Source organism: Coenobita brevimanus, chromosome 21 (genome assembly GCF_032717465.1).
Source record: "Coenobita brevimanus isolate Jiangsu-jjx chromosome 21, ASM3271746v2, whole genome shotgun sequence".
NCBI lineage: Eukaryota > Metazoa > Arthropoda > Malacostraca > Decapoda > Coenobitidae > Coenobita > Coenobita brevimanus.
Genome location: NC_136974.1, coordinates 17506103 through 17794460, shown reverse-complemented (window position 1 = coordinate 17794460; position 288358 = coordinate 17506103). Strand labels below are relative to the sequence as shown.

Sequence of the window (288358 nt, the reverse complement as noted above, 5' to 3'; positions counted from 1 at the left end):
CACAATATCATTGGTAACATCCCAAATGCTCCTCAAGCAGCAATCTCGTTCTCCCAACTAGATTTACACAAACTGTACAAGCCATCCGATTTCATAAAAGTACAAAAGCCCTGACCCTGATGGTATACCATCTGAACTAATCAAAGAGGGTGACCGGTTACTTCACGAGCACCTCCATCATTTCATACTAACTGTTTGGAACCATGAACGAATTCCATCTGAATGGCTTACTTTTGACACTGTAACCTTCTAAAGTAAGAAAGGGGATCACTTAAATTGTGACAACAACAGAAGCATCTCCCTCCTTGTGAATGCCAACAAAGTATTAGCCAAGATAATCATACCCTGAGTGACAAAACATCTGACTGAGTCAACATTTTCTGAAACACGATGTAGATTTCGGAAGGAATGAAGTATCTGTAATATGATCTTTGTTCCCTGAAAAATGCAGAAGAAATGTCAGGAGCTGTACTGTGACTTATTTATATACTGCATTAATCGATCTTGCAAAACCATTTGATGCTGTTAACGGAGGACTTTTATGGAATGATCTTTCAAAATTTGAACTTTCGAACAAATTTCTTACTATCCTGAAGAGCCTTCATAACAACATGAGTGCTGGTGTGTATATAGGAAGGAGCGAATCTGAACCGATCAACCTGGACGTGGGATTGATGCAAGGATGTGTCCTGTCATTTTCAAAATCTATCTCATTCCATTCACCCTTTTATATCACCAACAAATGAATCCAAATGATGGAAAAAAATGCATTTCTGTCTACGGCAGTCTCTGACTTAATCTGAGATGTCTTCAAGCACACTCAAAGACTGGAATGGCTTATTTCCTGGTGCTACAATACGCTGATAGTGCTGGCCTTGCACATACCCCAGAAAACCTACAACAGAGTCTCACCATCATTTCCAACATATATCATTTATGAAGAGAGAAACCTGTACTGTACACAGGAAAAATCATCTGACAAATTACCAATATGCCGGGAATCGAACCCGGGACTCTCAGGTGAGAGCCAGGCAGCATACCACTACACCACGACCAGGGGGTTAACTACACGAGTGCCAGGGGGTTAACTCATCCTCTTGATGCCCACAGTGGGGGAGGAGGGACGTTGGTTACAAGATTGTGACAACGTGAGTTGACTTTAACCTGGTCGTGGTGTAGTGGTATGCTGCCTGGCTCTCACCTGAGAGTCCCGGGTTCGATTCCCGGCAAATTGGTAATTTATCAGACAGATATACCATGTAATGGGGCTCCGAATCAATGTCAATAAAACAGAAATAATATATCGGAGAAACAACCCAGCAGAGTCTCTTGCATTTTAGATAATGGTGAAAACGTAAAACAGGTGGATAATTTTACCTACCTAGGAAGTGTGTGCACAGATTATGCCATTGATGCAGACGTCTTTTGGACGTCTCAGATCCAGAGTCTTTGAAAATACCAACTTGAGAACTGAGCCGAAGGTATATGAATATATAGCTGTATGCCCCTCCACCTTCTGATATGGTACTGAATCCTAAATTAATTACCAGTGTCACATCAGTCAGCTTGAGTCGTTTCACATCCAATTTCTTACAGTGCATCCTAGGACTCACATAAGAGGATAAAGTAACTCACTCACAAATTCTCCAAAGGACAAAGTCAACCAGCATACAAGCCATACTGGCTAAAAAAGAAAAAAAAAAGCTGAAATGGGTCGGACATGTTTTCCTCATGCCTGAGCACCGCCTTCCCCACCAGGTTCTGTATGACAAACTCATTGCAGCACGCCGAAAACCAGGGGTACAAAAGAACAGATACACAGATCATATAAGGAAAATTCTGAAGAAAGGTACTGTACTATTATACCAAAAGATCTTGAGATCAATGAAACTGACAGTAAACAATGGAGGGCCCTCTACAATGAAGGAATTATTATCGAAGTCGCTCGGAACTTGGCCAGAGAAAAGCATAGACAACGGAGGCATAACCAAAACAGAGTTCTCCCACCAAACCCGAACTTGACATGCCAACTGTGTGGCAAAATTTGTTGAACCATGATTGATCTGCACAGTCACACATGTTGGCACCAAAGTCAATGTGAGTATACAAGGCATCGTCTTCTGTAGTAGAGGGACAAGTGTGTGTGTGTGTGTGTGTGTGTGTGTATATATATATATATATATATATATATATATATACAGTAATCCCCGTAATATCCAGACCCCCAATTTCCGGACATTCCCAATTACCGGATATTTTCGTCCCGGGATCCAATATTCCCAAAATGGGCCAAAAACCGCAAAAATTTTTGACTTTTTCCCACTCGTAATTTGAACTTAGTGCACGCGGTGTGGGCCAGCTGTGTTTTGGTGTGTCGTTCCGCCGCCATCCACTAGAGCGCCCCTGCATCCTCCCCACTTTCCGCTCATCTCTCGTTTTGTGTGCACGCTCATTGTTATGGCCACCCACGTGCTAGCTTTTGTGCTGGTGCCTTACCTGCTGCAGGCTCTCCTGCTGCTTTTGTGCCTCTTCTTCATGTGTGATGATGGTCCCACTGCCTGGAAAGAGGAAGAGACTGGTTTTGACTCTGGAGAAGAAGAGGGAGATATTGGACATGGTGGATGCGGGATGGTCTTCCTCACGCATCCTTCATGAATTCAACCTGGACCGATCTACTTTGTTTGATATCAAGAGATCCCGAGACAAACTCATGCAGTACACGGCTGACTTCTTGTCGAAAAGCAAATGCAACGTGGAGAGAAAGGTGATGTTTACTCCTAAGTGTGCAGAAGTCAATCGCTCCACGTTGATTTGGTATCGACAGCAAAGTGCCGCTGGTGTGATGGTGCATGGCACGGAGCTAAAGGCTGCTGCTGAGAAGTTCACAAGGCTTCACGACACCTTAGACTTCAAGGCATCCGAAGGTTGGCTCTTCGCATTCAAGTTACAACATGGCCTTATCAACTGTAAGTCTCATGGCGAAGCTTTGGATGCCAACGAGGATGGAGTAGACGATTTTCGGCACAAGTTGAAGCACTTGATCGACAGGGAGGGCCTCACTCTCGGTCAAGTCTACAACGCTGACGAAACTGGTTTATTCTATCGCTCTTTGCCTACGAACACTCTAGCCGAGGGGACGGAAAAGCTTGTACCTGGCCACAAGCTCTGCAAGCAAAGGATATCTGCTTTGTGTTGTGCCAGTGCTAATGGCATGCACTGGCTTAAGCCCGTTAATGTTGGCCGTGCAAAGCAGCCTCAGTTTCTTCGTGGGGTGATAGATGTCCTTCCTGTCATCTGGTACCATTCCTTGAAGGCATGGTTCACTGCCCACATCTTCAAAGACTGGTTCCACGGCCATTTCGTCAAGGAGGTCATCCATTACCAGACGGAGAAACTGGGAATCCCACGCGACCAAGTAAAGCCCTCCTTCTTGACAATACACCTGCTCACCCGTGCGACAAGGACTTGGTGGCTGAGAATGGCCGCATTAGGTGCATGTTTCTGCCACCTAATACTACTGCTCTCATCCAACCAATGGACCAAGAGTGATCGTGGCAATGAAGAGGCTATATCAACGGAAGTTCCTGGACGAGGTGATGGTTGTTCTCGAGGACGAGGATGAGCACAGGGAGGGATGGGACATGCGAGGCCAGCAGACTTTGGAAAACCTTCGCCACTACAACATCAAGTCTGCCATCTACAACTGGGCCAGTGCATGGAAGGAAGTCCCTGTCAAGATTCTAGAAAATGGTTGGTCTTGTCTGCTGCTCGGAATGGATGTGGAGCACGATTTCCTAGGTTTTGACGTGGATGACTTCCATGCACGTCTACGTGTGCGTGGGGACGATGTTGATGTGGACGAAGTGCGTGAGTGGTTGGATGACGACGAGGGTGATCCTGGGTAGCAGACTATGTCTGATATCGAGATTGTATCTTCAGTTGCAGGTGTCAGTACCCAGCTTGAAGATTCCGACGAGGACGGCGACGATGATGCGGACTCCTCTCAGCGTGACATTACTCCAGCCATCCCCAAGCTGAGCGCACTCCAGGAACACCTAGAGTTCGTTCTGGACTACCTGGAGCACCCGGACTGTAACAGGGAGATGGGGCCCTTGGGACTTGTGGAGGAAGTGCGTGCTTTCAGGCAGTGCATCATTAATCGTCAAAATCGTCATTCCTTGCATCAATCAACCATTGACAGCTTTTTCAGGCCCGTGACCCCTGCTGTGCCCAGCCCTGGCTCCACTCCATTGCCTCCACAAGACAGGCCCTCATGCTTCGAGCCACAGCCAAGCACATCAGGCACAGTGGAGTCACCACTCTATGTGAGTTTGCACCTCTCTTCAGAGTCGTCTGCAGTGGGTACTCCATCACCACGACCCAGAGACGCACCCCTAGGTCACCTGCAAGAGCTACTCTCAGACTCTGACAGTGATTAAACACCTAGAACTTCTCCACTAGCCCACACGGGAATTTACAGTGTTGTGCAGTGAAAAAAAAAACAGTGCATAGTGTTAAGAAATTAAAATTCTGTGTGAAAAGACAAAGATTTAATTGACTTTCAACGTAAAGTAAATTGACTAGAGTGTGTTATGTTTAGAAAATGGTTTTATGAGTGGAAAGACTTTAAATGCAGAGTGCAACACTTATTTCATTAAGGTACAATGGAGCGCAAGTAAGACAAGAATGCGCAGTGTTAAGAGAATGGAATTCTGAGTGCAAATGACTAAGTTCAGTGCAAGACTTCATGAACAGTGTACTGTAAGTGCTTCAAGAACTCCTTCTTACTGTCAGAGTCTGAGAGGAGGTGGGTTATTCATCGAGATGGCCAGGGACTTGCTGTAAGTACCCAGAATGTTTCATACTGTACCGTATTTTCCATACTGTACTTACCTCTAACACCTCATTTCACTCTTTTATGTCCTTTATTGGTGTGAATAGGGTCTTAAGTGCTATGCATGCGCAGAAGGGAGGTGTTTTTCTGAGTCTGGCTAGGTTAGGGTCCATAACTACCAGTCCAGGAGCCAGGGACTTTTTGTAAGTACCCAGAATGTTTAATATTGTATAAACTCACCTCTAAAACCTCATTTTATGGTTCTTTTGCATTTATTTCAGTCTTTTATGTCCCTTACTGGTGTGATTTGGGTCTTAAATAGGTGCAATGCATGTCCAGAGGGAGTTGTAAAGGTGTTTTTCTGAGTTAGGGTCCATAAGTACAAGTCCAGGAAACTGGGGCCCTATATCTGGACAGTACCACTTTCCGGACGTGCCTTTGGCTCTATTACATCGGATATTGGGGGGATTACTGTGTATATACTGTATATATGGAAAAATGCATAACAGATAGTAGGAGAGAGACATTTTGACAAATAGATAAATAACTGCAGATAGCTATAAAGAAGTGTTAGGACTCCATATTATAAATACAATTAATTATAGAAAACATGATAGATAGATAGATAAATAGATAGATAGACAGAGCACCAGGCAAGCCTGGGAATGGGAAATGATCTTGCAAGTGTGACTGAGGAAATATTGACAATACACTGGAAGCAGCAAGTCAGGGGATGATATAGGCAGTGTGTCAGCGAGATAGCATACAAACAATGCCTAGTGACCATACACACACATACACACATACTCACACACAGGTTTCTAGAACATTCCAACAACAGTGTAACACACGTGACACGACCCCTGCTACACCAGAATTTAGGAAGCAGAGCTCAGAAGGAGGCTAGCATTAGAACCGATAGGTAGTGGAGAGAGTGAACAAGAGAGGTCCAACTAGACTTACTTAGTGTATACAGTCTCTGTAATACATACACTGCTCAACATAAGATTTTCTCTGAAGATAATAAATCAAGATAAACTCCCTGTATTCATCTTTAACTCCTACTACAAGAATCGAGAGTCACATTTGGTTGGCAGCGAACGTACGGACCTACAGTGAATTTCTACAAAAGCAGGCGAGACTCTACAAGATTAGCTGCAGTTCTACAGTGAATTCCTACAAAGCCTATGAGCCTACAAGTCTACAAAACAACTCTATAATCTTCACGTAACTTCAAGCAGCAGCAAGAAGAATAAAAAACAAAGCAAGTAAAGAAAAAGAAAGACCAAAGCAACAAGCACACAAAACCCCAATACTCTCTCCCGCCTTCCTCCATCGCTGACGCAGAGGTCAAGACACACAGCAAAACATCAGAGCCACATTTATAACGCATCTTACTCACCTTTCTTCACCCAGGTTACGCATCGCTACTCAGTTAGTCACCACAGCTACCAGTGTAGGAAGCCGACGTCACCACGTGTATCTGCTGAGATGACATCACCACGCGAGTTTGCTGACATAAGGCCACGCCAAGCAACGTGTGACTGACACCAGGCACTTCTCACCCACTACTCATTACTCATTATTCACATAGCTCCTACTCATACTCATTTATTTCCACAGTATTGAGTTGGAAATTCAACGTTCTATGCTGAGGTTTGCCTGTGACAGCTGTTAACCACCACAAGCACCATGCCATGGAATTTCCTGAGTAATATCGTCCATCAACACAGCACTAGAATTATCAAGAGATCTTCAATCAACCCTGCATTTTTCTTCCGAGATCGACAGTTGCATCGACACACCTCTCCGATCATTTCTTCTCAGTGCCAAAATTAGGTATATTCAACTCCTTTACTTAATTCTATATATACACTTATACAATTACTATCTATCATTTATTACAACTCATTTACTCATCTATTTAGTTAAGACATAAACAAAAGGTGTATTTCATAACACCAGACCTTAATGACAGGGATATTTACGCCACCACCCACGTTAATACCAGATGAAAAACAATTAGCTCCAACAACAGATTCACAATTAGGAGAGCACCAAGGCAAGACACCCATTGTACAAAACTCAACACAAACTAAAGATCAAAAAACAAATACGTCAGTTCTAGATGATGAGTGGGAAACCCCCTCTGACGTAGCAAGTGAGGACTTAGTTTCTGCCTTACATACCTATGAAAATATACTTGATATAGTTCAATGTGCAGACGAATCATATTCCACCATCCCCTCACACAACGATAAACAAGTCCAAGTTAAATTAACAGAGCAAACAGTGAAAATGAATAACGAAACAAATACCGCGGATCAAACTTCCCCACCGCATGTTTATGTTTACCATGAAGATAAAACTGCCCCAAAATTCTCTGGCACAGAAAAAGATCGTACTGACGTCATTTCATTGGTCAGTCAGTGTGAACAAATGTTCATCAAGCGACACATACTCGATGAACATGAGAAAATTGCCATTTTTACATCTTGCATAAGCCAGGAAAGATGTCCAGCAAGCAATTTATTGAGATCAGATAAGCTCCTCAAGGCTAGGACATATGATGAATTTAAAACTGAATTTTTGAAGAAATTTTCTGGAGGTATGAACTTCTTGCCAAGTATAATTCCAGAAATACATAAGATTGTAGATCTTGTAAGGGAGCACACTACAAACCATGTGCTCAGTGAAATAACTGCTGATGTCTCCACAATCAAAAGAACATTGTTAGTTACTTTGGAAAACTCGTATTGGATAACGGATGATGGAAAGATGTCCCCAGACCTCGTCGTGGACATCATTGGTTATGTAGCTGCCTTGTGTAAATTACCTGATAGGACCCTTAAGATCGCCAAGACGATCGTGCACACCCCAGGCATGTGCTTACTAGACTTAATGAACGAGGTAGAGATACAGTGCAGTAAAGCAGGTATGGTCGAAACACTTGCACATTCTAGTAGAATGAGAGTACCTGAGACAGTATCAGCTTTGAAAACATCTACACCGACCCCAAACAGAGAACAAAATCGATCGCAACCCAAAAGCAGGCAGAGCAAACAACTAAACGTGACGAGGGTTCGATCACAAACAGCAGGCTACAGGCAGTTTCATAAGTTTACGCGCAGCCCGAGCAGATTTCGCGACACAAACAACACTAAATATGGGAAGTCACCTCGTAGGTCACAGTCAAGAGATAAGTCCATTCTATGTCATTATTGTGCAAAACCAGGACACACAAGGAATGAATGCTTTATCAAAACAAAAGAGGATAGAAAAAAGATACAAGGATTTGGTCCTTACTGTAGGCATCATAGATGCCAAGGGCACTGGACCAGTAACTGCAAAACAGTAGAAAAAATTGTCTTTGTTCAAATCGGGGGAAGACCAAGTCATGACAAAAAACGAACAAACGTAAAGAAAAGCAAGTCTAAAATTCACATAGGAGGCATGTTGGGAAATGAGTGTATCTTGATACCAGCTGTATGTGAGGATCAAAACGTTTCCTTATTTTTAGACACAGGCTTTCCAGTAAACTTAATAACACATGAAGAAATAAATAGAATTCTTAAAGATAAGAAGAAAGTAACTTTTCTGGAAGAAGCTGATTTGGATTTATATACGGTAGATGGAAAAAAAATTACAGTAAAAGGTATGATCAGGTTAAATATCAGTCTCACAGAGACTACAAGACCATTCTCTGTATTTTTCTATATTGTTGAAAACTTAGCAATTAAAGCTCATATGTTACTGGGCTTAAGATGCATGAGAGCAGAGAACATAACTTTACTCCCACAAATGAATGGCAGAGACTTTGACAATGAATTCATAGAGGAAATACCATCAGAGCCCTCACCGATTAGTAAAAGAGAACCAAAAAGAATTGGTAATATTAAAAGCTTAAACAAACATACACAAACAGATGAGTGTATAGATCCACTCCAACCACTAGCCCCAGCCTCCAGAATTAGAGACCCAGATAACAGTACTGATTTATCAGTTATTCCAGCCCATTTCACCAATGATTTAGTTATACCACCTAATTCCTATATGAAAGTTACCATAAAGAGCAAATTACGGAATAGTACTGTTCTTGTCTTAGAAGAATTACGTAAAGGGATTGTCAGTAGAAAATGCATTATGTCAGATGAACGACGAAGGACAAACTCAGATATTCATAATTAATCACATGAATGGGGAAGTTCAGTTGAAAAAGGGGACTTGCTTAGTTAATATTGAAAAATGTCCTGCCCCTGTGAAGAAAACAGTTATAGCTGGAGTGACAAGTGAGATAAAATCTACGGATAGAGAAAGCATAAAAGAGAATTTAATTCACTCAGGTGAATTTGATGAAGAAAATGATTTGTTAACCCTGCTGGAAACACGCAGGGACACCGTAGCATTACCCGGAGAACAATTAGGGTGTACTAACTTGATTAATCACAAGATTAATGTGCACCCAGAAACACCACCAATTTTCGTACCAGCCTACCGCATCCCACACTTCCAACGTACACTTGCAAATCAGTATGTCGATGAATGTTAAAACTTGGAATTATTGAACCTTCAGTCACCCCGTGGAATGCCCCATTATTCTTCGTACCGAAACGAAATGGAGAAATGCGTGCGGTAGTAGATTACCGTAAACTAAACAATCACACAATCCCAGACCGATTTCCCATGCCATTGCTAAGCGACGTTCTACAGAATATTGGACCGGAGAATAATATATTCTCAACAATCGATCTACTAAATGGCTATTACCAAGTACCGGTTGAAGAGGAGTCACGTAAATACACTGCCTTTTCCATAAATAGAGGCCACTACCAATATACAAGGATGCCGATGGGACTGAGGACAGCCCCAGGCACATTCCAGCGTCTTATGAATTACGTATTGTCCGGAATTTTAGGACAAGGAATATTTGTTTATCTTGACATCTTGACGATATTATAATCGCAACGAAAAATATTACGGATCATCTCAAGAAATTAGACTTATTCTTACAAAAGCTTAGTGATGCTGGTTTAAAAATTAAGCTTTCTAAATGCAAATTTTGCTTTAAGGAAATAAATTTCTTAGGCCACAAATTAAGTTCTAATGGTATTCAGACCACTGATGACAAAATACAGGCAGTGAGAGATTTTCCTGAACCCACTACGACTGACGAAGTTAGATAATTTTTAGGTCTAGCTTGGTACTATAGGTCATTCGTACCACAATTCTCTCATATAGCCTTTCCTCTATTCCAACTACTCAAAAAAGATGCTATATTCCAATGGGAAGAAGAACAAAAAAGGGCATTTAACAATCTACAAATTAAACTAACAAAGGCACCTTGTTTAGCATATCCGGATTACACAAAATCATTTCTTATTTGTACAGACGCAACAGTTACAGGATTAGGGGCTGTACTGATGCAGGAAGATAAAAGAGGAAAGAATCAACCAATTGCATTTGCCAGCAGACAAACAAAAGGTGCAGAGAAAAATTATTGCACTACAGACTTAGAGGCACTTGCAGTGGTTTTTGCATTACAAAAGTTTTGAGATTTGGTATATGGTTACGAAATCCACTTATTCACCGATCATAAACCACTAGTGAGTATGTTTAAAGAAAAACTCCTTTCTGGGAGGAGAGCAAAATGGAAACGTACAGTTGAAAACTACAATGTACAAATTCATTATATACAAGGTAAAATGAACATAGTAGCTGACGCATTATCTAGGAACCCGAACACAATTCAGGTCGCGGCATTAGATCTCAAAGGAAATATCCCAAACCACGATGATATCGCAAAAGCACAAAGACTTGACCCAATATGGTCTAAAGTTATATACAAGTTAGAAAGTGGAGATGACATACAATTACCCAAACTGCATGTACCACTTGAACAATTCACAATGGTCAATAATACATTATACAAGATTAACAAGATGGGGTGGAGAGGTATATGAGAGAGGGGGGTGTGAGTTGGGAGCAGGGGAGTGAAATGGCGGGGGACAGGGCGACTTGGAGGCGATTTGTTTGTGGCCACCCCAAACGGGACTGAGGCGTCTGGCAATAGATAGATAGATAGAAGATTAACCCGAAACAACCAAACGCCAAAGAATTACTAACCAGTTGGTAGTACCTAATGACATGATACCCCAAGTATTACGAACGATACACGATAGCCCACATGCAGGATATCCTGGAAAGGATAAGACATTCAAACAGGCCCAGCCGTTATATTACTGGCCTTCATTACGAAAAGATATAAACAATCATATAGACAGATGCGAATCTTGTGCAAAACACAAAGGATACCCAATCACACCAGCACCGATGGGTAATTACCCTGCACCACATCAACCATGGGACGTTGTCGCTGTTGATTTACTCAAGATGCCATTATCATACAATAATAACCAGTACCTATTCGTAGCAACGGATCATTTTTCCCGTTATGTCATTTTAGCTCCAATTAAAGATAAGACAGCAGAGACAGTAGCACAGGCAATAACAGATAATGTAATATGTCGCTTTACTACCCCAAAGGTACTAATAAGTGATAATGGAGAATTTATTTCTGATATCTTACAAGAAATATGTAAACAATACAACATCAAAAAGGTTAACGTTTTAGCCTATCACCCAGCATCTAATGGGTTAGTAGAGAGACAAAACAAAAAGTATTAGATGTGCTACGACACATTCTCACTGAAAATTATGCAAGCTGGGATGATTGGATTCCTGGAGTAGAAGCCTCAATTAATGGATCTATAAATAAATCCATAGGTGACACACCACATTTCATTATATATGGGACAGATAAAAAACTACCATATGAGCTCCTAGAAGGTGACAGTCTGCCCGTATACAATTACGATGATTACTCTAAACTCCGTTTACGTGAATTCCAGGACATACACAGAAGAGTCAAAAAACAATTGACGATGTCCAAGGAAGAAATGACGGAGGCATTTAACAAGAAGGCAAGATATTCACCTATCAGCTTAGGAGACATTGTTTATGGTATCATTCATACGAGAGACAATAAATTATCCCCTAAATTTGAGGGCCCATACAGAGTAATTAACATAAGAGCAAACAAAGTTTTAATTAAGTCACTGTCAAGTGGCGAAGAGACACAAGTTCATATTGACCATTTAAAACGAGTTTCAAGGGAAGTATCCAATAATTATTCGGCATTGGATACAACCGAACAGGCGAACGTAACTCAAGAAACCAAGCAAGAAAACAACAATGATTACAAAAAGAAATTAAGGTCATATACCAAAGAATCAAACATAGGTGCAACTGTTCCAATAAAATCTACAGTACATCATGTACGAGAATTAAATATCGATTTAAACTCCTTCTGTAAATGAAATAACAATCAACCGTAACGCACATCATCACTGTCATCGACCACAGCATGACCAAATTAGGAAATTAATAGATTTGTTTTTTCGGTAGGTAGCGATGAAGGGACTTATGCTATGGATTCTCCTCTACATAGCAAGAGGATATGCGCACTTAGACCCCCAACACATAGTACGACAAGGATGCCTCATAGCTCCAACGGCCACGACTTCAATCGTAAAAGACGTCATGAGTACTGAAATAAGTCTGGATTACTTGTATGAATTACCTTCTTATCTAGAAAATATCGCGAAACCTACTGTATGCGAACCCTGGACTTCATGATAGGAAGCTATGTTTCACAAGCACATAACACAAAGGAAGTGAATGAAATAGTGAAGTTAGCGAAATGGAAAATAGAACAGGCAAAGTCAACTATGCTCATCATGATCCAAGATCTCCCATCTTATGGAACGAAGGTATTGAGCGACAGGAACAACATCACACGTACTCGCCAAAAGCGCGGTTTGTTCGACCTGGGTGGCGCAGTTCTTGGTAACATCTTTGGATTGGCTACAGAGGATGACCTTAAAGAAATAAACAACAAATTTAATAAAATAGCTCAGGTACTAACATACCAAGATAAATTCATCACAGGACATAACTCAGCAATGAAGACAATTGTGAAAAATCTGAAAAAGGCAGAAAACATAGCTCTCGAAAGTGTAGATAAAATAAATGAAATGGAAGGTAACATAACACTTTTCCAACACTTCTCGATCATCACAGAACACATTGACACAATTCTACTACAATTAGATAACACTAGAGTTCGTTACAGGGCACTTATGCAAGGAAAATCGAATGCTGGTGATGGCAAGATCACGATTGACTTACTCCCAGTTCATGAGCTACGTCAGGTAATTAGTCAAGGCATACATAAACATAAATTGAAGCCTTTGTTCCGAAGTGGGGAATTCATGCAATATTATCCATATTTAGAAGCAACACTAACACCAACATCAGTAGTAGTTCATGTACCATTCATAACTGACGACCTGTTCACAGTATACCAAATACACCCCTTCCCCTCTAAAAATAACAACACTTTGGTCATCATCAACATCAACACAGACACCGAACTCATCATGGTCTCCCAGAGACCGAACACTGTCACTTTCGCAAGTGAATCAACGATTGAACGAAAGTGCCGCACATCCTTACATGCTGTTCATCTTTGTCCTGCGTACATTTTCTCGTTTCAGCCTACTGATACAGTCCCTTGTGAAATGGCTATCATCAGAAATAACAATATTTATAATCACTGCAACTTCACTTTTGCTCCAGATAAGCTTGTACACCATCAACGCATCGGACACTCACAGTTTTTTTTATTTCACTCATAACACATCAGTTTACATAGTCTGTCCAGATATACCACCATCTCATACTTCAGCCTCAGGATTGTACATAGCACCAGACTACTGTGCGGTATTTACACCATCCATGTCCACTTTCCACCATCGATCACTACGCCATCCTCAATCATACACACAATCATTTCCACCCACTGCCTGATATGGACTTAAACATGAGCACAAGTATTAAGTTGACTTCACGTTAGTTTGAAACTATGCAACTGATCAATGAAACAGTGAAGCCCTGGGAAGATTTGAGTTTGAGTATGTTCAACCCATATTATGTGTATAGCCCAGCACCTACTGTCTTTATAATCTTCTGCATTGTATTTGCAGTACTGCTGTTCGCAATGCACAGAATGCATGCAAGAATTGCAAATTTGGAGTCAGTATTTAGTAGAGGTAGAGTTAACATCCAAATTAACCCCCCTGAATGAAGTGTACATATTTTGTATATAGTATTAATTTTATATATATATATATATATATATATATATATATATATATATATATATATATATATATATATATATATATATATATATATACACACAGTATATAATATATATATATATATATATATATATATATATATATATATATATAAAATACAAAGAAGAATGACCCATGATATAGAAGTATGGCATACCAGTAGCATTATCTTTATATGAAATATTAATAACTCTTACCATAATCTTAATTTTAAACTATTTTTTTTTCTCTTGCATTTATGCATTTCACTGCAATAACCCATGTACATACTGTATTGCAGTTAAATAGTTTACCTTTAGTGCATTTATTCAAATAGTATACAACTTGTTTAAAACGTAATATTACTAGATCATTGCAATTTACTATGAATATTATATGTATACAATATTATAATCAATATTATGTACTAATAGATTAGCATATGTCAATGATAACTACTGTCGGAGGACCTCCAGCAGGTGACCGAGCAATGTTAGGACTCCATATTAAAAATACAATTAATTATAGAAAACATGATAGATAGATAGATAAATAGATAGATTGACAGAGCACCAGGCAAGCTTGGGAACGGGAAATGATCTTGCAAGTGTAACTGAGGAAATGATGACAATACACTGGAAGCAGCAAGTCAAGGGATGATATAGGTCGTGTGTCAGCGAGATAGCATACGAACAATGCCTTGTGACCATACACACACATACACACATACTCACACACAGGTTTCTAGAACATTCCAACAACAGTGTAACACACTTGACACGACCCCTGCTACACCAGAATTTAGGAAGCAGAGCTCAGAAGGAGGCTAGCATTAGAACCGATAGGTAGTGGAGAGAGTGAACAAGAAGAGGGGTCCAACTAGACTCACTTAGTGTATTCAGTCTCTGTAATACATACACTGCTCAACATAAGATTTTCTCTGAAGATAATAAATCAAGATAAACTCCCTGTATTCATCTTTAACTCCTACTACAAGAATCGAGAGTCACCGAAGAACAGGTATATGATTACACAAACAGAAAATGAGACTGGATAAACAATGCTACGTGTTTGAAGGAAATTAGTGTGAAATTAAAACTGAATATTGTGTTTTTCGATTCAGTTATTCTGACTTAAAATGTGCTCTGAGAGAGAGAGAGAGAGAGAGAGAGAGAGAGAGAGAGAGAGAGAGAGAGAGAGAGAGAGATTTTCAATTTAGAAGCATGACAAACATTACTGGACTGGCCTTGTCAAAAAAAATTATATCCACAGCATTGTTGATGTAATTAACTTTTTCCACGTGATGTCTTTTGCACATATGTTAACGGACATCAATTATTTTTCTTCTGGTTCTGATTGCCGACTAATTATTATTATTATTATTATTATTATTATTATTATTATTATTATTATTATTATTATTATTATTATTATTACTGTATTATTATTGTCGATATCGTTATCATATAGCCCAACAGTGATACTGGATTTGTTATTGGTCACGAGGACGTGGATCAAATTCATAATTTTTGTTCATTCATTTTTATCTTTATGTTATCCAGTAACGAGATTGTCGTCGCTTTGGCTCTAGTTGGTGGATAACATGAAGTGCATAAATGTGGATGTTTATGCCTAGTAGGTGGAGTCAGGATTTCGTTTGCATAGATGATAAGATAATGAGAGTGTGAACCATTAAACCGGCCATGCTCCTGGTTAGATCCCCATTTATCAGATATTTCATCCCTTTCCAAATCCTACTTTTCCCCAATCCTTGGATAGGAAGAAATGTAAATGATGATCATGATGAAGATGATGATGATCAGGAGGAGGAGGAGGAGGAGGACGAGGAGGAGAAGGAAGAGGAAAAGTAGGAAGAGGGGAATTATGCTGATGTTGATGATGACGATGATGATTGCAATCATAAAAATTTTTAGTTATTACTATTATTGTTATTATTATTATTATTATTATTATTATTATTACTGCTACTACTACTACTCCTACTACTACTACTACTACTACTACCACTACTACCACCGGACATGGGGCTGAAGCCCACTCTTTGGCTTCGAAGCCAAAACTGAAACCCTTCAAATGTCATGAAGCTGAAGCCGAAGGCATAGCCAGCACCCTTGGAAAGTCATGTAGCCGAAGCCAAAGCTGAAGCCAGGTAAATATAACAAAGACAAAACCGAAGCTGTATTAAATTTATGAAGCCAGTAACCAGCTTCGTGTCACAGTATCCTCTTACAGCAGAAACCCTTTCATGCATGGACTCTAATCGAGTCATTAAATACCATCCTGTGCAATGCACCATGATGCACATCGTGTCAAACAAAGGATGACACAAATTTCCCGCCGATGTGTGTCATATTTTGGTATTTTTTTTACCCGATTTGTGTCAGGGTGCACTTTACAGGTTGTTAAACAATCTAATGACTCAAACCACCTGCCCTGAGAGGGTTAAGAAGCATTGTTTTCCCTGTCCCACATGTTGTAAGCATATACTGTTCCTGTAACGAATTTTCTGGCCCTGGTGCTTTAGCCAGCTGTTTGGGCTAAAGCCAGCTCCTTGGCTACAAAGTCAGAGCTGAAGCCTTTGGGGAGTTACAAAGCCGAAGCCGAAGCCACGACCTAAAAACCATGGCTTCGTGAAGCTGAAGCCAAAGTCAAAGCAAATATTGGCCCCATGACTGGCCACCACCACTGTATACTCGTAGACATATTGATAGGTATGGGAAGGAGGCGAAGGAAAATAAGCGAAATAGAGTTGAGAGTTATTCCCGTCTAGTTTTGCACATGACATCTTAAATTCCCCCGAAGAAACCCTGGGAGAATCTTGCCGAGAATAAATACCTATTTCTCCTGCGTTTTCTTCCACCTCCTTACCATACCATCATCGTCGTCATCATCATCATCATCTTCAGTACCATCATTTTCTGTTTTGGATTTTGTTAGCCTAACAACAGACCCTACATATTGGAGATGGTAAAAGAGGACGCACTGTTAGCTTTACTTTAATATATAAAGTATAATACACTTTAATGAATATCACCATCATCATTATCATCATCATCATTATCATCCAGACCTCTTTTCCCACCTGTAGATGGGTGTAATGCAATTAAAAACCTGAAACAACGAGAACGAATAAAGATATTAGCGAGGAGGGAATATGCCATAATGGCGAACAATTGTGCACTTGGTGCCAAGTTGCTACAATTTGGCATGCTGTCAGGTATAGGTATAAGGATTCTAAAAAACATTGCAAGCAAGTTGGGGTCGACCATTGGTGACCTGCTTGCCCAAAATCCATTTTGGTCACCGCCAAATGAAGTGATTGTCATATCTCAGCTCCAGTTTGAAGTAGATTATTGTATAATATATATATTTCCATGTTTTTGGTGCAAGGAATCCATTACAGATAAATGTTTTTGTTTCAAAATAATTTTCAAGGTCAAAGGTAAATTTTGAAAACAATATTACTTTAAAATAAGCAAAACTCGGCAACGAATCAACACAGTACTAAAACTGTGACAGAGATTTATTCAAATAACCTGCAACTTCAATGTGAAAACTGTGATTGCAGATACATAGAACCATGCAAAGAACTGCCTATATACTGTATATATATATATATATATATATATATATATATATATATATATATATATATATATATATATATATATATATATATATATATGTATATATATATACATATATGCTAAACATAGACACTTAAAAGCATTTGACTTGGTTACATAAAATGTATATACAGTAGAACATGTCAGATCTCTATATCACTGTTTGTGCAGCCTCCTTCATGCTTGCACAGTGGGCCATAGAGAATTCCAGCTCAATGACACTCGCAATTTCTCTTGCATGCAACTAGGTAGCCACAGTGGAGTAGCAGTGAGCATCCGTGGCTAGCATCTGCCAGATCAGTCCAATATAGCACCCAAACCTTGGTTCTGTCATTCCATAGCCAACCTCATTTGCCTGGGTCAGGAATCTTGAGGGTTCTGCTGAGAGACTGTCTCCGGACGGATACTGCTGTGAGAAATGCATGTATTGCATGCTAAAACAAGGTATGTTGAGTTGGTGGGATGGGGTGAAGAGATTTTAGGCGATGAGTAAACATCAACTTCTTCACTTCATTGACCAAGCTTGTACAACAGTTTTTGCTGCACATCAGCACAGTCAAGCATTCCAGATGTCCGATGTGCAGGGAGTCAAGTGCGAGGCTGGTTGGGTCGTTGATGATGGTAGTGAAGGTGTCAATGACCTGAGGAAAAGTATCCCACGCATTCCACACTGTCTTTTTACCAATTCCAACCAATGCTGATGTTACATCACACCTTTTGAATTCATGGAAGAAAGGAAGTGTTTCACAGCGTTGAGGGCCCAGTTGTTGATAGATTTGTGGACTGGGACCTCTCTAATCGTCTTTACTGACCCAAGCCCAACATACAACTCTGAGAGATACAACTGATGAAAATAATAAATTGCATGAACAATCACATCAGTGTCCACTGTCCTTAGATAGGTTTTCGTGTGCCCCTGCTTAGCAGCATGATACAAATGGAGCCTCATTGGTGTGTCACCCTCTTCTTGCTGAGCACATTGTTGCTGAGCACAATGTTGGTCTTCGTTGTGAGGAGATGATACTTTGAACCTGTGGTCTCTTTCGCAAGTTGCTTACTGAGAAGCTGAAACAACTCATTCTTATTATGAGATTCCTTCAGAAACTTCTGTCATTTAGTCCCCTTCGGCAGAGGTATCTTTCGTGAGACCCTAGTTTTTCGTCACACAGTTTCACCACGCTTGGCACGAGTCTGCAGTTTGAGACTTGTTTCAAGGTATGTGTCCCAGACTGCATCTACTCTTGTTGTGTTGTTTGTCATCTGGCTCCCTAAGTATGGCTTAAGGTGCATCTGTGTGTACTCTTCAAAAAGGATGGCAGGCTGTGGTTTGTCCATGTGAATGAAGGCTGACATATCCATCACAACTACAGAGGCCTCTTTGGCAGCTGGAGAGCACCCAGGACTAGGCATACCTGGCAGATAGGCAAGAGCTGACTTGGTACCTGACATCAGTTTTCCCTTAGCATATAGAGATGGAGGCTCACGCTGGTTCACATATCTGAAGCAATGGTCTGAAGAAGTCATCTATGTCAACATCAGATCGTGCTTACAGGGATAGAAACAACTTGGTGATGAGTGCTGCATTTACCTTTGCTGATCCCAGCTTGTTAACATCCTTCATCAGATCCATCGAGTGCGTTTAACATGTTTGCCACCTAGCAGAGATGCTGCAACACCTGAGGTAAAGACGTTTTCTTGGGAGAACATCCGGTCCCAGTCAGATCCAGCCAGCAGATTACCTCGGCATACTTGGGATGCCACTTCAATATGGAGGAATCCCACCAAGCAAACCAGTTTTGATTCACCAACTTCAACTTGATACTCCCACGGGCACTTCTGGTGTTTAAAGGGGACAGTCACATACAATTACTGGAATCTGTCCAGGATTTACCAAGTCATTTGCCCTCATAAAAATGAGCATTGAATGCTTCTGCATGGCCATTGATGATGCTCTCTCACAAGAGATAAGGAAAGTCCCAGCTGTCGCCCTTGGTCTGATATCTGCACATTGGCTATGAGAGAAGAACCCGGAGTAGGTTACTGGCTTTTCTTGCAGTTCTCCACCCTTTTCGATCAAGACCATGTACAGGTGTTTTAACCATGCTTCTTCAGGCACCCTTGTCTGGAGATTCTCCGTGAAAGTTGGTCTCCCAGCTCCACTACCAATAGCTGAATGGGTGATGTCACCAACATAGTCATCACTGTGGGGCACAATTGCACAGATGTCAAGATGTTTTGATAATGGTTCCTTCAGGAAGATCCAGGGTCAGTGATGGAGGGTCTTCCCTCATGTTGTCATGAATGAGGTGACTAGTCAGTATTAAGGCAGTGCCATGGAATTCAAATCTACCTAACTCATCAAGATTATCCACAGCACAGGTTGCAAATACTTTTCGTTTGGTGTTTGCAGGCACGACTACTCCATCATCAGCCCATTGTTTTGATGCAGCTCTGGCAAGGCATTTCCTCACATCCATGACTCGATCATATGACACGAAGATGTCCAGAGTGTGGAAAGTGCCAGTGATTCCTTTCTGTCGGTAGTTGAAATGAAACTTCAGTCCAGCATAAGGAGGAAAGGGAGTCTCTCTCTCCTTCCGTTCACAGAGATAAATGACCTGGCTGGCCTGCTTGGCAGCATCACTGCATTTCCAACGAGAGATTGTACAATAAATCTGTTTTTGAAATTTGATAAAAACATGCCGTGAAGGACGAATATTACGATGCTCGTTTCCTGACATGATCCGAACAGTTGGTACGGGTGTCTGAGTAAAGTTGCCATTTCCTCCAGAGACTCTCCCACGTAATGTTAGCAGTAGTTCTGCGTGACTGCTGACCTGTACAATTAATAATAATTGTTGTATATAAACTACATGTGTAACAACCTCTGTGCCTGATCTAAACGACGGTTATCACTTTCACTCTACATCATGCTCACAAGTGGCTTTAGAGCCTAGTTAGTTTCCTGAAATCCTCTCAATCACGTCAGGCGTTTCGTCACTACTAGATAAGGCAGTACTGTCAACATAAGACTGTGCTGATTACGTAGCTTATAAAATAAATCGATAAAGTATGGCTGAACTTCGTATGTTCCCACTGGCTTGAAGGCTGATATTAAAATACTGTCAGAGTTGTTATAATGCATAAAAAATTGTCACTAGGATGTCCCATTATCGTCTGAAAAGGAGTCAACAATTGTTTCACATACCAAACTACTTCGTATGAATAATTATGGTAGCGACTAGCATAGAATAGGTCGAACCTAATTTAAACTGTCTAAAATAATTGAGAGAGAGAGAGAGAGAGAGAGAGAGAGAGAGAGAGAGAGAGAGAGAGAGAGAGAGAGAGAGAGGAAGGTCTCTCAGATAATACCAATCATGACCGCATAAATATAATAAACTATATTAACGAACGCCAGCATTTGCCAGTCTCTGGTGTCTTCCATCGCTTGCATATATGCCATATTTTCGGATTTGTCCCAGTTGTAGGCTGTTTGCACTGAAACGCCGTCACCAGTGTTTCCAAATTCATAACTGTGTTGCTAGTTACTAATCATCATGTTCAACATTTATCTTAAATATCAAAATTCCAAGGTCACTGCCTACCCGACCTAGCAGTTCCTCCTCTCTTCCCATGACATTCCTTCCTCCCCGACCGATGGCACATTAAAATATCAATAGCAAATTTGACGAACGCAGCGTTGTAAGGTCACGGAGAAGTGGCCGCATCACAGGTGGGGTGTGGGGCTGGATGGCTTGGAGTGGTGTGGGTGAGCTGACACACACTGACAATCGTCTTACAGCGTAGAGATATGTAGAAATCATGGAAGAAATATTATTGTCATTTGTGACAGCGATGCTGGATGGTGGTGGACATCATTTCTGCTTGGTTCAGGACAACAGTCCACTCCACAGTGCAAGGGTAGTAAAGGACTGGTTTGCCTTACATCCCCAGAGAACAGACCTTGACTGGCCCCCGCGTTCTCCAGACCTTAATCCCACAGAGAACGTGTGGGGCCACATGGCTAGGAAGTGGGATGGATATGAAGGACGAGATCAGAGGGTATTGTTTAACAAGGTGGGCGAGTTGTGGGAGTCTTTGCCAAAATATTGATTTTACCAAACCCTAATTTTAATGCCCTGTGAGACGATGATCAGTGTGCGTCAGCTAACCCACACCATTCCATGCCATCCAGCCTCACACCCCACCTGTGATGCGGCCACTTCTCCGTGTTATTTGGAAATCTAAAGTCTTTGCTGGATCTTTTTCCTTGACACAAACAACACAATGCTCAATCAGTGACTCTTCTTATAACGAGCTGGTTTTCAGAACTCATGATGCATTAACGATCAGTTTCTCTTCATTTGTCCAGGAGACCCGAAATGACTATACATACATATATATATATATATATATATATATATATATATATATATATATATATATATATATATATATATATATATATATATATAATTATCTGTTAGGCAGAGTCTGTCCGAAGACTGTCAGGTTAATATAATGGTTGAAAATCCTGGTCTTACAGTCCTCCATAAAAAAAAATTCTTCTAAACAGCTCGAGCCACTGTAAGTTCGCTCTTCCTCACCAACCTTGATACCTCACTTTTTCACCTACTCATTTGCCATATCTCTCCATTCTGTTCTTCGCTTACCGTGCCTCCTTCCACCTTCAGAAAGTCTATAAAATACACTCTTTTCACACTCTGATCACTATCATTCTCCCCACCGTACCATACCATAAAAACACAGTATTTTCGACTCTGATGTCCAAAGATATACTCACTCCACATCTTCCACGAATCAAACTCCTCCTTATCCAATCCAGTCTTCATACTCCACACACGTTCCTTATTAACACTATTTTCACTGCTGTTACTTATGACTTTCCATTTTAGCATCGTACCAAGATTTCACGTCCCTATGTTGTACTGTAATAACACTCCTCCACGCAAACTTCTCGCAGCCGCCACACTGTGGCTTCTGTTTTCCATGAAGCCTGCATAGCATCATCCAATTTCCTTCCCTGTGCCATTCTACATTTCACTTCTTTTGCACATTTGCCTAGCTTCCTTATCATGGTATTTAATAATAATAATAATAATAATAATAATAATAATATTACTATTATTATTATTATTACCTCCTCCAGCGAAGTTGGAGGGGGTTATGTATTCACTTATATTTGTCTATTTGCTTGTTTGTTCGTCCACGCGATATCAACAGAAGTTATCAATTTTGTGGACGGATGGACCATGGGCCAAGAAAAAATTTATTACATTTTGGGGCGGATCCGGATCCGGATCCTGCAATGGCATAGGTGAAGATATGCGCTCTCTGAGTGCTATCCAGTTATTACTATTTTCAGTCCTACGAAGTAAGACGCAGGATGGTATCATTTTCTCAACGCGCCCTATTCAGTTGCACGAGATTCAGTCTGTGTGTGTGTGTGTGTGTGTGTGTGTGTGTGTGTGTGTGTGTGTGTGTGTGTGTGTGTGTGTGTGTGTGTGTGTGTGTGTGTGTGTGTGTGTGCTTTATCTCCTCCAAGGACATTTCATGGATTTGAATGAAATTTCCCATGTGAGTTCGTCTAGGTCTTGAGAAAGATTTCCATTACAGAAAATTATCCAACCATGATTTTAAGGGGGTCAGCCCCCCCTCGCCATATAAAAAATTATTAGAAATAGTGAAAGAAGGGCAGATATGGCTTTGATATCGTAGTATATGTTATACAATGAAGCCTCATCCGTAATGCGATATTTGGGGAGAGTGACCTCCCCAGTGATTCTTGGGAGATCAGCCACCCCCTCTTAAAAAAAAAAAAAAAAAAAAAAAAAAAAATCAAATCGGGGAAAGTGAGCTGAAGGATTTCAATGAAACATCTCAGGTCAGTTCATCTGGTTACTTGATAATGTCTTTCACTGTATAAAATATTCCATCATTAGTTTTATCGGTGTCGGCCCCTCTTCTAAACCAATAAAGGATACAGAACAGGGGAAGGAGGGCAGATATGACTTTGATATCTTAGAACATGTACGATGGGCTTTCATCCGTAATGCGATATTTGGATACTGTGACCCCCCTCCCACAATGATTCTTACAGGGTCGCCTCCTCATAAAAATAAAAACGTTCAGAAATAAGGGAAATATTTAAATGAAATTCTCTAAGTGAGTTCGTCAGGTTAATCCGAAGGCTTTTCACTAAATACAGTTTTCCAACTCTTGTTTTTATGGGGGTTTGCCCACCCCCCTCACCAAATCAAAAATTCTCAAAAATAGTGAAAGGATTGTTGCACAAGGGACTCCCATCGATAATGGGATGTTTGGAAAGCGTCAACCCCAATGATTCTTAGAGGGATTAGATTCCCTCCCCCCTCCCTCCCCTCCCCCTTCCCCCCAAAAAAAAAGGATATTAAATATGGGAAAGTGAGCACACGTATATCAAGAAAATCAGCATACATTCAGCAAGAACTGGTATGCAGTTTCCATGTGTTCTCTGAATCCACAAGAAAAACTGCACATATACTTTATTAATATTAAAACGTCCCACATCCCTGTGGGAAGTTTTCTTGTTTTTGCAAATATTCTTATTAGTCTTTCCACAAAAAAGTAAATGGCCATTAATCAGAGGCTCTTTGGCCTAGAGCCTTCCAACTCTATCAGGTTAATAGCCCAGCTGGAGGTTTCGTCTCGCTTAATATGATGGTAGTCCATCAACTGGATCGCTGGATATCATTTAGAATTTAAAAAAAAATGATTCCGGGACGCTACCTCAGAAACATTTAAAGCTAGCAAACGGAAATTCCACTGCAATATGGCCTTAAGGAGGTGGTCGCATTGCAGAAGATGCATGGTTCCCATTGGCTGATTATTCTCTTGGATTGCCTGGTGTAAAAGAAAATAAGACATTTCAGGATATTACTGATGTCACCTATTTTCCATGAAGAGATAAAGCTAGAGCCACCAAACTTGGTGGATTTATAGATTGATGACATAAGATGACGTACATATGATTAGTGACACTGACCTCAAGACCCCTTGATAATTCGGCTTCTGGTAGGCAATGGCTGGGGGAAGTTATTCTTTTCCAAACTGTCCTTGGGGAGTTTTACGGTGTTCAACGTATAATTATTATTATTATTATTATTATTATTATTATTAAACACTCTCCTGTCACAAAAAACACAATTGCCCTCATCTGTTCCAACGATTCCCCAACCCACACAACCACTGCCACCAAAACTCATCCCCTGCATACAAACACTACACCTTCAACAAAGACCCACACTAGATGCACATTACCTCGAACACACATCATAAACATATGGAAACTAATTGCTTCTAGCCTCTGCTCCGAAAACCACACAGTGAGAACTATTCCTTCTAGAAACTCTCACACAGCTTGTACACTGGAACAAGACTGCCTCAAAATTAAGCAGGTATGGGTCAAGGAAAATAGGATGATGATTACTCTAGCCAAATTCACCACCACACTGATCACCAGCAGCAAATATGAGTACAGGTATCCCGACCATCACACTCAACAAAGTACCTGTGCCAGACACCACTTCAACTTACTTCCTTGAAACATGACACTGGATTCATCTGCAAGGACTATATACAAGACATCAAATGGCTGCACACCCCAAAATTCAGCAAAATCAAGGCGGTTACACGGACAAACTTTTTGCAAAAAAAAAAAAAAAAAAAAAGAAACATTCTTTCTACTCTACAAACGAAATATTACAAGCAAGTACGCGATGATGGCCCGCTGTAAGCAGACCAAGTTTTGTCAGCAACTGGAAGTGAGTTTCGACACTAAAAGTCATTTCCTTACGGAGGTACTCCAGTACAGCATTAGACCCAAGAATCATGGTCCTGGCTTCATAATCTTAGGAGTCTTGGCATTTCACGCGAGCAAGGTAGTAATTTTAGCGATTTTCATATTTTCCGAACTTGATGACCCTTGACTCCTGACCTGGTGGATATAGGTCATGCATGTACGAAGTACACTTGTGGTACTTATTAATGTCTATAAGCATGCAAAGTTATATTCGATTTCACCCACTGTTGAGCTGGGGAACATGAAATTCGCAGAATGGTCCACCAGGGGAACAACTTCTAGATGGTGCTGCCAACGGCTGGCAGCGAGTTCCAACATTAAATGTACTTTTTGACTAGAGGTACTCCAAGAATCATGACCCTGGCTTAATGATTTTCAGAGCCTTAGCATTTAGCACGAGCATAGTCATGATTTTAGCCATTTTCACTGTTTTTGTATTTGATGACATTTGAGCCCTGATCTGTTCAGTGCAACACATAGGCGTACCATGGAAAGTTGTAGTATTAGTCAGTGTCTATAAGCACGCAAACTTTCATTCAGTTCCATAGAGCTGCTAGGGAACTAGGAGGGGCATTTTTGAAAACCGGTACTGGTTGCTAGGGATGCTGAGGCCAGTCTTCCCAGGGTTGTCACTCCATAACTAAAGGAGAGAGGGAAAAAGTGGATGGCACACTTCCGACAGGGGGTGACCTCAAGATTAGGATTAAAGAAGTCAGAGCTCTCTACACCCATTAGTAATGCTTCTATATATCGAAATATGAAAAGTTAAAAAAAAAAAAAAAGTTTTTTTGGCCATTGCTAGGCAACAAGTAGTTGCCTTGCAACCAAAACCTCGGGGACACAACTAAGCCATAGGCTGGTCATTGTATCCACGTTTGATTGGAATCAGTTAATTCTGAAGGGTAGGAGTCCCTGCCACAATTAAACAAGTCAGTTGGTAATGATGGGCGGCTCTTTGCATACCAAGCTTTGTCAGCGGCCGGAAATGAGTTTCGGTATGAAAAGTCACTCCTGTATGGCGGTATCAAAAGACAATATCCTATCCAGGAATCATGGCCGTGGCTTGATAATCTTCAGAGCCTTAGCATTTTGCGCAATCAAGGTCCTAATTTTAGTGCAGATTTTCATGTTTTCTGGGCTTGATGACCTTTGACCCCTGAACTGGTGGATATAGGTCACGCATGTACAAAGCACACTTGTAGTACTCGTTAACATCTATAACAATGAAAAGTTTCATTCGATTCCTTCCACCCACTTTCGAGCTAGTGAACTTTTAATTCATGGAATGGCCCACCAGAGGTACAACTTGTAGGTGGTGCTGCCAGTGACTGGAAGTCAGTTTCGACACTGAATGTAATTTTTGTTTGGAGGTACTCTAGTGCAACATTCCACCCAAGAATCATAGGCCTGGTTTAAAAATCCTAAAGTCTTTGCATTTCGTGCAAGCATAATCATGATTTTAGCTACTTTCATCATTTTTGCCTTTGATGACCTTTGACCCCTGACCAATTCAGTGTAGCACATAGATGTAAAAGAGAAACTTTAAGTACTAGTCACTGGCTATAAGTATGCAAACTCTCATTACATTCTATCAAACCACTGGGGAACTAGGGAGGTATGTCATGAATTCGTGATATTGTGTTATTAACCCAATTTGCGACATTGTAGTATTATGGGAAGCTATGAATTCTAGTGAAAGACCCAGTGTTTATCACTCAGTTTAACCATCCTTGTATGCACTTCGACTGGGATGGTTTTTCAAAACATTCATCGTTGCATCTTAAGTGACTATTGTTGTGCATGACATTAGTGCTTTACTGAGTGAATATATTATGTGTGTATATCGTTTGCTCCATCTCTGTTGACCACTGGGACAGGAAGCCATGCCCATTTCTCGTACCTCTGTACCATATGTGAGGACAGATTCAGTCAGTTGGAAAGGGACACCATTGAAGGACAGATGTGTGCTGCGGCGAGGATTCCCAGGGATTTGTCTGCTCCCGACCTGTGGGCCTTGTCTCCGCGACACCATACCTCTCCACTTACTGTAGTTAATAAAGTGATGGGTGGCCGAGAGAGAGACGGATAGCGCGTGTCCCGATCTGTGATCGTTTGTGATTTCTAGAGATTGCCCATCTCCCCGTCAGCAACCCAAGAAGGTTGACGTAGCAGCGGAGGAGCAGATAGTAGGATTGTCGAACCCCTCGTCTGCTGGTGTGTTAGCGACGACTCCAATCTACAGTCCCGTGACTCCACATCTCCAGTTAACAGTATTTTTGTTTGTTTTCTAAGTTGAGTATTAGCTAGCATAACTTAGTGAATTTACTCCGAGATTCTTAATTTTCTTGTCTTTTAAGATGCTTGTAAGAATTTATCTTGCGTTATTAATAAATTTACAGTTTTCTCTTTGAGCTCGAATCCTTGTAAGAATTTACCTTGCTGTAATTAATAAATTTACAGTTCGTCTCTTTGAGCTCAATTAAATGTAATCATCATGTTTCATTTTGCCATATATTAATTTGCTTGCTTCCAGTTTGCACAAACTTTCCTTGATATTATTCACGCCTGGTAGTTAAGCCAGTTCTTTCTAATTCATAATAATCCATTGTGCAAGCTAGGAGTTAGCGTCAGCAAAAACCTATTTAGTATCATTATTACTGATTGTCAGGAGGTAAGGACAGTTTCTCACAGGGGCCAGCAGTTCTGGTATTTCAGCAATCGTGAGTGACTATTCACCGATAAAGTATATAAATCTCGTCTCTTGAGAACTGGTGTCGTAAGCCAGCATAAAGTGATTATAATAATCTTTTCTTAAGAGAATCTGCCACGTAAACCAGCATAAAGTGATACCCAATACTTTAATGAGTAGATTCCCTTGTGATAAATGGCGACTTTCCTTTTTCTCCCTTAAGTAGTGGAGCTATTTTCAGTATACTCTTTTCCTCTCGGCAACAGACTGGCTATCTGTAGGCCATTTATTTCATTAAATTGGTTATTTACCCCAGTATCCCTTACCTCCCGTGACAGGTCATTTTTGAAAACCAGTACTGGTTGCTAGGGACGCTGAGGTCAATCTTCGCATGGTTGCCACTCGAAAATTGGGGTAGACAGGGGGAAAATGGATGGCACACTTCTGATAGGGAATGACCTCAAGATTACACATAAAGATGTCCTAGCTTTCTACGCTTATTTGTAATGCTTCTACAGGTCAAAGCATCAAAACTACGAAAAAAGCTTTTTTTCGGGCGATAGTAGGCACCAAATAGTTGCCTAACAACTAAAACCTTGCCCACACAGTTCGGTCATGGGCAAGTCATTGTGTCCAAGTTTGGTCGGAATTGGTTAGTTCTGAAGGGTAGAAGTGCCTGTCATAATTAAACAAGAAAGAAAGAAAGAAAGAATGAAAACGCAGCTAGCAATATGAGCAGCATGGAGCTGGCCAATATACCATTGATGTTCTGTACTTCACCAGTGTCAACTACTCTCCTATCAAAAATCCAGTACAATTCCTTGCAGACCATACAGAGCAACGCTTTACACATCATCACTGGGTGCACCAGTGCCACTAATACAGTTCACTTGCACTTTCAGACAAAAGTCCTCCCTGCTGAGGAATATCCTGTTATGAGAGGCACGCGGCTCTGTGCGGTAGCCTGTGCAAACACATAACACCTCTGACGTTATATGACAGAGCCATACGAAAGAACCGGAATCATAATACAGTATAATCGCACAAGCATTGCCAGACCCTCTTCAACAATTATTATAAAACCTTCAGATATTCCAAAACTAGTAGCCAAGAAACACCTGCCCACACATTTCACCCACAGGGAATTCAGCTATATGGTTCCAAATCATCCAGTTCTTTACTGACCCATCAAAAGCATACAAGTCCCGGGCTGGGCTACTTATTCTTGACATTTAAGATTGGTGACCAGTTGTTCATCACTGAGTGTCATCAGGTAACCAGTAATCCCAGTCTTCCATTGTATGTAATTTCTCGTGGGCCAAATCCTGCTGGAGTGCTTTAGCGCACTTCTCCACCAGACCCCATCTGACTATATGGTTACAACCTAACGTGGTAAATGGTATCCTGGGCAACAAGAAAGTATTTATGTTGCCGTTCTGTGTAGTCACTGTAAAGCAGCACTGTACCAAATGAGCTGATGGTGAACGTGCTAAATTGCCAGTAAGTAATAATAATAATAATAATAATAATGACTAATTACCTATTTACATAGTGTGAAGTCACAATAAGGAAGCTTCGCCACAACTATTTATGGTATTGATTGACTTTGTAGTTATGCAAATGCTGCTTTTGTGTTCACTGCCTAAAAACTTCATATGAACACAACATAGATACTTGCACAGTTTTAACTGGCTGACTGTAAGCTTACTGTAACTGTACCTATATTTCTTTCAGATAATGAGAATGATGACAACAATATTTCTGTTAAGTTACACCTTGCTTTCGTGATTTTCTCTAAAACGTGTTACAAAGAAAACACTGGGCTGATTTGAATTCGGTACATTCCACTAGGCTAAGTGGTAAATTATTCAGCCAAAATTCTCAACAAACATTTTATCATAGGATTCAATTGGTTTCAGAGATATTTCAGTTTCAAATGTGAAATTTTTGCATCAAAAAAAATTATGTGACCTTAAAAAATAAGTCAAGCTCATTTATATTTGCTACAAGTACTTGGATTACCCTTAGGTAACTGCTTGTATAATGTCATCAAGATCTAATAAAATAAAGATAAAAGAAAAAAAATTTCATGCCAAAACAATAAGCTTCACCATATACTGCATATGCTGAAACTTAATAGTACCTAGAAGAACAATAAGCGTCGCCATATATGTGGCAAAGCTTTATTATAATTATCATTATAATTTATTGTTAATATTAGCCTATTAATATTTTTATCATCGCCTGCTTTAACAAGGCGAAGCGATAATGTTTTTGCCCTCCCCTGTGTGTGTGTGTGTGTGTGTGTGTGTGTGTGTGTGTGTGTGTTCCCTTTATATCTCATGAAAAGCTAGAGCTATCAACAGGAAACCATCAGGGTATCAAGAGATGGCCAAAATCGTCGCCAAGTTCGAAAATGGGCACTCGAGGTCAAGGTCAAGGTCACCAAAATGGCTGCCAAAGATTAAGTAGCTTTTATCGTCCGCCTTTAGCACCATTAAATCTCATGAACGGCTTGGGTTCTCAACATGAAACATTCAGGGCATCAAGATATGGCCAAAATCTTGGACCTGCCATCAGCATATTCCGTCGGGCGATTAGCATTCGGCTCTTGAATGCCTTTCTTTTATTATTATTATTATTATTATTATTATCATTATTTTATTACATTTTATCATCGTTAGCACACTTCAAAATACTCTCTCTCTCTCTCTCTCTCTCTCAGGTCCTTGACATTTTGCAGCAAACTGCAACAGCAACTGTTCCATGTATTCTTTTAATATCTGGAAAGCGACGTAGGAAAAAAAAAAAAAAAAAAAGGAAAAAATCTCCGTCCCTCCTATTCAAAAACATAGAAATATGCAATGGACAAGAGAGAGAGAGAGAGAGAGAGAGAGAGAGAGAGAGAATGCCGGCTGGTATGAGAAGAGAGAGGGGCAGTTTTTTCTGTTTTGACTTTTGAAATAGAAAACATGCAGAAAATGCCTTTCACTTTCTTTTTTTTTTTTTTTTTGAAACTGTAACCTATATATGAGCTGAAGAAGAATTATACTGAAGTAGAGATAAACACAGAAACAAATAGATAGACGGATAGATTAACATCTAGACAGAGAGACAGAATCATAGCAAAACAGACGGTTATCTGGAGAGAAGATATATAGACACACCAAAAAAAAAAAGAAAAAGAAAACCGGAGAAATATACAAAGGAACAGATAAGTAAATAGGTAAAATATCCAACAGAATGCTTATGTGTATGCAATATATCTATGGACAACCCAGACATTTGTTCATTTTTGCAGTACAGTTTTTAGTACTATACAAATGCTGCTACTGATCCTACTACTACTACTACTACTAGTACCACCACCACCACCACCACCACTACTACTACTACTACTACTACTACTACTACTGTTGCTGCTGCTGCTGCTGCTGCTGTCAAGGCACTAAAATATCTTAACACTCTACATAGCAGTTAAGCCCCTGTCACACATACGCGACTCAAGGCCCGACCGCGGCGCAACTGAAGGTGGTAACGGCTTTAGTCATTGGTCGTCCCTTGATTCTCCGACAAAGCCCAGACTCTGGAGGGTGGTCGTGAGCCTCTTGGACAACTCCTCGAGCCTCACGAATTTTTAACCCGTGCGTTAAAAAAATCGTGGCCGCCTCACGACTTACCAAAAGTCGGGTCACAGTTGCATCGTAGTCGGGAGTATCGTATGTCGTTTGTGAAGCAGTCTTAGCTCAATTGGATGCGTAGTGATACGGTCGCTGCATGTCGTGATGCTATCGCTGACAAAAAATCCATTATGAATGCGTATACCTCATCAACTGACTAGACGCAGGAGAGGTCCTTGGTGATGCGCTGGGTGTCATTGGTGGTGTATTTGTGATGCCCCGCCTCACACTGGGTGTCATTGGTGGGTCAAGTGTGATGTCCCACCCCCTTCCTGGGTGTCACTGGTGGTCTAGGTGTGATGGCCTGCCCCTCACTGGATGTCACAGGTGGTCTAGATGTGATACCCTGCCCCATGGGTCGGTCGTGGGGGGACGTGGGGGTGTTGTGGGGGGGTTGGGGTGCATTCCTCAAACACGTCATGCAGTCGTCTTGTGTTCGTGGGCGGTCGTATCACGGTCGTGGCTAACAAAAATTCGTTAAATTTCAAATTTGAAGACTCATAGCTCCGTCGCCTCGCGGTCGCCTCGTGATCATGTCGCGTTCTTGAGGACGTCACGACAGGTCGTGCAGCAGTCCTGACGCGGTTGTTAGGCAGTCATGAGCAGAACAGATTAGGGGCCAGTCGGGAGGCGTGGGAGCCAACTAGGACACGACCTTGAGTCTCGCCGGGGTCGGCCCTTGAGTCGCGTATGTGTGACAGGGGCTTTAGAGACAGTGATATGTAATCGGTATGTGTAATGTAGAGACTAAGAAAAACGTGCCTAATGCTTACTGAATAAGCTTTGAGGGAAGCCGGGCCTAAACCTGAGCAATTTCATAACTGGGTACTGTACTTTAACCACTCTGAGTCAACTCTATGACATCAGGGAAAGACCTGTGGAAAGTTCCTCACACACACGTGCTCACGCACGTGACCGAAGCAGTGATAGGCTATACTGTGAAAATGGGAGAAACGGGTCCAGAGACAGTCAAGGCACAAGGAAGTCAGAAGGGGTTGGGTCACGATAGGAAACGGGAGAGGCAAGGTGGAAAAGACAGGGGTAGAGGGCACGGCGTTAGCCAGCATAAACCACCCTCACCTTAGTACAGCTCATGTCGTACTGTTTCTTTCCTTTTAATAATAACTTTGTCTGTCTGCCTCGCCTCTCTCTCTCTCTCTCTCTCTCTCTCTCTCTCTCTCACACACACACACACACACACACACACACACACACACACACACACACACACACACACACACACACACACAACGTTCAAAATATCTTTCCACAAACATAGGCCACACCAAACGTAAAACATCGAAACAGCATACATTACGACCAATACAACCCTAGTTAGACTAATATAACTTTGAAAATAAAACAGCTATTTGTTCATTGCACAGTTTATTGGAGCGATAACGTTCGTGTTGTATAAATTATAGCAAAATGAATACCATTCGCTGGTACTGAATTTACCCCCTGGTTTGCTGTTAATTTTGTATTCTGGTTTTGATGTCGATTATTGGGCAATTTTGTCTGCCGTTTTGGTCATCTACTGAGGGATTCATTAGTTTATTTTTTTATTTTTTCATTGTTACGTTTTTTTTTTCTATTAACCTTGTTAACCATCTCTTGCGATCGATAACTCTAGTATTCTACTTCAGCTAACACCGCAAGATTATTTACTTGGCTGAGTGAGTCTGAACCTGATTGTTATACTCTCCTCCTTTCCTCTCACATTGCCAGGGAGCTCTAGTGTCACACTCCACGCAACGTCAGTCTTATGTAGCTCAGTGAGTCATAAGAGCATGAGTATAGCTAGTTGTACTTTTTTTTACTTAAGCTGTTGTATGTTGGGGTTTTATGTTTTTAATAACCAATTTGACTTTTATTATTATTATTATTATTATTATTATTATCATCATCATTATTATTATTATTTTTCTCTCTGACATGGAGAGTATGTTTTCATCTCTGTTTGTTTGTCTGTTAGCAGGGTTACTCAATAACTAACAAAGAGATTTGGACTAAATTTGGTGGGTAGATAGCCCATGTCCCAGGGAACAATCGATTAACTTTTGGGACCGATCCGGATCGTATTACAGATTCTGGATCCGGAAAACATTTTTTCTGAAACTCTAATCAATGATGAGATAATCCAAACCACTGTGAAGAGTGATTAGGAAATTACTTTGCCCTTGTCGGAGGGATGCGGTCCACTTAGCGCTCCTCTACTGTAGTTATTATTAGTTTTATTATTACTGTTTTATTGTCTGTTTATTGCTTGCATTCCCTTCCCCAGTTATTATGTTATTTAATGCTGCTTAGACTTTTTTTTTATTATTAGTTATTTCGTTTGCCTATACAGTATTTCATTGCATTTCCTTGCAAGTTTTATTTTCATTGTTTTATTAGTTTGATGATCATGTAGAATCTATCTATCTGTCTATCTATCTATCTATCTATCTACCTATCTATCTATCTATCTATCTATCTATCTATCTATATATATATATATATGCACATAAATATATATACATATATATATATATATATATATATATATATATATATTTTGTAATACCTGTTGTTAAGTTGGAGGGTTAATAAAGTGGTTGTTGTGTATGGGATTGTGTGTGTGTGTGTGTGAGTGTGTGTGTGTGTGTGTGTGTGTGTGTGTGTGTGTGTGTGTGTGTGTGTGTGTGTGTGTGTGTGTGTGTGTGTGTGTGTGTGTGTGTGTGTGTGTGTGTCGGTTCGGTGATCACGTTAGTGCATAATCTTTACATATCATTTATTATACTTTATCTGATATTTTCCTTTTTATTGGCAAATTTTTATGTTAACTGGGATTTATCTGGATAACCATGTAGTCGAGGCTTCACTAATTGTTATTGAATATCTTATTATGTACTTTCACTAAATTTGTATCAGTTTCCTGGATTCGTGTGTACCTTATTAATGATACAGTTAGTTATTCATAATTTTTCTTTCGGTGTTTATTTCTCATTTGTACGTACTGTTGCTTTATTTATATCTTTTATCATAATATATATTTTGGTAACCTACATATGTCAGCAGAGTAATTGTTCATATTCCATGGTGAAGATGAAACTACTGTGTTTGAAAACCTTTTGAAGTACGAGTATTTGCAAAATATCTCATGAATCTGTAATCCGGTCTGAATCAAAACTGGCACGCAAACTCTGTACGTCTGGGAAGAAATGATTCTGTACGGTACACTTTCGAGGGTCTCCAGGGACGCAATAATGTGCCATTCACTGAGATGTAATAAAACTGGGACAGCTAAACATCGCACTCTCTCTCATTCACGGCCGACTCAAAAAGAGCAGAAATCTCTGGATCCGATCTCTGTAAACTAATCAGTTCTCCATCAACATCAGTAGGGGAGTCATCTGCTTGAGAGTCAGTCAACCTAATAAAGAAATTATCTCCAGTGGAAACATCATGCAGGATTACAGTATTGGGTACAATACTAGGGTGGCTAACAACATTACTCTTAAATTAAACTTCATTGTTGGACACTTCCTCCGTGGACCTCATCACAGCACAAACAGGGAAAAGTTTTGAACACCCTAGCCCCTGACTTCGGTGGTTCCGCGACACACAGGGAACGGCACTCACTCGTCCTTCCGTCAAGTCATTACCTAAAAGTCACCCCTTCTGCAGGTAGCCAGTATACAATATCCACAAGCACGGTTCCTGTAAATAAGTCTGACAGGAGCTTCATTTCAACTGGGAGAACAGAAACATAATTAGCAAAAGCACATGCTCAAAGGGATTAGCTGCATCTATCAAACTCCATATCATAATGGATTGTGATGCTCCAGTATCTCAAAGAATAGTGATCCTGAGTATCAGACCTTGTCTGATATCGAGATCGCATCTTCAATTGCAGGTGTCAGTACCCAGCTTGAAGATTCCGACGAGGACAGCGACGATGATGTGGACTCCTCTCAGCATGACACAACTCCAGCCATCCCCAAGCTGAGCGCACTCCGGGAACACCTAGAGTTTGTTCTCGACTACCTGGAACACCCGGACTGCGACAGGGAGATGGGGCCCTTGGGACTTGTGGAGGAAGTGCGTGCATTCAGGCAGCGCATCATCAATCGTCAGAATCGTCGTTCCTTGCGTCAATCAACGATTGACAGTTTTTGCAGGCCCGTGACCCCCGCTGTGCCCAGCCCTGACTCCACTCCGTTGCCTCCCCAAGACAGGCCCTTATGCTCCGAGCGACAGCCCAGCACATCAGCCAAGGTGGAGTCACCGCTCGACGTGAGTTTGCGTCTGTCTTCAGAGTCATGTGCAGTGGGTACGTCATCACCACGACCCAGCGACGCACCCCTAGGTCACCTGCCAGTGATACTCTCGGACTCTGACAGTGAATAGACGCCAAAAACTTCTCCATTAGACCACATGGGAATTTACAGTGTTGTGCATGGAAAAAAATAGTGCATTGTGTTAAGGATTTACAGTTGTGAGTGAAAACACAATTTTTGAACTAAATTTAACGTAAATAGACTTGTGTGTTTTTGCTTTTGAAAATGTTTATAAGAGTGGAAAAAGTTATAGTGCAGAGTGCAACACTTATTAAGTTACAATGAAGCATAAGTTAGACAAGAGTGCGCACTGTGAAGAGAATGGACTTCTGCGTGTGAATGACTAAGTTCAGTGCAAGAGTTCATGAACAGTGTACTGCAAGTGCTTCAGGAAATCCTTCTTAATGTCAGAGTCCGAGAGGAGGCGGTTATTCATCGAGATGGCCATGGACTTGCGGTAAGTAGGCAGAATGTTTCATACTGTACTCTACTGTATTTTCCATACTATACTTACCTCAAACACCTCATTTCACACTTTTATGTCCCTTATTGGTGTGAATATGCTGTGGCTTAGGTGCTATGCAAGTGCAGTGGGAAGGTGTTTTTCTGAGTTAGGCTAGGTTAGGGTCCATAACTACCAGTCCAAAAGCCAGGGACTTGTAAGTAGCCAGAATGTTTTAATATTGTATGAACCTACCTCAAAAACCACATTTTATGCTTCTTTTGCATTCATTTCAGTCTTTTATGTCCCTTATTGGTGTGATTTGGGTCTTAAATAGGTGCTATGCATGTCCAGAGGGAGTTGTACAAGTCCATAAGCTGGGGCCCAATATCCGGACAGGACCACTATCCGGACCTGCCTATGACTCTATTACATCGGATATTGGAGGGATTACTTATATATATATATATATATATATATATATATTATATATATATATATATATATATATATATATATATATATATATATATATATATATATATATATATATATATATATATATATATATATATATATATATATATATATATATATATATATATATATATATATATATATATATATATAAGAAGGCACGGAACATGTATACTATCTATCTATCTATTGCCAGACGCCTCAGTCCCGTTTGGGGTGGCCACAAACAAATCGCCTCCATGTCGCCCTGTCCCCCACCATTTCACTCCCCGGCTCCCGACTCACACCCCCGCTCTCATATACCTCTCCACCCCATCCCTCCATCTCATCCTCGGCCTCCCCCTCCCTCTTTCCCCCTCCACCTCACTCACATACACTCTCTTCGTCAGTCTTTCACCCTCCATCCTCTCCACATGGCCAAACCACCTCAGTATGTTCCTCATAACGCTTCCTATCACATCCACATCAACACCACAACGCTCCTTTATATCCTCATTCGTCAGCCTGTCTCTCCATGTGACTCCACAGGCTCCTCTTAAATAACTCATTTCCACTGCTCTCACTCTTGACTTGTGTCCTTCCAACAACGTCCAAGCTTCACTTCCGTACGTTAGAGTTGGTATCACATTACTGTCATGTAGTAACTTTTTCACTTCCATGCTCACTTCTCTGTTTCTTATCACTGCTTTCAAAGAACCAGCAACCTTTCTTCCCTGCTGTACCCTTTCAAGCACTTCACCCTCCAAACCTCCATCCTTACTCATCACACTACCCAAGTACTTAAACGTACTCACATTTTCCAATTCCTCACCATCCAACCTCGCTGTACATTCACTGACTTCACCTCTCTCAAAGACCATCACTTTACTCTTCCCTACATTCACCTTTAGATTCCGTTTCTTACACACTCTCCCAAACTCATCCACCAAGCCTTGCAGCTCCCCCTCGTCTTCACTCAACAACACAGTATCATCTGCAAACAACAGCTCAGGGAGTTTCCAAACACTATCCTCTCTCACCAGGGCCACTCCAACATCCACTACCCTACCTTGTACCTCTTTTATTACCCCATCCATGTACAGATTGAACAACCATGGAGACATGACACATCCCTGTTTCAACCCAACTTTCAAAGAGAAAAATTCACTTAGTTCACCATCCACACGCACTGCAGCCTTCGCACCATCGTACATACTCTTCACAGCATTCAACAACTTCCCATCTACTCCATATATTCTTAACACTTTCCACAATCCTAGTCTATCCACCCTGTCATATGCTTTCTCCAAATCCATGAAAGCCGCATACAACTTCTTTCCCTTCTCTAGAAACTTTTCCACTAAAGATCTGAGAATGAACATCTGATCTACACAACCTTTTCCCTTCCTAAAGCCTCCCTGTTCTTCTCCAACTAATTTCTCTGTTCTTTCTCTAACTCTGTCAATAAGTATCCTACCATACACTTTTCCTATTATACTAAGAAGACAAATGCCCCTATGATTACCACACACTTCTTTTTCCCCTTTTCCTTTGTACAAGGGAATAATTATACCTGACTTCCAATCCTCCGGGACTCTACCTTCCTCCCAGGCCAGTCTGCACATCTTCCACATCCATTCTACTACTATCTCTCCCCCATGCTTCAGCATTTCACCACACACTCCATCAATTCCTGGGGCTTTCCCTGATTTAACTTTCTTCATTGCTTCCACAACTTCTATCCTACTGATTTCTTCCTGTCTTCTCACCTCCCTCCTTCTCCCAGCCATTCCCCAGCCACTTATACTCGCATTACTTCCATCCTCCACGTTCAACAATTCATTAAAGTGTTCTCTCCATCTGCTCACTTTTTCTCCCTTCTCCACTAGTAATCTACCATTTTTATCTTTCACTCCCCTGCTAACTTCACTTCCACCCTGTCTTACTCTTTTCACCTCTCTCCAGAACATTTTCTTACAGTCCCTCCACTTTACACTCAAATTCCTTTCAAATTCCTCATCCACTCTCTTCTTACTCTCTCTTATTAATCTTTTCACCTCTCTCTTTCTTTCTACATATAACTCTCTCTTCCGCCTCTCAACCTCTTCCATGCCCCTATTCCTCATCCATTCATTGTATGCTTTCTTCTTTTGTGCCACAGCCTGTTTCACCTCTTCAGTCCACCACGCTGTTCCTTGCACCCCCCTCCGTCTTCTCTTCCTTCCACACACCACATCACATGCTGCACATATTTCTTCTGTAAATATTCTACACACACCTTCCACGTCCCCCATCTGCTCCATTTCATATTTGCCCAATCGTTCCTCCACTTCTCTCTTATACTCTGCCTTTTTCTCATCCTCTTGTAACCTTTCCACTCTCCTTGCAACTACTCCTTCCTCTCGTCTTTCCCTTCTTCTATTCCTCCATCTTACTTGGACTTTAATTCTGGCCACCACCAAGTAGTGGTCAGAAAGTCCACTCCCCCAACCTCTATAAACTCTTGCATCCAATATACATCTTCGCATCCTTTCATCCACACACACATAATCAATCATTGCCTTCCTTTCATTCAGTTCACCACCCACCCTTCTCATCACTCGCCATGTATACCTGTGGATCATATTATGCCTGATGAGGGTATTGGCTATCACCAACCCCCTCCCAGCACAAATGTACACTGCTTGCAAATATGAGTATAGCATTCACATACATAAATGACGACATGCTAAGAAGGATAATAACATCATTCATCAGACCAACCCTGGAGTATGCATCAGTTGTCTGGAGTCCTCATCTTAAAAAACATATAGACAAGATTGAAAAAGTTCAAAGGGCCGCTACAAGATGGATATCAAGCTTAAGGGATCTAAGCTACGAAGAAAGACTAAATAAATTGAATCTACCAACACTACAAGAGAGAAGGAAAAGAGGTGACATGATATTGCTATATAAATGCATATCAGGGAAGGAGAAAATAGACATAAATGATTACTTAACATATGGGGAAGCATCAGCAAGAGGAGACTGCAAAAAACTGCATAAGAAGAGAGGTGATAAAGACGTAAGGAAATTCAGTTCCCCAAACAGAGCAATTGATCAATGGAATGCACTACCGAATGAAATAGTGTGTGCCAAAACAATTCACAAATTTAAGGATATGTACGATAAATATGGTTTAAGACACGGGACAGTACTAGCTTGACTCATTCCTATAAAGATTCAATTAGGTAAGAACAATTAGGTAAGGTAGGTAAGAACACACACACACACACACACACACACACACACACACACACACACACACACACACACACACACACACACACACACATCAAAAAAGTCATCTGGGGGTAACAAAACTCGAATAAATGACTTATTCAGATTTTGAAGGCTACAATTAGAGTTTTTATTTCCTATCTCTGCAAGGTTGAAGTCTCTCCTAGTCTGGATGAGACTGTTTGGATATAGCAGAATTATCTATACTATTAAATCCTCTGTCAGTGTGTCTGTCTGTCTGTCTATCTCTGTCTGTCTCTGTCTCTGTGTGTGTGTCTCTCGCCCCCCCCCCTCTCTCTCTCTCTGGGAACCTGTTAAGTCATCCTGCTGTTGAAGCTTAAGGGAGTGACATGGTTCTTCCCTCTGACCGATCATAGAATGGGAAGCGCCAAGAGTACCAGCGCAACCCATTGGTTCAGTGTGTAGTGACAGGGGATTTGGAGGTAAAATTGCTCTCATATTGAAGATGACTAGCCGGCCCCTAATGCTGCTGAATTCCAACCCAGCCCTACGGCTTCTAGGTGGACTTATGTTGTTAGCAATAACTCAGTACCAGTAACTGGTTATCTTCTTTAACCCTTACACCGCAGGCATGTTTCCCAATGTTTTGCGTGTCCCGCGGGGTTATTCAGGCTCCGACAGACTCAAAAAATATTTGCCAAAAATCAGTTATTAGTCCTAGAATATTAAAATTAAATATGCTTATGGCACATACGTTCAGCTTTCTCCTGGGATGCTCTTTGAGCCTTCGTCGATTACCGTATGACTTGTGGAGACCTCTGAAGTTGGGTAACGAAGTCTCCACTTTACACTTCCCGACAACCCGTAATATGATTACCACAGCCAGATATTAACATTATAAACACTACTCTATGATTATCAAATAGTTTGGGATCCATACTCCAAAAAAAAAACACTGTGAAAGCAATGAAAATTATGAGCGCGTATGACCTTTCCACTTGTGCTAGTTCGCTGTTGGTATTCTGTCATTTATTATTCATAAAACCCCTCACGCTTTATATTTCTATTACTATATAACACTTATATATATCTGGAGTCTTTATCCATAAGTTTCCTTCAGTAGTATTAGTTTATTGTCACTGAAGTCATTCAATTTTTCATTCAGTAAAATACGTAGAGAGCCACGGATTCACTTTCACTGTTATAACATCAAGTATTTGTACTCATATTCTTATATTACTAATTACTTACATTTTTATTTACATTTTCTATTGTATTTTCAATATTTACACTTCTGTTTTACTTACACTATGTTATTCACTATCACTTTCAGTAAGATAAAACTATATTACACTGTTCAATCATATGTACTGTACATCCATTGCTTTCACTTGCTATTTACACATTATTTACACATTATTTTCACATTACTTTCCTTTCCCACTTGCACTTTTAAAACTGCTTCTGGCTGTGGTAATCAAAGAAGCAGGTAACACAGAGGGGAACCTGGCACTCAGAGCACTGCCAAGAGGTGCGTCTGTGCTCAGGTGTGTGTCGGGTGGTATGTGCACACACCTGGCACCTGCGGATCGCAGCCTTCCTCTTGCCTGTGGCAGGCATTTGCACCAGTCTGTGCCGATCCATGTACGCCCTCTGCTAAAGTCTGTTGGGAAGTGTTACTGGATGGCGCCTTGGAGTTGCTGCTGTCACCCTAACATATCTTTCAAGCAGCTGCTGAACACAAGTCCTGGCAAACAACCTCAGGGAGAAGGACTTGGGTGGCTTGACCTTCATCTTGTACAGGATGAAGGAGTTCAGCATCGTCATGTCTATGAGATGCAGAAAAACTTTCCTGTACCACCTAGTATTCTTTCTGAGGCAGTCGATCTCTCCAATCATCATGTCTGCCTTGTCCACCAGCCGCATGTTGATATTGTAGTCTAACACAGCATCAGGTTTCCTCACAGGTTCGCCTGTCCTACAGTCGACCTTCCCACTGTCTGTCATTTTCCCCTTATGTACGGTGGTGAGCATGTGCACGACCCTCTTGTCATGCCACCGTATTGTCAGCATCTTCTCAGACTTGCGTATGTGCACATCTCCTCGCTGCAAGGTTCCTGCCTCTGGGAATTTAGGGAAGTGGGCACGATTACTCTTCACAGTGCCGCAGGAGCAGATGCCATGCTCTGAAAGGTATTTGGCAAGTTTCGGTGCTGTATAATAGTTGTCTGTATACAGCACATGATTCCCACCAAAATACCTTTCAAGGAGCACTTTCACTACACAGCCTGAGAAGCCAAGGGGGTGTGTTTTATCAAGATCGACAGTGCTGGCTGAATAAATGACGAAGTCAAAGATGTATCCCGTCTTACAGTTGCACAGTACAAAGAACTTGATTTCAAAGCGATGGCATTTGCTTGGAATGTACTGCACAAACCTAAGACGTCCTATGAACAAAACCAAGGATTCGTCAATGACAACCTTCTGAAAGGGGTGGAAGAATGTCATAAACTTATCCTTCATTCTGCTCAGAATCTCCCGGATCTTCCAGAGTGGGTCGGTTTGGGAAGGTACATCATTGTCGGGAAAGTGCAGGTTTCCCATGATGTTCCGGAAGCGATCTCCGGCCATGTACTTACTGAAGGTGGGTGAGGGTAGTAAGGGATCCATGGACCAGTATTCTTCCAACTCATGCTTCTTTGAGTGTGGCATGAGAAGCATGAGGGCGAAGAACACATACAGCTCCTGCACTCCCACCATGGACCACTGTTGCGTCTTGGCTGCACCTGTACCACTTGCAGCACGTTGTGATTCATACCTGTTGGTCTCATCACATATGTGCTGCATGACTATATCATCTAGGAAGGCCAAAAGGAAGTCCACACACTCAGCATCCTCGTCAAGAGTGAAGGCAGGCTGTACTCCTGAGGAACTCTCGTCAAAATCGTGATGTTCTGGGACAAAATCGGAGCCTTCCGTCCACGCGAAGGCGTCCAGGATTCTCTGTCGTGGCAGTGTAGGGTGGGTGAGGGTGGTGGGTGGCTGTGAGGCAGATTTATCATGTTCAAGGTCACTCGCACTGACCCTGGGTTGCTGTACAGCACTAGCAGCCCTTACTCTACTAGCAACTCTACTTTTACGGGTCAGGGATTTACCTCTTCCTCTAAGGCCTGCCTTCACTGTTGATGCTGGTGGTGACTCCGACGACGAAGACTCCGGAGATAATTCAGCAGAAGAAGAGGAAGAAATGAGTGAAGTGGGGCTTGGGGAACGGGGAGGTGAATCAACTTGGGACTCATGGTGGGCTGGGTCACGCGGGGACATTGTTCCGGGTCTAACACACTGCCTTTTCACTCCCTTCCCAAATTCCTTCCCTTGCTGCACTAACGGCTCCTTTACCTTGGAGCTAGGGATAACTTGGGACACTTAAGCATTCGTACTAGTACTTTCTGGCACGATTTCCTCACCCGGCTCATCACACGAATCCCCCGAAGGGTCAAAATCACTATCCATCATCACCATGAAAATTCCGCTAGTTCACGTTCCACTGCAGAGTCACTTAGTCCTTTCCTGCTTCCCTCACGAGTTTTTCTGGGTGTAGAGGTCACGGGGCCCTTTGCAATGGGCGCAGAAGCAGCAGAAATGGCGAGGCGTGAGTGCGACATGCTTTGACCACAGCTGAGGACAAGGAACTAAATGCCGCAGCTTATCTGAGAAGGCAAGGGTTGACAGTGACAATGGGGCTGACAGCTGCTAACTTACATGCTAATAAATTATTGGTAGAAAATCTCAGCAATACATAAAAAAATAGGTAGTTCCAGATGAATGTAAGTGTCACTTAGGCTTCTCCCTTCCTTTCTGATATATATTTTTATTACAGAAATAGATTACAAGGCATAATTCAAAGGGGAAATTACCGTGGTAATGTAGCGAATGAATGCATGTGAGGTGTTGTCAGGTGATAATTAGCCAATTCCTGGTGTATACCACTATCACTTACCTTATTTTTTTTTTGGTATATATTATTTTTTATAAGTATAGGGCATAGGGATTATTTCAATGGATGAAATCTGTGGAAAAATCTGGGGGAGATTTGCTTAGCGCAGCGTGCCTGGGGAGGTGAGAGGACAGGGTAATGGAGGGGAGTTAGGGAGGGGAGTCAGGAATGGGGGAAAATCGCTAAAATGTCAACAATGGATGGGAGTACAGATGAGATTTGGAGTGCTGACTAGTGTTGGACATTGGCAGTACTGATAGATGATACAAGCCACCACTTGAAAGCCCGGGATAATTCAAAATAACACAGAATCACAAAAGTGACGCCCTGCGGTATGATCTATTGCCCCCGGGCGTCACAAAAGTGATGCCCCACGGTTAAGGAGTTAAGATGATGTCTTAGATATTTAATTCTCGTTATTTAAGAGATTACTCATTCAGCCTGCAAGAGATAATTCAACATGGAGTGATTATCAGTTCGAGAGGTATTCTCTATGTTAAATAAAGTAGTCACCTGGAGGCAACAAGAAAAAATGCACATGACACTAATGTACCGAAGCAGTAAACTTTATCTGTGCCATCGCCACACATAGGTATACTGTTCAGCTGTAGAAAATCCTTGACAGTCAAAGTGTTGTATGAGAGTATGTTAGTCCTTTTACCATGATGAGGTATTTCTACCTGTTTTGCAAGACGCATGGAAATATAACGTCAGCATGTCTGGTTTTACAGCATTCTTCCTACCTCCTATTGATTCCAATCCACATCGGGGAGAGCTTTTGAAGTGAACGATTTGGTGAAGATTATATGTATCTCCTCTGATTTGAAGAGTCTACCTTATTCTAAATGAAATCGTCTGATGGTGCCAGGAATAAAACACGATAATCGCCATTGGATTTATTAGGTTAACCATTTACTTGTATGGTTAATTTTATGCGTTTTTATTCCGGCCAACTCTGAGAGATCCCTTGTAAAGAAAGGGCAACCTGTCACTCCCACGCACGATAAAAATTGTTTTTCTGAATCAAAATTAAATCTGTAATTGTCATTCTGCCGTAGACTCTTCTTTTTCAATACGTCTTCCTATTCTATGTTTTTGCTTCCTCTATGTCATTTTATTCACTTAGAAAAGACATAATGTACTGAAGGCATTGTGAAAATTACATGTAATCCATTCACTTCAGAAAGTCTTTGAAGCCTTAAAATTCTTAACATAATACAACTAAAATTACATATACGGGCTGAAGATACAGTTAAGGAGAGAGAGGAAGTTCACATCAATCCATCTTTCTAATCTTATGATTCCTACTCAGTTATTAAGCAGATAGAAATATATCATAAAAGATTATATATGTATACAGTACATATATATATATATATATATATATATATATATATATATATATATATATATATATATATATATATATATATATATATATATATATATATATATATATATATTGCCTGACGCCTCAATCCCGTAAGGGGTGGCCACAAACAAATCGCCTCCAAGTCGCCCTGTCCCCTGCCATTTCACTGCCCTGCTCCCAACTTACACCCCCCTTTCTCATATACCTCTCCATCCCATCCCTCCATCTCATCCTCGGCCTCCCCCTCCCTCTTCCCCCCTCCACCTCACTCACATACACTCTCTTCGTCAGTCTTTCACCCTCCATCCTCTCTACATGGCCAAACCACCTCAGTGTGTTCCTCATAACGCTTCCTATCACATCCACATCCACACCACAACGCTCCTTTATATCCTCATTCGTCAGCCTGGCTCTCCATGTGACTCCACAGGCTCCTCTTAAATAACTCATTTCCACTGCTCTCACTCTTGACTTGTGTCCTTCCAACAACGTCCAAGCTTCACTTCCGTAAGTTAGAGTTGGTATCACATTACTGTCATGTAGTAACTTTTTCACTTCCATGCTCACTTCCCTGTTTCTTATCACTGCTTTCAAAGAACCAGCAACCTTTCTTCTCTGCTGTATCCTTTCAAGCACTTCACCCTCCAAACCTCCATCCTTACTCATCACACTACCCAAATACTTAAACGTACTCACATTTTCCAATTCCTCATCATCCAACCTCGCTATACATTCACTGACTTCTGCTCTCTCAAAAACCATCACGTTACTCTTCCCTACATTCACCTTTAGATTCCGTTTCTTACACACTCTCCCAAACTCATCCACCAAGCCTTGCAGCTCCCCTTCGTCTTCACTCAACAACACAGTATCATCTGCAAACAACAGTCCAGGGAGTTTCCAAACACTATCCTCTGTCACTAGGGCCACTCCAACATCCACTACCCTACCTTGTACCTCTTTTATTACCCCATCCATGTACAGATTGAACAACCATGGAGACATGACACATCCCTGTTTCAACCCAACTTTCAAAGAGAAAAATTCACTTAGTTCACCATCCACACGCTCTGCAGCCTTCGCACCATCGTACATACTCTTCACAGCATTCAACAACTTCCCATCTACTCCATATATTCTTAACACTTTCCAGAATCCTTGTCTATCCACCCTGTCATATGCTTTCTCCGAATCCATGAAAGCTGCATACAACTTCTTTCCCTTCTCTAGAAACTTTTCCACTAAAGATCTAAGAATGAATATCTGATCTACACAACCTCTTCCCTTCCTAAAGCCTCCCTGTTCTTCTCCAACTAATTTCTCTGTTCTTTCTCTAACTCTGTCAATAAGTATCCTACCATACACTTTTCCTATTATACTAAGAAGACAAATGCCCCTGTGATTACCACACACTTCTTTTTCCCCTTTTCCTTTGTACAAGGGAATAATTATACCTGACTTCCAATCCTCCGGGACTCTACCTTCCTCTCAGGCCAATCTGCACATCTTCCACATCCATTCTACTACTATCTCTCCCCCATGCTTCAGCATTTCACCACACACTCCATCAATTCCTGGGGCTTTCCCTGATTTAACTTTCTTCATTGCTTCCACAATTTCTATCTTACTGATTTCTTCCTGTCTTCTCACCTCCCTTCTTCTCCCAGCCATTCCCCAGCCACTTATACTCACATTACTTCCATCCTCTATGTTCAACAATTCCTTAAAGTGTTCTCTCCATCTGCTCACTTTTTCTCCCTTCTCCACTAGTAATCTACCATTTTTATCTTTCACTCCCCTGCTAACTTCACTTCCACCCTGTCTGACTCTTTTCAACTCTTTCCAGAACATTTTCTTACTGTCCCTCCACTTTACACTCAAATTCCTTCCAAATTCCTCATCCACTTTCTTCTTACTCTCTCTTACTAATCTTTTCACCTCTCTCTTTCTTTCTACATATAACTCTCTCTTCCGCCTCTCAACTTCTTCCACGCCCCTATTTCTCATCCATTCATTGTATGCTTCCTTCTTTTGTGCCACAGCCTGTTTCACCTCTTCAGTTCACCACGGTGTTCCTTGCACCCCCCTCCGTCTTCTCTTCCTTCCACACACCACATCACATGCTGCACATATTTCTTCTGTAAATATCCTACACACACCTTCCACGTCTCCCATCTGCTCCAATTCATATTTGCCCAATCGTTCCTCCACTTCTCTCTTATACTCTGCCTTTTTCTCATCCTCTTGTAACCTTTCCACTCTCCTTGCAACTACTCCTTCCTCTGGTCTTTCCCTTCTTCTATTCCTCCATCTTACTTGAATTCTAATTCTGGCCACCACCAAGTAGTGGTCAGAAAGTCCACTCCCCCAACCTCTATAAACTCTTGCATCCATTACACATCTTCGCATCCTTTCATCCACACACACATAATCAATCATTGCCTTCCTTTCATTCAGTTCACCACCCATCCTTCTCATCACTCGCCATGTATACCTGTGGATCACTTTATGCCTGAAGAGGGTATTGGTTATCACCAACCCCCTCCCAGCACAAATGTCCACCAACGCACTCCCATTCTCATCTATCTCAGCAGGCACACCCCACTCACCAACTATTCCATCCACCTTCACATTCCCAACTTTACCATTCATATCACCGATCAAAAGCACTCTCTCATTCCTTCCAAACTTTTTAATGCACACTTCTACATTTGTCCAGAATTCTTCTCTCACTCTTCTAGCACGATCTTGCGTTGGCGCATACACACACACAATCGCCCACATTTGTATTCCAACTTTCAACTTTACCCACACAATCCTTGACCCAACTGATCCATACTGTCTTATGCTCCTCTTCCATCTTTTACTCACAACTATATATACTCCTTCATTTGCCCTCTCATTCTCACCTACTCCTGCACATATACCCCATCCATACTCCCATTCTCTCACACTTTCTCTTCTCCATTTTGTTTCAGTTATTCCATATACATCCACTCTCGCACCCTCAAGCACATGGACAATCTCTCTCTCTCTTTCACCTTATCATTCGCTCCCCTTACATTCTACGTTCCGATAACCATGTCCTTTGTCCGGTCCTTGGTCGTCATCGTTTGGTCAGTCCTTGTCCGAGGCTTATTGTTTGTTTTTTTAGTTAGTTGTTTTCCGGGGAGGGGCACTAACCCTCCGCCAACCCTGTTAGTCGCCTTTTACGACCAGCAGGGATACTGGGGGAGTATTCTTGAAAAACTCCCCTACCTCCAGGGGTATATATATATATATATATATATATATATATATATATATATATATATATATATATATATATATATATATATATATAAATATATATATATATATATATATATATATATATATATATATATATATATATATATATATATATATATTTATATATATATATATATATATATATATATATATATATACATGACGTAATTGTCTATTTCTTTATAGATAAACTCAGATTTTTAAAAATTGTTTTCGGTTGCTGTTCGTGTCCCGCAGAATTTCGTGACTTTCGTAATTATATTTTTACATTTCCTGAAGCGGAAATTTATTGTCTTTCTCTGTTTTCTTTTGATGTTCTCATTCTTCTTACCATCGCTTGTTGCTACGGCCTCATGCCTTCTTTCCTGGTCCGATTAGCCTGAATAATACTTCGCATGCGCAGTACACTAACTGAGCCTGGTATCTAGAGACATCCTTGTCACATTTTTCGAGTATGGTCTCTCAAATTACTTCAAAGTCCTACGTGCGCAAAAAGACATACGAACGAACACCCAAAGACCGCGCGAAATCATCCAACACCGAAACAACCATCCCGGTACAGCCATTTATTCTATTCGGCTTCGAACGCGGTTGCGATTCGAAATGAGTTCGATTCGGACGGGTCCTCTACCATGTTTGTTCAGTGAAACGTTCCCTTCATGATTTATATATACGAACAGATATATGTATTATTGATATAAGAGCAAAACTTTGAGAAATGTCACACATTCGCTTGCAAAATTTGGTCTAGCTAGTTTTTTTTTTTTTTTTTTTTTTTTTTTTTTAGCTGAGCATCGGTATCTATTTTTACTCTGATATTCACAAGAAAGAACCAAATATATAAACAATATCGCTATTCTCACTCCATAATCATGGAAGACGACTTTTCAGTTTACTTTGCCTAACACAAGGCGATATTTCTCATCAATTAAAAACCTATGTATGAAAGTTATTTTCTTAATGTCATTTCCATGAGTTTTTTGTATGTATTATCTTGTATATGTCTGTCTCGTAGTTTTACCGAAGCTGTTTTTTTTTTTTTTTTCCTTTTCTAATGATTATGAGTACTTGAGTGGTATGATGAATGAAGATGTAAGTTCAGGAGATTAAATTCTGGAAAGGGTACTGCAGGGAAGAAAGTTGCTTGTTCATGAAAGGAGTGATAAGGAAAAGGGAAGTGAACCGGGAGCTAAAAATGTTGTTGCGAGACAGTATTGAGATCCCCACTCTAATGCACGGAAGCGAAGTTTGGACCCTGCTGGAAAGACACACGTTAAGAGTGAGTGGAGTGGAAATGATTTATTTGAGAGGAGCATGTGAAGTTAAATGGAGAAACAAAAATATAAATAAGGAAGTAAAGTGACATTGCAGTACTGATGTGGATATGAGTGAAGGCGTTAAGAAAAATACTCCGAGAAGGTTTTTCCATGTGGAGGAGATGTAGGATGAGAAACTGACAAGGAGATGCATGTGAGTGAGAAGGGATAAGATACTATGGATCAGATGGAGGAATGGATTGGAGAGATATATGAGAGAGGTGTGGTGTGAGTTGGAAGAAGGGCAGCTAGGTGGCAGAGAACAGGGCAAAGTGTAGGTAGTTTGTGGCCACCCCTTTTGGATTAACACGTCTGGCTATAGACCGACAGACAGACAGACAGTAGAAGACTGGAAAAGAATTGTGCACGATATTTGCAAGTAAAAAGCTTTGAGATAAGCTTCAAGTGTTATTGGGTACATGTAATCATGGAAGAAGGGGTATTTTACGAACAATTTCTTTCTTTCTCTGTTTTTGGAAATGCTTCGCGGATCTGCCACGAGTTGAGAGTGTGCTTATAAGCTTCAGACAGTAAGAAACGGCAATCCCTCTGCAGCAGCAGTGTCCACAGAACAGCTGCAGTATATATACTGATTAGACAGTCTCAGTGTCGAAAATTGTTTTTGTCACTACCTCGAGAAGAAATAAAGCGAGCTGAAACAAAAAGTTTTAAATTATAGTGTAAACCTATTAACATTTTGAAGCAATGTATGTCACATCGATTTTTTCCAAGTACTGTGGCATTTTCCATGATCTTTTATGAATAAATGAATGATACTCAAACACTGTCCTAAGAAAGGCAAATCACAGCTTCATATTTCGTCATTCTCGTTGTGTGGAGATTTATTTACTTCTTGTATTCCTCCACTCTAATTACATCATTTATTAACCCTTTCAGTACAATGAAACCGTTCAGATTTTATTGTGGCTACCTCAAAACGATGAACCGCTTCAGTCAGATGACACATTTTTGTTGTTTATTCTTGCTGTTGCCAGATATTTAGTTAAATTTATGAATGATTTCACGTATTATAAGAAACGATGAAAACTATCCCCTCCACTCAAAACAGTCTCTCGTTTTAATAAAAGCCTCTGCAGAAAGTTAAGAAGAGCTTGCATCCTCATAATAAAGGGGGGAAATTTTGCATAAAGATTAATAACATCCTCCATCATCCTTTTCATTCCGATCATTATTTTTCTCTTGTAATACTTCTACCGTCACACTATTTTAGTCCCTTCAGTCCAGTAACTTGTTTTATTGTTCTCTTCTTGCTACCTTCAGATGATTTAATGCAGCACAGGAAAGTATTTTCGAACTGGAAATATTAGAAACAGCCTTCACTAACTCCTTCAACAAGGGAGGCCTTTCTTAAGTAGAATAAAATAATCAAGCAGCAAAAATAAAATTTAAAATACGTCATTGAACTGAAGGGGTTAAGCTGAAGAAGGACAAACAGTAATGAAATAAAATAATTCGAATGTTCTATTAATGCACGTGATTATTCAAATACTGATGCTTTTGACCCACTGGTTATGCATGCTGAGTAATTTTGTATCAATAATAATTTCATTACCTGTATCAAATTACGTCCGCTTAACTTATCTAATACAGGAATCATTAACTAAATACGCATATCGGTATATTAGTCTGATTACTCATTACGAAATGTTTTCAGTTATTTTAATGACATTTCTATCATGAAATACTCTGTACTACAACCGTATTCATGGAGTACACATCTTTAAACACTCAGGCTGTTATGGTTCACAGTTGAATGGAATCATCGGGCGTCAGATGGAATGAAATGCTAAAAATACCCGAGCATGATAGCTTTGTTGATCCGGCTGAACACTCTTGGGATCCTATGTGTGAATATCCGGTGAATAAAATCGCTTAAGGTTAGTCGGTGGGGGCGCCCATCATCCACTCACTCAGTGTAGTGGTAATCCGCTCTAAGATTATTCTGTTTTGAGGGACAAGTCAAACGATTTCCTGCAACCTTCGAAATCATTTAATACGCTGGGTATAACCAACCTATACGGGTTCCCAACGTGTAAGCAAGTGGGATGGCGGAGGATTAGTGCCCCTCCCCTGAAAACAACTAAATTAAAAAGCAAACACTAGCCGGCAGACGACAATGGCCATCTCTAAACAGACCAAGCTTTGTCAGCAACCGGAAATAAGTGTCGACTCTAAAAGTCATTCCTCTATGGAGGTACTCCAGTGCAACATTCCGCCCAAGAATCACGGCCCTGGCTTAATAATGTCCAGAACCTTCGGATATCGCGCGAGCAAGGTCGTAATTTTAGCTCTTTTCATATTTTCTGCACATGATGATCTCTGACCCCTGCCCTGGCGGATATAGGTCATGCATCTACGAAACACGCTTGTAGTACTCATTAACGTCTATAAGTATGCAAAGATCCATCCGATTCCATCCACCCATTGTGGAGCAAAGGAACTTGAAATTCAAGGAATGGCCCGCCAGAGGAACAGTACAACTTCTAGGTGCCACTGCCATGACTGGAAGTAAGTATCAACACTCAATGTTCATTTTTGTATGGAGGTACTCCTGTGAAACTTTCCACCCAAGAATCATGCCCTTGCTTAATAATCTTCGAAGCCTTAGCATTTCGCGCAAATATATATTGATTTTAGCTATTTTCACCGTTTTTGCGTTTGATGACCTTTGACCCCTGACCTGGCCAATGAAACACATAGGTGTACATCAGAAAGCTGTAGTACTAGTCAGTGTCTATAAGCATGCAACATTTCATTTAATTCCATCGAGCGGCTGGGGAGCTACAGGAGCATTGTTGAAAACCGGTACTGGTTGCTAGGGACACTGAAGCCAATTTTCGCAGGGTTGCTACTCAAAACATAAAGGAGAGGGGGGGGGGGAAATGAATGGCACACCTCCGATAAGGAATGACCCTAAGATTATGCCTAAAGAAGTCAGAGCTTTCTTCACCCACTAGTAATGCATCTACAGCTCAAAAAGTGAAAAGTACGAATAAAGCAGGTTTTCGGCCGTTGCTAGGGAACGGTAGTTGCCTAACAACCAAAACCTTGCGGACACAGCTGGGTTATAGGGTGGTCATTGTTTCCAGGTTTGGTTGGAACTGGTTAATTCTGAAGGGTAGAAGTGCCTGCCACACTTAAACAAGAAAAAATATAAGAATACAAGAAACACCACTAACAATAAGGGCAGGATGGAGCTAGCAAAAAATGCCTCGGACCAGGACAGACCAACAGGTGACGATCAATGACCGCACAGAGGACATGGTATGGATTTCAACGTGGAATGTAAGAGGTGTGAATGATGAGGTGAAAGAGAGAGATTGTCCAGGTACTTGAGTGTGCAAAAGTTGACGTATGTGAATTGACTAAGACTGAATGGTGAGGTAAGAGTGTGAGAGAGTGGGAGTATGGATGGGATATGTGTGCGAGAGTAGGTGAATATGAGAGGGGAAAAGAAGGTGAATGTACTGTTGTATGAAAGAGATGGAAGGAGAATATAAGAGAGTATGCAGCAGCTGGTTCATGGATTGTGTGGGTAAGACTGAAAGTAGCAATACAGACGTGGGCGATTGTGTGTGTAAATGTGTCAACAAAAGACTGTGTGAGAGGAGAGAAGAGTTCTGGACACATATGGAAGCGTGGATGGAAAAGTTTTAGGGAAATGAGCGAGTGTTCTTAATTGGAGACAGGAAAGGAAAAGCAGGGATTGTGAAGGAGGATGGAGTTGTTGGTGAGTGGGGTGTTCCTGCAGAAGTGATGAGAATGGCAGTGCTCTAGTGAATATTTGTGCGAGGAGGAGGTTATTGATAGCCAGTACCCTCTTTAGACACAAAATGATCCACAGGTATGCATGGTTAATGATGAGAAGGGTGGGTGGTGAGCGGAATGAACGGAAGGCAATTATTGAATCTGTGTAAGTGGATGAGAGAATGAGAAGGTTGTAATGGATGCAAGAGCATACCAAGGTTGGGGGAGTGGACTTTCGGACCACCACTTGGTGGTGATAAAAGTCAAGGTACAAATGCGATGGATGAATAGAAGGAAAGGAGGACAGGAGGAAATAGTCCATGCAAGGAGAGTAAAATGGTTGCAAAAAGATGGAAAAAAGGCAGAATATAAGAGAGAAGTGGAGGGAAATATGATCTGGAGCATATGGGGGAGGAGGAAGGTGTGTGCCAGATTTTCACAGAAGAACTCTTTCCTGCGTGTGAGGTTGTGTGGGATGAAGAGAAGAGGAGAGGGAATGCAAGGAACACCATGGTGGAATGACGAGGTGAGACAAGCTGTAGTGCAAAAGAAGCAAGCATGTAGCGAGTGGGTGGGAAGCAGAGACACGGAGGAAGTTGAGAGACGGAAGACAGATGTATATGAAGAGAGGAAAAGAGAAGTGAAAAGACTGGTACGAGAGAGTAAAAAAAGAGTGGATGAGAAAATTGGAAGGAATTTGAGTGTTAAGTCGTGGGAATGTGAGAAAATTTTCTGGAAAGAGGTAAAGACAGTTAGCCACGGTGATAAAGCAGTTAGTAATGGAGTGGAAGAAAAAATGGACGATTGTTAGTGGAGAAGGTAGAAAAAGTGAGCAAATGGAGCGAATAGTTTTAAGGAATTGTTAAACACTGAGAATGAAAGTAATGAGAGTATAAGAGGCTGGGGAATGGCTAGGAGAAGTAGAGGGGTGAGAAAGGAGGAAGAGATCAGTAGGATGGAAATACTAGAAGTAATGAAGTCATAATGGGGAAGTCCCAGTAACTGATTGTGTGGTGAAATGCTGAAGCATGGGAGAGAGATAATGGCAAAATGGATATGGAAGATGTGCAAATTTGCCTAGGAGGTAGGTATAGTCCCTGAGGATTGGAAGACTAGTATAATTATTCAGTTGTACAAAGGAAAAGGGGGAAAAAGAAGTGTGTGGTAATTACTGGGGAATTTGTCTTCTCTGTTCGAATAAGAAAGGTATGTGGTTGCATAATTACTGACAGAGTTAGGGACATAACAGAGGAATTAGTTGGAGAAGAACAGGGAGTTTTTAGGAAGGGATAAGGTTGTGTTGATCAAATGTTCGTCCTTAAGTCTTTAGTGGAATTGTTTCTAGAGAAAGGAAAGAAGTTGTATGTGTCCTTCATGGATTTGCAGAAAGCATAAGACAGAGTGGATAAACAAGGAATGTGGATAATATTAAGACTATATGGAGCAAATGGGAAGCTGCTGAATACCGTGAAGAGAATGTATGAGGGTGCTCAGGCTGCAGTGCTTGTGGGTGATGAACTTGGCGAATTTTCCTATCTGAATGTTGGATCTCCACGGGTATTCAGTCTGTATATCGATGGAGCTATAAAAGAGATACAAAGTAGGGCAATGGATGTTGGAGCGGCCCTGATGAGACAGGGCAACCTTTGGAAACTTCTGGTTCTGTTGTTTGCAGATGATACTGTATTGTTAAGTGAAGATGACGGGGCACTGCAAGGCTTGATGAATGAGTTTGGGAGAGTGTGTATGAAATAAAATCTACAGGTGAAAGTAGGGAAGAGTAAAACTATGGTCTTCGAGAGAAATGAAGTCACTGAATGCACACTGAGGTTAGAGGATGAGGAAATGGACAATGTGACTGCATTTAAGTACCTGGGTAGTATGATGAGTAAGGATGGAAGTTTGGAGGGTGAAGTACTTGACCTTGATCTTTCCATTCTGCCATCTTCTACTTCTTCTTCTTTTTCTTCTTCTTCTTTTTTTTTTTTTTGTCACTGTGACCTTGCAGCTGACCTGAGCATGTCGATCACTAAGCCGAGAGCACACCGCCAGCGGGAGCAAGTTCATTAGATCGGTCCGTAAGAGCGGCCTGTAGAGAGCTAAAAAACGAGTGCACAAAGAACGGACGGAAAGAAAACTCTGAACGTGGCCCATGAGCACAAGACCTTCAACATAAAGAAACTGCACATGCACGCTGTAATACGTATTTGTTAAGTTGGTTTCATCAGGTTATATACATCAAAATCCATTAGTTACAGTTCTTTTCTTCATTCACTACCGTATATTAAACTGAAAAAAAAAAAAAAAACACCACCACCACGAAACCCTTTATATGTCAGTCTTACTACTCACTAACTGTTTAAATCGAAAAGATCTATTGTCTTGAAGGGGTAGAGGAAAGCTCTACGTAGCCCTCAAGTTTGATAAATGTCTGCTAAGAAAAATATAAAAGTCAGAAGTCGCCATTCTATATAAAACACATCTGTGGACGCAACTAGTTAATAACTTTTAACCATGAAAAATTATCTTGGTGGTATGAGGTTGACAAAAAAATAAAAGGAAATTTAACTCTTTATTTGCTGTGAGTTCCTAGGAAATAAACTTGACCACCAGAAACTGGAATAGAACACAAAGTTCGTTAATTTCAGCCCAATCGTTAATTGTTATAGTTTTTGACACATTTGGTGCCCTAGGTTTCTCTCAAGCAGAATAACATCGTCTGACATAAGCCGATATACAAAGCAATGTAGGTGTTTAGCATTTAACCAGTTCAATTTTCTGTCGTTCCCGTTGAACAGTATTGCTTGCTGGGAATTTTCTCACGCAGATGAGATTGCCTGGTATTTACCTTAAAATAAATACGCTTATCGACAGTAGTGGAATGATTCATCACATTGCCGACACAGAAAACTGGTAAACTAGTTTGCCAGGTCAATTTTATGGCATCAGTATTCTTGCCGCACCACTAATCTTTTTTACCATTATATTCTGCTTTATTTCGGGGTAACGAATATAATATCTCAAGACCTTTACCTCTGTTGTTCTTATATTTCTATTTACTCTTACCCTGAAATTTTTATCCATTCTTCAGGTTTTCATACTTAATACTTTTTACCTACTACTCGCATTCTTCCTTCTGTTGTTTTCCTTCCATTTCTTTATCTCTACAATATCTCTTAATATACTGTATTTTTTTTTAGCAGTCTACTTTCATTTTATCCCCATTTTATTCCCAGTCATAACTTTCACTCTTTCCTTAATGCAGCTTTTTTCGTTTTTACTAACAGTCCTCTCCCGTCCCCTTGCTTATCCGGCCCCCCCCCCCCTCTCTAGGCAACTCTGTAATGAGATAGGTAGGTACATGTCTACTTTAATATTTTCCAAATCAGGCTGCGAACTGCCTCGGAAAATATTTTCTTTTCCTGTGGGAGAAATAAGTAGGAGAGAGACGGTGGGGGCCAGGAAGAGAGAGAGAGAGAGAGAGAGAGAGAGAGAGAGAGAGAGAGAGAGAGAGAGAGAGAGAGAGAGAGAGAGAGAGATGTGTTTTTATGTACACTGTTCTTTTGTGACCAGGACGCCCTTGTTAAAAAATCTGTCAAAAGAAACAATACAGACTTTGTTTCATCTGAATTTTTTTTTTTTTTTTTTTTTTTTTTACGAGGACTTGCTATTTGTTTTAGTTCCCACTCTCACCACTGCCAATACCATCACTACATTGTCTTCAAACCGGCAGTACTGACGACCACTACAGTCCTCGCAACCATAATCATTATCATTACGTCTGCTCCCATATCCAATACTTCATCTTAATAAAACAACGGTCAGTTCCTACCATTTGTTGTCTCCCGCCATTACTACAACCAGCAGCATCTTCCCACCTTTTCTACGATCTACGGTGACTATTCCCACAATCACCTTCTTATACAAGATCCACAGCATAGAATAATTATTATCTCCACGAGTTTTAAAGGAAGCAAAGAACAAACAAGAGGTGCTAGGCACAACAAACCTCGTCCGACAGCAGTTATTTTATTGTTGTTAAATACTGACTCGTTTGTGCCATTTAGTGTCAGTCCACAATTATTGTCAAAGGTAATGGTGCAAATGTTTTCAAATTAAGCCCTCTGAAAAGCCATGATCTTGCATTTGACCTTTCAAGGTCACTCAAGGTCAAAGATCATGCAGCCAAACGATAGCCCATATAAGACTTACTATATCTTGGTACAACGAGTTTCGAGTTATAGTCCCCTGAATATCCATGACCTTAAGTTTGACCTTTCAAGGTCACTTACGGTCAAAAGTCAAGGTACCGATTTAAAACCCATATGGAATTCTCTATATGTTGATAACAGTAAATATCTCTACCTTCAACCAGTTTCGAAATAGAGCCCCCTGAATATACGTGACCTTGAGTTTGACCTTTCAATCATTTAAGGTTAAAGGTCTTGGTGCCAAATGAAAGCCCATATTTCGAGTTCCTGTATGTTCCTGATAGTAAATATCTCTATCTTCAACCGTTCTCAAATTATAGTCTTCTGAAAATCCGTGACCTTGATTTTGACCTTTCAGGGTCATTCGATTACCTCCAAAACATTATCACTTTCTTTGGGGACCAGTGCCCACATATCCTGAAAGTCTCATGTAATTTCATTGAGCCTTTTTTCTGTAATGTTGCTAACAAGGAAACAAACAAACAAACTCTACCAAAATCAATACCTCGTCGGACTCTGTCTGGGCGAGGTAATGATACATTATAGCTCTCAAGAATGCCATAGTGCCTTACGAGTGGAAGCTAGCAAGCGTAAGTCCATTTACAAAAAAGGTTAGTACATCACAACCAGATAATTACTGTCCAATTAGCTTAACATCTATAGTCTGAAAGTTGTTGGAAACAATCATCTAAGACAAGTTTTTTTTTTTTTTTTTTCCACGTATCTTGCTAAGAGCAAAGGCTAGACAGTCCCTTTGTTGACGATCATCAGTTTTACTAGGCAGAAAAATTATTGACCACACTCCATAGGTTACCACTTGACTGCTTGCCTGGAACCGTCCATACTGAGTACATGCTAGGGCTGGAGGACTGGCGTGATGGAAATAGTGTAAGTGGGTTATTTACAAAAACAGTGAATCCTATAGGGAAATTCAGATATACAACTTGTTCCCTGCCCTAACTGGTGATCGGTCTTGTTCCCCACCAATTACCCGTTTACAACTCTGTCATCAAAGATTTACGGCATAGTTTCTAAAACATTTATCAATGTCTTACTAGTCTCCTGAACATTGTCAAGAATGCTTTTGATAGACAACAACACACAATGCGTGGGGAATATCAGTCTCCATTCTCAGAAAGCTTTTTTAAAAGTTTCCCATAAAATATTCCTCAGAAAACATTTTGTTTTCTCAGGTTGATCATCAATTGGTCTATGGAACATAGGAAGGTAATCGGTGACAAAGAATCGTCTCTGATTCATGTTTAATGGCGAATCCTACAGGGTTCGGAGTTGGTTTCTTTTGCGTTTCTTAGTAAAGCCGACAACAACCAGTCCACAGGTTATACCGTCAGAGACGTAAGACTCCAAGGTTAAGTTACCGTGGTAGAGCACACTTAACACTTACACGACGATGATGTTAGATTTAATTAAATTAAGCTGGTATTGGACAATATGAAGACTGACCTCTACTAATGAAGGGGTTCATGAAGGCTATATCTAGCCCCTCCAGTCTGACAAATCTTCCCTGAATATAATCGACTGCAGAGTGTATCAGTGAAACAGTCATGACGCTAATGTGGAGAATCGTTTCCTCGATGATCAACTTACTTCCTTTGATGTCATTGTAATACTGCATGGTGGTCGTGTTCACGTTTTTCCTGGCGACTTCAGCTGGAGGGATTGATGAGTGGGTTAAGCCTTTTAGCTTCGTTATCCTTAACTCAAAGGTAAAACTGTCTAATCTTACTTTGCCCGTTGCCCAGTGTATAATATGAGGCCAGGCTACCGTTAGTCAAGAGCATTTAGTGGTAGGGGACCGTTCCACGTCCCTGGTAACGTGTACATGATAGAAAATAACTCTGGCCACCTCTTGAATCTGTATTCCCGTCGGATAAGGAGGCTCCCTAACACCTCATGCTTAACGATTTAATCTCCAAACTACTCATTAATATCCTCTGGCTTGCTTCTTATGTCTTTTCAGTATCGACATAGACTGTATGAAGAACATACAAGAATATAGTAACGGAGCAGAATCAGAAATAAGGAAGAGGTGTTAATATGCTTTCTAACCGCAGTAGAATGTCGCCCTTGGACTCGAACGACAGCGCCTTGGCCACAGCGTGATCCTACCAGGGCGCTCTACCAATCACGCTACCAGGTGTCTCAAAGGACAGGTATAATTTTTTTTCGGGGGGATAACCTCCAAAAACGACCTCAAATGGAGCAATGGGTCTATTTCTGTGTTCTTTCCATTGTACTCCTTTATAGAATCACTAGCTGTCAAATTAACCATCACTTGCCATATTATATAACCACCTTTGTTACATCTACGAGAATTAACATCTTTCATATATGTATCTTTGCCATAGATAAGTAGTTTATATATATATATATATATATATATATATATATATATATATATATATATATATATATATATAACAAATGTAATTGAGTTCACCATCAATGCATCTCGGCCACCACATCTTTAAGGTTTAGCTGAACAGCAAGGTTGAGTTCAGGCCTCAGATTCGTAGAAACAACTTATTATACCCTTCCTCCCATAACTTCTAACACCTGCGTTTACAGTAAGAGCAGGAGACGTATGAAGATTCAGCAGTTTACTTTTCTAAATCTGCCGTCGTATATAAATCGCGATCAAGGTAGAGAGCTGTTCGTAAGAATGCTTCTGAATCACTGTACACTACAGGAACCGAATGTACTGTACAAATAAGCGTCGGATCAGCTCCGTGTCATAACATAACGCTTATTTTGCAAGATGAGACGTCAGAAGCTTCTGAACTTTTTTCTTATTGTTTGCAAGGAAAAAGTAGTCCATGATAACTTTCGTCTCGTAAATATTTTGCAAACATTGGTAAATTCACTCCTAACCTTGAGGTCCCGGCAAAAACATAGTCTGGTTTCGACAGGGAAATCATTAGTAAGTTTGCTTGTAGATCAGTGTCCAGGGTAGCAGTTGTTGCGCTCCATTCCTGAGGCAGAGCAACTTAAACCAAGTCGATGGGAAACAGCTGACACATCCAGACAACGACACAGGTCCTGGCCACAAACTTCCCTTGTGATGTCGCTACCAGCCTCCACACACACACACACACACACACACACACACACACACACAAAGCATTTTGTTTAGGGTTCTGTCTCGTGTGATGTGATCGCTTCTTGTTTTCTCCAAATTATTCGATGGTATGTGTCTTTCTCGTTAAGTGCTGCATTCTTGTCCTTCAGTCTGAGGAGGTGTTATATTTATTATTGCCACCATTAGTTTTTTTTGGTTGATTTTGGACAGACTTTTAGTAGTGAAGAGTTTAATGAAATGTGCATCTAACTACTTCCTGACCAAAAAGTGTCTCCAAAGTTGTACAGTAATAGCAACAGTAAAATGCAAAATATCTCATCGGAGTAAAGCGGTTAATAGAAAAACAAAGTAACCAAAGAATGAAGGCTGTAGGATTGCTTTAAATTAAAAACGTGTTAGGACTGAGGAGTTCTTTATTTACTTATTTTTTCATACCTTACGCCACATAACCATCTTTCCGACTGACGAATCTTCACGTTGTAATAGTGCCTTCATTACAATCGCCAGCTTTAACAAAGAAATCATCTATACTCCAGTTATCAACCACACCACCATTCTCTTCCAGAGCTATCACCACCACAGTCCCTACAAGTAAAATACTCTGTACCACTGTCTTCCAAAACAACCATCTCTAAAAACGTGGGCCTACTGTACTACTTTCACTACTAAACTTCCAAAATTTCCACCAGTACTGCCTTCTTCCTTATTTATCATCCCCTGTCACAACTTCCTAGCCGTAACAACTCTTTAACATCAAAACCAATATTCCTACCTCTACCATAACTTCCAAACTTCTGCCAGTACCGCTTTTTGATTTATTCATCATACTATGCCACAACGACAATACTGCCAAAACAACCTGCACAACCATAACTACCAATCCTACCACAAGAAGTAGAACTAGGCGAAGAGCGCTGTGTGGAGAGAGCGGGGTCCGATAGTGAGAGCCAGAGTACCACGATCACTCACTCCCACAGTCATCATCACTTCCTCATCTGACCTGAAAAAGGCGGTAAAGATGGTAAGATACTGACTAAGAACGCCAGTAGCTGACAGAAATAGCTCTTCGTTGACTGACCTACAAAAACTTATAAAGCGAATAATATAGTGGAAAATACAGTTTTAGGAGATATTAATATAAATTCTCAGTTTATCTGTACAGTGAGAGTAAAACAGTGCTAACGAAAGCTATTAATAAATATTAACACAAGACTACCCGTCATCGACTGTAATAATACTGTTAGATGAAAACGTAACTAATATGTATCAATCCTGGATGACTCCCATTGCTGGTTGAGCGACATGTGAATTCAAGTTGTGACTCTAAACAAGTTTTATAAATAACTTTTCTTTCTACAACATATACTTTCTGAGATTTGAGATTTCGACACAGTCACACACAGATGGATTTCGTCCAAAAATAATGACCATCGACTTCGTCTACCTGCTACTCTAAACAAATTTTTTTAGTAGTTTTCCTTCTACAGTCAACACTCTGAGAATTAAGTTTTCGACACAGACAAATACACGCAGATACATTTCGTACAAAAATAATGACCATCGACTTCGTCTACCTGGCTCAATATATCTTCCATTGACGCAAAAAAATGATAGATGGTAAGGCGGTACCAGAAGTGTATAGCAAACTGGCATAGCGCCCAGGTTGCATTGACCACTCCCTCTCAATATTGCCACTCTCTTCACCTGATCTGATAATTAGGACAGAGACAGTTCACGTTACATTATGATGGTGATACCTTTTGTAAGAGATACAGTTGCGGCCAGTATTAATCATCTACTATCATCTTTCCCTTTACATCCTGCATGCACCATTCTTACAAAAAGTCTCAGAGCTGGATGGGAGGGGGAGTGGTTGGAAGATAACGCGTAAGAGCAGGAGAGAAGAGTGGACGGGTGAGGTGTGAGAGGAATGATGGGGAAGGTAGAATGGATAACGAATGTAGGATCAAGTAAAGGGTATCTTATGTAAAGAGGTGACCATAAAAAATGTGGTCAGTGTTCCCTCACACAGATCACGAGGTGTATGAGGTCGCTTGGGAAGACTGTATCAGGTCATCTGCTGGGGTGCTAAAATATCCGGAATTCAACTGTAAGCAGAAAGCCTGAAGTGGCTCCTAGTTTAACAGACCCAGTGCCAGATATTTCCATGGTATTCGGCCTAGTAAAAACACTGAGATTAAAAAAACTGTATGTGGCATCCTAGTATACCAACTCTACGAGCCGTGGAATGTATTTAATATAACTTCACTCAGTGGATAACGAAGGAATAAACGATAATGATTAGAATATTGGATAAAATCATAGACTCCGGTAATCACAACTGAGCAAATAACATAACAGGTAAAAGCAAGGAAGACGGAACAACAGAAATACTGATAATAGCAGTTGTTGTTGTTGCTGCTACTTAACCCTGCTTCACCTGGCCGAGTAGACCCGTCGACGAATAAAAGCTGTGAAGCAAATTAGTTTGCAGTAGGGGAAAATGATGTAGAAAAAAAAAAAAAAGGCTGTACAATTATCAGACTGTGAAGGATGAGTGAAATTTTAGGACAGGAAGAACAACTACTTAATGTATAATGTAACTGGAAAGTTTGTTACAAAGAGAGCAAGACAAGATCTAACAGAGATAAGGGATAGTATAAGAGCCCATAAAAAGAAGCAAAAATACAAAAGAAAGACAACCCTGATCAATAATAAAGATATGAGTGGGAAAGCTAATGGAAGTCAAAATAAGACAGAAACATAGGCCTAATAATAAAAAATAATAATGGTATGGAACAGTTGAACAAAAAAACAAAGACTCAGAGATATCAAGACAGTGATAAGATGGAAGATGTAGAAAACCTTGAAAAGATAGTAAAATATATGAGAGAGAAGAAAGCACGAGAGATAGGAGTTGCAGACAGTGAGACAGCAAATTACAGGAAGAAGGAAGGAGGGAAGTTATAGGACAAGATTGTCATCTGAGCTCCTGGGGCAGCTGCTTACAGGGAAACAATGGCGATAGAACGCACAAGAAGGAGGAGGGAGGCGGGGAAGGACAGAAGGTAATACGGGGAAGCAATAATGGAGTGAATGAGGTTGAGCGGGAGAGGAGGAGGGGGAGATTTGGAGATGAGATGGAGGGATTGACCGGAGAGGTATTTGAGGGAGGGGTTATGAGTTGGAGCAAGGGCAGCTAAATGGCAGGGGACTGAGAGACATGGAGACAATTTACCTATAGCCATCCCATTCGGAATTAAGGCACCTGTCTGTACATAGGTATACAAAATACTGGAAAAACCCATAACACAAAAGAGGAAGAGCGACTCAGAAAAAGGAGGTATGTAACTTTTACGAGTAGGTGATTGGTGGTAAAAGATGGCGACTATCACCAATTCACTTGATGTAGTGCTTCTTACTTCTTCCTTCGCCTTTATCATTCTGCCTCTGTGTCTGCCCTCCTCTTTTCCTGTGTCTCCCTTTCCTACCTGTGACTTCATATTACTCTTGTTTCACTTCAGGTGGCTCTACACTTAGTGATTTTTTATTTTTTTTCGTAACTCAGGAAACCATTTACAAATCTGGGTGGTAAAAATACAACCAAATAACGGGGTAATGTGGAGCCTTCTATGGTACCCCCTACTAACTGAGTGGAGCGACGCAAATGAGGCGTCCATCCAGGTACCAAACCTCCACACTTCCTCGCACCTCGCTGTTGCTAGGCTCTGTCACCCACATGGGGACATAAGCTAACCGCACGGTACGGGTCTATAAGGGGGGTTACCTGCCTGCGACTGATAGGCCTGCTCAGCCAGACATACAGAGGTGTACAAAGGGAGTACAAAGGAAACCAAACAGCAACAGACCTTATGGTCCTTTCGAGGTTGTTTGATACAGAGTAGACTATGACTATGAGATCTAACTCTACACACTGAAGGATAAGAATAGTAAAGCAAGAAGGCTCCCCCTCCCTTCAAGCCCTCCAGTTAAAACTGGCAAGAAAAAGTGAGAAAAACCACCATGCAGCATGGAAAAACTGACATGGAAATTTCATAGGAAAGACTGAAAAGGAAAGGCTGCATTCTATAATACATTATCTATAAGCTACCAGTATGAGTAACCTGAAAGAGAAATTAGTAAAGTAAAATGAATAATTAAATAAATAAATAACTAATGCATGTCACTATGTAGAGGTATTTCGAGTTGACGGGCAGTCTGCAGACACAGTGTGGAAATTGCACAGTGCACAGTGTGGATAATCAAGGGTGGTGCGGCAGCCCTGCCTGGTGCCATTAAGGTAGGCGGCAGTCAGTCAGGCCCCAGCTCCGTTCATTCCACTGAAACTAGGAACTTTCCCATGGGGGTCAAGGACACAAGTCACCTCCTGAAGCAGTGACCCCTGGTACTTTAAAAATATCCTGATGGTGGCCACTTAACCAACAGGGACCCTCAGTGATCTACAGCTCATCACAGGTCGAAAGTATGAGTAGTGACCATTAATTCAGGGCTATCTGTGCATATCCTAGTCTGTGCATAGACTATATCTGCATTTAATAAATTGATCAAGGCTCTAAAAAAAATAATAAATAAAACCAAATAAAAATATATATATACCTTACATACACGTGTTTTATTCAGGAGTAAACATATTAAGCTGGGGGTTAGACATCATATACTTATCCAGGCGACCTTTAAAGGTTTGTACTGTATTACAATTTACTACATTGGAGGATTTATTCCATATATTTACAACTCTGTTGAAGAAGAAATGCTTAGCTTCATACGACTGGAATTATTTGCCAATTATTTTATGCCCATTGTCTCTAGTATAATTCGCATGATCAACTGTGTAGCATTTATCGACAGCCATGTTATCATGTCATTTGATTATCTTGAATACTTGAATTAAATCTCCTCATATCCTCCGTTTTGTTGGGGTAAAGAGATTCAGGGCTTCTAAACGTTCCTCGTACGGTTTATTTCTTAATCTAGGTATCATCTTTGTCATCCTTCGCTGCACTCTTTCAAGCTTTTCCATATCCTTTTTATAATATAGTGACCAAAACTGAATGCAATACTCCAAGTGCGGGCGTACTAAGGAATTATACAAAGTGAGGACGATATTATCGGATTTATATTCAAATGCTCTGCCTATGAATCCAATCAATGTATTGGCTTTTTTCACAGCTTCTGTACATTGTTTGCTTGGTTTCAAATCGTTTGTTATTATAACTCCAAAGTCTTTTTCATGGTTTACCCTATCAAGTTGGACATTATTCATGCTGTAACTTGCTCTTACATTTTTATTGCCAATGTTTAGCACTTTGCATTTAATAATATTGAAATCCATTTGTCAGACTTGGGCCCAGTTAAACAGTTGATCAAGATCTATCTGAATTGCCTGCCTTTGCAGTGCTGTATCTGCTCTGTTACCTATTTTAGTATCATCAGCAAATTTTGAAATCTTACAAAACAATCCTTCATCAATATCATTTACATATATTAAGAAAAGAATAGGACCTAACACTGAACCCTGCGGTACTCCACTTGTAACATTTATCCAGTCTGACTCTTTTCCATTTATTACAAGTCTTTGCTTTCGTCCAATCTTCTACCCAGCCAAGAACACTGCCGCTGAAACCATGTGCCTTTAGCTTTTGATTGAGTCTTTTGTATGGAACTTTGTCAAAATCCTTTTGAAAATCGAGGTAGACCACATCAACAGATTTAGTCTCGTTGTACATGTTCAGTATATCATTGAAAAAGTCCAGCAGATTCGTGAGGAAAGAGTGATTATTACGAAAACAATGTTCTTTTATGAGATTGTTTGTTTCTCAGTGTTTCACAAACTTGTCTCTGATAACAGTTTCAACCAATTTGCAAACCACCGATGTTAAACTAATTGGGCGGTAGTTTTCTGGTTGGACTCTGTTGCCCTTTTTGAGTATTGGGGTTACATTAGCAAACCTCCATTCGTGTGGCACCTTACTGCTCTTAACTGATAAGTTAAAAAGTTCAGCTAAAGGCTTTGGTATTTCATTCTGTAGTTCCTTCAATACATATGGCGATATTTTCCCCGGTCCTGGTGCTTTATTTTCTTTTAATTGTTTATTGCAAGCATTACGTTGTGATCGCCAACTGTAATGTCAGTGATTATGTTGCCCTCTTCTATAGGAATGGGGGAAACAGTAGGAATCGTATGTATACTTTCTGTTGTAAATACTGACGCGAAGACAGTATTAAGAATTTTTGCCGTCATAGTTTCATCATCAGTGTGCTCTCCGTTATCTGTGATTAAGGGACTGACTGATGGAGTTATTACCTTTTTGCTTCTTATGTAACTGAAAAATTTTGGGGGATTTGATTTACTGATACTTGCAATATGTGTCTCAAGGTTTTTCTTACTGTGTGTAATTATTTTTTTGGCTTTTCGTCGAAGGGCATCATATTAATTTTTGTCACTTTAACTCTTTGTGATATTACAATTCTTATATGCAAGATTTTTGCTTCTAGACAATGTTTAATGTCAGAGTCCCACCATTTGGGTTTATAATTTTTGGCAGGCCTTCTGTTGTGCATTGGAATACATAACCTGACGGCACTGTTTAGAGAATCTGTAAAAAAAATTCCATGCATCACTGATATCTAACGTTTCGACAATGGGATGCCAAAATGCACCTGCAATAGCCTTTAATTTCTTCTCTTAAAGTCAGGCACTTTCTCGCAACTGGCCTTGACACTGTCTTCACTGAATTTAATGTTAAATGTAAGTATGCGATGATCACTTGTACTAAATTCTTCTACAATAACGTTTTTTCACTACATTTTCTGATGTGGCTAAGGCAAGATCTAGGATGTTAGCTCCACGTGTGGGATAATTTACAAATTGATACAAAGAACCTTCCTGCGAGTTTGTATAAAGGTCTAACCATGTGCGTGAGTATAGAGCTTCTCCCCATTTTGGAACTGGTAAATTAAAGTCACCAAATATTACAGTGCTTTGCGTACAAAATATTTTGGCAATTTGGTTGTAGATCTCATTATCGATGTTAAGTGGCTGACCAGGTGGATGATAAATTAACCGAAGAGTGATTTTATGACATGATTCTTTTCTAAGCTGAATATAAATAGTGTTATCGTTTTTAGTACAAGGCTTGGTAGTTTCGACTGGATGAAATCCTGCTTTAATATATAACAACACTCCATCCCATGGTCGATTCATCCTTTCACTACTGAAAATGTGATAACCTGGTAAATTAAAGTCTGCCAGAAAATCTCTCTGCTCAGTATTTAGCCACGATTCTGTTACACCAATTACATAATAATCTTCAGTAAAGACAAGGGCCTCTTAATCAGAAAATTTATTACGTAGACTACGTGCTTTTACAAGGATTGCTTTAATGTGTTTTCCTTTCCGATGTGGGGAGCTTCCATTATTTATTGATTTATTGGATCGTATGACATCTACGTTTGCCTCCAGTGATGCTTTTTTCTCCAAAAAAAAAAAAAAAATACGGGCATCACTAAGCAAATGACAGAGACGGGCAGAACCAATGGCATTCAAGTATAGTCCATCGTTCGCAAACAGTGTTCGCTGCCCCTAAAACTGGTTCCACGTATCGATGAACTCAACTCCTTCCTGTAAGCAAAGTGGCTTGACTCTGTTATTTATACTAAGTGCTCTGCTGAAGAAGGCATTCCCTGCATTCATCCTTGGGAGTATGCTGAAATTAAGATGTGATTAGTTTTCTCCTCGTAGCGTCGAATCATCTTTCTGTACTTCTCCATCAGCTCCTCAGATCGGGTTTGCATGACATCACTGGTACTGGTCTGAATAATAACAAGGCTGTCATTTTCCACATTCCCAAAAACGTCATCGACAGCGTCTGTTACGTCATCTACTCCTGCACCTGGAATACAAAAACGATTTCATTTAGAGGGTGCCCGGCCACAAAATTCCACCAACTGACCACGGATGATGAAGTCCCTCACTGAATCCCCCACTGAGGTTGATTAGCAACAATAACTGATAAAGATAACACGACGGGTAACATGAGTGAGAAAATGGGAAATTTCATTAACCCTTTCAGTATGATGACATCGTATTTGTTTGCTTCCTCCATAAGATGTTAACTTGACAAAGACTTCTTGTACTGAGGTGGCTAGTGAAAGCTGTATCTCCTCCATCCAGTTCGAATAATCTCTCCTTACTTGGGATAAGTAATCTGTAGGTCACGAGTAAAAAAAAAAATAATAATAATACAATTATAGCCAAGTGGTCGCTTGAAAACACAAGTCAAGAGTGAGAGCAGTGGAAATGAGTTATTTAAGAGGAGCCTGGGGAGTCACATGGAGAGACGGGCTGACAAATGAGGATATAAAGAAGCGTTGTGGTGTGGATATGGATGTGATAGGACACATTAGGAGGAATACACTGAGGTGGTTTGGTCATGTGGAGAGGATGGACGGTGAAAGACTGACGAAGAGAGTGTATGTGAGTGAGGTGGAGTGGGGAAGAGGGAGGGGGAGGCCGAGGATGAGATGGAGGGATGGGATGGAGAGGTATATGAGAGAGGGGTGTGTGAGTTGGGAGCGGAGCTGTGAAATGGCGGGGGACAGGGCGACGTGGAGGCGATTTGTTTGTGGCCACCCCGAACGGGATTGAGGCGTCTGGCAATAGATAGATAGATAGGTTAGAAGGCGAACAACAGGGAGGATGAAGGCAGTAATAGCACTCTCGTCACCAAAATTATCTTCATTCTCAAACCTTATACTATAAGACAATCTGGGAGATTCAGTATATATTTAGCATTATGTTTACCTCAAAACAGCAACCATAACAATTAGTACAACAAAGGCACCAAAAACAACAACAATTATGATATCATCTCTTCATTAGTGATAAAGTCACAGCAACCATAAATGCAGCCACAACTAAAACAACTATAATAACAAGGCAGAATACTCAGAGTGCAAAACTCACGTACATCAACTGGTCTAAGGGCCGAATATTTGACTGTGACCTTGACCTTCGACAGATTACTCTAAAAAGCAATTGAATTCATTCTTGCCTAACCCTTAACACTTCCACAAATTTGGGTCAAAGCAGATCAAAGCTAATTTTGAGTTACTCTACCCAGTGATCTTGATATTTGACTTTTCTCTGTGACGTACTGGCAGTTTGTTCTCATAATTGCATCTTTGCATCCTTGTACCAACGTAAACTCGTCTACAATGTGTAATCTATATCATACAAAAACTTTATTAGCTGTTCTTGCCATATGATCTCAACCTTTGTCGCAGTGTTCTAAAATGAAAGTTAAAAATAAAAAATAAAAATCAACCTCCTGGGCGATCCTCAACTCATCTACCAGGAATGGTGGGAACGATATCAAAATACTTTTAGCTATTTTATTCATACACACAGACACACGGATTGAACTTTGACATTGCTCTATGATCTTAACTGCTTGTAATCCAAATTCAGTCCATTTGCTCTTGCCTAATCCTTAACTCATCCATAAAGTTGGGTTTAAATCAGATGAAAGTTGTTTGAGTTGACCTTGCTCTGTGCCCTTGACCTTTAACAATTCCCTGTGATTGTAACATTAAAGTGACTGATTCCGAATCGAAGCTTTTTACTCTTGCTTTATCTTCAGCCCTTCCACAAAGCTAAGTCTGAACAGAACAAAAATTGCCTTAAGTTGACTTCCTGTGATCTTGCTTTTTAACCTATTGTTAAAAAAAAAAAAAAGTGAATGACTTGGCTGATCATCAATGTTTAGATCAAATTTGTTTTAAATCAAACAAAAAACTGCTGAATTACCTTATATTGTTAACAGACACATACACGGGTCAAACTTTGACCTGTACCTATGACTTTGATCTTTGACTCATTGGTCTCAAAACTGAATTACTTCACTTCTGCCGTACCATCAGTTGCTCCCCCCCTTTAAGTTTGGCCTAAACTGTAAAAAAAAGTATAGATTTTCATAGGATGACATTTGACCTACCTAAATGACTTTGGCCTTTGATCTATTGTTCTCTCAAACAATAGGTTTCCATAAGGGCTGTCCATCCACTCTTTCAACAATTCTGGTTAAAACAGAATAAAAGCTGTTTGACATACCTTGTTAAATCACACACACACACACACACACACACACACACACACACACACACACACACACACACACACACACACACACACACACACACACAGAGTTTAAAAAGCATCACCTGCTCTTGTTCTGTAAGTGCATGGTTAGCAATAACTAGGGCAACCAATAATGCAACCACAAAGAAGAGAACTCGTATACAAATTTATGCATGACCTTAACCAAATTATGCTTCTGAAAGTATATCTACTTATGGGCTAAATGGAAGAACAGTTTTCTGTCATATCCAGTGGGCTTGAGGGCTGTTCAGATCAATCTTGCTCCATTCTGTTACCATGCTCAAAGCAAACAGGACACGTACTTCTACTGAGATGATTTTGGGTGGGTCTGATGATTTTGCACCCGTCTTTTTACTCCTTTCGTGCAACAGAATAATTTTAAATGCTTAAACAAATGAAACGCCGAGAACTCGGACCCCAAGCTGTCAATGCAGTGTCACCTGGTATGCCCTTAGCAAGCCTTGCGCAAGGACACACCATACAGCCTCCATGACAGAGTTCATTGTGGGTTGAACTGAAAGAAGAGATAAGCAAAGTCGATCTGATATGACTCTGACCTTTGATGCCTTGATCTTGCTGACTTGATCAGTTCATTAGCCCTTTATACTGTCTCACTGACAAAAGTTTGGTCGAAATCCACCAATGGGTTCAGGAGATACTGTGATCTCACCCATATGACCTTGACCTTCGACCCTTTGACCTTGCTGACCTACTTAGTTCATCATCACTTCATAGTTCATTGCTGACGAAAGTCTGGTCACCATCCGTCGAAGGGTTCAGGAGATATCACACCCACACCCATACGACCCCTTGGCCTTGCTGACCCAGTCAATTCATCATCCTTTCATATTTTATTACTGACAAAAGTTTGGTCGAAATCTGTCGAGAGCTTCAGGAAATATCGTGCCCACATCCATATGACCTTGACCTTTGACTCTTGCCCTTGCTGACCTAATGTATTCAGCATCCCTTCTTACAGTATTGCTGATAAAAGTTTGGTCGAAATACATCAAGGGGTTCAGGAGATATTATTCCCATCATGATAAACTAAGTTGACCCCATATGATCTTGACCTTTGACCCCTTGACATAGCTTACCTAATCAGTTCATCTTCTAGTGAATCACTTACAAAAGTTTGGTGGAAATATGTCAGTGGGTTCAGGAGATATTTTGCCCACAATACTGTAGTGTTACAGATGCACACCCACAAGGAAAAAGTAAGTCGACCCCATATGACCTTAAATTTTCACCACTTGGCCTCGCTGACTTAATCAGGTCATTAACCCTTCATCCCGTATGACAAAAGCTTGGTCAAAATCTGAAGAGGGGTTTGGGAGATATCATGTCAACAAGTATAAACTAAGTTGACCCCATATGACGACCTGTGACTCCTTGACCTAACTAACCTAATCAGTTCATCATCTCCCTAAACTGCATCACTGACTAAAGTTTGGTGGAAATCCACTGACAGGGTCAGGAGATATTGCACCCACAATAGTATTACAGATGCATGCCCACAAGGATAAACTTAGTGGACCCCATATGACCATGGCCTTTGACCTCTTGACCTTGCTGACCTATTCAGTCCATTGTCCCTTCATACTGTATCACTGACACAGTTTTGGACAAAATCTGTTGAAGGATTCAGGATACTGCACCCACAATGATAAACTAAGTTGACCCCAAATGACCTTAACCTTTGACCCCTTGACCTTGCTGACCTAGTCAGTTTATCAACTCTTCATATTGTATCATTAACAAAAGTTTAGGGGAAACCCATCAATGGGTTCAGGGGATATTGTGCCCAAATGTGTTCCGGACACACGTACTCATCCACATACCCATGCACATATGGATGCATAGAAGAGTCACTTAATGCCTCCTCCAGCATAGATGGGGAGAGGCATAACGAAATGCCGAAGTACTTGGGCCCCGAGCTGTCGACTCAAAGCATCACTTGGTATGCTTCCACTAAGCATTACACAAGGACTGGCCGTACAACCTCCACGACCTTGCTGACCCAATCCGTTCAATGTTCCTTCATACAGTATAACGGACAAAAGTGTGGTCGATATCCGTCAAGAAGTTCAAGAAATATCGCGACCACAATGATAAACTATGTCTACTCCATATGACCTTGACCTTTAACCCGTTGACTTAGATGCCCATACTGTATCACTGACAAAAGTTTGGTCGAAATCTATCAAGAGGTTTAGATATCGTGCTCAGGGGGATAAATTAAGTCTACTCCATATTACCTTGACCTTTGACCCCTGGACCTCCCTGACCTAATAAGCTCATCATCTCTTCATACAGACAAAAATTTGGTGGAAATCCGTTGATGGGTTCAGGGGATATGGCGCCTACAACAGTTTTTTCTGATGCATGGACTCCTACACGCACAGACGGACAGGCCTATCATTTAATAGCTCCTCCACCATAGATGAGTGGAGGCATACAAATCTCAGCAAGGTTTCCCAATATACCGGGCTCAGGTGTATGCAAACTATGTGTTAATCAATTAGCCCAGATGTAAATTCATAAGAACAAGGCAGTGAGCCTTCATGAGAAAACATACACATCACCAAGGAGAAATCAACCATATTTCTTTAGCAATACTATAAAGCAACAGCAGCTACAACACCATGAACTAAAACAGCTACTACAACAATCTCAGTATCGACAGCTACAACTACAATCATACAGTCAAGGATAAGAAGGAGGAAATTAACATCAGACACCATCATTTGTAAAGGAATCAGAGACATCTGTGTTGGCGACAAACTCCCAAACGTTGCCAATTCTCACCTGACAAGTTAATTGAATACATTAAAGGTGTGTCAACTAAACTACTCTCTTTTATGTGCTTCAAATATCACTATAGTCACAAGTAAAATATTAATAACATATTTACTCACCACAGTGAGGAATAGATGTCCCATTATTATAGGTAACAGGAAGTCACCAGTTAGTTTGCATACAGTCTCATTTCTGGGACCAACCTTGTTCTTAGCTACAGCCACCATGTTCGTGCTCTCTCATTATCTGAATGAAATGAAAAATTCATATCCATATATCTACAATATATATGCAACTAATATAAATTAATTTGATTGCTTGATGTTAGTAGGCCTCAGGTATTGACAGTATGTAATGACGCGCTAGTCCAGCAGTTGACGAACTTCTAGGCTGGTTGTATTAAACTACCTCTACCAATGAGCAAGCTCTTCGTAGCTCCAGCCATAATTTTAAAGTGAAGAGGTTCCTCGTACGGCGCACAAAGAGGTCTCTCTGGGTTAAAGTACTGGGGCTGGATACACTAGCAAGATAATAATTTGAGGTACCTAAGCAAGACACAGCACCTCAGATTACGCGCTCCTTGGTGCCATATCTCTCACCAGGGTTTGGTACTCACTAAATTTTTTTACGGCGCCTTACCCCAGTCGTAAGTTGTACGTGCCTTAAATTGACCGTCATCAGCTGATTTCTGCTCAGCCAATGATGGAGAAGCTTACAAGTGAGGCTTTGCCATGATCAACCAATCATGGAGCGAACCCTCATATCAGCTGTTTATCTCCCTACTGTAAACACAAGCACAGAGGAGAGAACACGTACAACACACAGTCCTCAACCAACAGGAGGAAATAACACCACAGACTCACTCGGCATATTTTCTTTTAGCGAAATATATCCATCCATACATCCATCATCCAATCCTGCACTGTCCCATGAGGGGCGTAGGAGCCCGGGGCTAGGCAGTTGGTCCTGACATTTAACCCCTCCGCCCATGATGATGCGTTTGTCATCATTTGGGGGTGTCTGTGACTATACTCGATGATGCATTTGTCATCATTTAAGCATAAAAACCTTCATCAGAGAAAAAGTTTTGGCTGATCGGTGTCATTTTTAGAGGTATCATAGTTCCCGCGCCTCTTGTCAAAAGTAATGACTTGGCATCCTCGGGGCCTGAGACGTGTGGCAGCCTGGCCAGGTTGACTAGTTCCACATCATCTGTTGAGAGAGAAGGTAGCGCGCAGCTGGATATTTAAATCGTACTCTATTTACCCCATTCTGGGACGCGCATCATATTCCTCTACCAGTAGTGCTTGTGTTTACTTTTTGGGCACTATTTTGATTAGATTTGGTGTTTGCAATAAGGAATTAGGTTTTTGTGAATCATTCCTGGCCGTTATCAGCCGTTGGCCTGACAAAGATTGTGCTAGGCCTACCCTGTTCTTCAGCGTGTCCCAACAACTACACTCCCTCTACCCTGCACCCAGTGTGAGTATTCAACCATTGAACAATACTGACAATGAATCAGGTGAATATAGTGTGCAATGACTAGTGAGGAAAACCATGGTGAAACGTTTAGCAGTGGGAAGCGGGAAACCACCTTACGACACGGTGTTGTCTTGAACGGAATATTTGGCAAGATGTTGGTGAAGTCGTTGTTTTATGCTGATATATGGTGGACAGTGTTATTGTGCAACAGATAAGAGTATAGTGCAACGAGTGTACGTGATGAAATATTGGCTAGGGCAGGAGTCATGTACGCCTTGCAGCCACAGCATGCCGTTGGCAGGAGGGGATGAAATAGAGTAGGCTTATAGGGATATTTGATTTTATCATATTGTTATATTTATTCCATATGCTAACTGTGTGAAATAAAGCATGAGTGTTACACTGATATGTTTATCGTATGCTTGTGTGGATGAACGTAAACACTGCACCACGTGCTCATAAGAAAATATCGTCTGCGATACCTTAGGTATTACAGATGTGACATACAGAGCACGTTCAGCTGCTGCTGTGGTGAAATATATCGTTTGTCTCATGAAATGATGGATTTGATTATGTGTACTGTGAAATAATATCATAAACACTGCAGCGATTTCAGGTACAGGAAACATCATCTGCTGCACCTTAGTGGACAGGTAAGGGCCACATGCATGTACTTGTTGTGGTGTAATATACTGTGTATCTCATATTATATTGATAGTTTTGGTTATGTTTTATGTGAAAGACAGTAAATGACTGACCCAAATGCTCGTAGGAAAGAGTGTATCTCGTACATCTGAGTTAGCTCAAGGCTAGCGCCATGCAATGCGAGGTTAGGAACAAGTGCATTTACATTTTATTGGTGATATATACTGTGTATCTCATACAGTGATATGTTTAGTTATTTTTTATGTGAAAAGAAAGTGAAAGTGAACCACATGCTCCTCTTGAAATCATCGTCTGCTACACCTTACTGCCCAGGTGTGGGCCATGTAATTGACCTACGTAGAATGTGCATTTACATTTTATTGGTGAAATATACTATGTATCTTATACATTGATAAATCAGGCTATATATTATGTGGAAATAACGCGAAAGACTGAGCCACGTCCTAGTAATGACAAGTGTGTCGTACATCTGAACTAGCACAAAGCAAGCGAAATGCAATGTGAGGTTAGGAACACGTGCATTTACATTTTTTTTTTTTTTTTTAAATATACTGTGTATCCCATGTATTGATATATTTGGCTATGTTTTATGTGAAAAGACAGTAAAAAAATGACCCACATGCTCATAATGAAGAGTGTGTGTCGTAACATGAGCTAAAACAAAGGTAGCGAAATGCAATGTGAGGTTAGGAACACGTGCATTTACATTTGTTTTTGGTGAAATATACTGTGTATCCCATGTATTGATATATATTTGGCTATGTTTTATGTGAAAAGACAGAGAAAAACTGACCCACGTTCTCATAAAGAAGAGTGTGTGTTGTACACCTGACCTAGCACAAAGCTAGCGAAATGCAATGTGAGGTTAGGAACACGTGCATTTACACTTTCTTTTTGGTGAAATATACTGTGTATCCCACGTATTAATATATTTGGCTATGTTTTATGTGATAAGACAGTGAAAATGAAGAGTGTGTGTCGTACACCTGAGCTAGCACAAAGCTAGCGAAATGCAACGTGAGGTTAGGAACACGTGCATTTACATTTTTTTTTTTTTGGGGGGGGGGGAAATATACTGTGTATACCATTTTTTGATATATTTGGCTATGTTTTTTGTGAAAAGACAGAGAAAAACTGATCCACTGCGGCATGTTCTCGTAAGGGACACACTGTCTGCTCCATCTTGGTGCACAGGTAACGGCCTATGGAACACGTCCATTTACGGTATATATTAGTGGTGAAATGTACTGTGTATCTTATAAAAATGATAGATTTGGTTATGTGTAATGTGCAAAGAAAATGAAAGAGGTAACCACTTGCTAGTGGCCCCTATCTGTGCACTAAGTCAGGTGTAGGAGACGATGTTTTTCAGGGACATAGAAGTATATGATGAACCCTTGCATTGTGCCAGTGTTGAGCCAAGTTCTTGGCTGGTTGTTAATAAAATATCTTGATTCATACAAAGTGGTAGATTGGGTTATGTTTTATGTGTAAAGACTGAAAGACTTACCTACTGCAGAGTGTTCTCGTAAGGGAAACACCGTCTGTGACACCTTAGCGCACAGGTAACAGAGTACAGAACAAGTCCATTTACATATTAGTGGTGAAATGTACTGCGTATCTCATATGAATGATTAAATTTGATTATGTGTAATGTGCAAAGATAATGAATGAGGTAACCACGTGCTAGTGGCCCAACTTGTGCGCTAAGTCAGGTGTAGGAGACAATGTTTTTCAAGGACATACACGTATATCACGAACCCTTGCGTTGGGCAAGTGTTGAGTCAAGTTCTTGGCTGGCTGTGAATAAAGTATCTTGACTCCTTTATTTCAGCTCACACTCCTACCACAGCATTGGACTGCCACAGGGTCCAGAATCCCTCAGACAGCAATTTATTCTCCAGTTGGCTTGCAACGACAGCAAAGATAAAATGCGGGTTGGCACCACACGAGTGGCATCATATCTTCGATTAGGTAAAGTTGAAGAGCGACATTGAGAGTGACCGTTCTGGGGTGGAGGAGGTTGAGCTGCCACCATCCGGTCAACAAGTGGAGCTGCCCTACCGCCTTCCATTGCGGGAGACCATACCACCATCGTTGGCCAGCTTCACCAGAGAACCCTCCCCACCTCTAAGACCTGCCAGTTCCACCACTCTCTTCATCGGCCTCCAATCTCCAGGCCCCTCTGGTCCCCTTGGCAAGCCAGTGTCACTGGAAGCCGGGCCATCATTCGTTGTGATGGCCTCCTCCACCCGCTTCTGCCATGCAGGAAGCTATGGTGACATCCTCACCGACCAGGCTGAGGAGACTGGTGTCCCCAGAGCCCTCTGGCTCGTTCTCATCCTCGTCTGAGGTGTCCCCTCCCAGATGAGGGCGCCGTGGTCTGCTGCCTGGACACGGGGGACGTCCAAGGGGTCGGAGGGCAGGCTGAAGGTTGTTGACAGGCTGATCTGCTGCAACCACCACCACCAACACCGAAGAGGATCCTGGGTGGAGCAGTGGCCCGTTCACACCAAACCACAGGCCGTTCACTGAATCCCCACGGATCCAGGTAGATATTCCAACAACTTCCCTGCAGTTCGTCCAGCTCTTTCTCATGTGGGAGTTGTCATACCACATTGTGGAAACCAACCAGTACGCCACATTCCTGGGGACTCAGCTGGATGCCTGGTTCTTCTGCAATGAAAAGGAGATGGCCAAGTTCCTGGGGTTATACTTTTTCATGGGGGTCGTGCACATGCCGACCATCAGGCACTACTGGCGGAGCTTTGAGCTGCATGACTACCCTAGGATCTGGCAGGCAATGAGTGGAAGGCACTTCACTGCCATCCTCAAACACTTCCACGCCTTCAACTCGCTCGCCATTCCCCGGGACAACCAAGATTGGCTCATCCGCATTTCCACTGTCATGCAGTACCTCCTTCAGCAGTTCCAGTCAACATAGCTACCCGAGGAGCAGCTGAGCCTGGATGAGAGCTCTCTGGGGTGGAAGGGCCGGGTGTCCTTCTGCGTGTACAACCCCCAAGCGCCCACCAAGTATGCCATCAAGATGTACATGCTGGCTGAGTCATCCTCGGGCGACATCTGGAACCTCGAGGTCTACAAGGGGGTGCAGCGTACCCTTGAGAACACTGTGTTGGGCCTCGTGGAACCGTTGAAGGACCAGAGCTATAAGTTGTTCATGGATAACTATTACAATTCTGTAGCCCTGTGCGAACGACTCTTCACTGCAGGATTTTACGTGTGTGGGACCCTACAGCTGCCTAGAGGAGCGTGTACAGGCACGAGGACAATGTGCTAGTCCTGATATGGAGGGACAAGCGCATTGTGAACATGGTGTCCACCTTCCACACTGCGGATGCCATTCCAAAGAGGGTTCGAGGAAAGGTGAGGGATAATGACAGGCGGACAACCTACATGGAGAAGGTCGTTCACAAGCCCATCATTGCGGAGGAGTACAACAGGTATATGGGTGGGGTGGATCATTTCGATCAGATGGTCCAGTGCTACCCCTTTGAAGGCCAAACTGTCAAGTGGATGAAGATCACATTCTACTTCATCCAAATGGCACTGTTCAATGCGTTTGTTTTGTATAAGTACAGACATGCGCAAGTAACTCTCCTTGAATTTGTGGAGCAGATCATCTACGATCATCCACATTTCCATGAATAGAACTGGCCCACATCTGGACACACACTGCAGCACGCCCCAGACGTACCTACCCGGCGGCCAGCACCGGCAACACCTGGCACTCAGCAGGCACAACCACCACCGCCAGGATGGGCCCAGCCACCACCAGCACCAGCACATCCTGCAGGACACCCCACACTAGCACCACCAGCAGCGGGGCTATCACAGGTGCCACCATAACCACCAGTACCATCTGCAGGAGGCCCATCAGGGGTGCCAGCACCGCCACCACTTCCAGTTGCTGGTCCGTCGAGAGAACCCGTGCCTGGGCCTGCAGCTCCTGCATGACAGGACCACAGAGCACGAGGGTATCCAAGCAAGCGTCGCTGGGTGATTGACGATGATGTGGGGTTGGATTACTCTCTGGGCCATCACTGGGCGAGGATCGCCAACAAGAAGAGGCTCAGGTGTACAGTTGCGAGCAGATGACTCGAGGCCACCTAGTCCACCAGCATGTTGGTGTTTTATCTGGTAACGGTGGTAGCTATGAACTTGACCGAGATTCAGTCAGCTGTTCGGACAAAACAAACCCATTGATACTTTGTCAATGTGCGGTTCTAACTGGTCTCCAATCAATATCATGCAAGTAAACGTATTATATGTCATACACATGGTAGTTATATTTATAACCATGGTATTACAACATAGGCATCCAAATAGGGGTGCGCTCATTCATGTTTGACACACGGGTATCGATAGTGATTTATTTGGTTCGACTGTTACCATGAACCAAACAACCTTTACCAGTTTTCAAGAGATATACCGCATGGTTATCAGCTTCCCCGCAACCTAGCATTATTATCCAAAAATGCCGTCATGCCAGTCATCCCTCACCGTGAACCTCACTTTCGTCGAAGTCTAAATCCAAAGCAGGTGGGAGAGTTAAGGTTCACACCACAGTAGGTGGAACAGGGTGAGGGGTGTGTGGGAGTTATAAGGAGGGTGGTGGGTGAGGAAGGGAGGGACGAGGTGGGACGTCAGATGGGAGGAGGAGAGGGGAGGGGGCAGGCGGTTGGCTGTGGTATTAAACGTATGAGATTAAAGGTCATAATAAGTTTGTTTTGACATACGCAACCAATGTTTGTTTAATATTCGAGTGGTAAAGTTGAACAGTTACACTCTATAAATATTTATCATCATGAACAGGCCAATTGGTTCCACCTTCATGCCTCTCCCCATACGTGGCGTCACGTGGTGCCTACGTCACAAACCGAGGTGGTGATGGAGCTGCAGACTCAGGATACCCGTGTGTCTCACATGAATGAACACACCACTATTTAGATGCCTGTGTTGTAATACTATGGTTATAAATATACCTACCATGTGTATGACACGTTAATCATTATCAATATAATACGTTTACTTGCATGATATTGATTGGAGACCAGTTAGAACTGCAATTTGACAATTTATCTCTGGGTTTGTTTCGCCCAAACAGCCGACTGAATCTCGGTCAAGTTCATAGCTACCACTGTTACCAGATAAAACACCAGCATGTTGGTGGACTAGGTGGCCTCAAGTCATCTGCTCGCAACTGTACCTTGTGCTTCAAGTTGGGGATGAGGAAGGACACGAGGAACATGTGTCCTGTATGTGATGCGCTGCATTGCGTGGATGATTGTTTCTTACCATACCGAGTGATACCTTCACTAGTGGAGCACACACACACACACACACACACGGAGTCAATTGAGGCAGACGTGCGACATCGGAGCTCCGTACCGAACCAACACGGCCAGTGGCATTACCTAAATTAGTATCTTTGTATGAGTCAAGCTCTGTACCAGGTTAGACTAAATGATTTTTCATTATTAAAAGAAAAAAAAAAAGTTTAAACAAGACTTGTTCAAACAGAAAAGAGAACCAAGACGAAAGAATTCGCTCAGTCAGCTGAGGTTTGTTTAGACTACAGCAGCACGGGGAATGTAAGTACATACTCTGTACTTTTAGTATTGCAAAATGGATACATACTTTAGTAAAGCAAATTTGGAAAAGAAAAGAGATAAAGGTAGAAAGCAAAATGATGATTTGTACCAAGAACTGGTTGAAGTGGAGACTCACAATAGACTGGTTGAACGTGTACACAAACTAGAAATGGCTTTCAAAAATGAAATTGATGAAATAAAGAAGCAGATGCACTTGCAAAAGGAAGAAATAGAAAAACTAGGAAGGGAGGCCAACAAGAAAGACACAACCATCAGTGAACTAACAGTGGAATTAAGTACACTTAGGAAGAAAATGAGTGAAATGGCAAGTACAGTAGTCAATCACAAGAGTGTTATGCAAGAGTTCAAAAATGACACAGAGACAATTAGGCAAGTAAGCACTCTTGTAGACCAGAGCAGTGATAATGAGAAGATAACACAGGTGAATGAAGCTGTGCAAAGCTACAAAAATGATGTGGAAACCATGTATGCTGAAATGGTGAAAGTAAAGAAAGACTTAGAAACAAAGGTGGAGGAAAAAAAGCATTAAACAGGAAGTGAAAAGAATAATCCAAAACAATCCAAAGTTAGTCAGAGATTCAGTAGATATAAACAAATCTATAGTAATCACTGGTATAGAAGAGGAAGAAGTAAAAAACAAGATCACAAGAGACAAAAAGGAGATGGCAAATGTAATGAGCTTACTGAATGAAGTATCGGAGGAAATCTGTAGTAAAGACATAAAGGAACACAAAAGGTTAGGGAAATATGAGAAAAGCAGGCCAAGACCTCTAAAGGTGACTTTCCAGAGGGTAAACACTGTGGAAGAGACACTAAAAAATGCAAAAAATTTTATGAAAAAAGGGGAGTTCAAAAATGTATGGATAAAAAGATGCCTAACACAAGAGGAACTGGAATTACTGAAAGAGAAAAGGGAGGAAGCAAAAACAAAAAATGAGGGAATATCAGAAGAGAAGAAGGTATTTTTGTACAAAGTAATAGGATTGCAGGTACGAAAGTGGTACACAAACAGGATGGAATAAAAAGGAGGAAGGTAGTAAAACCATGTCATGACAAGTATATAAACAATATGATAAAGTTGATGTACTCAAATGTGGATGGAATGGTATCTAGATTACTAGAGATGAATGATTATGTCAGAGAAAATGAACCACAAATAACATGCCTAACTGAAACAAAATTAACACCAAGGATATCCAATGATATACTAAACTTAGAGGAATACAATATATGGAGAAGAGACAGAAATTTAAAAAAAGGAGGAGGAATTATACTATTAACTAAGAAAAATCTAAAAGTCAATGAAATAAAACTAGATATACCATCACAAGTAGAACTAATTGCAGTAGAGATCAACACATCTGAGGGGAAAGTAACTGTAGCAAATTTGTACATGCCACCCAGATCAAACACATGAGAAAGAGATGAATATGAGGACCTGGCAGAGAGTACAATTCAGAGTTTAAGATCATTACTACATAAAATGGAAGAGAAATCGGAAAGAATTATACTAACTGGGGATTTTAATACAAATATAAATTGGAATACTCTAGATATAATTAGCCAAGAAAGCTGTTGGGACCAAAAGCTCCTGGATCTCGTGCAAGAGTTTTTCCTAATGCAACACGTCAGGGAAACCACCAGAAAAAGAGGACTTGATGTACCTTCAGTGCTAGATCTAATATTTACTAGGCAAGAAAATGATATTGACAGTTTAATATATCACCCTCCACTCGGCAAAAGCGATCATGCAGTACTAAATTATAACTTCAGGATAGCATATGACACAGTTAACAGCAATGACAGTTACAAAAAGAGCCTAAACTATAAAAAGGGAAATTATCAAGACCTAAAGAAGTATTTCTTAGAAGTTGATTGGGAAAATGAGCTTAGAGGACAAGATTTAAATGCTGTATATAAAAAATTCTGTGAATTTTATGAAATGGGAGTCCAGAAGTACATCCCATGGCACAAAGAAGCAGATAAGAAAATACAGAAATAGTTCAATACAGAATGTAAAAAATCAAAAGAAAGAAGAAATTTGTTGTGGAATAGATCCAGAAGATACAATAGTGAAAGGGCGTATAATAATTACAAACAGGCAAGAAACGATTATACAAGAATAAGGAGGGAAGCCCAAAAACAGTTTGAGGAGGATATAATAAATAAAAGTAGTGATCAACCAAAGCTATTTTACAGCTACATCAGAAGCAAAACCAAAGTAAAAGATATAATTCAAAACATTAGGGACGAGGGAATCATTTATACACAAGAGAAAGATATTTGTGAAGCACTAAATAAGAATATCCAATTAGTTTTTACAGAAGAAAAAATTTTTGAGAGGGAGTATGTGGAACATGCATGTCCACACATACTACCAGATATACAAATAGCAGAAAAAGTAATACAGGAGGAGTTAAGTAGATTAGACAGAGGAAAAGCAAGTGGTCCTGGTGAAATTTCATGTTGGGTACTACGAGAATGTGCAAAGGAGTTAAGTAAACCATTATTTTTAATTTTCAAGAAATCTTTGAGTCAAGGTAAACTACCTGATATTTGGAAAAAAGCAAATATTGTCCCCTTATTCAAGAAAGGAAATAGACAAAATCCACTCAACTACCGACCAGTATCACTGACCAGTGTTGTAAGCAAGGTATTAGAAAAGTTTATAAGAAAAGCTTGGGTAAATCATCTAGAAGAACACAGTATGATAACAGAAAGACAGTTTGGTTTCAGAAAAGGAAAATCATGTGTTACTAATCTGTTGAGCTACTATGACAGAGTAACAAACACAATACAGGAAAGAGAAGGATGGGTGGAGAGTATCTATTTAGATTTCAAGAAAGCTTTTGACACAGTACCACACCAAAGACTTTTATGGAAACTGTACCATCAAGGAGGAATTCGAGGCAAACTGTTTTGTTGGATGCAAGATTTTCTCATAAAAAGAGAAATGAGAACAGTACTAAGAGGAAACTACTCATCATGGAAAGAAGTGACTAGTGGAGTATCACAGGGTTCAGTGCTGGCACCAATCATGTTTTTAGTGTATATAAATGATATAAACAGTAACACTGGAAATGAGAGCTATCTGAATATGTTTGCAGATGATGCAAAAATACAAAGGAGAATTACTAACACAGACTCTTGTAAAGAGCTACAAGAAGAATTAAATAAACTTCATGAATGGAGTAATACATGGCAAATGGAATTCAATGTGGACAAGTGTCATGTAATCAAGTTTGGTAAAAGTGGAAAAAGACCTGATTGGGATTATAAGTTAGGAAATAAAACCCTAGACACATCAGAAAGAGAGAAAGACCTAGGTGTGATTATCAATAACAGACTATCTCCGGCTGACCACATCAGCGAGAAGGTACGGAACATGTATACACTGCTTGTAAACATCATTCATTAGATTAACCCAGGAATATGCATCAGTAGTCTGGAGTCCTCATCTCAAAAAACACATAGACAAGATTGAAAAAGTTCAAAGGGCCGCTACAAGATGCATACCAAGCTTAAGGGACCTAAGCTACGAAGAAAGACTAAATAAATTGAATCCATCAACACTACAGGAGAGAAGGAAAAGAGGTGACATGATAATGCTATATAAGTGCATATCAGGGAAGGAGAAAATAGACACAAATGATTTCTTAACATATGGAGAAGCATCAGCAAGAGGACACTGCAAAAAACTGCATAAGAAGAGAGGTGATAAAGACGTAAAGAAATTCAGTTTCCCAAACAGAGCAATTGATCAATGGAATGCACTACCGAATGAAATAGTGTGTGCCAAAACAATTCACAAATTTAAGGATATGTACGATAAATATGGTTTAAGACACGGGACAGTACGAGCTTGACTCATTCCTGTAAAGATACAATTAGGTAAGAACAATTAGGTAAGAACACACATACACACACTAATGGCTATACCTAAAAAGTATCTTTTTATGAGTCAAGCTCAGTACTAGGTCCAACCAAATAGTGTTTTAATATGAAAGAGGAAGTTTAAGTAAGTGCTGTTCCAATAACACAATACAACGAAGTAGGCAGCAGTACTGAAACAAGCATATCATGATGATTTCTACCGTGAACTGGTGGAAATGGAGACGCATAATAAACTGGTAGAACGAGTGTACAAATTAGAGAAGGCATTTCAGAGTGAAATAGATGAAATTAAAAAGTAGCTGCACATGTCGAAAGAAGAAAATGAAAATTTAGTTAAGGAGATTAATAAGAAAGACAACAATAGATGAATTATCAGTTGAGATGGGGTACACTTGGAGGGAAGATTAGTGAAATGGCAGGCACAGTTGTCAACCATAAGAGTATTATGAATGAGTTCAGAAATGATACAGAGATAATAAGGCAGGGAAGCACTCTGACAGACCATAGCAGTGATACTGAGGAGAAGATAACCCAGGTAAATGAAGCGATGCAAAGCTACAAAAATGATGTGGAAACCACATATGCTGAAATGGTGAGAGTAAAGAAAGACTTGGAAACAAGAGATGAAGAAAAGGACAGTAACCCGCAGCGTGCCAGTGCCATTTTAAAATGATCTGACATAAAGCCGCGGCCAGTGCGAGTGCCGTTTTAAAATTGTCTAAAATTAAAAAAACTTCACTGTGACTGCATTTTTCAAGATCCACGGGTAAAAATTGGCAGGGATGTAAGGTAACTGTTCCTCTACCATCCCCCAGGCTGTCAAGTCCATACACTCACTCGCTCCCCCCCTCACGCTCGCTCTGCCTCACTCTGCCTGTGTGCCTCACCCAGTTCTGTACATCGTGTGCCTCACCCAGTTCTGTACATAGTGAAGGCATTTTGTAAATATTTTCATGTAAGTGTAAGTTGTAAATATTTTCTTGTAAGTGTAAGGACTATATAGTGAAGTCTAGTTGTAAATACCTTCTTGTAAGAGCCAGGACTGTATGTAATGAAGTCAGGTTGTACATATCTTCAAGTAAGTGTAAGATAATGCATTCACAGTGAGAAAGACACGCAAATTGTGATAGGTGCTGAAGTAAAACGTGATCAGAGAAGTGTACTGAACATTGCTATACCCTCCCAGAAAAAATACCTGAGTGTACCTTTCATAGAAAACGGCTTTCTCTCACGTATGTGGTGAGAGACACAACCTGGCCGCACTATGGGGTGGTGCTACTACTCTGCGGCCGGGTTGTGTTAGGAAGAATACTGCCACCGTATTCCCTGCGTGTCGTAAAAGGCGACTAAAAGGGGCGGGGTGAGGGGACTAGGGACCCCCTCCTCTGTTTTTTTAGTTCCTAAAAAGAGACAGGCCAGAGAAAGGGACGGGGGATGGAGTTATCCCCGTGCCCTGAAGATTGGGTCTATGAATGTGCGTGGATGTAGTACAATTGAGGCTAAAAGGGAGGAGATTGGGAGAATGTTTGTGAGAAGAAAGTTGGATGTGTTAGCTTTGAGTGAAACGAAGATGAAAGGGAAGGGGGAATATATGTTTGGAAGTGTGAATGGAAGATTGTCAGGTGTTGATAGAGGAAGGGCAAGAGAAGGTGTGGCCTTGTTAGTGAGTCCGGAAGTGCAGCAGTGTGTGATTGAATGGAAGGAGGTGTCATCGAGACTGATGTGGGTGAAAGCGAAATTTGAACGTGAGTTGTGGGTGTTTGTGAGTGCATATGGGCCTGGTAGTGAAAGGGATGAACAAGAGAGGGAGTCTTTCTGGAATGATGTTGATGAGTGTCTGCAGAGTTTTGGAGCGAATGTGAATGTGGTAATGATGGGAGATCTGAATGCTAGAGTGGGAAATGTAGCAGTTGAAGGCGTAGTTGGTATGCATGGTGTGCCTGGAAGAAATGAAAATGGGGAACGAATGATAGCGATGGGTGTTGAGCGAGAGATGGTGATTGGGAATACGCTGTTTGAGAAGAAAGATATTTATAAGTATACATGGGTGAGACAGGAGGGTGGAAGGGTTGTTGATAGAGCCTTGATGGACTATGTGGTTGTGTCTAGGAATGTAATAGGAAGATTGTTGGATGTGAGATTTCTGAGAGGGGAGGGTGGAGGTATGTCTGACCACTACCTGGTGGAGGGAAAGTTAAGAGTAGGTAAGAGATGGGTGAGAGCTAGGAGGGTTAGGTGTGGCAGGGAGGTTTTGAAAGTGAGTGAGTTGGATAAAAGAGAGAAAAAGATAGAGTATCAGGAGAAATTGAAAGATGAGTGGAACGCAGTGAAAGATCGGGAAAATGGCAGCGTGGAGGAGGAATGGCAGTTGTTTAAGAGTGAGTGGTGGAGCATGCAGAAGAGGTGTGTGGTGTGAGACGTGTGGGTGGTGGTGTAAGAAAAGGAAGTGAATGGTGGTGCGAGGAAGTAAGTATGGCTGTGGCTGAGAAGAGACGTGCATATGAAGTGTGGCTGCAGAGGAAGGATGAGATGTCATATGAAAGGTATAAGGAAAAGAGGAATAGAGCGAGAAGGGCTGTGCGTGATGCTAAAGTGGCAGCAGATGAGAGGTGGGGTAGGCGGCTGACAGAGAATTTTCAACAGAATAAGAAAATGTTTTGGAAGGAGGTGAAAAGGGTGCGAAAGGGAGAGTCTGGGAAGGAAGAACGAGTAAAAGCAGAGGATGGAAGGATGTTAATTGAGATGGATGCAGTAAGGAAGAGATGGGCAGAGTATTTTGAAAGATTGTTAAATGTAGAGGAGGAAAACGTGGCTGAGATTGTGGCAGATAGAAGGGTGCAAGGAATAAATGTGTTGGGAGAGTTGAATGATTCTTTGATCACGAAGGAGGAAGTGGAGAAGGCAGTAAAGGAGATGAAAACAGGGAAAGCTGCAGGTATGGATGGGTGTGCTGTGGAATGCCTGAAGGGTGGTGGAGTGACTATTGTTGACTGGTTAGTAAGATTATTGAATGTGTGCTTTGAGAAAGGTATGGTGCCAATTGACTGGGCAAGTGCTTGTGTGGTCCCGTTGTATAAAGGCAAGGGTGATAAGTATGAATGTACTAGCTTTAGGGGTATAAGTCTGTTGAGCGTTGTAGGTAAAGTGTATGGTAGAGTGTTAATTATGAGAGTTAGAGAGGGTACAGAGGGAGTGATTAGTGATGAGCAGTGTGGCTTTAGGAGAGGGAGGGGATGCGTTGATCAGGTGTTTGCTGTGAGACAAGTGTGTGAAAAGTATTTAGCGAAAGGCAAGGATGTGTTTTGGGCATTTATGGATTTAGAGAAAGCGTATGATAGAATTGATAGGGAGGCTTTGTGGACTGTTTTAAGATTGTATGGACTTGATGGTAGGTTACTAAATGGGGTGAAAAGTTTTTATGTAAATAGTAGAGCGTGTGTAAGAGTGGGAAATGCTGTGAGCGATTGGTTTCCCGTGAGAGTGGGGCTGCGACAGGGATGTGTGATGTCGCCTTGGTTGTTTAATATTTACATGGATGGTGTTGTAAGGGAGGTGAATGCAAGAGTTTTAGGTGGTCTGAGTCTGGTAAATGTTGATGGAGGAGAGTGGAATCTGAAGCAACTGCTGTTTGCAGATGATACTGCATTGGTGACTGATTCAGAGGAGAAATTGAGACAGTTGGCAGAGGAGTTTGGAAGGGTGTGTGAAAGGAGGAAATTGAAAGTAAATGAGAATAAGAGTAAAGTGATGAAGTGTACGAGGTTGATAGATGGTAGGGGGATGAATATAGTTTTGAATGGTGAGTTGCTTGAGGAGGTAGATTGTTTTAAATATCTAGGGTCACATGTTGCTGTGGATGGAAGAATAGATGCAGAAGTGAAGTTTAGAATTAATGAAGTAGGAAAGGTACTGGGAGGAATGAAAAAAGTGTTTAAATGTCGTTCGCTTAGAATGGATGTAAAGAGAAGGCTGTATGAGGGTGTTGTGGTACCGACTGCGTTATATGGGGCTGAAACATGGAATATGGGTGTAGCAGAGAGGAAAAGTTTGAATGTAATGGAGATGAGATGTCTGAGGAGTATGTGTGGAGTGACGTGTATGGATCGAGTGCGAAATGATGAAGTGCGAAGGAGAACTGGAGTTGTTCGGGAGATGGCTGGTAGAGTTGAGCAGAGGGTGTTGCAATGGTTTGGGCATATGGAGAGAATGAATAATGAGCGATTGGTGAAAAAGATAACTAGATCTGATGTGAGAGGTGTAAGACTGAGAGGAAGACCACGAATAGGATGGATGGACAGTGTGAAGAGAGCGCTGGATGCGAGAGGGATGTCTGTTGAGCAAGGAAGAGTGGCTGTGCGTGACAGAAATAAATGGAGAGAAATTGTGAATGAATAAGTGATGACGCAGCCCTGAGGGGATATTCTCCCGCATTTGGTCTGATCAGCTAGTCAGGTCAGGTGCGGGTAAGGGGATGGGTCTGTTATGATGTGGCAGGGGTAAACCAGTTCTGCTGTCGGGCCCTGCTGTGGATGTCACTGCTTGCATTGCGCAGTTGACCCTTGTGCGGTGTGATGCGGTGAGGATCTGTCCGTTCTCCCCTTTGGGGCTAAGATGCGAATGAATGTGTTTGAATGGATGAGTAAATGGAGAGTGAGTCGTCCTGTCTCGGCTACCTCCCTTTCCTTGGGGGAAGCAGCCTAGGTATATAGATAGATAGATGTGGTGAGCATGAGAGAGCAGCTATACCTGTACACGAGTATGCAGGACTTAATACAACCGATTTCCGACCCTCGGTGAGCATTTTAATGGCGAAATTCGTTGTTTCCACATCAAAATCTATCATTTTAAGCCAAAAAAAAAAAAAAAAAAGTCGAAAAATGGTCGGCATTGGGGTGACCCAGAGGACTAAAAATAGCCGGCACGCAGCAGATAAAAAAGGGAGTGAAGAAAATAAAACAAAACAATGCAAAATTGGTAAAAGATTCAGCAGACAAACAAATTTATAGTAATCACTGGTATAGAGGAGGATGAAATAATAAACAAGATTTCGAGAGACAAAAAGGAGTTGGCAAATGTAATGAATATATTGAAGGAAGTGTCAGAGGAAATCTGTAATAAAGACATAAAGGAACACAAAAGACAAGGAAAATATGAGAGATATAAATCAAGGTCACTGAAAATAACCTTCCAGAGTGTAAACATTGTGGAGGAAATACTGAAAAATGCAAACAAACTTATGGAAAAAGAGGACTTCAAAAATGTATGGGTAAAAAGATGGCTAACTCAAGAGGAACTTGGATTACTAAAGAGAAGAGGGAGGAGGCAAGAACAAAGAATGAGGGAAGTTCAGAGGAAGAGAAGAACACATTTTTTACAAAGTAATTGGATTGCGCGTTCGAAAGTGGTACATAAACAGAAGGGAATAAAAAGGAGAAAGATAGTAGACCCAAGTCATGACATGTATGTAAACAAGATGGTTAAGTTGATGTACTCTAATATAGATGGAATATCTAAATTACTAGAGATGAATGATTATATCAAAAGTAACCACATATTGTTTGCGTAACTGAAACAAAATTAACACCAAGGATATCAAATGATACACTAAACCTAGAAGAAAACAATATATGGAGAAGAGATAGGAACTTAAAAAAGGAAGGAGGAATAATAATATTAACAAAGAAAAATCTGCAAGTCAAGGATATGGAACAAGATGTACCCTCACAGGTAGAACTGATCACAGTGGAGATTAGTACGTCTGAAGGGAAAGTAACTGTGGCAAAGTTATACATGCCACCCAGATCAAACATATGGGAAAAAGGCGAATATGAAGACCTGGCAGAGAAAACAATTCAAAATTTAAGAGCACTACTACATACTGTAGAATGGAGGAGAAATCTGAAAGAATTATACTAACTGGAGATTTCAAAATAAAAATAAATTGCAATACTCTAGATATAAAAAGCCAGGAAAGCTGTTGGGACAGCAGCTCCAGGACCGTGTGCAGAGTTTTTCCTAAAACAACATGTAAAAGAAAGCACCAGAAAAAGAGGACTTGCCACACCATTGGTACTAGACCTTATATTTACTAGGCAAGAAAATGATACTGACAATATAATGTATCACCCACCATTCGGCAAAAGTGGCCACATGAAATTACAACTTCAGGATTGCATATGACGTAGTTAATAGTAATGAAAGTTACAAAAAAAAAGCCTTAACTACAAAAAGGGCAACTATCATGACCTAAAGAAATACTTCTTTGAAATAGATTGGGAAAAAGAGCTTAGAGGACAAGATTTAAATGTTATATAGAGAAAATTTTGTGAACTTTATGAAATAGGAGTCCAGAAGTACATCACACAGCACAAAGAAGCAGAAAAGAAAGAAATGGTTTAATACAGAATGTAACAAATCAAAAGAAAAAAGAGATTTGTTGTGGAACAGATACAGAAGACACAATAGTGAAAGAGCATATACCAACAATAAACAGGCAAGAAACGATTATACAAGAATAAGGAGGGAAGCCCCAAAACAGTTTGAGGAGGACATTATAAATAACAGTGATCAACCGAAGTTGTTTTACAGCTACATCCGAAGCAATACCAAAGTAAAAGATAAAACACAATCCATTACAGATGAGGGTATCACCTACACACAAGAGAAGGATATTTGTGAAGCATTAAATAAGAATTTCCAATCAGTTTTTACAGTAGAAAATAATTTTGAGAGGGATTATTTGGAACACGCATGCCAACACATACTACCAGATATACAAATATCAAAGAAAGAAATACAGGAGGAGTTAAGTAAATTACACAAAGGAAAAGCAAATGGTCTTGATGAAATTTCATGTTGGGTGCTACATGAATGTGCAAAGGAGTTAAGTAAACCATTATCTTTAATTTTCAAGGAATCCTTGGGACAAGGTAAACTACCTGATATTTGGACGAAAGCAAACATTGTTCCCTTATTAAAGAAAGGGAATAGACAAAATCCTCTCAACTACCGGCCAGTATCACTAATCAGTGTTGTAAGCAAGGTATTAGAAAAGCTAATAAGAATAATTTGGGTAAATCATCTAGACTGACACAGTATGATAACTGAAAGACAGTTTGGTTTCTGCAAGGGAAAATCATGTGTTACTAAGTTGTTGAGCTACTATGACAGAGTAACAGAAACATTATAGAACAGAGAAGGAGGGGTGGACAGTATCTACTTAGATTTCAAAAAGCATTTGACAGAGTACCGCACCAAAGACTTTTAAGGAAACTGTACCATCGAGGAGGAATCCGAGGCAAACTGTGTTATTGGATGCAAGATTTTCTCAAAAAAAGAGATTTTGAGAACTGTACTAAGGGGAAATTACTCATCATGGAGGGAATTGACTAGCGGAGTCCCACATGGCTCAGTTCTGGCACCATTTATGTCATTTGATGTATATAAATGATATAGATAGTTGCATTGGAAATGAAAGCTATCTAAATATGTTTGCTGATGATGCAAAAATACAAAGGAGAATTATTAAGACAGACTCTTGTAAAGAGCTACAAGAAGAATTAAATAAACTTCATGAATGGAGTAATACATGGCAAATGGAATTCGATCTGGACAATTGTCATGTGATCAAGTTTGGTAAAAGTAGAAAAAGACCTGATTCGGATTATAAGTTAGGAAGTAAAATCCTACACACATCAGAAAAAGAGAAGGACCTAGGTGTGATTATCAATAACAAACTATCTCCGGCTGACCACATCAGTGAGAAGGTACGGAACATGTATACACTGCTTGCAAATGTGAGTATCATTCACATACATAAATGAAAACATGCTAAGAAAGATAATAACATCATTCATCAGACCAACCCTGGAGTATGCGTCAGTAGTCTGGAGTCCTCATCTCAAAAAACAGATAAGACTGAAAAAGTTCAAAGGGCTGCTACAAGATGGGTACCAAGCTTACGGGATCTAACCTACGAAGAAAGACTAGAAAAACTGAATCTACCTACACTACAGGAGAGAAGGAAAAGAGGAGACATGATTATGCTATATAAATGCATATCAGGGAAGGAGAAAATAGATATAAATGAGTACATAATCTATGGGGATGCGTCAGCAAGAGGACACTGCAAAAAACTGCATAAAAAGAGAGGCGATAAACACGTAAGGAAATTAAGTTTCCCTAAATAGGGCAATTGATCAGTGGAATGCACTACCGAATGAAACAGTGTGTGCCAAAAACAATTAATAAATTTAAGGATATGTACGATGAATGGTTTAAGACACGGGACAGTACGAGCTTGACTCATACCTGTAGAGATACAATTAGGTAAGAACACACACACACACACACACACACACACAGTACAAAACTCACCTCCCATCCGATCTGGTCCTGCAGGAAGATCATCGCCACTGGAGAAGTACGTGATATTCTTTTTTTTATTTATCTATTTACCTGTATTTGTCAGTAAATTTACATATACATATATATTGTTATTTATCTCAACTCAAATGACAGGGAAAAAAGTACAGAATCTGTTTTAGTTGCTAGTAACAGATTTAGTGTTCACGTGTGCTTTCTGAGAGGACTAAAAACAAAAGAGAAGTCTATCTATCCATCTATCGATCTATAGCCCGACGCCCTAATCCCACAAAGGGTGGCCGCAGACAAAATGCCTCCAAGTCACTCTGTCACACACCATTTGACTACCCTCCCACCAACTCACTCCCCCCTCCCTCATTTACCTCTCAACTCCATCCCTCCATCACATCCTTGGTCTTCCCCTCCCTCTCCCTCCCTCCACCTCACCTACAGACACCCTCTTAGCCAGTCTTTCATTCTCCATTCTCTCCACATGTCCAAACCACCTCAGTGTATTTCCCCTAATCTTCTCAACCACATCCACATCCACCCCACAACGTTCTTTCACTTCTTCATTCGTCAACCTGTCCCTCCATGTCACTCTGCATGCTCCTCTCAAGTAACTCATTTCCACTGCTCTCACTCTTGACTTGTTCCCCTCTTGCAAGGTCCATGTCTCGTTTCCATATGTCAAGGTAGGGATCACAACACTATCATGCAGTGTCTTCTTAACTTCCATACTCACCTCCTTTTCTCATCACTGCTTTCAGTGAACCAACAACCTTCCTTCCCTGCTGTACCCTTTCAAGCACTTCATCCCCCAAAGTTCCATCCTTACTCATCACACTACCCAAGTACTTGAATGCACTCACATTCTCCATATCCTCACCATTCAACCTCATTGGGCATTCTGTGACTTCAGTCCTCTCAAACACCATAACTTTACTCTTGTTTATGTTAGCTTTCAGGTTCCTCTTCCAACACACTGTCCCAAACTCATTCATCAAACCTTGCAACTCCCATTCATCTTCACTCAACAATACTGTAGTAATTATATAAAATAGTGTTGGTATAAAACCAAAGAAAGCCTAGCTAGCAAGCATAAAAGTGTTAGCGCGCTACAGCAAAATAACATAAGTGAGCATGGCTGACGGAGGGTCAGCACGCGGGAAAATACACCAATGTTTTTTTGCATTTTTCTCAAAAACTATGAGGTCTAGGATAACCGTTCTTAACTCAAATGAAAGGGAATGAAATTCTGCATAGGATGATGAAATAAAAACATAACAGTGCCGAGAAAAGTTCTTCGCTAAAGCTCCCTGAATAAGAAAGCTGTTGTCTGTCAGAAATGGGTTTTACTTTTTCGCTTATTACTCCAAGACCATACCTCGTATCAAACTGGGACCCGACCCATTCGAAAGCTAATAAAATTCTGTTTCGATTGATGGTATAACATGTAGAGACTGATTAGTAAATATTCGACTTACAATATTGGGAAGTGAAATCTATGATCCCAAATGTTTATTCTGAGGGCCCTAAGGTATGTAGGTTTTTTTTTTTTTTTGCTTATCGTGTAGAACAAACATCGATGAATAAGAATATGTGGGTTTTTTGGCAAAATAAATATGTTTGGGTGGTGTTAATAAGCTGAAAACATTCATTTTTGGAGTGCGCGGTGGCCAGGGGGGAGGGGACAAAAGCCCGCGTGTCATATCCCAAAAAACTTATTAACTTATCAGCGCATGAAAGGTTTCAGATGAGAGTGACGAGCCTCACTCATCCCCAAGTGGCATTATATGAGCAATCACCTGTACCCATACTATGTACACCTAAAACCTATATATATATATATATATATATATATATATATATATATATATATATATATGTATATGTGAAAAAGATAACTAGATCTGATGTGAGAGATGTAAGGCTGAGAGGAAGACCACGAATAAGATGGATGGACAGTGTGAAGAGAGCATTGGATGCGAGAGGGATGTCTGTTGAGCAAGGAAGAGTGGCTGTGCGTGACAGAAATAAATGGAGAGAAATTGTGAATGAAAAAGTGATGACGCAGCCCTGAGGGGATATTCTCCCGCATTTGGTCTGATCAGTTAGTCAGGTCAGGTGCTGGTAAGGGGATGGGTCTGTTATGATGTGGCAGGGGTAAACCAGTTCTGCTGTCGGGCCCTGCTGCGGATGTCACTGACTGCATTGTGCAGTTGACCCTTGTGCGATGTGGTGCGGTGAGGATCTGTCCGTTCTCCCCTTTGGGGCTAAGATGCGAATGAATGTGTTTGAATGGATGAGTAAATGGGGAGTGTGTCGTCCTGTCTCGGCTACCTCCCTTTCCTTGGGGGAAGCAGCCTAGGTATATAGATAGATAGACCATTGATGAAATCAGCACACTTCTCTAAACTGCTGACTTAAGCTAAAGTCCCATGCCCCCTGCTCGCTGTGAGTCAGTATGAGGCTAGACATCTAACAGAGCACAGGTATAGAAGTTCTCTCTGGAATAAACCTCCATTATACATCGCCTCAGATCTTTGAAATAAACCTGAGTGGGGAGCATGGGGCTATTGAAACAATTTGGTGGCAGCAGTGTATCGGACCTCATTTCGCCTCTACCGTGATTTAGTGCCACGACGGGAGTGATTCCTACACCTGCTTGTGCATTCTCCACACCTGCCGCACGTCTGCCTTTTGCCTGCCTTGTGTTTGGGACACCTAAGTCTTCCATAGCGAACGCTTCCTGCAACTTCCCTGACGTGTCGTCACCCATGTGCGGGCCACATCGCTTCTCAACAGCTGCTATTCTACTGAAACTCAGTAAGGAATTGTTTCAATAGCCCCGTGCTCCCCACTCAGGTTTATTTCAAAGATCTGAGGTGACGTATAATGGAGGTTTATTCCAGAGAGAACTTCTATACCTGTGATCTGTTAGATGTCTAGCCCCATACTGACTCACAGTGAGCAGCGGGCGTGGGAACCTTAGCATAAGTCAGCAGTTAAGAGACGTGTGCTGATTTCATCAATGGTACTGGTTACATATACATATATATATAGGTTTTAGGTGTACATAGTATGGGTACACACCTTCACTGGCTCAATCCGATTGGAGTGCAATAATTACCCGCTAAGCCACCAGGCACCAATATTTGGTTATATGGTTACCACCCAGTGTAGAAAATGGTTTCCTGGTGTACAGGAAACCACTGAGCTTGTCACTCAGTGCAGAGTCACCCACAAGCAGAAGGAAGAAGAAAGAATGAAGGAAAGAAAGACAGAAGAGGGAGTGTAAAGTTACCCATAGGCAGAAGGACAAGGAAAGAATGAAGGAAAGGAAGACAGAAGAGGATGGAAGGAAAGAAGGAGGGAGCAGAGGAAACGGCAGACACCCGAGAGCAGCACTACATCAAGTGAGTGGATGGTGAGCACCCCCACCTACCACAATATAATGGAAATAAGAACTCCAACAGAACCAAAGAAGAGACGTCCTAACTTTTCAAGTGACGAACCACTAGTGGTATTTATTTCATTTATTGCCATTTCTTTAGTGGGCAATCTTACCATACCCAGTGAATTTGTGCTATCATATAGTGTATGCCTATATCTATTTTACTGTGTGCAAATGAACATTACCGAATCATGCTCAACATACTGAAGGGTGGATTTCGTTTCCCAGCTTCCCAACTGGATGCTGGGTCAGGCTAGGTTAGGATGGATTGAGTTAGGTTAGGTTATTGTTGGGTATACTAAATTATTAGGTACAGCTAAGCTAGGTTAGGTTAGGTTTAGTTAAACACTTAGAGTAGGCCAGTTCCTTCCACCATTACTAATATTTCCGATCATACTGTTATAGTCATATTATGGTTATTACTCACCTGGACTACAAATGGGGCCTCAGAACACTCAAATGAACTAAGAAAACTATCACAAAGAACAAAAAACAGGAAACGGCAATAAAGGAAATATTTACCCTCTTAGTTTTGATTAATGAAGTCTCCAATACAAAAACAACTATTTTTTCCTCACTAGACACAAACATTATAAAGAATGAAAGGATGCAAGCATGGGAAAGTATTACCAATACGGTGAACAGTGTTAGCAGAGTGAAAAGGGAGAGCAGTAAATTGAGAAGCTTCGTGATTTTAGATCACAAAGGGAAGGCAGCCAAGGCAATGAGGGAGGCAAAGAAAACTTTATTTTAAAAAATGCAAATTTCTGTTGTTAGTTACACAGTGCCTGTGAGGATGTAAGCTGTTTGTTCTAACTTACCATATGAAACAAACCTAACCCATTCATAAGGCTTTACTGGTAGAGGTAGGGTTTGACTATAACACTTTGGTTAGCTTGATCATAAAGTCTAAAACTAGGAAGTCATTTCCTTTTTTGGGGGGGAGGGAGGCTGGGTTGTGCTTTTGGCACTGATGACTAAGAATCGTTTGGTATTGTAAGCAATTACCGTAGAAAAATTTCCTATATGCCAAAGGTTAAAGTTGATCCCACCAGTCAGCAATAATTTCGCTCTGGTCTTATGTTGAGCTTTCAGATTGTTAAAGAGGTCATTCCTTTTGATTTTCCTTGTTACCTTATCCAGTATACTAATGCATGGAATGTTTGTATCGCATTGGCTTTGTTAAGGTAATGTTTGTTAGGTTTATTTAAGACCTTAATTCCAGTGCCATGGCTGAAAAAAAAAAAAATGTCTTCATATAAGTTTCATCACCTTAGTATATCAAACTGTCATTGTTTAGCACATCCATTATCAACCCATGAACTGCCAGAAATCAGATTTCATGCCGTGGAAGCCAATTATACTGTAGCAAATGCTCATCAGGCACATGGAGAAGGTCTAATTGGTCTCTGAACCTTCTTCTGTCGACGTAAATGTCGGCGAGCTAAATACACAGTCACAAGCTCCATCGCAGTACTGTAAACATCGGCAGCTGACTGCTCGAGCTGCCCCAGGCTTTCCCGGTTGCATGTTTATTTTTGACACATTAATATTACCTTGCTAAGAAATAGGTATTGCTAGAGTTCTTAGCTGCACTAAAATGAATATGACACATCTTTTATTCTTCTGTCTGTTCCTTTTACGACGTTGATTAGAAGCGAACAGGGCCAAAGGCAATCAACAGACAAAGAGGTCGCATACTTGATAAACATACTGATTCTGAGTTGCGATGTAGGTTAAGGTATGTCTCCCAAGAGCTTAACTTGAGGCGGCAGATCTTGGTGTAAGATGGCCACGCCCATGCTTAGTAAATGACTGATTCCGCCTCAGCACCGTATCTTTAGGCACCGTTAGAGATCCGGAGTCTAAGTGTTTAGTGAATCCAGCCCCTGGAATATGAAGCATGAGCATCACCTGCCTCTTCCCAAATACCTTCGTATTTTTTTTTTAATGATGTCATATTCATGTAACTACAGTAGTTAGTACCTTAACATTCGGGAAATGGATTTGCAATTTTTTAAAATGTTTGTTATCAATTCTTTTGTGTGATATTATCTTTATTTACAGATTTTTAGGAGACTGGTGTTACACGTTTATGATCAGACTACTGCTACATGCACACAGCCCAGTCATTGACTTCTACCATTTCCAAGTTACTAGTGTTTCATACAGTGGCATTCCAGGCAATTTCACCGCTTATTTCCATGAGCGCATTATCTAACAGACTTGTGCACCATTCCACTTTCCATTACTGTCTTCAGAAAGGCAAGCATGTGGTCTAATTTAAGGCCATTGTTAGAATTACTGCCGTCGGCCGCTAAATTGTAGCTGCTGTAATCCTCATCACTTCCCTTTTACGGTAGCCATAACATAAATAACCTGTTTCTAACATAGCCGAAAAACAAACGTAACCGCTAAATTCTAGTGGTTTAAGCTAAACTGTAGCAGTAATAAACCTGACCTAATCTAAACTGACATAACCTATCCTAACCTATTTCTAACCTAAATTCTAGATGCCGCTAAATTCTAACTCCCGTAATCCTAATCACAGTTTTAAATTATACCTCGTGCTTACCTTACTGAAGACAGTGATGAAAAGTGGAATGGTGTACAAGTCTGTTTGATAACCTGACCTGACCTAACCTAACCTATTTCTAACCTAACTGAACCACTAAACAAAACTGCTAAATTCTAGCTGCCGTATTCCTAACCACCGTTGGGACCCCTTTCAAGTATTAAAGTGTCAAGTATTAAAACTATTTCCTGCCACTGGACTGATTCGGAGACGTGGTTTATCATATTTAGCATATTAGTTTTGCAATATATCGCAAGAGAGAGTAAACATAAAACAAATGATAGCAAGCTTGCACTCCTCCGGCGTGCCAATCTCATGATTTCTCTCCCACAGACCAAATCCGCAGCATACCAACCCTTCTGTAGTCTAATTCTTGGAAGAGGCTGCTCGGCCGGGGTTTAAAGGTACCAAAGTGGGAAGGGCCTCTTCACGAAGATGCTTTGCGAGAATGGGAAGAGGTTGTTTAATATTACAAGCCTTAGAGTGTCGTCTGCTACCGAGCTGGCGAGGTTGGTATGGAAACATTATAATACCGTCTCAATGCCGGGATGGATATTTTTCTTAGCTCAAACACCAACTAATCAATCTGACTCAAACTCTTTCCTTACTGTTTAAATATGTGAAAAATTTAATTTCATTTTTCCATGTACACATTAACATAAAGCCGTATGAATGCAAAATTTTAGTACAGATTAGTTTAACATCGTCTGAACCGACCTCATGCGCCATTTGTTAGGCTGTATCGTGTTCCCATGTTTCCGGTTTTGAAAGTTATACTTTTTTCTTAAGTAACATTCGGTATATTCACTTCAGCATTTGCCAGATGAAGCATTAATCTGTTTGAAAACTATGTGATAGACGTGTCAAAATAAATACGCAGCAAGACGTAATATTATGATATGAATGCTTTTGCACCATTGCCATTTTATGTGTTGTAGTATTTGTTCTGCAATAATATTTCTTAATAAATCATGTCTGGATAACTGGTATAATAACTAATGATTACATTATTTCACGATTTATGTACTGTTAATTAATAATTATCATGGAAGGGATTTGAGATAGTATGCGACTGTGTGAGCGAGGGAGAGGTGACCGACTTCAACTGAATTATCAGGTGAGCACTGGCAACTTTTGGGAGTTTCTGGCCAAGGCAATTCCACGACAAGAAGAGAAATAATCACAGACACAGACTAAAAAGAAACAGGAGGAAAATGCAAGAGTCTTCACATAGTTACAAGAACTGGAGCCCTCAGACCACGCACATATCTACCTCTATCAAGGCAGAATTATATCCCTTTTATTGTCCATGTCCTTAACCTTGATCCTTCATCCATTTCACCCAAATTATATATTCACTCTTTCATCTTATGGTCCTAAAACATTATTCCAAATTTAATGCAATGTTATCCAATAGATTTTGTAGAGCGAGAGACAAATTAACCGAGCCAAAAACATAACCTCCGTGGCTTATGTATGCCAGTCCTTTAAAACGTTATCGGCCTCACCAAAATAATGTCAAGATAAATAATGCTCTTGTATTATTTCTCAACATAGGCATCTCTAAGTTCAATGTACTGTAGGCCTACTTGGTCCATCGACGTTTAAACATTGCTATCCTGTCGTGGAAGAAGGCTGCATCTTGAGCCTCCAAATAAGCCTCAGCAGCATGGATGATTTCATCATCATTTGAAAATGGTGACCACGAAGGTGGGATTTTAGCCTAGGAATCAGGTAGAGGGCAGATCGGGTGAGTATGGAGCATGAGGAAACAGTTCAAAACCACAGTTGTCTGCTTCAGCCACTGCCATTTATGACGTGGAGAGGGGTATTGTCCTGGAGCAACAGCATGCCCACTTGCGGCTTTCCTCTCCGTTTTTTTCCTTTTTTCTTTCATCTGTCGCGGTTCTGATGCATAATGGACCCCTTTAATGATCTGACCTTTTTGCTAGTGGTAAATCATGAGAACCCCCTCAGTGTCCTAAAACAATGAGGCCATCACCTTGCTGAAAGACGCCATTTGCTTAATTTGGGAGGAGGTGGAGAACTGTGGTGTTTCCATTGCTTGCTTTATTTCTTTGATTCAGGTTCAAAGTGGTGAATCCATGTCTAATCCTGGGTCACAAACCTCTGGATGAAATTAGCTGGATCAGTCGGGAAATGAACCAAAAGTGTCCTTGAAGTTTCTAGTCTGGTCAGCTTCTGGTCTGGTGTCAACATTATGCGCACCCATCCTGCAAACAGTTTGCTCATTCCCAAGATTCAGTTAGAACAGTGTGCACTGAGCCAGCACTAATGCCCTTGGTGTCGGCTATCTGTTTCACAGACAAACGTCTGTCATTCAAGACCACACAATGAATGGCCTCAACTTGATATTCCATGGTCGATGACTTTGGGCGTCCCAAACATGTGACATCATCAGTGCTCTCTCTGCCCTGCTTGAAATGAGCAGCCCACTTCTTTATGGTGGAATAGCAAGAAGATTCCTCAACAAGTGTGTTGACCATGTCTTCATGGATTTCTCTGGGAGTCATACCCTTATTTTGCAGATACTTGATCACATCATGGGCTTCTTTTCATGTCAATTTTTGGGTTCTGCTCTAACCTACCAAATTTCAAAGGACCTCGCCTGCAAACAAATAAAGGCAAAGATTTGAGTTCTTGTGAATAGGCATTTGAGGCTTTATGGAATACAGTTATCCCCAAAGGTTGTGGTTACTTCCCTTAATTCTGGGAGAGGCCAATAACTTTTTGAGAGACCCACTAATCAGTAAAGACAGAAATACAACTGGAATAGCACCACAACAACAAAACGAAGCAGCTTCACACAAACAAAAGGCACAAACAGCATCACCATCAGAACAAAGATAGCATCACAATTAAAACAGGACAGCACCACAAACAACCGAGGCAGCTCCACAGCAATGGCAGATACAGCATCAGGATAAAAACAGACACCACCACCACTACAACAACAACAACAATAACAAAAACAGTCCCACATTAACAATAGATACGGCATCACTCCAACACAGTACCACATTAAATAGATACGGCACCACTCCACCAACAATGGACAACACTACAACAACAAGGACAGCACCACAATAACAACAGAGACAAGACCACAATTTCGGCAGACACGGCATCATCCCACCAACAACAGGCAACTATACATCAGAGACAGTACCATGCCACAACAAACACGGCACCATCCCACCAACAAGAGGCAACCATACAACAGAGACAGTACCGTACCACAATAATAACAAAGTACAGCACCACAGTAAGAAAAGAGGCAGCACCACATTAACAAAAGAGACAGCACCACAGTACCAGAAACAACCCAGTAACATAAACACAGACTGTACCATGTGAGCAATTATATTTTCATCCTCTTTGCTAACCTAAAAATTTCTTATCTTTTTATCTCTCGGCAATTTTATTCAGCTCTGGAGAAACTTTTCAAATTGTAGCCTAGGCTACAACTTAAATATAGTAGTCATTAACCCTTTCACTTTTTTTTTTTTTCGTAGATCAAATTAAAAAAAAAAAAGTTTGACGTTAGCTAAAACTAAATGAAAACTAGAAAGTGCTCAGAGAGCGCATACCTCCGCCATTGCCATCGCAGTTAAAAAGAATCTAGATCCGGATCCGTGGATATGGGATCCGGATCCGGATCCTACCCCAAATCTAATCAATTATTTCTTGGTCCATGGCCCACCTATCCACAAAATTTCATAGAAATTCATTAAGAACTTTTGGAGAATTATGCGGGATGCTCCGGATCCGGATCCGTCCCCAGATTTAATAATTTCTTCCTTGTCCCATGACCCACCCTTCCACAAAATATCAAAATCCGTTTTTCTTTAGTAATATTCGGATTCGTGGAGATAGGATCTGGGTCTGCATCCGGATCCGCCCCCAAATGTAATCAATTCTTTCTTGGTTCAAGGACCACCTTTCAACAAAATTTCATTGAAATTCTTTGAAAATTTCTGGAGATATTGTGCGACATACTACGGATCCGGATCCGGCCCAAAACTCAATCATTTCTTCCTTGGCCCACCTTTCCACAAAATTTCGTCAATATCTGTTTATAACTTTTAGAGTAATCCTGTTAAAAGACAAACAAACAAACAAACGCTGGATAAAAGATAACATCCTTGGTGGAAGTAAACAACTGCCACCCCGGGTGAAGAAGTTAACACTAGCTTCAGTTTAGGCCGCTTTCTTTCATTCTCTGCGACTGTGAAAAGTTCCATAAAATAATCACAAGAAATCCGTGCTATTCCGTAATATTATAACTCCTATGTAAGGGGACGTAATTACAGAAATGGAGAATTTACGTTGAGAGTCAACACCTCATAAAGAAAAAAAAAAGTACTACGTTCCATGCTAGGCTACACTGAAGATTCTGAAACACTAATTGTTTTGTTACGTGGACCTCCCTACAACACAAGCTGTGTAACCCATGCTATTGTTAGCATCTGGAGTTACATAAAAAAGAACTATGTAGAGGGGTAGGGGGGTTAAATGATGGAAATGAACTGTGCAGTCATCAAAATACCAAGATTAATTTACGATGGGGAACTGATCGTACATTTACAAATAATTATTTATTTATTTACTGTTGGGAATCTACTCTCAGGGTTGGGAGAGAACCTTAATGAACTACAGATGTGGTGAATTCATGGCGTAGTTGTGTGGAAATGGAAGGTAGGAAATTGTAGATGTGGGCCAGCATCCGGTGGATGGAAATGGACCAAACTGTCACGCTCCACCCAGACCATCTCGCACACACCGGGACGACGGGCTGAAGTTATCTAAATGGAACTTTCTCTGTTTAATTAATGCTTCACGAGGGATGGACGAGGGCAGCCCATATTTTCATGGCTGGAAATCGTTTGTGAAAAGAGGTTAGTGCATCTGAATATCACCAATCAAAGTGGCAGGTTTTGAAAATGCTTTTAGTTAATACCTCCTCACTTCGAGGGAAGAGTGTATCTTACGCACAATAAAGTGGCTCGCCAGAAGTAAAAACTATAGCAAAACATAATTATTGTAAAAAAAAAAAAAAGTACGGTGAGTGCTTCTGGGAAATCCTCCTAATCTGAATGAAGTGTCTTATGCTGGCAAGAATAATAGACATAATGTCACAGAAGGGGTTAGGGCTTTATCTTCGAGAATACTGAACGTTTATATAATTACATTTATAAAGCAGCCTTAATTAACTATTTTTATCACCAGGAGCTTTCATATCTGAATAAAATTGTAGGGTAATGGAAAGAATAAACCACAAAGCAATGTAATCGTGTTGAAGTGGCTATAACAATCGACCAAAGTCAAATGAACCCATAAGATTAGGTGAGAGGAATGACTGAAAATAGTGAGAATAAGACAGAGAGAGGCAATATATACATAGTGAACTCATTAACTGGATTTAAGACTAATTTAGTAAGAAATAATGAGCGGAGGAAGATAAAGAACTGACACTAATGATAAAAAAAAAAAAAAAAAAGGAACGTGATGAAGTAATCAGTGAAATAAATATCAGCAGGACTACCTGTAGTGACAATGAAAAATATATTTCTACTGTAATATTTTAAGAAAAACTAACAAATTAACGTACACATACACACATATGCATATGGTTTCTATGTCTTTGTTTACGCACTGCTTTAGGCGATATAAAAATATTCTTTCTCAAAGCACTCTTGATAATTACTTTTTTTTTTTTTTTTTTTTTTTGCTCCCCATACACTCCATGTATTAGTGAGAAGTGCTATTATAATGATGCATAAAATGTAATGAAATTTTTCCAAATAGTTCTTTGATGCTGTAAACAGTCAATTTAGTCTTCCCATGCAGCGACGCTTAGATGAAGCTTACGTTTTCCCGTCGCTTATAATTTGATTAATTTGATTCTGATCGACTTATACTCTGACATAACGTAGTGTAACATAACCTCATCGAGACGGGGCAACCTCCAAGCTCCAACCTATTGCCTTTTTTAAAAGGCTGGTGCCCCTCAGGTGGTAACTTAGCGTCTGTATAAGGGGCCTGAAATGTGATATAGTAGCACAGTGGTGGTCTCTATCACGAATCGCAAAAATATTCCAGGGCAAATAAAAAATTCCTTTATTACTGAGTTACAAGATAAGTGTAAAGAAAAGTGATGATTATATCAGTAAAATAGACTGCACAGAACCATAATAATTAAATATATGTTTGTCTGAAACTGCAGATCTTTCATGGGTGAGTATAATTTGCACTTTGGCCTTGGTTTCAACATATTTAGGATACATGCACATCTTTTTGCCTTAGGAATATGTGCTCTTGCTTACGTCCCTCGGTACCATTAAAAATAAGTCCAAAAGTACTTGGTGCAGGAGCTTAAGGGTCCTTCTGTTAATAACCTTTAGTTGATTATCAACCTCATAGTATGTTGTGTAATGTGGTATGGTGTGATGTGACTTCGTTTAAGTTGATAAAGGCTACGGAAGTAAAGTTCTTCGTGTCCAAACAAGAGTAGAATTCATCTGGGACCTGTGGCGAGGCTTTCAATGAGCTTGAATTGGGCACTTTTACTAAAGTTGTCGCTAGATGGCGCTCCTCAGGTGTCAGCTGATGGCAGATTACCTTGTATGGTAAATCAAGCCCTTATTTTTCAACCAATCTGTATACCATTTTTCGTTGTCTGACTTGGTTATCCCTGCCATTTCAACAATTCAAACTGCGCCCCACCACACAGACCGGCTGAGCTGCCTCAGTTTCCTGCCACCCTGCGCGCTGCCCTGCTGATCGGTTGCCTCTTCATCCGTCTGCATTTCTATTTGGTCTCGTGGAATACTACAGCACCACCATAGCTCCACCCAAGACCCCTACTATTACCCCTGTCAAGCTCAGTCATATGCTTTACAACCTGAGTGAGTGTTTCATCACCGCATGGTCAGGTGACTTACGCCAATGATTAACGAACACTCTTAGCACACGATAGTTTTGGCACCAGTTTTACGTAATGCACATCTTAGTTTGTACTTGGTTAGGTAGGTTAATCAATGGAGGGTCCCGGGAGCGAAACCCCCCAGTTAGGTTTAAGCGCTTCCAGTTAGGGTTCCACTGCTATTTATGATTTATATTGAATACATTTGAGTTTGTTTGGTATGGTGACGTCATGTCCAGACGGTGGGATCGGCAATAAATACACTATCGAAGGCGTTCAGACGGACTTTAATATCGCCAAGTAGGTATATTTTGTTTGTTCTCCAAAATTTCTTGAACAAAAATTGAATGTCATTCATCTGAGATATACAGTACAGTACTAAAACAATTTCCCTTGAGAACGTAGGTCTACAAGAAAACAGATCAAATCCCTGTGTCACTTTCGTAAATATTTACCAGTATTCTTTCCATCTTTATTGAATATTTTTTGAATTACGAAGGTGGTCAGGAACCTAACGCCCCCCTTTTCATAACAATCTTATGGGAAAAATCGGTTCATCTAATATACTATAGCACTAGCCATGTGTGTGTCTGTGTGTGTGTATTTTGGGCAGCCGAAACCCTTACATTCAAATTACACCAAAATTGGCACAAAAATCGCAAAAAATTCGCTGATGTAAAAAAAACTTGGTTTCATCACGATTGAAAAACTTTTACTATTTTTAATGAGTGATCAAAGTTTGATCAAAAAATGCCGCTCCCGGCATGACTGCATGAAATTAGGGTTGCTTTCACCGTAGAGTTTTTTTTTTAAATTTTATATCTAGTATACTATAGTAGTAGACGTGTGTCAGTGTGTGTGTGTATTTTGGGCAGCCGAAACTACCCATTCAAATCGCACCAAAATTGGCACAGAAATCGCCAAAAGTTCGTTGATGTGAATAAACTTGGTCCCATCACGATTGAAAAATTTTTACTCTGTTTAATGAGCGATCAAATTTTGACCAAAAAAAGCCACTCCCGGCGCCTTGTCTGTTGTCGTGGCCGAGTGGTTAATATCTCGGACTTGCGTGCAGACAACTTCGGTTCCATTCCTGAAGCTGCAAATAACATGATCAATTGGTTAGCTGCAAAAAATCCAAGTGACAACATTAGACTAGAACACCACATAAATGGACCATCAAGGGCCCTTTGATGTTGCATTGACCGCCGATAGTGACAACGTTAGACTACAGTAGAATAGCACAGTGCGAAGCGCGAGGAAACGAGTGAGAAGCACAAAGAAAGGAGTGCGAAGCACGAGAAAGCGAGCGTGCAGCGCGAGAGCCCTCCACAGGAGCAAGTGCGAGAGGGCCCATAGAGCCCACGAGCACTTGTTATTCTACTAATTCGTTATTCAACCACTTTTTATGGAACACATCCCTGTCGAACAGTGGGGGAGAGGCCCAATTTTATGTCTCCAAAGGCCTCCTTTTAACAATCCCCCAGAAGCAGAAGAAGCAAAGGATGAAGATGAAGAATGCTGGACACTCATTGACATGATGGCTATCGCCGCAGGTAAAAAAGTCAGTGGGAGATAGACCGAGAGGGCCGCTTCTATAGATATTTTCACATCTATAAACTAGTCCAGGCTAGCATAATGTATGATGACAAATTTCAAGGAAATGATAGTACATGAGGGCACAAACAGGTAGCCCTTATCATGCTGCCTTGAAGTTTGACTGGTTGTTCTCAAAATCGAATCTTTTCATCCTTGCTTAACTCAGAATGTGTCTGTTCTTAAAAAGAATGGGCCCAATTCTTGACTAATCATAATCCAGCCTTCCAAGTTTAGCCCATATCAGGTCAGAATAAATTTTACACCTGCGTCCTCCAAGCAAGAGTGGGTGTTATTTTTTGTTAATTGTGTGTGTCTCCTTTTATGTCTGTCTATCTGTCTGTCTGTCTCTCTGTGCGTGAAGAAACTAAATCAAATAGTTTTTAGTACTATTATAACAAATTTGGTGGAGAGGCAGCATGGATTGACCTAGTGTTTTTTAAACATTAGATCAAAGGTGACAGCCACAGGATTTGATCAAAGTTTGACCTTGCAAGATCATATTAAGCATTTTTCATCTGATTTTGACCAAACTTGGTGGAAGAGTTGAGGATAATGCAATAACAAACGGACTTGATTTTGATAGCAATCAGTAAAAAATCATAGTTACAGGGTAAGGTTATATTTCTACACATGCGTCTCTGTGTGAACAAAATACTTAAAGCAGTATGAACCAAACTTGGTTGGAAAGTTGAAGATCAGCAAGGGGTTGATTCACTGCTTTTGAGAACAGTAGGCCAAAGATCAAAGACACATACCAAGATCAATACCAACATATTTTTTCTTCGGTTTCGGGTGTCCCTGTCTCTAAGGACTCCATGTAGTTTTTTTTTTTTTTTTTTCTTTTACAAACTCACGGTTCGAACTTTGACCTTGTCTTTTGACCTTGTCCTTTGACTGCTTGGTGTCGAAATCTAAGCCTTTTGTTCTTCCCTTATACTCAACCCATCCACGGCATTTGGGCTAAATTGGATCAAAGTTGTTTTTGTTGATCTTGCTATGTGACACTGATTACTGACCTATTGTTCTCCAAAACATAGGTCAGTCTCTTGGTAGACCCTCAACACTTCCAGCAAGTTTAGTTAAAATCGATTTAGAGACAGTAAGAAGGTCAGATCCTTGCTGGCATCGGAAAAGAAAGTTAAACTGTGGAAGACAGAGGATTGTTGTAATTCTGAGCATCATCAAAAATTAGATCTAATCTGAACATTCTTTTACACAGGGTACGGTACTTATGAAGTTATAGGCGTCCACACAGCACTGGAACAAGTTCAACCAAGGAAGTTTGCCCATGTTCTTTGACGTACCGTATAAGAAGAAGCATATCATCCCACCTGCCTGATATGAATGGATAAATTGAAATGATCCATCTCTAATCAGAATGAGCATACTACCAGTTTAAGGGTGTTGAACTCTCATGCAGAAGTTCTCGTATGGTAGGTTACATACGACTTAATTTTTGTGCTAATGGTTTACCATATTGGCTCCTTTCAAAAGTAGGAGTATGTAGGTGAATTTTGAGAAAAGCCACTTCAGTAACACCTACTACTTTCGCATAAATTTTCCAACGATGTACATAGATCCTCAATATTTTTAATAATTTCCGAGATAACACAGTTTCGTTGTTCTATTTGATCCTTTTTGTTTGTTTGCTTGTTTTTTCTTTCAGCAATATGGTAGCGACTTTAGAGTGAGGCAAAGAAACTTCAATTACTTTTTTATAAGCATTCCAACAACGTCAGTAGATCTCCTATAGGTTTAATAGTTTTCGAAATATCACTGTAATGGTGAATCGCTTAACCCATTTGGATTATATGGTAGCGGATTTTGAGAGAGGCACTTAAATAACACCTGTTACTTTTTTCTAAGCTTTCCACCTATGTTCCTAAGTTCGATGCAGCTTTTTAAATTTCCAAAATGACAATTTTGGTGCTTAATATTCAGCGTTTTTTTTTTTTTTTTTTTTTTTGGCAATATGGAAGCGTATTTTGTGAAAAATCACCCAATATGGAAGCGTATTTTGTGAAAAACCACCCAAATAACATTATATTTTCATGAGCTTTCGAACGTTCCGCATAGATCTTTGTATACAGCATCATAACATAGTTTTAGTCTTGGGTGTGATACTGGTGTCCACATCCTACTCGCTGTTTCATTAAATTGCTTTCCGTGGCAACTAAACAAAATTGTCTGGCATTGGCTGAAATTCCCTAAAAAACTACAGTTGTCCCGACCGTGAACGAGTTAGTAGTGACTGGACTGTCACTTTGTCTTCTATGATTTACTTCTGGCTGATTAAATAACTAGTCACAGTGGAAAGAAAAATAATAATCGTCCTTTAACTAAAAACCTAGATACTCTGACTCCTTTTCCCTGACTATTTACAGCACTGCAGTGCACGATTTTAAGTGTACCAAACCACAGTAAAATTGGAATGGTTGGAAACCAGTAGCCTATCTTTGATCTTGATAAGTAGTATATGCCTTCGTCTGGGGAAAGCTTTTATCCCGGGGGCAAAATGCACATCCTTTTTTAATTAAAAGATTTTCTACCTATTCCTGTTGTTTGTAACATCACAGAAACAAATCTCGAGACAAGGGAACCACGATGATACACGAATTCTTTAAACCAGGTATCATCGCTTGAAACCCTATTCGAACACCATATACGTCTCTCTCTCTCTCTCTCTCTCTCTCTCTCTCTCTCTCTCATTGATTTGTAGTTTATGAATCACAAAAACAATTTAGGATGGAGCAGGTCTCATAACATCATGAGTATAATCTCCAGTGCTATTACTGCCGTGTCACAGTTAATCCTGCAGGTCCAATCTATTTGTGTCTGGACAAATACCTCGTCCCCTGTCAACTCAATAAACAGTCTGCTAACTGGACTTCCTCCCATTATTAAAAATGGTGATGAAAACTAAGTAATTTCACAATCAAAAACTGAAATTGAAAATACCGTGTGAATGCACTGGTTCATTAGAGTAGTAACGCACGACTGTACCTCCTCCTCGAAGGGAAAGTGGAAGCGGGATTTAACCCTTCCCTCTGTTAGCTAAGTAAGAGTTAAGAAGAAGTGTTTGTAGTGGAAGTAATGAATACGATAATTTCTTTTTTAATCATGAAGACACGAATTCCGGCTTAAACAAACTAGGAGTTGTTACACTTCTATTTGCAAAAAAAAAAAAAAAGAGCTATAGATTGGGTCTCCATAAAAGAATTATGCAATGCAGTTGAACTGGATAAAATTCAGATAACTCAGTGACATATGAACACATAAACGAATATGCAGAAAGTAAGCAGACCACAAAATACCTCAGCATAGAGAAAATACATTCAGCCTAGGGTACAGCAGCAAAGACTGAACAGCCCTGAAGCTCAGGATCTGCACAGTACCACCTAGGATCACATAATCGTAGAGAATCACAGCAGTACAAATATGAATGGAATTATATCCATCAGAGTAATGACCAATCCAGCCTTTCGTGGTACAGTTAAAGGTTGTTACAACTGTGGCGAATTAACTACCGACAACCACCTTGTAGTTTCTAATACAAGATAAATTATATATTACTTTTATAATCTTGGGCATTAGAGTTGGCAGTGCCATTTATAGTGTAACTAGGATATAGGCCATGAAGTCTCTGCCGATCTGCACAAAAAGGTAAAATTAACCATTGAGTATTTCAGTGCAAGATCCCTTATGCCAAAACTTTAAGATATTTAATGTTTCTTAAGAATAAAGAATATAGACATACCGTATATAACAAAAACCTGGCTTTCTAATGATATATCAGAAAACCTAGTTTGCTTTCCAGAATATAAACCATTCCTTTATGATGGTGACCGATGTAGAGGTTCATGTATTTACGTCACTGGTGTCTTCAGGCCACACAGATAACAGGAATTAATTTTTTATATAAGTACCGAGGCAGTTTGGTTAACGGTTTAGGATGGTACACTTCCACCTACAACAACTGAATGAGTGTACATTGTCATTGTCTGTCAAGCTCATTCAGTCATCTCACTGATAGCTTTATCACAATGAGGCAAATACTACTACTACTACTAATACTAATAATAATAATAATAATAATAAATTGCATTTTACTGGAATTTATCTTAAAAACGATTTGCTGAATGCGAATGCGAAAATACACCAAGCTATGAAATCCTCAAATTTGAGTCAACTGGTAAATCAAGCTACTCGGGTAAGTCTTCATTCTAAAACTTAAGCTGATGTTTTCCTTTCAAACAACCCTGCCAACGTAAACAGAAAATACTGCTTCAAAAGTCTCGAATCATGAATATGTATTGGTTGTCCCTGGCATAGGCTTGCCAGAATGATACCTAGAATATAAAACATTCAGTAATTTACTGACGTTAACCCAGAATAGTTCTCCTCAGGGTCTTAAAAAAAAAAAAAAAAAAGAAAAGAAAAGCACAACACGAATTACAAGTTATCCCCTATACTGAAGATACTGATTCTCAAGTAACCATATTAACTAGTGTGTCTTAGCGGTGTTTCGATGAAAGTGCTCCCCTGTTCATAAAATGTATAAAATGCCCCCCATCCCTACCACCATCCCATTGGATTATAGAGAAAATAAAGAGAGTTACAGATGCATATAACAACTCGCACAAAGCACTAAAGGACGATCAAGGCAATGAAGATTTTAGGACACAATTTTACACATTTTAACGACTTGTAAGAAAAGAACAGCACAATGATAAAGAACGGCATTTTCGGTAAAAAATTTAATGGCCGTAAAGGTGATAGTAGTAACACTTTGAAACATGAAAAATGCATGATACCTGGACTGAATAAAAATACGAAGCAAAATTTGATAAACAGTGCAGATACTCTGGCTTACATATGCAGTGAATACTTCGCAAATGTAGGTAAGGAAACTTATAATAAAACACGATAAAACTATATCATTCCAAGTGAACAGACAAATAACCCCTCTGATCATATTTTACCTCCTTTGTTCAGACCAGCACCATAGACCCTGCCTCACTCGTCGTGACAACAAACAGATAAATGTACAGGTGCATGTGGTGCAGATATAATCCCCTTGCGCTTTATAATGGATGTATTTCCATTTATATCTTACTATCACTAATTATATATATATATATATATATATATATATATATATATATATATATATATACATTGATAGTAGCTGGCAAATCCTCAATTATGGAAACATATTGTAGTCATATACATATATCAGAACTAAATAAAGCTAAAAACTACAGGACTATCTTCCGTCTTCCCTTACTATAAAAAGTATTGGAAAAAGTTGTAGCACAACAAATCACTGACACAACGGTCTGCTTTCACACATCCAGCATGGGTTTAGGAAAATATTATCCACAGAGACAACACATAATGAAATTATGTGAGTGTATTTGTAATAAAATGGAAAACAAAAAAAGTAACAATATAATCTCTCGGCGACCTATCCAAGAAATATGACACTTTCATTCATCAGCTACTGCTAATAATTTTATTTAGTTTAATGTGGATAGATTCTGGTCTAAGAGTTATTTAGGAAACAGAACAAAGTCCATGAGAATTAATGACAGTTTCAACTAAAGTGTCGATATTATATGGAGTTCGCCAACTTTTTATAATATTCATACACGATCTTCATACTAAAGCAAGTGACTTTATTCTTGTTCTGTATGCTGATGCTCATTTTTTGCATTCTGGTGACAGTTTTAAAACGGCAGACCGAACACACTGGCATAAAACTAAAAATTACAGTGACAAAAATTATTCATTAATCAATAAAACTAAGAAAAATTCTGTTTTTATAGCCAGTCAGAACGAATTAACCAAAATTCTACATGGTTGTCATAAATTTTGGATGGGATACTGTTATCCGCACAAAGTAAGATTTTGCTGTTTACATGGATGCCACTATGACCTTTGATATCTGCAATGATGGAATATTTTTTAAAAGTGCATAGGCTATACAAGATTAAAAACATATTCAACTGCAGTATCAGAAAAGTATTAACCCATGGATTGCAAGCCACAGCTCAGGCTGGGTAGCATCGCATTGCGAGCCACAGTTCAGGTTGTGCTGGTCGTGAATCATTGGTAATTACTCCATCCCAACGCAAGCTTACGCTTGGTGCTATACAAAGACGGAGAGAGAGAGATTTTTTTCTTTTCACCAGATGATGCCCTGGATGTTTATCTTCAAGTTAATAATAAACAAAAACACAAATCTTTTTTCCACTACTCCCCTGTGTAAACTTATGCATGGCCCTACAAAAAGATGGAGAGAATTTTTTTTTTTTCACCGAATAATGCTCTGGACGTTTATCTTCAAGTTTATATTAAACAAAAACAAGAAAAAAATCTTCATTTCTTGCACACCACTGGGTGGGGAAAAAAAGGTAACTGTGCTATCTATTGGTTAACCCCTTAACAGCACAGAGTCACTTTCGTGATGCTTGGGAGCAAGGGATCATACTGCGGGGCGTCACGTTTGTGATTCTGTGTTATTTTGAATTCGCCTGGGCTTTCAAGTGATGGGTTTATCATCTATCAGTACTGCCAATGTCCAACACTAGTCAGCACTCCTAATCTCATCTGTACTCCCATCTATTGTTGACAATTTAGCCATTTCTCCCTGTTCTTGACTCCCCTCCCTACATCCCCTCCATTACCCTCTCCTCTCACCTGCCCGGCCATGCTAAGCTAAATGAATCTTCCCTGGAATTTTCCACGGACTTCATCCATTGAAATAAGCCCTATGCCCTATTCTTATACCAAATAATATATACAAAAAAGAAATAAGGTAAATGATAGTGCCATACGCCTGGAATTGGCTAATTATCACCTGACAACACCTCACGTGCACTCGTTCACTCATTTTCGCTGTTTATTTCCCCTTGAAATATGCCGTATAATCTATTCTCGTAATAAAAATATATATATAAGAAAGGAAGGGAGAAGCCTAAGTGATATTTACATTCACCTGGAACTACTTAATTTATTATGTATTGTCTAGATTTCCTACCAATCATTTCATATCGTATATATTAGCAGCTGTCACCACGCTGACATTGGCAGCATTGCACTCCCCCTAGGCGGTTAGGCCACCACACTGTATTTAGTTTACTGTCGTCTTTCAAGGTGAAACCACTTCGGATTCGCGCCTCTCCAATTCCGCCGCTTTTTAGCCCCATGCAAAGGACCCTGTGACCTCTACCCCCTACTAAACCTCGTGTGAAAAGGGGTAAAGGGCTAAGTGACTGCTGTGGAACGTCAACTGGCTAATTTGTCAATGAAAATGATAGACGGTGACTACAATCTTTCTGATGAGTAAAACAGTGCAAGTGGAAATGTAAATAATGTGTAAATAATGTGTAAACAGCAAGTGAAAGCAAAGCATGTAAATATAAGTGAACAGTGGAAAATAGTTTTATAAGTTACTGCAAGCGACAGTGCATAACACAGTGTAAATAAAATAGATATGTAAATAATCTAAATAAAATAGAGAATGTAAATAGAAATGTAAATGAGTAGAAATATAAGAATACGAGTATATATAGTAGGAGTAGTGAAAGTGAAAGTTTCACTCTAGCATGTATGAATACTATGAGTTATAAAAGTGGAAGTGAAAGTGACAGATTCACTCTCAATGCTAGTATACAGGACGAGAAAGTGAATGCTACGTATTTTACTGAAAAAGAAATTGAATGCCTACAATGACAATAAACTACAATTACTGAAGGAAACTTATGGATAAAGACTGTAGATATATATAAGTGTTATATAGTAATAGAACTATAAAGTGTGAGTGTTTTTATGAATAATGAATGACAGAACACCAGCGGCGAACCAGTGCAAGTTGGAAGGTCATACACGCTTGTAATTTTCATTGCTTTCACAGTGTTTTTTTTTTTTTTTTTGGAGTATGGATTCCAAATTATTTGAGAATCATAGAATAGTGTTTCTAGTGAAAATATCAGGCTGTGGTAATCATATTACGGGTTGTCGGGAAGTGTAAAGTGGAGACTTCGTTACCCAACTTCAGAGGTCTCCACAAGTCCTACGGTACTCGACGAAGGCTCAATAAACATCCCAGGAGAACGCTGAAGGTATGTGCCATATGCATATATAATTTTAATATTCTAGGACTAATAACTGTTTTTTGACAAATATTTTTAGAGAGTCTGTTGGAGCGCGAATATGCCCGCGAGACATGCAAGTCAAGCAAAAACAATCCCGCAGTTTAGGGGTTAATACAGTCGTTTCAGTTAAATATAATGCTGGGCATGTTTGAATCCAGCAGAGCTGGGCACCAGTCTAAAATTCAACTCTGCAATTACAATTCCCCAACCTTTGACCCTTACCTTCCACTACCACAATTCCGCAATAAACTTGGAATGTGCAGTTCCACTACTTCAGTACCGCAACCGCAATCCAGTTTCACAATTTTCAATACAAAGTGCACAAACATGGGGTACATTGATTGGTAATGTAGTGAATTATTGTATGTATGATCTATATATGACATTAATTTCCCACAGTGACATGCAGTCACTACTCACTAGTGACTCCATTCATAACTTCACTCGGACCACTTCTCAGAGTCCTCACTGACTCAGAAGTTCAGGTTCAGAAGTTCACACTTGTGACACCTGACATTTCTTCACACCCACACGTCACAACTGTGCATGAATAGCTATGCATGCCACAAAACTTACTGCCATGCTTGCTTATAGTATATTGTATCATATCGTATCAAATCATTTCTCCTGGTATTGCCCATCCCTACTGCTAACCGACACAGCAATGCCTCAGCAGCTGCTGCTGCTGTCCAGGAACCCTGTTCAAGTTTGATATTCATGAGTCATGCTGTAGCCTATACTAACTGACACCGACCATCATATGGGAGATTGTGGACAGGATTGCAATTGCAGAAATACTTCTGCAACACAATACCACAAGTTTTGGATGAGTTTGCTGCAATTGCAATTCCGCAACTGAAATCCTGTGGTCAGCTGTTGCGTAAATTGTGGATTGCGAAAGTGATTGCGGAGGTGCCAAGCTCTGGAATCCAGTATCAGAAAATTATCAAAACAAGCATGCTTGATTACATTACCAGAAAGCTATTAGTACAGTCGGTTGTAATACGCGACATAATTTATTGTTTGTTAATCTGGGGCTTATGTGATAAAACTCAGAGATCAAGGATGTAAATACTGCAGAACTTCACAGTTATGGTTGCCGACGGTCATGGTAAAAGGCATGACCATGCAGCCCCCTTTATTAACCTCTAAACCACGGGGTTGTTTTGGTGCTCCTTGCGTGTCCCGCAAGAATATTCGCGCTCTGACAGACTTTGTAAAAATATTTGCCAAAAATCAGTTATTAGTCCTAGAATATTAAAATTAAATATGCGTATGGCACATACCTTCAGCTTTCTCCTAGGATGTTTGTTGAGCCTTCGTCGAGTACCGTAGGACTTGTGGAGACTTCTGAAGTTGGGTAATGAAGTCTCCACTTTACACTTCCCGACACCCCATAATATGATTACCACAGCCTGATATCATCACTAGAAACACTATTCTATGATTTTCAAATAGTTTGGAATCCATACACCCCCCCAAAAAAAAACCCTCTGAAAGCAATGAAAATTACGAGTGTGTAAGAGCTTCCCACTTGTGCTCGTTCCCCGCTGGTATTCTGTCATTTATTATTCATAAACACACTCACACTTTATATTCCTATTACTTTATTACACTTATATATATATATATATATATATATATATATATATATATATATATATATACAGTATTTATCCATAAGTTTCCTTCAGTAACAGTAGTTTATTTTCATTCTCGTTCAGTAAACTAGCATAGAGAGCAAAGCTTTGACTGTCATTACTCAAAGTATTTGTACTCATATTCTTATATTAGTAATTATTTACATTTCTGTTTTATTCACACTATGTTATACACCGTCATTCCAGTAAAAAAGGGCTCCTTTCCCTTGGAGCCAGGATGAACTTGGGACACTGAAGCACTCGGAGTTTATCACCATTTCCTCCACTGGCTCATCACATGATTCACCAGAAAGATTGTAGTCAATGTTCATCATTATCGTGGATAAATTAGCCAGTTCATGCTCCACAGCAGAGTCATTTAGTCCATTACCCCTTCCCACACGAGGTTTAGTAGGAGTAGAGGTCACAGGGCCCTCCAGAAGCGGCGGAAATGGAGGGGCACGAGTGCTACATGCTTTCATTTCAAGAAACAACACTGAACTAAATGATGATGCGGATATGGGGCCCCCAAGGGTTGACAACGTCAACGAGGTAATAGCTGCTAATTTATATGCTGTGATATGATTGGCAGGAAATCAGGTAGTTCCAAGTGAATGTAAATATCACTTAGGCTTCTTCCTTCCTTTCTTATATATATTTTTATTATGAAACTAGATTATACGGCATATTTCAAGGGGAAATTACCAGGGAAAATTAGCGAACAAGTGCACGTGGGTGTTGCCAGGTGATAATTAGCCAACTCCAGGTGTATGGCACTATCAGTTGCCTTTTTTTTTTTTTTGGTATATATAATTTTGTATAAGAAGAGGGCATAGGGGTTATTTCAATGGATGAAATTAGTGGAAAATTCCAGGGAAGATTTGCTTAACGCAGTGCGGCTGGGCAGGCGAGAGGAGAGGGTAATGGAGGGGAGGTAGGGAGGGGAGTCAAGAATGGGGATAAATAGCTAAATTGTCAACAATGGATGGGAGTACAGATGAGATTAGGAGTGCTGACTATTGTTGGACACTGGCAGTACTGATAGATGATACAAGCCACCACTTGAAAGCTCGGGAGAATTCAAAATAACACAGAATCGCAAAAGTGATGCCCTGCGGTATGATCCATTGCTCCTGAGCATCACGAATGTGATGCCCCGTGGTTAAGGGGTTAATAAAGCTTGACTGGTGAAATATCTCAAGTAAGATCTTATATAAATTCAGGATATTAACTAAGAAATTACTACATGATATGATTCCATCTTAAGTACATTGGTTTCAGAGAGTTGATGAAGTGAATTCAAGGGATTTCAAACAAAACTCTGATTTAAGAGGTCTGTCCAGAAAGTCTCTGACATTATTATTATTTTTTTTACCAATATGTTGGATGATACAGATGGGGTTTTGTTCAGCATAGTGCGGGACCTTCGTGCGCAAGCATGATTCATGCCAACTGCAACGAGTGACGCAATGGCTGTCAATCAGCCTGTGTTCATGGTCATGCACCTTACGTTCATTGCACTCCTGCACTTGTCACAATGAGCAAAAACGTCGAACAACATCACTGCATCAAATTTTGCCAAAAACTAGGTGATACCCAAGTTGAAACTATCAAGAAGATCCAGCAAGTTTCGGGGAATGAAGTCACGGGGGTAGCACAAATAATGGACAGGAACAATCACTTAATAAAAGGCTGAATGTCAGTTGAGAGTAATCCACGTCCTTGGAGGCCATCAGTAAGCAGGAGTGCTGAAAATATGAAGAAAGTCTGTGATTTAGTCATGGGAAATCGTTGGTTGACTGCCAGCGATTTTGCTAATGAAATTGGAATCAGTGATGGATCAGCACTCGATATTTTAATGGATTATTTGGGCATGCAAAGAGTTGCTGCCAAGTTCATTCCAAAGCTCCTTTCACGTGAACAACAAGCTGTGCTGAATGATTGTTGCACAAGACATGGTGGAGTGTGAAAAGTGCGATCCAAACTTTCTGATGACTGTTATCACTGGAGATGAGACTTGGATGTACGGGTATGACCCAGAAAACAAAGCACAATCGTCTAGTGGTAGCACGCAGGGTCACCACGCCCAAAAGAATGCAAGACAGGCTCACAGTAAGGTGAAATGCATGTTGACAATTGTTTTCGACTACCATGGTGTTGTGCATCACGAATACGCACCAGAAGATCAGCATGTCAACAGACAATACAATCTTGATATTATCCGTCATTTTCGTGACGCAATTCGGCAAAGGAGATCAGACCTTTGGAAAGCAGCGAGTTCAAAGCTGCACCATGACAATGCACCTGCCCATTCTCAACTGATTCAGGAATTTTTGGCCAACCGCAACATCCCACAGGTCCGTCAGGCCCCCTACTTGCCAGACATGGCTCCATACAACTCATGATTATTCCCAAAGCTCAAACTCCACTGAAGGGTTCCCATTTTGAGAAGAGAGAAGAGATCATGACGAATGTGACGAAGCACCTGCAGAAGATATCGAAAATTGACTTTGAACAATGTGTCAGCCTGTGGAAAGAACTCCGGCCATGTATATCAAGTCAGAAGGGGCATACTTTGAGGGAGTTTAGTGTCCTGGCTCAACAGGTGAGCCTTTTTTTTTCTTTCTTTTTTAGAGCCTAAGGTCGCATGCTTTCTGAACAGACCTCGTATATGTACAGTCAACAGGAGTTCCACCTGGACCACCTAGTCGCGGGATATGGCTAACGTGGCAACAGCACGTGTGTGTGTTCGTGTCTACATGCCCGAGAATTTTTCGAATCATCAAGTTTCATCCTCTTTGCCGTATTATATTATTATGTGATCATTGTATTATGCTGTGATATTGGCTAATGAATTCTGTGTGATTGGGATAATGAACTGTGCACTATGCTATTTATAAAGTCTGATTTATATAAAATAATTCTTCTCTTATCTTGTAGCGTGAACCACGATACAGGTTGAGCTGTTGTTCAGAAACATCGCTCCATTTAAGGGTGAATTTGCTCACTATTTCTGAACCACAACTCAGCCTGTATCGTGGTTCACACTACAAAATAAAAGAATTATTTTATATAAATCAGACTTTATAAATAGCATAGTGCACAGCTCATTATCCCAATCACACAGTATTTATTAGCCAATATCACAGCATAATACAATGACCACATAATAATATAATACGGCAAAGAGGATGAAGCTTGATGATTCGAAAACTTCTCGGGCATGTACACACGAACACACATACGCGCTGTTGCCACGTTAGCCACATCCCGCGACTAGGTGGTCCACGTGGAACTCTTGTTGACTGTACCAAGGAAAAACCTAACCATAGGATGCAGATGACTAGCCTTCCTAGGACTACTGCAATGGAATAAACCTATCACATTTTTGTCTGGCTATACATTAAATACCTTTAGATGCAATATGTCAAAAATCATTAACAATCAATATCAGAATTTGAGTGAACTTTCTTTTAAGTTGTTGTACTGCATATAACAACATTTACATATAACTTGTATTTTTACAGTAATTATTTTGTCAGAACACAAATGTAACGATGGAATAAAGACATTATTTTTATAATAATAAAAACATTGTAATAATAATAATAATAAAAATAATAATAATAAAATAATAATAATAATAATAATAATAATCATTATTATTATTATTACTATTATTATTATTATCAGTATGAGTGTGTGTTCTTACCTAATTCTTACCTAATTGTATCTTTACAGGAATGAGTCAAGTTCGTACTGTCCCGTGTTTTAAACCATATTTATCGTACATATCCTTAAATTTGTGAATTGTTTTGGCACACACTATTTCATTCGGTAGTGCATTCCACTGATCAATTGCTCTGTTTGGGAAACTGAATTTCCTCACGTCTTTATCACCTCTCGTCTTATGCAGTTTTTTGCAGTGTCCTCATGCTGATGCTTCCCCATATATTAAGTAATCATTTATGTTTATTTTCTCCTTCCCTGATATGCATTTATATAGCATTATCATGTCACCTCTTTTCCTTCTCTCCTGTAGTGTTGGTAGATTCAGTTTATTTAGTCTTTCTTCGCAGCTTAGATCCCTTAAGCTTGGTATCTATCTTGTAGCGGCCCTTTGAACTTTTTCAATCTTGTATATATTTTTTTTGAGATGAGGACTCCAGACTACTGATGCATACTCCAGGGTTGGTCTGATGAATGATGTTATTATCCTTCTTAGCATGTCTTCATTTATGTATGTGAATGCTATACTCATATTTGCAAGCAGTGTATACATGTTCCGTACCTTCACACTGATGTGGTCAGCCGGAGATGGTCTGTTATTGATAATCACACCTAGGTCCTTCTCTCTTTCTGATGTGTGTTGGGTTTTATTTCCTAACGTATAAAACCAATCAGGTCTTTTTCCACTTTTACTAAACTTGTTTACATGACACTTGTCCACATTGAATTCCATTTGCCATGTATTACTCCATTCATGAAGTTTAATTCTTCTTGTAGCTCTTTACAAAAGTCTGTGTTAGTAATTCTCCTTTGTATTTTTGCATCATCTGCAAACATATTTAGATAGCTTTCATTTCCAGTGTTACTGTCTATATAATTTATATACACTAAAAACAGGATTGGTGCCAGCACTGAGCCATGTGGTACTCCACTAGTCACTTCTTTCCATGATGAGTAGTTTCCCCTTAGCTGTTCTCATGTCAATTTTTACGAGAAAATCTTGCATCCAACAAAACTGCCTCGAATTCCTCCTTGATGGTACAGTTTCCATAAAAGTCTTTGGTGGGGTACTGTGTCAAATGCTTTCTTGAAATCTTAATAGATACTATCCACCCATCCTTCTCTTTCCTGTATTGTGTCTGTTACTCTGCCATAGCTCAACAGATTAGTAACACATGATTTTCCTTTTCTGAAACCAAACTGTCTTTCTCTTATCATACTGTATTCTTCTAGATGATTTACCCAAGCCTTTCTTATAATCTTTCTAATACCTTGCTTACAACACTGGTCAGTGATACTGGTCAGTAGTTGAGTGGATTTTGTCTATTCCCTTTCTTGAATAAGGGGACAATATTTGCTTCTTTCCAAATATCAGGTAGTTTACCTTGACTCAAGGATTTCTTGAAAATAAAAAGTATTGGTTTACTTAACTTCTTTGCACATTCTCGTAGCACCCAACATGAAATTTCATCAAGACCATTTGCTTTTCCTCTGTCTAATTTATTTAACTCCTTCTGTATTACTTTTTCTGATATTTGTATATCTGGTAGTATGTGTGGGCATGCATGTTCCACATAAGTCACTCTCAAAATTTTTTTCTTCTGTAAAAACTTATTGGAAATTCTTATTTAGTGCTTCACAAATATCTTTCTCTTGTGTATTGGTGATTCCCTTGTCCGTAATGGATTGTATTTTATCTTTTACTTTGGTTTTGCTTCTGATGTAGCTGTAAAATAGCTTCGGTTGATCACTACTTTTATTTATGATATCCTCATCAAAATGTTTTTGGGCTTCCCTCCTTATTCTTGTATAATCGTTTCTTGCCTGTTTGTAATTATTATATGCCCTTTCACTATTGTGTCTTCTGTATCGATTCCACAACAAATCTCTTCTTTCTTCTGATTTTTTACATTCTGTATTGAACCATTTCTGTATTTTCTTTTCTGCTTCTTTGTGCTGTGGGATGTACTTCTGGACTCCTATTTCATACAATTCACAGAATTTTTTATATACAGCATTTAAATCTTGTCCTCTAAGCTCATTTTCCCAATCAACTTCTAAGAAATACTTCTTTAGGTCATGATAATTTCCCTTTTTATAGTTTAGACTCTTTTTGTAACTTTCATTGCTGTTAACTATGTCATATGCTATCCTGAAGTTGCAATTTAGTACTGCATGGTCGGTTTTGCCGAGTGGAGGGTGATATATTAAACTGTCAATATCATTTTCTTGCCTAGTATATATGAGATCTAGCATTGAAGGTACATCGAGTCCTATTTTTCTGGTGGTTTCCCTCACATGTTGCGTTAGGAAAAACTCTTGCACGAGATCCAGGAGCTTTTGGTCCCAACAGCTTTCTTGGCTTATTATATCTAGAGTATTCCAATTTATATTTGTATTAAAATCTCCAGTTAGTATAATTCTTTCCGATTTCTCTTCCATTTTATGTAGTAATGCTCTTAAACTCTGAATTGTACTCTTTGCCAGGTCCTCATATTCGTCTCTTTCCCATGTGTTTGATCTGGGTGGCATGTACAAATTGGCTACAATTACTTTCCCTTCAGATGTGTTGATCTCTACTGCAATCAGTTCTACTTGTGAGGGTATGTCTAGTTTTATTTCATTGACTTTTAGCTTTTTCTTATTTTATATTATAATTCCTCCTCCTTTTTTTAAGTTTCTATCTCTTCTCTATATATTATATTCCTCTAAGTTTAGTATGTCATTTGATATCCTTGGTGTTTATTTTGTTTCAGTTAGACATATTATATGTGGTTCATTTTCTCTGACATAATCATTCATCTCTAATAATTTAGATACCATTCCATCCACATTTGAGTACATCAACTTAATCATCTAGTTTATATACTTGTCATGACATGGTTCTACTACCTTCCTCCGTTTTATTCCCTCCTGTTTATGTACCACTTTCGTACCTGCGATCCAATTACTTTGTAAAAAAAAAATGTGTTCTTCTCTTCTGATCTTCCCTCATTTTTTGTTTTTGCTTCCTCCCTCTTCTCATTCAGTAATTCCACTTCCTCTTGTGTTGGGCATCTTTTTTCGTATCCATACATTTTTGAACTACTCTTTTTCCATAAGGTTTTTTGTATTTTTTAGTATCTCCTCCACGGTGTTTACACTCTGGAAAGTTACCTTTAGAGGTCTTGTCTTGCTTTTCTCGTATTCCCCTAACCTTTTGTGTTCCTCTATGTCTTTACTACAGATTTCCTCTGATACTTCTTTCAGTAAGCTCATTACATTTGTCATCTCCTTTTTGACTCTTGAGAGCTTGTTTTTTACTTCTTCCTCTTCTATACCAGTGATTACTATAGATTTGTTGATATCTACTGAATCTCTGACTAACTTTGGCTTGTTTTGGATTATTCTTTTCACTTCCTTTTTAATGCTTTTTTCTTCCACCCTTGTTTCTAAGTCTTTCTTTACTTTCACCGTTTTAGCATACGTGGTTTCCACATCATTTTTGCAGCTTTGCACAGCTTCATTCACCTGTGTTATCTTCTCCTCAATATCACTGCTCTGGTCTATCAGACTGTTTACTTGCCTAATTGTCTCTCTATCATTTTTTAAATCTTCCATAATACTCTCATGGTTGACTACTGTACTTGCCATTTCACTCATTTTCCTCCTAAGTGTACTCACTTCCACTGTTAGTTCACATATGGTTGTGTCTTTCTTGTTAACCTCCCTTCCTAGTTTTTCTATTTCTTCCTTTTGCAAGTGCATCTGCATCTTTATTTCATCAATCTCATTCTGGAAAGCCATCTCCAGTCTGTGTACATGCTCTACCAGTTTATTGTGAGGCTCCATTTCAACCAGTTCTTGGTAGAAATCATCATCCTGCTTTCTACCTTTATCCCTTTTCTTTTCCAGATTTGCTTTACTAAAGTATGTGGCCATTTTGCAATACTAAAAGCACAGAGTACTTACATTCCCTGGGGCAGTTGTAGTCTAAACAAACAATCAGCTGATTGAGCGCATTCTTTCTCTACTCGGTTCTCTTTTCTGTTTGAACAAGTCTAGTTTAAACTTCTTTTTTTTTTTTTTAAATAATAAAAAACCATTTAGTCTAACCTGGTACAAAGCTTGGCTCATATAAAGATACTAATTTAGGTAATGCCACTGGCCGTGCTGGCTCGGTATGGAGCGCTGTCGGTCCCCGTCTGCTCTCCTTGGTGCCTCCTTGTGTGTGTGTGTGTGTGTGTGTGTGATAATACTAATTTTTGGTTTATTTATTCATCGCAGCCAGTGGCTGATAATACACGAGGCCATCTTCAACTATCCTAACTTAAGGGGGTTAACAGGATGACCCTGGATGCTCGTGAAGAATGCCTGCACACTACCAAACCTCATTGAGGCTGGAGGGAAGCATTGCCCATAGGGAACTGACTGCATACTCTTTACGTAGCTGAATTTCGAACCCGTACGGGTCATCCACCACAGTGTGCTTGAATTACTTGACAGGGAAGAGCTCACCTCACCCACAAAAGCAGCGTAGCCTGAGCGGGGCTTGAACTCGGGTCACTTGGTTTAAGAGTCAATTACTCTTTCAAACACGTCACCAGGTGTGTGTGTGTGTGTGTGTGTGTGTGTGTGTGTGTGTGTGTGAGATCGGTACTGAGACAGAGTGTGAACACACGCTATTATGTAAACTTACAGTACCAAGTCACTCTTACCTGCCTCGCGATGGGTTTCTAGCCCAACGACTGGGCTCACACATGCTACCATCGAAGCATTGAACCAATGACATTTTTATGCAAAAAAGAAAGCACAGGTAACCTTATCAGTGCCATCAGATCTCTTTATTTGTCTGGATGCCATCAGATTACACTCCTTTTGAATATGCTGAGATGATTTATTTGTTTTTACTCCTCCCACTTGACTTTTGTTAGGCTAAAAGTCGCTTTTTCGAACTGGAGGAATTATGTATAACCTGCCTCACCATAAATAATCTCCTCCAGCTTCAGTAAAATCTTTTGCAGATAGCAAGATTATAGTAAAGCACATCATCAGAATGAAGGAATTAACCCCTAATTGGCTGCCAGCATTGAGCGATGCTTTACCGTAGCATGACCAGCGGCATTGCGCAAAAGAATCTGTAAAAAACTGGGAATAATAATTTTAACAATGGGCAAGTGCACTGAGTGGTCCTGCCATCTGGTGGAAGTCTGTGAACTTCTAAGTACACATTTTGCTGGTGTGTGGGTTACAGCTACCAGTATTTAATGTTATTCTATCCAAATCCAGCTAAAACTGATTGTTGTTATGTTGAACATCAGGTTTACACCAACAAAGCTAAGGGTTCTACAAAATTCATGGCCATATAATGAAGATGGGTTGAGAAAAAAATAGTATTCCAATGTATGTTCTACTCCTTTTTATCAGGTGATTTCTAGGGATGTATTAATGAGGGTTTATGTGGAAATATTGCCTTCATGCATGTACACAGATGGTAAATAATTCAATTAAGAGTAATAGGATTTCCATTTCTTAAAAATGATGATGGATGATGATTTCCATTTGGTACTCGGCTCTGCCACACGTACGACTGTAAACAAACACGAGAGTGGCAAGGTGCATCGGTGATGGGATGACTTGGTTGCGTGACATCGACAATATGAATAGTTCGCAAAATGATAAACTTTTTTTGCGATGTGGCTTACTGTAAATCAGATTCAACTTTCAACGCACACCAGCACCTTTTCATGAAACAAGTGAAAGGGTGTGGCAGGTTTCCATCAGAGAAGGACGCCAAACGTTGTAGATTGTGGCAGACGCGATGTAAAAGAGTTGTTGAGTGGACAGAAACCAGGAAAACATGTCATACATGGCTTCGGCATCGAATTTTAAAATCTGGCAAAATTTGTGCATAAAAGCATTTATCCATATATTTACCAATTATATGGGATGTTTATGGAATAGTAACCTGTATGTAAAAGTTAATTCCATGGAGATGATCATTCCTGTTTTTCTTTTTTTTTTCTTCTAATCCCACTTACACACCAAAGGCATGATTGTCAAAGGTATTTTTAAAATTTTGTGATTTAAGGACACTACATGAGAGTAGAAAAATTTATATTTGAAACCAGCAAAACATGTTTCTGGGAGAAGTTCGCTGTCCACCAGATGGCAGGACCACTCAGTGCACTAGCCCATTCTGAGAAGGGAACGAAGGTTGGGAGATGTTGACACAGACCTACTCTACATTCCAAACCTCTCAGGCAGGCAGTACATCTTGTGAATTATGGTCGCGGTGCGTGACTCTTAGGTTAGTTTTATTGTGCCCTGGCAACCTACCATTCAAAACTGCATCTGATTTTGTGTACGAGATGCATGTGATTCGTGAATAATATGTTCGTGTATAATATTCTTGTGTAATATATTCGTGCATAATAACATGATTCGTGTATAATATGATACGAAATCAGACACACTTTTGAATAATAGGTTGCCGGGGTACAATAACGACAACCTCAGAGTCGTGTGCCGCTGTAGTGCCATAATTTTAAATATTAGCATAAGTTAGTATATGTTAGTATTGTAAGTGTAAGTTTAGGTATTGTGAATGTAACCTGTACAGTTCATTTAGCTATTAAACCTTATATTTAAGCTTAGTCTTGGATGATATTCATAATATGAGCATGATTCTGCTACTGATAGTGGAAAGTCGAGTTTTGGTGCGGATATATTTAATGTTTATGCATATTGAACCAGCCGATTTCAAACAAAGACGTATAACTGCGGAAGTTTTAGTAGAGATTAAAAACCGCGAATGTCTTTCTTCGTATTCTGATCTAGAGATTTATATGTCAGTGTTAATAGTATTCCCCTTTTGAACTATGCAGTGGTGAATTGAGAATGTCTGAATAAGATTGTTGAAGACAGTCATTTGTGAAGCGTGAAATTTATGTTACTGAGTCGTATCATCAGTCACGTAGGCATATAAACCGACACGGGTAATAAAACTGTTCGAATTCCTAAATGATTTGGCTTCATTAAGATTAAAGTTCCTGTACGCTTATTACAAAAAATTTAAGCATCGTAAGTCATTTATCTACGTATGTTAAGTGCAAACGTATCTCTCGTATTCTTTGAAGATCCTAGAGAGTCAATAATAGCACACAGTAATCGACTGAAGTTTTAGCCGATTCCCGAATACTGTCTTGATGAGTACAAAAGGCGAGGAGCCGCGCCGAATATTCACACAAAGCCAGCCAGGAGACAGGACGTGTGTGCTGGGCAATCCCCATGTCCTGTCCTCTCCACTTACTATTTTTTAGCCAGCCCATATCCCACTGACCGGGCTAATAAATGGCCCGGGCTGCACTATATGTGCAGGAAATCTTTGAACGAACGAACGAACGCCGAATATTCGGAGCATCACTCCTCTTCATCATCCACAGGTTAGTGCCCGAACTCTCACCCGCCCCCCCTCTTTTTCTTCCTTGTGTAGTGTAAGTCACCATGTACGTCCGTGAGTTAAATTAGTGATATTTCCCCTGATCCCTCTTGTACTGAATAATGACAGCGTCACTCCTCTTCATCATTCACAGAGATCGTCCATTCAAGTCGCTGCCCAACGTCTCACACTAAATCACACCTCCCCTCCCTTTTTCCTTGGTTCATGTAGCTAATCAAAGAATCTATCGGCTGGTCCATTTTGATTATGGTCCATTTGCTTACTGCTCATGTAATTACTGTATCTGGTCTGTATATGATTCTTGAGTTACACGAGTTTAGTCTTAAGAGAATATCTTCGGAGATAAATTCTAGTTTCTCCCGAAGAGTCCAACTGTGACCACGGGGTTAATATATCCAAGTGTATCTGAGAATAATCTTTGGTGGTAAATTTTAGTTTCTTCCCAAAGAGTCCAACTGTGACCACGGGATTAATATGTCCATGTGTATCAGTATTCTTTCAATGTTAATTTAGCTAGTAAAGATTCATATTTCTAGTGATGTAGTTCCTCATTATATTTCGTTTGGGTTCATTCATGATTTGAAGAGTAATCTGTCTCAGTTCTTGATGCTTAGTAAATCTTAGGTTAAGTCATTTCGAGTTTTCAGATTTTGCTATCCTCTAAGGAGTAGTACAGACGAGATTGAGTGGCCTGCAAGGGGTACTAATATCCACTGACTCACGCACTCTCAAATAAGATCACGCTTGCCTATTTTCCATAATCTCTAAGAACTTCTCAGCATTACACTGGTGACTAATTCTCAGCATTACATTGGTGGTGGCCTAATTTTTCTTTGGTAATAAACTGCGACCATAGTCATGAGTGGATGTCCGTCTTTTGCTCCTTTAAACTGTTAGTGTAAGTAAGAATAAGACAACAGGCAAGTCAAGAAAAGAAAATGTGACTGTTTATCAGTGTTTACTTTTGACCTGGGAAGGGAGGGAAAAGAGATAAGCATCCCTCAAGCACATGCTTGCTTGCTCTGCCTACTCTACAACCCAGAACCCTACAAGCATAAAAAGTAAGTTTTTTATTTTCCCATTACACCTTTTATTTCTGTCATTATTTCACTTATTGTATTGTTTTCCTCTTACTCATTTTCTCTTTGCAGGAAAAATATTCATATTCCTTGTTCATTGTACTTTAAACTACAACTTACACCCTAACCATCCCTTACCCCTCCCTCCCCAGCCTGCCATGGTAATCTTGCCTTAACATTGAACACGAGGGTTGGCCCTAATCAGAAACAGGTGCACGCATTATCTCTCATCCCACATGCACTATACCACCCAGTGTAAAAACACAACTCCGTTCAGGAATAAACATTATAAACATAAAGAAGAGGTAAAACTTCATAAATGATATTTTTCTTAATAAGTACACATATCACGTACTGAATTTGTTCATTTTACATTTTTCTTGTTTTTCACAAACATTTCAGCAACATATGAGGTGTTTTCATGGTGAATATATGGATGTATAACTAACATATCACTTCACGTAAATTTCCTCGTGCGTGATAGTCTCGGGTCATATCGAGTTTTGGCCGTGACAGTTCAGCCTATGTACAGACAGCAACATCCTTACCTGGTAAAAGATTAAAAACAGCATCCTTCTCATCTTTCATATGCATTATACCACCCAGAGTATAAAAAACAAAAAATAAACACAGGAAAAAACATTATAAGCATAAAAGAGAGAAAACATTCATAATTATGTTTAAGTACGCATATTATGTACTGAATTTGTTCATTTTACATATCTCTTGTTTTGCACAAGCATTTCAGCAACATATGAGGTGTTCTCATGATGAATATATTGATGTAAACCTTGCCTTCCCTTCGCGCAAATTCCCTTGTGCCAGATGCTAATCTCGGGTCGTATCAAATTTTGGCCACGGCAGTTCAGCCTATACACGTTGTTGTTGTTGATGATTCTCTCCTCAATTCGAGGAGACCGGGCCTTGCTGTAGCCCGGTTGGTGGTGGTTGTCTTGAGTAAAGGTAAGGGGGAAGACAGGGCCTGGGGAATGCCCAGCACACACGCCCTGTCTCCTGGCTGAGTTGCGGTGTGTGTGCGTCACTCGCCCTTCGTTGAAGTTCGTTGAAAGATTCCCTGCACAATAGTGCAGGCCGGGCCATACATTAGCCCGGTCAGTGGTGTATGGGCTGATTAAAATACAGTAAGTGGGGAGAACAGGACCTGGGGAATGCCCAGCACACACGTCCTGTCTCCTGACTGGCTTTGTGGTGTGTGTGTGCCTATACACAAACAGCAGCACCCTTATATGGTAAGACTGAAAAATAGCATCTTTCTCCTCTCTTTAGACACACACTGCATCAACCAGACTACAGAACTAGCTCCATACTTGCATAAACACAACAAACATCAAAAATTGCAAAAAATCATATTTGTTTTTATGTAAAACCTCCCATATTATGTACCGATTTCTTTCGTATTCCATATTTCTAGTCATTCCCAACCATTTCAGCAACACTGATTTTTTTTTTTTTTTTTTTAATATGGATATTTCTTAGTGCGGCGTTGTTCGTTATTTTTCAACAGTGCGTCCAAAATCACTTTGCAAAATGTTCTATCATTGCAAATCAAAGGATGGGTTTAGGAGGCTAAAAATTACATTGCCAAGTGCGTCAGATGATTCTCTTCACGTTGATAAAGAAGAAAAAAACGAATTTCGAAACTTGAAAAAAAAAGTCCCAGCATCGGCAAAGAGGGCCTCTCAATTTCTGGGGGCACGGCCATGGGGGGGTTATTTAGTGAACAGATTAGGAACACTCACCATAAACTACACCAGCAACGTGATCTAGTTTGTATTATTATTGTTACCATCATGCATATTAGAGGACATCTGTAGTAGTAATGAGAAAAATTATCTAATAACCAAGGTTAGGCTGAAGTAATTAATGGTGGTGTAATATTAAAAAAATATGTTTACTTTGTCAATACATTTCCCCAGCCTGGGTTCAGGTGGTGCACTATAGCATAAATTATACTGTCCCTGACCTTCTCCCCCATCCCCGCAGGGCTAGGGTGAGGATTCGAGGTCTGTTCAGAGTGTATCCGACCTTAGGCTAAAAAAAAAAAAAAAAAAAACTAACCTGTCCCTTTACACACGTATCCCAGCATTCTTTCCAAGGACGCAAACATTTTTCACAGTAGGTTTTCAGTATCTCCTGCAGGTGCTCCGTCACATTCATCATATCTCTTCTCTCGTCTCAAATCGGGTACCCTTCAGCGGAGTTTTGAGCTTGGGGAATAACCAACAGTCACATGGAGTCATGTCTGGTGAATAGGGAGCCTGCCGGTCCTGCGGGATGTTGTGGTTGGCTAAAAATTACAGAATCAGCTGAGAAGAATGGGTAGGGGCGTTGTCATGGTGCAGCTTCCAATTTTGCTGCTTTCCAAAGGTCTGGCCTCTTCCGCCGAACTACGTCATGAAGACGATGGATAACATTGAGGTAGTAATGTTTGTTGACAGTCTTACCTTCTCGTGTGTATTCTTGATGTACAACACCATAGTAGTCGATTAAAAAAAAAAAACTGTCAACATGCAAGTGCGTTTCACCTTGCTGCAGACCATTAATGTTTTTTTTGGTCGACGCCTCCCTGCATGCTTCAACTGAGATGACTGTGCTTTGGTTTCTGGGTTGTACCCACACACCCAAGTCTGATCTCCAGTGATAACCGTCTTCAGAAAGTCAGGATCACGATTTGCACATTCCAACATGCCTTGAGCAACGTTTATCCAAGAGAAGAGTTCATGACGAATGCGATGAAGCACCTGTAGGAGATACCAAAAACCGACTTTTAAAAAATGTTTCAGGCAGTGGAAAGAACGCTGAGCTGTGTGTGCCAGGTCAGAAGGGGCGTACTTTGAGAGGGATTAGTGTCCTACCTCAACAGATTACAGTAGTAGTTATATTTTTTAGAACCTAAGGGCAGATACTTTCTGAACAGATCATGTATAACCGGAAACATGCTCGCATTGCAAGCAGTAGTTCTGAATTCGATTCCCGGATCGCCCATGGGATCATTGGGTAGGGTCTCCTTTTCTTACTCCAGTGTGTTCGTAATTTAGAACTGAAAATAGATACCCGAATGTAAATCAGAGGATGCATTTCATATTCTAATGGAATGTTTGGGTGTTTTCCATCTCACTCATACGTATATGTGTTTGTGAGTGTTCCTTACTCACAAAATACTGTCTGGCTATGTCGAATTAAGCCCTGACACTAGCTCCATCGACTGAAATTAGTTTTCTTACCATCCTTTTGACTTAGCGGTGAGGCCCACAGCATTTTAGGTGCTTTCCTCCTAAGTCACACACCTTTCCTTCAAGCACCTGACTGATGTACGAGAATATTCTGTTTGTAGAAAGAGAAATCATTGTCTTAGACCACCTACCTACGTCGCTTGGTGAAACTGTCGACAAAACAACACTTGTCATGATCTACTATTTTTTTTACTCTGGGCTGATTTATTCAGTAATTAGTTCAGTGATCAATTAATGATTATGTTTTTCATGGACTTCATGTTAGGTCAGTTAAAAATCATTTAGGTCATGCAAGGTTCTATCAGATTCAGTTTGAGTGACTTAGGTAACACCTGCAGTAAGTTCATTATTGTCGCTTAAGGTGAATTTTTGTCTGGTTGAATACAAGTAGATCCCACTCAGACGGTCATAACGTCACTTCTGGTTCGTTCTGGATTATTCACAATCTTTCATGCCCATTCAAGTTGGGTATAACGGGTCAGTCAGGTTAGTTTAAGCCCAGTCCATATTTTGTACAATGGTAAGATACAGTATATTTGGACCCATGAAAACCACTTTAGGACTGAATTAGAAAGTACAGTTATGTCCAGGCAACTTTGGGACTACTCTCATTTTTCATTTTCATTTATAACCACGCTGGCCTAAAAAAAAAAAAAAAATCAACTTACATCAGTTCAGGAAATTTCAGATCAATTTCGGCCCACTCACATCGACACAGGTTCATTTGTGTCAGTACAGATCCTGGGGAAAGATACTGCGGGATGTGCTGGTGGGGTGGATAGAGGTGTGGGTCGAGAGATCCATCCTAGGCTGAGCCAAGGAAAACTTTGTTGAGTTATATTAGTAAAAAATATTATATTGGCCTTTCACAAGACCCATGGTCACATCATAAAACAACAGCAATAATACAAGAGCATCAATCCTGAATGAGACAGCCTGATAAGTATCAAGAATAGACACTAACGGTGAAGGGGTGACATAAGAAGGTGTGTGTGATACCTAGGAAGATTGCTGATCCCTAGGAAGTTGAAAACATAAAAATAATCAGATAACTGAAAGTCAGAGAAAATAGGAACTATTATCAATGCGCATTTACACACAACAGGTACCTCTGGGTTGGCTATGAGTATGAAATGAAAGGAACGCACAGTGAACGGGTTATACATCGGGAGAGGCTTCACTGCCGTACGTCTTCGGCTGTGAATTAACTATATACTTTGCATTATATTTCTGCCAAAGAAGAAAATTTTACTATTCTCGAGGGAAACCTAGGACACCAAAATGCTAAACACTATCCAAATTAACGTGCTGGCAGTGATTTCATAGCACTTATATGTTCCAACTGACGACAATTAACTTCGTTTTACAGAAATACACCATAGACAAAGTGATATTTTTGCATATAAAAAGTACTGGAAATGACGCTTTCGTTCCATATCATGTTTACTTTGCGTGCTTTTTGACTGATTCAAGTGGTCTGTTATTCAGGGCATCTTAATACCCTGATTCCAAAGACTCATTCTCATTTGAATAAAATCGTCTGGCGTCAACTAATATAAAATGCTTAAGAGGGTTGGTGGTGACGGTATTTACACTCTTAGGCCAGTATGTTATCTCAGCTCAATGAAGTTGTCACGCGTTAACTGCAATAAAAAACTAGAGTTTCCTCGACTATGAGAGTTTTCTTTCTTGTGAGATATGCTTTATGCATAAGAGGGCGGGGTCGAACACTGACAGATGGTGGAGGTGAGGGGCTCTACAGTACCACCACTTAATGCGCCACACCCACTTTGTTTCACCCTTTCCCTGCAGTACACTTGGGTGCTATATCTAACATAACTCCAGAATTCTTTGTTCAACTGAGAGATGTTCTATCAGCCAGTGCCTTCAAACTCTGTCCCGGTAACTTTCTCTGATTTTCGTAGACATAAGACTTTATTTAAGCTGACACTACACAGTTTTATTCAGTCGAAAAAATTATAAATTTTAATGGGCTAAAAACATGTTTTAGATTACTCTCGAACTATGAAAAACTTACGCACAAAAATTACGTCCTGCATTCTAATTTGCGATGGTGGGGCTTCATACCATTGCAGCAGTAAAAATGTGGGATCAAGAAGGCATGTGAGACATGATATGCCATACGTACTCATTTGTGATTATGGGTGTTAGACATCCACTTTTTAGAAAAACAACGATTAGGCAAACATGGATGCAGTCATGCTGTTAATAATCTTTGTACTGTTGATAAAGACAGGATGAGGGCTTCTCATCGGTATCCCTAAACACTTGGTTTTCGGGAAGGACAAGATCGTCAGGTTAAATGAAGTGCTGTTCCATGTAGAAAAAGGGAACAAGGGACACACATCTCGCTAAGTTAGTGGAATATGAGTAGATATTCCTCCAAAACTTATGCAGGCCATCATCGGGAAGAGAGCCATTACTAACAGTATTTCGGTCCCCTAGCCGGGAGACTCTACGGCACTGTTCTGTTCTGCAGCTTAATTAAAAAAAAAAAAAAAAAAAAAAGGTATTGCATACTGGGCATGTAGGTTTCATATGAGTAGATATAAAAGTAAGCAATTGAGTGTGTTAGCCTGCTGTCAAAATTTTTTCGAAACAACAAAAAGTTCAGAAAAGAAAGAGAGCCAGGAATTGAAGTTGTTAGCTGCAGAAAAGGGCTTACAGATCTTCCTGTCACTGGCTTTCCCGGTGATGATACCAACGTTAAACAACAATAAAAAATGACAGTGCATTATATTAAAAAAAAAAAAAAAAAAAAGGGAGAACACGAAACAGCCAGTAAAAACATGAAAGTGAACAACACTTCAAGTCTGCAAAAGAAACAAGGGAAAACAGCGGTAAAGGAAACATTATTGCAAATCCTGAACACAGAGAAGTAGAGAACTAAAGCGGAGATACTGGTGTGGCAAGAAATAATGGCAAAAACTAAAAAGGGTGGAGTAGGTTATAAATACAGTAAATTATCACTGGGACATATTGATTAATGGGTGGAGAACACATAAGCAAAGAGGCCTGGTGTGTCACAGACATATGGCCCTTGATACAATGTAACTTAATTAAAGGCAGCAGACTGTGGCACTGAGATAATTGCATTTCATAAGACCCTGAGAAGCAAGGAAGCGGCCAACACAGATACGGAGTGGCATAATGTAATGGACAATTTAACGGGAAGTGTGCCGTGCGGCTAAATATATAACCGTACATACTACACCCTACTCTATTTTGTATACCCAAAAGTTCGAATTTAACTACATAATTCTGACACTGTATACTCTAGTTACTCTAGTTATCAATCATACTTATGGTTAGCATAATCAGGTTAGCATTCTTATCGTCGGAAATACTGGTGGTCTGTTCCAACAAACATGATTTTATTAACACGAAAGTGAGTTGCAGGTGCAGGAGCCCACGTCAGTACCATTATCATTAACACTCGTGGTCGAAGCAACTCTTGCATTATGTTTAAGCATTGTCAGACAGTTTATTAATCTGGGAGTGAGTCACATGAGACTGAGAGAGTTAATATATACTCTAGACCAGCGTTTCTTAACCTTTTCCGACCTCAGCACCCCCTGCAGTAAGGCCGCACAGTCCGGCACCCCCTTACATCTGGTTACTGGGACTGCAGTTGCTACACTGCTACAGTTAATACACTACTACAACGATAAAGTGAAGTACTCCTTGACAATTTATTTTATATATTCTCCAAAAATAAAATACCAACGATGTCAGTAATAAGCAAAACCAATGTATGTTGCCTTTTCCAGCACCCCCTAAAATTGACTTAAGCACCCCCTGGGGGGTGCTGGCACCCCAGGTTAAGAAACGCTGCTCTAGACTGAGTTATTGCTCTAGGACGGTTTTTAGCACACTGATTAAGAAAACTGTTGGTATAAATGGGAAAGCACACGAATGGGGGAGGGGAAAAGAAAAATAACTTCCTCTAGCACGGAAATATTGTCGTGGCTGGAATCTCTGGGAACGGAGAATGTGAGAGCGTTGGATGGAGGGGCAAATCTGACAGGGGAGGGCAGGGAGAGAGAACTGTTATCATTCTTGATTGCCCGTGATACAGGGATGAGGAAGGGGAGTTGGCGAGACCTGAGAGATTGGAAGGAATTTACAATATGACCGGTGCAGTCTGAATTCTGAGAGGAGAAATACGTGCAAAGTCTGGACATGGAGAGGAGAATGGAGTGTGAAGAGGGAGAAAAGAATAGGAAAACTAGTGATGTACATACTGCAGAAGGCATTCTGGTTCATAAAAAGGTTGCCTCTTAGAATCAGATCATTTTCAATAACGATCTAGCCAACGTGTGTAACAAAAGTTTAGAAGACAGAAAAGGTTAGGCCCAGCCCACCAAACCTTCCGACAAATTACGTAGCAGAAACAAGACAGAAAAACACTATCATCGTTATGAAGAGAATGGTCAACAGAGCTTGAGTATAAACTTAAAAAAAAAAGAAAAAAGTGCAATTTGACTGTAGAGAAAAGAGAGGCTGATGCACTCTGAATGAGGATGAATGGGGCAATGTGACTGTAGAAACGAGAAAGCTCAGTAGAGTCTGAATGTAGAGAAGAGGATGATCATAATTGCTTGAATTTAAAGAAAAGAACAATATTAATTTTGACATACTTTCAAACACCATATGCGTTACAAGATTATAAGATACGGCAGTAAAATATGTGCGAGAATTTAAGTACTGTACCTCGGTGTCGCAGGGTATAAAAATGGCTAGATGAATGAGTTATGTAAGCTCAAATGGCATTAGGAACATTGATGATGGTGACTGGTTACAGTGAAAATATAAAATGAATAAAATGTATGGGGAGATGGGAGACAGAGTGTGATAAGAATGTGTTCGATGGAATGTACAGTAACTTATGACTGGTGACAGAGACGATTTGAAGGAAATAGAGTCTGATAAAAGGGAAGGGACTAGAGAAAGCGATGCCTGGAAAAAAATGTCTGGAGCAATGAAGGTGTATGATGATACTAACACTATGAAGCATGAAAAGAGTGGAATGAATGAGGGGGTAAGGGAGGCAGTGATGAGTCGGATGAATGAGAGGGTAGGAGAAATAATGATGTCTTGCTGGAAGGAGTCTGGAACAGTGAGAATCGTGAGTGATGATGGTGAAAATATGATGCAAAGGTAGAAGACTTCAGGAGCAATGAAAGGGTGACTGGCGATACTGAGAATGTAAACGAAGCTGGGAGCCCCGGATGAAAGAAGAGGTAACGGGGTAAGTGATGCACGGTAAAAATGTCTAAAAAGCCGTAAAAATTGAGACTACTGATAGTGCATATATGATCATTAATGGATAACTTAGGTCTTGCACCCTTAGCTTAATCGGGTGGTTGCAAGAAATGGGTAAGCAAAACGCCGTCTGACTGAAACGGTTAAATGGATGTCAGGTCAGATTCCTCCTTTCTGTGATAGTACAAGCTTGTCAGAATACCAGTTAAACTTTGCCCTGCCTGGAACAACAATAACGGGAACACTAAATAGGCCTAACTGTGAAATCTTTCAGGTCACCACTCACCCTCCTGATCACAGTGCTGGAGGCTAGTCGCTCGAGTCAAATATAACGCTAGTCGGGAGTAAAAACGCCATCGAAAGGTGAAAAGGTCAAAATGTTATGCCCCCCACCCCCCAAAAAAAAAACCTTACTATTTTACATTATTCTAGTGTTTTACGTAATTCATATACTTAGTGAGATTAAACTGATGATTGCGTATTTCACTGGTATCATCAAAAGATACGTTATTTACACACAAACACACAAACAAACTAAGAAGTAAACCTACAGGTGAACACTAGCAAAACCACGCACGCACGCACGCACGCACGCACACACACACACACACACACACACACACACACACACACACACACACACACACACACACACAGGTAAACACTAACAAACGCAGAAGCACACATACACAGACCTACACATAGCTAAACACTAGCACATACGAATACATGACTAAACACGTATGCAAATTCAGCAAAAGAGTTATACCCATATTAAAAATCGCTCACAGGCTGGAGCACAAACCTATACAAATAATTCGCGCGCGCGCGCGCACACACACACACACACACACACACACACACACACACACACACACACACACACACACACACACACACACACACACACACACACACACACACGTACGCACGCACACACTCAACCACCCACCCACACTCAACCACCCACCCACACCCACACACACACACACACACACACACACACACACACTCAAGCACACTTCAATACAAATGGCACACGCATAAAGCACACTCACACGGAGACATACTGTTGATAAGCAAATCAATATTAACCCATTTAGTTTGAGGGGTATTTCCTAAGCAGATAATGTTTGATAATAATTATAATAAAGTGACAACGACCCTGAGACTAGTAGGACTACGGAGGATGCACTGATTTCCATAAGCATACATGCTCTGTACGCAAAGGAATATATTTCTGCATTCACAATATAGCCACATAATTGCAGGAAAACGTACATAAACACAAACCCACACATGCATATCCATTGAGTAAAAACAATCTGTGATTACACACACACACACACACACACACACACACACACACACACACACACACACACACACACACACACACGTATACAAACATACATGAATACATAAACACACGCATACATATAAACATACATACATATATACATCCTAACATACACAAGCACACACACGAGCACATACATACATGTACAGTCCTCCCCCTCAGCTACGCGGGGATTACATAGCCTACTAAGGAAGCGCTGCATACTTGGTTTTGAGAAAATAAACGTAACAAATAGAATTAGATCATGGCGCTTCCAAAAATTCACTCTTTTCGACCCTTAAACAAGTATGTATTAAAGGAAATATGCGTTAATATTATAGAGAAGATGCACTAAACTTATAGAGAACCTACATTACGGTAATGACAGAAATATTTATATGTACAGATATGCATTTTATTGATTATAGATTTAACTCACAATGTAAACATCTGAAATTCTGAAGGCAGTCCAAAGGCAGTTGATGGGAGTCCGAGCCAGCCCACAAGGGTTTGATGGTTATTCACCAAATTCGTTTGAAGATGGTTGTTCGTCTGAGGATGGGGCCGCATTAGGGGTGCCACCAGACACACAAGACGGCCCGCCGCCAGACTCACCAGACCGCCTGGCACCAGGGTCTGCCATGGCTGGTGAACGTTGCATGAAGAAGGTTGTGATGCTAGCTTCCTGCACATGGTTGATCTGAGTTTTGTAGATCTCCTTGTACTTGCGGACTAGCCTGTCAATTCGTTGGCTTCAGCTTGCTCAAAAGACCGCGTACTTTGAAAAGCCGCATACTTTAGATATTTAGGTTTCAATTAATTAGCCAGCGTACTTCGAAACCGCATACTTTTGGACAGCGTAGTTGGGGGAATACTGTATACATAACCACACACACACACACACACACACACACACACACACACACACACACATCCACCTTATTAGTACCAGTATTATGAGTACGAGGAGAATGAACAATATTGCTGGAAGGGAGAAGTTAAAGCTGACGGTTAATTAGTACTACTCTAATTAACTCTTGTTAATTGTTGTTAGACTGCTGTACTCTCTCTCTCTCTCTCTCTCAAAAAAAAAAAAAAAAAAAAAAAAAAAATATATATATATATATATATATATAATACGAAGCAAGAATATATATATATATATATATATATATATATATATATATATATATATATATATATATATATATATAGAGGTATATATAGATGCAAGAATATATATATATATATATATATATAGAGAGAGAGAGAGAGAGAGAGAGAGAGAGAGAGAGAGAGAGAGAGAGAGACAGACAGACAGACAGACAGACAGACAGATATACACACACGTTTAACACATTGGTTCCTAGAATTCCTGTGCGAGGGATTTCACTGGAAGGGTGCTAGGCGTACCGCCCTCAGCCTGTCGGCTCATAGTCACGAAACTCATAGGTCCCTACCCCGGGGTTCCCTTCTGTATTAAATTTTGAAAATGCCCGCTCCGTCCTATATTGAGGACACTGGGCGCTAATGGGTTAAAGACACTGATAGCTTTGCCAGTGTTTGAAAAACTGATAGATTTGCCAGTGTTTAACCCATTGGTTTCCAGAGTTATTGTGCGAAGGATTTTGCTGGTAGGGTGCTAGGTGTACCGGTATTCGCCTGTCGGCTGATAGTCGCGAAGCTCATAGGTCTCAACCGTGGGGCTCCCTTCTTTATCAAACTTTGAAAATGTCCAATACCGTCCTATATTGAGGACGCTGGGCGCTAATGGGATATATATATATATATATATATATATATATATATATATATATATATATATATATATATATATATATATATATATACACGTATATACTGGGCGCTAATGGGATATATATATATACACGTATATACTGGGCGCTAATGGGATATATATATATACACGTATATACTGGGCGCTAATGGGATATATATATATATATATATATATATATATATATATATATATATATATATTCTTGCTTCGTTTTATATATTTACTTATTCTTAAAACACATTCTCGGTCTGCATTCCCCTCGTATGTCTGTTTTGTTCGTTTTCTTTGCCAGTCTTTCTTTTCGTTTCTTCTTTATTTCTCCTCCACCTTTATTTTATCCGCTTTTCTCCCTTTTATTCCTCAACTCTTCTTTCTTATATATTTTTTGTTCCCAATCCAGTTCTTCCTACATTTTTCCTCTTTTTTTTTTTTTTTTTTTTTTCGTGCTGTGTTGTGCTCCATTTTTTAAAATTGTTTTTCCAGTTTTCTTTCTTATCTGACTTGCTTTTATCTCCACATTTCTTGTCTTTATCTAGTTCTTTTCATTACTTTTTACTTATTCCTTTTGCCTACCCTCATTCCTGTTTCCATATACTGTATTTCATTTTTTTTAATGCTTTTCGTAATTTAACCCTTTCATTCTCCTGATTTGTTCCTTTGTCTGAGTTGTTTGTTCTCTCTCTTACTTCCTTTTCCAGATATACACGCAGTTATTAATTTCTGGATCTCCTCTGCTGTTTGTTTTAATTATTTTTCATATTTATCCCATTTTTCCCACGGTTCCTCTTTCTCTAATTATCTCTCATACTTTTTATAATTGCCTTATCGCATTCTTACATTACTTTTCTGATTGCTTCCTTCATTTCTTAGTACCTTTCTCATTTGTCTTCCTTATGCTACCTACTAATCTCTTCCACTTTGTTCTATTTACCTCTAAGTATCTTCTTTTCTAATTTTTCATTCTTGTAATTTTTCTTCCTCATAATTTACATTTTATTTTGGCTTGTTTCCGTTCGGTCTCTCTTTCAGCTTCCCTTTTCTCATTTTTCCTTCTTTTCCGCTCACTTTTATATTCTCTGTACCAGTATATGTTCTTTGTTTATTAACCTGATTCTGAAGTTATATTTTCCCTTTGATATATTCTTGGTCTCGATCATTTCTTCATATTCCGTCTCTTTTTTCTTTTTTTTAATCTTTTATTTTATTTCTGCTTATGATTCGTATTTTTTAAATATATAATTCGCTTCGTCCCCCATCTCAGTTGCCAACAGTTCACTTCCTTTCATACGAGTAATATTTAATTGTCAGTTGCTCATTTTCTTTTTATGGTTCTTCTCTTTTAAAAAGCGTTTACATGAGGTCATTCATTTTTGTCAAAAGTTGGGAAGTTCGGAGAGCTGTTGTTTCTTCTAACATTGAGAGGACTCTCCCTCCCTCCTAAGGGATCTTCGTATACATCATATGTTAGGAGTGCAATGCTGTATGACAAGGGGACCTGGGCTGTAAAGGAAGAGGATGTTCGTAGGCTCAAACGTACAGATTTGACAGTCACTAGATGACTGTGTAGTGCGTCCTTGGAAGCGAGGCCTGGAAGGCTAGGGCTGCGATTGAAGAGTGGAGAGGAAGGATGGGACTCGAATGTATTAATCCTGTAATGAGAAGGGGTAGATTGAGACAGATTGGGCATGTTCATACACTGAGGATGACAACCGGGTGCAGAAGGTGAGAAGTGTGAACATCTGGGGTAGGGTTCCAAGAGGCACACCAAAAAAAGACTTGGGACTAGGTCACAGAATGTGACCTCCGGCCAAGGGACTGAATAGGGGGGCTGCCAAAGATCAAGCAACGTGGAGAGCCGCCAATGAATGACCATGGCCGACGCATGCAAGCATGTTGCATCAATTATAAACAATACAGTACGATGAGGTGCACAGCAAACACATTAATGCTGTTGCGTAAGCTAATGATACATAAGACTACTGGTATATTTTTATAGCTGTCCCTGTATTGCTATAGAAATAATAAAAGATCTTGTTTGCAGTCTCAGTATATGGATTGATAATATGTCCATGCAGAACACATTCATTATATGGATAGTTACATACACACAGATATAGCAAACAATTATATACCCAGTTACACAGCCATTAGCTAAACATAGCCTCCCACCCATTGCCAGCACGTTCTCCCCAAACGACAAAGACTATTCTTTCATCTCGTATTTCTTTATTGTGTGTGTATGTATATATATATATATATATATATATATATATATATATATATATATATATATATATATATATATATATATATGAAGTCTCAGAGATCAGATTGGGGAAAGAAATCAATATACATATGTAACCTGTCTATCTATCTATCTGTCTATTGCCAGACATTCTAAAAATCTTTTTTCCTCTCTCTCTCTCTCTCTCTCTCTCTCTCTCTCTCTCTCTTCCATTTATCCTGCTTTTTTAGTTATTTTTGTTTCCTTTTCTTCCCACTCCCTTTTCATTATCCATTGCCAGATCTATCTTGTTTCTCTTACTTTCTGGTTTTCCATATTTCACTGTTTCCTCTTCTCCTCTTCTTCTCTCTCAACTTCTTGCACTTCACGTCCCTCTCTCTCTCTCTCTCTCTCTCTCTCTCTCTCTCTCTCTCTCTCTCTCTCTCTCTCTCTCTCTCCTATTCCATCTTTTTTCCATATTTCATTCTTCATTCTTCTCTTCTCTGCTCTTCTCTTCCCACTCGTTCTTTCTTCTCCAACCTAAGTTTTCTCCCTCCTCTCTAATTTTTTACCTTCTGCTTTTCCATTCCACCGTCTCCTTTGTACTCAGTTTACATCATGTTTCTCCAGATCTTCCCTGTTTCTATCCCCTCCTGTGTTTCTATTGATTCCTATTGCCTATGCTCCTCTTATCTCAAATTATATTCTTATTCCCTATTCTCCTCTTCTCTCCTCTTGATTTAGTTTTCTTCATTTTTCTTTGAATCTCTCCCTCTTCCCCTAACTCCTTTTGTATTCGTCTCTGTTTTCTCTGTTTCTCTCTCCACCTCTTTTCATTGAGTTCTCGCGTGCCTGTCTTTATTTTCTTTTCCTTGCAGCCATTAATCTCAGTTCCTTCTTTCTTCGTTTTCCACCGCATACTTTTTTTTTTTTTTTCTACTCAGAGATCTTCCATTTTTCCTTTCTTTTACTTACCTCCGTCTGTTCAGTTTGCCTCTTTTCGTTTTTTTCCTAATCCTTTCTCTCCCCCATCTTTTATTATTTTTTTTTATTGTACTCTCTGCTTTTCTTCCTCTGTCTTTACATATTTTCTTTTTCTGCTCCCTGTCCCTTACTGTTTATTTGTGCTCAGCATTTGCTTCCCCACCTTACTTTATAATCCCTACTCTCTACTTTTTCATTCATCTTCATTTATTCTCTCTCTCTCTCTCTCTCTCTCTCTCTCTCATTTTCCTTCATGCTCTCTCTTCATCCTCACATCGTATAGCCTGCTTCCATCATCTTCTTTTCTTGTTCCATCAGTGTATCCTTTTCCTTGTTCGCCCATTTCTTTCTTTTACTGCCTGCTTCTCGATGCAGAAGAATTACGCCTTAATGTGGTGGCACCAATATAACAGAGCTACTCAAATGCATGGTAGTATAAACATCCTTCATTTACTTCCCTCTTCTCTGAAAGGAGACTGGTGAACTGGAGGAGGAGGGTAACTTCAGCCTGCAGTCCACTGGGTTCACATTTCTGATGAATCTGTGGCCACAACAACAAAAACAAATCTTTTTTCCCATCTGTCTTCTTTTCCTTTCATTTCTTAGTCTTTCTCCATTTGCCTTCCCCCTCCACCACTCACATTTTTTTTTTTTCAGTTCACTAGTTCACTTTATCCTCCTCCACCAATTCTTCCTTCTACACATCCATCTACATTGTAGTGTTTCTCTTATGTGCATAGCCTAATGAAGTGATCAGAATCTTAAAAAGACGAAAGTTTCACTTCCAGAGAGCTGTGCAAGTATTAAAAAAAAAAAAATGAAAATTTGTTCATCACGAGATGCCTGGAAACACCGAATTGGTAAGACTGGATGCCATAGACCCGACCAGTTGTGTATATGAAATAAGGAACAAATGAAAGGCTGGGTATACCTTGGTTTTAGACATCTGAAAAGTAGTGGGTGAAATTGTGTTTATAGATGGGTATTGTGTCCCCACATAAGGGAGAAGGTATGCCAAGAAAGTTCAGATATGCAGTACCCAATATCATACTGGTAGTTAAGAGGAAACAATATGACACTGCGGTGAAGAGAAAAATAAAAGATAAAGTTACCCCATACTGCCCTATCACAAGCTGGTTTTGTGAATCCCAGGAAAAAAAACTGGACCCTGAATGTAGGGGATTTAATAGTATGTTGTGGTAAGAAATGCGATTTTAATCAGGAAGACTATGGGCAGCGTACTGGCTGACGAGTACTACGATTATTAGTGAAATAAGTAAGAAGTGATGACAGGTTGATGGAGAAATAGTGGCTCCAACTCTCTTTATCAAGACTGCCTATATTCAATTTTCCGTCCACCTTCGAAACACTGTTCTGCATGACTCCGTTTCAGTCTCCTCCCTGTGACTTTATTGTTTTTCCCTTTTCCCTTCCCCGTCACTCCTTTAACTTTCCATAACAATTGTTTATTATTTTAATCAATTTTACAATGGGTCACACCAGAATTTGAAATAAGCGAACAGTGTTGATACACCGTATACAGTATTAAAAAAAAAAAAAAAAGTAGATGTGCAGTTTCTTCCTGTGCGTTCAGAGAAATATGGAAATTACACAAGCAATCCTGTGCTGTGCAAGCCGATCTGAAAGAATCACAAAATAATATTACTGCGTCATAAAAGAAGTTGGTATCCCGATGTAAACGCCACATGATCTCAATGGTGACATATGTGAATGGACTACTTTTATAGAGGTTATAGTTAGTGTGATGTCTATGGACACCTCAGTTAATAGTAGCAGTAGTAGTAGTAGTAGTAGTAGTAAAACTAGTAGTAGTAGTTTTAATATATTCATTAATCATCATGGCAAGTGGAAACCATCTTGCACTCCCTTGTGAATGTTTGTAACTGCGTTTATTTTATTTATATTTATCTCTTGAATGCGCCTAATGCGCATCATTGGCGACATATAAGTTATTGCTGCCCCCCCCCCCAAAGACTCGACCTGATGGTTCTTGGTATGGGCTAATTTTGTCAGTCTGCCTGTTATCATCATCATCATTATTATTATTATTATTAGTAGTAGTAGTAGTAGTAGTGTAGTACTAGTAGTACTAGTAGTAGTAGTAGTTGCAGTAGCAGTAGTAGCAGTTAGAGGATGGGAACCCATTCAACAGCATGTAGGATACTAGGATATCAAAGGGATATCTGCCCTCCTTCCCTTATTTTGTATTCATTATAAGCTTTGGAGGGGGCTGACCCCATTAAAAATAATGATGGAAAATTTTATATAGTGGCAGACACTATCAAGGAACCAGACGAACTGACCTAAGTTTAGTTCAAATTCATGTGTTGACTTTCCCCTATTTCTGATCGTTTCAATTTTTGGGAGGGAGGCTGACCTATCAAAAATCGTTGGGGGGTGGGGTCACGCTCCCTAAATACTGCATCAGAGATGAGTCCATTGTATAACATGTACTAAGAAATCAAACCAATGTCTGCCATCCTGTCACTATTTCTGAGAATTTTATTTTGATGACGGGTACTGACCCCATCCCTTCCTAAAAAAAAAACAGTGGTTTGGAAAACTGCATATAGCGGAAGACCTTCTGAGTAACCAGACGGTCTCGCCTGGGAAGATTCATTCAGATCCATCAAATAGCCTGTGAGGAGTTAAGGCGGACGCACAGACAGACAGAAACAGACAGGCTGAATCTCGCGTAACGGTATAGGGCAAGTTATGGAAAATGATACCATTCGGCCTAGCAGGATTAATAAATTGTTATCTCTCTCTCTCTCTCTCTCTCTCTCTCTCTCTCTCTCTCTCTCTTACCTGTTGAGGATGACGATAGCTTTGGTTCCGTCTGGGTTAAGGAAGGCAGTGTAGTCCAGTGCGCTGGGTTGCGACCCATGGCCCGTCAGACCCACCCTCACTGCACCCTCTTTCACAAATTTGGAGAAATGCCCCATCGCGTAGAACATCGGATTCTTGTAAAATTCGTCAGTTTCCTGGTAAAAAATGAGATAAAAACGAAGTATTAAACGTCTCCGGACATTATTCCATCGTTAATATGGATAACCTATCTATCTATGTATGTCTCTACTGCCAGACACCTTAATCCTTTAGGGGTGGCCACAAACAAGTCGCCCCCATGTCGCCCTGTCCCCCGCCATTTCACTGCCCTCCCCCCAGCTCACACACCCCTCTCTCATATACCTCCCCACTCCATCCTTCCACCTCATCCTAGGTCTCCCCCTCCCTCTCCCCCTCCTCCACCTCACTCACGTACACGATCCTCGGTAGTCATTCGCTCTCCATCCTCTCCACATGGCCAAATCACCTTAACGTGTTTCTCCTAATTCTTTCTATCACATCCACATCCACAACACAATGCTCCTTTACTTCCTCATTTGCCAGTCTGCCTTTCCATGTAACTCCACGTGCTCCTTTCATATAACTCATTTCCACTGCTCTCACTCTTGATTTGCGTCTTTCCAAGGAGGTCCAAGCTCCACTTCCGTACGTTAGAGCTGGTATCACAATACCATCATGCAACGACTTTTTGTACTTCCATGCTCACTTCCCTATTTTTTACTACTGGTGTCAAAGAACCAGCAACTTTTCTTCCTTGTTGCACCCTTTCAAGCACTTCAACCTCCAAACTTCCATCCGTACTCATCACACTACCCAAGTAATGAAATGCACTCACATTTTCCATTTCCTCATCATCCAACCTCACTGTACATTCAGTGACTTCATTTCTCTTGAAGATCATAACTTTACTCTTCCCTGCATTCAACTTTAAATTCCGTTTCTTACACACTCTCCCAAACTCATTCAGCATGTCTTGCAGTTCCCCCTCTTCATCATTTAACAATACAGTATCATCTGCAAACAACAGTACAGGGAGTTTCCACACACTCCCCTCTGTCATTAGGACTGCTCCAACATCCACTGCCCGACCTTATTTCTCTCTTATAACCCCATCCATTTACAGATTGAACAACCATTGAGACATGACACATCCCTGTTTCAGTCCAACATTCAGATAAAAACATTCACTCACTTCACTATCCACACCCACTGGAGTCGTGGCACCCTGATAAATATTTTTCATGGCATTCAACAATTTCCAATTTACGCCATAATTATAATCTTATTTTTTTCCACAATCATTGTCTATCCACTCTGTTATATGCTTTCCCCATATCCATGAAAGCCACATACAGCTTCCTTCCCTTCCCTAGAAACGGTTACTCTAAAGACCTAAAGGTGGATGTCTAATCTACACAGCCTCTACCCATCCTAAAACATCTCTTTTCTTCTCCAGTCAGTTCCTTTAGTATTTCCCTTAGTCAACAAGCATCCTACCATATACTTGGCCTGTTACACTAAGAAGACAAATGCCCCTGTGATTACCACACTTTTTTTTCCCCTTTTCATTTCTACAGGGGAATAATTATACCTGACTTTCAATCCTCTAGGATTCTATCATCCTCCCAGGCGGGGCTGCACATTTTTCATATCCATTCTATTACACTCTCTCCCCCATGCTTCAGCATTTCACCACACACTTCATTAATTCTTGGGGTTTTCCATTATGACTTTCTTCATTGCTTCCACTACCTCTATGCTACTGAGCTCTTCCTCCCTTCTCACCACCCTCCTTCTCCCAGCCATTCCCCAGCCACTTGTACTCGCATTACTGTCATTCTTTATGTTTAACAGTTCCTTGAAGTGTTCTCTCCATCTGCTCACTTTTTTTCCCTTCTCCACAATCAGTCTGCCATTATTGTCTATTCCTGGAGTATTATTTATTATATCGATAATAATCCAACATTTATATTTACTTCATAATGAGACCCTCCAAAAATTACGAATTTAGAGAAGTGACTAATAACTTACAATATGATATTCTTCAAAAAATCGTTCGATTCCCTGTACACACACACACACACACACACACACACACACACACACACATTAAAGATTCCGCAAAATCACCACATTCGTTTATCCCCTTCCCTCAAATTATCATTAATTTAAAGTCCCACTCTCAAGTATAACTTACCCTTAAAAAAAAAAAAAACTAGATTAACTGTGTTCCACACATGGGTGGATATTTCCTTATTTTTCCTCTTTCTTTTTCTTCTTCCAAACACTTTTCAGTTTGGTGCCAAATCTTTATTTGTAAACCAGTGTGCTTCGAACTTCATACTGTTGTTCTCTGGGCAGTTACCCAACCACTTTTTGCTTCTTCTACCTTTAAAGGGTTGATAAGATCAAAGACCCAAATCTACAATCGTAGATTTTGGTATCTATGTTCTTGTATGTTCATTAATCATCATGGCAATTTGCACAGTCTTGTCAGCGTAATGTAGCTGTCTAGAGACAATCTTGCATTCCTTTGGCAATGCCGACAGTCATTAATTCGATATATAAATTTCCTAAGGGCTGATGCACAAATAGCATTTATACAAGGGAAACACTATTGGTCTTGCATTGCTTAGCCATAAAAGGGCATCACCTTACAATCATCCCCTTTTCAGATCCGTGCATGAGCAGCTATGATTTAAAAAAAAATTTAGAGAAGAAATAAAAGTGTTTGTGAACTCTGGGGGACAATAACACAAGTGTCTACTGTACCAAATCTTGCCACAAGTGCCTGGGTGTTTCAATGCATATGTAAAAGCACCTCCCATAATTCTTTCTACAGGATGACGTATTATTATTATTATTATTATTATTATTATTATGAGGCTGTAGCACAGGCCGAACAGGGTGGTACTCCCGGGGAATGGGAATGCTGGTGATAGGGAGAGTTGGAGGTCCTGTTTCACTAGCTATGTAACCATCCCCCTTTGCTGACCTTTTCAGTGTGACAGTAACGTGGAGAGTAGACCTGCATACTCTCCCAAACATTTCCTCTAACTATGCACTACAACACATGCACTTTACATATCACACAACGTACTCCACTACATTACAGGGGTTGGGGCCAGCAAAGGCATGTGGCCAGAAAACTTTGGCCCCGCTACTCAGTGGCAGACTTTTTTTCTGGGGGGGGGGGGGCGTGACGGGGGTTCCGCTGGCATAGATCATGGGTCCAGGGCAAGATGAGGCTCGAACCTGTGCTAAAGGGTACAGGGCATTGCAATTCCCAGGCTGCTGCTTCCGCTAGGGGCCTGAACCTGGGAGTAACGCCCCAGGAGGCTGCCCTATCAGTGGGTGTATAATGGTGAAGCAGTTGCAGTGCCAAGGTGTGCTTGGAGGGTGTCCCTGCAGCTGTCGTAGCAGGGTGTCCCGAGGCCACTACCACAGCCACTGGTAAGCTGGTGGGCTAAGGGTCCCACATCCATTGCCTGGACCTGGGACTGTGCAGTGAGTGGAGCCTGTGGTATGTCTACCCCCTTTATTATTACCGACTATGACTAAATACAAGAATATTATCGAAGCAAGCCTGAGGACATAAAATCGCCCAGGGGGATGAGAGTGGGTTTATGGAATGTGGGGAGCTTAAGGGGAAGAGCAGGGGAAGTCGTTGAGGCATTCAGTAGGAGGTGGGTGGATGTGGCATATTTGCAGGAAGTCTGGTACAGGGGTGGATTGGCCAGAAAGATTGTTGGGAAGGATTGCTAATATAAGTTATTTTGGCGGGGGGGGGGGAACAGACAGATATGGGGGTGTGGGGGTGTTGGTTGCGTAGAAGTGGGTGGAATATGTTATGAATGTTATCAGAGTAAGCGACAGGATATTGGTAGTGAAAATTTTGTTCGATGGAATGATGACTGCAATTATATCGGCATATGCTCCACAGGCAGGCTTGAATGAGGTAGAGAAGGACAGATTTTGGGATGACTTAATGCGTGTAGTAGGTGGTATGGGGGATGATGATATAGTGGTTTTGGGAGGGGACTTAAATGGTCATGTAGGTGAAGCAGCTCAAGGTTATGAAGGAGTACATGGGGGATGTGCATATGATATAAGGAATGCAGAAAGGGAAAGGATACTCTAGTTTGGGGAGGCAACGAACATGATTGTGTGCAACACACATTTTAGGAAAAGGGAGAGTAGGTTAATCACGTAAAAGTCTGAGGGGAAAAGAAGTCAGATAGATTATTTTCTGCTCAGGAGGGCTGATAGGTGGTTAGTGAGGGATGTTAAAGTTACAGGAAGCGAGGAGTGTGTGCAGCAGCACAAACTATTGATTTGTGATATGGTGCTCAAAGAACGAGTGATGAAAAGGGGACTTATGTACAGTACAGTACCTAGGAGGAAAATATGGAAGCTGCAAGACCAAGTAGTAAAGGATGCCTTCTATAGTGAGATGAGGAGTGTGGTGGCTGAACAGGGAGCCATAGACAGAGGCGTTAATGAACGTTACAGAACCCTCAAGAACAACCTCTTGAGAGTTACTGATGTAATATGCAGTTCGACAAGAGGCCCACCAAGACATAAGTAACTTGGTGGTGGGATGAGAGTGTAGAAGCTGCAGTTAAGGAGAAAAGAAGGCTTTTCTGGGAATGGAAGAAGAGTGGTAACGAGGAGGAATACTTGGCTGCCAAGCGTAGGGCTAGAAGAGAGGTATCCATGGCGAAGTCTGAATCACAGAGACTTTTACTTGATAACCTAAATCATGGTGAAAGGAAAAGTATGATATTTAAGGTGGCAAATCAGATGAAGAAAGATAATCGGGATATAGGTGAGCAGTGTGTAAAGAATGATGAAGGAAGGGTAGTGATGAACAGAGGGGATATTAAAGGTGCATGGAGAGCATTATAGCTGCTTGTTGAATGAGGAGTTTGACTGGGACAGGGAAGGTTTGGAGCAAGCAGATCCAGTGTTTGGCCCTTGGCCTTTGATTGACGCTGCTACTGAGTGAGGCAATAGGCAGGATGCAGGTGGGGAAGGCAGCAGGTGTATCTGGGTTGACTGCCGAAATGTTGCAGGCCTCAGGAGATATAGGGGTGAGGTTAGTCACTGACCTGATAAATATGATTATATATGAGTGTGTTGTCCCAGATGATTGGTTGAAGAGTGTAACTGTACAGGCGTACAAAGGGAAGGGTGATCCCATGGAAAGAGGAAATTATAGAGGTATAAAGCGTTCAGATCAGATAATGAAGGTAATGGAGAGAGTTCTAGAAGGTATGATTAGAGAAAAAGTGAATATTGATGAGACGCAGGTTGTGTTCATGCTAGGCAGGGGGACCACTGATGCCATATTCATTTTTTCTCTTCAGGAAAAATATACTGGGAAGAAAAGGGATCTGTATTTTGTTTTTGTTGATTTGGAAAAGGCCTTTGACAGAGTCCCTAGAGAGGTGGTGAAGTGGGCAATGAGAAAGCTTGGCTTGGAGGAGTGGCTGGTTAGGGTGGTTATGTCTGTGTATGTGGATGCTCGCACCCAGGTAAGAGTGAATGGAGATATGAGTGATGAGTTTTCCGTGAATGTTGGTGTGCATCAGGGGTCAGTTTTGAGTCCCATGTTGTTTATCATGGTACCTGAAGCCCTCTCACGTGACTTCAGAAACAGACTCCCATGGGAGATGCATGCTGATGATTTGGTGTTGATTGCAGAGAATGAAAGGGAGGCGGAGGGAAGATTTAGGAAGTGGAGAGATGGTATGGGGGAAGGGCTTAAGGGTAAATGCAGACAAAACAAAAGTGATGATATCTAGGGTTGGTGGTGGTACTGTCAAAGACGAGGGAGAGTGGCCATGTGCAGTTTGCCACAAGGGCATGGGAAGTAATTCCATCTTGTGCAGTGTTTGTGATAAATGGGTGCACAAGAGATGTAGTGGTATCAGAGGTAGACTGCGAGATAATGATGATTTTATGTGTGCGGCATGTCGGGGAGAGCAGGTGGAGATTGTCAGGCATGAAAGGATTGAACTTGCTGGTGAGTCTCTTGAGTGTGTGAAAGAGTTTTGTTATTTGGGAAATATGTTTGTGCTGGAGGTGGGGCTGGAGCTAGCTCTGTGGCTAGGGTGAGAAGTGGTTGGAAGAAGTTCAGGGAGCTGTTGCCTCTCCTGATATTGAGAGGACTCTCCCTACGTGCTAAGGGGTCTTTGTATGCAGCATGTGTTAGGAGTGTGATGCTGTTTGGTAGTGAGACCTGGGGAGTAAAGGAAGAGCATATTAGCAGGCTCAAACGTACAGAAATGACAATGATTAGGTGGATGTGCAGTGCATCCCTGCCTGCAAGGCCTGGGGGGGCTGGGTTTACAATGGAAGAGTTGAGAGGTAGGATGGGACTGGAGTGTACTGGTGCTGTGATGAGGAGAGGTAAATTGAAATGGTTTGGGCATGTGGAGAGGGTGGGGGATGATAACTGGGTGCAGAAGGTGAGAAGTGTAATACTGGGGGTGGGGTTGTGAGGGGTAGACTGAGAAAGACGTGGGACGAGGTCATTAAGTGTGACCTCAGGGTTAACCCACCGCGTCCCGGAGACGTGAATTCACGTCCTCACATGATGTGCACTCATATCCTGGAGACGTGAATTAACGCGGCAACATTGCAAGGTCCCTAATTTGCACAATTTTCAATTTTCGCGAGTGATTTCGCGAGTGATTTTTGGCACATATACACGGGACACCTTCCTCTATTCCTCTACAAGATGCCAAGCAGGGACAATGCCTTACACCGCATAACCTCTCCCCTCCCCCCTGCACGCCAATGTCTTGGCAATTCACCTGTTACCAGTGACCTGGCCAATAAAGACATTCAGGGCCAGAGTGATTCCCCAATCAATGACAATGTGGAGGACAAAGTTTACATAGCATTAGAGGAAGAAACAGTCAGAAATGATGATCAGATAATGTGGGAAAAAAAGGTCATGAATGGTGATGAGTTAGTGAGTGAAATAATGATTATAATGCCTATATTACTGTTTGAAAACCAATATACTCTTGTACTACATATAAATTCGTACCAAGTAAATAAATATATACTGTTTATGAGTGGATAAAATAGTTACCCTCCCATAGAACTCCTTTTCTTTGGTGCCAGCCTGTTAGAAAGCCCAGTCAGGTAAGGAGTTACTCGTACCTAGATAGAGTATTTTAAACCTCAGGTGAGCGATTTCTCTATGAATTTTCGATGTTTCTCACCAAAAGCGGATGTTTGAGCCAAAAAAAAAAAAAGGTCCAAAAATGTCAGGACTGGGGCGTACCACTGCCCAGAAAACGTCGGGATGGGGCGGGTTAAGGGACTGAAAAGGGAGGCTGACGTAGATCATGCAGCATGGAGAGCCGCCATTAGGTGACCAAGGCTGACGCATGCAAGCATGATGGTGCCTTCAGAAACGAAAACGAAAACGAATTATTATTATTATTTTTTTTTTTGGCTATTATTATTATTGTTATTACTATTGCTATCATTTGCTTAGGGATGACCTCTTGTGGTAATGGGAATGATAACTACTACATATGGTCCTTCACTGCGGAACAGCCATCTATTGTCAAATGAAACAAGTCCTCGTGGGTCCTTTGGGCCCCTCGCACTTGCTGCTGCGGAAGGCTCTCACGTTTATGTTCTGTTCTAGTGTAACGTTGTCATTTGGACCTTTTCCAGCTAACCAATTGATCGTGTTATTTGCAGCTTCGGGAATGGAACCCAAATTGTCCGAATGCAAGTCCGAAATACTTTAGTTGTACCTGTGGACAAAAAATTCTACGGAGATCCTATGTTGGGCGCCAGGAGCAGCGTTTTTTTGGTCAGAATGTGATCACTTATTAAATATAGTATAGGTTTGTGAATCGTGATGGGGCCAAGTTTTTTCACATCAGCAAATTTTTTGCGATTTCTGTGCCAATTTTGGTGCGATTTGAATGTGTAGTTTTGGGTGCCTAAAATACACACACACACACACACACACACACACACACACACACACACACACACACACACACGGCTACTGCTGTAGTATATTAAATAGTCTATGAGAGGCAAATAAAATATCAAACTTAAGGGGTTACTGATTTGTCCTGTTTTATGTTGCTTGAGGTGTATGCTTTGGAATGCCATTTTCATGATCCAGGGCAGCTTGCTTGCCTCCGCATTCCATTGCTGGGTGAATTAGGGGATTGCCCCCACATCACATAGCGGGATGGGGTGTTGTATAATGGTTAACTCTGCCTCATGAAGAGATTGAAGGGTCTGTGGATGACTGAGATGAGCCAGACTTCAGGCGTGGAATACACAAACGTATTTACAACATATTCTTTGTGAAATAAACTTCTGTCTTTACTGGAAGAATTGGACACATAGATATTCTGCACTCTCTTCTCCTTATTCTTCCTGTCGAAAACATATAACTTATGATAATTTTCTTTCCTACTAACATTTTTTCCTGGGGGAGGAACATGAGATTTGTGAAGACTTTCCAGTTTGCTTTTCTTGTCATTCCTGTAAAAACAAATCAGAGTTACTAGAGGGATTTTAATGCATATGGTTTGTGAATTTGGCACTAAAACAAGAGTGTCAGGTCCTGATCCAGGGTGCCTTAGAGACTCTGAGATGAGTCAGTACAAGAGTATAAATCCTGCCTTTTATTATATGACAGAGTGCACTGAGGTGAGCAATGAATCTAAGATGAGCCAGACTCTAAGGCAAACAAGCACAAATAAGTGGATTTCATCCGAGTGTTTTTCTGTATCCTATGCACCTCCAGTTGTAGTCTATATTAGTTGCATATTTGAACTGTAGCCAATTTTATACAGCTCTACCTCCAGTTAAAACCTTGGATCTTTGGGGTAATTCTGTACCGAAGCGCAGTATCATGTTCCCTCATTTTGCTCTGGATCTCATCATCACAAGTGGATCCACTGTGATACGAGGTGGGAATTGATTTGATTGATTTAATTAATTTATTATGTCCGAAGGCAACAAACCTATTACAGTGCCATGCGGCCATATGTGAGGTGAGTACAGGGGAACTCATGCCACGCAGGACACGCTGTCTAGCTATAACAAATTAACACTCACCGCGTGTGGATGATGCATGAGAAGGACATTTAGGTTATCATCTTCCAACAAATGTTTACAAGTGTCCACTAATGTGAGGCCATGTGGTATTAAATCAGAGACAAGTGGACATTGCAGGCAATAATGGTCAAGGGTGTTGGCATTGGGTGCGTCACACAGCTTACAGAAGGAGAAATGAGGTGCATTGCCCACCCAGCCACCTACCACACAGGTCAGTACCAAGTCTGAGAAGGGCACACACCACGTTCTGTCAACGAACCATAAGACCACTGTGATGATATCTGTGGGGACGAGAGAGAAAGTGGTCATAATGTTGGATAGATGCACTGTGAGCCCTCTCAGCATTTTGACGGTGGAGAATAGGGGAGTGGGCTGCTCTGCTTAATATCTGCTTGTAGCAAATGGGGGAGGCATTAGTAGCATCCACAGTGGGCGGATCCAGTCCACAGGCAGTCCTTGCAAGGAGGTCAGTGGTGTTCTTGGCTGTAAGACCAATATGAGAGGGAATCCACAGAAAGTGCGCCACCAGCAAACGATCGCGGGCAGTGGCCAATTGACGGAGTACCTGCATAACGAGGTGTTGATATGCAGGCCTGGGAGGGGAGAGGGCTTGGAGGGCTGGCTGTGAGTCACAGATGATCAAGCCGCTGTTGTTCATCCGTATTAATAAAGTAACTGCATCCGGAAGTCCATGTAGTTCGCAATACATAGAGCTCGATGAGGTTGGCAGTCGACGGCCCAACCAGACTCCTTGAGATGGGTCCAGATTTGGGGTAAATACAGCACAGCCAGCACTGCCATCCTCCTGCAGGGAGCCATCAGTATAGATATGTTGGCCGAAGGGAGGGAAGATGACAGCCTGGCGATGGTCTCCAAAGCTAGCTGTTTCTGAAGCTGAGGTAGGTCAGTCTTGGAGGCCGGAGTGTATGAGATAGCAGGCACAGGGGTCTGCCAAGGTGGAATACCATAGTCCACCTCCTCAGCAAGCACCGGTATGTTGATGTTTAGCCGTCGGACGTTTGAACAAACAGTATTAACCAGTGTGGGGTCACCACTGTGAAGCAGAGGCCTTGGTGCAGTGGGATCAAGGGAAGTCCGAATGATGTGAAAGTAGTGGGGAGAAAGGTGAGGATAATGCAGGCATTTAATGCTGAAGTATGTAACCACGGAGTATATTTTCTCAACAAGTGGTGGAAGGTTGAGTTCAAGTTGCATGCTGACAATTCTGGTTGAGCCAGGGCAGCCCAGGATGTCTCATTACTGCGTTTTGGAACTTCTCAAGAGGTTGTGAGGCTATTCTGGAAAGCTGACGAAGAGCAGGGGAGAGATAATCAACAACTGATCGAATGAAAGTTATATATATGGTTCGTGCTACAGGAATAGACACCCCGGCAGCATAATTAGTGAGCCACCTGAGAGCTTTTAGGCACCACTGTAGCTGGGTCAGCAGATCCTGAACTATCTGATGCGTGCATTGTCTTGCAGGAATGGATGGAGTAATCCATACAGGCGCCCCCAGATAAAGGTACTGCATACACAAAGGAATAACACAATCCCCGACAGAGAATACAGACAGTGTGCTTGCTGGACGGGAAGTGAAGATTCTACTCTTTTCTGGAGAGATAATGAGTCCACATTTGGAAGCCAACTCATGAAACAAGTGAAGAAAACATTGCAGATCTGCTGGGGAATTTGAGTGAATGCAGATGTCATCAGCATAGCAAGTAATCGTGGTTCCAGGGATGTCAAGAAGGAGGGTGAGTAGATGATGTATGAGGATATTAAACAAAAAAGAACTAAGGACACCACCTTGTGGAGTACCAAGCTCGAAATCCATAGCATTGCTGTGTGCACCCTTAAAAAGAACACGAGAGGACCTATTAGTCAGGTAATTATGTATCCATCGCAGCAGGTTTCCCTTAAGTCCAAAATTCACTAGCTGGTCAAGGATGATGTCTCTGTTGTTGACATCAAATGCACTCTTTAAATCAATGAAGGCCACTACACTGGTGGGGGATAGGAGGTTGTATAGCTCCATGAGGCAGTGATGTGTCCCTTGCTGTGGTAAAAAACCATACAGTCAGGGCGAGAGCTTGTCCTGCAGCCTAAACAAGAGTCTTGTGAGGAAGATGCATTCTAGTACATTACTGATCCAGGAGGTGAGGGAAACAGGTCGGAATTTATCAGTGCCAGGTTTTGGAATAGGCACGATTGTACTGTGGGTCCAGGCTTGTGGCACGTATCCCAGACAGATGCAAAGGTTGAACAGCTGGATAAGGGGATTACCAGGAACTTTTAGGAGGGCACGAAGGACAGACAAAGTGATGCCATCATCACCTGGAGCCGTTACCCTACCCCTGGCGAGGGCCCGTTGCAATTCATCATCAGTTATAGCCACACCATCCTCATCGTCTGTTCTCAGTAAAGTGGCGGTGAAACAGAGTGCACGAGTTATTCTGGGTGGAGAGCACATTCTGTATGTCTGCAGGAAGGGAGCAAGCCCATGACTGTGCAGACCAGGTATCTACAAGATCCTGTGCATACTGTGCTGGACTGTGGTGGAGGACACTAGTGGGCTTCTTCTTAACAACCTTGTTGATAAGGCGCCACATGGAACCAACAGTCGTTTGATGGTTTATGCTATCGGTAAGTTTATGCCACGAATCGGTATAAATGCAGTGCTAGAGAGCAACTAGATCATCCCTCGACAATTGATACCAATGGAAACTCTTGAGGGAAGGTCGTCTTTGAAAGGCAAAACCGTCTTTGACCGCCTTCCTCTCTGCCTGAGCGAAGCGATTATCCGGTGTCCAGGTGTGGGCATCAAGATGGCACATAATGTGTGTCCTGCTGACATAATGCGTGTAGAAGTCATGCGTGGAGCTGACAAGTGATGAATACAACTTTTTGGGACAGTGAAGGTTGAACGTGGGAAGAAGGTTGGTCATATAGGAGATGTATGCAGGGCAGTACATGGGTGGGATTGCAGTGCAAGTGTGTCTGTGTACAGGAGAAGGTGTAGCAGGGAGGGAATAATGAAGGCTGAGAGCAATGTGATCAGAGAAGAGCACAGGGATAGATGAACACCTGACCCGGGACACCACGAGGCCGGATGTAAGGACGTGATCTAGTGTGCCTCCTGGAGAGTGTGTGGCCCCACCGTGTCCCAGTGGGTGAGCTGATTACAATGAATATACTCAAGAAGTTTAGTCCCATTATGGTTAACGATGGCAGAAAGGTCCCCCAAAGCAGGGTATCGGGCATTATAATCCCCCATGTATATCATGCCACGGATGGTGGGAGCTGGGAGAGTAGCTGTATTCAACCTGCCTGGTGCAGAGTACACGTTGCGCAATCGAATTGTGCTGCTTCCAATGCTGTCTTCAAGAAGCTGGAAGGTTGTCTCGTTGTCTACAGAGCTTTGGAGGAAACGGTGCTGGTTGGAGGAGGAGAAATACGTGACTAGTCCATTCCTAACCCAATGGATGTAAGAAACATAACCACTGAGAGTGGGTGCCTCTACCCCGAGTAGCGCACGACCAACAAAGGATTCCCTGGGGGTAGGGTTTTTTTTCAAGAATACTCCCCCAGTATCCCTGCTTGTCGTAAAAGGCGACAAAAAGGGTTGGCGGAGGGTTAGTGCCCCTCCCCGGAAAAAAACCAACTAAAAAAACTAACAAGAAGCCTCGGACAAAGACTGACCAAACGATGATGACCCAGGACCGGACAAAAGACTTGGTAATGGGTACATGGAATGTAAGAGGAGCGAATGATGAGGTGAAAGAAAGAGAGATTATCCAGGTGCTTGAGGATGCGAAAGTGGATGTATGTGGAATAACTGAAACAAAATGGAGAGGAGAAAATGTGAGAGACTGGGAGTATGGATGGGGTATATGTGCAGGAGTAGGTGAGAATGAGAGGGCAAAGGAAGAAGTATGTATAGTTGTGAGTAAAAGATGGAAGAAGAGCATAGGACAGTATGGATCAGTTGGGTCAAGTACTGTGCGGGTAAAGTTGAAAGTTGGAATACAAATGTGGGCGATTGTGTGTGTGTGTATGCGCCAAAGCAAGATCATGCTAGAAGAGTAAGAGAAGAGTTCTGGACAAATACAGAAGTGTGCATGGAAAAGTTTGGAAGGAATGAGAGAGTGTTTTTGATAGGTGATATGAATGGTAAAGTTGGGAATGTGAAGGTGGATGGAATAGTTGGTGAGTGGGGTGTGCCTGCTGAGATAGATGAGAATGGGAGTGCATTAGTGGACATTTGTGCTGGGAGGGGGTTGGTGATAGCCAATACCCTCTTCAGACATAAAATGATCCACAGGTATACATGGCAAGTGATGAGAAGGGTGGGTGGTGAACTGAATGAAAGGAAGGCAATGATTGATTATGTGTGTGTGGATGAAAGGATGCGAAGATGTGTAATGGATGCAAGAGCTTATAGAGGTTGGGGGAGTGGACTTTCTGACCACTACTTGGTGGTGGCCAGAATTAGGATTCAAGTAAGATGGAGGAATAGAAGAAGGGAAAGACGAGAGGAAGGAGTAGTTGCAAGGAGAGTGGAAAGGTTACAAGAGGATGAGAAAAAGGCAAAGTACAAGAGAGAAGTGGAGGAACGATTGGGCAAATATGAATTGGAGCAGATGGGAGACGTGGAAGGTGTGTGTAGGTATTTACAGAAGAAATATGTGCAGCATGTGGTGTGGTGTGTGGAAGGAAGAGAAGACGGAGGGGGGTGCAAGGAACAGCGTGGTGGACTGAAGAGGTGAGACAGGCTGTGGCACAAAAGAAGAAAGCATACAATGAATGGATGAGAAATAGGGGCGTGGAAGAAGTTGAGAGGTGGAAGAGAGAGTTATATGTAGAAAGAAAGAGAGAAGTGAAAAGATTAGTAAGAGAGAGTAAGAAGAGAGTGGATGAGGAATTTGGAAGGAATTTGAGTGTAAAGTGAAGGGACTGTAAGAAAATGTTCTGGAAAGAGGTGAAAAGAGTAACACAGGGTGGAAGTGAAGTTAGCAGGGGAGTGAAAGATAAAAATGGTAGATTACTAGTGGAGAAGGGAGAAAAAGTGGGCAGATGGAGAGAACACTTTAAGGAATTGTTGAACATAGAGGATGGAAGCAATGCGAGTATATGTGGCTGGGGAATGGCTGGGAGAAGGAGGGAGGTGAGAAGACAGGAAGAAATCAGTAGGATAGAAGTTGTGGAAGCAATGAAGAAAGTTAAATCGGGGAAAGCCCCAGGAACTGATGGAGTGTGTGGTGAAATGCTGAAGCATGGGGGAGAGATAGTAGTAGAATGGATGTGGGAGACGTGCAGATTGGCCTGGGAGGAAGGTAGAGTCCCGGAGGATTGGAAGTCAGGTATAATTATTCCCTTGTACAAAGGAAACGGGGAAAAAGAAGTGTGTGGTAATCATAGGGGCATTTTTCTTCTTAGTATAATAGGAAAAGTGTATGGTAGGATACTTATTGACAGAGTTAGGGAAAGAACAGAGAAATTAGTTGGAGAAGAACAGGGAGGCTTTAGGAAGGGAAGAGGTTGTGTAGATCAGATATTCATTCTTAGATCTTTAGTGGAAAAGTTTCTAGAGAAGGGAAAGAAGTTGTATGCGGCTTTCATGGATTTGGAGAAAACATATGACAGGGTGGATAGACAAGGATTGTGAAAAGTGTTAAGAATATATGGAGTAGATGGGAAGTTGTTGAATGCTGTGAAGAGTATGTATGATGGTGCGAAGGCTGCAGTGCATGTGGATGGTGAACTAAGTGAATTTTTCTCTCTGAAAGTTGGGTTGAAACAGGGATGTGTCATGTCTCCATGGCTGTTCAATCTGTACATGGATGGGGTAATAAAAGAGGTACAAGGTACGGTAATGGATGTTGGCGTGGCCCTGGTGAGAGAGGATAGTGTTTGGAAACTCCCTGTACTGTTGTTTGCAGATGATACTGTGTTGTTGAATGAAGACGAAGGGGAGCTGCAAGGCTTGGTGGATGAGTTTGGGAGAGTGTGTAAGAAACGGAATCTAAAGGTGAATGTAGGGAAGAGTAAAGTGATGGTCTTTGAGAGAGGTGAAGTCAGTGAATGTACAGCGAGGTTGGATGGTGAGGAATTGGAAAATGTGAGTATGTTTAAGTACTTGGGTAGTGTGATGAGTAAGGATGGAGGTTTGGAGGGTGAAGTGCTTGAAAGGGTACAGCAGGGAAGAAAGGTTGCTGGTTCTTTGAAAGCAGTGATAAGAAACAGGAAAATGAGCATGGAAGTGAAAAAGTTACTACATGACAGTATTGTGATACCAACTCTAACGTATGGAAGTGAAGCTTGGACGTTGTTGGAAGGACACAAGTCAAGAGTGAGAGCAGTGGAAATGAGTTATTTAAGAGGAGCCTGTGGAGGCACATGGAGAGACAGGCTGACGAATGAGGATATAAAGGAGCGTTGTAGTGTGGATGTGGATGTGATAGGAAGCGTTATGAGGAACACACTGAGGTGGTTTGGCCATGTGCAGAGGATGGAGGGTGAAAGACTGACGAAGAGAGTGTATGTGAGTGAGGTGGAGGGGGGAAGAGGGAGGGGGAGGCCGAGAATGAGATGGAGGGATGGGGTGGAGAGGTATATGAGAGAGGGGGGGTGTGAGTTGGGAGCAGGGCAGTCAAATGGCGGGGGACAGAGCGACTTGGAGGCGATTTGTTTGTGGCCACCCAAAACGGGATTGAGGCGTCTGGCAATAGATAGATAGATAGATAGATTGTATACATATCCTTTGAGTGCAGTAAGTTTAGACTGGTTAGTAACATCACAGGCATTCCAAGTGATGACATGCAACTATGCCATGTTACCGAATCTTGCCATGATGTTTGCAGAGGCCAGATGAGGAAGTGGTGGTGACATGAGAGGTGCTATGCAGCTTGCCATGAGGGGAAGACTTCCTGGGGGGAGCATTCATTTGTCCAATGGGAATGACAATGGAGTCCAGCTTCTCCGTAAGAGTGGTGACAGCCGTAATGATGACTTGTTGTGATTCAACCAGTGAATTTAATGTTGTCTCAAGTGTGGCTTGCTTGCTAACCAAGCCATTAATGCGGGCATCTATTGCATCGAAACGTGTTGTAAGTGAGCTAATCCTAGTCCTGAGAGTGGCAACATCATCGCGAAGTTCAGTGACTGCAGCTGAGTCCAAACTGACAGTGGAGGCAGGGGGAGCAGCAGTGCAGAGTGGTGGTGGTGGTGATGTTAGTGCAGCCCCACCCATGGCAACAGGGGCAGGGTTATCCCAGGGTCTAGTGCAGCCACGCCAAACATTAACCCCTTCTTTATGACATCGGGGACATTTCCAGTGTAAGGTATCTGGAGGTGGCAGGTTGGGTTGCATCAAGGCTGTACTAGAAGCAGGTGGAGGGGTTCGGTGAGGACACATCCGAGAGTCGTGTTGGCCAGAGCACCATGCACACCGTTCTGGTGCAGATCAATACTGGGAGATGTGACTAATGCCTCAGCATCAAAAGCACCACGGTTGCTTGTCCTTCATCTTGTGAAACTCACAAGATGGGAGACAGGGAAGGAAGCTGAAGGGGACAATTGGTGGTGGCAGGTAAGGAAAGCTCCAGGTGACTACCAGCCAGTTGATAAGAGTGCCATTCTGGTGGAAACGTCGAGCTGAGTAGATACCTGGTAGCTCCTTGGCCAAGTTGGGATCAGTGCAGACAGGTTAATGTGTAAGGAGGTAAGCAAAACTTGCAGGGCTCCTCAGGTTAGTCTTGAATTTTCAAAGAAAGGGATAGGAACTCTCCTTTAGTTACACTATCTGCGATGTTTCTGCGACATCTGGATATGTAGACAAAACGGGAAATGATTGCAAACATCTTGACCTCCGCTTGGGTGCGGTCAAGGTGAAAAGCACTGTTGACCTCAGACAACCATCGAAGTTTGATGTCCACAGTTGGGTTGTCTTTGAATAAATGCTTGATGTAGTCAGCCCTTGGCATGAACGCTGAAGGCGTAGAGGCAGGAAGCAACGGCAAAACTTGGGGGGATTGAACAACCTGCAGGAGGCGAGGAGTGTTGGATCCAAGGGCGGTTGCCCTCTGCAGAGGATCAGAAGTCTCCTGCCGCTTCGAGGATTTGGTAACAGGGGATGAAGGCTCACTGTTGCTGTCTGAGGTGTTATGCATGGGGCGCTTGGCAGAGGAAGATGCCTGGCCGACGAGGTGAGATGCAGCAGGTACTGATAGTGCTGATTCCGTAGCTACTTCCCCAGCTAGCGAGACATTGCTACTACTTTGTGGTAGCTGTGGCCAGTCACTCTGAGTCATCTCATCCTCGTCACTCAGCGCCAAGTCAGCTTCAAGGTCCTCGAGGGTAGCATGGCCCAAGTACTCCATGCTGCACACCTAGGCAAGTAGCAGGGTAGGCGGGGCGTCAGCTTCACCAGCACGACAGAACAGACCAATGATAGTAGGCAAAGTGGAGTGACGCGTCAATGACGTCACACAGGTTGTACTGCGCATGCGCAGAAACGACAAAACCCGACCAGGGGGACCCCGTTTGCCATACTGAATTTTCCACCCAAACTACAGGCTAAGTCGAAACACCAGAAAAACACAACCAACGGTGAAGTAAGCACTAGACCTTCATGTTGCTCCAAGTAACGACAGAAAGGTGTTGGAAGGCAAGGACCAGTGGAAGAACCAGGAATATGAGCCGCACACAGCAATGATTTGTTTATGTCCGGCCCTCTGGTGACGAAATCCCCGTGAGGTGCGAAAGCTTCTAAATGAGCTGCTGTCCGTGGTGCTGTTGAAACTAGAGCTATGGCCTCCAAGTGAGATAAGAGGGAGTTGTCTGAGTTTTTTCACCTGCAGTCCAGTGAGGGGGAGGCATGGAGGTTTGCACCATCTTAAAATCCACGGAATGATAGGTACAGCTTCATCCAGATCTTTTCCTAAATCTTAATTCATAGCTTGGCCCTTTGGAATGATCGCATACCATCTGAAAATAATCTTTACTGTCTTAAAAATATAACTAAATGGAAAAGAAATATCATGGTTCATTACAAATCACATGGAGTAACACTTATGACTACAAAGGAAGTCTATCTGCCTATCTATTGCCAGATGCCTCAATCCCTTAAGAGGTGGCCACAAACAATTGCCTCCATGTTGCTCTGTCCAACGCCATTTCACACCCCCATTTCTCATATTGTACCTGTCCACTCCATCCCTCCATCTCATCCTCGGCCTCCCCCTCCCTCTCCCCCCTATACCTTACTCGCATACACTCTCCTCATTAGTCTCTCGCTCTCCATCCTCTCCACATGGCCAAACCACCTCAGTGTATTTCTCCTAATGCTTTCTATCACATCGACATCCACACCACAACGCTCCTTCACTTCATTCGTCAGTCTGTCTTTCCACGTAACTGCACATGCTCCTTTCAGATAACTCATTTCCACTGCTCTCTCTCTTGACTTGTATTCTTCCAACAAGGTCTAAGCTTCACTTCCATACATTAGGGTTGGCATCACAATACCGTCATGCAGCGACTTTTTTACTTCCATGCTCACATCCCTGTTCGTTATCACAGCTTTCAAAGAACCAGCAACCTTTCTTTACTGTTGTACCCTTTCAAGAACTTTGCTCTAAATTTCCATCGTTACCCATCACACTACCCATATTTTCCATTTAATCCCATCCAGCCTTACTCTACATTCAATGGCTTCATTTCTCTCAAAGACCATAACTTTACTCTTATCTACATTCACCTTTAAATTCCATTTCTTACACACCCGCCGAAACTCATTCTCCAAGCCTTGGAGTTCCCCTTCGTTTTCCTTTAACAATACAGTATCATCTGCAAACAACAGTACGGGGAGTTTCCAGACACTGCCCTCTCTCATTAGGGTTGCTGCAACACCTACTGGCCTACCTTGTACCTCTTTTATAACTCCATCCATATACAGACTGAGCAACCATGGGGACATGACACATCCCTGTTTCAATCCAACATTCAAATTGAAAAAAAAAAAAAAAATCACTCAGTTCACCATCCATACGCACTGCAGCCTTAGCCCCCTCATTCATACTCTTCACAGCAATCAGGAACTTCTCATTTACTCCATATATTATTAACCCTCCTCAGGTAGCCCTAGTTTCGCGTACAACTTAGGTACACCTGGGTCTCTCAGACCCAGCTCTAAAAAAATGCTGTAGTGTCGCACATGATTTATATAACGAATTCCTGAATATCCTACAATGTATTAGGTATTTTCAGTTACAAAACTCTGTGAATAAGTTTTAATTCATTGTGGTCCACATATTAAAAAAAAAATATGAAAAAAATAGCAAACTAATTTTTTTTTTTCAGTCACCATAAACGAAAACAAAGAACACTATGAGGCTAGCACTTGTGTCACAACTTGAGAGATGAAGGACCTTCATTATGGGCACAGTGGATCCCACACAACATAAAATCAACTTGGAAACTCATAGTGAAAAATTCTCCCCCCTCCTCAGGTACACCTGGGTCTCACAGACACGATATGCAATTCTGAGTGATATATTGCAAAAACATAGAGAGACATGAAAGCAACCCCCCGACAACTTGCATGGGCACAAAAAGTTACGAAGCTATTGAGAAGGTCAGCGATCCCAGGCATCTATAAGTTACTGAACTATACCATTAAAAAAATTGCCCTGGTCTGTCAGACCCAGGTCTACCTGAGGAGGATTAATACTTTCCACATTGCTTGTCCATCCACCCTGTCATATACTTTCTCAAAATCCATGAAGGCTGCATACTTCTTTCCCTTCCCTATAAACTTTTCCACAAAAGACCCAAGAATGAATATCTATCTACACAACCTCTTCCCATCCTAAAACATCCGTGTTCTCCACAGTCTGTTATTTCCCTAACTCTGTAAATAAGTATCCAACCATTTACTTTTCCTATTACACAAAGAAGACAAATACCCCTGTGATTACCACACACTTCTTTTTCCTCCTTTTCCTTTATACAGGGAATAATTATACCTGACTTCCAATCCTCCGGGACTCTACCTTCCTCTCAGGCCAGTCTCCACATCTTCCATATCCGTTCTACTTCTTTCTCTCTCCCATGCTTCGGCATTTCACCACACACTCCATCAATTCTCGGGGCTTTCCCCATTTTGACTTTTTTCATTGTTTTCACTACTTCCATCATACTTATTTCTTTTTTCTCTTCTCACCTCTCTTCTTCTCCAAGCCATTCCCCAGTCACTTATACTACTGTAGCATTACTTTCATTCTCTATGTTCAACAATTCCCTAAAGTGGTCTCTTCATCTGCTCACTTCTTTTCCCTTCTCCACTAGTAGTAGTAGTTGTTGTTGTTGTTCCTTAGGCAGTCTGGCCGAACAGCCCCAGATCCCTTAGGAAGGCCATGGCCAAGACCGGGCTTTCCCACAGAGCTCTCAAAGAGTGTGTGTTGTGTTTTTGTCATAGGTGATTGTGTCCAATGCAGTCTTCCATAATGTGCCTAATAGTATGGGGTGCTATGTTACATCCTGGACAGGCATCAGCGACGGAGTCATCCAGCCTCTTCTGGTAGCTTAAGAGGGCTTGATGGTGCCCACGTCTCAGCATGGCCAGGTGGACCTGTCCTCACGAGGGAGATAGGATTCGGAAGGGTGGAAGTCAGGAGGCCATGCATGCTGCTGTGTGTTGTCTTTAAGTGACTGAATGGAGCAGCGAGTGATTTGAATTATGGATATGCTTCTGGAAGCTGGTCTGAGGTGGGCGAGGGGGGAGAGATGACAGTATTTGTGTATGATATCGTGTGCTGGGTGTTGTTTTGATGTTCCTTGGTGTGGGTGGATGAGCTGCCATGTAATGTAGTGGATGTTGTGGGTTTGTGGAGGCTGCAGCAAGAATCTGAGTGCCTCTCATCCCTAGGTGATCCTTGACTTTGAGGACTTTGGTTTCTTGATGTAGGTGGTCTGTGGGCGTAGTAGCTGTGCAGGCTTTGATTATTCCTAGGGCCTTGTTCTGTGTGGTCTGTAGAGTGTTGTAGTGTGTTTTGGTGAGGTTAGGAGTCCAGGCAGGGCTTGCATAATTCATCACTGAACGTATCTATTGTTTGTATACTGTGGTGGTGGTGTCTTTGTTTTGTTCGAATGTTGTATGGGCAAGTGACCTCAAGGCATTGAGTCTTGGTGCTATTTTATTTTTAATGTTTGTGATGTGTTGTTCAAATGACATTGATGTATTGTATGTTACACCAAGTATTTTTGGTGTGTGTTTGTGTGGTAGGGGAGTGTTGTTTATGGTGAGGTGTGGGATTTTTTTTTTTTTTTTATGTGTAAGGCTCTGGGCAAAGGCTTCAGGGCCTGTATCTCGGGGGCAGTTGCCTATCCCAAGGCCCAGTAGTCCTCCTACACCTCCACATGTCACCACTTTGGCACTAACCATTTTGAATACATGCTAGGGCTCTTATACAGGACTGGTGTATTGGTATTAGCGGGGGTATTTTTGCGACATGTCGGCGGGTCACCTGGTAGATCAGGAAAGTCTGCTTTTTATCTAATTCAAATCCTTAAACTGTTCCCTGCCCCAGCCGGGATTCAAACCTGGGTCCATCAGGACAGCAGGCCGCCTCTCTACCGATTCAGCCACCGCTGTCCAGTTTGTGAGAAGGGTCACTGTAGATTTGGCTGGGGCTATTTTGATCCTTTTTGCGGGGAATCATTCATGTAGGTCGTTGAGGTAAGGTTGGAGGATGTGTGCAGCTGTGTTTGCGTTTTGGTACATACTTGTAAGTGCTGTATCATCTGCACTGGAAGCTATGTGTATCTGTGGTGTGTGGGGTGTGAGTATGTCGTGCATGTATAGGTTAAAGAGTGTAGAGGACAAACAGATCCTTGGGGGACGCCATTTGTGAAGTTTCTGATGTTAGAAGACTGACTGGCAAATGTTATGTGGGCACATCTGCCTGCTAAGTAGTTTGCCAACCACCTTTTTGTGCTATTGTGCATGTTTGTGTTAAGTATTTTGTTTGTGAGGTTGTGGCGGGGGATGGCACCAAATGCTTTGCTGATGTCTAATGTGACTAGCAGTATTCTGTGTGGTGCCCTAGCTGAATTCATGCCATCGAAAACTCTCTGCGTAAGGTCTGTAAGAAGGGTGTTTGTTGAGAGTAGTGGCCTAAAGCCATATTGTTATTGGGCTAGGAATGTAAGGTGTGACTAGTTGTAGTACCAGTTGTTCAGTGACTTTAGAGGGGGTGCAAAGGAGTGTGATGGGGCGGTGTGAGGAAGGTAACGTGGGGTCTTTGTTGAGTTTAGGGATAGTGATGATGATGCCATGCTTCCAGATATTGGGTATTATGTTGTGTGAGTAGTTGTAGTTTGATATGTTGGTGAGTTTTTTTTTTTTTTGAGGAAGAAGGAACCAAAGGCCACGAGCCTGCAATAACTGTTCCCTCCTACAGAGAAGCAAAATACAAGAGAGAGCCAAATTCAGGATCCAATTATTTAGAGGTGCCTGGACACACTGCGTTTGAAAGACTGGAGATCGTAGGAAGCAGGAAATACAGACAGAGGGAGACAGTTCCAGAGCTGACCTGTGGAATAAATGAAGGACTGGGAGTAACGGTTAACTCTTGCACTAGAGAGTTGGACAGAAAAGGGATGAGAGTTTTCTGCCATACGGGTGCTACACGCCCGTCGTAGAGGTGGAGGAATGCATGCAGACAGTTCAGAGGAGCAGTGACACTGAAGTAGCGATAGAAAAGAGATAAAGATGCAACAGTGCAGTGAAGAGACAGGGGTTGAAGGGAGTCAGTAAGAGGAGGAGAGTTAATGAGACGAAAAGCCTTTGACTCCACCATATTGAGAAGAGCTATTGTGGGGAACCTCCCCACACATGAGAGTTGTACTCCACACAGGGGCAGCTACAACCCCTGTATAGAGTCAACAATTGTGCAGGGGTAAAGAATAAATGGAGTCGGCTTAGCACACCTAAACTCTTAGAAGCCAATTTTACAAGAGTTGTAATATGACCTTTCCAAGAAAAGTCCCGAGTAAATGAAACCCCGAGCAAGTTCAAGGATGATGCAGGATTAAGCTGAATATTATTAAACATTAGTGGGTACACCTGTGGAAGATTTTGTTGGGTTGATAGGAGTAAGAACTGAGTCTTTGATGCATTAAAAACAAGATTATTTTTACCTCAATCAGAGATACGAGCCAAGTCAGACATTAGGTGTGCCATTGCCTCATCCCTTGTTTGTAGAAGTAACTGCTGAGATGGACTTTGCGGGAACCGAATGGAAAGTTGAAGAGTAGAGTCATCAGCCTATGAGTGGATAGGGTTAGATGTACAGCTTAGAAGGTCATTCATGAATAAAAGGAAGAGAACTGGTGATAGGACAGAGCCCTGAGGAACACCACTGTTGATAGATCTAGGAGAAGAACGATGGCCGTGTACAACAGCGGCTGTAGAACGACCAGAAAGGAAGCTAGAGGTGAACGCACAGATAGAAGAATAGAAACCGTAAGAGTGCTTGTATGCCTTATGGTCCAAAGTGTTTAAGGTGAATGTTGCTAATGTTGTCTGGTCCACAGGCAGATGAGTGCTTATGGTTGCTGATGATGTGCTTCGTCTGGCTGTAAGTGAAAGGTGCGTAGTCTGGGTCTGTGGGGAACTGTCTCTTACGTTGGATGATATGTCGGTCTTTGGGATGGGGGTTTAGATGGCTGACTTGTGAAAAAGTGATTGTAGAGAGTGTTTGCGTGTTGTTTGTTTGAAGGATGTGTCTGTTGTTGTGATGGCGGCATGCGAGTGTGTAGTGTTGCTGTTGGAGAGTGTGATGCTGTTTAGTGTTTTGTAGAATTTACTGGTGTTTGTTTTGTGGTCAAGTGTTTGGAGATAATTATTCCAGTTTAGTGTTTGCTGTTCTGATATTTTATTGTTTATCTGAGTGCTGAGTTCTTGTATTTGTTGTATGGTGTCTTGTGTATGGGATGTTGGTGAGTGTCGCAGTATGTCCCATTGTCTGATGAGGCCTTGAATTTCTGGTGTGAAGTTGGTGTTGTCTCTTTCTGTTGCTTCTAGGGATGTCTTTTGTCTGCGTTTTGTATAATTGTATTGAAAGTATGCACAGCAGTGTTGATGTTTGTGATGGGTGTACTGTTTAGTGTTTTGAAATGTTCTGTTTCAGTTACAAAGGCCTCCCAGTTGGCTCTCTTTTAATTAGTGTATGTGTGTCTGTGGCCAGCTGGGGTGATTCTGGTTTTGGTAGTAATGATGATTGGGAGGTGGTCAGAACCTAGGGTTTTTGACCATTCTCCAGGATGCAGTGGGGGCGAGGTTTGGGGAGCAGAAGGTGATGTCTGGGGATGATGGGAGGAAGAGGGCTTGGTGTGGGATATGTGTATGTTGGTCTAGATTGTTCAGTATGAAAAGATGATCTGTCTGGGATTGTAATACCAGCCCTCTGTCTGTGTCAAGGTTGTTGACATGCCAGGCCGACGACCTGGCGTTGAAATCACCACCCAGGATGATGTTGGGTATGTTAGTGATGTGGTGTATCTGTGGAGAGTAATTGTGTGGTACTGTGGGGGATGATTGGGGGAAATGTATGTGTTAGCAATTATGTGTGATTTGTTACCATTGCATATTTTAATTCATTGTATTTCTGTTGTGGTGTCATGTGGGGGTAGAAGTGACTTTGTGTGTGCACTTGCATCTGGAAAGTTGATGGATTTGTGTACCAGGGTGCTGAATCCACCGCCATCGCCGTCGGCCTGGTCATGTCGAATGGTGGTGAAGTTATGAAATGTTGGTGTTTTCTGTGCTCTGTGTTGTTTTGTTTCTTGTAAGATGGCAATGTGTATGTTCTATTGTTTGATGAATTGTGTGAGTTCTTGTTTTTTGGTATTTATGCCATCTATGTTTAACTGAAGGATGTTTATGTTGTGTGTATGATGTGTGTTGGCTGCTGCAGCAGGGGGGGGAGGTGGTGTGGGTGGAAAGGAAGGGGTAGGAAGAGGTTGTGATGGAGGTAAGGGTTGGGGTGGATTAGGATGGGTTGAAATGAGAGGAGCTGGGGGATATGATGGTGTGGGAAGGATCGGTGGATTTGACTGTGGAGGTGTGAAGGAAGTAGGAGTAGGGTTGGTGGGGGGGTTAGTGGGGGGGAGGGAAGGAGCATAAAGAGCAGGTCCAGGTGTTTGTGTAATGTTTTCTGGATGCAACTGTTCTGTAGGTGTAATGGGTCCAGTTCTTGCAAGAATTGCACTGAACTGAACCTTTAGTCTGTTGGCTCGACGTGATAGACTTTTGTTGGACATGTGTATTTGTTGGTGAGTCCTGGATTGCTCTCCATGTCCCCGGCTAGAAGAAGTCGTTGAGAAATGACTGCCGGGGAGTCATTTCTCGGTATAGAAGAAACGGTGTTGTTGTGTGTGTTGTGTTGGGAGATGTGGTACTTGCCTGGGCGACCGAAGCCACTCCCACGTACCCAGGTCCCGTGAGGGGCCGGAGGGGTTTGTGGTAGTTTGGCCCCCAGGCTGTCCTCCTCTTCTCTTCTACAGCCTCTGGGGGGTAGACCCATGATGGAGGCGCCACCGCTCCAGGTCCTTTCCACTAGTAATCTACCATTTTTATCTTTCACTCCCCAACCTAATTCTTTATCGCCCTGTCTAACTCTCTTTACCTCTTTCAGGAACATTTTCTTACATTCCCCACATTTACACTCAAATTCTCTCCAAATTCCTTATTCACTCTCTTCTTACTCTATCTTACTGATCTTTTCACCTTTCTCTTCCTCTCTACACATAACTCTTCTGTCTCTCAATTCCTCCACTCCCCTCTTTTTCATCTAGTCACTATATGCTTTCCTCTTTTGTGTCACAGCCTGTCTCACCTCTTCATGCCACCATGCTGTTCCTTGCACCCCCTTCTGACTTCTCTTCACCCCACACACCACCTCACTTGCTGCACAGATTTCTTCTGTGAATATCTTGCACACACCTTCCACGTCCCCTATCTGCTCCAAATCATAGATACTAAAGCTCTCCTCCACTTTTCTCATATTTTCTGCCTTTTTTTTTTTTTTTTCCATCCTCATGTAACCTTTCTACCCTCCTTGTATGTACTACTTCCTCTTGTCCTTCCCTTCTCCTACTCCTCCATTTCATTTGAACCTTGACCCTCACCACCACGAAGTAGTGGTCAGAAAGTCCACTACCCCAACCTCTGTACGCCCTTGCATCCATTACACACCTCATTTTCTCATCGGCACACACACATAATCAACCATTGCCTTCCACTTATTCAGTTCATAACTTACCCTTCTCATCACTCGTCACGTATACCTGTGGATCATTTTGTGTCTAAAAAGGTATTGGCTATCACTAACCCCCTCCCTGTGCAAACGTCCACTAGAGCACTGACATCCTCATCCATTTCTGCAGGCACACCCCACTCACAAACTACTCCATCCACCTTCACATTCCCTACTTTTCCATGAATATCTTAAAAAAAAATCAAAATTATCATAAAAAGCTAAACTCATGACTACAGAATAGCGAGAACTAACTACAGACTATCTTATGTCTTATTGTCAATTTACCACAAAATACAGTCGAAGTGCATATTGTACAAACAGTAAACAATAGGCAATCTTTTTTTTAGGCATATGGGGCCCAAAATCAGGCTACCATATACTATGACATTTAAGGAGAGCAGACCGACTTGCTTCCCTGGTAACATTTCAGACTGAAATAAGAAAACAAGTGCAGTAAGTTATATGTGTTCAAAGAACTCACTGCATGGCACGATCGTCACCTATGGTCTGAATGCCCTGCCACTTGACCAGCAGACGCCTGCGTACTCATCTAACACTAGAGACTGGATCATTATTTTCATAAACAAAACAGCCAAGCCGTTCACTGCTGGACCCTCGAGGTTCTTGGCTGACAAAGGGCCTAAAAAGACCACATGAACGTGATTTCACAATTGTAACGATTCTTAAGATATTTATAACAATTCTTAACTTATGATTGCGAATATGACACAAGTTCCTTGGCATACTAGGAAGTACCGGTAACTATCCTGGAGGCTTTAGAGCAGTGGTCCTTAGCCTGGGGAGAATCACCCCAAAGGGGTAATTTTGCTTTTTCAAGGGGGTAATATCAGTAAAACATTGTTCGGCAGTTTCTCTATTTTTTTTTTTTTTTTTTTTAGAAGACAATAAAACAGATTAACATACGCCGGATCTGGCTACTTTCTGGATAAATCTTGGTAAAAAATACACCTTTCTAATTTTCCTTTATCAAAGAGGTAATATCGATTGCTTAGCAGTTTCTGTTTTTCTTTTTTTAATATGACAAAAAAGATGATTGTGAGCGGGATCTGGCTACTTGCTAAAGTTTGGTAATGAATGCGCCATTCTGTTATAGTAAGCGCAGAAGATTCTGATGGCATTTGCAACTACATACCGCTGTGCAGTTGGCTTTTCTGCTGTGCTTAATAAAAAGACAAAATCAGGATGATTACTGACTATGACATATGATGCGTATTGTCTCTGAGTAATGCATAGAAAAACCGATTAAAGAAAAACACTTCCACCCATCACACCAGAAGTCGAACGTAATGTATATTCTACAGAAAACACTTAATGTAGTTAAAGCCGTATACTGGCTACTTTCTAAAGCTTGTATAATCACATGGAAAATACATTACCGGTACCAATATGTTTTTCTTATATTTCTCCCAGTTTAAGTAGGAAGGGATATCATCCTATCTTGGTGCACCTTGTATAATCACGTACAAAATACATTACCAGTACCAATATGTTTTTCTTATCATTCTCTCAGTTTAAGTAGGAAGGGATAGTAACATCCTATCTTGGTGCGCCAGGGGGTAACAGCGGCAATAAGGTTAAGAACCACTGCTCTAGAGGAAGCTGCAAAGGGCTAATTTCAGATGGCTCCCTCAGTAAGTATCTCAGTAGCTAGGTCGCATTAGCACTTCAGTATGACCCATGGGAGGGTCCGGCAGATGGAACATCCCAGCTAGAGAAAAATAAATAATTAAAAGAAATTATGACAATATATCCATCCATCATCTAATCCTGTGTTGGCCCATGAGAAGCGTAGGAGCCCAGGCCTAGGCAAGTTGGTCCTGACATAAAAGATGAGAGTGACCAGCCTCACTCATCCCCTGACTGGCATTACGTGAGCAATAAATCCCAACCACCCCTTGGATATAAACCTGCACTGGCTCAATCCGATTGGAGTGCCTTAATTACTCGCTAAACCACCAGGCACCATAATTTGGTTATATAGTTACCACCCAGCATAGTAAATAGTTTTCTGGTGTACAGGAAACCATTTGGCTCGTTACTCAGTGTAGAGTCACCCATAGGCAGAAGGAAGAGGAAAGAATGAAGGAAAGAAAGACAGAAGGGGGAGTGTAAAGTCACCCGTAGGCAGAAGGAAAAGGAAAGAATGAAGGAAAGAATGGCAGAAGAGGAGGGAAAGAAGAGAGGAAAAGGTAAGACACCCAAGGCAGCAATTCATCGTGTGGGTGGATGGTGAGTGCCCCCACCTGCCAGGCATGACAATATGTAAAAAACTTAATGGGAATGCAGGAAGGTCTCCACACAGCTATTGTATGCTTGCATAATTTCTGTGAAAGTTGATGCTGGTAAAATGTCCTTTTGTATGTCTACACATGACAGTCCCATGCCGGTTGTAATGATGGTATATACAGACTCTGACACAGATAAAGTCATAATTGAAACTCTGTAACTGTCTCACAGTTACTAGTCTCCATCTAGTGTTGCTAGTGACCTTGACCTTATTGGGGAGACTTGGATTTTTTTTAATCAGAAATGGTCCATGTCAGGACACAGAACCTGGGCCCTTCAGATTCCTTGCGCAGTCTCTGGTGGCCCCTGGAATCATCAGGAGACTCTGAAGCCGGAATAAGTAGTTATGTATTTTTATTGTGTAGCCACAATAAAAACCTTCACATGTTAGTGTATGTTTGATATAAACATTGTCTGAATACCCTAAGGTAACTTCTTGTGTAACATCAACACAGGATCTGACAAAGGTGTCAAAGAACACATGTCTACTACTGTTTCATACAATGACCTTGACTCCATTGGGGAGATCTAGATTTTCTCTCTATCAGCAATAGCCCATGCCAGGACATATAACCTGGGCCCTTCAGATTCCTTGCATAGTCTCCGGTTCTCCTGGAATCGTTGAAAGACTCAGAGGTAAGTAAAATAATAATACCAGAGAAACCAACAGTCTCCACCTACGTAGTAGGAGGAAACTATTAGTTATGTATTTCAGTTGTGTAGCCACAATAAAGAAGCCTTGGTATGTGGTAAGATATGTATAATATAAACAAGATCTGAAGACCCAAAGGTAACTTTCTGTGTAACATAAGGATCTGACAAATGTGTCAAAAAATGCATGTCTGCCAGAGTTCCTTACAGTGACCTTAACCCATCACATTCTGAGCTATTTCGCACCTCCGACACCCCCCAATCCCGAGGTATTTTTTATTTTTAATTATTTTGGCTAAAACCTCCGCTTTTGGTGAGAAACATCGAAATTTCATAGAGAAATCGCTCACCTGAGGTTTAAAATACTCGATCCAGGTAGCAGTACCTCCTTACCTGACTGGGTTTTCTAACAGGCTGGCACCAAAGAAAACGAGTTCTATGGGTGGGTAACTATTTCACACCACTCATAAACGGTATTTATTTATTTACTTGGTACGAATTTTTTTATAGTATGAGAGTATATTGGTTTTCAAACAGTAATATAGGCATTATAAAGGCGTGTTTTTGTCGTCCAAGCTGGAGCTTGGGATTCAAAGCGCATCTTGGGGTGCTTGGTTTTTGTCCGCAAAAACAGTCCAGGAAATGTACAACCAAAAAATTACGTGCCAATTGCAAAGTAAATAGAGGGGTTTGCCGAAGACAGTCTTCTGATGAATATGCAAGTTACATGTAGCCTTTATTTGTGCTGAACTGGCTCTATATGTCGTTAATATTAGCCACCTGCACCCTAATTTTATGTACATAATGCTAATTTCAGGATAATTATCATTTATGTGTCCTTGCTGGCCAATCTCACTCTCCCCAAGCTACACCAAGACTGCTCCCAACCACGCTTGGGTGGGATATGAAGACGGTCTTGGTTTTGAAGACAAACGTTTGGGCCAGCTTCGTATCACTTTGGCTGACAAAACAGCGCAGCTTGGTTTCACCGAAGATGGCTTCGAATCCAATCCCTCAGCTTGGACAACAAAAATGCGACTTAAGCATTGTTTCACTCACTAACTCATCACCATACCTGACTTTCTTTTGCCACATTACCTGATCATCATTTCTGACTGTTTCTTTCTCTAATGCTATGTAAAATTTGTCCTCCACATTGTCATCGATTTGGGAATCACTCTAGCCCTGAATGTCTTTATTGGCCAGGTCACTGGTAACCGGAGAAGAGACAATGGCATGTGGGGAGGGGGGAGGTTATGCGGTGTAAGGCATTGTCCCTGCTTGGCATCTTGTAGAGGAATAGAGGAAGGTGTCCCGTGTATACGTACGAAAAATCATGCGCAAAAATTGAGAATTGTGCAAATTAGGGACTTGCAATTGCACGACGTACCAGTACGTCATCAGGACTGGCAAATGCAAATTGTTGCAACGTACCCATACGTTGATGGGACGTCTTGGGTTAACCCTAGTGGGAAGATTTGAATTTCTATCATCAATGGCCCATGCCAGGATATAACCTGGGTCCTTCAGATTTTTTTTGCATAGTCTCAGGTTCTCCTGGAATCGTTGAGAGACTCTGAGGTGAGAATAATAATAATAATAATACCAGCAAAAACAATGGTCTCCACCTATGTAGAAGGTGGAAACTAACGAACTCTGTAACTCTCCTACAGACAATCACTAGTCTCCACCTACTGTTTCTTTGTGACCTTGACCCAATTGGGGAGCTTTGGATTTTTGTTTTCTATCAGCAGTGGTCCTTGCCAGGACACATAAATTGAGCCCTTCAGATTGTTTGTGTAGTCTCTGGTTCTCCTGGAATAGTTGCGAGACTCTGAGGCCGGCATAATGATAACTAGTTACCTATTCTCCTTGTGCAGCCACAATAAGGAAAAGAATAAAGTGTATAAGGTGTGTATAATGTAAACAAGATCTGAAGACCCTAAGGTAACTTCTATAACATTAACAAGGGATCTGATGACAAAGATGTCGAAGAATGTATGTGGCTGCTGCTGTTTCCTACAATGACCTTGACCACATTGGGGAGATCCAAAATTTTTTTCTATCAGCAATGGCCCATGCCAGGACACATACCCTGTGCCCTTCAGATTCCTTGCACAGTCTCCACTTCTCCTGGAATCGTCGTGAGACTCTGAGGCAAGAATGATAATAATACCAGCAAAACAATAGACTCCACCTATGTAGTAGGTGGAGATTAACACCTACGCGCCAGATGACGTGTTCTACCGTCATGATTTGGGGCGTGAAGTGCCTCCAGTTGACGGGATTAGCCACAAGTGTCTTCCCGCCGCCCTTTGAACCTCTGACCATTTTCAATGACAACCATAGGGTAGGTAGGTACCAAGGTACCCCACTGACACACGGCTCAGTCTGTACATGGCACTATTAGAGTGTAGAGTGATGTCTTCCTAATCCTCCTTGTCTGATTCTGTTCTGCCATGTGTGGGGCCAATTGCACCATTGACCCCCACGAAAGTTCTGCCCTTCCCGCGGGGAAAAGGGCTCAATGACTGAGTATGTGTGTGGGAAACTGTAAATAGTAAATAGATATGCACAAGTGTTTTTTTTTTTATACATAAGTGAAATGTAAGATATAAGTCTGTCTAGTATTACAAAATAAGTGTTTTACAATAAGTTTTACAAGTGCCTTACAATGAGTGTTACTGCTTAAGGTTATTTGTGAAGCAATGATTGGAAATACCTTGAGTTACCCTATCTGGTACAATGAAAGAAAATCAAAAGTGCATGAGAGAGAAAGAATAAGACCTGATTGGCTGTAACTAATTTTTTTTTTCCCTCATTACTCAGAATGGTGAATATGTGAACAAGCATATTTGTGATGTGAAGTACAATAAATGTAAATTAGCATTACATTAGAAATATTTTCATGATGCCCCTAATTAGTACAAATTAGTCACAATTTCTGTACAAATAATTACCTCATACTCATCTATACTGCTTGAAACAACCAGGGCATTTACTTCTCAAAGTGCAATTACCCATAATTGTGATGTCAAGTGCAAATATAAGTGCCATAGTAGAGAGAAATTATGATAATTGATGCAAGAAGTGAATACAGACAACCAAAGAGCTATTCTTCCCCCACACAGTTACAGGGCATAGTGACATGACATGGGCGGAAAACCCTATGGGGAGCCACGTGGACAGGGTGATGACTCATCCTTATGACGGTAAGAAAGGAAAGTCGAAAGAATGAGTGGAAAATTCCGAAAGACCGGGCAGTGTTATAATCACCATTCCAGTCAGTGATACCAACGCTAGCCAGCGAGTCCAAGGTCACTGGCTGTGGCACACACCCGGATTAACCAGCCAAAACACAGAAAACCAGTCATCTTTAACTTATCCTTACTCATTGACCTGGAAACGTGGGGATTCTTTCATTTGAAAGAGGAAGAGTTGTTGAGTCTCATTTATCTTTAATTTCTTCTCTAGCTATTATAGTTTGGCAGATATTCGGGTTTGAAGTAAGGGTATTTTTTCCAAAATCACCAAAATCCCCCGTAGGGAGGAGTGGACGACGTTGGAAGCACCCCGGCTGGTGGGGGGTCAATTACAGGTACACCAGCTTTCACGTGCATAACACTTCTTATAGACACCCTCCTTGACATTTGTACAGTGAGCGCCAATAGTTGTGTCGCGATTTTGTCCGAAGATTAAATGTAACTCGTGAAACATTACGAAAGCCTTACCAGACGGCAGAATATATCAGATGTTTAGCTCGAATGCTTATGTTTTCACCAAATTTCACAACATGACTATTGGCGCTCACTGTACATCGCCAGCATGGAGATGGGTTAGTTACAATATGACTGTTACCGAAGTTATGACTGCATCCACACCATTCAGAGTGTGGAAGCTACCAATGTTTGTCATTTTTACTCTCCTCCTGACGAAGTCACAGGAGGGTATTGTTACCACTGATGTCCATCTGTGGCTTTGGGCGGCAGGGCAGCTGGGATCCTGGCCGGGCATAGAGATTTCGTTTCCAGAGCAAATCTCGGTAAGTATTAACTATATAGTCATGAAATTTCACATAGTTATGTGTCTCATAATGAACTGATGTCTTTTGATAAGTAGAATGCTGTGTCCTAAATAGTTTGTTTGAAAATAATAAAAAAAAGTAAAAAGGCATAGAGATATCATTTCTGGAGCAAAACTCAGAAAGAATTAACTATAGTCATGAAATTTTCACATACTTATGTGTCTAATAGTGAACTGGTGCTGTTTGATAGGTAGAACGCTGTGTCTTAAGTAGTCTTTTTCTTAACCCGTCACGTCCCGAGGTTTTCCGCACCTCCGACATCCCCCAGTCCCGAGGTATTTTCGATTTTTTTTTTTTTTTTGCTAAAACCTTCGCTTTTGGTGAGAAACATCGAAAATTCATAGAGAAATCGCTCACCTGAGGTTTAAAGTGCCCAATCCAGGTAGGAGTTCCTCCTTACCTGAGTGGGTTTTCTAACATGCTGGCACCAAAGAAAACGAGTTCTATGGGAGGATAACTATTTTATCCACTCATAAACGGTATTTATTTATTTACTTGGTACGAATGTATATGTAGTATGTGAGTATATTGGTTTTCAAGCAGTAATAAAGGCATTATAAGCATTGTTTCACTCACTAACTAATCACCATACCTGACCTTTTTTTGCCACATTACCTGATCATTATTTCTGGCTGATTCTTCTTCTAATGCTATGTAAACATTGTCCTCCACATTGTCATCGATTGGGGAATCACTCTGGCCCTGAATATCTTTACTAGGCAGGTCACTGGTAACAGGTCCTTTGCCAAGACAATGGCATGAGGGGGGGAGGGGGGAGGTTATGCAGTGTAAGGCATTGTCCCTGCTTGGCATCTTGTAGAGGAATAGAGGAAGGTGTCCCGTGTATACATATGAAAAATCACGTGCGAAAATTGAAAATTGTGCAAATTAGGGACCTTGCAATTGCACGACGTACTGGTACATCGCCGGGACTGGCAAATGCAAATCGTTGCAACGTACCCATACGTTGACGGGATGGGGCGGGTCAATAATGGAAAAAAATTAAAAAAAACAAATAATTCAGAGGTTTCAGTGTGTCCTGTGCAAGAAATCTGAAGGGACGAGGTTATGTTTACCATGGATAAGCTACTGAACTTTTTAAGCTTTGATGTCTCTGCATTATATGGGGAGGGAGGAGGTGAAAGCCATTTTGTGCTTGGTTAGATATGCAGGGAGGTGGGGGATATGTGCTTCGTCAGGTGGAGGGTTACTACTATAGTATGATGATGAGGATGACAATGATGATGATGATGACGATAATGATAATGATGATGATGGTAGTGTCGGTGGTGTCTGGAACCACAGTCTGACTCACTTCACATCTGCAACATTCACAGCCTTTCCTCTAACATTCTCTTTGTTGAGCATCACCTCTCCTCTAAACCTCACCTTTTGTTCCTAACTGAGACTCAGTTGACTGAGACAACTGAGACTCAGTTGTCTGAGACAACTGATAGCAAGCTCTCCTCTGTATCCTCCTACTTTTTACTCACTTCAAAGCCAAACGTGGCTGTTGCCTATAGCTTCGCAATGACTTGCCATGCTCTCGTGTTCCTGACTTGATTCTTCTGAATTCTCTACTATGTGGCTTTGGCTTTCCTGTTGTTCTCTGTCTAACATATCTGTGCTGTTTACTTACCCAATAATTCTACTGACTATGAAAAATTCTTCAACTATCTTACTTCTGTGATGGAATGCATCCTATCCATCTCTCCTTTCTCTGAAATCTCCATTCAAGGAGATTTCAATGTTGACCTCCACCTTTGGCTCTCCTCTCCTTTCACTGATCCACCTGGTGAACAAGCCTACAACTTTTCTATCATTAATGACCTAGAGCAGTTTGCACAGAACCCTATACATATCCCTGACTGCCTTGGCGACAGTTCCAACATACTTAAGCTCTTCCTTACAACTAATCCTTCTGCTTACACTGTAAATCTTTCCTTTCCGTTGGGCTCCTCTGATCACAACCTTATCACCTTTACCTGTCCTATTGTTCCAGTATGGCTGTTGACCCTGTAAAGAAACATCTGTTGTGGTACTTTGGACCTGTTGATCTGGAGGCCCTCAGGCAATACTTTTTAAATTTTCCCCAAACTGATTATTGCTTCCATGGCCGAGAACCATCTGATTGTTCCATGCGCATTAAAGGGGTTATTCTATTGGGCCTGGAAGCATACATTCCTGTCTCATATCCTTTGACTAATGCAAGAAAAAAAAAACTTGGTTTAGTCACACTTCTAATGCTGCCCACAACAAAGAGAAGTCCTACAAAAGGTACCAGAGCCAACCCACCCCTGAATTCCATCATTTTCACGTTTCTGTCCTGAATTGTGCAAAGTCTGCTCTTCGCTCTGCTGAAAATAAATTTCATCCGAACTAAATGCTCTGGCTTTCCAACTCGAATTCTTCCCGCCCCTTTTGGCATCTTGCCAAAAACCTTCCTAACAACGTTATCTCAACATTCTTCCCTCCTTTTTTCCACTCTGCTGGCTCAGTAGCTATTTCTTCTACTGATAAAGCAGAACTCTTCGTTCAGACTTTCTCCTCCAATTCCACCTTGGATGATTCCTGTGCTGTTCCTCCATCACTTCCCCCCTCTTACTTCCTTCCGGCTGACATTAAAATTTCTTCAATGAGCGTATTCTCTGCCACCATTGGCCTCAATACTAACAAGGCATATGGGCCTGATGGGGTCCCTCCTGTTATCCTCAAGAATTGTCATTCTGTGTATACACCCTGCCAAGGTAAACTCTTTCGTCTTTGTTTATCAATTTGCACTATTCCTTCTTGCTTGAAATTTGCTCTCATTCAGCCTGTCCCAAGGAGGGGTAACCATTCCCAGCCTTCTAAGTATAACCCGTTTTCTTTAACATCCTGTATTTCAAAAGTTTTCGAGACTATTCTAAACAGAAAAATTTAAAGCATCTCTCCAATCACAACCTTCTTTCTGATCGTCAGTATGGGTTCCACCAGGGGCACTCCACTGGTGATCTCATCTACCTTTCAGACTCCTGGTCATCCTCATTTCGGGACTTTGGCGAAAGCTTTGACACTGCACTTGACATCTCAAAGGCTTTCGATCGAGTCTGGTATAAAGCTTTAATTTCCAAACTACCCACTTACGGTTTCTATCCTACCTGTGCCTTCATCTCTAGCTTCCTTTCTGGTTATTCTATAGCTGCTGTTGTAGCTGGCCACCATTCTTCTCCATGAGCTATCAATAGTGGTGTTCCTCAGGGCTTTGTCCTATCACCAATTCTCTTCCTTTTATGCATCAATGACTTTCTAAACTGTTCATCCAACCCTATCCACTCATACACTGATGACTCCACCCTTCACCTTTCCATTTGTTTCCCAGTGTCCATCTCAGCAGCTGCTTCAACAAACAAGGGATGAGGCTATGGCACACCTAGTGTCTGACTTGGCTCAAATCTCTGATTGGAGTAAAATTAACCTCGTTGTTTTTAATCCATCCAAAACTCAGTTCTTACATCCATCAACCCGACATCTTCTTCTGCAGGAGTGCCTCCTAATTTTTAACAATATCCAGGTCAATCTTACATCATCTTTAATCATACTTGGGATTTATGTTGGAAAGAACAGTGTAACTCTCTTGTAAAATCTGCTTCCAAGAGATTGGGTGTGCTAAACCGACTCTGTACCTTCTTTATTCCTGCATAGTTGTTGACTTTATACGTGGGTTTTATTCGCTCCTGTGTAGATTACAAGTCTCATGTGTGGGGAGGCTTCCCACACACAGCTCTTCTCAATAGTGTGGAGTCAAAGGCTTTTTGTCACATTAACTCTCCTCCTCTTACTGACTCCTTTCAACCTCCGTCTCTTTTGATGCAGTGTTGCATCTTTATCTCTTTTTTATTACTATTCAATGGTCACTGCTTCCCTGACCTGTCTTCTTGCATCCCTCCGCCATTACCGCGGGCACGTAGCACCCGTCTGGCGTGAAACTCTCATCCTTTTTCTGTCCAACTCTCTAATGTAGGAGTTAACCGCTACTCCCAGTCCTTCATGTATGCAACAGGTCAACTCTGGAACTGTCTCCCTTTGTCTGGTTTTCCTACTGCCTATGATCTCCAGTCTTTCAAACGCAGTGTGTCAAAGCATCTCGAAATGAATGGATCTTGAATTTGGTTCTCTTTTATTTATTTATTTTTTTCTTGGAGGGTAGGCCCCTGGCCTTTGGTCCTTTCTTCCTCGCATTAAAAAAAAAATTACGATGATGATGATGGTGTTGGTTATGGCGGTAGATGATGATCATGATAATAGTGGTGATAGTTGAAGACGACGACGACGACGACGATGATGATAATGATGATGGTAGTGATGATCATTTATTGAGATGTTGATGATGATGACGATAATGGTAGTGGTGGCAGTTGAGACGATGATGATGATTTTCTCATTCATATTTTTTAGTTTTAATGTTTCTTTGTTATACAGAGGAGGGGGATGGGGTGAGGGGCGTTTGTTAAGTGTGTAGAGAGGTGGGGGGTATGTGCTTGGTGAGACTGAGGGTAGCAACAGCGTTGCCTTGCCTATGTTTTTTTAATAACAATGTAAATGTAAATCTATACCCATAAGCATAGTGGCTGTGGCACACCATGTGATGTGACTTTAGAGGGCCCCACCCCATTTGTTGATCACATCCCCTTTGTTTTAGTAGTTGCTCTCAATATTGGCTGTGGCGTATGTAGTGCGGATGCCACAAAATATCTCAACTTGTAACTGGAGACTAATTCGCCGAAAAGCACTTTACCTACTAATTGAACAAACAGCATATCATGATACGACATAACATAATAACATTAAAAACAATAGTAAAAATTGTTCTTTAACACAATGCTATTTAAAGTACCCGAATTGCCTATGTTTGTTAATCGTACACACGTCTGCCGAAAGCTCTCACAATATTTGTAAGTACTGTCGACTGTTCACTCAGGCCTTACTCTTCTGTCCTACCAGCTGAACAATCCCTAGCCTTCCTGTCCTTGCATCCAGAGACAACCATCATCTGAGTGAATTCCTACTCATCCAATCCTCACAATCATCAGTTTACCAGGAACACAAACTAAAGTTGAATCGGTTCCTGATTCAGTCCACATAAACTTCTGTATGCTGTCTGCAGAATCAACAGTTTACATTAAATTTACCTTTCACACACACACACACACACACACACACACACACACACACACACACACACACACACACACACACACACACAGCATGACGCGCGCCTGATAGCAATTTCCAACAAATGTGAGCAGCTGAATACTAAGCAGACACGAGGTTTTAATTCATGCTGTCTAATTCTAAGCAGACACCGTCTAAATTAAGCCCAACGCTCGAATATTAAACAGACACCAGCTGAATTAATCCCTACTATCCAGTATTAAATGGACACCAGTTCAGTGAATCCCTTCTTTGCAATACTGAGCAAATGCCAGATGAATTGATAATTTTTCGTCTCGAACACTTGAACCCATATACGTAATAAGGATTTTATCTTCAGTATACCCACACTATTTTATTCACCTTAGGGTAGTCTTCTCCAACTGGAAGTACTTAATGCTGCTTTAACTAACGCCTTTAGAACTAGAGGCTCTCCCAAGATTATTATAAAATCGTCTCCTGACAGCTAATATAAACTACAGAGATACACCACATTCAGAGACATATTCAGAAACATAAATAGGAGATGCAATATTCTGGGTAAACATCCTCGACTCTGATTATGTACAGGGATACAAGGGCTGTGGGTAAGACATGCAGAAGGGGTAGAGAAAACCAGGCAAGATTCTATAGGGAACTTTAGATTTTTTTTTTTAATGCAGCAGACTGATCTGCCAAAAGTTCTGTACCATGACGTATATGTTACTATTGCGGGACTAACTAACAGCCTTTCCAACACAAACTGTTTGCAAATACCATTATATTTATTTCCATACCGTTACTGAGCCTACAATGACCAATTCTGACCAATGGTTGAAACATTCATTTCGCATATTTTCGTGTGTCGCGATTTCCAATTTTTTGCGCTGTCGCGTCGCTCGCGATTGCCACAATTTTGAGGGGTTAATTTTCCGAATTTCCCTGGACTTATGCTGACCTAGTGGAAAAAATTAGGTCGATATCCATTACAGCTCTCGTGAAAGAAACGAACAAACGCACTGATAGGTACACACATTAACAGCCTGACTTTATTATTTATATGCCCACTGAGATGGAAAGATTATGGTTTCCAGAAAACAAAAGGAAAGTAGATATTCCCCTTACTAATTCGCCAACAAGCACTTTACCTGGTTGACGATAATTGGCGAGTCAGTGTTGAAATCAGCCCAGTTTGGTCCACCAGTCATGTCCAGGGCCAGATTCCAGTCCACCCAGCCAGTCACCCAGTGGTTCATGTCCTGGGGAAGTTAGCCTCTTCAGCCCGAGGACATTAAATTCCTCCTACTTCCTAACGACTTATTCAGCGCAGCCAAAGACAGCTTGTGAAGGGGCTAATGGAGGTTGTTTTTATTCCTTCTCAATAAGAGGTCCCATAAAATCTGGACAAAATATTCTGGTGGTGGCAAGAATAAAGGAAAAATGGATATCAAGAGATTCCGTGACTGTTCAGGTTAGGAGTTACTTTTCAAGCAGAAGAGAGTTGATATAGTCTTTACTTACCTCTTCACAAAGGAAATATTCCCCAAACATAACAAACCTGTCTTCAGATAGCAAGAATAAACCGGTAGAAAAAACCACCTGATTCAAGGAGTTAAAAGATGAGTGGAATTATAGAGGTGTGTATAGTAGGAGGATGTGCAGTTCAAGAGCATAATATCACTCCACATTTTTCTCGAGCAGATATGAAACTCATGTAAAATTTTCTGAAAAGTCTGATGGACTCCGAAGTTCGCATCGCTGAATATCGAAAACCGTTACTCACTATCTCGTCAATTATCATATTGAAGTGAATTAGTCTGCTATTTGTCATTGTACATTCTCAGTTTCATATGTAGTTATTTATTGTTATCTTTGTTATACAAAGACACACTGGATCAAATATTCAGTTGTCTCCATGAAACAGATTTATGTGTGTGTGTTAGTTATCCATGTCAATAAACTATAATTATGAAAAGGACATCATAGTGCAACCAAAATTCATCATGTATATTAAAGTGTTATTTATGCGTGAAAGTATTTTAGATAATTAGTGTATCGTTGACCGTTGGTTGACTGATCACAATGTAACTGTACTTTATTGGACGGTTTGGATTTTTTAAAGCATAAGGGGAATGACATATCAATGTACACTATATGGAAGTAAAACTAAACTGACAGGAGAACAAGAAGAACAAGATTAACCCGTGACTGTCCTGGTTTTTGTGTGAAAAATATTGCTTGAAAGGGTACTAAGTGTGCTGCTCTCTGCCTATCGGCCCATAGTCACGAAGCTCATATGTCTGTATCCTGGGGTTCTCCCCTTTATTAACGTTTGAAAATGACTAGTTCCATCGTCTCTTAAGGAAGCTGGGCACAAGTGGGTTAAGAACGAGATTAAAAAAAAAAAAAAGATTTCCCATCTCAACAACTATAGTTCCTCATCAACCCACTGACTACAGTTATAGAGTGTACTTTCCACAAATACTGAGAACAGTTGCTGAACTCCATCACAGTACTGGCCTTCCCTAACCTGCTGCTGATAACAAAGAGCTATACTCCAACTTAGAATATTTGTCAGTTTTATCCTTCCAAACTACTGGTGACGAGAGAGAAATATTCAGCACAAAATACTTATCATAATTTTATCTTCTCTGCAATAATATACTTCTGCCCAAAACTCCTTACCACAGTTTTACTCCTCCTCCAGAATACTGATAATTATGATCCTGCGTGAATTCACCAAATACAAATATATTCCTTCTCCACAGTGCTGACGAGACTATAAATACAGTAATCTTCCTTCTCTGATAACAATTATAGTCCTTTATTAAAATACTGAGAACGATGATAATTCATGAACAAAACACTGGTAATAACTATATACTTCTTATAAATACCAACAGTAATTATAAACTTCCCGAAACTATTTAAAATAATTTTAGTCCTCAACCTTAATAGTGACCAAACATTTACTTCTCCTTCAGAATACTAACACTTGTAGTTCTGGAAATACCTCTCCTCTTAAAAAGTGGCAGTTGTTTATGACAGGCCATTTTCCTCCCATATACTTCCAACATTAATATTACTTCTCTGAACCACAGCTATATACCTCCAAACATCGGCCTCATTTAATACCAGCAGCAGTTATATCTCATTACACGCGTCTTGTAACTATAAAATATCAACTGCAGTAACAATATATGCGTAACTCGCAAGCTTTTCCCAAGACTCAAACAACACTGGTGTCTAACATCTCAGTATGACTTGGAGAGTAGGATGAAGATCAGTTGCAGTACTATCTCCAAATATTAACCACAATCAAATACCTGTGATGAAAATTTATCTTCCCCCAAAATATTGATAATTATATTCCTCTGTCGAAACACTAAACTCAATTGTTATACCACTCATCGAATATATTTATAACAATGATAATTTTCTCAAATTACTGGCCAGTCATATTGATTCCTCAAAGAACTGACAAAAATTTATGTCCCTCTAACAAAACGCTAACCACAGATATACACTTTCCTAAAAATGCTGGCAACATTTATAATCCTCTTCCCTTAACACTAACCGTAATAATATCATATGCATAATTCTCCAGCCTCTCCCACGATCCCAACACAACATTGGTCTCGAGCGGTCCAGTTCCCTCACACGCCTCGGTGTTCAGCATGAAGTACTCCGGGAACAGGTTATGGGTCTGGTTCAGTCTTTTAGGATCCACGTACTGGTCCACGTACCAATGTAACGCGATGCCGTCCACGTACTGAGAGGCTGTCGAGTTGGCCAGCACCTGGGAAAGAGAAAGACCGTGTAATATTTTCCATGATAATGATGATGATGTACCAACCTTAACCATGTTACAATAGTCCAAAACATTATAGGGCACGTTACTGACGTATACCCTTTGTGGCATTACATCATCTAAAATCATTCAATCTTCACTTGACGTCTTCTATGTGATGCACACATTATGATTCTTGTCCCGGTTGGCATCTTGGGCCACTAGATCATACGGCGAATATAACTGCAGTGAATTATAAATTATCAGCCTGGGACATCAGCTACCTAACTACAGAACCAGCGATGTTGAACAACAAATAGTTGTAGTGAATCTCTCTACTTAGTGTAATGTGGAACTCATGCAATTTGATAATATTTTATTAATCTTAATACCTTCAAGAAAGTATAAACTTAATTTTTATTCTTCCTAATGGCAGATGATATTTTTCCAGGTCATGAGAGACCCCTCTGACTGAAGGGATTAAAAATAATCTCCTTGAAATTGGGTAAAAAGGTACGTACCGATGTGGAAATAATTTCCACTTAGATATTTTTCCCTAATATTCGAATGGGTCGGCAAAAGGTTCATGTGACATCATGATGCTGAAAATACCTTACGCCATTAAAAGAAAGATTTATATACAGAAAAAACTTGATAATGACTATTTTAAAATCAAAGTGAATGCTGAAACAAATTATGCCTTAGAACCGCTGGAGTATGATGTGACAAAGTAAAGCTGTAAAACTTAATATTTTCTATCGAACATGTAGTAACGGAGAGTAACATTAGTATATAAACAAAGAATATCTACTGCAGAATCAAATGTAAGTTTTGGTTAAGTGTATTTAGTATTCAGATAGGATCACTGTCCTTAGCCCACTGGGGCCCAGGGTATCTGTGTGAGGATTTTGCTGGAAGAGTATTAAGCGTACCGCCCTCCGTCCATCGGCTCATAGTCGCGAATGTCATATGTCGTACCCTGGGGTTCCCACCTTTATTAATATTAAAAATGCCCAGTTCTCTCTTCTATTTCGGACACTGAGCACAAATGGGTTAACTGCATTGGATTCAATGTATTCTTCCACATAAAAGAGATTCGGAGAACCCTAGATAAAAACGCTTTAGACAGTGATGATTCAGCACTGAACCCAGACTCCTGGGCAAGAACTGCTCCAGCAAAGAAACGCCAGGCAGAGATGATGTAACCTGTTATCTTCGACCAAAAAGGACTGATACTTGAAACAGCCTACATCCAATGAAAGGCTGAGTAAATTCATATTTTTAACCATACTTTGCGGTTGGCTTCTGTTAAGCTTCGTGTTATCGACAAGTATTTAAATTTGTTTCTAAGAGTTTGTCATAATTTGACAGGGTGTTAAACCCTGCATGTTGTCAAAAAAAGAAATTCGTACAACCAGACTGCATGATATATTCACTTATCAAAGCGTATAATCTGTGCAGCAACTGTGAGCTACTGACTGCAGCTATATACTCGTTATTCATGCAGTAATATTCATCTGCCCTCTCTCTCTCTCTCTCTCTCTCTCTCTCTCTCTCTCTCTCCCTCACCTCTATCGGCCAGTCAGGTAAGTTGATGCGTTGGTCATCGAGTATCATGAGGATGACGTCACCATACCCTGCCGCCTCCAGTGTGGGACCGAGGTTCTCCGCCACCCACTGTCTCTGCTGCGCCGCCGTCCACCCCATGCAGTTGAACGTGAACCCAGGTATGTAACTGGGCAAGAACAAACAAGAAGGTTTTGAGTTATGCTTATCGACTGCACGAGCATATTATGGCAGACGATCACTGCTTCCTGCAAGATCCCGATTTTTGCGTATCAACTCTGTAAGATTCAGTTTATGGTATCCTAATCTTTCTACCGAACACGACCAAGCAGCTGAATTTGTATCAAAGTCCACAACTGTACGTCTGGATGGACAGTGACAACGAGACACAACACTGTACAACACCTTGACCGATCCGAGAATAAAATCGAGTCCTTCCAGCTGCGAGGTGAATGTACTGTGCTATGCTTTACTGACTCCCCCTGCAACCAGTTGATAAGAGCGACATAGGAGATTAAATAAGTAAGGAAGTGAAATAGGGGGTATACAGGAAATTGACAGATTTGGAGGAACTAACGTGTATAGTAAACTTGCCAGCTCTTGTAACGAATGAGATAATGACATAATGATAAAGAGATGATAAAAAAGTACAGAATAAGAGTAGATGGAAAAGTAAACAAATTAAGAAGTAAAATATACTGAAAATCTGCACGCCCATTCCAGGAACGAAAGAAATGAGAAGCCCAGTATGTACAGTACATATTTGAGGATAAGATGGCAGAATCATCTGTGTATGATACTGTTTACCACACTGGTATGTTTCAGCTATAGACTGCTTTATGACAACTACCCAAACTGTTCAATCTCGTACAACCTCATTTGCTAAAACTTGAGCCCTATAACACCCTGTCCACATCTCACCCTTTTCTAGGATGGCTTTTCATCCACATCTAGCCCTATTGTGGTTCGGTCCCAGGCACATCAGACGGTGAACAGTACTATTTCTACTCATACGCCTCATAACACAAGTGAATTTCCCCACTCTGCCCACATGTCCACATCACCTCAGCCTACCATGTGCAAGCTATCGCTGGCACCTTTCTTTATCAAGGGCACCTCTCAGCTCTGCCTTGAGCAACCTATTCCTCAGTGATACATAACACATCCACCTATAAACTTGCATTTCATTTTTCACGTTTCCTCTTCTTTGCCCTCGTTTTCTACTACGCAACAGGGCGCTTCATACTCCCTCAAACGAAGGATAGACCTTCTGCAGATGTCAGATGAAATCCCTCAACCCTTAAACATTTTTCCAACCACGTCCGATTCTTGCATGATCTTCATTGCCTATCCGAATATTCAACCCCAATTTTCCCGCATTTGAATAACCTATATACTTGAGACCATACCAGCGATATGATTTATCATTAACATCCCTACGGTTGATCAGTTTCAGAGTCCATGTATCTATTTATAACGTTTTTGGCAGACAGATTTCAACATAGAATCTATTATCTGTAACCGTCATACTCTGCCTTTTTATTCAATTATAATCCCTCTTCTCTCTCTCTCTCTCTCTCTCTCTCTCTCTCTCTCTCTCTCTCTCTCTCTCTCTCTCTCTCTCTCTCTCTCTACTCCTAAGGCCCACTCACCCGTCAAGTGGCTCGTTCTGCGTAGTGAGACCCCACATGGAGAGATTCTGCGCAGCGTAACTCTGAAGGAACCTAAAAAGAAACAGATAAATCAACCTTAATACCATCGGGCTCCTATGACTTACTCTCAGCTGGACAAAAGGCGTTGATGCTAGATGGAAGAGGTTAATAAAATAGATCTGATCATGTGTGGGTAAAATGAGCAGTATTAACACTCATGATCCCATAACTCTTTCACCCGAATACTCGTAATATCGCCTGAAGTTAGTCTTTTTTTTTTTTTAAGCGAGGAACAAGGAACCAAAGGCTGAGCCCGTATGAACATTCTTTCCAAGAGAAAAAAAAACAAAAACCATACAAAAGAGAGCCAAATTCAAGATCTATTCATTTCGAGATGCCTGGACACACTGCGTTTGAAAGACTGGAGATCATAGGAAATAGAAAATACAGACAGAGGGAGACAGTTCCAGAGTTGACCTGTTGCATACATGAAGGTCTGGGAGTAACGGTTACCTCTTGCATTAGAGAGTTGGACAGAAAAGGGATTAGAGTTTGTTGCTAGACGGGAGCTATGCGCCCATCATAGAGGTGAAGGGACGCAAGCAGACAGTTCAGAGGAGCAGTGACCATTGAAGTAGCGATAGAAAAGAGATAAAGAGGCAACAGTGTGGCGAAGAGACAGAGGTTGAAGGAAGCCAGTAAGAGGAGGAGAGTTGATGAGACGAATAGCCTTTGACTCCACTCTATTGAGAAGAGCTGTATGTGGGGAGCCTCCCCACACAGGAGAGTTGTACTCTATACAGGGGCGAATAAAACCCATGTATAAAGTCAACAACTGTGCAGGGGTAAAGAAGGCACGGAGTCGGTTTAGCACACCTAATCTCTTGGAAGCAGATTTTACAAGAGATGCAATATGATCTTTCCAAGATAAGTCCCGTGTGAATGAAACCCCAAATATGTTCAAGGATGATGCAGGATTGAGCTGGATATTATTAAACTTTAATGGGTACTCCTGTGGAAGATTTTGACGGGTAGATAGGTGTAAAAACAGAGTCTTTGATTTATTAAAAAGAACAAAATTATTTTTACCTCAGTCAGAGATACGAGCCAAGTCAGACATTAGGTGTGCCATACCCTCATCCCTTGTTTGTTGAAGTAACGCCTGAGATGGACGTTGCGGGAACCGAATGGAAAGGTGAAGGGCAGAATCATCAGCATACGAGTGGATAGGATTAAATGTACAGCTTAGATCATTGATGAATATAAGAGAGTTGGTGACAGGACAGAGCCCTGAGGAACACCACTGTTGATAGATCTAGGAGAAGAACAATGGCCGTCTACAACAGCAGCTATACTGTAGAACGACCAGAAAGGAAGCTAGAGATGAAGGCACAGACAGAAGGATAGAAACCGTAAGAGGGCAGTTTGGAAATTAAAGATGTATGCCAGACTCGATCGAAAGCCTTTGAGATGTCAAGTGCAATGGCAAAGCTTTCGCCAAAGTCCCGAAAGGAGGATGACCAGGAGTCTGAAAGGTAGGTGAATAGTTTGAATAGTATGCTCGAGTTGCCCTCGACCTAAGTGTTGTTACCTATCCATATTATGAATTATCTGCTGCTTCAAAAATTATGTCCTCTGTCTTATTTTTCTTGATACTGCCAGATGACTTTATTTAGATTAAAGGAGTCTTCTCGAACTGAAGGGGTTTGATGCAGCTTTCGTCCCCCTATTCATTACTAGAGATGTTAGCTAAGTTACAAAAGGCTGTCAGTCCGATGGTCAGCAAAAATAAAGTCATCATAGTGAGAGTGGAGCGTAATATAGGCACCTAATTTCTGATAGACAATAAGGGAACAGTTGTAAAGGTTAGAGTTGATTAGCCTGCATAAATGCATTCATCAGCGGGATACAGAAGTCAGATACATTTTACTTTCTTCAGAGGGTTTCATTAGTTTCATTAATGACTCAAAAATAGAGGGTTCCGTGTACTGGGAACCTCTGTGGCATGAATACAACACTTGGTTTCATCCTCATTTAATTCATGATATTTATTCCTGCATTAACATGACGTACTGTCACTTCAACTTTGCTGCCATTAGACTATTCCGAGTATACTGTACTTAGCTTTGGAGAGATTTAGAACTGCAAGGAGTAGATATAGCGTTCATTAACCCTTCAGCTATGGTACTAACCTAAAGCTGAATACAGTTCTCCGGAAATTCGAGGAACAAGATTTTAAAAATGTCGTCGGACTGAAAAGGCTATCGTTCTTTAGATGTCTGCGTGATTATCTGTCAACAACTGTACTGTTATCTGAAGGTGACCGATAGACGCATCAGTGAATTAAGAGAAAGACTGTTTACCGATAGACGCATCAGTGCATTAAGAGAAAGACTGTTAATACTGTTGTTACTGCCAATATTGCTTCATCTGCCACTTTCAGAAATATCACCATAACCATCAAAATCTTTCCAAAATAATAATTCCGGAGTTGTTATCATCTCTTATTGCTACTGATACCAGCACCACTACTACTGCTACTAGTAGACCTCATACTACTACTACTACTACTACTACTAGTAGTAGTAGTAATAATAACAAGTTACCTATTTACTTATGTGTAGCCACAAAAAAGATGTTTCACCATAACTATTTATAGTATATGTAAGGTATGAAATTCTGGTATCATAAACAAATCTGTCCTTTAAAAGTAGTTGAAGGTCATTCATATTTACAGCATGCACTTAGCTTAACGTAATGTAGCTTCTTGTGTAATATCAACAATATCCGAATACAAAGGAGAGAAATAAATAAATAAAGCATGGGTACATTTTACATTTGTCCCAATGACTAGCTAACTGTATGCTTACCTGTAACCATATTCTTTTCATATGATGAGAGGGATCACGGCTATATTTCTGTAAAGTTACAGCTTTACAGCTCTTGAGGTTTTCTCTAAAACGAGTTACAAAGAACTCTCGAAGCAAATTTAAATTTGGTACTTTCCACAAGGCTAAATGATAATTAGCCAAAATTCTCAGCAAACTTTTTTTATCATAGGATTTTCAACCAATTAGCTGTATCTCAATTAGTTTCCGAGATATTTCAATTTCAAATATGCAATTTTTGCACCATGAATGGGTATATGACCTTCAAAAATAGGTAGAAGTACTTGGCCCAAGTACTTAGGTTACCCTAGGGTACCTTCCTGTATAGTATTATGAATATCTAAGAAAAAAAGTAGAAGGAAAATAACACCAATACTAAGCTTCACCGTCTCTCTCTCTCTCTCTCTCTCTCTCTCTCTCTCTCTCTCTCTCTCTCTCTCTATCTATCTATCTATCTATATATATATATATATATATATATATATATATATATATATATATATATATATGGCGAAGCTTAATATTACCAAAACATCCACCTTCGCCATTTATATAATATATATATATATATATATATATATATATATATATATATATATATATATATATATATATATATATATATATATATATATATATATATTATAGATAGATAAACATACATACATACATACATACAGATATATATGGCGAGCTTAATAACACCAAAACAACAACCTTCGCCATATATATATATATATATATATATATATATATATATATATATATATATATATATATATATATATATATACAGGGTGTCCCGGGAATTTAGTCAAAAACTTTGGGAAATGATAGGGGATGGAATTCTAAGGAAAAAATGTTATATGAATATGTGTCCAAATTCCAACCGTTACGGAGCTAGTTACTGATGACCTTATGGGCGAATTATGAAGGAGACCATTTTCGCCCATAAGGTCATCAGTAATTGTAGCTCCGTAACGGTTGAGATTTGGACACGTGTTCATATAACATTTTTTGCTTAGAATTCTCTCATCTGTCATTTCTCAAAGTTTTTGACATACCTCCAGGGACATCCTGTAAATATATATATATATATATATATATATATATATATATATATATATATATATATATATATATATATATATATATATATATATATATATATATATATATATATGTGCACGGAAAAGTTTGGAAGGAATGAGAGAGTGTTTTTGATCGGTGATATGAATGGTAAAGTTGGGAATGTGAAGGTGGATGGAATAGTTGGTGAGTGGGGTGTGCCTGCTGAGATAGATGAGAATGGGAGTGCGTTAGTTGACATTTGTGCTGGGAGGGGGTTGGTGATAGCCAATACCCTCTTCAGGCATAAAATGATCCACAGGTATACATGGTGAGTGATGAGAAGGGTGGGTGGTGAACTGAATGAAAGGAAGGCAATGATTGATTATGTGTGTGTGAATGAAAGGATGCGAAGATGTGTAATGGATGCCAGAGCTTATAGAGGTTGGGGGAGTGGACTTTCTGACCACTAGTTGGTGGTGGCCAGAATTAGGATTCAAGTAAGATGGAGGAATAGAAGAAGAGAAAGTCGAGAGGAAGGAGTAGTTGCAAGGAGAGTGGAAAGGTTACAAGAGGATGAGAAAAAGGCAGAGTATAAGAGAGAAGTGGAGGAACGATTGGGCAAATATGAATTGGAGCAGATGGGAGACGTGGAAGGTGTGTGTAGGATATTTACGGAAGAAATATGTGCAGCATGTGATGTGGTGTGTGGAAGGAAGAGAAGACGGAGGGGGGTGCAAGGAACAGCGTGGTGGACTGAAGAGGTGAGACAGGCTGTGGCACAAAAAAAGAAAGCATACAATGAATGGATGAGAAATAGGGGCGTGGAAGAAGTTGAGAGGCGGAAGAGAGAGTTATATGTAGAAAGAAAGAGAGAGGTGAAAAGATTAGTAAGAGAGAGTAAGAAGAGAGTGGATGAGGAATTTGGAAGGAATTTGAGTGTAAAGTGGAGGGACTGTAAGAAAATGTCCTGGAAAGAGGTGAAAAAAGTAACACAGGGTGGAAGTGAAGTTAGCAGGGGAGTGAAAGATAAAAATGGTAGATTACTAGTGGAGAAGGGAGAAAAAGTGAGCAGATGGAGAGAACACTTTAAGGAATTGTTGAACATAGAGGATGGAAGTAATGCGAGTATAAGTGGCTGGGGAATGCCTGGGAGAAGGAGGAAGGTGAGAAGACAGGAAGAAATCAGTAGGATAGAAGTTGTGGAAGCAATGAAGAAAGTTAAATCAGGGAAAGCCCCAGGAATTGATGGAGTGTGTGGTGAAATGCTGAAGCATGGGGGAGAGATAGTAGTAGAATGGATGTGGAAAATGTGCAGATTGGCCTGGGAGGAAGGTAGAGTCCCGGAGGATTGGAAGTCAGGTATAATTATTCCCTTGTACAAAGGAAAAGGGGAAAAACAAGTGTGTGGTAATCATAGGTGCATTTGTCTTCTTAGTATAATAGGAAAAGTGTATGGTAGGATACTTATTGACAGAGTTAAACAAAGAACAGAGAAATTAGTTGGAGAAGAACAGGGAAGCTTTAGGAAGGGAAGAGGTTGTGTAGATCAGATATTCATTCTTAGATCTTTAGTGAAAAAGTTTCTAGAGGAGGGAAAGAAGTTGTATGCGGCTTTCATGGATTTGGAGAAAGTATATGACAGGGTGCATAGACAAGGATTGTGGAAAGTGTTAAGAATATATGGAGTAGATGGGAAGTTGTTGAATGCTGTGAAGAGTATGTACGATGGTGCGAAGGCTGCAGTGCATGTGGATGGTGAACTAAGTGAATTTTTCTCTTTGAAAGTTGGTTTGAAATAGGGATGTGTCATGTCTCCATGGTTGTTCAATCTGTACATGGATGGGGTAATAAATGAGGTACAAGGTAGGGTAGTGGATGTTGGAGTGGCCCTGGTGAGAGAGGATAGTGTTTGGAAACTCCCTGTACTTTTGTTTGCAGATGATACTGTATTGTTGAGTGAAGACGAAGGGGAGCTGCAAGGCTTCGTGGATGAGTTTGGGAGAGTGTGTAAGAAACGGAATCTAAAGGTGAATGTAGGGAAGAGTAAAGTGATGGTCTTTGAGAGAGGTGAAGTCAGTGAATGTACAGAGAGGTTGGATGGTAAGGAATTGGAAAATGTGAGTACGTTTAAGTACTTGGGTAGTGTGATGAGTAAGGATAGAGGTTTGGAGGGTGAAGTGCTTGAAAGGGTACAGCAGGGAAGAAAGGTTGCTGGTTCTTTGAAAGCAATGGTAAGAAATAGGGAAGTGAGCATGGATGTGAAAAAGTTACTATATGACAGTATTGTGATACCAACTCTAACGTATGGAAGTGAAGCTTGGACGTTGTTGGAAGGACACAAGTCAAGAGTGAGAGCAGTGGAAATGAGTTATTTAAGAGGAGCCTGTGGAGTCACATGGAGAGACAGGCTGACGAATGAGGATATAAAGAAGCGTTGTGGTGTGGATGTGGATGTGATAGGAAGCGTTATGAGGAACACACTGAGGTGATTTGGCCATATGGAGAGGATGGAGGGTGAAAGACTGACGAAGAGAGTGTATGTGAGTGAGGTGGAGGGGGGAAGAGGGAGGAGGAGGCCGAGGATGAGATGGAGGGTGAAAGACTGACGAAGAGAGTGTATGTGAGTGAGGTGGAGGGGGGAAGAGGGAGGAGGAGGCCGAGGATGAGATGGAGGGGGGTGTGAGTTGGGAGCAGGCAGTGAAATGGCGGGGGACAGGGCGACTTGGAGGCGATTTGTTTGTGGCCACCCCAAACGGGATTCAGACGTCTGGCAATAGATAGATAGATAGATAGATAGATATAATATATATATATATATATATATATATATATATATATATATGTATATATATATATATATATATATATATATATATATATATATATATATATATATATATATATATATATATATATATATATATATATATATATATATATATATATATATATATATATATGGCGAACCTTAATAATACCAAAACAAGAACCTTTGCCACGCATATATATATATATATATATATATATATATATATATATATATATATATATATATATATATATTGCTAAGCTTAATAATCAAGTACAGTATGCTATTCACGTAAAGGTTGTATGTACGAAGGCACGCATATAACAAAAATCTGGTGCATGACACATTTTTAACAAAAACTTGCACATACAACCACTGGGGCTTCGTCCAATACCTGACATCCCCGAGACGTTCCTGACTGATGTTCTCTGAGCCACTGTGTTGGCTGTCTGTGCTTCGCCCGTTGAATGTGGGTAACTGGTTGCGTCAGGGTAAGGAGAGAGAGAGAGAGAGAGAGAGAGAGAGAGAGGAAGCTGATGTTCTTTGAGGGAGTATACGAGTATTAGACACATTTGTGCTCCTGACGAAGTCGCTTTGCTTCCAGCGGCACAAGCACCTTTGCGAATGGAAGAAGACGCTTGTCAACTATACTGTTTACATAGAGTTTGTATGTATGTATGCATGTATGTGTGTATGAATGTATGTAAAAAAAAAAATGAAATCCTGACAAACGTTTCTGACAAAACCTCGCTAATGCAGCCATTGGGATTCAGCAGCTGACATTCTGAGTTTCGATCATAAAGATGTCCTATGAGGAGATTTTTTATCCACCACCTACGACAGCAAGAACGGAAACGTAGCAGACTGGTAGCACGAAATGTTACATTACGAAGCACCACGAAACTTGGGTGATAAATATGGCTATAGGGTTTCATTTTTATAATACTGGTATTGAGTTCATTCGTATTTACTAGTAAATAAGGATGAAACAAGTCTGAACCTTGCTAAACATTAAGGAAAAAATTACGATTGGAACCACAGGGGTACAACTGATAACATTCGCAGTTTGCCCAAAATTAATGTCCTTTGAGGGGTTATTTTGGACACTCCCAAGCACAGCAAGCACAATGAGTGACAGCATTGGTACTACTAATAGACTACTGCTGCTGCTGCTAATGCTGCTGCTTTTTTTAATGCAAGGAAGATGGAACCAAAGGCGAGGGGCCTGCAAACTGTTCCCCCCCAAGAATAAAAAATCTAGATAGCAGAAAGCCAAATTCAAGATTTCTTTGTTTCGAGATGCCTGGAGATCATAGGCAGTAGGAAATACAGACAGAGGGAGACAGTTCCAAAGCTGACTTGTTGCATACGTGAAGGACTGGGAGTAAGGGTTACCTCTTGCATTAGACAGTTAGACAGAGAAGGGATGAGCTTCTTGCTACATGGGTGCTACGTGCCAGATGTAGTCATGGAGGGATGCAAGTAGGCAGTTCAGAGGAGCAGTGACCGTGAAGTAGCGATAGAAAAGAGATAAAGATGCATCAGCGGGGTGAAGAGACAAAAGTTGAAGGGAACCAGTAAGAGGAGGAGAGTTAATGAGATGAAAAGCCTTTGACTCTGCCTTGATGATATGAGCTGTATGTGGGGAGCCTCCCCACATGTGAGAGTTGTACTCGACACAGGAGTGAGTAAAACCCCTGTGCAAGGGTAAAGAAGGCATGAAATCGGCTTAGCACATCTAATCTCTTGGAAGCAGATTTCACAGAAGAGGTAGTATGAGACCCTGAGAATGACAGAGGTGAACTCGCCACCTGAGCGAAAATTTAATTTTTAAACGAGGATTTTCGGTAAGCTTTGCTCTACAATATGAGAATGGATGGATGCTAGTTCACCTCTGTCTTCCTAAGGTAAACCCCATGAAAAGCTATGGTGTATTCAGCCAAGATCACGAGTTAGAGTCGGTGTCTGTCTTGGGCTGACAGAGGCGAACTAGCACGTGGCACTCCTGGCCAGTCACCCGCTTCATCTCTTCCTGGAACCAATCAGCATGCGGGAAGGATGGCGTGAGCCAATCAGCATTATGCTACAGTCGCTTCTGGGCAGCTCCCAACTTCCCCCATAGCTATTGTCTAGGTTTCAATTTTAAGGATGGCATGGTCTTTATTTTTGACAAAAAAAAACAAAAAAAACAAGGCATTGTCATTGTACCTGTCTATGACTTGTCTCTCCCCAGTGAACTAAAGCTTAAGGCGGGCCTATTACACTTGGTTCACAGACTACACACATATCCATAGCCACTCCAACATTACAATCACACTCACAAGTAGGGAAAAAATCCACCTTATAACCCACCCTTTAACTTAGCTATAATACCCCTGCCCGTCAAGGACCACCAAACCATACAGATCTCCAAGGAAAAAGTTGAAGACCTCATGGTACTCAGAGGATACTTAGGACAGTACCAACGTGGATTTCTTGATGATGTCATTGCCAGCCAATCAATCACTTGCTTCACAGGAGGAGGTGGCATCGATGATGACCAGATCGACTACTAATTACATTCCATACCCACCTGAGCACACCAGCTTCTTTAGCAGAGTAGACACATCAGAGGTCAGCAACCTCTGATGGATGAAGGGCCAGAAATGCTCTGTTACTCGGATGGCAGGCCAGATGTTTTGAACCTGTTAACCCGCCCCATCCTGACGTTTCCCAGCCCCGACATTTTTGGACCTTTTTTTTTTTTTGGATCAAACATCCACTTTTGGTGAGAAACATCGAAAATTCATAGAGAAATCGCTCACCTGAGGTTTAAAATACTTGATCCAGGTAGGAGTACCTCCTTACCTTACAGGGTTTTCTATCAGGCTGGCTGCAAAGAAAACGAGTTCTATGGGAGGATAACTATTCTACACCACTCATAAACGGTATTTATTTATTTATTTGGTACGAATTTATATGTAGTACGAGAGTATATTGGTTTTCAAAAGGTAATATAGGCATTATAAGCATTGTTTCACTCACTAACTCATCACCAGTCCTGACCTTTTTTTGCCACATTACCTGATCATCATTTCTGACTGTTTCTTCCTCTAATGTTAGTCCTCCACATTATCATTGATTGGGGAATCACTCTGGCCCTGAATTTCGTACCGTGGCATGACATGACTTTACTGGCCAGGTCAGTGATAACAGGTGAATTGCTGAGAAAAGGTCATGCAGGGGGGGCAGGTCATGCTGGGTAAGGCATTGTCCCTGCCTGGCATCTTGTAGAGGAAGGTGTCCCGTGTATACATGCCAAAAATCACTTGCGAAAATTGAAAATTGTGCAAATTAGGGACCTTGCAATGTTGCCGTGTTAATTTACGTCTCCGGGATATGAGTGCTCATCATGTGAGGACGTGAATTCACGTCTCCGGGGCGGGTTAAAGACTACATCCCCTCCTCCAATCATCATCATCATCAGTCATTGAGCGTCCACTGCAGGACCGGCCTATCCCTACCATAACAGGAACGATACAGCGAATGTATCTCTACCCAGTGGCTTAGGCCATCTGATAGAGACTGTATGTAGGGTGAGAAGTGCTTGTGAGTGTGATTGTAATGTTGGTGTGGCTATGGATATGTGTGTAGTCTGTGAACCAAGTGTAATCGGCCCGCCTTAAGTCGACTGGGTGCAAGCATACTAATATGCGACACTGGTTCAACCACAGCATCCCCTATGTCCGCCAAAGCAGTAAGTGGCTAGATGAATGCTTCCCAAAATTTTACAGCTCTGGCGGGAGGCGAATCCACATCCACCAACGTGCGAGATGCACACTCTACCACTGTACCACAGATGCTCCACCTCCTCCAACAATGATAACAATAATGATGATGATGATGATAATGATGATAAATAATAATGATAATAATAATAATAATAATAATAATAATATAATATTACATTAATAAGAATAAGATTTATTCAAAGTATATTTCCTAAAATTACAATGGATACAATAATTTTTATAAAATTAATGCATAAGAAACAAAAGAAAAAACTTCCACTGAAAAAATACCATCAAGTTTAGTAGAAATACTCAAAATATTTCCTAAAATTATACTGAATAGTTTTTTTTTTTTCTTTAACTGATGCTTTTGAAACAAAAGAAATTTCATTTATCAGCATGTGGAATAGAAATAATTCATAGTACTTACTAAATACTTTGATATTCCAGTGTAATCATACCGCCAACCTACAGGCTACGAAAATGAATGTGATATTTAGTGCTGTTTCTCACATGAAAGTTTCACAGTTTTGGACTTCAGGCTGGAGGAGGCGATGGAGTATTTCATTCTAGTGTGATTGACTTTTTGAACAAAGTTAACTCTAACTGGTGTTTGCCATAGTGATTAACAGCCAGTAAGACTAACTGTTTTTTAACTTACATACTAAGTAAGTGAAATCGGAAATATTTTTGTGAATTTGTGTGGCATACAGGCAGGCAAGTCAGAATAGGTTTACTGGCCGGGTCAGGCCCGTGATGCGTAGCTGCCGACCTCTGATCTAGAGTGACTGTTTCCTTTATTTATCATTTATTTTACTTACACTGGTTTAAAACATGTGTTTTAGAACGAAAATTTAATATCTCATTATATTTCATTATTGTTCATTTCACATCATTATATTAATGAACATTAGTTTGCACTATAACTATAAAAAACAATTTATTTACCACAACATTCATATTCTGTATCAAATGGGATTTAAAATGACACCTCATTCAGCAAAACTGATAAATGTGCAGCGGACATACGTTGATTTGAATACAGTATTGGCAACTATAACCCTTGTTTTCTCAAAACCATGTTTTGGTGAGTTCGCCCGTCAGTCTCAACGCCTCATGTGTTGTTTCCAAGATAAATACTAAGAGAATGAAACTCCAAGAATGTTTAAAGGTGATGCAGGATTGAGCTGGAAATTATTAACTCAGGGCGCAGTGACACTGCCTGACCCCACGACCCCCCCCCCCCGCATGCCATTGTCTCAGCAACTCACCTGTTAGCAGTGACCCAGTAAAGGCATGCAGCTCACTATAATATTAAGGCCTGTAAATATGTGATAACATTTATATAAGGTGGAAAATGGTATAATATTTGCAGAAAAGTATAATGTAAGTAAATAGAATGTAAGTTGAAACAACAGTCATAGTGAGTCAACTGTGCAAGAATTTGGTGATTTTGTTGAGTTCGGTGAGTGAAACAACACTTATATCCCTTATATTATTGTGTGAAAACTAATATATTCTTTATATAAATTCATACCAAATGAACAAATATCTACCTATTCTGAGTGGTCTGCAATAGATACCCCTACCATAGAAAATGTGACAGCAGCAGTGCGTGCCCAGAGAAGACGATACTAGATGTTAGGAGGGAGACCTGTATAGCAAGCAAATAACTCAGGTAAGCACTTATTTTGCAATTTTCCAATGTTTCCTCATAAAAAGCAGAGGTTTGAGAAAATAAAAAATCTAAAATCTGCCGGGATTGTGGGGAGGGTCATTGGTGAGAAATCAGCCAGGACAGGGAGGGTTAAAAATTAGATGCTACTCCTGAGGATGATTTTGTCAGGTTGACTGATGTAAGAAGTGAGTTTTGGATGCATTTAAAACAACGCAATCATTTTTACCCCAATCAGAGATATAAACCAAGTCAGACATCAGGTGTGCCATAGCCTCATCCCTTGTCTGTTGAAGCAACTACTGAGATGGACGCTGCAGGAAGCAAATGGAAAGGTGAAGGGTGGAGTCATCAATGTATGAGTGGATAGGGTTAGATGTACAGCTAAAATGGTCATTGATGAATAAAAGGAAGAGGATTGGTGATAGGACAGAGCCATGTGGAACACCGCTATTGATAGCTCTAGGAGAAGAACAGTGGCTGTCTACAACAGCAGCTGTAGAAGGACCAAAAAGGAACCTAGAGATGAAGGCACAGATCAAAGAATAGAAACCATAAGAGGGCAGTTTGGAAATCAAAGATTTATGCCAGACTTAATCGAAAACCTTTGAGATGCCAAATGCAATGGCAAAGTGTTTGCGAAAGTCTCGAAAGGACAACGTCCAGGAGTCTGAAAGGTAGGTGAGAAGATCACCAGTGAATCGTCTCTGGTGGAACCCATACTGACAATCAGGAAGAAGGTTGTTTGTAGGAAAGATGCTTTATTTATTTTTATTTTTTTCAAGAACAGACTCGAAAATATTTGAAACGCAGGATGTTAAATCAATTGGGCGATAGTTAGAGGGCTGGGAGTGGTCACCTTCTTTGGGACAGGCGGAATGAGAGCAAACTTCCAGCAAGAAGGAAAGATACAAGTTAGAAAAAGGTGAAAGAATTTTCCTAGGAAGGGCGTAAGCACAGAAGCACAATTCTGAGGACAACAGCAGGGACTCCATCAGACCCACATGCCTTGTTAGTATTGAGGTCAGTGATGGCAGAAAATACATCAAGTGAAGACATTTTTAATGTCATACACGAGTAAGTCAGAAGGGGGAAGTGATAGAGGAACAGCAGCAGAATCGTGAAAGGTGGAGTTAGAGGAGAAAGTCTGAGGGATGAGTTGTGCTTTATCAGTAGAAGAAATAGCTATAGACTCATCACAGTGGAAAAGAGGAGGGAAGAGTGATGAGGTAAAGTTGTTAGAAGGGTTTTTGGCATGGTGCCAGAAGGGGGAGAGTTCACAGCATTTAGTACAAATGAAATTATTTGTAGCAGAGCAAAGAACACACTTAGCACAATTCTGGGCAGGAACATAAAGGAGATAAGATTCAGGAGTGGGTTTGCTCCGGTACCTTTTGTAAACATTCTCCTTGTTTTGGACAGCATTAGAACAGGTGTGATTAAATCAAAGTGTTTATGCATTAGTCAGTGGATATGAGAAAGGAATGTATGCTTCCATGCCCAAGAGAATAACCTCCATAAGGCGCATTGCAACTCAGGTGGCTTTCGGCCATGGAAGTAATAATCATTCCAAGGAAAATCTAAGAAGTACTGCGTGAAGGCCTCCAAATCAGCATTTCCAAAGTGACACAACCGACGTTTCTTGGGAAGCTCAACAGGTCTTACTGGAGCAACAGTACAGGTTAAGGAGATAAGGTTGTGATCAGTGGAGCCCAAAGGAGAGGAAAGATTACCTGCAACACCATAAGCAGAAGGATTAGTTATAAGGAAAAGGTCAAGTATGTTGGAACTCTCTTTCCAAGGTGGTCAGGGATACAGGTAGGGTGCTTTACAATCATGCCATAAAGTTTTTTTGCATACCCCGCTGCTTTAGCACCTCCGCAATTCGAAGACTCCAGATTGTGAAACAGTAAGCACAGTGGCATGTTATCGCCCACAGATGACATGCTAAGATGTGTGTGGGGAGGTGCGGGTGGGGTGGGGGAAGTGAGGGAGGAATGACAAAGAATGTAGGGTGAGGGAGTATATGAACTGGTAGTCAAGACGTTAGGGCATAATTCGGATCATAATACAAAAACATGGCAGTGCAATAAAACAAATGGTAAACCTGCATAAGTAATATACTAGAGATGCACTGAGTGAAAATACATTGTCTCTTGAATTACATCACGTATAACGTAACTACCTTGTTTATCGAACCTATGAAGGGGTGGTGGGGATGAGACAGGAATGCTGGATAGCAACTACCAGTGTGGAAGTGAGATGAAAAGCCGACCAACCAAACCGTCCGAAGTCAGTCACAAGCAGATCATAGACAGGTAGAGTTTGTGAAAGGTAACATGGCATATCATTATGTTAACACAGTAAGTGGGTGACATTAAGGTCCCCCAGTTAGGGAGATCCGTCATCAAGAGTCGTTCTTTAAGGCACAGGACAAGAAGAAATATTGTAATGTTCCAACAAAAGACCTTTATCAAATCAGAGTTCTTGAAGACGATCTTCGACAACGATGACACTGTCAAAGTCTCTGAATTGTTTTTGAATAATCATTTGGTCCATAGTATACTTTTATTCATCTAATTGAGAGTCAATTTGATATTTTTGTGAATGACATTTCCCATGTAATATGCTTTAAACTGTCTCCCATTTCTCCATTTTATGTAAGTATATTGACATCTAATTTTGTCCCACGTATCTTACCCATGCAAATAGGCCAATATATATTTGTAAATGAAATAATGTATTCCTCGATGAATATAATAATTATTCATAAACTTTATGCTTTACAAATATTTGATGATAATGTCGGGGCGGAGATATTGCCTTCATAGAATAAAGTAAGTTCAGATTATTAGTGTAAATACTGTGATGCCCAAAACTGAAAGAAGAGGTAAAAATATTAAAAAAAAATAAATGGTATTAGGCCTATTAATATGATATTGTAATTTTCTGTTGCGTAATGTTCGTTTCTGTCTTAAAGTATGATAGCCACGGTCGGGGTTTCTCAGCGAACAGTCCAAAAGTGGATACGAGGTGACAGGAAGAGGGATCCCTCGGGGCACAAGAGAGAAGTGGTCGGCGGCCTTCGGTCATAACAGCTAGTGAGGAGGGCCGGTTGCTGAATGCTGTTAATAACAGATCATTGGTGTCAGTTGCACAGCATATGCATGAACTAGGACTCCAGTGCAGCTCCCAAACATCTAGGAAACTGCTGTGAAGGCAAACCATCCACCAGCACACTCCAGACAAAAATAAAAGCTTTCAGTGCAGCAGAAGGAGGCATGTGTCAGCTTTGCCCTAGAGCATCAGCCACATAATCTATGCTTTTGGAGGGGTGTAATATTTGCCAAGGAGAAATGCTTTACATCCATGAAGGTAGGATTGCGCCACTGTTTCAGACATCGGAATACCCGCTTCATGCCCGAAAATATTTAGCAAGTAGGAAGGAGTGGTCGTGTCACTGTCAACATGTGGGGTTGGATGTTGGATATAGGCAATTGGGCCAAGAGAACTTACAGTTCTGAAGGGTAGATCCAATGGTGAAATTTATAAAGAGATGTTAGAGGACGTGCTTTTACCAACAGTTAGAGCTATGGCAATCATGCATCCTGACCCTATAATATTAGTGCATGATAATAGTCCCATACACACAAGCGACCATGTCTGGCAGTGGTTTCGACAACATCTGGAGGTGCAGCCATTGAACTGGCCACCCAAGGGTTGCGATATCAATCCAATAGAAAACCTCTGGGCAGTGCTGTGTCTTGAGTGGGATATGGAGGATTAGCGGACCAGCCAAGCTATTGAAGGAAAAGCTACGGATTTGTGAGAAAGTATAAGGCGTCGGCCCAACATATGCTTTAACCTTGTGAATTCTGTGCCAAAGAGGTTAAATGAGATTATCTATATGTAGGGTGAATGGACATCACACTGAGGCACATGTTCGCCACCCTGTATAATGTAGGTTATGCATTATATTACCGGTAGTAAGCAAAACTTGTATTGTTTTTACATAGCCCATGACCTTTTGTATCGTAATACATACATAATACTGTAGATAAATAGCACCATTTGTAAGCGTGAAAAGCAATGTTGGTCTTTGTAACAGCTGCATAGTAAAGTGACTGACAGTGAATTGTCTGTCAAATGCTGCTCATATATTACACTCTATAACAGTTATGATGCATATTTTTGATAACCAGCTACATCGGGTAAGCAGTACGCGCCTCCCTTTGCAAGGAGTATTCAAAATATTGTGGGCAAACAATATTACTACATTAATTCGAAAATGGATGGTAGATATGAAATAAATTTGCTCATATGCACAAGGCACTGAGGGCTGGACGTGTATGTCGTGTATGTACGTGTGAGTATAGGTGTGAGTGTGACAATGTGAGTGTGAGTGTGTGAGTGGGAGAGTGATTCAGAGTGAGTGAGAGGGGGAGAGTGACTGAAAATGTGAGAGTGAGAGATGGGATCCTTGGAAGGAGAGGAAAGAAGATACCAGGATTTAAGGGAGTGAAGAAAAAATAAAGAACAACGCGAAAGGGACGAAATTTGCAGGATGAAGAAAGGAAACATAAGGGAAGGAACTGGACCAACCTGTGAAAATAAAGGAAGAGTGATTAATGGGAGGAAGGCAACACAATAAACTGAAAATATAAGGATTAAAGAAAGGGACAGAGAGGAAAGGATGAAAGTTGAAAGGAGAGGGGGGGAAAAAGGAGGATGACTGAGGGTGGGGGAGAGGTAGCCAGGGACAGAAAGGGAAGCGAGAGCGATGCAAGAGATGTTTGGAGAGGGGAAAGGTAAGTGAAGGGAGTGTCGGAGGGGATAAGTGAGAGTGGCGTGGGAGGGGTGGGACACTTGTGGCTATTGGGTCATGGCGTCACTATATTGTTGTGTGTTAGAAGGAGGGAGGGGGACAAAGAAAACAGAAGAACAAGCCGGAGCAAGTAAATGGCAGTTCCATGAAAACGAAAGCAGCAGGAGGTTTGAGGAATTATATAGAGACATGATTTCCCATACACTTAACCCTGCCCCCATCCCCGCACCATTGTAGTTTTTGTAAACGACAATATATACAGGCAACATGTTATCTAACATTTCATTAGGTAACCAGCTGCTATTAATGATTGGCTTGATTCATCATTCAGACGAATTACCCTCTACTTCACCTGCTGTAAATATTATGCTCCGCTCTTATGCTAGTAGCCCCCTTTTTGCTTTTCCACCTCAACTACATCCCTCGTTACTCTTCCTTCCCCTCCCCTGCATCGCAGCGCGCCATCTGTGGGCGATAATATGCAAATGTGCTCACTGTTTCACATTCTGGAGTCTTCCAGTCGCAGAGGTGATAGAGCGACGGGGGTGGCAAACGAACTTTATAGTTTGACTGTACACACACGGCAGTATATTTCTGACCAGGGTTGGGCCAGTATTTTCGCCTGACAGAGGGCAGCACAATCGAACATCTTCGAGCTGCTGTGCGAGAGAGTCTTTTACAGCAGTTGAATGGTTGGAATAGCTCATTACTGGCTCACACAGTTGCCAATACTATTCTCCATGATTTCCCCCATCCGAGGGTGAAGAAAGAGACATGAATGATGATGTTTTTGATGATGATGAAAATGATGTATATACGGTATAAATCTTATGTTATGCGTGTGTGTCGGGGGGAGTTTCTCTCTGCTAGTTTCTACGTGTGTGTGTGTGTGTGTGTGTGTGTGTGTGTGTGTGTGTGTGTGTGTGTGTGTGTGTGTGTGTGTGTGTGTGTGTGTGTGTGTGTGTGTGTGTGTGTGTGTGTGTGTGTGTGTGTGTGTGTGTGTGTGTGTGTGTGTGTGTGTGTGTGTGTGTGTGTGTGTGTGTGTGTGTGTGTGTGTGTGTGTGTGTGTGTGTGTGTGTGTGTGTGTGTGTGTGTGTGTGTGTGTGTGTGTGTGTGTGTGTGTGTGTGTGTGTGTGTGTGTGTGTGTGTGTGTGTGTGTGTGTGTGTGTGTGTGTGTGTGTGTGTGTGTGTGTGTGTGTGTGTGTGTGTGTGTGTGTGTGTGTGTGTGTGTGTGTGTGTGTGTGTGTGTGTGTGTGTGTGTGTGTGTGTGTGTGTGTGTGTGTGTGTGTGTGTGTGTGTGTGTGTGTGTGTGTGTGTGTGTGTGTGTGTGTGTGTGTGTGTGTGTGTGTGTGTGTGTGTGTGTGTGTGTGTGTGTGTGTGTGTGTGAACAAATGAACAAATCCCTGTAACAGTGAAATAGGTCTGCATGTGTTCAGTTTGACGAAGCACACCTATTACTGTGTCTGAATTTAGTGAATGTATACACATGTCATATAAGCAGCTGATATATACAAGCATTAAACAATGTGAACAGATATCTGTTCACATTGTTTAATGTTTGTATATTTTTCATTTCATTCAATAATTGATATTAGCTTCGAGGTGAGTAAGAAAGGCCGCTGACAATATTATATTCAACAGATCTCCCCAGAAAAATTGGGAAAATTACTGTATTTCTCCAGATTCTCTCTTCTTATTTCCAAACGTCTTTTTAGCTTGGCGCCATTCCTTTATTTCTCTACGAATTTGCTTCAAAACTGGCACAGTTGTAGCTTCATCCAATAGTTCCAGGCACTTTTTCATTATTATTATTATTATTATTATTATTATTGAGTATCGGATACGTTTATGTGAAGCTACAAAACGTGGTGAATGTTTTTGGCGTATCCGATACAGCCAGGATTCCGGGGGTTGAATGATAAGTGAATAGAAGCGTGGCTTATTAGACTGGACAAATTAGGGCTGTCTGGACATTGGTACTTCTCACCCTGCCCTAGGGTGGGAAAGGTGATCCGAATGAAGATGATGATGATGATGATGATGATGATGATGATGATGATGATGAGGAGGAGGAGGAGGAGGTATATGTTGATGATTATTATGATTATGATGATGATGATGATGATGATGATGATGATGATGATGATATGATGATGATGATGATGATGATGATGATGATGATGATGATGATGATGATGATGATGATGATGATGATGATGATGATGATGATGATGATGATGATGATTATCATCTTCATCATCATCATCATTATTATTTTATTATTATTTTTATTATTATTATTATTATTATTATTACTTAGGCCTTTTAAAGGGATTTATGTGGTGAAAAGTCAGACCAAATAAAAAAGTAATTTTTTAAGAATTATGTTTTAGTAAGTTCATATGGAGAGAATGGATAATGAGCGATTGGTGAAAAAGATAACTAGATCTGATGTGAGAGGTGTAAGGCTGAGAGGAAGACCACGAATAGGATGGATGGATAGTGTGAAGAGAGCGCTGGATGCGAGAGGGATGTCTGTCGAGCAAGGAAGAGTGGCTGTGCGTGACAGAAATAAATGGAGAGAAATTGTGAATAAATAAGTGATGACGCAGCCCTGAGGGGATATTCTCCCGCATTTGGTCTGATCAGCTAGTCAGGTCAGGTGCGGGTAAGGGGATGGGTATGTTATGATGTGGCAGGGGTAAACCAGCTCTGCTGTCGGGCCCTGCTGCGGATGTCACTGATTGCATTGCGCAGTTGACCCTTGTGCGGTGTGGTGCGGTGAGGATCTGTCCGTTCTCCCCTTTGGGGCTAAGATGTGAATGAATGTGCTTAAATGGATGAGTAAATGGAGAGTGTGTCGTCCTGTCTCGGCTACCTCCCTTTCCTTGGGGGAAGCAGCCTAGGTATATAGATAGAAGTTCATTAATCAGATGGCAAGTTGCACAGGAACATGTCAGTGTACTGTAACTGTGTGGAGACTATCTTGCTTTCCCTTGTGAATGTTGATAATTTTGTTTATCTCTGTTTATCTCTTGAAAGTGTCTAATGCACATCATTTGCGAATGTAAATTATTGCCGCCTGTCGACTGACTGAAAGACGGAAATGAAGCGCGTTTTTTTTTTTTTTTCCCCAACTCGAGTGTCAGTGAGAAGCAGTGTAGCTCGTCCTGCTACTTAGATGTTACAGTTTATTGATGCCTAGCTATTGCACAAGGATCACTAAGGGAGATGGCCATTACAGGTTTAAGACAAGTTTGAAGACTGTGCTTTTGAGTGTTTGCACTAACAAGTGAGGGCACAGTCTGGACACCTCCAGGCCTGGAAACAGAAGCGCGAGGTGATTTTGGGGGACAGAAGATTATTTTTTAGCGCTAATGAATTAGTAAAACTACGTTAATTAACTGCTTATCCGTGTCCTGCCGGCACAAATGGCAGAAAAGTCAAAATGATCTAATTAAGTTACTCCAGTACTAAGTTCAGACCACTTCAGGTCCATTCAGGCCTGCTCATACGTTCTAGGCAGGTTAGGATAATTACGATAAGGTACTTTACTTCTTTTTCTTTTAGCCCGGTTCAGTCAGGGTAATTTTGGTCCACTCAAGATGCTTAGGACTAGGTCAAAGAAACCAACCCTAACCGGGTCATTTTAGATCCACCTAACTCTAGTTTAAGAGATGGTTATTGAACAGTCCACGTGTTCAGCAAAATTATTACTCTCACTGCGTGCGTCTTGTCGAAACTAGCAGTGAGAAACTGACTGTGCCCATTATTCCTTTGTTTTAGTGTCATCAACCGTTATCCATGCTACTCTATCCTTAAAAAAAAAAAAAAAAAAAAGGACTAAACTGTTATCGTGTTATGCTATAACTTGTTTCTTATTGTGTATTTTTGTTAACTGGTAAAGTTCACAAAAAATCAAAATTCCGGCAATATCCACAAAACCTCACCACGAGAACTATCGCCTCCACATTCTTAAACCCATTACCTCCCAGCGTTCCTGTGTGAGGGATTTTGCTGCAAGGGTACTAAGCGTATTTTCCTCCGCCGGCCTTATCGGCTTATAGTCGCGAAGCTCATAGGTCCCTACCACGGCGTTCCCTTCTTTATTAACTTTTGAAAATGCCCAGTTCCGTCATATACTGAGGACGCTGGGTGCAAATAGGTTAATCTCACCATTTGCCTGTCTGTGCCCAAATCAGTGCAGGACTAGAAGGGTATTAAGCTGAGGCGGTGTTTTTACGCTATATTTCATGTTTCATATCTTACAAAAGTTTCCATGTATGCTTCTCATCAGACAGTTCCTAACAAATGCACGTCACGTAATTCCAACTTACAGAAAAGTCTCCCACATCTCACGTAACGATAAGTATCAGCACTCAGGTAAAGCCTTGACAGTCTACATATCAGCTCACCAATCCACCCATCAGGCCACCAAGCTCCACCAGCACGACAAATCGCAAGATCACACACACACACACACACACACACACACACACACACACACACACACATACACGGGAGAGAGAGAGAGAGAGAGAGAGAGAGAGAGAGAGAGAGAGAGAGAGAGAGAGAGAGAGAGAGAGAGAGAGAGAGAGAGAATGCTTTAATAGTTTATAGTAAAGAGCCTCGTGGCCTCTTTTCACTGGGTGAACAGACGCAAATGCGGCGTCCACCCAGGATCCAAACCTTCCCCCCTTTCCACTGTGACGAGGCGCTGTCTGCCGCAAGGGAACATTGATTCAGTGCATGGGAGGACCCTGTAGAAACTTGTTTGCCTACTGTTGATGGGTCTGCTCGATTAGACAGACCGGGGTTACTCACCAACAACGACCTCGACTGACAGGCTGCCATAGCAACATGTAAGTGGCCACCAATCATCACAGTGGCAGTTTCAGCTTAAGCTAACAAGGTATCCAGGGGATGTCCCACTACTGGTCCCGCCACCATGATCCAGTAAGAGAGAAATGGCGCTCATTTCAGGTAAAGGAGGTGTAGATAAATGAAAAAGTGTAGTGTGCTCTGGTTTTTCAATACAGTTGTTGATAGAAAAACTACGTATATGAATTTTGCTATGCAGATTTTGAGTGACATTCAATTGCTTGTGTAAATTTGCCTTTCCTAAAATCATGGTTATTATTTAATATTATTGGCTCACAAAACAAATAATGAGTGGACCTTGGCTACGCTGCCCATACTGTTCCTAATCCTGTGAGTGTGAATTATATACAGAGATCATAATCAGAGGGAGTAACAGAACAGAGTTTTTTTTTTTTTTTCCAAGGAACATGGAACAATGAACAACAGGCCAGAAGCCTGCAAGACTGTTATCTCCAAGAAAAAAAAAAAAACTAAAATAAGATGAGAGACGAATTTAAGATCTGTTTATTTTGAGATGACACACTGCATTTGAAAGACTGGAAGTCATAGGTCGTAGGAAATATAGACAGAGGAGGACAGTCCCAGAGCTGGCCTGTGGCATACATGTAGGACTGGGAGTAACTGTCAACTCTTGCATTACAGAGATGGACAGAAGAGGGATGAAAGTTTGTTGCTAGACTGGTGCTCCGTGCCCACAGTAGTGGTGGAGGGATGCAAGCAGACAGTTTGGAGGAGCAGTGACCACTGAAATAGCAATAGAAAAGAGGTAAAAGTGGAAGAGGGCTGGTGAAAATTTCAGTTACAAATTAGCATTCGGTGGCATTCCGGCAGTTATCCACACATTTTTCTTACCATTAATGACAGTAATGCCTTCACATTATAACTGAGCATCAGAGAAGAGAGGCTTCCATGGAAAAAAAATAAAATGAAACGAAGAGGTATACTGGGGCGGGGGGGGGGGACTAACTAGCTGTCAATCAGTTATTACCTGCAAGAAGTGCAGGGACCGAAATAAGCTTCTGCTTGCCCACTGCAACTTGGCTGTTAATGTTTTAAAGTTGCTGTTGTGTAGACAATTGTACTCGTATGCAAATGCTGAGAGTTAAAACGTGACATGGTTAAGCAATAGTAGTACTACCTTCACGTGACTACACTGTGACATACAAATTGCTTTCATATATCCCAGGAAACCCTTTACTGCTTGGATGGGAACAGTGTAACCAAATCAACCCCTGACATTTTTTTTTAGTTAAGGTGCTTCACCCTCATGAGGGTTCTGAAGATTTACACCTGAATGTTGGCTTGGTTTTTCCTCACCATGCAACTTTTGTCTGAAGTAAGGAGACATAGATGATGTCCAGACAATGGTGGCAAATTCGATTATGAAGTAACTTGCTTACTAGTCATGAAATTATTGAACCGTTGTTGAGATTCTGACACATGATGTGCAGCATCACAGTTAATAATGTATTTAATTTTTCAGTGCAGCAGGGGAGAACCACATGCTCGAGTATGGAAAAAAGTTTTTTTTCCAAGAGAAACAGAACTATATAAAACAAAATTCAACATAGTCATTTCGAGATACTTGGACACATGGGTACTTCAAAAGATTGGGGGTCACGGCAAAGGGAACTACTGACTGAGGAAGACAGTTCCAGAGCTGATCAATTGCATACATGAATGAATGACAGAATCCAGTAACTCAGGTAACAGAGAGATGGACAGAAGAAAGGTGAGAGTATGTTGCCAGGAGCGTGCTACGTGCCTGCCATAATGGAAGAGGGATGAAAATATACTGTTCAGAAGAAAGGTGGCCACTGCAACAGCGATAGTAAAGAGATGCAACGCTACGGAGAAGAGATGTTAAAGGGAGTAAGTACGAGGAGGACCTGTTGCATGGTCAGGACAGGAAGTGATTACGAGGAGCACTTGGGGTTGAGGTTATGGATAGAGAGTTTCAGTCCAATTATGCCACTCTGATGATCGCAGGAGGTACTCAATAGACAGTATAGGGATGCATATTGCATAAACATCAGGACAACTATGGGCAATTGTTGGCATTAATTCAACCTCTAAGCACAGGGTGACATATGTCCATCGCGAAATTGATGGATTGGGGTCTCTGGGTGATGGCTATAACCGCAAGTGTTTTCGGGTCACGGTTTGAAGTAGCCTCCACTTGATCTCGTTACCAAACGGTGGGGATAGCCTCCCGGCACCTGAGACAAGCATACCTCAGTCATCTTTGTAACTCAGCCAGGAGTAGGACGATATTTCCTTCCGTCTCTCATCTGATTCTGTTCCTGCCTTACGTGGACCCTTGCCTCATCCACCCCTGCCAAGCCTCTTTTCAAGGATACTAGGGAAAGAGCTAAGTAATGGTGCCATAGGGCGTGTCTTAGATGCAACTGTGTCTGGTTTATCAAGTACGAGAAGTTATCATGTTCAGAGTAAAGCAAAAGTTGGTCCTACGTGCACATGCATGAATACAGCCTGCCTTGTGGCCAAAAATTACGTATATTCTTCACGTCCTTAGTCATCAACGCTACCAGCTACAAACCTGGTAATGGTTTTACTTGCAAGAAGAAGAGTTGATGAATTATATGGTTTTTAATTTGTTTCCCTACCTGCTATACTTTCCGAGATATTAAGATCTGAAAACAAGCACCTTTTGGAAAATTGCCCATACTGAGAGGGTGATGGCAATATAAACAGCCCAGTGCAGAAGGGTTAATAACAGTGACGTCGTGTAAGTTACAATAATGAGTGCAAGAGAGGGAAATAAAAGATCTGAAAGAACTCATACCGGCAGTGGATGAACACAACATAACCAGTTCAGTGGTAAATCAGATAACAAAATTGGAACTGAATAATACATACGAAATTTGAGTGGAGCAAGAGGGATCTGTGAAAGCAGGTAATCACAACATAACTAACCCAGCAGAAACAACAAAATAAACAAGGAATGTAGTGAATGTTTACGACATGTTTACATGTAATGTAGTGGAAGGCTTGCACACACGATAAATGGCTAGGGAAATGTATGTTCAACATCCATAAAAACTATGTTTAATGGGTTAAGATGGACACTTGGACCAAGGAACATAACTTTCTGTCAATTGGAAAGTGAGCCGCCCAAAGCCAATTCTTCATCTCTCTCTCTCTCTCTCTCTCTCTCTCTCTCTCTCTCTCTCTCTCTCTCTATGTATATACAGTATATATGGTGGATTTTCGGAACACTAACTGAAAATTTCTAGGGAAAATTTGAGAAGTTAAGAGTGGCTCTGTAATTGAGAGAGTTTGTATGTCATCAAGGGATCCTCAGCAGGTTAATTATATATCTGTTGAAACATCGGGCTTGACGACACCTGACACGAATGTAGAATTCTATGATGCACGTTCAAGCCGTGCTCTATAGATCCTGAAGGCAGCTGATCTGTAAAACTCATGAACATTACTTTTTGTTGCTAGAGATGTGACATGCCCCCAACAAAAATTACATGCCAGTGGAAAAGTATGGATCATGCACAAATGCACGAAAGAACATGATACTATCCCCCAGACAGTATGTCCCCAGATGGGACTGAACCCAGGTCAAGAAGTTTGGTAGACGGACGGTCTGACAACCCTGCTGCCGGAGCCTCCAAACGACGAAGACAGGAAAGCAGTACAGTCAAACTAAGAGCCAGTTTTATGTTATCGAATTTTTGAGAGTAGGAGTACAGTGCTAGGCTAACAATGTGCATAATATTTTAAGGGTAATTGAACACTTTGTGTCCCAGCTTCCATTAGGTGATTAGAAAAAAAAAAAGTAGCATTCCATAGCTTTCAGTGGATGCCAACACCATTTAACTTTCCGCTCGAGTTAGGATCGTAAAAAGTAAGGACACAATCTGGCCCATTGGTAGGCAACACATGTAAATAATGAATATATAATAAAAGCAAACCTTCCAATCTTAGGAGGCTTCCAATTGGCGAGTAAAACAACGTGGTGTTAACCAGAGTTACACAAACAAGTAGTTTCCTTAGGTCTACAGACTTAAATATTTGAGAACCCAACTTACCTCATATAATTTTTATTTACGTGACTCACCTCATTAGAGTATAACAAACACAAAAATAACACACACACACACACACACACACACACACACACACACACACACACACACACACACACACACACACACACACACACACACCAAAATTTCCATATACACCTTAGATTCGGCCGTATATTATTAATACACCCAGTATTACCTCGAATCACGTATAATGTTGTTCCTAATATCTTCAGAATTGCTTTCTTAACATGACTTGAAAATATTTTTTTTTAGTAATGTATTGCAATGTGGTCTGTAATGAATATTGGCCTATAAATAATTATGGGTGAAAGGAAGGATAGGCAATAGTCTGTGACGCCAACAATGTGGTGAACTCTAGTTCCAACCAGTCAACTGCTTCACAAGACTTTTTTTTTTTTCCCTATCGACCATTGAGGCCGGAGCCCCTGGTCAGTAAGGCAATTATATACATGTATATATATTTACACATATATACATATATATATGAACATATATATATATACATACATACATACGTACACACATCCATGCATATGAACATACACACTTTCATGCACACGTACATATATATATAATAATTTTAATTTTATTATTTTTTTGTAATTTTATTTTTATTTTATTTATTTATTTTTTTGTTTACCTTATATTACTTATAAACTAAAATACCTAATGTAAAGACCCTAAAACTAATCACCTAACAGACAAATCGCTAACCTATACTAAATCCTACAGAGACAAATAGCTAGACCTACACTAATGGTAAAAATACCTCGACTAACAGAACACCATCGACTGCAGATATGTAATGCCTTTCTACATGACATACCTGCACTCATCACCTGGTGACTGTCAGTCGAGGCACAACCTAATATAGGGGACATCAATATATGAAAGAGAACCAGACGAGTCAGGAACATTTCCATATACGTCAGCTGTCGGCCCTAATTAGAATAACTTAAGCAAGATGGTATAATGTATTTACATAATTTGTACAAAAAGTGAAGAACCTCGGCCAGCAGAACACCATCGACTGCAAGTGCCCAATACCTTTCTATATTGCACACTTGCACTCATCAGCTGGTGACTGTTAGTCGAGGAACGGGGTTTAATGTAAGGGACATCTATATTAGAAACAGATCAGTGGGAGGAGGAACTATTTCAAATATGTCAACTGTCAACCCTAATTAACATTACAATATATACATATTGACTGTTGATAAAAACCACAACCACACAGTAAAAAAGTCACATCACTCTGATCAGTCCGGTCTCTCTCAAGAAAGCCATCAATTTATCAGTCATAACAATGTCCCCATCACCCAGGATGGTGGAAAGGGTGAAGGGGACGTCTGCTGCACCGCAGTAATTTATAAGTGAAGCACGTTCACGAATAAATCGCCGACAGCGCAGGATGATATGACTGATAAATAACACCGCATCACAGATGTCACAGTGCGGTGGGAAGCGTCTTTCCATATAAGGTTTCATGTGTGTTACAACGGTGGCATTAAGCCGTAATCGTGCCAACACTTTTTCTTCCAGGCGACTGGGGCGGTTGGCGGTATCCCAGTCGCCCAGGTACGGCTTACAGGTTGGAATATTTAGTCTGGTCCACTGACCTTGCCACAGAAGATATATTGATTTCTTTCCGAGAGAGAGATTCGACCGTAGATCACGAGGAACGTCCCAAGTCTCCTCGAGCTCTACAGCCGACTTTGCAAGTAAGTCAGCCTGCTCATTACCGTAGATACGACAATGACCAGGCACCCAGATCAGCGTGAATGACTTGTTGCATGAATGCAACTTATTAACGATGCGGCCCTGGATCTCGTGAGAGTCCGTAGTACAAGATGCAATTGCCTGAAGGGCTGACTTTGAATCTGAAAATATGACAAATGAATCATGCCTAGAATTGAGAGCATAGTCTATGGCTTTGTCAATGGCAAAAAGTTCTGAGGTAAACACAGATGTATGAGTCGGCAACCGATACCTGAGGGCACATTCAGTCGACCACACACTTGCACCCACACATTCATTCGACTTGGAGCCGTCGGTGTACAAGTGGTGGGACCCCAAGAGACGAATGATGATGTTACGAAACAAGTGGTGGACCTCCACCTCCGGCGCCTTGGCCTTTGGTGCTGGGAGCCATGTAACATCAACAGTAAAGGCAGGTGGCTCCCAAGGCGCTATATTTTTTAACACCAACTTGTCACAGTCACTGGGGTCCACACCAAGCTCCTGAGTCAGTAAGTGGAGGCGAACGGCAAGTGGCCGACGCACCCCCCACGGAAGGTGGTGGTATTGACGCAGGGGGGTACAGGCCACATTGCCGATATTACTTTTTCTAAATGTCCTTACGCCGTAGGACAAGGCCAGGTGGTCACGGCGAATACGGAGGGGAGGCACATTCGCCTCCACTTCCATACGAGTCACACGGGTACACCGGATGGCTCCAAGACACATTCGCAAACATTTATTCTGCAACACATCCAATCCTTTCAGCGTGGCATCGGATGCCGAGCCATACACCTGTGCGCCATAGTCTAGCTTCGATCGAATAAGGGACTTATACACCATTAATAAAGATTTTCTGTCGGCACCCCAGGTAGTACCCGCTAGGTACTTGAGGACATTTAACGGTTATCACAACGAGCAAGCAAAGTATTAACGTGAAATTTAAAATTCATTCTTCAATCAAAATGTATTCCTAAAAATTTTACAGAATTTTGAAAAGGTACCGCCTGATTATCCAAAGTTAAGCACAAATTAGGTACGTTACGATTAGTGAAGACTACAGCGGCACACTTACGTACGGAAAACTTAAATCCCCACTGCAAGGCCCATTGGTGGACGGAGTCAAGGGCTGCTTGAATCCGCTCAGGCGAAAATTGTGCATTACAGGAAGAGTGCCATATTGCACAATCGTCAGCGTAGAGCGAGTATTTAAGATTCCTCGGGATGGGAGCTGATGACAGAATATCATTGATCATAATACTAAATAAAGTAGGACTAAGCACACTTCCCTGTGGCACCCCGTTTTCCTGGATAAATATATCCGATGTTACGTTACGGGGCAATTTGACAGAGAAAGTTCTGTCCCTTAAGAAATTTGAAATAAAAACAGGCAAATTTCCTCTTAAACCATAAGCATAGAGCTTCATTAGTATACCGTGTCGCCAGGTCATGTCATAGGCTTTATGGATGTCCAAGAACACCCCTATCATGAATTCTTTATTGGCAAATGCCTCTGCAATACAATGCTCCAAATTCATTAAATGATCTAGTGAACTTCTGTATTTACAGAAGCCACGTTGTTGATCACTTAACAAATTCTTCGACTCTAAAACAAAAAAGCCTATTGTTAACCATACGTTCCATGACCTTACATAGGCAAGAAGTCAACACAATAGGACGAAATGAAGTGGGATTCATAAGACGACCAGCCTCTTTGGGTATCGGTATGACGTGCGCAAAGTGCCATGAGTTTGGGAACGTTTAGACGCCCAAATCTCATTGTACAATGCTAACATCTTAATCAGGTTGTCCTGATTAAGATGCTGGATCATACCGTACATGATGGTGTCTGGTCCAGGGCTGGTGTCTTTACAGGATTTAAGGGCAAGGAGCAGTTCATCTAGCGTAAACTCTTGGTTGTATGGGGAGTCTACGTCTTCTGTGGCAAAGTCTAATATCTGTAGCTCAGCCGTGCGTTTATGATGTTGGAAACGCGGGTCATAATTGGCTGAGCTACTTACATGAGAAAAACTCCTGGCGAGGATGTTAGCAACGTCCACGGGCTCGTCATAGGTGGTGTTATTCACCTGCAAGGTTGTGACAGGGAAGTATGGGCGTTTATTATTTAATAATCTTATAGTGGACCAGACTTTATGTAATGGTGTTGTACGAGTCACCGTGGACACAAAGGACCGCCAGGAGTCACGTTTAGCCCTTCTTATTATTCTCCTTGCCTCAGCCCGTGCCTGTTTGTATGCAATAAAATTTTCCTCAGTGGGCTGACTATCAAAAATCCTGTATCTCCTATTGAGTTTTCTTAAAGCTTGTCGGCAATCCGGAGTCCACCAATGTGCTCTATGCTTCGCATGAACTGTAGAAGTCTTGGGAATAGCAGCCTCAGCTGCGTGTAATATGGAAGTAGTTATATTTTCGACCTTAACATCTATGGTCTCCCCAGATATATCTAAATTGGCGATCCTTGAGAAGGATCCCCAATCTGCTTTCTTATAGTTAAATTTTGGAGGTGGAGGGTCCGAAATGATATCGCGTGTATAAGAAAGACAGATGGGTAAATGATCACTTCCCAAGGAGTCGTTGTAGGGGTCCCATGAGAGATCTTGATGTATACCAGGGGAGGCCAAAGATAAGTCAATGGCCGAAAAGTTACCAGTACGATCATCTACACGAGTCGCTCTACCATCGTTCAGAAGACAGAGGTTGGACTGTAGTATTAGGTCGGCTACTTGCTCCCCACGACCATCAATCCTCAAGCTACCCCATTGATAGTGATGGGCGTTAAAATCGCCCAACACTAACTTATTTCCAGGCAGATGTTCCACTAGTGAATTTAAAGCATCACTATCAATGGGGCCATGTGGAGGACAGTACAGAGAGCAAATAGACAGATACGTGTTATTAAATTTTACTCTGCACGCGACAGCTTCCAGAGTAGAATTTAGAATCACTTCCGTTTGTGGGTGTGATTTGTGTGTGTAAATGGCAACTCCGTGACCTTCATATCTTCTATACGGGTGGTAGTGTTTGAACTGTGGAGGATCAGGACGATCCTCCAGGTGCGTCTCCTGTAAACAAACAACGTCTGGCCTGTGTATAGAAAGCAAGATTGCTATATTTTGTAACTTATTCCCAATACCCCTACAATTCCACTGTAGTATAGTGAATGCGGCGGTTTAAGATTTACGAGGGGGGCCAGTGTGTTTAGTTTTTTTATGCCGCCCGCCACCAGGCGAGTGGCTACCGGGGGACCTTTCCCGGTGCTTACTCGTGGAGATCTCCATATTCTCATCAATAACAAGGCTCCCAGAATCCACCGAGGAAGAGCTATTCTTTCTCTCCCTCGCTGGACCAGGAGCGGGAAGGACATGAGGACGTGACTGTTTGGTGAGGGTGGTCAAGTTAATTTTATCTGACTTGTCAGGCTTCTGTTTTGACCGCACTGACTGCGAAGGAGCAGCGGCAGCCTGAGAGTATGAAGTGGCAATTGGGATGTCTGTCAGAGAGTTGGAACATACAGGAGGCTTAGGCTGAGAGGTATGGCGTGGGGCATGAGGAGCGAATGTAAGGTCAGTCTGTGTCTCCACCGTGCACATCACAGGACGGGACACAACCGCCGATGCATAGGAGACATTAGGTTTGGGAGTTGCATGCAACTCCTTCACCTTCTTCCTAGCATCGTAAAAGGATATGCCCTCAGTTGCCTTCACTGTGCAGACCTCTTTCTCCTCCTTCCACTTGGGACAAACCCGAGAGGAAGTGGGGTGAGCGCCCTGGCAGTGAAAGCAACATTCATTCTCTGATGTACAGTGGTAAGCAGAATGGCCTACAGCCGAACACTTGCCACATACTAGGTTAGAAGACCGACAAGCCTTTTCATGGTGTCCATATATCTGACATTTTGCACAACGAAGGGGGTTCGGGATGTATGGTCTGACATTGAAAATTTCGTATCCAACTTTCACATTGGCTGGAAGAGATACTTTTCCAAAAGTCAAAACAACTGTTGCGGTCTTTGTCCTTATACCTTCCGAAAATCTTGTAATAAACCTGGCCTCTATTATATCTTGCTGAGCAAGTTCCTGTACGATTTCTTCCTCTTCCAAAGGAATTCATGGAGTGGGGGAATCGTCGTCTGGACATCGTAACTGTGGAACTTCCTCAGTTTCAGCAAGTCCTTTACCTGGGCAGAATTGATTGTCTTTACCAAGAGATCTCCACTTGCAAGTTTTTTTACTTGTTCCACCTCACCTGCGCACCCATCAATCACCTTCTTGATGATGAAGGGATTGAGGCTGGACAGGGGAGTGGAACCAACCACATGAATCTGTACAAACTCGGCATTATTTACATTTATGTCAAGGCGGGTACGTGTCTGGGGCCGTTCAGTCTGGGGGCTGTCCGTCCGTGCAGCAGTCGGGAGTTGGTCAGGACTACCTCCCCCCCTGAGGGGGGGGAGGCAGTAGGGTTGTCCGCCATAGGGACCACTTCCCCCTAACGGGGGAAGTGGGAAGGAGGAGGAAAAACGAACAAGGGACAAACAACCGGGGACCACACACCTATGGCTAAGATTGCCCTCTCAAACCACTCCAGGGAGGCCCGACCGTGTTAATTCACACCCCAGAGCGATCAGTGGGGGGGACCCTCCGTGGGCGAGTAAGCAAAGGTAATCTTAGTAAATAGATATAGACACTTACTATATCTCTAGCAAGGGTAGGGAGGAAAATTAGTACTAGCTAATCCTAAGAGTCACCAGAAGGGTGAAAAAAAAAACTAATGCCGGTGAGGCAGCCCTGAAAACTAGAGGAGAGAGTAGATGAAAACACGTCTTCTCTCTCCGCGACCATGCATAAAAGTCCCTCCACAAGACTCGTCCACACTATGATTCACAGACGTTAAATTGTGCTGCCCTCTGTTAGGCGAAAGTATTTATCCAGCCCTACTCAGAAATTTACTGCCGTGTATGTACAGGCCATTAAAAAAAAAAAAAAAATATCGGCACCCTGACGGCACGATACATTATGCCACACCACACGAAGCATTCTGAATCAACTCCTGAATTACGCTGCATTGTTGATATCCCTAGCCTTGTGTTGCTGGTATGTGTCAGTTCGTCTGCTAATGATGAAATCCAGTGGGAGAGGGAGAGGGGTACCAACCACACCACGTATTCTCGCCGTCTGTAACAGTGATCGTTGCGAGTGTAACAGACCAAGAGGTGCCAAAAATTATTTGAGAGGGTGTACAAGCTACTCTAGGTCAACCTTTTGCTTTACAAAAATGGTGTGACATATTCAAGGAATACGAAGTGTACTGAAGTGTAGGTTGGCTACAGAAATGAGAAACCCTGGCAGGTCTGCTCAGCAGTATTGTAGTCTTTGCCTTGGTGTCTGATCTCCTCAACAGATGACAGCAGGTGTCAGCCACCTTACTCAGAGTAAACACAACCTCTCAGGTACCAAGCAGACTTAATCTCCCTGATCTTTCTCATTCGTTTTAAATGGTCTATTGAAAGGTAAGGAATATTTGGGTACCATTTTCATATTTTCTATATATTGGTGATTATTTTGAATGCACTGGTGATTCTTTTGAGCATGTGGAGTCACATGGAGAGACAGACTGACAAATGAGGAAGTGAAGGAGCGTAGTATGGATGTGGAAGTGAGAGGAAGCGTTAGGAGAAACACAGTGAGGTAGGTTGGCCATGTGGAGAGGATGGAGAGTGAGAGACTCTCGAGGCTTTATGTGTATGTGAGTGAGGTGGATGGGGGGGTGAGGGAGGGGGAGGCCAAGGGTGAGATGGAGGGATGGAGTGGAGAAGTATATGAGGGAGAGGGGTGTGAGCTGGAAGCATGGCAGTGAAATGGCGGGGGACATGGCGACCAGGAGGCGATTTGTTTGTGGCCACCCTTTTCGGGATTAAGGGGTCTGGCAATAGATAGAATTTGAATGCCAGTATTGTATGATGTGTAATATGTAGCACTAAATGTTTGAATAATGCTTAACGGTTGTGTTGGGAGACATGGTTATGGTCAAACTACATAATACTGAAACAGTTCAGTGAAACTGTTATCATAGAAACAGTTTTTATGAGTGTTTACACTTCTTTCAGACACATTAATGAATGTTCAAGCATTTTATGGCCAAAAAAATTAAGACTTAGTGGCAATAGTACCAAATGATGCAGAGCAGTCAGATAATGGACTCAGCCCAAAGAGTATAGAGAAAGATAAGAGGGGACAGTCGCGCAAGTCTCTATGGAAAAAGTGAAACTCCTGGAACGGTGGTGCCGCCCGACGGAGGGCGCGGAAACTGTGATAGCAGTCATTTGTGCTGGCTCATACCACACCAGTGTTTACGGGAAATGTTAAGACTTATGTAGGTTGTAACAATATCTTAAGCTCCATCATAGCCTATATATAAAACGATGCACTAATTTGGGGATCTTACTAAATATTCTGCAGGAAAAAAAAATAGTAAATAAATACAAATTAGAGTGGCGCTAATACCTCACGACCTGACACACTGGCCTCTGACTGTGGTTTATGTCTTCATTTAAAACTCCTGGCACTAAATCGTGTCATTCAAATGGATGAGACTTAGAGAGTAAAATAAATGATATATATATCAGGCCAATCTGTTAAGAAATTGAAACTCTCCGCTGCAAATAAGTAATAACAATACTGTATCTGCAGCAACATTAGTATGATTTTAAGAAAATATCTGTTCTGTCTGCATGTATAGCTATGAATGTAAACAGAGGGAGCATATCTATGTTCCCCAGTTGTTCATCCTAACATAACATAACCAATCCCAAACTAACCTAACCTAACCTATCCTTGGCAGCATAGGGATGACCCCCAGAGAGAGAGAGAAAGACGAGAGAGAAAGGGAGGGTTACCAGTAAATTACTAGAAAAGAAATATATAATAGTGATGAATATATACCGGTAGTTGAAGATCATCTCTTGATCCAAATTATTCTGTTAAATACTTCAACCTCTCCATATTAACAATCATGGAATAATGATAATGTCAGTGTCAGTATTAATCAAAGCACTTCTGCTGCATATGAGGAATTATTGTACCAACAATGTATTATTTTACAACAGTAAAAAATAACTGCAACTTTTTGGAGGGGGGGAGTAATGCCAAATCTTATAAATGTAAATACAGGGTTGGAGGCTATAAACCAATCGTTTAAACCAAGCATTTTTTTTTTTTCATTACCAAATCTCTCTCTCTCTCTCTCTCTCTCTCTCTCTCTCTCTCTCCCTCCTACAACTAAATTTTAAAAAATTTCAATTGCAAAAGTAAAATGGGTCTTCCATGCATATGAGACAAGTGTAGCTGACTGATAAAAGTTGATAAAAGCATGTAAGAGAAGTGTAGCTGGCTGATAAAAGCATGTAAGACAAATGTAGCTGGCTGATAAAAAGCTGGCTGATAAAAGCATGTGAGACAAATGTAGCTGGCTGATAAAAGCATGTAAGACAAATGTAGCTGGCTGATAAAAGCATGCGAGACAAATGTAGCTGGCTGATAAAAAGCTGGCTGATAAAAGCATGTGAGACAAATGTAGCTGGCTGATAAAAGCATGTAAGACAAATGTAGCTGGCTGATAAAAGCATGTAAGACAAATGTAGCTGGCTGATAAAAGCATGTAAGACAAATGTAGCTGGCTGATAAAAGCATGTGAGACAAATTTAGCTGGCTGATAAAAGCATGTAAGACAAATGTAGCTGGCTGATAAAAGCATGTGTGACAAATGTACCTGGCTGATAAAAGCATGTGAGACAAATGTTGTTGGCTGATAAAAGCATGTGAGACAAATGTAGCTGGCTGATAAAAGCATGTAAGACAAATGTAGCTGGCTGATAAAAGCATGTGAGACAAATGTAGCTGGCTGATGAAAGCATGTGAGACAAATGTAGCTGGCTGATAAAAGCATGTGAGACAAATGTAGCTGGCTGATAAAAGCATGTGAGACAAATGTTGTTGGCTGATATAGGCATGTGAGTCAAATGTAGGTGGCTGATAAAAGCAAGTGAGACAAATGTAGCTGGCTGGTAAAAGCTGATAAAAACACGTGAAACAAGTGTAGCTGGCTGATAAAAGTTTGCTTTTAGACGAAATCAGGAACCGTATTTTCACTTTTTTATGTCCGAGTTCATGAACTGGTTATCTTCGAAGTGCTCAGCACAAAAAACACAACTTCTAAGCAGAGACTCGAATGTTCTCCCCAGATCTGCCCTCCTCTCCTTGACCTCTAAGTTAACAACACTCAGTAACCATAGTAGTCTATAGATAAAACACTGAAATTACATAGCATAAGCAACATAAAAAGAGCCTGATACCCTAGAACAACGCTCAGTAACCACTTGTAGTGTCTAGACAAATCTATCTATCTATCTATTGCCAGACGCCATAATCCCGTAAGGGGTGGCCATTGGACTTTGAGTTATTTGTTTTACAGGGAGGGGCACTAACCCTCCACCAACCCACTTGTTGACACGTAGGAAGCACGTATGGTTTGGTTATATGGTTACCACCCAGCGTTGTAAATGGTTTCTTGGCTTACAGGAAACCATTTGGCTTGTCACTCAACGTAAAGCCACCTGTAAATGAAAGAAAAGCAATAAGAAGTGACAGGAAAGATGGGAGAAATAGGAAGAGAGGAGGGCAGGCACAGAAAAAGAATGATAAAGGCTAAGGAAGCAGTAGGCAGTACTACATCAAGTGAGTGGATGATGGTCGCCACCACCTACCCCTCTAGATAAATCACGTTGAATTAAATACCAAATCAACAACGAAAGAATAACCAGACCAATAGGCTATTTCTGATAATTTCATCAGCTTGAACTTAGTTTAGATAAGATGTGATTGTCAATATATCACTCACCTTTCCTTGTCCCTTGGGAATCGAAATAAAGATAACCCCAGCCTTTTTTGCCTAGAATTTCTGCAGTTAATAGCAGCACAGACCTGAATGCCCGGCATGATGTTTACATTCTCCAGCTCTATTTCCGCGCGCGCCGGTTGGGGCGCCACTGCCATCCAGAGTTACACGGGGATGGTGCGACTGACCCCTCTTATCTTTCTCCATACTCTTTGCTTAGCCCATTAACCTTTTCCTCAACAAAAATCGTGGGGCATATTCAAGGAGTACAATTATACTGAAGTCAATGTACAGAATAGAGAAACATTTACATCTGATATTGATGCAATGGGGAAACAGGCTGTACAAATAGACTTGTGCGATATATATATATATATATATATATATATAGTTTCTGTACTACAAAATACAGCAATGATAATGATGATTGTAAAGCTTTATGGATGCACTGTTATATTTTTTTTTTTCAAACTTGTTTGAGAATAACAAGGTCTATTTCTAATACAGTAAACTTAGTTTGTCAGGCACTTCATTAATTATGAGTATGTCATTAATCATACAGGCACTTCAGCAAAATTGCTGAGACTCATACTATGGGAACTAAAGAAGCTATAACGAAATGTTTCAAGTAACAGCTGTTCCTTCTTCATAAAAACAAAAGCTAACAACGGTAATTTTTTGAGCCATAAATTTGCATGTGCCTGAATAGGAAAGATGTAGGCTTTTTCACCAGAGGAATAAGTGAAAGGAGAGGAGAGCCAAAGGTGATGGTGGTGAACACTGAAATCTCCCAGAACGGAGATTTCAGAGCAAGGAGAAATTGACAGGATGTGTTCCATGTCACATGTAAGATAGTCGAAGAATTTTTCCTAGTCAGTAGAATTAGGGGATAAGTAAACACCACAGGTATAATTAGCCAGAGAATAACAGAACTGCTGAAACTAGAGAGTAAAGAACTCAGAAGATTCAAATTCAGGAACATGAGATTAAGATATGTTGTTGCATACATATACACAACAGCCACCTTTGGCTTTGAAATGAGTATAAAGTTGGAGGATATAGAGAGGGGTTTGCTAACAGTCATCTCAGGTAGTTGAGTCTCAGTTAGGAAGAGAAGGTGAGGCTTAGAGGAAAGTGTGGTACTCAATAGAGGGAAAGTTAGAGGAAAGACCGTGAATGTTGCAGAAATGAAGAAGTAAGTCAGACAATGGTTCCAGGCATCTCGCTTGGTCGTCACCGGGAGAAGGGCAGATGGTGGGAGCTTTTATGGTTCCCCCCACCCCACACCCGTGGACTCCGCGGATTGATGATACGACGCCCTTTTTAGCAAAATTTTGAATGGGAAGTGTAGTGTGTAATGTGCATGTAGTTTGGCTTTGACAGAAAATTTTGTATTACTGTGACTCACTTGACGAAGTAGTTAGCCCATGGCTGGTACATCTCTGGCAGCAGCTGACCGTATCCGTGGTAGTCATTGTTGGTCTTCATCCAGGGTGGCGCCGTCCAAGGGGATGCGAACAACTTCAGGGGCACCGGGGACATGGACAGGGCGCGATGGATGACAGGGATCTGAAGAAGGGACAAGAGAAAGTGGCAGTATATTTTTTCTCACTCCCTCCTCCCCGTCTCTCTCTCTCTCTCTCTCTCTCTCTCTCTCTCTCTCTCTCTCTCTCAGGTACAGACAACAGACAAGTAAATAAATGAAGAAATAAGGAATAAGGGAGAAAATAAGTCGAAAATAGAAGATGCAGGAGACAAGCAAAAACGAGAAGTGAAGAAATTAGAAAAAAAAAAAAACGTGGAAGAAAATCAGGATAACAGAGTAAATAAGGAGGCAATTGAAAAAATACCAGTAACGAGGAAAAGATAAATAGTGACAGGAAAGAAAGTAGGAAAGTAAGAGAAATGTTTTTAAAAACAGGAAATAAAAATGAAAGGAGGAATATTAATTGCAATACAAGTAAACAGAAAAAGTGAAAAGAGAAGTAACAAGGAAGTAGAAATAACAGGATAGCCTGCAGGAAAGGAGGATGGGATCGAAGAAATATTGAATGAAAAGAAGTTTTAGGAAAGGACACAGAAGAAAACAGAGGAAGAATGAGAGAAAAAAAAATAAGAAATCGAAAGGCAAGGTGAAAGACTGAAAGAAAAGAGGAAAATGGTGTGAGGTGGTGATGAAATATCATAAAAGAGAATGAGTATAAGGAGGAAGACAGATGCGACGTGAAGAAAATGAATGAAATAGGAATAACAAGGAAAATGTAGAGAGGTGGGAGACTGAAGAAAATAGTAAACGAAGTGATTAAAGGAAGAGGAAATAATTTAGGAATAATGAGGAAGACAGGAAGGAAAGAAGGAGATTGAAATTAAGTGTAGACAATGAATGAAGATACTAGGAAGCTAAAGAGAAAGAATGGATGGAGCGAGGCATGAAAAGAAAAAAAACAAAGGTACCGGTAATCACGCATATGGAGAGAAAATTAAAAGACTGTGCTAGAGTGGAGACGAAGGAGACAGCTCTACTATGATCCCGACAACTCCAGTAGTCTTCCTCGACTAAATTTGTCATAAGAGCCTTCGTGCTATTAATGGTTCCACTGATCTTCTTATGGCCGTGTTTAATATCGTATTTTACCCCAGCAAGAACCAGATGATTTAATTTCGGTTAAAGCTGAGTCATAGGAGTCTGAGTGTTAGTGAAAGTAAGCGATGAAAAACAAATGTTAAGTAAATAAGAGGAAAAGGGAAGACTGACTAAAATATGAGAGGCAAACAGGAAAACAAATGAGAAAGAGAAACCCGAAGGATAAGAGGAGGAAAGGGTAGGTATAGATAATGAACAAAGAACTCTGAACTAACACCGAAAGCAGAAAAAAGAAAAGAATGGATGAAGGAATTGAGGCAAATCAAGCATACAATAGAAAAGATTAGGGACAAAGAAACTGGAATAATTAGATGCAGTATGAATGCAAAGGAGACAAGCAAAGAGCACACACACACACACACACACACACACACACACACACACGCAAACATGCAGAGAGAGAGAGAGAGAGAGAATGGAATAAAAGACGATGATTTTATATACAGTATATTATTCCCTAATAGACTCAGAACGAGATCCATTTCACTAGTAACTTCGTGCAAGCTGCGTGACATTATGGCACTAAACTCGTCTTATACCTTAACCGTGTTCCAAGCTGAAAACAAGACGTCTTTTTATTGGGGTGACTTATGATGTCTAGTTCTGCACCGTCTTTTGGCAGGTCTACGTCCGTCATTATTAGCTTCTGGAGCCAACAATTTATTCTGATTACTAAATAAAAAATCTGAGAAAAGTGTACTGAAATACCAGCCCCTGGTACCATGCAAAATAAGTTTCTTTCCAATAGTCCCAGAAATAAAGTCATCAGTGTGTGGCAAAGAGAAATGGTAACATGAAGGAGAACATTATCAACATGAGAGATAGAAAAGAACACACTCTTTTTTCGATGTGATAAAAGAAATAATCAAAGAAAATCAAGAAGAACTCGGAGAGTGCAACACCTTAGCTCACCAACAAATTTAATGGTCGAATATTTGAATCAGCCGTGTGACCTTGACCTTCGACCGATTACCCTCAAACTCGAATTACTTTATTCTTGCCGAACAATCAACCCTTACACCAAATCTGGTTCAGATCAGATCAAAACTGAGTTGCCATTGCCCAATGACCATTACCACTGGCCTTTTTCTGTGATACTCCCCTTCGCTGATTGTTCTTAAATTTCAGTCTCTTTATCCGTATTTTTTCCCTAAATTCTTCCACTGAGTTTAGTCTAAATCGGATAAAAACTGTTTCAGTTGGCCTTGCCATTTGACATTTTATTTTTTTTTACCTACAGTACTGTTTTCAAAAACAATTTATCAACAGCTTGGGTAATCTCTAGCCCATTCACCAAGTTTGATCCAAATCAGATTAATATAACCTTAGTTACTCTGTTCATATACAAACACAGGGGCCAAATATTACCCTTGTCCTGTAGCTCTGACCTCTTGAGTGCTCTCATAATTGAATCCGCTCAGAGCTGCATTAGCCTTTCTTCAACACTTCCCCTAATTTTGCTCTAAATTCGATGAAAAATAGCTTACATTGATATTCTATGGTAAAACTTTGACCTACTCCTGTGACGGAACCTTTGGCCTGTCTCAGTCCCATTAGGGGTGGCCACAAACAAAATCACCTCCATGTCGCCCTGTCTCCAGCCATTTCATTGCCTTCCCCACAGATCACACCCCTCTCTTTCATATACCTCTCCACTCCATCCTCCCACCTCATCCTCGGCCTCCCTCTCCCTCTCCCAACCTCCACCTCACTCACATACACCCTCCTCGTTCGTGTCTCGCCCTCCATCCTCTCCACATAACTAAACCACCTCAGTGTGTTTCTCTTTACTCTTTCTATCACATCCACATCACAACGCTTCTTCACTTCCTCATTTGCCAGTCTGTCTCTCCGTGTAACTCAACATGCTCCTCTAAAATAACTCATTTGCACTGCTCTCACTCTTGACTTGTGTCCTTTCAACAAGGTTCAATCTTCACTTCAATTCACTTCACTTCACTTTGGTCTATTGTAAGAAAAAAAAAAGTTTCTCATCGGCTGAAACCCAACCACTCCACCAAGTTTGGTTAAAAACGAAGAAAACAAATGTTTGAGTAAAATATATATAAAAAAGTTAGTTTATTAACACACACACACACACACACACACACACACACACACACACACACACACACACGATCAAAATATTTCTACTGCGCTACCTTCGCAAGAGCTGTGTATTAAGCAATTAAACTGAACATAAGGAGAGAAGCAAGAAAAACAGAAACTAGAATAAAGAGAATACAAAACGGTACAAAGGAAAGCAAACAGCAACAGACCTATTAGTCCTTTCATGGCTGGTATAGGGAAGGTTATAAGTAACAAAAACTAGTCTATCAGTTAAAGACAAGGATAGAAAAACAGGAAGACTTCCCCCCCCCCCCACCAAATCTTCCAACCGAAATTGACCGGAAATGGTGAGAAGGACCACCATGTAGCATAGGGAAACTGTCATGAAAATTTCACAAGAAAGAGGAAAAAGAAATCTTATTCCACACGGTCTACCTGAAAGGTACCGTAAGTAACAATAAGTCAACAATATATATCGATCTTGTTCTACAGGTTTTATCATCTGGGTTATGAAAAAAGAAAAAAGTTAATATATACGGAAATGTATTTTCAGAAGTAAACATTCCAAGCCAGGAATTAGAAGACAGATACTTATCCAAGCAACCTTTAAAGGTCAGTACTGTATAACAGTTTATCATGCTTGAAGGCAGTTTGTTCCACATATTTACAACTTTATTGAAGATGAAATGCTTAGCTTCATGTGACTGGAATCGTTTGCAGATTATTTTATGCCCTTTTGAGGGATCAGCAGTTAAGTATTTATCAATAGCCATGTTATCGTTTCCTTCGAATATTTTGAATACATGCATTAAGTCTCCTCATAACCAGCGTTTAGCTAAAGACATTCAGGCCTTCTAATAAACACTCTTTTGTATGGTTTATTTCTCAGTCTGGGTATCATTTTGGTCACCCTTTTGCTGCACTCTCTCAAGATTCTCTATGTATTATTTGTAATAGCAATCAGAACTGGACATAATGCACTAATTGTGGACATACTAGAGAATTATACCCTACGAGGTGAGGATGATATTTTCAGATTTATATTCCAATGCTCTACCAATGTATCTGATTAATTTGCTGGCTTTCTGAACACCCTCCGTACACTGTTTGTGTTATTATAATTCCTAAGTCTTTTTCCATGACTGACATTTTCTTGATGAAGATTGCCTATAGTGTAACTGACGTTTCCATTTCAATTTCCAATGTTTAGCACTTTATATTTAGTAATATTAAAATCTATATGCAAGGTCTGTGCCTAGTTAAATAGTCAATCGAGGACATCCTGCATTGCCTGCCTCTGTAAAATGTGTCTGCTCTGTTTCAAACTTTAATACCATCAGGAAATTTGGATATTTTACAAAATGAGTCCTCATCGTTATCATTTATGTATGTTAAAAATAAAATATGTATGATAAAAACAGAGACTGACGAGGAGAGTGTATGTGAGTGAGGTGGAGGGGGGAAGAGGGAGAGGGAGGCCAAGGTTGAGATGGAGGGATGGAGTGGAGAGGTATATGAGAGAGGGGGTTGTGAGCTGGAAGCAGGGCAATGATATGGCGGGGGACAGAGCTACATGGAGGAGATTTGTTTGTGGTCACCTCTTACGGATTAAGGCGTCTGGCAATAGAAAGAAAAACAGAAATGGAACCAATACTGAACCCTGTGGCATACCACCAGTAACATCTTTCAAGGCCGATTCGTACCATTTTTTATGACTCTCTGTTTACATCCTGTAAGCCAATTACCAATCCATCTGAGCACATTGCCTCTGAACCCATGCACTTCCTGTTTCTGGAGTAGACTCTTATGAGGAACTTTATCAAATGGTTTTTGAAAATCGAGACAGACACTGTCAACGGATCTGGTCTCATCATATTCATTGAATATTTCATAGAAAAAAAAATCCAACAGATTTGTAAGGCAAAAGAGATTACTCCGAAAACCAAGTTGTGAAATCTGATAAGATTATTGATCCAAGTGCTTAATAAGCTTATCTTTGCTAATAGTTTCCAATAACTTGCCCACTACTGATGTTAAACTGATTGGTCGATAATATTCTGGCTGGGATTTGTTGCCTTCTTTGAATATCAGAGCTATATTTGTTGGTTTCCATTCAAGAAGCACCTTACTGTCTCTGAGTTATTTATTGAATATCTCAGTTAATGGTTTTGATATTTCATTCACTGCTTCTTTCATAATGAGTGGAGATATTTTATGTGATCCAGGTGTTTTATTCGCTTTAAATTTACCAATGGCATGTCGTACATCATTCCTACTAACAGTAATGTCACTGCTTATGTCGCCCTCTTCATATCAAAGAAAACTACGGAAATGGAACCTGTATTTTCATCAGTAAAAACAAATGCAAAGAAAGTGCTGAGAATCTTAGTCATCTCCGTTTCATCATTGATATGCTCTCCATTATCTGTAACTTGTGGGCCAGTGTTGGTGATGTTACCTTTTTGTTTCTGATATAGCTGGAGATTTCTCTTGGATTTCATTTACTGATGCACACAGTTTGAGATTCAAAGTTTTTCTTACTTTGCTTTATTAATATTTTTGCTTTTCGACAAAGAGCATTATATTTGTTTTGGTAACTTTAATTTTCCGTGAGAACAGAATTTCTGTGTGGAAGTTTTTTTGGCCGAAAGGCAATGCTTAATGCCCATCCGAATTCCATCATTTGGGTTTAATATTTTGGCAGGTTGTCTGCTGTGCATTGGAATACAAAATGCCACTGCTTTTCCGAATATATATATATATATATATATGAATAATTTCCAGTTTCACCAGTATCTACTGTTTGAACAATAGGATCCCAATCACTAGAGCCAATTACTTTCTTTAGTTTTTGAAAATCTACTCTGTTGTAGTCAGGCAGTTTCTTGTGACTAACCCTGACACTGTCATCACAGTATTTAATGTTCAATGTGACGATCTGATGGTCGCCATTACTGAAGTCTTTCCCTACCATAACATTATTTACTAGTTATTCGATGTGGCCAAAGCCAGATATAATAAGCTACCTCCTTGTGCTGGACAGTATGTGAGCTGATACAATTAACTTTCTTTTCAGTTAGTGTACAGATCCAATCCTGTGTGTGACGATAGGGCCATTCCCTATTTGGCAACTGGTTAATTAAAATCACAAAAAGTTTACGGTATTATGGGTGCTACATATTTCATCAAAATCGTTGTAAATTTCATTGCATCATCCCAGAGACGACCAAGACGAGCAGAATCAATCGAGTTTAAGTGGAGACCATCATGTGCAAACAGAACCTGTTGCTTATAATTGTGATTCAAGGTGTCTACGAACTCGGTACCCTCCTGTGAGCAAAGTGACGATATGATTTTTGAAGCTAAAGGCCTTGCTATGAAGGACGTTGTTTGCAGCAATCCTTGGGAGAATACCAGAAATAAGAATGTTTTTAGTCTTTTCCTTGTATCTCTAGATCATAAGGGCGAACTAGACCAGGAGCTCTTCCGACCAGGATGGCATTACATCATTGGTTCATACGTGGATGATGATGAGACTTTCATGAGCTGACCCTCCGAAACTGCTTCTACGGCCTCAGTTATATCAAGTCCTGCACCTGGAATACAACATCGCTTTCATTTACTTGGTGCTCTGCCGTAAATCTCCACAGGCTGTCCGCGGATGACCGAGTCCCTCACCAGTCAGGCCTCATTTCGTCAGCACCGGCTAATATCTAAAATTTATTGTAAGTAGTAACCGGTAGGATGCGACGTTCCCTTTGCCACATTTGCAAAGATTTGCACTGATTGAAAATTGTCCTGTTCGGGCTGGGGTTAATTACTTTCAACATCAGGAAGGGGGACAAAGTCAATGTCACTTTGGGCAACGTGTCAGTTAGGATACTTTGGTCAATATTTACTCAAGGTTATGGCGGAGTTTGCACATCGTGCAAACAAAAGAGCAGTCACTGAAAAAATATCATGTGAAACTACCGGAGCAGGCTGTGCGCGGTATGTTATGCGGCATATTGAAATTTGGGGGTTACTGTGAAAACTTCTGAAAAAAAAGTTACGTTAGATAAAGTTTCTGTTTAATGCCATACAAGTATCTGGAAGGGATAATTCAGTACGTTAGCTTATCAATAACACAAAGCAGAAATTTTTCCAAGTGGCTCATTGCTAGTAACTGTTACTGAACTGTAAAGGTAATAGGACTACCATAATGTTCTTAAGTACTGTTGCTACCTGCAACAGGGTCTGTTATTAATACTGCATGCTGCTGCAAAGAATGCAATGTTAACTGGTTATTGGAATGATAAAAGTTTAGCTATCAGCTATGGGAAGGGGTTAATGAAAAAAATTACAATACAAACATAATATAAATAAGAACTGCAAGTTAAAACAGAACTTAAAACATTAAGAAAAAAATAAGGACTGTGGGAAAATGGAAAGTATAATATGAGTGATGAGTGATGAAGCTGGAGGAAATGAAAAACGAATGTGAAAAATATATGTGAAATATTGGAGGAAAAGAACGCAAGTGGGGATAATATGTGAAGAATATGGGGATAATGACAAATAACAAAAAGAAAAGGAGAGGGCAAAAACATGGATATATTGGTAGTAAGGAAAGAACCCAGAATAATAGAATGGTGGGGGAAAGAGACACGTAAAGATAATGGTGAGTTTTATGGGGGACTGTGAAAAAAGTTGTAATGAGGAGAGATGGGGAGAGGATGGTTTATGGGCGTGTGGCCGCCTCTTAGGCAACGCTTCATTGTGGGCAAGGTGGAGAAAAACGTAAAGAGAAGTTATGAGGGACGAGAAAGGGAGTGGAAAGTGAAACACCTACGGGCTGGGATGGAGGAAGAATGTCTGATGAGAAATATGGGGAAAGGCGCAGTAGTGGGGATGATACAGAATGCTGTGAGAAACTAAGGGGAATGGGGAAACAACAATGATGAAAATGGAGTGAAAGTTGGGATGGGGAGGGCTGACAGAGAATAAGGAGGGGGAATGGTGGTGCATGGAGAGGGCAAGTTTCAATGAAAGTGGTGAGGAGAAGGATGATGGAAAATGGGTTTAGAGAGGGTTGCCTGAGAATGGAAAGGGAAGGAAAAAGAGCGAATGAGGAAGGGAGGATGGGTGGGGAAGAGAGGAGCGAAATGATAGAGAATGAAGGGGAGGGGAATGGTGGGGAATGGGGAGGGGAGGGGAGGAGAGGGAAGGTGGAGAGTGGGGAGAAAAGAGGAGGCGCGGGACCGTGGAGAATGAGGAGAGAGAGGGGAGAGAGGAATCTTGAAGAAAGGGGGAGATGTTAGTAGGAAAAGAAAAGCACTGCGAGTTGAGAAGAGATGAATGGAAACAAGTGTGGGAAAAGTGGCATAGTAGAGACAATCCAGCGGATGGAGAAGAAATGAAGAGGGGGAATGTGAAGCGGAGTTTTTACAACAGGGAGGTGAAGAGTGACGAGGAGGGGAGCTGATAAAAACAAGAGAGGTGATGGATGGCTGGGCTGAGTATCCATCACATCCTAACTTTAGGGTCCTTCAACCATGTCATTTCTCTCTCTCTCTCTCTCTCTCTCTCTCTCTCTCTCTCTCTCTCTCTCCCTTCCCAGAGGAATGACCCATAACTCGAGAGGCTAAAGAACTGATTTTATTCTCCTTTAGGAAACGGAAAATATTGGGTCTGCTAAATGAATGTCATAAGATATTCAACGGCTTTTGTATTATCGAATCAAACAATCAGTTTAAATTCATTGCCGAGACCACAACTCGAGGAAATGGCATGAAGCTGCAAGAAAGGAAGACTACTGTACATACAACCAAAAATTTCTTCACCTTCTCCATTGTAAATGTTCGGTACATGCTAGGAAAGTGATCGAATGCAGAACCATAAATAGTTTTAAGAAGACATTAAAAGACATTAGATGTTCATACTGAAGCGATGGGTATTATATAAATAGGAAAGTAAGTGTGTATTCATATCTATATGTGTGCACATACTGTATACATATGTACGTATATGCATACGAGAGTGTACAGTATATTCTGTCTCTGTGGAGGAGAATGTAGAGTGACAATCCATGATCTGACTCGACCTGACCTAACCTGACCCAAGTATGTTGCATCAAGTGTGGCCATATATATATATATATATATATATATATATATATATATATATATATATATATATATATATATATATATATATATATATATATATATAAAGTCAGAACCTTCACCGTAGACACACACATGGAAAATAACCACAGGAGAAATGAAAGTAGCGACAGTGAGTACTTTCATATATTACTTCTTTTGAGTGATACAGAGACGTAAAGGGTAAAGGTATTTTATACACACCCGCAGCAGGGAGTGGCGCATAGAACAAAGGAGGACCTGAATTAAAATTGAACGATACACAGTAATAAATACCTGGCTTTTTACCTTAGAGATGCACCTGACAAGAGATAAATACTACGGTTTAACTTATGCACACCTGCAGCAGGGATTGGCATACAGAACAAAGGATAACCTGATTTAAAAATGAGCGATACACAGAACAATAGGTACCGGACTTTTTTTTCTCAGGGATGCACCTGAAAAAAGAGGGTAACAGCTGCGGCTTAATTTAAGAACATAGAGGATTAATGCCAAGTGTGTCTCACACAGGTGTGACTGTACTACCAGGAGAAAGCAAGGATAAAATCAGTTGTTAGTCTGGGGGGCACTGCTTTAAAATTATTTCAGTTAACAATTTATCACATTGGAAAAGGACCATAGCTCATGTTTACAGTCTTTTCAAATGTGCTAGAAGTTAGGCAAGATTCTGTTACATTCTTTTATCAAAGCTTTTTGATTTTGCTAGAATCAATGAGCCAACCCAGTCAGTATGGTGATCACAAAATGCTTTGTGCTGAAATAAACCACTACTCATTTGGGCTGTTCTTACACTGTATTTATGCTGTGAGATCCTAGTTTTCAAATCTATTCCAGATTGTCCTGTGTAAAAGTTGTTAGTTTTTACACGGAATTTTGTAGACAACGTTTGAATTACTAGATGGGCTATTCTTGATTTTTTTTTTATTGTGTTCTCATATTTGAATACTACTTGTTCATTAAGTTTCTTCAGTATGTGAACATCAAGAAAATTTTCATGGAAGGGGAAGACAAGGGTTCTTTGAATATTACGGCGATCTGTCTTATTAATCTGCCCTTCAAGGAATCGTTTCTTGGCTGTATTGTGGCTCTGAGTTAGTATACTTGGCGGATATTTTAGTTGCTTTCTATTGCTGTGAATCATTTTTGATTCATCTAAAAATTCTGGGTCTGAAGTTCTATATTCTTTCAAGTACATGGATATGAACACAGATCTTTTTACATTAATGTGATGGTGTGAATAATAATGCACATAAGACAATATTTGTAGGTTTTCTGTATACCTTAGTCTTCAAAACAGAATTGTCGCTGATAACCTTTGCATCCAAGAAAGGCAATTCATTATCCATTTCCACCTCCGGAGTGAACTCTATCGATGGAAATAACGAATTTCATATTTTCATCAATGGGAAGACTGTTAGGTCGGAAGCACAGGATATCATCAATGTATCGAAGCCAAACTATGTTTTGCCCCATTCTGGAGGTCAGTAAATGTTTCTCGAAATATCCCATGTAAATGTTTGACAGAACTGTGGAGAGGGGATTATCCATAGGCATACCAATTTTTTGTGTGTAATATTTGCCTTCAAAGGTAAAAGATGAATTTACAATGCACAAATTGGTTTCATAATATTTCAGAAGGAATACCATTAATGTTACTACCCAGAATGCTTGTAGGAAAGTTAAAACATCATCAACAGGAACATTTGTGAATAATGATTAAACATCAAAGCTGACTAATTTGTAGGGGTACATGACATTAAAAGATTTTAACTTCTTCACAAATCGTCATTGTTTTGTACAAATGAACCAGAGACTGTGCCTACAACAGGGGACAACAGTGTTACAATCCACTTTGAAAGCTTGTACGTCGTACAGCCTACGGAGGTTGTGATTGAGCTGAAGGGGTTGTTTGGCTTGTGGGTTTTAATTAAGCCAAGCATATGGTGCAGGTGGATTTTGCCCCGAGAACTGTTTTATCATGTCATCACTTCCTCTTAGCAAAATTTTGACTTCTTTATGGAATTTTCTTTGTTATTCGTTATGATCACTTTTTAGTTCACTGTAGGTGTTGGTGTCAAGCAGCAGTTCAATCACTTCTTCATGGCAATCACATTTCTTCATAACTACTAAAACGCTGCTTTTATCAGCTGTAGCTATATGCAGGGCGATATATATATATATATATATATATATATATATATATATATATATATATATATATATATATATATATATATATATATATATATATATATATATGTACGTATTCAGTGCACATGCATAGGTGAGCAGATTTTTCGCATACACACATAGCAGTTAGATACAGTTAAACTTTCCTCCATTTTTTATAAATAAAAAGAAAATAAAAAGCCGCATGCAGTAGATTAAAACGAGAATTAATAAGTGGCAGTATGCCCAGCTTTTATCATATTCAACTTTCTACCTATCATATGAAATGTCCTTCAATGTTTTAAATCCAGCAAGGTGCTATATCTCGCTCTTTTTTCCCGTACTGCCAAAAGCTTGAAGCCTGGGGGTTGGGGGAAGAGCCTGCTGCTGTGCTTTTCTTTTCTCCTATTTCTATAACTTGAGTACTGTTTTACTGTTACAGCCAAACCGCCTCTTAGATCTGTGCAGTCTGTGTGTCTATGTAAGTTCATGTAACTACGTAACCGTGTGATTCTCTCTCTCTCTCTCTCTCTCTCTCTCTCTCTCTCTCTCTCTCTCTCTCTCTCTCTCACCTTATACTCGAGGTCCTCCGGCTGTAGTTCAAACGTTTCGAGTTCAACATCGCCCTCTGTGTCTGCGTACGTGTAGGTCCGCCAAGAGAAGTCACAGCCACCCATATTAATCCTCCCTAGGTTGTACTCCAGGCCAGAGGAGGAGAAGTACGATCTGTGAGGAGAGAAACTAGGCGTGAGAGACGTGAAGTAAAAAGGGATTGGAAAAGAAAGAGAAATGGGAGAATAAAAAACGTAAGATAAGAACGAATAGTGGGAGAACAGAAGGTATGTTACAGTCCAGGCTGTGGGGTGAGGGAGATTGGTGTTGGAAAGGTGTGGGAGAAGGGAGAAAATGAAAGAAATGGTCGGACAGGGTAGAACTGGGAGAGGGAGAGAGGAATACAAAAGTTACGAATAGATCCCCTCATATTGATCTCTCCTAAGTTCCACTCCAAGGCAAAGGCAAAAGTGCGTGCTTTGGGGAGTCGGAGAGGAGAGAAAGAACGGAGGGAAATGAGTGAGAGAAGGGAATGAAATGAATAAAGACAGACGTAAAGGTAGACCACAAAAGATATAAACAAGGAAGGTCTGTGAAAAGTAACCTAATCCCAATTATTTACTCCAGCTTAAAGGAGAATCATCCGTGGCGAGGGGCTGACAGATCAGAAAATAATAGGGAAAGGATACAGGGAATCGGTGAGAGAGAGAAAAAAAAAATAACGTAGGAATGAGAGAAATGAATGGAGTACATGTTAATCCTCTCTATGTTGTCTTACAGGACAGCCGAGGAGTAGGAGCCATGTAGAGAGGCAAAGGAGGTGCGAGAGTCGGTAACAGGGGTGAGAGAGAGGAGGTAACTCGGAGAGGAAAGGTGCAGGAGAACTGGTAAGATGAGTAAAAAGGAGGGACAGGATGAGATAAAAGTAAGTCTTCTAAAGCTAATCCTCCTAATGATGCCCTGAGGAAAAGAAGTGGGAGGTGTGGGGGAGGAGAAAGGTGTGAGAGAAGAGAGAGAGGAAAGAAGAAAGAGAGATAGGACAGACGAAAGAGAGAAGGGAGAAGAGAAAGTGGTGAATAAGAGAAGGAGAGGGAGATACATAGTTAACAGACGCCACATCCAGCATGAAAATCTTTTTTGTTGGTGTATTGCATTCCAGTCCCATGATGAAGTAGAGGCTCTGAGGAGAGGAAGGGAAATGGGAATATATGGACAAGAGGTGTGTGAAGAAAAGAAAAAAGGTATGTAAGCAGTAATTGTTGTAGTAGTAGCAGCAGAAGTAGTAATAGTAGTAGTAGTAGTAATAGTAGTAGTAGTAGTTGTTGTTGTTGTTGTTATTGTTTTTGTTGTTGTTCTAGTGGTTGTAGTGGCGGTGGTGATGGTGGTTATTATCAGTCCCATGCTATCAAGATGAGCAGACCCATCAACCACAGGTAAGCTACTTCCCCTGAAGGGCTTTCCCGCGCATTGAATCGATGTTCCCTTGCGGTCGACAGTATCTCGCAACAGCGAAGCGAAGGGAAAAGTGTGGAGGTTTGGTTTCTGCAACAAGAGTTCCACCTGGACCACCTAGTTGTGGGATATGGCTAACGTGGCAACAGCACGTGTGTGTGTTCGTGTGTACATGCCCGAGAATTTATCGAATCATCAAGTTTCATCCTCTTTGCCGTATTATATTATTATGTGATCATTGTATTATGCTGTGATATTGGCTAATAAATACTGTGTGATTGGGATAATGAGCTGTGCACTATGCTATTTATAAAGTCTGATTTATATAAAATATTTCTTCTCTTATCTTGTAGCGTGAACCATGATACAGGATGAGTTGTGGTTCAGGAACATCGCGCCATTTATGGGTGAACTTGCTCACTGTTTCTGAACCACAACTCAACCTGTATCGTGGTTCACGCTACAAGATAAAAGAATTATTTTATATAAATCAGACTTTATGAATAGCATAGTGCACAGCTCATTATCCCAATCACACAGTATTTATTAGCCAATATCACAGCATAATACAATGACCACATAATAATATAATACGGCAAAGAGGATGAAACTTGGTGGTTCGATCAATTCTCAGGCATGTACACACGAACACACACGCGCTGTGCCACTACTCAGGAATATGTAGGAGGACTACTAGGCCTCGGGAGCAGGCTGTGAGGCCTGTGCCCATGGAGTCGGGCACATAAAAAAAAGTTACAGTAGTAGTAGTAGCAGCAGTAATAGTAGTACTAGTAGTAGTGACAGTAGTAGTAGCAACTTTTGTTGTTGTTACTATTCTTGTTGTTGTTGCTCAGGTTCATCTCAAACATAAACCCAGTAGACTGCACGCTTAAATTGTCCTCCTGCTGTCTATCATCCTCCTTTTGAGAGAGAGAGAGAGAGAGAGAGAGAGAGAGAGAGAGAGAGAGAGAGAGAGAGAGAGAGAGAGAGAGAGAAGGTACAGAAAAAAAAATATCACTGAGGGGAGGGTGAATTTTAGAAAGCAGGATGGGTGAGACGAGGGAGAGGGGACCAGGGCAGATAAATTGGTGTGGGGAGAAGGGAATATCAGAGAGAGAGAGAGAGAGAGAAAGAGAGAGAGGTTGATGTGGAAAAAGATATATATATATATATATATATATATATATATATATATATATATATATATATATATATATGGAGCCTTTGAGGTACAGTGGTAAAGTGTGCGTCTCGCACGCTGGTGGACGTGTGTTCGCCTCCCGCCTGGGTTGTAAAAACTTTGGCATGCGTTCACCGAGCCACTGACCGCTTTGGCGGACATAAGGGGTGTTGTGGTTGAACCAGTGTCGCATAGTACAATGCTTGCACCCATTCGGCTTAAGGCGGGCCGATTACACTTGGTTCACAGACTACACTAACATCCAAAGCCACTGCAACACTACATTCACACTCATAAGCACTTCTAACCCTACATACCGTCTCTACCAGACAGCCTAAGCCACTGGGTAGAGATACGTTGGTTGTATCGTCCCTGCTTCGGTAGGGATAGGCCGGTCCTGCAGTGGACCTCAACAGCTGCTGCTGCTGCTGCTGCTGAGAGAGAGAGAGAGAGAGAGAGAGAGAGAGAGAGAGAGAAAGAATTAGAAAGGACGAAGTGAGAGTAGGGAGAGTCGAGTGAGCGAACAACGAGGGAGGGGAAAAGTGTGAGGAAATGGATGAAGGAAAAGAAACAGTGACGTAAACGAGGGCGGTGAGAGCAAGAATAAAGGAAGAAGTAGGGATACTGAAGAAATGAGAGAAGAGGAAAGAGAAAACAGGGTTAAGAAATGGGAGGGAGAGGGAATAAAAGGAGAAAAGATAGGGAAGGAGGGTTCGGTGGCAGCTGGCCGACAATCAGCTGGTCGACAGGACAACTGGACGACTGTCAACTGGGCGACTGGATAACTTGGCGACAGTTACCTGAGTGACAGGATAACCGGGTGACAGTCAACGTGGCGAAAGGACAACTGGATACTAGATTACTGGTATTCAATGTCATTTAAAGTAAATGCATAATACCAGCATAATGTGTTTTAACTGAAGTGTGTGAGGTACACTTTTGTTTCATAATTAAGATCTTGCACAATAGTCTTTTTGCACTCAACTTTACTATTCTTCATCGTCATCCGGACCTCCTTTCCCACCCTAGGGCAGGGTGAGGAGTAGCAACGTCCAGACAACAGTAAATTCCCAATCCAGTGGGTCATACTTCCATTCGATCACCATTCAAGCCCTTGGAATCCTGGCACTATCTGATACGTCAAAAACATTCACCACTTTCTATAGCTTCACATAAACGTATCCGATAGAGTCAGTCCGGATGCTGTCACGTTAAAAAGGGTGCCAAATCCCTGATCATGCACTTCCCACAATATTCATCTAGCCAGCTCGATCTCTTGTCAGTCCCTTAGCCTCACCAACTTCCATACTTCTCTTCCTCACACACTCGTCCTCCATATCCATCCACCTTCTCCTTGACCTACCTCGCCCCTTCCCTCCTGCAAATTTGCTTAGATATACCTTTTTTCACCACTCTTTTGTTATCCATTCTCTCCACATGACCATGCCATCTTAGTACACTCTCTTCGATCCTGGTGTCCACAGATTTCCTCACTCCACATCTTTCACGAATCACATAATTTCGTATTCTGTCCTCTCTCTTTACTCCACATACATTCCTCGGCAATCCCATCTCCACTGATATCACTCTTCATTATCAAGCCACACCATAGTCTCACATCCATATGTTAAAGTTGGCACTAACACTCCTTCATGTAAGTCTCGTGCAGCTGCAACACTCTAGCCTCTGCTTCTTATCAAGGCTTTCATTACCCCAGCTACTTTCCTACCTTGTGTCACTCTACCTTCTAGCTCTTTTGCACATTTTCCTCTTTTCTATCACTGTACCCAGGTACAGTATTTGAACATTCTCACCAGTTCCAGTCTCTCTCCATTCACTGTAAAGCCTTGTACACACCGAGATACAAAGTCTAGCGACAGTCGAGCGACTATGTATCTCGACTGTTGTGAGACAATCCAGATACAGACGGGCGACAGTCCAGAGACACACTGGAGACAAGGCAACTTTGTCTCTGGATTGTCTAGAGACTGTTGCGAGACGGTCGCTAGACATTTCTGCTACTTTCTCGCTGGACTGTTGCTAGACAATTGAGAGACATTCCAGCGACTTTGTAGCGCGTCCGTGATTGAACCATCCACCACGTGAATTTTGAAATATCAGTTTACAACCAACATTTGTCATATTAAACTCAAGGAGTGATATCCAGTCACAGGCAAAATGTACATGTGAAGATATACATTTATGGATGAAGATATATATATATATATACCGTATATACCGGTATGTATATTTCATTTCATTCATTCGTCACCCAGTCCTACAGTGCCCCATGAGGAGCGTAGGAGCTCGGGGCTAGGCAAGTTGGTCCTGACATTTAAGATGAGAGTGACCAGCCTCACTCATCCCTGAGTGGCATTAGGTGAGCAATAAACCCCAACCATCCCTTGGATATAAACCCTCACCTGCTCAATCCGATTGGAGCGCAGTATTTACTCACTTAACGACCATGCGCCAAAATGTGGTTATATGGTTACCACCCAGCGTAGTAAATGGTTTCCTGGTGTACAGGAAACCTTTTGGCTTGTCAGTGTAAAGTCACTCACAGACAGAAGGAAGAGGAAAGAATGAAGGAATGAAAGACAGAAGATGGAGTGTAAAGTCACCCGTAGCCAGAAGGACGAGCAAAGAATGAAGGAAACAAAAAAGAGGAGCACTACATCGAGTGAGTGGATGGTGAGCTCCCTGAGATATATATATATATATATATATATATATATATATATATATATATATATATATATATATATATATATATATATATAGATATATATTTGTGTGTGTGTGTGTGTGTGTGTGTGTGTGTGTGTGTGTGTGTGTGTGTGAATAATTGCCAAAACCAACAGTGGAATCACTAAAGCTAATAACTGTCATGACTGAACCATACACGTACCCATAATTTTTCAACGATGTATGTAAAACGTGTAAATATACCATAATTATTATTAGGACAGACCCGTATACATACAATATAATCTTTCAACGATGATGTATAACTTTTATGCCAAATTAGAGTATGTAAATATACTCTGTTATTATTTAGGAATGAACCATATACATATAATTATTCGATGTATGGTACAACTGTTATGTATAAATAATGTTAAAATATGTGAATACTGACGCCTCATAGCAGGAGGCGTGCATTTTTAAATGCGTAAAAAAAAAAAAAAAAAAAAAAAACTCCGTCATCCGTTGCCAAACCTCTCAGCACCGAGCAACTTGTATCTTGTCTCCCATATCTAGTGAGAGACAAGATACAGCCGAAATCTTGTCTCTGGACTGTCGTGCGACTGTTCAGCGACAGATTTAGATTTTCCTGAGACTGTCGCGCAACAGTCTAGTGACATTGTCGCGCGCCTTTTGCTGGATAAAGTATCTTGGTGTGTACGTGACCCAGAGACAGTGTCTAGCGACTGTTGCCAGACAAATTTAGATTTTTCTGAGATAGATGCGAGACAGTCCAGAGACAACATTGCGCGACTTTGTATCTTGGTGTGTACGAGGCTTAACATCACACTGGGAGTCACCTTCTCTCTCAGTAACCATCGATTTACTCTTCTACACTTACTCTCAAAGCACGACGCTCACAGACATTAGCAAAACTCTACATTAGTCTACCAAGTTCTTGTCCGGTATTTGCAAGTAGTACTGCATCATCAGCATATCACAAATTTGGAGATATTCCATCCATCACCATTTATTACCAACGCCATCCCTCTCTCCATTACTCGTGTTTTTACTTCTCTCATCACCCGATTCCTGTATATATTGAACAGCCATGGGGACATCATTAATTTATTGTTAACTACTATAAGTACTATTCAGTGTCATTTAAAATAAATACATAATACCAGCATAATATGTTTAAAATAAATACATAATACCAGCATAATATTAATAAATACATAATACCAGCATAATATGTTTTTCAATTCAACCTGACCTATTATTTATATTGTGTGTAGTGTAATTCACTATTAGTGTAATTCACTATTTATATATGAAAAGAGTCTCGCCTAGTTGTCATGTCTAATTAGCGGTCGCCCAGTTGACTGTCGGCTAATTATCCTGTTGTCAGTGGATTGTCGCCTAGGTATCATGTCGCTGATTTGATTGTCGCCTAGGTATCATGTCACCCAGTTGATTGCCGTCTAGGTAAGGTATCATGTCGCCCAGTTGATTGCCGCCTAGTTACCATGTCACCCAGTTGCCTTTTCACCCAGTTATCCTTTCGTCCAGTTGCCCCTGAACCGGGAGAAGTGAGGGAAAGGGGCGAGGCAAGATAATGACTGAAAGAAGTGAGACGGAGAGGGTAGGCTGGAAGGGCAAGGTAAGGAGGGGTGAAAAAAAAAATAAAAAGAAGACATAAAACTATGAAGGAAGATGGAAGGGGAGGAGGAGAGCAAAGAAGTGAACGAAGAAGGAGAGAGAATAAGTGATAGACGGAGAAGAGAATAGGAGATGAATAGAACCAGCAAGCTTGAAATAAATGAATAGGAGGGATGACAGTACGAGAATATGTTCTCCATCTTTTTATATCACTTTGGTTCTCCAGCATGAACAACACAATGAACTAAATGATATACTGAGTCTGAAGATGCATTCTTATTATTCTTACTACCACACATTGATTTATTTGACATAGGCGACATTGCAAATTACAGTGAATAGATATATCGCTCATCTATCTACCCCGTTCTGTGTCAGAGGTGTTCCTTAGATTGTATTTAAAAATCTGTAAAAAGCAAGACTATATTAAAAATGGGAAATCCAGCTAGAGATTTGGACCCGTTTATCAGGGGACATATGTCTATTTTTTTTTCTTATTACTTCCAGACAACTTTATTCAACCTAGGACCGACCTCCAGCTGAAGAGGTTGACAAATGCTACAGAATACATCTCGTAACCCGGTAATTCTCAAAACTCAGGTCACAACTCCAGAGTAATCAGAAAGAATCTAACAGTGTACACCAACTAACCCCAGAGGGGTTTATTTAGCTGAGAGTGAGTCACATTGAACCTGGGTGTTAATATTGTCACCATTGAAGCTCGGGTGTCGAAAACAACTGTAGCAGAGTAGTAGTTGTAGTAGTTGTTCCCTAGGCAGTCTGGCAGAACAGTCCCGAGTCCCTTAGGAAGGCCATGGCCGAGACCGGGCTTTCCCATAGAGCTCTCAAAGAGTGTATGTTGTGTTGTTGGCGTAGGTGATTGTGTGCAATGCAGTCTTCCATAATGTGCTTAATAGTATGAGGTGCTGTGTTGCATCCTGGACAGGCATCAGCGACGGAGTCATCCAGCCTCTTCTGGTAGCTTAAGAGGGCTGGATGGTGCCCACATCTCAGCCTGGCCAGGTGGACCCTGTCCTCACGAGGAAGATAGGATTCAGAAGGGTGGATGTCAGGAGGCCGTGCATGCAGCTGTGTGTTGTCTTTAAGTGACTGAATGGAGCGGCGAGTGATCTGAGTGTGGATATGCTTCTGGAAGCTGGTCTGAGGTGGGCGAGGGGGGAGAGATGACAGTATTTGTGTATGGTATCGTGTGCTGGGTGTTGTTTTGATGTTCCTTGGTGTGGGTGGATGTGCTGCCATGTACTGTAGTGGGTGTTATGGGTTTGTGGAGGCTGCAGCAAGAAACTGGGTGCCTCTCATGTCTAGGTGATCCTTGACTTTGAGGACTTTGGTTTCTTGATGTGGGTAGTCTGTGGGTGTAGTAGCTGTGCAGCCTGTGATTATTTTTAGGGCCTTGTTCTGTATGGTCTGTAGAGTGTTGTAGTGTGTTTTGGTCAGGTTAGAAGCCCAGGCAGGGCTTGCATAATTCATCACTGAACGTATGTATTGTTTGTATACTGTGGTGGTGGTTTCTTTGTTGTGTCCAAATATGGTATGGGCAAGTGACCTCAAAGCACTGAGTCTTGGTGTTATTTGATTTGTAATGTTTGTGATGTGTTGTTTAAATGACACTGATGTATTGTATGTTACACCAAGGATTTTGTGTGTGTGTGTGTGTGTGTGTGTGTGTGTGTGTGTGTGTGTGTGTGTGTGTGTGTGTGTGTGTGTGTGTGTGTGTGTGTGTGTGTGTGTGTGTGTGTGTGTGTGTGTGTGTGTGTGTGTGTGTGTGTGTGTGTGTGTGTGTGTGTGTGTGTGTGTGTGTGTGGTAGGGGAGTGTTGTTTATGGTAAGGTGTGGGATGTGACTGTTCTGCTGTCCAGTTTGTGAGAAGAGTCACTGTAGATTTGGCTGGGGCTATATTGAGCCTGTTTGTGGTGAACCATTTGTGTAGTGTGTTGAGGCAAGGTTGAATGATGTGTGCAGCTGTGTTTGCGTTTTGATGTGTACATGTAAGTGTTATATCATCTGCATAGGAAGCTATGTGTATCTGTGGTGTGTGGGGTGTGGGTACGTCATGCATGTATAGATTAAAGAGTGTATGGGACAAAACAGATCCTTGGGGGACGCCGTTTGTGAAGTTTCTGATGTTAGAAGACTGACTGGCAAATGTTATCTGTGCACATCTGCCTGCTAAGTAGTTTGCCAGCCATCTTTTTGTGTTATTGTGCATGTTTGTGTTGAGTATTTTGTTTGTGAGGTTGTGGCGGGGGATGGCATCAAAAGTTTTGCTTATGTCTAGTGTGACTAGGAGTGTTCTGTGTGGTGGCCTAGCTGAATTTATGCCATCGAAATCTCTCTGTGTTAGGTCTGTAAGAAGGGTGTTTGTGGAGTGTAGTGGCCTAAAGCCATGTTGTGACTTGGCTAGGGGAATGTGAGGTGTGACTAGTTGTAGTATCAGTCGTTCAGTGACTTTAGAGGGGGTGCAGAGGAGTGTGATGGGGCGATGTAAGGAGGGTAACGTGGGGTCTTTGTTGGGTTTAGGGATAGTGATGATATTGCCATGCTTCCAGATGTTGGGTATTATGTTGTGTGAGTAGCTGTAGTTTGATATGTTGGTGAGTGCTTGTATGCCTTGTGGTCCTAGGTGTTTAAGGTGAATGTTGCTAATGTTGTCTGGTCCACAGGCAGATGAGTGCTTGAGGTTGTTAATGATGTGCTTCGTCTGGTTGTAAGTGAAAGGTGCGTAGTCTGGGTCTGTGGGGAACTGTCTCTTACATCTGATGATACGTCGGTCTTCCGGATGGGGGTTTAGATGGCTGACTTGTGAAAAGTGATTGATGAGAGTGTTTGCTTGTTGTTTGTTTGAGGGTATGGTGTCTGTTGTTGTGATGGCAGCATGTGATTGTATGGTGTTGCTGTTGGAAAGTGTGATGCTGTTTAATGTTTTGTAGAGTTTGCTGATGTTTGTTTTGTGGTCAAGTGTTTGGAGGTAATTTTTCCAGTTTAGTGTTTGCTGTTCTGATATTTTACTGTTTATCTGAGTGTTGAGTTCTTGTATTTGTTGTATGGTGTCTTGTGTATGGGGTGTTGGGGAGTGTCGCAATGTGTCCCGTTGTCTGATGAGGCTTTGAATTTCTGATGTGAAGTTGGGGTTGTGTCTCTTTCTGTTGCCTCTAGGGATGTGTCTTTTGTCTGCGTTTTGTATGATTGTATTGAAAGTGTGCACAGCGGTGTTGATGTTTGTGATGGGTTTACTGTTTAGTGTTTCGAAATGTTGTTCTGTTTCAGTTACAAAGGCCTTCTAGTTGGCTCTCTTATAATTAGTGTATGTGTGTTTGTGGCCAGCTGGGGTGATTCTGGTTTTGGTAGTGATGATGATTGGGAGGTGATCAGAACCTAGAGTTTTGACCACTGTCCATGATGTAGTGGGAGCGAAGTTTGGGGAGCAGAAGGTGATGTCTGGAGATGATGGGAGGAAGAGGGCTTGGTGTGGGATATGGGTATGTTGGTCTAGACTGTTTAGTATGAAAAGATGATCTGTCTGGGATTGTAGTACCAGCCCTCTGTCTGTGTCAGGGTTGTTGACATGCCAGGCCGACGACTTGGCTTTGAAATCACCATCCAGGATGATGTTGGGTATGTTAGTGATGTGGTGTATCTGTGGAGAGTAATTGTGTGGTACTGTGGGGGACGATTGGGGGGGAATGTATGTGTTAGCGATTGTTATGTGTGATTTGTTACCAGTGCGTATTTTAATTGATTGTATTTCTGTTGTGGTGTCATGTGGGGGGAGAAGCGACTTTGTGTGTGCACTGGTATCTGCAAAGTTGATGGATTTGTGTACCAGGGTGATGAGTCCACCGCCACCGCCGTTGGCCCGGTCTTGTCGAATGATGGTGAAGGTATGAAATGTCGGTGTTTTCTGTGCTCTGTGTAGTTTTGTTTCTTGTAAGATGGCAATGTGTATGTTCTGTTGTTTGATGAATTGTGTGAGTTCATGTATTTTGGTGTTTATGCCATCTATGTTTAACTGAAGGATGTTTATGTTGTGTGTGCGATGTGTGTCGGCTGCTGCAGCAGCCGACACACATTTCACATATTCTGTAAAGCATCAGAATCATCATCAATAACACCAACTGCCTAACCATCAATTTTGTTCACCAATAGGTAAAGATATCATGAACCACATGCATGGGAATCATATCTCGAATTTATTTAGTGTGACAATATTTAAGGTGAAGGATTGCAGGTTGATGAAACAATCACTTTAGTGTTCTCTTTACACAGCTTTCATCCGATACATGTGAGTGAAAGTAATAACTTAGTGTTTATATTTTATCGTTTGGAGAATTGTTAACATTATTTTCCACCAAATATTTTTTGTTACATATCAAACAGGTTATAAGAGTAATACTGCATGGAGATGCATCACTTTCACAGAGGGCTCAAGCAGGGTTTGATCTGCTAGCCTCGGTCCTTAACCTCACAGTAACATTGCCTGTATCATGGGAAACATAATGAGGTCGCTGACTAATAAATTTCGTTTTAATATAGAAGTGTATCGTATGTCTAGGTGATATGGGATGGAACAGTTGGTCACTCTGACACGACGGGCCTCCACCCTGCTGTGGTGGAGGTGTCAAAGCAAGATGGCAAACTGCTGTCACTGCTTAATTTCAGTTAGTTACCTTCATTGTATTATGACACCCGGTGCTTTAACAATAAGAATGTATTAATCTACCTATTGTGAAGGACATTTTCATTCAATTCCAATAACCAGTATTATATTCATGCTGATCCTATGATATCGTGTGGTAAGTCTGGGAGTAAGATACTGCCGAAGCTGGTGTTTTCTTTCTAATTAAATTCTATTACACCTTTAAGAAAAAAAAACTTGTAACGAACACTAGTAAAATAATCATCTCACACAAATATTCATACATATTTGTCTAAGATTGTTCCTTTTTTGCATAACAACTACACCACAAAATCAAGCAGCCAACCGGGATCACCTTTACAAGTGATGAGGTTCATTCATAGAATTCTACGCCGTTCTATGGCAAGTTGCCGGGTATCGCCAACCAGCTACTTGGCGTGTAGCAGGTTGTCCGCGGGTGTGCTATCTTGAACGGCGCGGACCATGTGACTCCCTATAGATATACTGTACAGGACTCCACTGAATATACTGAATAAGATGGCACAAAATATTACATCTTACCAGAAACTATGTGGCAGGGAGGTGAGATTATTTGCCACAATCCCTCCAACCAAACATGAATTCTACAGTTAACGATTAGCCTACACAGGCGTTCCTGTTGGATCACCATCTACTAAACCTCCAACTGCATTGCCTCCTGTGATTATGGGCACTGTGCCACGGAAAGTGGCACTGTCTCGTCAAATCAGACACCAAGACAGTAAACAAACTAAACTCCATGAAGATCTACACGTACAATGTAAGAAGCCTTGCAGAAGATTACAAACTTGATACCTTAATGAATGAATCAGAGAACATTAGCTGGGATATTGTAGGTCCGAGTGAGGTCCACAGAAAAAAAAATGAAAAATTAATTCAGATTCAAGACAGCATCTTCCTGTTTTACTATAAAGGAAGGCAAAATGAAAGAGTTAGTGATGTGGGATTTCTAATTAACGGAAATCTTGGGGAGAACATTGTTATATACAGCAGTGTATCTGACAGAGTAGCATGGATTGTAATTAGACAAAGCAAAAGATATACCTGAAAGTAATACAAGTAAAGCACCCACTTCTCAAAGCTATTGTGAAGAAATAGAAAGATCTCTCAGATTATGGAAGAAGAAAAGTCACCATATCCTATACTCAAGGGAGACTTCAATTCAAAAGGTGGCAAATGCAAAAATGGAGATGCATGTGTAGGAAAATTCAGAGTGGGAGAAAGGAATGGCAGAGGTGAAATGGTGGTAAATTTTACTGAAATGTATAACATGAGAATAACGAACATATTCTTTCACAAGAAAACGGGCAGAAGTGGACCTTGAGAAGTCCAGATGGTGAAACAAAGAATGAAATCAACTTCATTATAGCAGATAAAAATATCATAAACAACTGCCACAATTATCAACAAAGTAAATATAGGAAGTGACCACAGAAGTGTTGGTGAGGGTAATCATCATCCACTCACTCAGTGTAATGACATTATTCCCGGGTAACTCTATACTGAGTGACAAGCCAAATGATTTCCCGTAAACCAGGAAATCATTTAATACACTGGGTGGTAACCTCATAACCAACCAATATGTGTTCCTTACGTGTAAATAACTGGGTTGGCGGAGGGTTTGTGCGCCACACTGAAAAACATCTAATTAAAAAACAAACAAACAAAATGTCTCGGACCAGGTTAGACTAACAAGCTACGACCAAGGACAGTACAAAAGATATGGTACGATTTTAACGTGGACTATAAGAGGTGCGAATGATGAGGTGAAAGAGAGGAAGATTGTCCAGGTACTTGAGGGCGCAAAAGGGGACATGCGTGAATTGACTGAAACAAAATGGTGAGGGAAGAGTGTGAGAGAGTGTGAGTATGGATTGGGTAAATATGTGGGAGTAGGTGAGAATGAGAGGGCAAAAGAGGGTGTATGTATTGTTGTGTGCAAGAGATGGAAGGAGAATAGAGAGAATATGGACCAGTTGGTTCAAGGATTGTGTGGGTAAGAGTGAGTAGGAATGCAAATGTGGGTGATTATGTGTGTATATGCACTAACAAAAGACCGTGTGAACAGAGTGAAAGAAGAACTCTGGGCAAATGTGGAATCGTGTATGGAGAAGTTTGAGAGGAATGAGAGAGTGTTTTTGATTGGAGATACGAATGGAAAAGTAAGGAATGTGAAGGTGGATGTAGTAGATTAGTGAGTGGGGTGTGCCTGCAGAAGTGGATGAGAATGGCAGTGCTCCGGTGGGTATTTGTGCCGGGAGGGAGTTGGTGGTAGCCAATCACCTCTACAGGCACAAAATGATTTACAGGTATATGTGGCGAGTGATAAGAAGGGAGGGTGGTGAACTGAATGAATGGAAGGCAATGATTGATTATGTGTGTGTGGATGAGAGGATGAGAAGTTATGTAATGGATTCAAGAGCATACAAATGCTGGGGGAGTTGACTTTCTGACCAACACTTCGTCGTGATGAAAGTCAAGGTACAAATGCAATGGAAAAACAGAAGGAGGAAAGGATAGGAGGAAGTAGTCCATACAAAGAGGGTAGAAAGATTGCAAGAGGATGGAAAAATGGCAGAAAATAAAGGAGAAATGGAGAAGTGATTAGGTAAATATGGATCAGTTGGCTTAAGGATTGTGTGGGTAAGATTGAAAGTTGGACTACAAATATGGGCAATTGTGTGCGTGTATGCACCAATGCAAGATCGTGCAAACAGAGTGAGAGAAGAGTTCTGGACAAATGTGGAAGCGTGCATGAAAATGTTTGAAAGGAATGAGAGAGTGTTTTTGATTGAAGATATAAATGGTAAGGTAGGGAATGCGAAGGTGGATGAATAGTAAGGTGAGTGGGGTGTGCCTGCTGAGATAGATGAGAATGGTAGTGCTTTAGTGGACATTTGGGCCAAGAGGGGCTTGGTGATAGCCAGTACCCTCTTCAGGCACAAAATGATCCATAGGTATACGTGGCAACTGATGAGAAGGGTGGGTGGTGAACTGAATGAACGAAAGGCAATGATTGATTGTGGGTGGATGAAAGGATGTGAAGGTGTTTAATGGATGCAAGACCATACAGAGTTTGGGGGAGTGGACTTTCTGACCGCCACTTTGTGGTGGTGAGAATCAAGACCCAAGTGAAATGGAGAAATAGAAGAAAGGAAGGACTGGATGAAGTAGTGTATGCAAGGAGAGTGAAAATGTTACAAGAGGATGAGGAAAAGGAAGAATATAAGAGAGAAGTGGAGGAGCAATTAGGTAAATATGGATTGGAGCAGATGGGGGACGTGGAAGGTGTGTGCAAGATATTCACAGAAGAAATCCGTGCAACATGTGAGGTGGTGTATGGGGTGAAGAGAAGACGAAAGGAGGTGCAAGGAACAGCACGGTGGAATGAAGAGGTGAGACATGCTGTGGCACAAAAGAAGAAAGCATATACTGTAGTGAGTGGATGAGAAACAGGGCCGTGGAAGAAGCTGAGAGACAGAAGGGAGACTTGTATGTAGAGAGGATGAAAGGGTGAGGAACTTGGAAGGAATTTGAGCGTAAACTGGAGGGAATGTAAGAAAATGTTCTAGAAAGAGGTAAAGGGAGCTTGACTGGGTGGCGAAGAAGTTAATCGGGGAGTGAAAGATAAAAATGGTAGATTACTAGTGGACAAGGGAGACAAAGCGAGCAGACGGAAAGAGCACTTTAAGGAATTGTTGAACATAGAGATTGAAAGTAATGCGAGTACAAGCGGCTGGGGAATGACTAGGAGATGGAGGAATGAGAAAAGAGAGGAAGAAGTAGAATGGAAGTTGTCGAAGCAATGAAGAAAGTCAAAATGGGTAAAGCACCGGGAATTGAAGGAGTGCGTGGTGAAATGCAGAAGCACAGGGGAGAGATAGTAGTAGAATGGATGTAGAAGATGTGCAGATTGGCCTGGGAGGAAGGTAGAGTCCCGGAGGATTGGAAGTCAGATATAATTATACCCTTGTACAAAGGAAAAGGGGGAAAAAGAAGTGTGTGGTAATCATAGGGGCATTTGCCTTCTTAGTGTAATAGAAAAGTATATGGTAGGATACTTAGTGACAGAGTTAGGGAAATAACAGAGGAATTAGATGGAGAAGAGCAGGGAGGTTTTAAGAAGGGAAGTGGTTGTGTAGATCAGATATTCATTCTTAGATCTTTAGTGGAAGAGTTTCTAGAGAAGGAAAAGAAGTTGTATGCAGCCTTCATGGATTTGAAAAAAGCATATGACAGAGTGGATAGACAAGGATTGTGGAAAGTATTAAGAATATTGGAAGTTGTTGAATGCTGTGAAGAGTATGTATGAGGGTGCTAAGGTTGAAGTGCATGTGGATAGTGGACTGAGTGAATTTTTCTACTTGAAGGTTGGATTGAAACAAGGATGTGTCATGAATCCATGGTTGTTCTATCTGTATATGGATGGGGTTATAAAAGAGATACAAGGCAGGGCAGTGGATGCTGGAGTGGCCCTAATGAGAGAGGGCAGTGTTTGGAAACTCCCTGTACTGTTGTTTGCAGATGATACTGTGTTGTTGAGTGAAGACGAAGAGGGGCTGCAAGGCTTGGTGGATGAGCCTGGGAGAGTGTGTAAGAAACGGAATCTAGAGGTGAATATAGGGAAGAGTAAAATAATGGTCTTCGAGAGAAGTGAAGGCAGTGAATGTACAGTGAGGCTAGATGGGGAGAAATGGAATATGTGAGTGTGTTTAAGTACTTGGGTAGTGTGATGATTATTGATGGAAGTTTGGAGGGTGAAGTGCTTGAAAGTGTACAACAAGGAAGAAAAGTTGATGGTTCCTTGAAAGCAGTGATAAGAAACAGGGAAGTGAGCATGGAAGTGAAAAAGTTACTACATGACAGTATTGTGATACCAACTCTAACATATGGAAGTGAAGCTTGGACCTTGATGGAGGGACAGAAGTCAAGAGTGAGGGCAGTGGAAATGAGTCACTTGAGAGGAGCCTGTGGAGTCACATGGAGAGACAGACTGACAAATGAGGATGTGAGGGAGCGTTGTGGTGTGAATGTAGATGTGATAACAAGCGTTAGGAGAAACACACTGAGGTGGTTTGGCCATGTGGAGAGGATGGAGAGTGAGAGATTGACGAGAAGAGTGTATGTGAGTGAGGTGGAAGGGGGAAGTGGGAGGGGAAGGCCAATGATGAGATGGAGGGATGGAGGGGAAAGGTATATGAGAGAGGGGTGTGTGAGCTGGGAGCATGGGAGTGAATGGTGGGGGACAGGGCGACATGGAGGCGATTTTTTTGTGGTCACCTCTTACGGGAAGGCGTCTGGCAATAGATAGATAGACTTACTGACAGAGTTAGGAAAGTATATGCCAGAGGAATTAACTGGAGAAGAACAAGGAGGTTTTAGGAAGAGAAGAGGTTGTGTACATTAGATATTCATCCTTAGGTCTTTAGTAGAAAAGGTTCTAGAGAAGGGAAAGAAATTGTATGCAGCCTTCATGGATTTTGAGAAAGCATTTGACAGAGTGGATAGACAAGAAAGTTGGAATTTTTTTTATAAAAACATGGAGTAAATGGGAAGCTGCTGAATGCTGTGAAGAGTTTGCACGGGGGTGCTAAGGCTGCACTGCATGTGGAAACTGAGCGAATTTTTCTGAATGTTGGATTGAATCAGGGATGTGTCATATCTCCACGGTTGGTCAGTCCGTTTATGGATGGGGTTACAAAAGAGATACAAGGTGGGGCAGCGAATGTTGGAGCAGCCCTAATGAGAGAGGGTAGCGCTTTGAAAAGTCATGTTCTGTTGTTTGCAGATGATACTGTATTGTAAGGTGAAGACGATGGGGAATTGCAAGGCTTGGTGAATAAGCTTGAGAGAATGTGTAAGAAACAGAATCTAAAGGTGAGTGTAGGGAAGAGTAAAGTTGTGGTCTTCGAGAGAAATGAATTCATTGAATGCACAGTGAGGATAAAGGATGAGGAAATGGAAAATGTGAGTGTATTTAAGTACTTGGGTAGTGTGACGAGTAAGGATGGAAGTTTGGAGGATGAAGTGCTTGAAAGGGTACAGCACGGAAGTAAGGTTGCTGGTTCATTGAGTCTGAGAAGTGGAAAGGAATTATTTGAAAGGAGCTTGAGGAGTTACATGGAGAAACAGTCTGACAAAATTCCGTTTTGGTGTGGATGTGGATGTGATAGAAAGTGTTAGGAGAAATACGCTGAGATGGTTTGGCCATGTGGAGAGAATGGAGAGACTAGCGAGGTGAGTGTATATGAGTGAGGTGGAGGGGGAGGAGAGGGAGGGGGAGGCCGAGGATGAGATGGAGGGATGGAGTGGAGAGAATTATGAGAGAGGGGTGTGTGAAATGGGAGGAGAACAGCGAAATGGTTGGGTACAGGGCGACATGGAAGCGATTTGTTTGATGCCACCCTTTACGGGATTAAGGCGACTGGCAATATATAGAGATAGAACATAGAAAGGCGAGCTGCACAGCCAGATTCAATTTCAGAAGTGAAAGAATGAAGCTTATTGAAAATTTAAAAGACATGCCCCCCAAAAGGAAGCAAAAACAAAGCCGCCCTTCAGTTAGAAGTAACGAACAGATTCCAGGCTCTACGCTAAGTTATGCTGAGTGCAACACTGATGAGTTGAATGATAAACTAACGAAAGTACCGTACTAAAAGAATCAGCGGAGGTAACAGGGAAAGCTAATACAACCAGAGCCTACAAGAACTGAAAATGACCGTCGATCTTAAACAAATAAAAATAAATAAAGACGAAAGTAAAAACAAAGAACGATGAAACAGAAAATAATGGAATTAAAATAATAAGCTTATCAACAGGAGACATAGAGAAGAAAAAAGAAAAAAAAAGAAACACAGATAAGATCAAAGAAACCATCACAACAGGAAAAAGCCTTAAAAAGGTCCTAAGTAAAATGGCACTAGGAAAGCAATAAATTATGTCACTGAAAGACAAAAACAGTAACGTCATTAAATGCAGAGATAGGATGGTGAAGAGATTTGAAGAATTTTACAAAAGAACTGTATGTATCAGAGACAATAGTACCAATAACTAATTTTTCAGCCGACACATGTGTAATAGCAGTCTGAGGTAACACCAGACGAAGTGGACATTTCTCTTAACCGTATGAAAAGAGGGCAGGCCCTAGGAGAAGATGGAATAGTAGCAGATCTACTATGGGATGCAGGAGTAGAAGTACAAAACAGGCTTGCCCAGTTATTTACTCAGTTTATAAAGGAGAATGAAATTCCTAAATGTGGTGCAATATTGCAATGCGAAAGTTATTTTGCTTTACAAGAAAGACAACACAAAAGATAGTAACTATCGACCCACTGTCTTATAATCAGTTATTCACACATCCTCACGAAAGTCCTTTCGACCGGAGTAACAACAAATTTGTTAGAAAACCAACCTCATGAGCAAGCAGGATTCCAAGGAGACTATTTGACTACGGTACTGATCATCTACACACAGTGACTCAGATAACTGAGAAAACTACAGAATAAAATAAATCAATGAGCTTAGATTTTGTTGATTAAGAAGAGGCTTTCGACTCATTGGAGCACATAGCAATTATAAAATCATTGCGGGAACAAGGAGTAAACAAGAACATTGTAAAACTGCTCGAAAACAAAGACTCGTAAAAAGAATAAGACTGAGAAGGGCGTGAGTCAAGGAGATACAATTTCACCAAAATTATTTACAGCATGCATAGAAAGTAATGTCAGAAAACTAGACTGGAAGAACAAAGGAATAAACAGAGATGATGAAAACCTAGGCCATTTAAAATTACATTGCCGTAATCTCAGAAACAGCAGAGGTATTGCAAGAATTGTTAAATGACCTAATTAGAGAAAGTCTCAAAGTAGGGTTAAAGATGAACCGGAGTAAAACTAATGGGCTAAAGATGAACTGGAGTAAAACTAATGTTTAAATCAAGTACACCAAAGAGTATTTTCGGAGCAAGTGAAAAGATTATTAATGCGAGGAGTACTGTTCTCGGGGCAAATACTAAAACTAACGAAAAACCATGATAAAATAAATAGACGTGTTACAATTGGATGGAAAGTTTTCGGTAAATATAGAGACATAAAAGTAGCTTGCCAATGTGTATGAAACGAAAAGTATACAACGAATATATAATTCCAGTTATGAAATACGGTTGTGAGACCTGGAAACTGACAAAACTGATGGGAAATCAACTAATCTGTTCTCAAAATCAATGTTGGGAATATCTTTAAGAGACAGGGAAAAAGCTGAGCGAGCAGACGAAAGTCAAAAACAGCACAGAAATTATAAAACAACAGAAATGGAGGTGGGCAGGTCATGTAGCAAGAATACGAGATAACCGATGAAGCAAGAAGCTGACTGACTGGACTCCAGTAGATTGTATGCGTAGCAGAAAAGGTGGGACAGGAGGCGGAGAGATGAGATAAAGAAGTCTGCAGGTAAAACATGGCAGAGATTGTCTCAGTCAAGGAATTCCTAGAGATGGTTGGGGGAGCCCTTCGTTCGACAGTGGATATGCAATGGCTGAGTATAAGCCTATATATCTATATTTATCTATCTATCTATCTATCTATCTATCTATCTACCTACCTATATATTTATATATATATTTGGATGTATGTATACAAAACCTCGAATCTCAGTCGTTTGTAGCTACACAAGTTCGGTTTCCTTCATCTAGCAATCTCAGCAAAATGGCAGAATGTATGGGGAATCTGTTTACACAGCCGAATGCACAACTTAGCACTGGTGCCAATGGTGCCAAATAATATCCTTATAATTATGTTCCGAGTGTCGCAATTGTGAGTTGAAGATTACCAATTTTCAGCGATTCCTGTTTTCCCTCTGCCTGCCAAGAATTGTTTTTTAGTACAGACGACTGGCTCATAGACCATGCATCTGCTTGCAATAGTTTTTGTACCATTACACTCATAACTGTATATTAACCCGCCCCGTCCCGACGACGTATGGGTACGTCACCACGATTTGCATTTGCCAGTCCCGGCGACGTACCAGTACGTCGTGCAATTGCAAGGTACCTACTTTGCACAATTTTCAATTTTCGCACGTGATTTTTTGTATGTATACACGGGACACCTTCCTCTATTCCTGTACAAGATACCAAGCAGGGACAATGCCTTACACTGCATAACCTCCCCCCTCCCCCCCTCACGCCATTGTCTTGGCAAAGGACCTGTTACCAGTGACCTGGCTAGTAAAGTTATTCAGGGCCAGAGTGATTCCCCAATCGATGTCAATGTGGAGGACAATGTTTACATAGCATTAGAAGAAGAAACAGCCAGAAATAATGATCAGGTAGTGTGGCAAAAATAGGTCAGGTATGGTGATTAGTTAGTGAGTGAAACAATGCTTATAATGCCTTTATTACTGCTTGAAAACCAATATACTGTCATACTACATATACATTCGTACCAAGTAAATAAATAAATACCGTTTATGAGTGGATAAAATAGTTACCCTCCCATAGAACTCGTTTTCTTTGATGCCAGCATGTTGGAAAACCCACTCAGGTAAGGAGGAACTCCTACCTGGATTGGGCACTTTAAACCTCAGGTGAGCGATTTCTCTATGAATTTTCGATGTTTCTCACCAAAAGCGAAGGTTTTAGCCAAAAAAAAAAAATTCGAAAATACCTCGGGACTGGGGGATGTCGGAGGTGCGGAAAACCTCGGGACGTGACGGGTTAATGCCGATGACATACATTTTGCTGAGAGTAACTTAGTATTTTTGCGATATTTGACTGTTCAACTGAAAGTCGTTTTTCAACAGCACATCTTGCTGCATGAAACCTAAGAATATCCGTTTCGACGCCTGACAGCCCCCTGCTCGATGCGTTGCCGGAATGTAATCCCAATGGGGAATTATTAGTGGCCAATACACCCCTTTAAAAGATTTTAACTGGCATGAAATTGAAAGGGGTTCACCTGTGACTCAATCATAACATCCTGTCAAGTTTAATTGTAATTCTTTTTACAGTTTCAGCTGCGCGACACACACATACACAGCTAGAATTTATTACGGTAGCTATATTAGACTGAATACTCATCCATAAGCTCATCCATGTTGCTGCTAAGTCACTGCACTCCATGACATTCACCAGCCTTGCGGAGTGCTCAAGCCAACTTTATGCCCAGTCAGAAAGAAAAAAATTATAATAATGATAATCCAGAAGGGGCATTGAGAGAATGCAAAACTCGCGATCACCAGCTGATCTAAAAACCGAATATTTGACTCTGCCTGTGATCTTGTCCTATGATATATTACTGTGCACTTCATTCTGGCATAACCAACCTTGGTGGAAGGGTTAACTCTTCCACCAAGTCTGGTTCAAGTCAGATCAAAAGTGTGTAAGTTGAGTCTCGCCGTGAAACCTTGGTATATGACCTTTGCCTATGGGCTTGACCTTTGACTACCTCTTCTCAAAATCGAATATTTTTATTCTTGCCTTATCCTCAACACTTCCACAAAGTTTCGTCTAAAGCAAATAGAAATAATATGTTAGCTTTGTCCTGTGACAGTGACCTTTGACCTAACTTCCCCCCAAACAAGGATAACTCATTGCTGACCCGCAGCCCAGCCACACCAAGGTCAGTGATATTCATATCAAAAGAGTTTTTTTTTTCTTTTTTTCCCACAAGAACAAACAGGTCGAAGTTTGACCTCGCCTTGTGACAATGACCTTTAACTGATCTCCATATTAACTAACTTTGTTCTTATTTTAAACTGAATCGTTCCACCATGTTTGGTGGTTTGGGTGGTTTTAAACTGGATAAAAACCCTGTACGAGTATGTTGATTTCATAGGCGAAACTCTGAGCTTGATCTTAGATCCACGAGTATTCTTGTCGAAAACAATACGAGTAGATCAACCCCTTGGCTGTCTTTCCAGCCTTCCACCAAGATTATTTTTTGTAATTCTTACAGAAGATGAAGAGAAGAAAAAATAATTAAAATGTCATTCATGCACCAGATTAATTCTCCTCCATTCATAAAAAAAATCTGTAAGTTGGACTTAAACTGCTGTAGGTTGAAGTTTGGGGGAAACTATTTTGGGGAAGCGAGTTTCAAAGGTAAGCAGTTAAGGAGTACATGAAATATTATAGGAAGAAGTTTTGATAAGGCAGTGTGACAGTAGAGTCATGAGCGCTACTAAATGATAGTTGCATGGGGGAAGGCGTGGAGTGGTGGCACAATGGATGCAACTTCGTCTGACTATTTGCCATAAAAGTACCTGTAAAATGATGCAAGGGAGACAACATTCCTTCTTACTTGAAGAGGGGCGGAGGGGTTAGTTCATTTGTAACTGAAGGGTTATTAATTATTCTTACAGCTTTGTTCTGAATTTTGTCCAATTGCTTTATGGCAAGCTCTTCACATCCATTGCACAAGGGTGAGCAATACTGAAGTTGAGAGTGCACATGACTCTTGTAAATTTTAGTTAACGGCACATCAGCAAAAAAGTTACGGATCCTGTACGAGAATCCAAGTTTTTTAAAAGGGATTTTAGCAAGTAATCAAATATGAAAGGTTCAGTTAAGGGTACTGTTAAGTGAAACATCGAGAATTTCAGTAGTTTTAGAGGTAGGAATATTGGTCGCGATGATGGTAATATAGGAATCAGGCAATATTTGTCTATTCGTAAATTGTATATATCTGGCTTTCCTAGCATTAAATGAGACAATGATATTTTGTCCCCATTTAGTGATCGTACATAAACCTTGATTGATGGAGATTGTTTTATTGAGTTAGGCATCAGAGATATCAAAATTTGTGAGTGGGTGTTTAAGCGTAAAGGAACAGTGAAGCACTGAGTCATCTGCAGATGAGTGAATGAGATCATGGGCGATAGACGAGAGATCATAACTATGAATTAGGAATAGAGTTGGAGAGAGGACCGGTCCTTGTAGTACGCGGGCATTAATCGAGTGTAAAATGGAATATACATCATCTACCTTTACTCTTATCTTTCTGTCACTGAGATATGAGGAAATCAGTGGAACAAAAGATGATAGCCCGTAGCATGTGAGTTTGGATAGCAGGGAGCGGTGCCGCACTCTGTCGAATGCTTTAGAAATATCAAAGGTTACTGCATGTGTTTCTCCATTTTGGCCAAATGACTGATGCGCAGTTTGAGTCAAGAGATGAGTATATCAGCAGTGGATCTTTCATGGCAAGAACCATACTGTCTGTCAGAAATTACTGTAAGTTGTTGGATTCAACGTGTTTCACAATGTGCTTAATAATTATGGTCTCAAATACTGTACTTTACCAAGAGAAGATGTGATATCTATTGGTCTGCAATCAGAGCGATCACAGGAACGTCCTTTTTTCGGAATTTGGTGGATATTAGCTTCATTCCATGAACTTAGGAATGAAAAAGTACGTATGCATAGTCTGAATAATTTAACTAGAACAGGAGCAAGTTCTGGGGAACACTTTTTCAAAACAAATGGAGGAATTCCTTCTGGACCTAGAGCTCTGTTGGTTGGTAAATTGTCTAAGCTGGATTTACTGTATCTATTCGGTATCTTTGGTGAGGCAATTTTAGGAAAGTCAAATTCTATTACACGAACGTTCTGACTGACTAATTTCTGTCAAACGTACTGGAAAGGATGTTCGCTTTTCCATGTGAGTTATTTGTAGTTTCCATCTGAAGATTTTGGTTGGCTAATAGGTCAAGACTTGTTAAAGTAACTATTGAAAGAACTGAAAGTTGAACAAAGTATTCTATTGTCATTAGGATTATTTGATAGTCTGGATGCTTGGTTGTGAAGAAAGTTTGATTCGCTGAGATTTATTACTGCTTTTGCATGGTTTCTAGCAATTTTAAATTGACTGAAGGATTCGTTTTTTATTTCTGTTTTAAGTAAAAGTTATAACCCAAGGGCTTTTGGGCCGTTGCTTTGGCGTAATTGCTGTCAAACCATTTTGGGGAGCTAGATCTTTTAGTAATATCTTGACTGCAAATGAACAATCCCATGCCAGTTTGTATTAAGGCATTATTGTGGGGCCGGGTAGAACTTATGTCAATGGAGATGAAAGATTGCCATGGAATATCAGCAAGATAATTTCTAAATCCATTCCAGTCTGCCCTGTCAAAGTACCATCTGGTCACCATGAGGGTTCAGAACGGGAAGGTTTGGGGCAACAGACTTATGAGGTTATGATGAGATTGTGGCCGGAGGATCCAAGTGGTGACATTAACTCTATCCTGTATTGATCTGGGTTGTTTGTCACAAACAGAACCAAGAGACAGGTGCTATGGTAAGGATTATCTGGTATTCTAGTTGGCTTTTTTACCAGTTGCGGGAGATTAAACGATTCTGCAAACAGCTTGCATTCTAGACCGTATCGTCAGTCCTGGCAGAATGCAATAACCATACTACATTATGGACGTTAAAATTACCTAAAACAGTAATTTCGGTGGTAAGGGTGAGATTGGTCAACTGTGTGGACATTGAGTCAAACACTCTGGGTTCTGAAGAAGCATTTGAGGGGGAAATAAACAATACAGATTTATTTGGTTAGATTTAGGTAATTTAGTTTGTATAGTGGCCAGGATAATCAATGTAAGCTGAAGAAAAGTTGAAGATAGTACCAACTGCATATTCAGAAATGGTATAACAGTAGGTGCCACCCTTCATATGGAAGTTTGTGAGAAGAAGGTAACCAGGAAAACCAAATGCGGATAATCCAGCGGAGGGAGAGATTTGGGTCTCTGTGAAGAATAAAGCCAGAGGGGATACAGATTGGAGGAAAAAGGGAACAGGATTTAGATTGGTACTAAGACCACGGATGCTAGTAAAATATAAGGCCCAACCCTCACTTCTCCACTGAAGAGCACGATGTGTGGTTGCTTCAACCGCTGTCGGCACAGTAGCTTGAATACGACCTGGAGGGAACCGTGTCACCTGCCCCACCCTGCCGGTGGTGGCTATCCGAGGTACCGCCGAATTCGCTTTTAATACTGCAGCGGCCATTGCTAAAAGGGGATGGAAATATAAGGTGTGATGTCTAATGTGCATGCAGTGTGGTGTAGACAGTTGGAGGTGGAGGTATTACGAGAGTATGCTCGCCATCTCTCTGTGTTAATGAAAACACTGAAAATGTTCAGCAATATGAGATGGTTAGGAACAGGCCCTGAGGGCTGGTGAAACGGGAGTTCCTGCTCTCCCTGTCAACAGGTTGCCATCCACCACGTGAGTACCGTCCTATTCGACCAGTGCTACAGTCTACTCTCTTAAAAATTAAAATCGGATGAACATCAATTGAACTATTCTGTTCACACACACACACACACACACACACACACACACACACACACACACACACACACACAGTGGCGTTCGTCCAGTAACACGTAATGCCTGTTTTCGAACGGGTTCGGACAGAAGAAAGCACACCTAAGCTGATGGCTTGAGCACGACAGAGGTCACGAGCAAATTCACCATCTGTCAGGGCACAATGAAAAACAAGGACTGCTGGGCTTCAGGAACGACTGACATGTAATATATCCCCAAGCTCGGACCCGGATACAGAGAGAGAGAGAGAGAGAGAGAGAGAGAGAGAGAGAGAGAGAGAGAGAGAGAATCCATGTTGAAGCAAAACAAATGGCACTATGAGTCATAATTTAGTACTGGGCGTGTGGGTTAGTAACAAACTGAGCCAAGCGTGTTGCAGTCGATGAACAGCATAAGTCAGGCAAAAGCTCATGTGCCGCCAGAAATTATAAGCAGATTTTCTCTTGCTGACAGGTTTAACAGAACAAGGCTGCGTCAGGTTATTTGTTGACATAGGTACATCAAGTTAGCCCCTTCAGTGCGGTGACGCCTCTCATTTCTTCTGACGATTTGGTTAAACTCGGAAGATTTTTTTTTTTTTTTTTTGCGGGGGGTAGGGTTAGGTACAGCCAGCGCCGTAGAGTATGACGCTGGGTACAGCAGTCACTAACATCTTCACTACTTGAGGTATCTCCTGAACCAAACAAAAACCGTCTGGGTAGCAGGAAAAATAAGCAAAAAATGATGATGGGGAGTAAGTGTGGTCAAAGGTACAGTTAAACTCATAATTATGTCCATGATAGTGACTGGAACATTTATTTACGATATTAAAAGGGTAATTAGTATCGGTATACCATAGTACATCTTGCAAGAATAAACTTAAAAAGACGTGGCCTGCTATCAACAAGATGAAGGAATTTACCGTATTTAACATTGTCTATGGCCAAAAATTAAATCTTGATAAAAATTTGATTATCGATTTCCAATAAAGCTTTCCTTTGCATATGCTAATTCGGAAAGTTCAAACTTATGTATCAGGAAGCTCAGCTGAACATTAGTCAACAGCTGCATCCGTATGTGGGTAATATGAATAAACTAAGGTGACATCATAGTGACGCTTGTTACTAGCTTTTTCATTTATAGGACTCCATTTACAAGCCATTTCACCTGGGGTTATGGAGTTACTCTCCCATGGTTGTGTCCTTTTGAGTTCTGTATTCGTGATAACACAGGATAATTCTTTCCGCTAAGAGCGAGTCGTGCAAGCCTGAGAGTGAATACTGTCACCATTCTCTCATGATTGAGACATCTCTAGCACTGTGTTCTAGATAACGGTGAACTATTTTAGTTAGGTGAGAATGTGTCATATGTGCGTGAACATTAATTATGAACAAATCTATCATGTCAACTCCTATCCTATGATGCATTGCTCGTTTAATTTTTGCTGTCTCCAGACGATTTTGTTCAGCTTAGGAGCGACCTTACTAACTGATGAGTTACTTATATCCTTAATTACCCCTTTCACTACTAGAAATGCCTTCTAAACTGAAGAAAACAGTCTATTAGGAGCAAAAATAAAATGAAAATGGCGTCCTCTCAGGTGGCAAACTACAAACACAAGCACATCAATCACCGTTTCAGCCGTCGCCGAGGCAGTGTTGGTCCACCTGCGGAATATGGCCTTCTCAGGCGGTGTGAAATATAACCAGCCAGCTCCGGCCATTAATCTCGGTAACAACTCTCTGCTAACTTGTGACTCCCTTCGCGTAGCGACAATTATTTATACTTGCACTGCACCAGATGTATATACTACATACTGGGTCGCCGTTTTTATTCTGAGTTGCAAAATACAGACCGATTCGTCTCGGCCAAAAAGAATGGATTGCTGCTGTTGTGTGGTGTCGAAGCACTGTAGGCACAGGTGGAGGAGAGAAGGAGAGGGAGAAGGGCCAGGAGAGAATAAAGATCGGGAAGGAGGGACAAGGGGGGAGACAGGTTGAGAAGAGGCAGTGGAAACTATGGAGTGGGGGAGAAAGGGAGAAGGAAGTGAGATGCAGAATGGAGGGGACGGGGTGTTGGGGTGAGGTGGGGGAGAGAAGGAGAAGAAGAAGAGGAGAGGGATGTCTGATTGATGGGTGTGGGAAGGAAGGGAGAGAAAGAACGGAAGGATGAAATAGTGTACTGGTAACTAGGGTGGGAGGACAAAGGAAGAAGGGAAAACTACAGGATGAGAGGTGTGTCAAGGTGAAGAGGGTAGGGGAGGGAGGGAGGGACGGAGAAGGGGAAGGAAAGCATGATAGAGTACCGGTGTAAGTGAGGGATTGTTTGTGACAGACTGGGGGTGGAATGGAGTGGGCTAAGAGAGTGAATGTACAGTAGGACGTACTGTGTACAAAAGCGTTGACAGAGTAGCTGTAAAAGAAGAAGCAGGAGGAAGAGGATGAGGAAACGAAAAGCAAAGGTAAAAGAAAAAGAAGACGGGAGATGGAGATAAAGAAGAATAAGGAAGAAGAAGAAGCTATATACATATATATAGAAAATGCAGGCATTAATGTGTATATGTGGTTTTCTCTTTTTAACATTAAGTGGAATGTATAATATGAATTATGAATACAGACGTTCGAAAGTACGATAGCAAGACAGAAAATCTCTCTCCTTACAACTTCCAAATAATGAACATTGCAAGACAGTAAGAAAAGTAACAAGGCTGAAAAGCATGAATGATTTTGTGTGGTAATGGTGGGAAGTAGCTGAACTAAAATGAAGCTACTTATCATAATGGAAGTTGTAGCACTGGCTATGCATTTGTTCTTGTGTTGAGGGTATGATGTGGAGAGGTAACTAGAGAAATGCATATGTAAAAACTAAGGAGATCTGAGCAAGAAGGCAAAGGAAGGAGTAAGGGAAATTGGAAGCGACAATGTAGGCTAAGGATAGGTAATTATGAGAGAGAGAGAGAGAGAGAGAGAGAGAGAGACTGGAGGAGAAGCTGATGTGAGGAAAATCATAGAGCAAATGGATGAAAGCAAAAGAGAAAGAGGTGAGAACGGGGAAAACGGTTATCGAAGAATAGGAGGAAGCGAGTTGATGAAAGGACAAAATGCTGAAGAACATTATGACTTGTAGTTTTAAACAGTGACCATCGACAACAGCCGATATAAAATGAAAAGATAAGAAGTACTAGAAATTACGGCAAATGACAGAGCACAGTAAGATAACATTTTGGAAATTAAAGATATTCTCAGTTCAGGCTTACTGAGATGTCTGGCGTAATGACAAAAGTTTGACCGAAAACATTGTAGCGTGGAGCAAGGAATTTCAAACAAATGTAAGAAGATCGGGAGTGGAGCACGGATGATGTAACTCATAATGGCGGCCAGAAAGTCTATTGAATGAAAGGTAATTGTACTTCAGTTTTCCGTGTGAAAAAAAGACCAAGTTTTTTGGATATAAAACAAATTAAGGCAAATGAACTAGAGTCAAAGTGATGGAAACTGTCATCCTTTCTCTGGATTGTGTGAATGAGAGCACACAGCGAGAAGGAAAAGTGTAATTTGACAGACTAAGGCGAAGGAGTGCCTCGGCAGGCTGTCAACAAGGAACCCATTTCTTTGTGTCAGGCAACGAGATTCAATCGGTAATGGTTCTAAATACAGTACGTTGAATCCTGTAAAATCATCCCTTTCTCAGTTTGAAACTTATTATTAGAATTTATCACTGAAATTAAAGTAGGATGTAGCTTTCACATCATGCGTGCAAAAAACAATGTGAACAAAACTTTATGATATGGTAGAAATGAAATCCCGTATCTTCACCTCATGGACTGCCTTGTCTACGAGCTGAGTAAAGAACTTTCATGTAAATTAATGTGCCCGATAAATTGGAGAGAATAAGGAAGTATAGGATGAGACAAAAGGATACAACAATTCCGACACTTCCCTGCTACCTACCTAAGCAGCAGATCCTGTGCGGGTGGTGAAAGCGAAAGGATGTTTAGAGAGGTTGCATCAGTGAAGGCTCCACCCCACCCCATCACACTCTGGTACTGCTGATCCACGTCAAGAGTCAGATCCACAGATCGGGACCAAGGACCTGGTAGGAAAACATGGGGTTCGCATGACTGAGGTGAGACTGGGGAGGAAATGGAAGAGGGGATACTCTGACTTAGAGAATGGGAAGAGAAGACTCTGTACTGGCATGCGTGATTGACAAGGAAAACACCCTGGATTATAGAGTGGCACAACGATAACGCTACAGTTCAAATACCTGTCCTGGGTAAAGAACAATCTGTCGAAAGATTCTGTAATCGGCCTGGATATCAAAGGGCATCTAGATTGGATTGCAGGTAGTGTACGCTTCCAATTACAGTACATCACCACTAACACCACCCCCATGATGTTGAGAATGGTATTTGTAACCTGTGGGAGGAGATGAATGTGATCTAATTGCCACGAGGGATCACACTGAGTGGAGTACCACAGCTTCCCTCTTCTCTTTCCTCTCTCCCAAACCTAATTTTGCTGTTTGTCTCCTTCTCCTACCTCTCCTCACCCTTTCCTACCTCCCCTCCCCCCCTCGCCCTCATCCACCAACATCGACATGAAGATGTTCCGTCTCTGATCATATCTCAGAAGGGTTCAACCTGGGTCGAAACATTTGCAAAAAGTTCCATATGTGGGTATGATTCTCGTAAGTAAGTAACGTTTCCGTACTGCCATACTGTCTAAGTGATTAAAGGGAAAATGCAAGAATGGATCAAATGTTAATAGAAACTGTCCTTTCCAAGCAAAATTAAAGGAGACAAGAAAGCTTAATTCACGATTCGTGCATGTCGAGATGCCTGATACATTTAAAGGAATGGAGATAACGGTAGGAAAGATAAGCTGTAAAAGACTGTTGTAAAGTAAACCATTTCTGTATTTTTGACATGCAGTGTATACTGGTTGTATGCGAATGAAGGGGTGCTTATATTACACATTAAAAGTCAAGGTATCCAGCCAAAATGTTGAAAAGAGAAATTTACAGTGCAGATGAGAAAGAAAACAAAAAGTTATTGAGCACAGCGGTAAAAGAAATAGAGACTGGTGGACGTCCTAGAAAACATAATAACTAAATGAACTCAATACTTTAACATCTTGATAACATCTGTTTTTAGAGATCCACCCAAACATAGGAACTGGAATCTTCACAAGGCTGAAGAAAACTCTCCACACAGATGTTAGCTGCTGTGAGTCGTAAATTTCTTCACTCTGGTGACATATGTTTTATTTGATTTATGAAATCACCTTACAGTTTTACTCGCTTTGAGAAAATTTGACTGAATAATGCCAACAATGTAAAGAAATAATGGAATAAAAATGTCTCTTTATAAATGTCCAGGAGAAGAAAACAGTGGTCTGTGGGGGTCATATTGTGCCGGTTACAAATTTAGTTAACTAATCAAGTACTATATGTAAGACAGATGTGGACAAGAAGAGTACTTTTTGAACTGCAAACACTGGGTACACAAGATGGGGTAGTGAAGTGAGTAGTAGCTTGAGGCTGGAGGTAGATATCTGATGTTGTAGATGCAGGGGCATAATGGAAGATCAACAAGATTTTGGTGACCAGAGATGAGTCACTGGAGACTGTGGACAATGTCATCGGTGCGGGGATGGTGTCGAGGTAATGTCATCGGTGCTGGGATGGTGTCGAGGTAATGTCATCGGTGTGGGTATGGTGTCGAGAAAGGTGTCACTGCAAGGGTACGTAGTGACTAGATTATGTCCAGAGAATACTTATTCATCCTGACATCTCATGCTTTCTCCTTTTCCACAAGCGGGAAGTATTTGCTACCTATTTGGTTGTAAAATAGAGGATATAGTAAGACTGGAATGCAAGGACACAGAATGATCCCATGGATTTGTGAGAAGAATGGTGAATAACGTAACCTCATCAGAACTGAGACTATGGCTGGGAGTGTAATGCATCAGAGAACAAGCAGAAAGTAGGGGACTGAGATGGTTTGGACATTTCCATAAGATGGGTTAGGTGAGTCGGGTGAGGAGGTGTAGAAGTATAGAACTGCCTGGCCATCGACGGAAAGGTGGACCGGGGAAGACATGAGAGGAGTGGTGAGTGCTGAGCTTGGATCTAGAGGTATTACTGGAGAGCTGGTGCTCACCAGGGCATTGTGGGAAACTGCTCTCAGGTGAACCGGTCTGACTCAGGCTACATGGAAAATTAACGTAATATCAAAAATCCCTCACTGACATCATTCAGAGGCTTTAAATACAATATTGTGTTCTGGAAGTTGGAAGAATCATCTAAAATAATGCATCATCAGACAGCAGGATTAAAGACAAAAAAAAGTTACTGAAACACATAGAACCTGTTATAAATTGATTTAGCACAAACATTTATGTAATAAGAAATTATACAAGAACACACAGAAAATATGAATGAGTTATTTGAACTGAGGTATGTTAGAGTTATTGTTTAAAGAAGGAAGGAGGAACCGAGGTCCTTGTGTAGGGAAAATGACACCGTAAGCTAGAACACTCGGAATATGCAAGTAGGTGAGCCTCATATGCCCAATGTAAAATATAAAGTGACTTCTAGTGGCAAGCTTAGGCATATAGGAAAAGTCTTTAATACACCTTTATCGAGCAGAGTCTTTCCGACAAGCGTAATACTGTCTAATATAAGTCAGAAAAGATTTTAAATGCATTTTCGGCATGAAGGAATTAAAGGCGGATCGTCAGCGTAAGAGGGGAGAAAACCTGGGGACGGTTTCACAGTTGCCGCAACATGTTCTGATCCGTAGGCATACTGGTACCTGCTCTTCTCTTAAGTTGCAAGTTAAAGCACATGTTTTACTATAAGTGCTGACTGTATTATGGGTATTCAGATGAAATTTGATTGGGAGCGGGCAAATTATTACTGTGAAGCTGATCGTTTTGGTTAGCTTCAATGCTAATCTTTGTTTGCATTAAAGCGGTTAGGCTTCCTCTGATGGGATTATGAATATGGAGAAAAACTTACACCTGAAAGGATTATTTGACTACATCTTTCCCTCACCCCACCTGCTTCCCTGCCTGCGAAGAAGTCCTGCGTGGCGTAGAACCTGTTCTCGGCCCTGTCGCTGGTGTACAGGAGATACTGGCCCTCTGGCGGCAGCGTCGGTGGCGGCAGGTCATCGCAGTAACTGGAGTTGCACACACACACGAATGAGCTCTCGCCAAAGTCACGAGGCACGCATGGCTTCTGCTGCTGGCCCCAGCATCTGGCTGGTAGGGAGAGAGGAGGGAGAAATGAAAAGAGACAGAGGAAGAAATCTATAAGACACGAGAGAGAGAGAGAGAGAGAGAGAGAGAGAGAGAGAGAGAGAGAGAGAGAGACAGACAGACAGACAGACAGACAGACAGAGATAGAGAGACAGAGAGAGAGAGAGAGAGAGAGAGAGAGAGAGAGAGAGAGAGAGAGAGAGAGAGAGAACGTATGAAGGGAAGGGGCTCTCACCAGTCACAAGGCACGCATGGTTGCTGCTGCTGGGCCTGGCTTCTGGCTGTTAGGAAGACAGGAGGGAGGAAAGAGGAAGACAGACGGAGGAAAGAGTTTATATGACTGAGGGAGAGAGGAAAAGGCGGAAAATCAGAAGTATGGCAGGAGCTCTCGCGGCATCTATCTCGGAGGGGAAGACGAGAAAGGAGAGTCAGGAAGGGTAGGAATTTAGCTGATTAAGGGAGGGAGAGAAGAGGAAAGAGAGAAAAAAGGAAGGAAGGAATTTAAGTGAGGGAATTAGATCCGGCCAAAGTAAAGCAGCACGCATGATATCTCTTCACTCCGGCATCTAGCCAGAAGAGAGAGAGAGAGAGAGAGAGAGAGAGAGAGAGAGAGAATATCTGTGTGAGGGTGAAATGAGAAAAAGAAACTGAAATACTTGTATGAATAATTTATATATATATATATATATATATATATATATATATATATATATATATATATATATATATATATATATATATATATATATATATATATATATATATATATATATATATAATAAAAAAAAGTGAAGAACCATTATGGCATTCATTACGATCATCATCGCCATCATCATCATTATAACCTCTTTCTTTTACCTGCCGGAAAGAGTCAGTCCGTCGGCTATCAAGTTGATGTTATTGTTGTTGTTACTGTGGTTGTGGTTGATGAGCAGCCCCTGTCTGTCGGGCCGAGAAGATCTATCAACCGTACGGATGGAAACATTCTCCTCTTCAGGGCTGCCCCGTGCAGTGGTAATGTTCCTTTGAGCAGGGCAACACCTCCCCACAACGAGGTGCGGTACGGAGTGTAGAGATTTTGTTCTCGCATGGATGTCGCATTTGCCTATCTGCACTTATTTAAAGGGAGCACAGTAGTAGGTTCCTCATCAACCCGTTATCTGATTATATGGTTACCACCCAGCGTTGTAAATTGTTTCCTGGTTTACAGGAAATAAATGGGCTTGTTATTTAATGTAGAGCCACCTGAAGTGGATACAAGAGTAACAGAAAGTGATCGAAAGGTTGCGAGAAACAGGAAAAGAAGACGGTTGACACAGAAAAACAATAAAATTGAAGGAAGAAGTAGGCAGTACTATATTAAGTGATGATGGCTGTCACCATCCACCACTAAGGGGTACCACAACCTATACTCGATTCCACGGAGTCTGACGCACTGATTTTGCCAGCCGAGGACAGGTGGATCTGGTAACACTGCGCGACGTACTCGGGCGGTGATTGGTGGATTTCCGTTGTGTTTGAAGGTGCTCCAAAGTGACTTTGTATTTCAACCAAGGCCCTCTGTGATTTGTAAGATACCGGATTATACAGATACAAATTAAAGCAATGATATCTTTAATGATAAATATGTGCATTTTAAATTACTAGAGATAAATCTGAACGACAATGATAACAAAAAGTAAGTAAAGTCGCGACTGGACGCAAGCGGACAAGTCAGCGACTGTGGCGGGAATTCAGACGTTCATAGCAAGGTAGTTCCGAGGTCCTGTGAAGGCTTGAATGTTTTTCCCACCACTACTACACAGTGTTACAGTCTACAGTCTACACCATGCCCTTCATTACCTCATCTGCTAATATACAACCTGACCCTATATATGCTTAGCTAATCTTTTGATAATTATGATTTGTGTAAGCACACACACACACACACACACACACACACACACACACACACACACACCTCACTGAGGCCAATACATCATATACATGCTATTCCATTCTCAGTATATATAGTGTACATACATATTTTCATTACCTTCATAGGCAACAGTACCTTTATAAATCTTCATTTGTTTGTATTCCCAGTCAGATTCAGTAGAATTATTTCTTACATGAATAAGTTTGGTGTCTGATTTTCCCAAACATTTTCGTATCATAAGAGACAGACATACAGACGGACACCCTATCCCTGGTCACAGTGCATCCTCAAGCATGTATCTTTGCCCCCTCGACAGAGAGCCGGGAAAGTAATGGATTACATCATTATAGAATGAACCGATTTTTTTTTAATGGTGGAAGAAAGGAAAGTAAGATAAAAGCAAACTCCATGAGAAAATAATAGTTGAAATATGCTGCTATAATAAAACCGCGTGCAGTATAAACGAAATCAAACATAATTAAATGAATTTAAACCAGTCGCTGACTTGTCCGTATGCATCCAGTCGCGACTTTACTTACTTTTTGTTATCATTGTCGTTCAGGTTTAACTCTAGTAATTTAAAATGCACATATTTATCATTAAAGATATCATTGTTTTAATTTGTATCTGTATAATCCGGTATCTTACAAATCACAGAGGGCCTTGGTTGAAATACAAAGTCACTTTGGAGCACCTTCAAACAAAACGGAAATCCACCAATCACCGCCCGAGTACGTCTCGCAGTGTTACCAGATCCACCTGTCCTCGGCTGGCAAAATCAGTGCGTCAGACTCCGTGGAACCGAGTATAGTCAAGTGTTCCTTCGTAGTTGCATGATTCAGCTAACCACTTCGTTACATTATCATTTACCTGTACCACAACCATCCACAGTCTTCTTGGTCTACTACACAAACTCTTACCGGGAAGCTCACTCACACATTCAAATTTCTTCATCCTCTCTTATTCCATTCTCTTCTCTTATCTCTACTAACACACTCGCTTCAAGTCGATTAGCAACATACTCGCTTTCTCCACATCTTCCCAAATCGCCTTATTATTTATCATATTGACTACACAACTCAATATGCATTCTTCATTATACTCACTTCCATTATTCTTGCTCCTGCCATAACTAAGTCTCACACCCATATGTTAATGTAGCCAATAGTGCACCTTCATGCAATCCTCTAGCAGCCTCCACACTTAAACTTCTGATTAACAGCAAGGCCTTCATTGCAAAAGCCAGCTTCCTTCGCAGTACAACGACACTTTCGGGTCCGTTCGTACATTTACCTCTCTTTTCTATTACTCTGCCGACCTATTTATATTCTCTGTTAATTTCAAGTCTGTCTTCATTCGCTACCACATCAAACTGAAAGTTACTTTCTTTTCCAGTAACCACCACTCTTGCCAACATAAAGACGACTCGAAAGACCAAAGTTCAGTAATAACAGCCGGTTCCTTACTACCTCTTGCGAGATGTAGGGACAGGAGAATAGGTTACTCTAGTCAAAAACATTAAAGAGTACGTGATCGGACTATACACCTGGTCGCCTTACATAATCGAAAAACTTCTAGCCACCTACTAACATCTCTGCACTTAAGTCCTTTTATTTTTTCTTATTCTTGCTTTGTCTTTACGATTGTATTTTGTTTAATGTAGGCGAAACTTCTCAATGGAAATTACTTACATATAGCCTTCCTTAAGTTCTTCGGAACGAGAGATCACTCACATGTTGAGTAAAACTGTCTGAAGGTTGCAAAAGTGTAAAAGATAGCACATTATGGTAATGAAGGGGTTAAGGATTCACACCGATGCGCAGAAGACCTGATATCCACCTCGAGTGTTGCCTCACACCACTGTACCACCAAGGGAATAATACCAGCTTTCAGTCCGTCGTTGGACTAAAGGAGAGATTGACCGCAGGCAATAGCCAAGGAAGGAGGACAGGAGAAAACGTGAGATAGGCGATTACATTCATGGCAAAGACAAGGTACGTAGTTCATCAGGAAAAGAAATAGGGACATTTTGATCAGAAGAGGAAATTATGAGCATATTATCACTATGAGATAAACCAAAGGAAAACAGAAGGCATAAAGTGGAGCAACAGTGATTTTGTGTGTGGAAAAGGCACTTTATGGAGGAAAAAAAAAGTGAAGAACTTGGAGGGAAAGAGCGAAATGACAGAAATACAAGCGTTGGGATAAGAAGGCAAATGGAAGCCAAGATATGAGAGGAATGGTAATTTCATCAGGGGAAAAGACAAGAGATAGAAAGACGGAGAAATCTCGGGGAGAAAGGGAACGGGGAGAACATAATCAAGAAGAGGGGATGGAGGACAGGACGAAAGATATGGATGGCATGGTGATTATATTAGTGGGAGAGACAAGGCAATTTATTGGGAGAATTATAAGGAGGAATTAGAGGAAGAGGAAAATGGGAATAATATTTATGAGAGTCCCAGGAACCATACTGGGAGAGGGAGGGGGTAAGGTTTGGAAAGATTGTGAAGTTAAAAGGGAAGGAGCGAAGGCTGTTGTGAAAAGAGCTAGGAAAGTGTGAGAGGAGAAAGTGGTAGGAAAAAATGTGGACAAATGGGAAGAATATTTATGGAGAGACCTAGTAAACGGATCAGGGGTGAAGGCTGGGTGAAAGTGAAGTTAAAATGTAAGAAGTGAACACTGTTATTTGGAAAAGAGTTGGAAAAGCGCGAGAGAAGGACCGAAATATAAAGAATATCTGTACAGTATACAAGATACAGAAGTGAAGCACTTCTTGGAAATGGGAACAGTCTCTGTACCGTAGCAGCATCTCTCTCTCTCTCTCTCTCTCTCTCTCTGCGCGCGCGCGCGTGTGTGTGTTTGGGTGCCTGCGTGCTTGTGTGTGTGTGTGTGTGTGTGTGTGTGTGTGTGTGTTCTTACCTTACCTACTTGTTCTTACCTAATTGTATCTTTACAGGAATGAGTCAAGCTCGTACTGTCTCGTGTTCTGAACCATTTTTGTCATACATATCTTTACATTTATGAATAGTTTCGGCACACACTGTTTCATTCGGTAGTACATTCCACTGATCAATTGCTTTATTTGGGGAAGTGAATTTCCTGACGTCTTTCTCACCTCTCTGGACAGTTTTTTACAGTGTCCTCTTGATGTTGCTTCCGCATAAGTTACATACCGGTATACTCATTTAGGTTTACTTTCTCTTTTCTTGTGATGCATTTATATAACATAATCATGGCTTCTCTTTTCTTTCTCTCTTGTCATGTTTGTAGGTTTATTTTTTCTAGCTTTTCTTCATAGCTTGGATCCCTTAAGCTTGGAGCCCATCTTGTGGCAGCCCTTTGTAGCTTTTCCATCTTATCTATGCGTTTTTTGAGAAGTGGATGCCAGACTACAGATGCATACTCCAGAGTGGGTCAAATGGAAGACGTGATTATTTTTCTCAGCATGTCTTCATTTACATACGTGAATGTTACCCTCATATTAGCAAGCAGTGTGTACATGTTCTTTAGGTTGTCATTTATGTGGTCAGTCGGTGATAGTCTGTTAATTCCTCTTTTTCTGATGTGCGTAGGGTTGAACTTTCTGACTTATAATCCCAGTCTGTTTTTTTTTTCACTTTTACCAAACTTTATTGCATGGCATTTCTCCACACTGAATTCCACTTGCCTTCTACTGATCCATTCATGTAGCTTATTTGATTCTTCATGTAACTCTATGCAAGAGTGTGTGTTGTAATTTTTCTTTTGTATTTTTGCATCATCAGCGCACATATTTAGATAGTTTCCATTTCCAATGTTACCGTCTATGTCATTTACATATACTAGAAACATAACTGGTGCCAGCACTGAGCCCTGCAGAACTCCACTTGTCACTTTTCTCCATGATGAGTAATTTCTCCCTAGTACTGTTCTCATAAGCTTAGTGATAGTACAAATGCTCACTTCGGCTGTTTTTCGCCCGAAAACAGGAGTTTTGGTCCAGCACGGCCAAATTTGCGTCAGATGGCTACTTTCAGCTACCGCCAGTGGCTGATGTGGATAGATAGCCTACTTAGGTGTGGAGTAGAATGATGCATGGAGTACCTGCAGCACGAAATTGCAATCTAGTTTACGTAATGTGGCCACAGACGAAATTATGATGATGGGACGTTGGGGTTCCGTGCTAGAAGTACATATTTTCACATTCACTTTTTTTAAATATTGTACTGGTGTATGGCACTATAAACACTCCCGTAATGCACTATAAACACTCATGCTACACACAGTCACATTAGTCACGGTAAAACACACGTTTCTTATTCTCCTTACATTACTTGATTTTATGATTTAATTTTGTTTACTTCCATTTACTTATATTAGTTTCATTATATACACTATTTACGCATCATTATCAGTTAGTCCATTATTTAGAATTTCTCAACTTCGACTGGAAGTCGGGAGTAAGCACAATATCTTTGGCAAAAAGGCATGACCCAGATTTGCATCCGATGGCTACTTTCAGATACCGTCAGCTGCTGATGTGGATAGACAGTCCATTTTGGTGTAGAGTAGGTGTATGCATGGAGTACTTGTAATATGGAAACGCAACCTGGTGTATGTAATTCTGCCAGTCAAAATTATGATGATGGGAAATTGGGGTTCTGTCCTAATTCTACGTATTTTCACATTCACTTTTTTTTTTTTTTTTTTTAAATATTATATTGGTATAAGGCATGGGAGGGGACGAGGGGAGTCCGTCACCCCATCGTCAGTCACACGCTAAGGGGAAACTCAAACAGTTTCGACCAAATGTGCGAAAAACCGTGTCTGTATATATACAGACTTGGCAGTTTATGGTATTATGAGTTAGTCCGTATATGTATATATATGGACTCTGCAGTTTTGACACTGTTGAATTGCCCGTGTATGTACTGTCACGGCACGGAATGGATTAATGAATTAGTAACACATGATTTTCCCTTTCTAAAACCGAATTGTCTTGCCGTTACAGTGTTTTTCCAGGTGCTTTACCCAAAGTTTCTGTATCAGCTTCTCTAGTAACATGCTTACGACACTGGTCAGTGATACTGGTCGGTAGTTAATTGAATTTAGTCTATTTCCTTTCTTGAAAAGGGGAACAATGCTTTCTTCCAGATATCAGGTAGTTTACCTTGTTTCAAGGATTCTCTGAATACTAAATGTATTGGTCTGTTTAGCTCTTCTGCACATTCATGCAAGACCGAACATGAAATCTCGTCAGGACCATTAGGTTTTCCTTTGTCTAATTTACTCATGGGCCTCTTGTTTCGATATACTTATATTTGCTAATATGTGTGGGCATGGTTGTTGGGGTCTTCTGGTTCTCTTTTTCTGATGTTTCCCTTTACATGTTGTTTTAGGAAAAACTGCATAAGATCGGGGATCTTTTGATCCCAACAGCTTCCATAGCTTCTTACAGCTAGAGAATTCGAGTTTATGTTTGTGTTGAAATCTCCAGTTAGTAGCCTATATTTCTTTCAGATTTTCCTCCATTCTATACAGTATAGTAGGGTTCTTAAATTCTGAATTTTCCTCTCTGCCACATTTTCATATTCACCTCTATCCCAAGTGTTTGTCCTGGATGGCATATATAAATTTGCCACAGTTATTTTCCCTTCAGATGTATTAATCTCTACTGCAATTAATTCTACTAGGGAGATTACATCTAGCTCTAGCTCTTTGACTTGGAGTCTATTCTTCGTTAGTATCATAACTCCCTTTTTCAAGGTGCTCTCTGTCTACATCAAATATTAATGTCATCAAACTTTCCGGAGTCGTTGCATATCCTTGGAGTTAATTTTGTTTCTGTTAGACAAATAATATGAGGCTCATTTTCTTTGGTATAATCTTTTATCTCTAATAAATGATTACCATTCTATCTATATCTGAGTATATCAGCTTGGTCATATTTTTAAAATATTTTGACACTGGATGAGTGTACAACCATGCATTTTAGTCTCTGCTGTTAATGTGCCATTTTCTTGTAACCCTACTACTTTATTTAAAAAAAAATAAAGTTTACTTCTCTCTTCATCTGATTTATCATTATTATTATTATTATTTTTATTTTTTTTTGGTTTATCTCTCTCTTCCTTTTGTAGTCCCCAATCCTTTTGAGTTAGACATCTTTTATCCATACATCTTTATATTTCTCACATACCTTGAGTTTGTTAGCTTTTTTATTATTTTTCTACAGCGGTAACACTTCCGAAGGTTACTTTGAGGGGCCTTGACTTATTTTTCTCATATTTCCCAAGCCTTTTAAATTCCTCTACATCTTTCACACATATCTTCTCTGATACTACTTTCATTATGTACATTATACTTACCATCTCCTTTTTGTCTCTAGTGATTCTGTTCCTTAATTCTTCTTTATCTTTATCAGTGATTACCGCAGGTTTGTTAATCACTGCAGTCTCCTTTATCAGCCCCATGATGTCCTTTACTTCCCATGTCATGTTTTTTGGTTTAGTCTTGTTTTCTAGATCTTGTCTCCCCATGTATTTTGTACTTCCTCTGTGTAACTTATCATTTCATTTGCCTAGGTTATTTTCTCATAAATGTCTTCCCTTTGGATTATCCAACTACCTGCTTGCCTACTTATGTCTTTATCGTTGTTGTAATCCTTCAAAATTCTCTCATGGGTGACTACTGTATTTCCCATTTTGCTCGTTTTCATCTTTAGAAGGGCTACCTCAGTTTGTAGCTCAACTTTAGTTGCATCTTTTCTATTTAAATCCTTTGCTAATTCCTCATTTTCTTTTACCCCTTTGTTGGTACAGTTCCTTCCTTATTTTGTCCAAGTCCAGGTTGAAGGATTCTTCCAGTTTATTCACTTTCTCCGCTAATTTATTAATTATATTCAGTTCCACCAGGTCTATGTAATCATCATTATGTTTTCTACTGTAACCCTTTCTCATACCTAGATGCATTTCTTGAATGTACGCCATCTTACAGACAAATAATTTCTACTGACAGTCCGGCATCTCACTCTACTCTGATTCACCCAGCGTCTGTCTTGCTACTCAGTGTATTCCTTAGAATTCAGATTATTTGATAAATGCTTTCTTTGGACTTCACTTATCCGCTTTTACATATTCTACAACGTTAAATCGTCTCTAAGTTAACTTATTACCCACCTTGACTAATTTTTCGATAAGTTTAGATACTAGATGAGGCAGAGCAGAACAGAGCACAGCGACTCACGTCTAGTTTCTTCAACTCAGTGTGTGTGTGTGTGTGTGTGTGTGTGTGTGTGTGTGTTTGTGTGTGTGTGTATGTGTGTGTGTGTGTGTGTCTTAACTTGAAAGTCATCGCATTGCTACTCTAAGCCTGCTCGACGGGTGAGCATATAGTTCAGGTGGGTTGATGGGCGAGTGGGTGGGAAAACAGGAAGAATGGGTGGTCTGGGTGGGCAGGGTGGATAGCTGAGTGGACAGAAGGGGGGGTGGAGTGAATGTGGCAGGTGAACGAAGTGGGTGGGATGATTGGGTGGAGTAGGTGGGGTGAACTGAGTGGATGGAGCAGGTGGGAGTGAGTGGGGTAGGTGGATGGGATGGGTGGAAGAGTATGGTGGTGGGCTTTGTGGATGGGTGGGTGGGAGGATGAGTGGGTGGGGTTTGTGGGTGAGTGGATTAGTCGGTGTGCTTGGTGGTGGGTGTGCGTGGTGGGTTGGTGGGTGGATGGATATGTGGCTTCTCAGAGGACAAGGGAGAAGATGATCTTACGTCACTGGGTGAGAGGGTAGGTACATAGATTCGTGGGTGAATGGGTCAAATAGGTTTATTAGGGAGTAGGTGCACGGTGTACATAGGTCTGGAAGGGAAAACAGGTCCATAGGATATACGTCTCTGGGGGAAATGGGCCTGGATGCAAACAAAAGTCCACTGGGTAAAAGAAAGGTCCATATAGGAAGTAAGCCCATGAGTGAAAAAAAAAAAAAAAAAAAGGCTCATGTAGGGAATTGGTGACTTCACATGGGGAGAAAGTAAGTCCATGAAAAAATATGCTCATGGGGAAAGTAGATTCATGAGAAACATAGGTCACTGTTGGGAAAATAGGTCCATGGAGGGTAAGCCGGTTCATGAGGACAATTGACTCATGGGTTGTACTGTCACCTCTGCGATCCAGATTTTTACATGGTCAAAAAGGGCAGAAAACAAGTCACTATTGATGACCAATGTGTGCTGGAACAGTCAGGAACTCAGATTGATGGAGACTCTCCCATTAGCGGCCTCTTCGGTTGCGTTTATTACATTTCAAGTGGCCAAGTTAAGAGTGGTAGCATGCCAAAATGACGGAGCCAGTCTCCAACTAGGCCAACCCAAGCCCAACCTTCGCAGTTTCCCAGAATGCTTCTAAGTTGCACATTAACAAACTACTATGTAAGCTCTATACCACCAGT

General features: G+C 41.0%; 1 protein-coding gene across 1 annotated transcript; it reads right to left on the bottom strand.

The window, feature by feature from the left end:
* Nucleotides 1-62365: 62365 nt before the first annotated feature.
* Nucleotides 62366-286388, bottom strand: LOC145392111 (lysosomal acid glucosylceramidase-like). The gene is made up of 12 exons (XM_080266565.1): nt 286284-286388; nt 283988-284019; nt 277815-278014; nt 274701-274842; nt 244786-244939; nt 232593-232753; nt 194531-194602; nt 192882-193047; nt 191100-191321; nt 188671-188781; nt 148829-149004; nt 62366-62465 (listed from the first exon to the last, which is right to left on the bottom strand). Exons 1-12 carry the CDS (start codon nt 286386-286388, stop codon nt 62366-62368), a joined length of 1641 nt encoding a protein of 546 aa, XP_080122691.1.
* Nucleotides 286389-288358: the final 1970 nt, after the last annotated feature.

Excerpts from the sequence above, each read along its gene's own strand:
- LOC145392111 (XM_080266565.1), bottom strand. The coding sequence starts at position 286,388 with ATGGGGCTGATAAAGGAGACTGCAGTGATTAACAAACCTGCGGTAATC. Across the intron at positions 278,015-283,987 it reads TCATTCTACTCCACACCTAA|ATGCTGGGGCCAGCAGCAGA; the intron begins GTAGGCTATCTA and ends CCTACCAGCCAG. Across the intron at positions 194,603-232,592 it reads TGGGCTAACTACTTCGTCAA|GTTCCTTCAGAGTTACGCTG; the intron begins GTGAGTCACAGT and ends GTTTCTTTTTAG.